Source organism: Sinohyriopsis cumingii, chromosome 1, assembly GCF_028554795.1.
Source record: "Sinohyriopsis cumingii isolate HCF-2022 chromosome 1, ASM2855479v2, whole genome shotgun sequence".
Classification (NCBI taxonomy): Eukaryota; Metazoa; Mollusca; class Bivalvia; order Unionida; family Unionidae; genus Sinohyriopsis; species Sinohyriopsis cumingii.
The window spans coordinates 142,959,359-143,247,716 of NC_142961.1; the positions used below are offsets into that span (position 1 = coordinate 142,959,359).

Consider the following 288,358-nt stretch of genomic DNA (forward strand, 5'->3'; position numbering starts at 1 on the left):
CCACAAAGGAAAAATACGACGAATCCTACCAAATGTTAAACCACGTCAGTAGTATATGGGGACAACTGGGTGTATATGGGACTTCTATGTCAAAAAGAGATGGTTTGCACTATAAGTTCAATGGGAATTTAACATGGGAATGTCACATGGGGTCAATGGGGATTTAACACTGGTAACGTCATGGAATTTATAAGGGTCAAAAACTATTTATAGGGTAAATTTATTTATAGGACAAACATGAATATACAGAAACAAACAAATACACATCCAAACAATGAAGATGGAGACACACATAAAAGAGGAAAGACATGTTCCAAAGAAAGACTCACATATAGAAATAGAGACTCCAAACAGACACGTCTACTGCATGGGTACAAAACATTTATTCAAATATATACACGGGCTTTCTGGCCCGTGCTTTGTTCTAAGTACTATCCATTTAATACATGCAAAGTTAGTTATTTCTTGGTTCTAGAAAACTACTTTTAAAAATTAAAATGCATGCCTTCAAAAAAAAACACATTTTTTATACAACGTATTTACATTTTATAAAAGAACGATATTTTTCATATTATAATTAATGTCAATATTTAAGAAAAAGCTAAAACAAACTATCAACTAGGATAAAGTTCGTGCGTATCTTTTTATCCGTCACACACGTTTTTTTTTTTTTTTAAATCTGGTCAACTACCACTTGTATCTCAGCGTAGATGTTTCCCATCACGTACTCCCTTCATTCGTAGATTTGTTCCTATATCCATCGTGTTTGGTACACTCAGTGGCGTCACTCGGGTTGGTGTCACCCAGTGCGGTAGCTCATGGTGTCACCCCCATGGTCCTCCTTTCGTAACAGACCATACAGAATCCTTAGTAATGTCATTTTGGTGTCACCCCCTCTGATGGTGTCACCCGGTGAAGTCCGCACCCCCCGCATCCCCCTAGCGACGCCACTGCTGTGCCTGCTAGTCATGTATTTAACTATGATCTGTTATCCGCTTATGAAATCCGACTAGACCGAGCAGTGTGTGCTCTGTAAAATTTGCAATTTTTCATTTTGTTGTCACCCCTCTGAGATGGTGTCACCCGGTGCGGTCCGCACCCCCCGCACCCCCCTAGTGACGCCACGGGGTACACTTATCGATAAGCAGATCAAGTGAAGTCGTTGTCTTCTTCGCATGAGGTACAACACATGCCATATGAATGGTCACATGTCCTTCGGTAATGTTCACTTTTCTCTCATCGTCTGTACGTCTTCAATAGTTATCAAAAGTTTGGAAGAACTTAATTTTGCAGGTGTACTACACCAGAGCTATACAGGCGATTTCAAACTGTCGTGATACATAGATAAGCTCGATCTTTGACTTGGCACTGACGTTTGAGTCTCTAACAGGGAGTCTAATAAGTCCGCAATGAAACCTAATGCTTCCTCGGGTGGAACGTCCGAGGCGAAGTCTTTAAATTTCACCGTGTAGGTGTCAGTTGTCGTCCTAAATTTTCTCGAAGTCGCTGTCTGAGTCATTTGAATGCTAAAATACTCCTTCAGGACTACTGAATCCTTTTCCTTCTTGGACGCACTTTGATGTGACGGTATGGTGGTGAAAGATGTTAATGATGTTTATTCCTTCTCTTTTTTCATCTGCGTAGAGTGATTCATCTTTCTTGGCGTTTGTCCTCGCAGTAAAGTGTCGTTCTTGGAAGCCGTCCCTTTTGTGAACTGGGTGATATCAGCTGTCTATAAGGTAAAGTCTTGTAGTCTGGCAGTCGCACTGGTTGCACATAGTTTTCCATTGCGTTAGTAAATAAACAGCTAATATGTGGTATTGCATCGGTGATGTGATCGTGAGGCACAGCATCGCACTAAAGTTTCTCATTTGGACTTTAGTCTCTCGCTCGATATTTGCTGTCTGAAAGTAATCATCTTCCTAGCTTAGGGTTTTGTAATCACAAAGAAGTACCGGCCTTGGATGTTTTCCCCCTTATATGCTGGCCAATATCGGCGTGTCCGTACGGTAAAGTGAAGTGGTTGGGACGTCATACTCGCTTCTGGTACACGATTTGATACATTTCTCCAAAGGACGACTGATGATTTGATATGTGGCTAAACGTGCAATCTTGTGCGGTTCGTAAGTGGTCACTTTAAAATTTTGATCCTCTCCAGATTGCAAGGCTTCTTTGAACACGCCAAAGTTCACCACTTGACTGGTACCATGATTTAGTGTCAATCTTCTGACTTTGGACTCAGTGTGCACTTCTTATCGTTGGTCCCGGTATTCGTAACCTAATTTTTAGGACCGCCACTAGCAAAACTTAGAATCGTGTGGTCGGGGTACTCGTCCGTCCAGGCTCCTAAACGATCTCCTTCGATTTTAGGGTGACGCTGACAAGACGATCGATGTAGATACAATTGTCCTTGTCAAAATACAGCACACGATCTCCTAACTCGTTTAAGGCTTCGTACAACTTTAAGCTATCATGGGCTGTCACGTAGGATGCAATAATGACATTTCCAAATTCGTCGGCCTCTACAACCTCCAGTTCTTCTTGGTAATTGACCAGGATCAAGTCTTCACGAATGACATTCACGTATTTCATGTATTTTATTTTGTCGTGAATCATTTGGAAGTAGCGAAAAGGTTCTGTCGAATACTCCGTCTTGGGTAAAAACTGTCTTGTGCCATTTTGACCCACATACAGTTCAACATCACTTTGGCAAACGATCGCCTTCCTTTGTTTTTCTCGATATGGTATAAAGTGATGCCTTCCTGCTCCAAGTATTTCTCTTTGAATTTCTTTTTGGTCTTCTGGAGTCTGGTGCCAGGAAGTCTTCTTGTTTCATTTTCAAAAAGGCATCCACGTAGTCAGTGAAAATGCTTTTCTGAGTCTCGTCGCTCCTTGTCAGAGCAAGAGTTTACAGCACTGAACGATTTACTTATGGAAAAAATCGTTCTACAGTTTTTAGGGGTGTAAGCTTTTGAAAAAAATTACATCACAAACGGAGCAGTTCACGAAATTATGGTGACCACTGATCACAAGTTTGGAGAGGTTTTCATTAAACGGGAACATACACCATTAGGATTTCAATCAACATTATTATGTCGGAGAGAGAGAGAGAGAGAGAGAGAGAGAGAGAGAGAGAATGTTATCCTACTTTTAAAAATATCACGACTCTTACGTTTGTATGGTATATTTTCCTAAAGGAATTTAAAAATTCACATCTCATTGGAACAATCACTCCCAGTGAGAAAAAAAAAAAACACTATTGTAAAATATTAAAAGAGTGAATTGGAGACATATGCTACTAAAATCATTGTCAAAAACGTCGATGTATATTTCTCACAGAATAGTACATCCAACATGCTTTGATGTATTTCGCAATAAGACGGACATGACTTCCATGAGTCGTCCATGGTGTGATTGTTTGTGCGTTAATTTTATTGTTTGCAAAAACTGGTGGTCGGGAAGAGAAAAATACATCTGCTCTTCTCGCCGTGCGAATAATAACTGAAACTGGTTTGAAGCTTAGGCGGTGGAAAATATCGGTTAGCTATTGAAGTCACTTGCAGTGAGTGATGCGTTGTTTGGTTCTAAATTCAAGGCAGGTAAGCGTACGTTTATATATTTTTAGCAATTGAAACAAAATGCAAAAAAAATATAATAATACAAAAAATAAAAATATACACTCAAGTTTTGAAAAACACAAACAAGCCCTTGTAGACTGGCTACACGATATGTAGCACAAACACTTTTCAACTAATAAATGTGAAACCAAGATAATTTACACAACAGCATTTACTGGTGCTTATGGCACAGCAACACTTTGAAGGTTATATCGTACCAAGGCAAGTGGAGTAAGACGCTTTGCCCAAGGACAAAATAGTAAGTGCTTCTGTGAGAAACAGTTCTCATAAAAAATACAAGAACGATCCTAATGAACGTTTGTTTATCTCTGCATTTTTTCCTTCCACAAAATCTTTTATAAGCACATTTTTTCCTCATTTTAACAATACATTACAGAGGTGCTCGTCTGTGTATTACATGTAAGACTGAATTTGCGTTTTAACCCAAAATAAAAAAGCAGTTCGGTTAGCTCTATGACAGATTGCGACGTAAGCATCAAATTTGGATTACAAAAACGTTCTATCTCTGTCTCTCGATTTGGATCTCTCACGATACACCTTTTCATAGAAAAATAAATGACTTCACTATTTCACATTTGTTGTATGAACAATGAAATTGATACAGAGAAGAGTGCAATCAGTACTTATGACGTTTGCCCTATTGTCTAAAAACACCTTTGTTTAGCTGTATGGGCTGTAATTTTCGTCCTTATATGTGTGACAAGAAGAGGAAGAAGAAAAAAAAAATAGAGAGAGGAGATAGTAGTTGTAGCTGTTGTTGTTGCTGCTGAACTGTACAAATGATCATTCAGTATAGAAAGACAAAAGTATATGAGTCATATGATTAATTTATTATTGACATTGATTTAATCAGAGCCATGCCAGCTTTTCAATTCATTTTGAATAAAGTTCTGTAGATGGTAATCAGTGAAGTGTATGACGTTTTTGCCTATGTCAGGACTGAAGGTCGAGATGATAATAATAATAATAATAATATAAATTATGTTTGCTTAAAGAGCTTTCTTTCCTCTCACTTCATTTGCATGTTAAAAATAAAGAAACCAAAGAAATAAATATAAATCGATAAACATTGCAACCGAGGCTTTCGCAACCGGCGAGATGAATCATTTTGCAGACGGCTAATTTGCAACTTGAAAGATAATATACCCGTCATAATATAACGGCTGATGTTATTGGTTGCAGTTGCTTATGTTACTCATAAGTGAGCAATGAGAATTGATCTTACATCGCATCTCAGTATATGGGCTGGTCTGCGTGTACATGCACTGCGCAATGATATACTCACGATATGGACGATTTTATGGGAAGAAGTTATTAATAGGATAGCATAACCACATTTTAAGTATTGCCTGTTGTCGTGAAAGTTAAAAACCATTTAATAATTTTAACCTTTTAGTTCATAATTAGGTACAGGCTTACATCCTCGCTGTAACCGGAAATAACTCCGCTTTGTGGTTCGGTCATTATAATGAAGGATGGAAGACTAGATGAAAGAATGAATTATATGTGTCAGGATTTTCATTATTAGCTATGCGCTGTGTAAATGTGTTTTATCATTTCTTTAGGTCATACAGACCATAGAGTATGCGTTTTTGGCACTAATTTTGAAATTTTCGTCAAGTGTAATTGAAAATGGGGGGCTGTTTAAGTTGCCCCGAGAAGCCCGCTACAGAGACAGTGATTCCCATGGGGACAAGCCCACAGCACAAAGTGTCGGACTCAAATGGGGCTGTGCTGTCACCAAACCAGGTAGTCATAACTACAGCTCCGCAATCAGCGGCAAACAGTACTGCCACACCCTCCCCACCAAAAGTTGAATTGCAACAGGATGGTACAAAATCTAACAAGATTTTCGTCGCTCTTTATGACTACGATGCCAGGACTGCAGAAGATTTAAGCTTCAGGAAAGGAGAACATTTGGAAATCCAGACTGATACAGAGGGAGACTGGTGGTATGCCAAGTCATTAACTACCAAATTGGAAGGATACATCCCATCAAACTATGTTGCCAAACTGAAGAGTCTTGAATCTGAGCCGTATGTTTATTTCTTCATTTGCATGTTTTTTTGCCGTGCTTTGGTGAACAGTAAGGATATTGTTTGTTGCCTCAGTGCATCATTGTCTGGCCATATGTTGGTGACAAAGCTTATCATCACTTCTTTTCACACGCCACTTGGATGACTTTAATCCAATTTTGTGGGCTGGTGCAGATGTGAAATGTTTTTCTCCCTTGTTTCAATAATGGGGGACATTTTTTAAAACATTTTCAGTAAAGGTGTATTTTAGCAGTTCATTTGATCACTTTCTTACAATCTGTTTGTGTACATTTATTGAAACTTTCTAGGCTAGATGTATTTGCTTTTCCTTTACTTTTCTACTTGTTCTCTCTGTCCATTTAAGGGAACAATTGGGGATATTTGGGAAATCTAATTTCTTGTTGCTTCTTCCACATGTAATTGCTTTAAATGTGCAGTATGGGTTACTGTTTCCTTTTGGCTTTTTATGGGGGGTATTTCTTGAAAGATGTCCACAAGAGAAAAAGATTCATTTTTCTCTGAATATTTTGCACACTACAGGGTCGAAGAACATGGACTGCACTGTAAGCAAAGGTTGCAAGTTACTGAGGGACCTAAACCTAAAATGAAATAGATGCCACCCTTGCTGTACATCAATCACACCCATGGGGAGTGGGTATTGGAGCTAAATGCATGTTTTGTCATCGCATCGAGAATAATTGTCATTAAAGAGCTATATTGTAATGAAGTTGTTTGCTTTTTGGGGTATAAATTACCATATTTTCTGGATAACCAATCTGTGAAAGATTTGTTAAAAATTGCATTAGGAGCTTTTGGCAACCATCACATGTACATGAAAACATTGTGCATTACATCACTGCTTTTTGTTTATGTTGATTCACAACAAAACAAGATCCTTTTTTTGGAAAAAAATATTTAGACATTTATTTTTTCAAATAGTCATCACTCTTGATTCTCTATATTGTTCTAATTTGTAAAATAAACTTCTCATACTTTAGGAGACTTTAAGAGTACTAATATTGAATTATAAGTTCACTATAAACTCTGGAACTCATTTCTCCATAATGAATGTTATCTGTGGAACGAAGCTTTTTATTCACCAGATATTAATTTCACTTGGTTGCCTTCATCTCTTTAATCACATTTGTGATTGAGTAGGCTGATTTAAGCAATTGAATTTGTTTGGGTTTAGCACCATTTTTCAGCATATGATAGGCTATTCATTGCATCCAACATAACTGGTAGAGGAAGAACCCAGGAAAACCTCTGTGAGAACCACCGACCCATGGGAAGCTACTGGCAAGTTTTCTCACATACCCACATTGGCCGAGCGAGAAACTCAAACCCACCCAAGGTAGTTTAATTATATTATTTACATAAAAATGTTTATAAGTGTTTCATTGATCAACTAAAGTGAGTTGACCTGATGCATGACTGACCGCTTGCTTTTTAAAAATGTATTATTCCACACCTTTTATTTCATTTGATAAAAATTGACATAACTAAAATCATGCAAAGCAGGTCTGCTTTTAGTTGAGTGTAGCACTACAACAAATACTTTTACATGTCCATGACCAAAACATTGTCACTATAGACATATCCTTGATAACGGTTTTTGCATACCAAAAATCATGGTTGCTGGTTTTGTTCTGCAGGTGGTGGCTGACAACAGTGCATTTATATTATAAAATCTATAAGTGCGCGATGATTGTGGTCATAAATGACAGGTGCTTGCTCATACCAGAGGTCACTCAAGACAGGTTTTACTATATTTATGAGGAATGAAAACTCTACAACAAGCTTCAGAACATCAGGCCCATTGTTTATCATATAGATTTGAAATGAGACAATATTGTGCCAGGCATGTTTTAGAGATGTACACCTAACTCCTGCATACCTCTGAATAGTGAAACTTGACCAGATTGCCAGTGGAACAGATTCTTGTTGACAGTTCTTTGTTTTTATGCGAACTTAGTTAAGAAACTTTATGACTATATACCACCAAATAAAAACTTGAGCTTTTTAATTTTAGGCATTGCATTTTATAAAATGTTTGACCCTAAATTTTAAGGATTTTTAAAAAATACTTTCTCTCTTCTATTTTTATACATTTAAAGAATGTTAATATTACGTTTATGTTGTAGTACTGCATGTTTATTTGAAGGCTTTATCTTCCAAAAGTTTTTTTGTGCAATTCTTTATTTTTACTTTATTAGAATTAAAGTTTTTTTATATAGCCAATGCTGTGCTTATGTACCATTCAACCCTAAACATAACATACATATTTATTCCCACACTCCTTAGACAATCTTAATTACAGCTTTTATAGGCTAAATATTTTGTAGTTGTAGAAAACTTTTTCTCTTTAACCCATTTTTGAGTAAATTTCTTGAAAAATAGTATTCACCAAAAGACTTCAAATGATGTCTACTTTGTCCTTCATGAAAATGGTGCCAAACTGATATCCAGTATGTGTACCACAGAAGCTAATTTGAAACTGTTACTGCTGAAGAGTATCAGATAGTTTCAACACTCAATAGGAAGATGTGGTCGTATCTTGAATTCCCAAAAATTATTTTTTCCCACTGGAGCATAAGTCCCTTCAAGGAACTTTTGTTTTTAATCATGTGCATAATTTAGCATTAGGGAACAATGTCACACAGTCCTCTGATGTTTTACTGAAATTCTCAAATATATTCAAAAAAGACACCTTACAAACTGTAATACTAGGTTAAAGATGTACAGCAAATGAAACATTTAGCGAGGTACAGCAGACTTTTTGTCAGTAACTGTCGGCAGTTCAGCACGTCGAGTGGGTTGTTGGCGGAAGGGTTGAGTTTCTAATCATTTCAGTTTAATTTAATGGCCATCATCTCAATTATTGTAAACCATCTACATGTTTAGAAATTATGGTAAGCTTTTAATAGCTGGATTTTCACGAGACCTTGGTTGAGTTTGATTGTCAGCATTTTCGCTATTTAACAGAGTTATAGCCCTTGATTGTCAAGCATACACACTTTAAATTTTGCACAATAACTCCCGTAATTATTATTGGATTTCAACCAGATTTTATAGTCAGCTTTTTATTGGCAAAAGCAGTGACGATGAGTTATTGGAATTTGATTTTCAGAAATTGTCAGTAATATTGTCACACCCTGTTGCTCAGTCTGTGCATCCATTGATCCTTGTATCTGTTGCTCTGTCTTTTCCAAAACTGTGTGGGGTGATTTTTTCACCTACCGGTAATTAGGTATTTTACTTGCCCAGCGGATATTGTATTTGCCCAAATGATAATTGTCTTCAAGAGGAGAATTAATTTTGGCTCCATGAACCCAGAATCAAAAGGTCAAATGTATTCAAGCTCAGTGAATTACGAATAATTTGAATGTTTTTCAAGAAAATTGACAGAACTTTGAATATGCTGACATAGCAGGAAGACACTGTATATAATGGATGCAGGTTTGTCCTTGAAACCTTGTTGTAACAGCTCAGGGATTGGGTGAGTGACGGGGTTTCTGGCGGTGAGCCATCAAAACTGCTTTAGTTGGAACTAACAGAAGTCTTACTTTGTGACCCTGTTAAACAAGTGCCTGTCTGGCCATGTGATTTAATCTGAAGCTCAAGAATAATAATTGGATTGGTTTTTAAGTTTTAATGAGATTGGATTGGTTATCAAACTTGATAGATGAGATTGAATTGGTTTTTAAGTTTTAATGAGATTGGATTGGTTATCAAACTTGATAGATGAGATTGGATTAGTTATTAAGTTTTAATGAGACTGGTATGGTTATCGAGCTTGATATCACACAGTGAGTTTGGATTGGGCTATTAGGCTTGATATCAGCTTGAAATGGCATTAGTTATTAAGCTTGATATCAGATTGAGATTTGAATAATTAAGACTGATATCAGTTTAGGATTGGATTATTTATTAAGATTGATATCTGAGACTGGATTGGTTATTAAGATTGATATCAGTCTTGGATTGGATTGGTTATTCAGATTGATATAGGATACAGAGTATTCAACAACATAACAATATGTGTGCTTTTTTTAGGCTTGATGATGATGTTGGTAGCACATAGAGATTAATTTCACTTGGAGGCAATTATGGCTTTGGATAATGCAGGATGGATTGTTATGGAATAACATTTTATCAGTTTAATTCATTTTTTACAAACACAGGAAGGTGCTTGGTTATTTCAGTGTGCACACCAGATATAATTAATAACACAGGAAATTTAATTGCAAGGGGCAAATTAAGTACTTTTTCCTCACTTGCACTTGACACTGGCAATTGAAGTTGAAGTACATTTTGAACAGCAAAAGTTTCTAATACACTAACCTATTTACCGGTACTTTAGGGATAAGTAGCAGACTGTATTTACTCACTGTAATGAAGATACAGTGCTTTCTCCAGGTTTCAAAGAAAGTGACTGTAGGGTCCCCATGGGCCTACATAATGGGCCTTTTAAATGTTTGAGGGCAAATTTCTTTAACCATTGTTACATAGTCACAAATGCATGTATTTTGTTTTATTTGAGTAATAAAACAATTTTTTTATATTAAAACTAAGAGTCAGATTAAATATTTGGTGGTCTCAGAAGTACAAATGATGGTAAGGGAAACACTGCAAATACATGTAGTAAAATAAGTATGGGCACCTACATTTATTTTCTTTAACCATAGTTACAATACATGTATTTTCCATTAAATTTCTTTAAATTACTGCATTAGTTTCATGCATGAATTTCTTGAGAATGAAATGTTATCATGAAATTATGTTGACATGTTCTTATTCAGTGTAAGAAGTTCTGCAGATAAGAATTAAAATAAGATAGTGCCTACACATGTCTCCTTTTGATATTTTCTTTTAAATTGCAGAACAGTTGGTAAGAAAAGAAGTCTTGTATTTCAGTTTTGTCATTTGGAAGCTAATTCATTTCTATTTGAGATCGTAACGGTGTGGTTATTTCATTTTCATGTGCATTCTTTATGTTTGATTGGTCAAACTATAGCTCCATGCACAGGTATCATATGCTGAAGCCATGACACTCTCGTCATTGGTATTAATTCCAATTTTCAGCCATTCCTTGTGACTTCATATTATGACTCCATGGTCTTTAACTATGCAACAGAAGGGAAGTGAAGCCAAATAAGTATGGTCACTAATCAGACTTTGTCATCATGTTGAGCTGTGTAATAAGTGTGGTCATTAATCAGGCTTTGTCAGCATGTTGAGGTGTGTAATAAAATATGGTCACTAATCAGGCTTTGTCATCATGTTGAGCTGTGTAATAAAATAAGTATGGTAACTAATCAGGCTTTGTCATCATGTTGTGTAAAATTCATCAAACAATTTATTTCTCTAAGTTACAAACTGAAAATTTAAGAGGAGCTTAAAGTATTGTGAATTAAATCCCAAATAATCATAAATGTCCTATCACAAGTCCAAAAGTATACAGTGTTCAAAATGAATTCCAATATTCTTGAATGTCTTCATGTATCACAGTCAGTTCCATACTACTTGGGATGGGGGTTGGATGGGGCAGTTGCCTGATGTATCAAAGGGTTTGGAGCACCAAAACCACTGGCGCCAGTTATCTTGGGGCACCAAAAAGCCCTTGGGCCTTTGTCGCCACCTTCGCCATTTAGTCTTAATTTACCACTGATGACATTAATATAATCCAGAATGTCTTTGAATGAGGCCTTAGTAATTCCAGAGTAGTGTTTTAGTCCAAAAAGTCTAATGAATACTTTGTAATTCCATTGAATAATATAAATAAATAATTCCTTAGATTTTATCTGAACACAACAATAAGTGATTCCACAGACTTGTCATAAAATGGGATTGAAAATGGGTTTATGAAAGTCTCGATATATGTATACATATTTCACTTGACCAGTGTTGCAATAGCATTTTCTACAGAAAACACCATTGACTTGTAAATAAGGCCAGGTCTTGAACTTAAATTCAAGTAAATATCTTGTTTCATTTTTTGAATCATTATAAAAATTATATAGGCATTAAATCCACATCCCTCAGTCATGGACAAAGTACAGTGTACTTGTAAGTTTATCACCTTCAGTCAATATTACCTCAAAGACCTAAGTAATCAGAGTCAGTTTAAGTTGGAGGTCACAGACTGATGTTGCAAGCTGGACAGTTTGTATATAAATTTATCATAAATCTACACATATATTCTACTGGAGATCAATGCAAATGTACCTACTATTATAAGGAAAAGTTTATAGGTATGTAGTTGTATCATAGAAGAATTTATATGCATTTAACGTAGCAAGGAATAAATGATAGTTATCATCAGAACAGTACACTTTAGCAAAGTATTATAGAATTATATGTTGAGTAGCAGGTAACACATTTTTCCTACATGTACCTACTTTTTAATCCTGTAGAAAAATTGTTTACCAAGAGGCGAAAGACTTGCTGAGGTCTTTTTAAAAAATTCCAGGTAGTAAACATTTGTACCAAATAAGAAGCAAAATCATTAAATAGATAGCATGTTTGCTGCTTGCTATCATATGGTTGGAACTCTACATCCTGTTGGCACTTCCTGATGAAACAAACCTTTTGAAGGTTGAAGGTGAAGGTTGGTTCAGAATGATGTCACAAGTTTTGTTGTGGCAGCTTCAACTTGATTTGCAGTGCTTGTCTGAATTACATCTGAATCAGTTTACAAAAATCAAATCTCAAAGTATTTAGCATGCCTCTCGTCACAGATCTCAAATTTAAATGAAATCTCTGTGACATTCCTATGACACTGGGCAGCAGTGAAATGGTCCCAAAAACTGGATTTTTGTTTTGTATTGTGTGTAAAATTTAAGCTACTTGCATGAAATTTCCTTTGCCCAGAAGTGATTTTAGTTCTATTGGTCCTGGACCAGAATAAGCGTATGGAATGGCCCTGTTGTCCATTGTCTGTTGTCCATCTAAGTTTGTTATGCTAATCCTCTTTAACTACAGGGAGGATTGCAGTGAAACTTTACACACAGTTTCCCCATTGAAAAGTAATAATGCCATGGAATTTTTGAGAAAATTTCTTATGACATTAGCTGATCGTAAATAAAAATGATGCCACCCAGACATCCAACATGACCAATACAACAGTCATTTTAAAAATCTTAATATTGCTACTCCTCAATAGAAAGTCATATAAGCATCAGGTTTTCACAAGAAGACTTCTGGTGTTTTGTTGGTCTGAGATAAATATGGCCACCATAGCAGCCATCCTGAACATTTTATCACTACTCCTAGATGATGTGATATTAAAATTAGGTTTTTAGAAACGGTTTTCCTTAATATTACGTATAGTTTGAACTGAAATGGAAATGGTTCTGATCTGATGTCCAGTATGGCCACCATACCAGTCATCTGAAAAATTTTGTTATTGCTACATCTCCCGAGTAGAAAGTCGTTATCAACATGAGATTTTCACCTGAAGACAAAGTAAGAGATCTAGTTGGTCCTAAACAAAAATGGCACAGTCTGATCTCAAATATGTTTGCCATAGATGGTAGTCTTTTCTTAAAAATCTTCTCATTGCTAGTCCTCCAAAATGGAAAATTATGTCAACATGGGCTTTTCACCAGAAAACTTTTTATTGTGCCTAGTTGATCATTAAATATATCATAAATCATTATTTTGTGTGGCCATCACGGTAGCATTCTTGAATATTTTTTTATCACTACTCCCAGAATTTATAATTTATATAGACATATAGATGTATGTCACCAAAAAACTTCTAATGGTGTCTATTTTGTCTTAAAATGGTACCGCTATTACTTCCACTGTGTCTGCCACATTGGCTAATTTGAAAATCTTTTCCACTGAAGAATCTATGAGTTGGTTTCGGCATGCAGCAGGAAAAAAAAAAGCAAAACTATTTTATCTTGAAGTAACTGGAACATTCCTTTTAGACAGTTGTTTGTTATTCCCATCGAGGGACTCTTGTTATTTATTACGGACTTTTAGGATTAGGGATTTATTGTCCCCTGTCCTAAGAGCTGATCAGAGAATGTTTGTGAGGGAATTTGTTTATTTGTCCACACAAAAACAAAGAACTTTCTTGTGAATTGGAATGAATTTAATAGGAATATTTTAGTAAATTTGATACTAAAATGCCCACATTTTAATTTCAGATGGTATTTTGGAAAAATTAAGAGAGTTGAAGCCGAGAAGAAGCTACTGTCTCCGGATAATGCACATGGTGCATTCTTGATTCGTGACAGTGAAAGTAGGAGGAATGATTACTCCCTGTCAGGTGAGTGTGTTGCTTGGATTACATTATTAGGTTCACACTTTTGTCTGTGCATGTATAAAAAAAATGGCTTTTCTAAGGGAATATACACCTGAAACTACTGAATGGGCCATTAATGATTCAACTTATTTAATATGTTATATTTATGTTATACGTCAAACATGAGCCAATATATATCACGAAAAGTAAGTAAAATTTAAGTAAAGTGCCTTGCCAGTGGACACGCCACTGCAACTGGCCTGGTCTGGTTAGAGTTTGAACTTGCACCCATCTTTTGGGAGACCAACATTTTAACCACTGAACATGACTCTATAAAAGAATTCTTCAGTTATAGGTACAGTGTGACCCGGCTATAACAGGGTAGTTGGGAGCCATAGAACCCGACCATGTTAAAGACTGAACCATGTTATAAGTAACCAGGTCAGTTTGCCAAAGAAAATGATGCATGTACCCCCAAAAATCTGCAAGAGGGGTGGGGTGATTGGGTAGGTAATATATGCGGGTGGTAAAATACGTGCTTCATTGGCACAGTTACCATCTTAAATTGATGCATATTAAATGAAAAATACACCTGTAGTGAAAACAGAAGGCATATTTAATATTTTACTTTACTTAGGGAAACCAGTGATCGGTATATATACATGTATACTGTTTATATATACATATTTAATGTATAGCATGAATAGAGTATCAACACCGTGTAGTCACTCACGAATCTCATCACATACATTGAATCCACAATACAAGTAATTCCATCGAAAATATGCTCACACACAGATTTAAAATAGTCAATAATTTTGTCACAGGTCACATAGGTCTGAATTCAGTTGAAAAACATAGCACAATCACGTAACTAATGCATAGCTGCCAGCCCTCACAAATTTGGCATGAATTTCATGACTTTTTCAGCGATTCACAGATTCACGGCGCAAGGTAAAAATTCATGAATTCTCCAGTTCTCAATTATTTTAAATCTTTAATAAAACAACAGATTTCCCGTTAAGCGCTAGTCATGATATTAGCAGTTGCCAAAACGGTCAGGTACTGCTTGTCACGATATTAGTAGAACTATAGCTGATTAGTACAGTTGTCCCAGTAGCAAGCATTTTAGCCTATTTTAATCTATCTGTATAAGAGTAGTTTTACAAATGCTTTTGAGAGAAACTGGGGCCTAACTGGAATTTTTTCCACGCATGCGTCACCGACACTGATTTGAGTTATCGTTCGGCATTGCATATAAGATCTTGAAAATGTCTTCACCACCAAGGAAAAAGAAATGTATTGCTCAAAAAGTAAAGTTTAATTTAGAATATATCAAAAATTGGCAGTGCACTCTGCCATTAAACATAAATATACATCATACTTTTGCACACAGTGTGCTACAAATTTTAATATTGGGCATGGTGGCAGAGACGATGTGAGGAAGCACATTGGTTGCAAAAAAACACGTAGAAGTTGGGAAAATTAAGAATTCGCAGATTTCAGCTCTGGAATATTTTAAGCCATTGGCGGAAGACCTGCAAGCTACCAACGCTGAAGCATTATTTGTGAGTTTTCTTGTTGAACACAATCTACCTTTATCAGCTGGAGACCATGCTAAACATTTGTTCCGACATGTTCGCGGACTCGAAAATTGCTTCCAAATTTTCCTGTTTAAGAACCAAAAGTGCTGCAGCTCCTGTGCATTCCTCACAGCAACAGTACAGCGAAAGAGTATTTTCTTTAGTGAGGAAAAATAAGACAGACTTTAGGGCCTCCTTAGCTGCAGAAAATTTGTCAGCAATTTTAGTCACCAAGATCAACAGTAGGCAAGAAGTCTGAACTGTTTAGAACACAAATTTATGATCAAGCAGTTGAGGAAGTTCAAGTCTGCCATAGTATCATGTCTTGATAAATAACCACAAGAACAAGTGAAGTTTATGAATACCATAATAAATAGAAATGCAGATATATTTCTGCATATATATAGTGTTTTAGTTTTATATTGTGATCTTGATATAGTGTAGTATTGACAGTCAGAGTGAATGGAGTTTTTGTCATGGTATTTTTCACTAATTCATGTCCAGATTGACTACTTTTTATCCCTATTTTCACTAATTGTGAGCCTGGAAGGTTGGCAGCTATGCCAGTGATGAAGCACATTTACTTTTCAGTACGTCCCAAATTAGTTTGCATTTTAGGCTGCTATTGGTAGTGTTCATAAGCATAAACTTTTTCCCTGCAAAAAGGAAACACCGTTCCAGTGGCCTAGTGGTTACAGCACCCACCTCAGATGCAGGAGGTCGTGGGTTCGATCCCCGAACGAGCCTTAACAAAGACTTACAAAAATGGTACTAACAGCTGCCTCGCTTGGCACTCAGCATTAAGAGGTTAGTGTTAGGACTGGTTGGCCTGGTGTCAGGATAATGTGACTGGGTGGGACATCATGCTACATGCCTGCAGCATGATGCCCCATTGCTAGACATCACTATAAACTGTCACATGAAAACCACAAAAATTGATGATACTACATTATATCAAGTTTGTGGCTTCCTTTCATGGGGCCTCTGAATTTCTCCACTCCAAACAAGTGGTTGTATACACAGGTTTAAACAACCAACAACATCATCAATTTGAAAAAATTGCCAATTGGTATATTTTGCCACCAATAAGGAAAAAAATTGCAGTTTGCAACATTGGTGAAGCCCTATGCGATCCCAGAATAAACTTTTTACACATTATTTGTTGTACTTTTAAAAAGAAAATACTATTTTTTCGTGTATGAGAAAAATACATATAAAATTTCAGGAGCCACGCCACGATCGTCTTGTATTATTCGTGCATGGTTTTTTCCCCAAAATGATAATAAACTTTTTATGTTTTTTAATACTTGTAAGAAAGATTTTTTTTTTCGTGTATGAGAAAAATACATGTATGTAAAATTTTGGAAGCCACACCACGACTGTGTTATATCCGAATTCATGTTATAATGGAGTGTGCTATAGCGAGGTCACGTTGTATAATGCTTTTGTGAAACTTTGAATAGTGAATCATTTTGTGTCATTCCAAAAGGGAAAAGGAAAGTCAGATTGATTATCCTAAACTTGTATACATGTTCAAACATATAAACTTCCACCTTTCAGGTCATCTTCTGATAGTTATATTTAATTTTTGTTATCGTTTTGTTCAGATTAAAAGGCTGGAGAGTCACTCTTATTGTCTCAGTGAGAAGAAATAAATCTATACCTAGATGAATGCATGTCATTCTTTTGATAAATTTTTCACTTAGAGCAATTCCAGAATTAAAGCAGAGGTGTAGGTGTCTTTTCAGAGATCTTCGAGATTCCATTACCCATAATGTTTTAATGTATGGTACTTTGAACATACTCAGTTATCCCCACTAAATCATATTTAAGCACCTTCTAAATTCAACCCTCCCCCCCCCCCCCATCTTGGTCCTTTAATTTAACATTTTAAATTTATCATACTCATTTTTGCAGTCTTTTATGTCATTTGGTAGGTGCTAATTGGACATGAAATATGGTTCTTGAAAATCTTGTTATTGCATAGTCCTCCTTTCCAGAAAGTCATATCGGTGTGGGGGTTTTCACCAGAAGACTTCTTATGATGTCTTTTTGATCTGAAATGAAAATAATTCCAATCCATCTGCCAGTATGACTGCAGTGGTGATCATTTTGAAAATCTTGTCACTGCTGTTCTTAAATGGATGCAAACATCGACATTGGGGTTTTCGCCAAAGGACTTGTGATGTTTTGTTGGTCATAAATGTATATGGTGCTAGCCTGACATCCATTATGGCCCCTATGGTGGCCATCTTTAAAATTTTGTTATTGCTATTTCTAAACAGAAAGTCATGTCAACATGGTCTTAAATGTAAATCTTACCACCGATTTAGGTGCCATGGTGGTCATCTTGAAAATCTTAAAATTGCTCTTCCTCAAAGATGGATGGTCATATCAACATGGGGGTTTTCAACAAAGGACTTTATTATGATGTCTTAGTGGTCTAAATTGCATACATGCAAAGTTTCCTGGTTTACCAGTATCTGGTCATCTTTTGATTTTGGCTCTAATCTTTTGATCTACTGATTTGCTGACAAAACTTCCCAGAAATCACAAGCATGGGTATTTTTAAACATCTGCCAGGTATAAGTATTTCCAGCTAAAACAACATTCAATAAACTGTATGACTATCATAATCTGTCAGTCAAGTTTTTATCAACCTATCAACCAATCAAATCGTTACACACACTGATGCATTTATTGTACACGTTGTTTTACTTCATTATTGAGTAATGTGTCGTGTATAACAGTTTGCAGTAACCTAACAAGTATAAAACAGTTCTTGAACTATTTGGAAATAAAATAATTTTAGTATCATGTTGAAATGGATTGAAAAAAAAATACTATGCCAAATAAAAAGAAATATTTTTTCAAGTTCAGCAGTGTTTGTTTGGACGGGTTTAATGTGTGAAGCAAAGTGAAAATAACAGAGGAGAAAATTAATAAAGTTGAGTAACTATTATTCATTGTTTGTAGCTAATTTACTTAGATTTGGTACAATGTGCAGTTTCACACTTTTTATGACACAAATGGTTGTTATGCCAATCTCCCTGATTTGGACCCAATCACCTGGGTTGTGAACACTGTTCTCCCTGATCACAAGATGAATATCAACAAGGTCATACTTGCCAAATACCCAGATCTTGTTTGGTGGATGCTTGATACTAAAATAGGTCAGGTGGTGTGGGTGTGGCAGTTCCCGTGACTCAAAAAGTGACATCCAATTGAGAGAGTTATCTTGCCACATAAGCTTATAGAAAATTATTGCAAATTCAGATTTGAATAAAAAAATAACGTCTGTTTTTTTTTTTTTTAAATAGCATTTAATACACTTAAAAAGAAACATTATAGGTAGACTTGGCATTGTCAGATTTCATCACTACACTGACATAATCACGTGTTTCTGTCTTTTAAATCCATTGGATGGCACAGTAAGGGTTTTGCTGCTCTCACTAGTTCAGTGTGGGGGTGGGGTTGTCGAAGGTAATACAGGTGTAATTTGTGTTGATCTTTGTACTCATTACTCAAACTTCCCTGTTGGATTCTCCGAGTGAATCCTGGTCAGAACTGTTTTGTTCCTGCTGACCGTAATGTTAGCATTATCAACTCTATCTGATGCATTTGGACCATAAGATATGCAGTTAGACCATGAGGTATGCATATTTATATAGGAGAAAGAAAAATATACATCATATTTGGGACTGACTGTTTTATGGGTGGGGACACTATTTTTTAACTTAATGGCAGGCATGGGGTATACAGGTAATATGGCAGTAAAAAACACTTCTAAAATTATAAGTATAAATGCAATCCTTTTATCAAACAAATCAACTGTGTAAACTTGAGTGTTTGTTTATTATTATTGCATTTCAGTGAACCTGTTTTAAGGCTAAATTCATCCTGAAAAGAATGGGTCAGTTACTTGTTGCTATTTTAACAAGATTAAGATATGATAAAGAGAACTAATCTGAATGCTAAATTCAGTGTGTCGAGTATGTTGAGGTTGATCCTGATGTTATCTACAAGTGGTACTGCTACGTCAACGGATCTTGTTCACTCCAAGTGGTACTACTACGTCTACGGATATCGTTCACACCAAGATGACTAATGTCAAATATGTTGTGGTTGATCCTGATGTTATGTACAAGTGGTACTACTACATCAATGAATGTTGTTCACTCCAGGTTGACTAATGTCGAATATGTTGTGATGTTATGTACAAGTGGTACTACTATGTCAACAGATGTCGTTCACTCCAGGTTGACTAATGTCAAAGACCGCTCCGGTAGCCTAGTAGTTAGAGCATCCACCTGGGGTACAGGAGTTCGTGGGTTCAATCCCCGGCTAAGATACCAAAGACTTACAAAAATGCTGTTATGTACAAGTGGTACTACTACGTCAATAGACTAATGTCGATTATGTTATTGTTGATCCAAATGTTATTATACAAGTGGTACTACTATGTCAATGAATCTCGTTCACTACAGGTTGACTAATGTCAAATATGTTGTGGTTGATCCTGATGTTACATACAAGTGGTACTACTATGTCAATGGATTTCGTTCACTCCAGGTTGACTAATGTCGAAGACCATTCCGGTGGCCTATTTTTAGAGCATCCACCTCGGATGCAGGAGGTCGTGGGTTCAATCCCCGGCCAAGTCATAACAAAGACATGCAAAAATGGTACTAAGAGCTGCCTCATTTGGCGCTCAGCATTAAGAGGTTAGTGTTAGGACTGGATGCCTGGTGTCAGGATAATGTGACTGGGTGGGACATCATGCTACATGTCTGCAGCATGATGCCTCATTGCTAGACATCACTATAAACTGTCACACTGCAGACGTCATAGTAATATGACTGAAAAATTGTTAAAGCTACGTTAAAAATCCAAATCTCACACACACACACACACACACACACTCTTACGTCGAAAATGTTTTAGTTGATCCTGATGTTATGTACAAGTGGTACTGCTTTAGTGTGGATGTCGTTCACTCCAGGTTGACTAATGTCAAATGTGTTGTGGTTGATCCTGATGTTATGTACAAGTGGTACTACTTTGTCAGTGGATGTCGTTCACTCTAGGTTGACTAATGTTGAATATTTTGTGGTGATGTAATATACAAGTGGTACCACTATGTCAAAGGATGTCGTTCACTCCAAGTTGATTAATGTTGAATATGTTATGGTGATGTAATATACAAGTGGTACTTTTATGTCAAAGGATGTCGTTCACTCCAGGTTGACTAATGTTGAATATGTTAAGGTGATGTTATGTACAAGTGGTACTACTATGTCAAAGGATGTCGTTCACTCCAAGTTGATTAATGTTGAATATGTTATGGTGATGTAATATACAAGTGGTACTTTTATGTCAAAGGATGTCGTTCACTCCAGGTTGACTAATGTTGAATATGTTGAGGTGATGTAATATACAAGTGGTACTACTATGTCAGCGGATGTTGTTTACTCCAGGTTGACTAATGTTGAATATGTTGTGGTGATGTTATGTACAAGTGGTACTTCTATGTCAAAGGATGTCGTTCACTCCAGGTTGGTTAATGTTGAATATGTTAAGGTGATGTAATATACAAGTGATACTACTATGTCAAAGGATGTCGTTCACTCCAGGTTGACTAATGTTGAATATGTTGTGGTGATGTTATGTACAAGTGGTACTACCATGTCAAAGGATGTCGTTCACTCCAGGTTGACTAATGTTGAATATGTTGAGGTGATGTTATGTACAAGTGGTACTTCTATGTCAAAGGATGTCGTTCACTCCAGGTTGGTTAATGTTGAATATGTTAAGGTGATGTAATATACAAGTGGTACTACTATGTCAAAGGATGTCGTTCACTCCAGGTTGATTAATGTTGAATATGTTATGATGATGTAATATACAAGTGGTACTACTATGTCAAAGGATGTCATTCACTCCAGGTTGACTAATGTTGAATATGTTGTGGTGATGTTATGTACAAGTGGTACTACCATGTCAAAGGATGTCGTTCACTCCAGGTTGACTAATGTTGATATGTTGTGAATGATGACATTGAAGTGGCTGTTGCTTTATATTATTCAGCAGACACAGTACATATACAGGGTCCAGGCTGTATTGGCATAATGAAACAAATCATTAGGATGTCACATCACTGCCTATCATGCACTGAAAATTGGCATTAAACCCACTCTTGTTATTCACCCATTCCTGTGCAAAATTAGTCTGAGATGAGTTAATTCCATGACAAAGCCAAATAAAGATGTTTTTAAAACATTTGAATGGTACATTGGGACTGAGCAGAAAGTTATAGGTACCTGTGTACAAACAATGCCAAATGCTCCAGTGAGTAATGAACAAGACCCTGTCTCTTAACAAGACTGAAAAGTGAAGGAATACAGACTGATATATAGCACAAACAAATGGCAGTCTATGCTCCACCAGTTCACAAACAGTACTGGTAATAATACCACCCCTAATGAGTTGAAGGATGTGAGAGTGGGAGGATGTGAGATCTCCACTCCTTATGGTTCTTTGGTAATGGTTATCTGTCAGTAAAGAAAAACAAAGTGCAGATGTTAGGGAGTGGGGTAATGTAATTCTCCACTCCTTATGGTGATTTGGTTATCATTATCAAGGAGATGATCAACCAGGGTGTTATTGCCCACAGATTGAGTAAAAAATAAAATAAAATAATGAAATTAATTAATGGAATAATAGATCCGAGCAGAGATATAAACTAGAACAGCATGAGCCCCCCCCCCCCAATGTAACAGTTTAATCAATTACATAAACAAAATTAAATTGAACCTGACATTTGAATGATTTACATTCTCTTAGAAATAGTTACAACATCTTTGCAAAATTCAGTTAGCCTTTCTTGATGTGATGAAATAATAGTCCACTGCAGTTGATAACAAACCTGCAGATGGATTTTGTGTTCATTACTACATTTGTCACATGTATAGAGATACTTCTATTCATCATATTTATTCTTGCAACCAACAGTAATTGCTTATAGAGATGTTTACATAAAAATCTGTAAGACAGCTGCATTTCAGCAATTTTCAAATGAGATAACTAGTTTTCCATTAGTTTGACTTCATTGCATAAACAGTATTCTCTTCACCCTAAAACATGACAGATGTAATTGTTCTACGTTACGATAATTATTATTTTACCTTCATAATTAAAACAACTTAACATTGAGTTCTTTGAACAATGAATGCTGTATTTAGTTGGATACAAGATTCTGCCAACAATATTATTTTAAGTCTTTTAAACCTTTCAAACACGAACATTACTTTTTGGTCGCTATGGCAACCAAAGTAAATTTATAATTATTTATCACTTTTTTGGTATCATTAGTATTTGTTCCTTATCAGTGAACTATATAAGTGAATAGAATTATGTTTTATATGGAGAAAATTTGTGAATAATAACTACATAAATATCACACCATCTAAATATTGTACCATACTGAAATGTAGAAACATGTTTGAAAGTAAAGTTTTGATTATCTAGCTTAGGCCTAAAAGTAATGAACTGATGATATGTAATATGTAGAAAGAAATTAACTATGTACACATTCAGAATAACTATATTTGATGAAAAAGTATACAATATATTAGATTTTTTTGTCAAAAATTACTTTTCCACCCATTTTCTCTGTTTGGTTACCATGGTAACCATGAACACGTAAATTTCACCGACATTTTTAGTGTTTGCAATCTGCATGCATATATGCATCACTTTTTACAATTTGACAGCAATCTGATTATAAATACTAGTTTTGTATTTGTTATATGGTATTGGCCCCAAAAGTCTGTATTGTTCTGAAACAAGTCAGCATACACAGAGGGCAGTTAGAAACAAATCAGCACTGGTTTCAGGGTCATCCAAAAACAACACAGCACTACCAGGGTTAACATCAAAATTCATCAGCATAAAGTGAATTGTTCTACTATGGGTAAGGAGGACACCACAGTGATGTTTGCAGGTATGGGAAAAGACATTGCCACTCATGTCATTCATGTAGAAAAGCTGTGTTCACTGTATCAGAAATGATAGTTTGGCAAGGAAGACATTGCCTAGAATTTCACTAATGCTAGCTGTAATTCTGCATCTTGTGTCTTTTTGTATTATAGATCCTTTTTCTTTTCAAGAGTTCATATATTCTGCCTGTGATGATTAGCCAAGTTAGTGTGATCCCTGTGATAATTCGTACAACCCAATGAACATGGTTATGTAGAGAGATAAAAAATAGACCTAGTTACCCCATTAACTCTCCTAAATTACATGTACTATGTTTATTCACTTATAAGTCAAATCCAGCTGGAAACTGCACAGACCCAGACCTGCAATTACATAATGCACTGGTCTGTGCAGTTTGATAGGAGTAATCATTAGAACAAACGAACAGACCCTGATCTGAAGGTGCATTATGCTACAGATTGACTTGACTTATAAGCGATTAAAAAGGGTGAAATTTTTCAGGTGTAGTAAAGAATTGTAGAGATAGTTATCGTGTATTTTCTAAGGCCCATAACTGTTGTGTCACTGGCTAAAAATGAGTGTCATGTGTGATGTCAAGCCAAGATCTATAAGAGGACTTGCTTGTATCAGTGAACTGAATCTGTTGAAACTGGTAGTAAGATTAAAACTAGTTTGTCGGAATTATATGGTACATGCATTCAGTTAAAATTAAAACTACTGCAGGCATTACAGGTGAATCCAAAACATCTATTTCAGTTTGTGGGTTTTGCCTGGCATTTTTAAGTATTAAATCTCTATACCTACATATACATGTACTTTACTAAGTCTATTTAAGAAAGGGTTTTGCCTTGCATGTCTCAGTATTAAATATCAGTACCTACATCTACTTCCATTGATCTGGTAACTACAGTGGAACCCCGCTATTACGCGATAATTGGGGTCCAAAAAATTGGATCATGTTAATATCAGGGTCACGTTAATGCGGAGTTTTACAGTATTTTACTTTTTTCAGAGGACAATTCATTGGCACATATATGTGGATTCATATCTAATGTATATGATGAATAGGGTATCAACACCGTTTACTCTCGTGCTGTCGTGGCATGCAGTTCATCAGTAATGCATGTAATTCCATTGAAAAATTGCACACAGATTTGCAGTGTTCACTAATTTTTTCCCCAGATCTTTGTGTCTGAATTCAACGTTTAATATACAACATGAACAGAGTATCAACACCGTTTACTTGCTGTCTGATATTGTACCGTCGGGGCTTGCAGTTAATCCATAATATATGTAATTCCATTGCAAAAATTGCATACATATTTACACTGTTCAATAATTTTGTCACACATCATTATCTAAATTCAATGGGAAAAATTAACAGCAAAATTAGGTTAAGAAAGGTGAATGGTGTCTGTACAAATTTCATTCTGCTAAAATTTTCTCGTGCGTTTCCGTGTACATTTATCCATTGCAAATTTCCTATAATTAACACTTGTATGCCTATTCGTTTGAACTACTACAGCAAGAATAATTAACAATCAACACATGCTTTCAGCATGCATATAACTTTACTTCAGGTTTTGTGAATATCAAAAGAAATGTGTAAAAACTACTATAGTAATCATTGTGCAAAGTACAGAGAACGACTTGCGTTTGTGAACATGTTTTTCCATAATGGTAAAATATTTTTATAAAAAAAAATAGGAAATTAATAACGAGTTCATAAACAAACACCATATTCATGTACAACCAGAGAACTAAGTGCAGTATTTTTGCAGTGATCACAAGTCACTTTTATATAAAAAAAAATTAGGGCGAATGCATGTACAATTTCATACCCTTTCAATTTCCAGCAAATAAAGTGGGCATTATTTACTGGTCAACTGATTACGTCTACTAACACTGCCACGCCCAGCAAACATGTTGGCGGTTTTCATTTTTTATGTTTATTAAATTGTGAGAATCTTTTTTTCAACCACTGCATTGTCTGCTGCTTGGTTGTGTATGCAGTTAAAGAAGAAACACATGTCGGCTATTGTTTGAGCAACGATTGTATACAGAATTAATTGAAGACAATCACAAAGACGACTTACTGGCTTAGCAGCATTTCCAATAATGTTTAGTTTGGCATAACACTTCAAGAACCTGGTGAAATTTTTAAATTTCTTAAGCCAAGCCACGATTGTAGTAGATTCGAATTTGTTCGCGAACTCTTCCTCGAAAAGATAATAAACATTTTACACACTATTTCACGTACTTTAAAAAAAGTATTTTTCCAGGTATGAGAAAAATACATGTACATGTATTTAAAATTTCAGGAAGCATGCCATGATCATATTATATTTGATCTCTTCCCAAAATGATAATAATTTTTTTGGGCGCAAAGTGCAGACAACGAATTGCATTTGTGAACTTGCTTTTCCATAATGGTAAAATATAAAATGATAATAAACGTTTTACACAGTATTTCTCGTATAAATAAAATATTCTTTCCCAGTACGAGAAGAATACACATACATGTATGTAAAACTTCAGGAACCACGCCACGATCATATTAAATTTGAATTCATGCGCGATCTCTTCCCATAATGATAATACATTTTTTTATACACTGTTTCATGTATTTTTGAACAAAAAATATTTGTTCATGTGCGAATGAATATAAAAAATTTCGGGAGCCATGCCATGACTGCATTAAATCTGAATTCGCATTATAGCTGGGTGCATTATAGCCGGGTTGCACTCTATTTCTGCTACATTAGGTCTGGTTAATAAAGTTTTTTGGGGGTGGGGGATAAACTGCGTTTTTAATACATTATTGGTTACATCGTGTAGAGGAAATGGGAGCTGAGAGTCTTTACCAATTACATACAGATACAGCTGATCTGTGCAGGCATCAATCCCATGACCCTTGGATTGCAACTCGGCCAACTGAGCTGCTGTTACTTGCTTTAGACACAAAAGGATTTCAACTGGCAAGTCTCACTATTCGACAAATATCTATACTTGTTTCTACTTTGCTAGGTGTGTTTGGGATGGCAAGCCTCAGTATTAAACTGCTCTCTATACCTACCAGGTACTTCAACCTGGCAAGTCTTGATATTTGACCACTGCAGTGTGGCAGTTTATAGTGATGTCTAACACTTGGGCATCATGCTGCAGACATGTAGCATAATGTTCCACCCAGTCACATTATCCTGACACCAGGTCAACCAGTCCTAACACTAACCTCTTAATGCTGAGTGCCAAGCAAGGCAGCTATTAGTACCATTTTTGTAAGTCTTTGGTATGACTCGGCCAGGGATCGAACCCATGACCTCCCACATACAAGGTGGATGCTATAACCACTAGGCCACCTGAATCACCACACATACCTGTCTCTTGGAAGTTTGAATCTGAACTTAGTGTAGCTCCAGATCTACTTGTTATTGTTATGTGGGATCCCAACATACAGTTAGACAACTTAGGTCGTTAAGGTGTACATGTAAGATAGCAAAACATAATTTAATCTTAAGATAATGGGTTGTGTCAGCTTGTTACATAGTCACTGGAACATGAAGTACGTACAAGTCCCTTATTTATAAGTAGGTGCCCATTATACAATTTGTACTACACTCTAGGTAAATAGTAAAATTTTATCTGATGTAAAGCTAAAGCTTGTTATCTTTAGATGCTTCAGAACATTTATTGTTTGGCCAATTTTTAACAGATTTACAAAACTCATCCCTCCCACTCACCTGTTGTTTTGTACATGTACATGTAGATGGCCTCAGTGAAGCCCTTAAAACCTGGTACCACATTATGACCTCTGTGTTAGAGCCATGTTCATCTTCAAAAGCAAAGAGTGAAATATTCTTATAATCATCTATGGCTGAAATTTATGAAAATTGAAATGGAATTAAACTGGAATTAAATATATTAACTGGCACAATGGCAGGCTCTGGTGTAAAACACTGACTGCAATGAATCAATCTGCTGAGAGAAATTTGTTAAAAATGTAGAAAATCCTAACAAAATGTGGAAAAATCAGATGGATTTTAATACAAATAGAAACCATAAGATCCAGTATATCTATTAATGATAAAATAATTAAAAATGTAAGGCTTTATTATTCAGAAATACCTGTAAATGTGCCATTTATTATTCCATTAATGTTATGTAGTTTGTAAATATTGTATATAAAGTGAAAGAGTTAAATTTTAAAGGATCAACTGGAGTGGATCAGATAGCTGCAGCTGTTTTAAATTAATGTGCTGATATTATTGCTCTATCTCTTACCTGCCGTACATAATTGATCAAAAGCATTGCTAAGGAATCTTCCATCTCATCTGAATTCAGCCATGGTTATGACTGTTTATAAAATGGTTTCAGAATTATATCCAGATAATTATAGACCAACTTATTATCTGCCAAGTCTAAACCGTGTGAAAGAATTGACTTTAATTTATCCATCCCAGTCAAAATTTATATCCAGTCCTGTCAGCTAATACTAATACTGGTAGTTGATTGCTATGGACAGGGAGAATCGGTTGAAGCTGTCTACCCTGATTTTTAAGAAGGCCTTTTACTAAGGTGACCACAATATATGTGCATGAAAACTTGAAAAATACAGATGCTTTTGCTTATCACTCTGTTGGTTCGAAATCATAATTCTCGGACAGAAAACAACAAGTTTTTATTGGTTACTTTGGTAACATTGAAGCTGATCTGATGTCCATCAACTGAGTTCTTAATGGATACAATTTAGGGTCACTATTTATATTGTTTATAAATGCTTTCCCCAATATATACCCGATACAAAGACGTATCTCTCTCTCTCTCTCTCTCTCTCTCTCTATATATATATATATATATATATATATGCTACTACTTCGTACATGCCTGATTCTGATAAAACTTTGAACAAACATTGGGTGAAGATTTAGAGTATATACTCTCTTACAAGGCATGTCCAACTGCAAACAAGATAGATCCTCTTCAGCCATACATCAGCACATCTGGGTCTGTGTTCTACTGATTACTCCTAATAAACTGCATAAATCCAGATCTGCTGGAGCATTATGCGACAACTAATCTTGGTCTGCAGTTTATAGTTGGACCCAACTTTAAAGCAGGTATATATATGGTATGTTGTGTTGAATACTGGTGCTCACTTTAATATGTTTATCAATCCTGAAGAAAACAAAAAGCCCAGGCAGGGTTCTCAGAACCAGGCAGAGATGGGGAGTGTACAGAAAGCCAGATCTGGAGCAATATTGAAGATAATCTGATTGAAAATGTTGACACAGAAAAACTTTTGGGATTTGAACCAGTTTGATTTTGCAATCTAGACTCGTGTAAGCATGTGAACCATTTTGTCTTGCAATCTAGACTGGTTTAAGCCTGTGAACTTGTTTGGTTTTGCAATCTAGACTGGTGTGGACATGTGAACCAGTTTGGTTTTGCTATCTAGACTGGTGTAAGCCTGTGAACCTGTTTGGTTTTGCAATAAGCTCAAAAGTTTAGTGTTGAAAGAGAATAAGCAGTACTGTATCTACCACATAACTATTTTAAAAAAATATTTTACAGCATTTTTATTTTAATTTCGGAATACTGCTGGATGTTTTAGGGAAATGCCAGCAGATGGTAACATTTAAGGGATGCACAAACTTTGATGATCTTGGTACATGTATGTATGATTCTAAATTACCATTTGATGAATACATCATCCAAAATTCTGTTCTCTGAATCAAAATGACTGAAATTTGAATACATATTATTGCAACTCTGTATTAATATGCAAAGGGAACATTATTTAATTCCATTTACCATGAGTGATAATTTTAAAGTAAAAAAGAGTATGTTGGGGTCAAGAACATATCATTAATGATCCATATTTATCATTTAATATTGATGTTCTGGCACCTGCATATATTTGTATAGATACTGAAAACACATTGATATATTAGTCATTTAATGGTGAATCAAAAGAATTGTGCTTATTCACACAAAAACTGAAAATTAAGAGAAGGGTTTCATCTTCTTGGTTGATAGTGACTCATTATGAGTTAAATTTTTGAATTTTTCTGGATTGGGGTTTCTGGTATATTATCACCCTGGTAATAAAAATAAAAAATGATGAAGTTTTACCAGAATTTGCATGTTACATTTAGTGACTACACTTTTTGCACCTTAACATTTCTTTTCTCTTAAAATGAACAGTCTACATTTGTCTCAAGTCTGTTTCAGCATTGATTTAATAAGTAGGTCATTGTATTTTTCTGAACTAGGAGCTCATTTGTTTTGAGCAGGAAAATGAATGTCGGTTTCAGTTTAAAGTATAATTTATAAAAAGGCAATGAAATTCCTGTACAAATTATCCATTTTTCAAAGTCATATTGTGGATAGTTTTGTCTGCCAGTCACCGTGGACTTGACAGTATTTTACTTTGACTAGTTGGCTTCTGCTAACTCAGTATATGTGACATTGTTTACAAAGGAAAACCTAATACAAGTCAGGCCTATAGTACCTGGCAGAAAATTAGCAATAATGTTGTGCAAAAATTATCATTTTTTATTTCCATGTCCACCTTCATAAATTAAACTTCTAACTGAAAGTGACATTAATTTACCAGCTCAAAATAACTGAGATCTTGTGTTGCCGCAGTATGTATAATTTTTATTTTGGTAAAGTATTTTTTCTAACTTTTGACATGTGTAGCTATTTAACAATGTATTTAATTGATTTTAATCAAGTGTTATAACACTTCTTCATGAGACACAGAGAATAAGTGTCCACTTAAGTGTATTATTATTTCTTCCGCATATTTAAGTAGTTGTGTTGGTAATAAATTCATATTTCTTACATGCTTTTAGTTCGAGATGGAGATACAGTCAAGCATTACAGGATCCGTCAGTTGGATGAAGGTGGATTTTTCATTGCTCGTCGTGTTACATTCAGAACCTTAGCAGAATTGGTGGATCACTACTCTGAGGATGCAGATGGCCTTTGTGTCAATCTCCGCAAACCCTGCACACAGGCAGAAAAACCCCAGACTGTGGGGCTGTCTTACAACACCAAGGACCAGTGGGAGATCCCTAAGAGCTCTCTGAAGTTAATCAGGAAGATTGGACATGGTCAGTTTGGTGAGGTGTGGGAGGGTCTTTGGAACAACACAACACCGGTGGCCATTAAGACTCTCAAGCCAGGTATGGTGCATCTGTATCACATTCCTCTTAGATCAGTCTCCTACCCAGAGATTTGAGATTAGGTTTTGTTAATATAGATGTTATGGAGAGACTGTTGGATGCCTAACTTCAGCTGGGTTGATGATAGAATTTTCCATATAGTTCCCAGTTTTGTCCTAAAAATATTTACATCTTCAATTATCTGGTGTACCAGAAAATGTTTGGTAATTTTTTTTTTTAAATCTGGATTAGTCACCTATTCAGTTTTTGTTATTGTCCATTATGAACTAGTATTTCCTTCCATAACACTCATCTTTGAATGTTTTGATATCGATTAAATAAAAAATTTATTTAATGTTAAATTATGCATTTGTGAAGGTCTCTTTCTTATAAAATTTAGTTCATTACATGATTGACACAACTTTGCAAATATGCAAGGTTAATTTATACTAGCTACTTCAAGGTAAAAATCTACAGAAGAAAGCACTCATAAATTTTCACACGGCAGATACGTTCTTTTTCTTTAAATGAATCCCCATCTGAAAATTTTAATCATCTTTGGCAATTGTGGTAATTACTGAGTCAAACATAGCAGGACATGGACAAAACCTCATCAATAAAAGAACCCTCGGAGTCAGTAAACTTATCATTGATGTACATTTGTAGTAAAAAGACAAACTGTGTATTGAATGCCCATAAAAATTTGGGAACTTTTATTAGTTCATTGGATAATAAATCATGTTTGATTCAGAATTTGATAAAAATGAGTTTCCACTCAGCTGATAGTAATTATTATGGCAATGTAGATAATGTGGAGAAGGAGAAAGTATCATCTGTATTTGCTTATAAGTCACAGCAAGTTGCATAGACCCAGATCTATCATTGTATAATGTCCCTGCAGATCTTGGTCTTTGCAGTTTGTTAGGAGTAATTAGTAAGAAGTTCTGATGGCACATTTTTGTGATGACAGATCAGGTTCTAAGATGCTAATGCTTAAGTAATATTGTTGTAGCTGCTGGTATTTGATGCATGTATTTGATATGACAATGTTATCTGACATTTAAGTGAGTATATATGGTGCATGTATTTGATACGACAGTGTTATCTGCCTTTTAAGCGAGTATATATGGTGCATGTATTTTGATATGACAATGTTATCTGACATTTAAGTGAGTATATATGGTGCATGTATTTGATATGACAACGTTATCTGACTTAAGTGAGTGTATATGGTGCATGTATTTGATATGACAATGTTATCTGAGTTTCAAGTGAGTATATATGGTGCATGTATTTGATATGACAACGTTACCTGACTTAAGTGAGTATATATGGTGCATGTATTTGATAGGACAACGTTATCTGACTTAAGTGAGTATATATGGTGCATGTATTTGATAAGACAATGTTATCTGACTTAAGTGAGTATATGTGGTGCATGTATTTGATATGACAACGTTATCTGACTTAAGTGAGTATATGTGGTGCATGTATTTGATAGGACAACGTTATCTGACTTAAGTGAGTATATATGGTGCATGTATTTGATATGACAATGTTATCTGACTTTTAAGTGAGTATATATGGTGCATGTATTTGATATGACAATGTTATCTGACTTTTAAGTGAGTATATATGGTGCATGTATTTGATATGACAATGTTATCTGACTTTTAAGTGAGTATATATGGTGCATGTATTTGATAGGACAACGTTATCTGACTTAAGTGAGTATATATGGTGCATGTATTTGATAAGACAATGTTATCTGACTTAAGTGAGTATATATGGTGCATGTATTTGATATGACAATGTTATCTGACTTTTAAGTGAGTATATATGGTGCATGTATTTGATATGACAACGTTACCTGACTTAAGTGAGTATATATGGTGCATGTATTTGATATGACAATGTTATCTGACTTTTAAGTGAGTATATATGGTGCATGTATTTGATATGACAATGTTATCTGACTTAAGTGAGTATATATGGTGCATGTATTTGATAGGACAACGTTATCTGACTTAAGTGAGTATATATGGTGCATGTATTTGATATGACAATGTTATCTGACTTTTAAGTGAGTATATATGGTGCATGTATTTGATATGACAATGTTATCTGACTTTTAAGTGAGTATATATGGTGCATGTATTTGATATGACAATGTTATCTGACTTAAGTGAGTATATATGGTGCATGTATTTGATAGGACAACGTTATCTGACTTAAGTGAGTATATATGGTGCATGTATTTGATAAGACAACGTTATCTGACTTAAGTGAGTGTATATGGTGCATGTATTTGATATGACAATGTTATCTGACTTTCAAGTGAGTATATATGGTGCATGTATTTGATATGACAACGTTACCTGACTTAAGTGAGTATATATGGTGCATGTATTTGATAGGACAACGTTATCTGACTTAAGTGAGTATATATGGTGCATGTATTTGATAAGACAATGTTATCTGACTTAAGTGAGTATATATGGTGCATGTATTTGATATGACAATGTTATCTGACTTTTAAGTGAGTATATATGGTGCATGTATTTGATATGACAATGTTATCTGACTTTTAAGTGAGTATATATGGTGCATGTATTTGATATGACAGTTGAGATGCTAATGCTTAAGTAATATTGTTGTAGCTGCTGGTACTTTATCTGGTGCTGATACTTCTGATGACGATGATGCCAGTTACATTAATGGCTATTTTTCAGGCACTATGGATCCCAAGGATTTCCTAGCCGAGGCTCAGATAATGAAGAAGCTGAGACATGCCAAGCTGATCCAGTTGTATGCAGTATGTACACAGGATGAGCCCATCTATATTGTAACCGAGCTCATGAGGCATGGCAGTTTGCTCGAGTACCTACAGGGTAAGTCTTTAAAATGATATTACCATGAAGAAGAAAAAAATGTTTTAGCATGGTTTTTTTCTTAACATTTATTTTATCATTTTCATCATTCTATGTGTACATTTGTCCAGTTCACTATCAGCTTCTGTATACATGTTCAGTTCTGCATTGCAAATTCCTGTGGAGAAAAAAAAAATTCTTAGCAACAATGTTTATTGTCAAAACATAGTGGCCAGGCAGATTGACCTTTAACCTGAATAAACTAGAATATGCATGAATTTCAATCCAGTCCATCAGATAGAAAAACAGATTTGCATGGATATTGTTTGCATGTTATTAAAGGGGTACTTTGCCAGTGCAATGCATGGCATGCATATGTGCCAATTTTCCTCCATGGATATTTGTCTGGATCCTTTTAAATCTTTATGATAGTTGTAACTGCCACATCACAGTTGCCAGGATATAGATATATATAAAATGGCAAATTGCATTGTGTAGCAAACTCATAGTAAGACCAGCATTAGTTATCAGATCACAATATATTGAGAACAGTTATGTGGTATAGACCTGTAATGCATTGTATCTGGAATCAAGTTATAATTGGGTGCATCTGTCTATCCATCCATCTGCACACATACACATGCACAACAAATCACAGACACACACACACATACACACATGTGAATATGTATATACATTGGGTTTTATGGCACGGTAGCTTCATCTTAGCCATATGGTGCAGAGCGGAAGCTAGGTAGCAGAAATGATAAAGGCATCAACAGGTCACACACTTTCATAAAGTCCAAGAACTCGGTTGGAATGTAATCATGCACAAAGGTTAGCTCTATTAGTTGCTATTGCAACATACAAGTGTGTAGATCAGACCAGTCTACATCCCTCATCCTGCAGGGGGATATTTTATGTGTAGGTGGATAATCCTTCAGAAGATGTCTTCCTTTCTTAAATGTTACTGAGATATTGTCATTTTTTTCAATCATTGTCACTTTATTATTCACATAAATCTGTTTTACTGATTACTTATCGAACTCTGTAGCTGCTATCATTGTACTTGAAGAAATACAGTGTGTATGAGGAGTTGAAACAGCAATTGTAAAATTTACTTCTTTGAATGTAGAACATCTGGCAAAGTTGCAAGGGTAATCTTTTGCATATATTTAACAGATAACATGAGATGACTGCTTAGTCCTTTAACCACTAAGTAACTTTGTAGGCATAGAGCCTTCAACACTAAGTAACTTTGTAGGCATAGAGCCTTCAACATTAAGTAACTTTGTAGGCATAGAGCCTTCAACATTTAGTAACTTTGTAGGCATAGAGCCTTCAACACTAAGTAACTTTGGAGGCATAGAGCCTTCAACACTAAGTAACTTTGTAGGCATAGAGCCTTCAACATTAAGTAACTTTGTAGGCATAGAGCCTTCAACACTAAGTAACTTTGTAGGCATAGAGCCTTCAACATTAAGTAACTTTGTAGGCATAGAACCTTCAACAGTTAGTAACTTTGTAGGCATAGAGCCTTCAACACTAAGTAACTTTGGAGGCATAGAGCCTTCAACATTAAGTAACTTTGTAGGCATAGAGCCTTCAACACTAAGTAACTTTGTAGGCATAGAGCCTTCAACATTAAGTAACTTTGGAGGCATAGAGCCTTCAACACTAAGTAACTTTGGAGGCATAGAGCCTTCAACATTAAGTAACTTTGTAGGCATAGAGCCTTCAACATTAAGTAACTTTGTAGGCATAGAGCCTTCAACACTAAGTAACTTTGTAGGCATAGAGCCTTCAACACTAAGTAACTTTGTAGGCATAGAGCCTTCAACACTAAGTAACTTTGGAGGCATAGAGCCTTCATCATTTAGTAACTTTGTAGGCATAGAGCCTTCAACATTAAGTAACTTTGTAGGCATAGAGCCTTCAACACTAAGTAACTTTGTAGACATAGAGCCTTCAACACTAAGTAACTTTGTAGGCATAGAGCCTTCAACATTAAGTAACTTTGTAGGCATAGAGCCTTCAACACTAAGTAACTTTGTAGGCATAGAGCCTTCAACATTAAGTAACTTTGGAGGCATAGAGCCTTCAACATTTAGTAACTTTGTAGGCATAGAGCCTTCAACACTAAGTAACTTTGGAGGCATAGAGCCTTCAACACTAAGTAACTTTGGAGGCATAGAGCCTTCAACACTAAGTAGCTTTGGAGGCAGAGCCTTCAACACTAAGTAACTTTGTAGGCATAGAGCCTTCAACATTTAGTAACTTTGTAGGCATAGAGCCTTCAACATTAAGTAACTTTGTAGGCATAGAGCCTTCAACATTAAGTAACTTTGTAGGCATAGAGCCTTCAACACTAAGTAACTTTGTAGGCATAGAGCCTTCAGCACTAAGTAACTTTGTAGGCATAGAGCCTTCAACATTTAGTAACTTTGGAGGCATAGAGCCTTCAACACTAAGTAACTTTGTAGGCATAGAGCCTTCAACATTAAGTAACTTTGGAGGCATAGAGCCTTCAACATTAAGTAACTTTGTAGGCATAGAGCCTTCAACACTAAGTAACTTTGGAGGCATAGAGCCTTCAACATTAAGTAACTTTGGAGGCATAGAGCCTTCAACATTTAGTAACTTTGTAGGCATAGAGCCTTCAACACTAAGTAACTTTGGAGGCATAGAGCCTTCAACACTAAGTAACTTTGGAGGCATAGAGCCTTCAACACTAAGTAGCTTTGGAGGCATAGAGCCTTCAACACTAAGTAACTTTGTAGGCATAGAGCCTTCAACATTAAGTAACTTTGGAGGCATAGAGCCTTCAACATTAAGTAACTTTGTAGGCATAGAGCCTTCAACACTAAGTAACTTTGTAGGCATAGAGCCTTCAACACTAAGTAACTTTGTAGGCATAGAGCCTTCAACATTAAGTAACTTTGGAGGCATAGAGCCTTCAACATTTAGTAACTTTGTAGGCATAGAGCCTTCAACATTAAGTAACTTTGTAGGCATAGAGCCTTCAACACTAAATAACTTCGGAGGCATAGAGCCTTCAACATTAAGTAACTTTGGAGGCATAGAGCCTTCAACATTTAGTAACTTTGTAGGCATAGAGCCTTCAACACTAAGTAACTTTGGAGGCATAGAGCCTTCAACACTAAGTAACTTTGGAGGCATAGAGCCTTCAACATTTAGTAACTTTGTAGGCATAGAGCCTTCAACATTAAGTAACTTTGTAGGCATAGAGCCTTGAACACTAAGTAACTTTGGAGGCATAGAGCCTTCAACATTAAGTAACTTTGGAGGCATAGAGCCTTCAACATTTAGTAACTTTGTAGGCATAGAGCCTTCAACACTAAGTAACTTTGGAGGCATAGAGCCTTCAACACTAAGTAACTTTGGAGGCATAGAGCCTTCAACACTAAGTAGCTTTGGAGGCATAGAGCCTTCAACACTAAGTAACTTTGTAGGCATAGAGCCTTCAACATTTAGTAACTTTGTAGGCATAGAGCCTTCAACACTAAGTAACTTTGTAGGCATAGAGCCTTCAACATTAAGTAACTTTGTAGGCATAGAGCCTTCAACACTAAGTAACTTTGTAGGCATAGAGCCTTCAGCACTAAGTAACTTTGTAGGCATAGAGCCTTCAACATTAAGTAACTTTGGAGGCATAGAGCCTTCAACATTTAGTAACTTTGTAGGCATAGAGCCTTCAACATTTAGTAACTTTGGAGGCATAGAGCCTTCAACACTAAGTAACTTTGTAGGCATAGAGCCTTCAACATTAAGTAACTTTGGAGGCATAGAGCCTTCAACATTAAGTAACTTTGTAGGCATAGAGCCTTCAACACTAAGTAACTTTGGAGGCATAGAGCCTTCAACATTAAGTAACTTTGGAGGCATAGAGCCTTCAACATTTAGTAACTTTGTAGGCATAGAGCCTTCAACACTAAGTAACTTTGGAGGCATAGAGCCTTCAACACTAAGTAGCTTTGGAGGCATAGAGCCTTCAACACTAAGTAACTTTGTAGGCATAGAGCCTTCAACATTAAGTAACTTTGGAGGCATAGAGCCTTCAACATTAAGTAACTTTGTAGGCATAGAGCCTTCAACACTAAGTAACTTTGTAGGCATAGAGCCTTCAACACTAAGTAACTTTGTAGGCATAGAGCCTTCAACATTAAGTAACTTTGGAGGCATAGAGCCTTCAACATTTAGTAACTTTGTAGGCATAGAGCCTTCAACATTAAGTAACTTTGTAGGCATAGAGCCTTCAACACTAAGTAACTTTGGAGGCATAGAGCCTTCAACATTAAGTAACTTTGGAGGCATAGAGCCTTCAACATTTAGTAACTTTGTAGGCATAGAGCCTTCAACACTAAGTAACTTTGGAGGCATAGAGCCTTCAACACTAAGTAACTTTGGAGGCATAGAGCCTTCAACACTAAGTAGCTTTGGAGGCATAGAGCCTTCAACACTAAGTAACTTTGTAGGCATAGAGCCTTCAACATTTAGTAACTTTGTAGGCATAGAGCCTTCAACACTAAGTAACTTTGTAGGCATAGAGCCTTCAACATTAAGTAACTTTGGAGGCATAGAGCCTTCATCATTTAGTAACTTTGTAGGCATAGAGCCTTCAACACTAAGTAACTTTGTAGGCATAGAGCCTTCAGCACTAAGTAACTTTGTAGGCATAGAGCCTTCAACACTAAGTAACTTTGGAGGCATAGAGCCTTCAACACTAAGTAACTTTGCAGTTGTAAGCAAAATGACTTGTGGAGTTTGAAATAACACAGCATTGCCAATTTTAAAGATATCTGGCTGGATTGGGTATCAAAATAAAGGTTCAAAATCATGTATGACTTATTCAATAAAATTTGCGTATCTATTACAACTGTTAAAATACAGGTGCAAACAGGTAACACAAACAGGTAAAAATACATGAGCAATTATTTACCGCATTAGACGGACATTGTATTCAAAACCTTCAACTGAATAAAAGATTTGAAAAGATTCTAGAGCTTTTCTGTAGCCATCTAACACTTGGATGGGTCAAGCTTTCCTAGAAAACTAATATAAATCTCTTTGGTTCTAAGACTTTTGTCCAAACAAAAACATAGTGCACACTTCCCCCAGACCTTCAAAGTCCTCATTATCATTATCACAAGCAAATTCCATTGCCTCTCCAGACATTTTTTCTTGTTTTCAGTTAGCTGTATAGGGTCACAACTGCTAAAATACACTGATAATTCATAATCTTACTTTACTCTCATCTTGCATTGAACTTCACCATTTAAATAAAATTTCACCATTCGGAAAACACATTTACAATTGCCTTCTTTCTTCTATAGTTGTTATTTTTGCATTAAAGCTAAACTCATATGATAATCCAAATATAATATCTACATTACAAGGAGGAAGTAATTAGAGCTATCCTAAAGTTTATTTAGTTGGGTACTATGACTCTGGGGAAGAATACTGTCCCAGACTGGTAAAGTGGCCCATACGGTTGACAGATTTACTTCCCCTAGACTGGAAAACCATTCATTGGTGATGAAAAGGTTTGTATCATACATAATTTACTCTTTGATGTATGCTACACTAAAGAGCAATACTAATGAGACCAAGAAAGTATTAGTAAACACCTGGCTTTTTATTAGTATTAATTCACTATTATGATTGTGTACTAACATGAATTTTGTGGTTGTTATAAACCAATACTTTAAAGACCCAGCAGACAGTGATCCTTGTGTGGAAAAATAGGATATCTTCCAAATCCTCTTTACATGTCAGTCAAAATGTCATTTTCACAAAACCGCAAAAATTTATATCCAGCAAATTACTGAAGCAACAATAGTTTGTTTTCAGGGTTTTTCAGTAATCTGGAGGGCATTGCTTGCTTCACTGTGTACAGTAAATTCTGTGTAAGTTTTTGTTTGCTTCTCATAGTAAACTTCAGGGTATTGTTTGCATAACTTAGTAGAGTGGATTGCAGGGTATTGTTTCCCTCACTTAGTAGAGTGGATTGCAGGGTATTGTTTCTTTCACTTAGTATGGTACATTTCTGTATTGTTCAGAACAGTAACCTTCAAGATATTGTTTGCTTCACTTAGTAAACTCCAGGATATTGTTTGCATAACTTAGTAAACTCCATGGTACTGTTTGCATCACTTAGTAAACTCCAGGGTATTGTTTGCATCACATAATAAACTCTAGGATATTGTTTTCATCACTTAGTAAACTCCATGGTATTGTTTGCATCACTTAGTAAACTCCAGTTTATTGTTTGCTTCACTTAGTAAACTCCAGGATATTGTTTGCATAACTTAGTAAACTCCATGGTACTGTTTGCATCACTTAGTAAACTCCAGGGTATTGTTTGCATCACATAATAAACTCTAGGATATTGTTTTCATCACTTAGTAAACTCCATGGTATTGTTTGCATCACTTAGTAAACTCCAGTTTATTGTTTGCTTCACTTAGTAAACTCCAGGATATTGTTTGCATAACTTAGTAAACTCCATGGTACTGTTTGCATCACTTAGTAAACTCCAGGGTATTGTTTACATCACTTAGTAAACTCTAGGATATTGTTTTCATCACTTAGTAAACTCCATGGTATTGTTTGCATCACTTAGTAAACTCCAGGATATTGTTTTCATCACTTAGTAAACTCCATGGTATTGTTTGCATCACTTAGTAAACTCCAGGATATTGTTTGCATAACTTAGTAAACTCCATGGTACTGTTTGCATCACTTAGTAAACTCCAGGGTATTGTTTACATCACTTAGTAAACTCTAGGATATTGTTTTCATCACTTAGTAAACTCCATGGTATTGTTTGCATCACTTAGTAAACTCCAGGATATTGTTTTCATCACTTAGTAAACTCCATGGTATTGTTTGCATCACTTAGTAAACTCCAGGATATTGTTTGCATAACTTAGTAAACTCCATGGTACTGTTTGCATCACTTAGTAAACTCCAGGGTATTGTTTACATCACTTAGTAAACTCTAGGATATTGTTTTCATCACTTAGTAAACTCCATGGTATTGTTTGCATCACTTAGTAAACTCCAGGATATTGTTTTCATCACTTAGTAAACTCCATGGTACTGTTTGCTTCACTTAGTAAACTCCAGTGTATTGTTTGCTTCACTTAGTAAACTCCAGGATATTGTTTGCATAACTTAGTAAACTCCATGGTACTGTTTACATCACTTAGTAAACTCCAGGGTATTGTTTGCATCACTTAGTAAACTCTAGGATATTGTTTTCATCACTTAGTAAACTCCATGGTATAGTTTGCATCACTTAGTAAACTATAGGATATTGTTTTCATCACATAGTAAACTCCATGGTATTGTTTGCATCACTTAGTAAACTCCAGGATATTGTTTGCTTCACTTAGTAAACTCCATGGTACTGTTTGCTTCACTTAGTAAACTCTAGGATATTGTTTGCTTCACTTAGTAAACTCCATGGTACTATTTGCATCACTTAGTAAACTCCAGTGTATTGTTTGCTTCACTTAGTAAACTCCATGGTACTATTTGCGTCACTTAGTAAACTCCAGTGTATTGTTTGCTTCACTTAGTAAACTCCATGGTACTATTTGCGTCACTTAGTAAACTCTAGGATATTGTTTGCTTCACTTAGTAAACTACAGGATATTGTTTGCTTCACTTAGTAAATTCCAGGATATTGTTTGCATCACTTAGTAAACTCCAGGGTTTTGTTTCCTTCACTTAGTAAACTCCAGGATATTGTTTGCATCACTTTGTAAACTCCAGGACATTGTTTCCTTCACTTAGTAAACTCCAGGGTATTGTTTTCATCACTTAGTAAACTCCAGTGTATTGTTTGCTTCACTTAGTAAACTCTAGGGTATTGTTTGCATCAATTAGTGAATTCCAGGATAGTGTTTGCTGCACTTAATAAACTCCAGGATATTGTTTGCATCACTTAGTGTTTGCTTCACTTAGTAAACTCCAGGATATTGTTTGCATCACTTAGTAAACTCCAGGGTATTGTTTGCATCATTTAATAAACTCTAGGATATTGTTTGCATCACTTAGTAAACTCTAGGATATTGTTTGCTTCACTTAGTGAATTCCAGGATATTGTTTGCTTCACTTAGTGTTTGCATCACTTAGTGAACTCCAGGATATTGTTGCATCACTTAGTGAACTCCAGGATATTGTTTGCATCACTTTGTAAACTCCAGGATATTGTTTACTTCATTTAGTAAACTCTATGATATTGTTTGCATCACTTAATGAATTCCAGGATATTGTTTGCTTCACTTAGTGTTTGCATCACTTAGTGAACTCCAGGGTATTGTTTGCATCACTTAGTAAACTCCAGGATATTGTTTGCTTCATTTAGTCAACTCCAGGATATTGTTTGCATCACTTAGTAAACTCTAGGATATTGTTTACTTCACTTAGTAAACTCTATGATATTGTTTGCATCACTTAATGAATTCCAGGATATTGTTTGCTTCACTTAGTGTTTGCTTCATTTAGTCAACTCCATGGTATTGTTTGCTTCATTTAGTAAACTCCAGGATATTGTTTGCTTCACTTAGTAAACTCTAGGATATTGTTTACTTCACTTAGTAAACTCCAGAATATTGTTTGCTTCACTTAGTAAGCTCCAGGATATTGTTTGCTTCAATTAGTACATAAAACTCCAGGGTATTGTCTCTTTCATTTATTACACAAAATTCCAGGGTATTGTTTGCATCATTTAGTACAGTAAACATCATGGCATTGTTTGTCCATTTCCAAGAGTAAAGTGCAGGGTATTTCTGTTTGCTTAGTAAACAATTTTAGTATTGCTTGCTTCAAGTTAATTTTGTACAGTAAACTTCAGGTCTTATGTGGCTTTACTTAGTTGTTTTTTTAAAAATCCCCATTAATTGTGACAAATGCTGGCCAGTTGAGATACATGTAATATTTTCAGTGTGTCTGTTTGCTGTAGTGAAATAACCTTTATCCAGATTCATTATGAAGCATAAAGTTTGTTCAGAATTGTCCCTTGATAAGTATTATAATGATCTAGCAAAGCTTAGCTGGTCTGCAAACCATTGCATTAATAAAGAAGATACTGTACATAATTTGACTCTTTGCTACTGATTAATTAAATTTGCGTTTGTTTTTCCTATGAACAATAGTGTCTTCCATTATAAGCCCCTTCTCCCTCAAAAAGACCAGCCCTAATGGAACGCTAACTTGTTTTGCATCAACTCACCCATATTCTGTACTTAAATATTATAGAAATCACCATGTTTTTCATATGTATCAAAATATGTGTAATGAAAATTCTACAAACATGCTTCATAATATTAAACTGGTCATTGGAGATTGGCATCCCTCTCCATTAAGACTTTTCCCAGCTCCATAATATTAAATATTGGAGATTGGCATCCCTCTCCATTAAGACTTTTCCCAGTTCCATAATATTAAATATTGGAGATTGGCATCCCTCTCCATTAAGACTTTTCCCAGCTCCATAATATTAAACTGGTCATTGTAGATTGGCATCCCTCTCCAGTAAGACTTTTCCCAGCTCCATTAATCTGATATACATCATAACATTAAACATTATTGTCATCATAACTATCATCGGCCAAGTGTTTGCTGAATGACATTTTTTTCCAAAGATTAACCACGCTTTGAGAAACAGCCATTTTGGGTTTCTATGTAGCCCATATTTTAAAGATACATTTGTAAAACTTCCTTGATGCAAGTTCAAACTAAAACATGATTCTTATTCCAGGACACTGTGCACCAATCAAATTAAGCTTAACATCTGTTTATGTCATGTGAATAGTTTCAGGTCAGATGTCACCAATCTGAAGTTTTGTCTCGTTTACCTGCAGATTAAAGACATACCACCTGTTATACTTGCAATTTCTGAGAAAATAAATCATATTCCTATCAATTTCATGCAGGTATGGCCAAATGTTAGGGTGTTCAAGTTTGCTAGGCCTGCTTGTAAGCGGCTACCCTATGCTGACTCTGTACGGTGTCAGCAAATTCCAGTTTTCTCATAGGCAATTGGTTCTGACCCTACACCCCAACATAAATGTCCAAATATAGAAAATAGAGTAGCAAGGGTCAGAGGAAACCAGGACTGCTTTATTACCAAACAAGCTGTTGGGGTAAAATAATTACCTCGGAATGGGGGTGGGGTGGAGGGCATATCAATATTATGAACCATGTTACATGGTGTTAATTTATAGAAAGTGAGTGAGTGTTGTCAAGCTGTGTCATTTTAACTAATGAAATTGAGTGCCTGTATCTGTAACAGTTGTCTAAGATGAATTCTCATTTTAATGAATAACATGGACAGCAGTTAATAATTATTGAGGACTGCTGAAGATGAAATCACTTTGAATACTGTATTGTTTTGTATCAAATTTCCACTACTTGTATTGATACGTGCATCAGTACATCAAAAGTATCAGTGAATTGATGAATGATTTCACTTATCAGCAAGTATATGTGGTATTTAAACCATTTCTAAACCCCCATATGAGCTTATTGTTCAGAACTTATAACAAGAAAACTTTCTTTGAGCAGGTAAGGGTCGCATTCTGAAGCTTCCCCAACTGATAGACATAGCAGCCCAGATAGCCAGTGGTATGGCCTACTTGGAATCCCAGAACTACATCCATCGTGATCTGGCTGCCAGAAACATCTTGGTAGGAGACAGCAACAATGTGAAAATTGCTGACTTTGGACTTGCTAGAGTCATCAAGGTAAAAACAAAAGGCTTATTTTTTTGTGTTAAGCCTAATTAGACTCCGATATGGAAATATATAAGTATTAGTTATCTTCTTTTATTTTCAATAACTACATATCTTTTATTGCAACTTTTAGGCACAAGTTTGACATTTTACACTTATGAAACTGAGCATTCATAATTTAAATTGTTGTAATGTTATGTTAATAAAATATAGTAATTATACATAATTATTTTATACATCATTACTTTGGTCAGAAATTTGAAGTGAATTTTTAGCTGTACTAGTCATAGACCAGAAAAGCTTGTGTGGTGAAAATGACGACCCTTAGATATCCAGTATGGCCACAATGGCAGCCCTCTTGAAAATATTGCTGCTGCTACTCCTGAAATGGACATTTATATCAACATAGAGTTTTCACTACAAGTTTCTTATGAAGTTTGTTTGACTGCATGGTGCCAATCTGTCATCCAATATGGCTGACATTGTATCCCTCTTGAAGATCTTGTTGTTGCTACTCGTAATGAGTGAATGTGTGTATCAGCATGAAGTTTTCACAGAAAGAACTATTATCATGTCCAGTTTAACATGAAAAGATGGCAATCTGACATCCAGTGTGGTCACCATGATCACCATCTTGAAAAATGTACTAACACTATTCTCCCAGAATGGATGGTCATATCAAAATGGGATTTTCACAAAAAGACTTCCAGAATGGATGGTCATATCAAAATGGAATTTTCACAAAATGACTTCCAGAATGGATGATCATATCAAAATGGGATTTTCACAAAAAGACTTCCAGAATGGATGATCATATCAAAATGGGATTTTCACAAAAAGACTCCCAGAATGGATGGTCATATCAAAATGGGATTTTCACAAAATGACTTCCTGAATGGATGGTCATATCAAAATGGGATTTTCACAAAAAGACTTCCAGAATGGATGGTCATATCAAAATGGGATTTTCACAAAAAGACTTCCAGAATGGATGGTCATATCAAAATGGGATTTTCACAAAATGACTTCCTGAATGGATGGTCATATCAGAATGGGATTTTCACAAAATGACTCCCAGAATGGATGGTCATATCAAAATGGGATTTTCACAAAAAGACTTCCAGAATGGATGGTCATATCAAAATGGGATTTTCACAAAAAGACTTCCAGAATGGATGGTCATATCAAAATGGGATTTTCACAAAAAGACTTCCAGAATGGATGATCATATCAGAATGGGATTTTCACAAAATGACTTCCTGAATGGATGGTCATATCAAAATGGGATTTTCACAAAAAGACTTCCTGAATGGATGGTGATATCAAAATGGGATTTTCACAAAAAAAACTTCCTGTGATGTCTTATTGGTACTAAAAAGGTGCCTATCTGGTTGCTAATATGGTCTGATAACCAAATATGGCCAGCATGGTAGCCATATTGAAAATAGGTTTTCACCTGAAGATTTTTGATGTCTGTTTGGTACTACAGTAAAACCTGTTATGAGAGACCGCCCCTTCTGCCAACCAAAAGCGGTCTCTCAAGACAGGTGGTCTCTCATAAGAGGTGTGTGAAAATGGACTGGTTTTCAGGGTCAATAGTTAGCATTGTTGAAAAATAAATAATACCCATACTCACTGTACATGTATCATATCCTTTATTCATGAATCTTGTTAAATAATGCATGCATTCCTCTCAAAATATCTTTATATAATAAAGATATACATCTATCAAACGAGAATAAAATTTATATTTCAACATCACATTAATATATACAAAAAATTAACAGTTAGATATGATGTATATATCTTATTTTATACACTTATTCACTTGTTTTTTTTTTAAAGAAATCCATTATACTTTTTTGTTGACATGTTTTACTCAGCTATTTGGTCTGAACATGTATCTCAGTTATTGCCCTTTCATGAATCAACTTCCCACTTACTGGTATGTTTTTACTCCTTGCGACACAAAACCACTCCCATACTCGCTCGTTCAGATCTCTGTAAACTGTCCGTCGTGCCGTGGCATATTTCCTCTGTGCTTGTGCACCTTTCTGCCATTCGTTTCTAATGGACTTCTTGTCTTTGATTACATTTTGAACTTGCGTTTTACCGACGCTTAAGCTGACTGCTATTTTGCGAGTGGTCTTGCCTTTTTCATTTCTTTCAATGACATTAATCCTTTCTTCCAGTGTTAAATTTTTTCTTTTTTTCAGCGGAGATTCTGCCGTTGTTATTAGTGTTGACGTTATAAAGACTATCTGTTTTGATCAGGTTTTGGGGAATTGTGGAATAAATATATATTATGTACCAATGAATGAAACCAAAAGACATAATTAACTCATCAGGAAACAATACTGTACATTTATTCTGAGACGAAGTTTAAATCAACAGCGTTATAGCTCGATAAACAAATGTTCCGACCATCTGTACCCACATAAACAGATTGTGGCTTGGTGAAACACTAACAAAAGAAATAAAAAATAATTTTAAAAAAATCCAGAAATGATTCTCACTTACTATTATTAAAGACAATGAGCTCATTCACCCTCCAGGCATTATGGATTAACTGGAAAGCAAACGACATACTCAAACCAACACTGAAGCCCTTTCAAACGATTTCTCACTTGGACATAAGGACTATCAGCGTTTTGTGAGTTTTCATACAGATAAAGAAAAAATACAAACCTCTAAATTGACTGCGTATATCCATCATTACTCCCTTTGATGTTACTCTTACTGGCTATTCACATGACTTCGGCACTACAATGGCGGTTAGTGACATGTACTTTAGTCTGGTTTACTGCAGTTTACAAAAGACACCGTACGCTGGAGTTGTAAATTTCACAAAACTGGTACTGTAGCAAGACAAATTATTTTTAAATACTTTATTAGAGCAATCTTTGCTATTTATGCAGTCTTTGTTACAAAGGAATAAATGATGGTTAGAGGTGTTTATCCCGATATATGGTTGTTCAACTATAGTGTTATTTAATGTGCACTTTGTTTGCATACTACATTTATCCCGAGCTCTAGTGTTTACAAAGGATTAAGTTAAGGTCAGTGGTGTCAATCTGTTTTGATTTTTTGGCGATGCGGTCATTCATAGCAGTGTCAAAATGCATATTTTGCCAAGAAATCGCGGTCGCTGGTCGCGTTCAGCGGATGGTCGTTCATAACAGAGCGTTTATATAGTAAAATCGATCCGTGCATTACGATTGTGGTCGGAAATGACAGGTGGTCGCTCATAGCAGAGGTCGCTCATGACAGGTTTTACTGTATATGAAAATGGTACCAATCTGATCTCCAACATGATCATCAAATTTTGATATTGCTACATCTGCAGAATTGATGGCATCAGGTTGATGGGATTTTCATCAAAAGACTATATCATGTCTAATCAGTTATAAATTAATACTGGGCCAATCTGATCTCAATATGGCCAGCATAGTGGCCATCTTGAAAATCTGGTTATGGCCATTTTTCCTAAGAGGAGAGCTGTAGCAACATGTTTGTTTTACCAAAAGATTTATTATTATGTCTAGTTGGTCCTCAGTGAAAAATGTGCTGATCTGACATCCAATATGGCTGCTATGATAGCCACCTTAACAATTTTGTTATAGCTACTTGCCCAAATGGACAGATATGGTGATGTGGGATTTTCAGTAAAGACATCTTGTGATATCTGCTTGATCTTAAATGAAAATGGTGACAATTAGGTATTTTGTGAACACACACTCAAACTTAGAAAATAGTTTTGTTACCAAATTTATAATGTAGGAATACTCAACTGTTAAAAGGAAGAAACAGTTCTGTATGGGATGGCTAGAAATGTTTCGTTTAGCAGTAGAATATGAGTCCCATCAAGTGACTCTTGTAATCTTTCCAGGTCAGGTTGGTATATACGGGACATAAGTATCACTTTTCTGGTAGCAGCAGCTTTTTGGTCATTAATGTTGTAACTCTCTGTTTTAATATTACAGATGGGACATAGTGTTCTGTAGGTATGACTCAGTGTTCTGCAAAACTCGTGTTTAATTATTTGGATTATGTACATTTTACAAGGTAGAAAGTTACCCATGGTTTTTTTTGTAATCCCCAAGTGTGTTATGATCTGGCATATGATTGCATGTTACTTACTACAAAAAGGTAACATTTACCCTCTTCCTGGCATATGATTGCATGTTATTTACTACAAAAAGGTAACATTTACCCTCTTCCTGGCATATGATTGCATGTTATTTACTACAAAAAGGTAACATTTATCCTCTTCCAGGCATATAATTGCATGTTACTTACTACAAAAAGGTAACATTTACCCTCTTCCTGGCATATGATTGCATGTTATTTACTACAAAAAGGTAACATTTATCCTCTTCCTGGCATATAATTGCACGTTACTTACTACAAAAAGGTAACATTTACCCTCTTCCTGGCATATGATTGCATGTTATTTACTACAAAAAGGTAACATTTACCCTCTTCCTATTTGATTGTTAACAAGATTTTAGTTTTTCTTTTAAGGAGGATGAGTATGAAGCAAGAGTTGGTGCCAGATTCCCTATCAAATGGACAGCGCCAGAAGCTGCCAGTTACAACCGTTTTACTATAAAGTCGGATGTCTGGTCCTTTGGGATTCTGCTCACTGAAATTGTCACGTATGGCAGAATACCGTATCCAGGTATAAATAGTTATATAAGAAGTCAGCTTCATTACATAGATCAAAGCATGGATTTTCAACAAATTATCATGAAATGATAACGTTTGTCAATGGATTTTATCAGCAGATATGATAGATAAAAGGATTTATCAACAGACAGTTCCATGACAATACTACCCCTTTCAGAAAATTGGAAACCTTGTCGATAATCATGTAAGCGAAAAACTGCAAACTACTATTTACATTGCTGGGACACTGCCGACAATTCACACTCTTCTCTTGTAATCAGCATTTTCCGAACCTCTGATTGCCATGATCTGGATGTGACATGGCTGTAAAGTCAACGCCCAATGCATCCAATCTTACGTTGGCACCTTTGCTTTGTCATAGTTTAAGTGGCTGGTAGTCCATTTCAATGGTAAATTCCCTTCAGAAAAGGTATGTGTGAAATTTTCCCATTTCCCAACCCACTGCCAAACACTTTTTGAATCGCTGAGTAGTTTTGCTCCCAAGGCAACAATTCTCTACACTCACAAGTGAAGGTAACTTCACTCCTGCTTGCTCCTGTAACAAAACTGTTCATAATTCCATGTCTGCAGCAACAGTTCTGACCAGAAATGATTTATTTAACTCCAGTAACTTTAGGATTGGCGAACTGATCAACTTGTTGTTTATATAATGTTAAAATGGCTTCCTTGATGGCCATTCTGAAAATCTTTATATGGCTACTTCTCTGGACTATAGTCATATTGACATGGGGTTTTCACTGAAACACTCTTGCAGTAATGTAGCTAGAATGAAAATGGTGTTCATATGACTGCCAACATGCCAATTCAAAAGTCTCTCTTAGCACTCTGAAATAGGTTTTAATGTGAAATGTTAGCATTCGGAAATAGGTTTTAATGTGAATTGTCTTTACTTAGGTTGTTAGTTGTAATGGTATTTAAGTATAATAATACAAGTATGAATAGATTTTTATCATTTCATGCTATTTGTGGATATACCTAAATAATACCTTCAAACGATACACTTGAATTTTTGTGTGGGGGGGAGTAATCCTACTTTGCATGTGGTTATATATAGACAGTGTCTGAGACAAGTTCGATAATCCTGTATCCATGGTATCAGGTTCAAGGTCAGAGCCCATGGCAAAGAAATTTGCACTGCACTTGCAGGTATCTTTGGAACATGTTAACCCGAGAATAAGAAAATATTTTTGTTTCCAAATTTGGCATGTTGTAATTTCTCAAGAATGACAAGGATGGTTGTTTCAGTACTTAGAGTTGCAGTAAAGAAACAGACTTATCTTGATTCCTTTAAAGGATGTGTTGTAAGAGTTATTGCCCTCTTTTACTTACAATAATAGCATATTGCAGAAGTTTGTGAATGCAACCATTGCAGTTTTTAACTGATTTCTATGGATATTAGTCATATAATGGTCATCATCAGAAGATATACTTGTTGACTAGCCATGGTAGTTGTAGGTTTTAAGAAGTGTGGTGCATTTGTTTGAATATGGGAGAGGCAGGGCTATGTTTAAGTAAAATGTGAGCAAATTGCTTACCATTCCTCCAGTTGTTATTTTTTCCTTGAATGAACTACAATAGATGTACAATAGCGAGAATATAGTCTCAGTAGAAACAAAAAAGAAATGATGATTCATTTAAAGGTTTCCTCCAGTATTGTAAAGTGCAAGAATTTGGGATCTATAATGAATGTGTAATTTCAGTGTATTAGCAGCATACAATTTTAGCAAATTACTAATGTGCAAACATTTTGGTGGTTTACCTTAAATTTATTGCGTGCAGCTATGCAAAGAAGTCAAGTGTAGTTGCACTGTTCTCACACAAACTCTCACACATTCTCTTAAACCACATATAATGTGGGCCTCAACCAACAGCATTGAATGTTCAAATAAAAGTAGTTAATCAGAACAGCATCCATTGGTCATTTGTTCGTGTCCATATTGCCAAAGGTCTGGAGGTCAGTTTAAAGAATATCTTACATAGTTAGTGGTCCATATTGACACTGTTGGACAGCTTAGAGACTAATTACTTTATTCGTATTATATACCTGAAGGAATGTTGAAGTCAGTTGAAATAGGGCTAAATTTTATTTAAAGTTTGGTCATCATACATTTCAGGCTGGATATCTTATATTGCCAGTGTCTGAGAAGGGGTGAGAAGATATTATCCCAATATTTTTATCTAACAGGAGGACTGTATTAGATACATAATAGTAAAGCCATCTGGAAAAGTTAATAGCCAGTGGCTACTTTGTCTAAATTAATGCTATTTGATGTATAATGAGCAGCTGCGACCATCATCAGTCATGTAGTTATTACATTATATTTCTGATATCAGAATTGTCCACTTACCTGTACATTTACTTACTTTGACCCAATATACATTAATGTTGGTAAGAACAAACAAACTTGGTAAAATATTAACTATCTACTGAGTTAGATGGAGTTTTTTGTCCTTTGACTTGTCTATGATTGTGTTCAGTTCATATGAAGTGTAGAATGTAGAATGGAATATTTTATTTTAATAATTCTTTCTACCATTATAATTAACTACAATATGTGTTGTGACACTAATTGTATGACATTTTCAATTTTATGAAGTTTTCTTCTTTTACTAATATTAACATTGTGGGACCAAGTTATCACATTCCAATTGTGCTGGCAGCATTGGTGCTACAAATTTTCATTGAAGTTTCTTGGAATTAATATAAATTAGTCCCTCATTGTAAACCCCTTCATTATACCACTGCCCCTCTTATGAAACTGGAATGGTCATGAATCCCATTAAATTCAGGTCCAATTTTGTTTAATCATCTTTATTTATTTCACTTTATTTCAGTTCTTGGCTCATCAGAAACAATTATACAGAGAATAATTGCTAAATACATGTGAATAATAAATATATGTCATTGAATTGGTAAAAAACGTGGTATTTTAACGAGTGGTGAAGCCACAAGTAAAGATACTGAAGTTTTTCACCCACAAGATAAAATATAACCATTATTCACTCTTAACAAACACATTTTATTTTATTTTATGCTCAGATGTAATGGCTGGCAATATGTATAACAGATTAAAGTTGCAGATTTCTTACTGGATCCCATGTAATGTCCTCTGTTTACCATTTATGCTCTAATGTCTTTTGTGAATATTTACACCAAAAATATAGACTGTAACATAATTCTCCATGACAATTCAAAGTGAAATTGCACATTAATATTTAGAAGAAAAAAGAATTTGCTCCTTATTTCATTTGATCTTGGTTCATCTTGAGTGGCATGTGGCCATCCCTGCCACTTGTCTGCTATTGATGGGCAACGAATAAATATGATATAGTTTCACTGTAGTCAGTTATGAAGAACTTTTCCATCAGAAAAATCCAGTAACTCATGGCCTAACATAAAAGAAAATTGATTTCACATAAGTAAATGCTATATTTTTTGTTTAAACGTAACATGAGGACACTGACTTGTTGCAACATTGTTCAGTACCAGACCCCCTCATTTACAATACAGGACAGTTATATGGTTCATGTGAACAGCGCCGTAAAGAGGCATCAGTGTATATCACAGTGGTTTACAGGCAAGATATATGGTGTTCTTTAGAACCTATATTACTAAGTGAAACTTTTTTTTATCAGGAAGACAAATTAGATTTAATTAATTGGAAATAAGTTCAGGTAATAATTTAAGGCAAACTCACCATATCATTGATGCTGTTGTCTTGTTCTTTGCTTTGTTTTGTAATGAAATTTGTTCCTTTGAATAGATTTGACTGATTTGTGAGATTTATTATAAACCTGTTTCACTGTATTCTGTTTGTCAAGGTCTGCAAAATATAAAAGTAATTTTCATATCAGATTTGCTGAATTACTTAAGCTTTCTTAACATCAGAATGCTATATAGAGTTGTAGTATTATTACATACATAACATCAGAATGCTATATAGAGTTGTATTATTATATATACATAACATCAGAATGCTATATAGAGTTGTAGTATTATTACATACATAACAGCAGAATGCTATATAGAGTTGTAGTATTATTACATACATAACATCAGAATGCTATATAATGTTGTAGTATTATTACATACATAACATCAGAATGCTATATAATGTTGTAGTATTATTACATACATAACATCAGAATGCTATATAGAGTTGTAGTATTATTACATACATAACATCAGAATGATATATAGAGTTGTAGTATTATTTCATACATAACATCAGAATGCTATATAGAGTTGTATTATTACATACATAACATCAGAATGCTATATAGAGTTGTAGTATTATTACATACATAACATCAGAATGATATATAGAGTTGTAGTATTATTACATACATAACATCAGAATGATATATAGAGTTGTAGTATTATTACATACATAACATCAGAATGATATATAGAGTTGTAGTATTATTACATACATAACATCAGAATGATATATAGAGTTGTATTATTATATATACATAACATCAGAATGCTATATAGAGTTGTAGTATTATTACATACATAGCATCAGAATGCTATATAGAGTTGTATTATTACATTCATAACATCAGAATGCATATATAGAGTTGTATTATTACATACATAACATCAGAATGATATATAGAGTTGTAGTATTATTACATACATAACATCAGAATGCTATATAATGTTGTAGTATTATTACATACATAACATCAGACCTAGAGAATGCTATATAGAGTTGTAGTATTATTACATACATAACATCAGAATGCTATATAATGTTGTAGTATTATTACATACATAACATCAGAATGCTATATAGAGTTGTAGTATTATTACATACATAACATCAGAATGCTATATAGAGTTGTAGTATTATTACATACATAACATCAGACCTAGAGATTATAACTTGGAGCATGAGTTTGAAATTTGAGTTTTGATTTTCAGTGAACCAAATGTGACGTTACAGATGTAAAATTCTTTGTTATTGGCTAAATCAAAATCTCTAGCAGGAATTCAGTCTCACATGGTTTGTGATTCCAGGCCAGGTCTTTCCAGGGTGATAAAGTCACAGAGGTGACAGGAATTAAGGATATGGCATTCTGTTATTGATAGCAACACCAAATTATATGACCATAGTGTATTCTAGAACATTAGACCAGAAAGTTTGAACTGTATTCTGTCCTTTTAAGGTATGACCAATGCTGAGGTACTGCATCAGGTGGAGCATGGCTACAGGATGCCATGTCCCCAGGGGTGCCCTAAGACCCTGTATGAGATCATGCTGGAATGCTGGCGGAAGGAGGAGATGGAGAGACCCACTTTCGAAACTTTACAATGGAAACTTGAAGAATTCTTCACTACAGAGGGAACAGACTATAAGGATCCAAATGTTGTCAGCGTACGATGATCCAAACACGTTTAGATTAATTTGAAAATTCACAGAATTGCTCATATTCTGTTGTGACAGTGATACGATGTCCTTTCAAAGCAGAGTTGATAGCACGAGTAGCAGCTTTAAAGATTGAATTATTTCCAGGGATAAGTTACCAATATTCCAATATAGTTTTCTCCTGGATCTCCTCTATGTCACGACATTTTATGGCTTAATTATTGTTCATTATGCATATTAGTCTGCAGAGAACTGAAAATAGTTTTGGAATACTGGTCACATTAACATTCTAAAAGACAGAATGTAAGAAGGTAATTTAAGTAAAAAATCACTTGATGAATGGCCAAGTAAAAAATTAGTTACCAAATTGGCAAGTACGAACTCGTTTGTAGTTATCATCAGAGTAATTTATATTTCTCATGATTTTCTTAAGTTAGTAGCGATTTTGTAAATTTTTTATTTTGAATCTGAAAAAATAAATCTTATTAGGCCTTTTTCTCAATTGTCTGTTTTAGGATTATTAGGATCATCCTCAAGCAGTTAAGTGAGGTGCTATTAACTGTTTGACATGAAAACAGAACATATTTTAAGGCTATTATATAGTAGGTCAGTTTTGAAATTTTCAAGATAATTTAAAACATTCAGTAAATGACTTTTAACCTTGATTGTTTTTGTAGGATTGATTATTGTATTGATCTCTAATGTGTACTGATCATAGATCAAGTTCAGCATAGGAATTCTCAAGCCCACATTAGTGATAAGTGAGATATGCTTGCTTACCCCTTGGAACTAAGGTCACAATATTCATAAAATTTTCATTAAGGTTTTGAATGAAATTCTTTCTTATTATGCAATGGGGGAGGCATATAGCTGTCACCATGTTTGACTGTCTGTCTTAGCCTATAAATATTGTCATTTCCAGGGCATATTTCTATGAAACATTGTTCACATGTTAGACTAGCTGTCTAGATGTGCTTTTTGCTATTCAGTTCTCAGTTTCAATATTTTCAGTGGGGCTTTTCCTATTTGTTTTTCTTCTGACCATCCACTTATCTATAAATTATCCAGACCTTAAATTTTGCGACAAATCTCCAAAACCATTTAAGATCTCTCTGAAGGTTGGTGCAGATAGACTAATTTTGTAATGTACCTTTATCCATTCACATTCTTATGTGGGATTTTTGTATCCCTTTTCTACTTTTCCTCAAATGCTGTTGAAGATAGCGCAGTGAAATTTGGCTACTTTCAATATCTGTCCACAAACTTTACAGCTTTGTCTTAAAGGTTATAGTCAGATTTCATTTTTCACTCTTATGACCTCACCATCGTAGACAAGGGACACTGAACTTGCTTGTTTCACTAAAATTGCTTGTTTCATCTGTCAATTCTTTCACAGCTTATTTTGTTACTCTTCAGAAATAAAATTTGAAAACTAATAACCCATGCCAGTGCTCTACAAACTGTTAATTAGTTCCAATGCAAGAATATTAATTATTGTAGTTAATGTTGATTACAGCTTGAATGTATTATCACTAATGGATCTTTAAAATATTGGTGAGTGCATTCTAATATCTTAATATTCACGTTATATTATTTGTTTTTTAAACAACTATTTCTCACTTTGAATGACAAGGGGCAGGGGTCTGAATTTATTCCAGGCATTAGTTTGGAAATAAGTCAGTGGCATTAGATGAATTATTGGAAACAGGTTGATGGTAGAGCAGGTACTCTAGATGTGCCACCATGACATAAATAGCTCAGGATGTTACTGTATATTCATATTTGCTCATTACAAAGCATTGTTATATATGAAGTTTGACTAGGTGAATTTCTAAAGCCGATTATTGACAGTATGCTGAGATGTGAAGCCCCAGATCTCCAAAAAGCAGTTGCAACCAGTAAACAATGGCTCAGATTAAGTCAGTTGATTTTTGTAACATTGGCAATATAATTCTGATTAAATGGCTGCTTGGAATACCAACTTGTCATTTGTCAAAAGGTATTTGTTTAAGTGACTTTGAAAATAAATTTGGTCTCCTGGGGGTTTCTCATCAGTAGGTAGAATTCAAATGGCAGGAATGGACAATGCATTGAATCAGGAATTTCTGACATTCTGGATGCATTCTCCTTTTAACAACTTTCCGTGTCATGATGGTTTTTGTTTGCTTCATGAAAATTAATTTGCATAAATTTGAATCATTCTCATCGGGTGTACAAAGAAGGCAATTTCCAAAAGATCTTGTAAACTTCCCTACCTCGCTTCATAATGAAGCAGCTATTTAAAACACAGAACAGTTATATAATTATACATAACAGAACACCTGGTTCATGGCATCTTATGTCTTGAGATATTATTCCTTGTGGTTAGTTGTATCATGGCCCTGACAGTTCATGTCTTGGGAAATAAACAATAAGAAAAGCACTGATGTGGTAAATTCTTTGTCTTAATTGATTATTGAGAGGGATTTAGAATACAGCAAGCTAGTTTGATGATCTACCATCTTTCTCTCTGATCTCACCCTAGAATTGGCACAATAAGATGTTCACCCCAATCAGTGAGAGCATCTGAATGAAAGCATTGAAACTATGGTGAAGAAGCCAATCAGGAAAAAGAAATAATAACAGTAGGTTATTAAAAACTGAATGCGTAATAGATTTTGATTAAGGTGAGTATTCATATACTTTCAGAGACCTTGATCCAATATTTTGTGGTAGATTTTGTTGTTCTCTCTGGGGTTTTTTGTGTGACCTCCTGCAGTTCACTTTTTCCAACACTAACATACTGTGATGATGAACTGGTTGTAGCTGATTGATTTTTGGTCACATCTTAGGGTTGATGGTGATTCATGACTGTCCAACAAATGGGTTTGTTCATTGTCAGATTTGCTTTCACTCCATTTGAACCAGATTTTTTTCCTTGGTAGAAACTTGACTCTCAAAGAGAGGGAAGTGACGCCCAGGCTCAAAATTGTCTTGATGCCTGAATATTTTTCTGGGTTTTTTTTTCAATTGATAAATTCATTGTGAAGTATTCGTTGAATCTGCTGGTTAGATTATATCTCCTGCCCTGTATTTGTACCCATTCCGACCTTGATTTTGTCACCAGTTTGCAGAAAAGAACTTTTCTGAGCTATCCATGTTCAAGTTTTATGCCTAGCTCATGTTTACTATAATAATTTGTATGTGCTAGTTTATAGAACCTCAGCATCTCTAAAATACAGAAAAGTGTACTATCACTAATATTGGTTGTACAAATTTCCCACTAATTTTCTTTGACACTAAAATCATGCCTAATTGCAGTTGGTAACATGCATCTCCAAAAGAGGTATTATTTTTTTGCTAGATAACTATCTTGATCTCTCCATGTGTTGTATAAGTTGATGGAACAAGTTTGTGTTAGAATTAACCAAAAAAAATTTCATTTGGAAGAGAAATTTCTATTTATTCTTTTTACCCGATAAATGAGTATCAACTATTTTTGATGATATTATTAAAGTGCCAAATCTCACAACGTACTGTTGAATGTTTTCACTGACTTATGAATACATAGTACAGAAACATCTGTTGTTAACTCCTATTTTTCAGTTTGGTATAAAATACTATAAAAATGAAAGAGTTTTTATTTTATTTGCATACTCCTATTATATTAATAATTTTTCAATAGTGTGATAAACAAGTGTAGTTTTTACAAGAAGGATAAACTCGGGTAAAATAGCAGAAGGATAGGAAGAACCAATATAAAGAAAACAATGCCTCATCAGTAGAAAAAATTATTTAGAGATGTCAGTTATTATTATTATTACTATTTTTATTATTTGCATTGTGTTTGGGCCAGTCGTGTAATATTGCAAAAACAAATCGCCAAGTTTCTCTGTCAGGGAGTAATGACTTTTTCTCAAATCCTAACCTAGCTTGACCCCTGCTTGACCCCAAATATGGATGTTAGCTTTTCAACATTAACAAAGTTACAGTGGAGTTTATGCCCTAAATGGTGTTTATTTTAAAAAAGACTTAGCAGTGAATCATATTCCAAATTATGCTTGTGTGAGGACAGTTTCATTTTGTCTTAATGAATACATTTTGTGGGTGATATAAATAATTTAGATTTTAAAAAAAAGTGTCAAATTTTGTAAATTGATACATATATATATATACAGAATATTTGTAATTTTTCAAGTAATTTTGTGTACTTTTATTTTTTACTAAAAGTGTTGTTAATGGTGTGACTTTTTGTTAAAAACAAGACAGTTTGTGCAATTCATCAGTGAAGGTAAATATATAATAAACAATTTCAAATTATCTCCATATGTTTATTCTATGCAGAGTTGGGTTTTTTGTTGCATTTTCTTATATTAAGAATCTAGAGGAAATTCATTACATGTGTCAAACTAGTCAGGGCATTGTGTCATTTTCAGAATGTGTGCATTGCCCGGTTAGCCATAGGATCAGCATATAAATCAAATCGTCTCATTGTTTTAATGAATCCTCTTTTCCTGTTTGAAAATTAGAATTAATTTTGTTTATGCCCCTGAGAAATAAGCATACTGGTAACTAGGTTTTACCATGTAAATGAAAGTGACCAATTAATGCACACTCAAAAAAATTTCTTTTTACTCTACATACCATTTTTAGGGTTGTGATTAGTGTAAGAAGTGAAATATGCCATCATTTATTTCATAAAAGATGAATTTGCATCTCTTCATGTATTTCATAAAAGATATATTAAATACACACACTTTTTTATGATTGATATCTACTTTATTTTACTCATAATGGTGCAAATGAAGTTTTCAAAATTTAAAACACCAAATTTAAAAAGTACATGCATGATATTTACACATTATTTGTACTTTGAATTCCACACCATTTGTCAACACTTTCATTGGACTGGGGAGCTTTACAATTGGGCCAGATCTGGAAAGCAAAGGTTACAAATGTTATGTGGCTATCAAACTTGTATGCCTTCCACTATGTTATGTGGCTATCAAACTATATGCCTTCCAATATGTTTTTTTGTTTATCAAACTGTATGCCTTCCACTATTAATATCTGAAGTATATCACACTTTGACTGTAGTATCATCTTTTTTATTCCCAGGCAAAAAAATTCTTTGGTAAATTCTTGTACGTTCTTCGTAATTAAGTCTGTGAAGAAAGCACTGTAATATATTTTAACGCAAATCATTTTAAGGCATTGCTTGTTATGCGACAGGAATAACATGTTACAATGGAATAATGTACTGTGTTCCATCTCTAAAAAAACACTCAGTATCATACTTCCCATTATAATGCCATATATTGTCATAGATTCCATTAATGTGTGAATTTTGTTTTCTCATTGCTACATGAATTATTTTTACTTAATTTTAATTTATGGCCAATGAGCACCAATAATAAAATGATTTCACATTATTACACACCCTGTTTTGTGTTTCTTGTGAAATATTATGACACAACCTTGTTAGCACATCTCGTAGTATAAAGCTTATTACACTAGAATGACTTCCATGAAGTGTTATAAAGGGGGAGAACTGTACAATGAAGTGCTAATTTAGGTTATCTTACATTTGATTCCTTAGGAATCAGTAATGCAGTAGAATATATGCATTGGGTTTTTTGATGTAATGCTAAAAAAACAAACAGTACCTAATTGTGTGATGTACAGTTTTTCAAGATAATGTGAAATGTGATTTAATAAATCTTAGCACCAGTATGATCAATGTGGAATTGATTGCGTAGTTTTCATTATTGTCGTGTGTTTAGTGCCAAAGATGCTAGAATTGTCAGATCTTCATTGAATGGAGGAAAGTATCTGAAAATGTCTGGTTTACACGAGTCAGACTAAAGATATGTTATTTAAAGAGATTTAGTACTTTATATGCTTTTAGATGTACATGTATTGTCTCTAGTTGTGTAAGATGGGTTTGCAAAAAATCATACTGATAAATGCTCATTGTGACCTATTTGTACATACTTTTGATAATAGGTAGGTGAACATTGTAGTAATAATTAGTCGATGTTGCGTCGAATTTCAAACCTGTCATTAGTCTTAACATAAAGTTTATAGTAAATGTATTTCTGACAAACAATATTTGCCCATATTTCCTGTGTTGTAAAGTGCTAGCTAGTTTGTATTTCCTTAAACTATTACTAATTATCTTGGAAAGAATGGTTTCTTTTTTTTTGTCTTCATTTATGTGCATATAATTTAACAATCATATTTATACTAACCTTAAAAAAATCAACAAAATCAGAAATTAAATATATAAGTGTAATATTTAAAATATTGCATATTTAACAGAATCATGTGTTGCTGCCTTTGTGTATTGTTTGGGCACAGTATACTTTGATCAGATTTGCATTAGAATTATATGTATTTTTTTATATAATTTTAAATAAAAGTGTAGGGTAAACTTAATGTATCCTATAAGTTAACACAGACTTTATACAAAAGTGATAAATGAGAGTAGAAAATAATTTTTTATCATGGTTTTTCTACACATGATAAATTACTCAAGAATCGGAATAAAAATGACTGATGTCAAGCCCTATTGACATTCAGTCTTTTACGACATTCGCAATTAAATCTACATGGATGATATGGCATTTGATGCAAATGTTTCATCTTTATTTCTGTGCCATGATAACAAACTGGAGCTATATAGGGTCCTTAACTGTGTGGCACTATTCTTAGACATGCTGAATAAAAATTATAAAATGTAAAAGAAATGGTTTATATTCCAGAAGCACATCTGTGTTCTGTTCTGAGTCGGGGTGAAAGAATTGTTTAATATGGGTTATGAATCCATCACAGCCTGATGGCTTCAGGATATCCCTATACCACATCCAGTTCTTTATGCCATCTGAGTCTGATGGCTTCAGAACATCCCTGTACTACATCCAACTTGTTCTTACACCATCTCAACTCAGCCTGGTGGCTTCAGTACATCACTATACCATGTCCAGCTTGTTCTTTTTGCCATCTCAGCCTGATGGCTTCAGACTATCCCAATACCACATCCAGCTTGTTCTTTTTGCTATCTCAGCCTGATGGCTTCAGAATATCCCAATACCACATCCAGCTTGTACTTCATATCATCTGAGCCTGATGGCTTCAGTACATCTGTATACCACAGCCAAACTTGTTCTTTATGCCATAACAGCCTGATGGCTTCATTACATCCATATACCACATCCACATTTGTTCTTTATGCCATAACAGCCTAGCCTGATGGCTTCAGTACATTCGTATACTACAGTCGGACTTGTTCTTTATGCCATAACAGCCTAGCCTGATGGCTTCAGTACATCCATATACCACATCCAGACTTGTTCTTTATGCCATAACAGCCTAGCCTGGTGGCTTCAATGCATCCGTATATCACAGCCAAACTTGTTCTTTATGCCATCACAGCCTGATGGCTTCAGTACATCCATATACCACATCCAGACTTGTTCTTTATGCCATAACAGCCTAGCCTGATGGCTTCAGTACATCCATATACCACATCCAGATTTGTTCTTTATGCCATCACAGCATAGCCTAATGGCTTCAGTACATCCATATATCACAGCCAGACTTGTTCTTTATGCCATAACAGCCTGATGGCTTCAGTACATCCATATACCACATCCAGACTTATTCTTTATGCCATACCAGCCTAGCCTGATGGCTTCAATACATCTGTATGCCACAGCCAGGCTTGTTCTTTATGCCATAACAGCCTGATGACTTCAGTACTTCCATATACCACATCCAGGCTTGTTCTTTATGTCATAACAGCCTAATGGCTTCAGTACATCCATATACCACATCCAGATTTGTTCTTTACGCCATAACAGCCTGATGGCTTCAGTACATCCATATACCACATCCAACTTGTTCTTTATGCCATCACAGCCTAGCCTGATGGTTTCAGTATATCCTGTACCACAATCGGACTTGTTCTTTATGCCATAACAGCCTAGTCTGATGGCTTCAGTACATCCATATACCACATCCAACTTCTTTATGCCAACTCAGAACAAGACATATTTAGTTTTGCATATAGATGGCAATATAAATCAGTACCTTCTTCAGATATATGAAATAATAATACATATCAATTTATAATCAGTAGATCTATATATATATAAATCAAAGTCTGCATTGCTGAGGCTAGCCCTCAGGCTCATTGGCTATCGTCAGTCTCTTCCAATTTCAAATTGATGTTGCTCTTTATTGAAATGGCTGTTACCAGATACTAAGCTTAAAAAAGAATGAAAGGAGTTAATATTGGAATCATTAGTAACTTGTGATGATGGTTTTGCTTAAAATTTAATACCTATATCTAAATAGAAACTTTATCAGTTATCAGAGAGATAATGATATTCGTTTATTATTGAAGACATTTCTTTTAGCATTGTACTACTCATAAGTCATTGCATTACCATGGAAGATGTAGTAACTTGATGGTAGAGTACTATATTTGTAATCTAGAATTCACTGGTTTGTTACTTGCTCAGTTCTAGGTTGGCTCTCTTGGGAAAGGTGCATACATTTCCTTAGCATGAATTTGTCATTAAAAACAATCATCCAACATTTACTTTTATATAATCTTTTCTTCAAATAGTAATCTTTTTTTCAAATAAAATATGACATTGCCTTTAATCCAAAGTAGACACAGCTGGAGTGCTTAATGTTGCACTGTTTTTGTCAATAAATCTATGACAGCAATCTATTATGAGTTATTGACCCTGATTCTGGCACAGAATTTATTTGGTAAAATTCACAAATTATTTTTTTTCTTTTTTTAGAAACAATTGAAAATAAAACCTTAAGGACTTAAGGATCTTTTTATATAGATACATTTTGTTGAATAGCCAGCATTCATGTTATAATTATTTTGTTTGCTGTGTCATCTCATTTATTAATTGACCAATGGAAGGTATTCATTCTTCACAATACCTTAAGTGTCCAATTATTCTCTTGTCCTTTTAGTTTTATGATTTTAAGTCGGTCACTTCTTATTCATGGCATGGTATCAATCTCACCAACCTATGTCACAAGCATGTCTTTTAAACCTGCATTGTATATAGCAATTATCATATCCATCCATCTGTCCATCGTAGTCTCATTACCTCAAAAGTCTCACCATTTTTGAATAAGTTACATTAAAACTGATAAATAACATGGTCTTCACCTGAAGATGTGAATATCAACAAATCACTTGTTCATGCAGTTATTGTACACGTTATTTATGGCACAAATTTGTTAGCATTACTAGTCCTGCAGTTTTGGATGGATTGCCATGAAATTTGGTAATTATTATGATGTGCATATAGAAAAATCACATTGCTCCCCCAGTTTTTTTGATAATAGTTATTGTCCTTTTTGTCTTGTAGCTTAATCCAGTGTATTACACATTGTAGCTAGTTCTGCAGTTTTTTATGAATTTCCATGCAGCCTGGATACCATCTGAAGATATATATATCAACAAGTCACTTTGTTCTTGCAATTTTTTCAGAGTTATTGACCTTTTTTGGCTTGCAACGTAATGCAGTGCATGATATACATTTTTGAATGCAACAAATCTCAGATTTCATGGGATTGGCATGAAACTTTGTACACGTTATCATCTTCATTTAAATATGTGCATTAGCAAGAATCACTTTGCACTAACAGTTTTTGTGAGTTTATTGCTATTGCAGCTGAATGGAATGCAAGAGAGAATCTTGTCAACACAACATTTTTTTTTTATGGATTGGCATTCACTGAATACATATTAACAAATCTTTGTTCTTGTAGGGGTTATTGTCCTTTTTTACTTACAACTCATTGCAGTTAATGACAGGATTTTGTGAATGCAGCTACATTTTACAACCGAAATGGACTGTTTTGAAACTCGGTACATATTGCTCTAATTAAACAACATATATTCAAGTTGATCAATCATTCTGTTCATGCTATTTTCAGAAGAGTTATGTATTTTTTAAAAAAAAACTTAGACTAATCTCCATTATGGGGAAGGGGTAAGATTCAGGGAGGTTGCTCCCATTTCTCAGACCCTTAAACAAATTTGTTTAGTTAGATGGGGGTAGCTGGGATTTAATACTAATGTAGAAAATCCCAAAGTGATCCAAATGCCCAAGATGTAGGATGGTGAAATGTATTTTAAAACCAGAAGTAAGAAGAAAAATTTCCAGTACTTTTTATTTTTCTTGCACCAACAATGTTGATGCAAGAAAAAAAGACTCCTGGAATTTAGGCAGATTGTTGGCTAATTCCCCTTCTTACCATGTGCAATCTGTAGGCTTGTAGATATGTTTAGTTTCAGGGACAATTGAGCTTTGCGTTATTCTGTATCTGATGAATATGTTATATGCTGTTCATTTTCAGAAGCATGAATGTGATTAAAAGACTATAACATTGGTATTGTCACAAGTTTTGTGTTGCCCAGTTGGCAGGTTCTTCTGTAATTACTTTGCAGGATAAGGTTTTCTACACAATCAATTAACGTTATGCATAGATGTATTATAGTATTAATCACCAGAACATTGTGTCTAAGTTAAGGTGTCAGGACACCTTGTAGCTTCATCATTTTTTAACTTCACAATTTCAAGCAAGAATAATGTGCAACCATTTGTTCCATGCATCACTTTTCTTTTTTTCTCTTTTTTTTCAGAAATGGCATCATTGTTTGAGGGTCTCCACTTTTTGCTTACATTATTTACAATAAGAAAACCCCGCAAGGCTTACTTAACATTGCATTGTTTGATCATTGTCAAAGACACAGTTTCTTATGAATGTCGATTTACAATTATTGGACAAATTTAAATATATGCATCTGCTACTGTAGTTTCATCTGTTATATCTCTACATTTTAAACAATTGCTGCCCCTTATATAGGGGTAAACAGTTTTGGGAGTATAGTACATTTTTATCATGTCACTTGATATGTGATATATCTGAATATGTTAAAAATCCAGTTGTTAGTGTGATGCATGTATTGAAATTTGGATATATCAGAGCTCTACCATCTCAATGTCAAAGGTTTTGATGATGTGCCATCAGAGAAAATCTTTGACTTTCTAAAAGAATGCAATTTATATATATAAAGATATTATGTTTCTGCTCTAACAAAGGCATCATGGCATTGTTTGATGGCACACATTATTCCATCAATGGAAAGGAAATAGAACCAATTCTTGGCAATGTTGACATTGCCACAACGATTTTCAGACTCCTCAGATACTGCAATGATTTTGGGAAGTTGCCTGGCCAGTCTTTGTTGTTCTGTATGGACTCATAATGCAGATCGTAAACTGTTTACAGTGTGTCCGGCTGTGGACCATACAGTGCTCCCATCCACCCTGACCCCAACACTCGAAATACTGTAATAGATTTCATGTTTACCAGTACTAATTTTAACCTTGGATTTCAGCACCATCAGTTACAACTTCATGGATACTATTTCCTGTTTTTGTGTGCAGTTCTTCTATAAAGTTATTTTGGAACCAAACAACAAAAATCATGTAAACCTGTAAAGGTACTACCAGCGATGCAATTTGGCATGATAGAAATGCCACTGCTGGTCAAGTTGAGTTGACTACATTAACATTGTGGGTGCCTGTGCTAATCCTTTTAGTGGCCACAGAATCATGTTTGTTGTCATTTATGAGTTCTTAAACCATGTCAGTGTTGTCGTTTCTCACGCTTACCACAGACTTTAAGTCGGACATTAAAACTCAGGGACAGTTAACATACCAAATAAGTGCCCAATATGGCCTCAGTGCACCAAAACACATTTGTGGCATTTCAATTTCAACGTGGGATAAATTATCAAGCTTGTAGTGTGATATTTGACGAACTATGAGTGCCTATAGTTTCTCTGTGGCTAAACGGTCATCAGGAAACCACACAAGAAATTTTACTCAGCTTTACAGACAAGTTGTATGTTTATATGAAAAGCTATGGTTATACATGCACCAGCATCGAAACATTGACACAGGTCTGCAGATTTCTTAGAATGACTTCTGCACGTTTATTACTTAGCGTTGAAAAACTTGGACCTGTTCAGGCAGTCCGGTGTTGACATGTATTTTTATGCACATATTACAAACCCCGCTAGGAGCGTAGGTGGCTGAATGTTGGTCTTTGATGCACTTATAGAAAACCAATAACATAGTGGTTGAATTTGTCCTATCAAAAAGTTTTGGTTGGCCGTAACCCAAAGCAGCTTGCGAAAAAATTTCAGTACAACAAAAGTTGCTGGGTCAAATTGACGCTTTCTTAGAACTACAATTATTCCCATGTGGTTGACCCAAATGCATCTTAATCAGCTTCATGCGGCCAAGCGAAAGAATACCGCAGTAACATTAAAAAGATCTAAGTCAGAGTGGAACAAATGCAAAAGATGGGTGCAATGTTTCGCTTTCTCGCATCCATTCCAGCTTTATTAACAGCTGCGGTTGCAAAAGTGGCATCGTTAGGGACTATTGGAACTGCGTCCAGGATGGCTCAGAATAAAACGGTTGGAGGATACATAGCGTTTCGAAAAAAGGAAAAGGTCTTCGACTACCCACTTGGTCTTGAGAAGATTGGGATCAAGATCTTCGGTGGTCTGTTGTGGCCTCACCGTTAACCTGTTGGCAAATGTCATTCAAACATTTCCGAAGTGTCTTTTTGCGGGATGAACTTACATCGATGATTCAGCGCACTATGGAAACTGTTATCATTAGCATGGAATTAACATGACCTGGAACGCATTGGGTAGCATACGTGATAACGCCTCGACATCTTTTCTATTTTGATTCATACGGGCTTGCACCACCACTTAAGTTGTTGATTATTCACATGGTGGCTTTGCCACTCGACGACGACCTCTCTTTTACGCAATGCTGCTGTTGCAAACTCGTCTGGACAGACCAATATGCCGACATGCTAAAGCATTGCGTGCACTTGAGCGTTCACCAATCACGCAAAAGCTTATTGATTTTCTATTATCACTTAAAAAGTAAACTTAATAGTATACAAAATGCCTGTTGACATTTACAGACGCCCAATCGCCCGAGGACGCGCCCCTCCTGCATACCTGACTTGGGTTGCCACCAAAGCAGATTTGACTGAGTTTACCAGTCTTTTTGTTGTTGACATCGACCGTGGTGAGCTTGAGATTTTTTAAAGTCGAACTGATAAACGTAAAACATCTAATATTCAAGAGGTTGTTGTGAAGATGCGAGGTGCTGTTTCTAAAATCTGGCTGAAATCAATAAAATCGGGGAATCGTGGACATTTGTATATCGATTGCGATCGATATACAATGCTGACAATGCTGATGCTACAACAAAACAGTACGTGGATGAACATATCGCCGAGGTGTCTTTACCACAGTGCGTAGTAAATTCACGGGGCATATTCAGGAGCATATTAACCAACGAAGGAGAGAAAGAAAAGTGGTATAGAAAATGGCCGACTTGTTTTCACTGCAGTTGAGGAAACTTTGATATACCCAAACATCACATCTTAAAGGTGTTCTAGTCTGGATGGTACTAATTCACAGTAGCCGGCTTGAGTAGCGAGTAGAGTGCAATAACAATGGTGATAAATGAAAACCAGCGCAGCAAACCATCGGTAACCGTCAAACACGGTAATGTTAAAAAATTGCTCAGGCATACAATATCGGTGTCGTTGGTCGCGAATGTTTGAATGACTCAATATTTATCCGTGCGGGCACTTACCTATCTTTAGTGTTTGTGTTTTTGTGATTATATTTATCATCATATATAAGTGTTGAATTCTGACCACGATGATAAGGTTGCGGAATTTGCCGACGGGGTGTAAGACCGGATGACAGCAGATGCTAACACTGCTAATTTCGTTCCACATGTTGATGCATATACATGCGTCAGAGTGGTGTTAACAGACCTTCGTGTACACTGAAATATAATCTTATTAAGGGCCAGACAGAAATTGTTAATTTAGACCACACAGATGTACCAGTACAAACTAGAGGCGAACTTGGCGTTGTATCATTAACACACGAAAACTCTAGTTGAATACACCATCAGGGATGTAAATACTCATTGATTGTTTCTACAGCAAGGAAGTGAAGTTCACCGACAAATCCCCGTCCTCCACCGTTGCATTCTCCACTGACTGTTGCGTAAACATCAACTTAAACAAGAGAAAATGTCGACTGTTATGTAACAAGGATGCATTTGAAAATGTGAGTGTTTTGAAGAAGACGAGAACAATCGTCTCAAAATTGTTCAGCCAGTATGGTTTCATATCAGCATAAGCCAGACACAAGAACGCACAATTGCCAGAAACTTAAATATTCTCCCGAAAGATCTTTTCAACTGCGACAGTTGTACCAGTGAAAAAGAGGAATTGGTTAGAAGTGCGTTTGCGTGCTGGACCTGATGAAGCCAGCGTGTTGAGCAATTATATTAATAGAAGAACTATGATAAACCCTCCAAGTTGCCGACGCCAAAGAAAGAAAAAATATTGGAAGCGGGGTAACAGCTGCGAGATCAAATAACCAAGAGAACCGCGCTACTCGTGAAATAAAAGCGCATGTTCGTGACTGTTGGTTCTATTTGCGGAATGGCAGCGACAACCGCTGTTGGTGTGGGTATGGCGGGAATCACGACTACGTAAAGTATGTAGGCACGCCAGTCGGAATTGTTGGAGTCGTAACGATAGTAACGGGTGTGACTTGTGGCGCTGGTAAAATAATCTCGTCGCGGCTGACTTCGCGAGTACATGTCTCTTCAGAGCTTATCGCGGCGGGGCGGCTAAAAGCAGTCTGGATACAATTACCAAGCTGAGGATAAAATGATTAGCATGGCCGAGTTCGACACAGTGTTGGCCAAAATAGAAAACTACTGGTGACTCCAATCACAGATACGGAATTGGAGCATTAATAAATTTGATTTACAGACTATGAATAAAGTTTGCATGTTTGCCGGTGCACTTATGGAAAGTCCCATATCCTGAAACCATAATCATCTCTGGTATGACTTCTCATTTGGTTGATTAACAATAATATTATAATAATAGTGGGTTTTTTTGGCTACTGATCTAAGTTTAAAACTTGTACCCCATATGACTTTCCTCTTGCATGGGCGCCTCTTGGTACTTTCAGGTATGGGCCTGCGCGTTTGATGTGAGGACAAAGTCATGGGGGAGGGGGTATATGGTTTGGACCTATATCAGTAAAACATATTCACACACTACTGTATGCGTAACTGAAATTAGTCGTTACCTAATATTCCTACCGTGACCGCTCCGGTGGCCTAGTGGTTAGAGCGTCCGCCTCGGATGCGGTAGGTCGTGGTTTCAATCCCCGGCTGAGTCATACCAAAGACTTTAAAAAATGGTACTATCATCTGCCTCGCTTGGCGCTCAGCATTAAGAGGTTAGTGTTAGGACTGGTCGGCCTTGTGTCAGGATAATGTAACTGGGTGGGACATCATGCTACATGCCTGCGGCATGATGCCCCAGTGCTAGCCATCACTATAAACTGCCACACTGCAGACATCGTAGCGATTAGACAGAATGCTTTTTAAATCTACGTTAAAATTTCAAATCACACACACACACACATTCCTACCGGCTATTGACTGGAGTGATGATGAATGAAAGTTTAAAGATAAAAAGGTTATTTTTTATAAAAAGGATTAAATAATTAATAATGTTTGAGCAAGTTAAAAAGAAACTTTGAACACAAACATACCCCAAAAATATTTAGAAAAATTGGGATGCCGCCGCGAGTCAAACTCGAAGCCTCCTGATTGGCAGCTGTGACGCACAGAAAGGCAAATGTGGGTGTTAATATGTGACAAGATTAATTCCCCGTCCTAGGGCGGGTGTAAAGAAAAAGATTTTTTTTTTTAAATTTAAAAAGTAAAAAAAAATTGTGATGAGTGAGTTTAAAAGAAAGTTTGAAGATAAAAATACAAAACGTTACAATAACGTTTCGCCAGTTATTATATACTTTTGAGAGTGACGTATGTAAGGTGAAGTTGTTTGCATGTAAAACATGCACAATGGAGAGAATGTTGGCATACCTCTATGCTACATTAATGTAATGTAGATGATATTTCTTTGAATATTGTACTTTTGGAAATTGTACATGATCTAAGCACACTGTTAACTATAGTGACTGCTCCCTTGCGCTAAAACAAAATCAGCCTGAATTAGTCTAAAGTACACTATCCATAGCAGCTATTAAAATAGGGAACATGAATTTTGCCAGACTAGACAATACCAGCTTCTGACAGTGCAATGAATGAATTACCAGATATATAAAATGTATTAAAAAAAGTTATCGGCTCTTTTTTATACAATTTACTTCTGAAGTTCAGGAAGTGAAAATGACCAAGTGGAGCTAGCACACTTATTTGAAAGGTGCACATCTGGAGTAAGGCCAATCTGTATACTCTATAACCTATATTACACCCATTAATCATACACCAAAATAAAGGGAATTAAAGGTTCTTTAAATTATACCTAAGATATACAAGGTCTTTTTTAAATAGCCAGCATAACCAGTGAGGAAAGCCAGGGAAATTCGTTTTCTTTAAAATTCTATTTAAAAAAATGCGAAACTGTAGAGCGCCACTAAAAGAGTTGTGACGCACGGAAAGAACATATTTAAATATATTCCATATTACTTGTATGCTACTTTCTCCATGATTATGCGTAATGTATAATTATATTTTGTTATTGACTTTAGTCCAAAATCAAGTTCACTGTATACCCGACTAGAGACTTTGATTTTGTAAACAAGATGATATAGTAATATTTCTCTGGAGTGTAGATTAAATGTTAGGATTGGATGTAAATATGTTCGTCTTAATCTAGGACATTGGTATTCCCCCCATGGAAAAATCTGTAGTCTGGCTATACATCCACGTTTGTTTGTATCCCCCTAAGGCTACCGATTTCAATAAGGGAAACCTTAATGTGATAAAAAGTGCAAGGAACTTAGGTTATTGATTCACTGATTTACAACACCGTCATGGTCTGTGCGTTTCACGCTTAACGGAAGTTTTCAATATAATAGACGGATATGCTGGAGATATATTTCCAGTTCCTGCAAAAGTCCATTTCCAGCAAAGGGGTTATATATATATATATATATATATATATATATATATATATATATATATATATATATATATATATATATATATATATATATATATATATATATTTATCTGTCTGTGTGTGTGTGTGTCGTCTGCTTCCGATTTTTACAATGTCGAATCAAGCAAAGATAAAGAATGACAACAACAAATTTGCCTTTCACGTAGATTTAGCAAGCGGTTTAATTTCCATGTTCATGTTAGCAAAGGGATATAATTCCAAACTCTCAACGTCATGGTAATTTACGGAATTATCCGGCAGTTACCGAAAAGGATGAATTACGTCATTATGTTGTCTGATGGAAATAAAATAGCTCATAGTGTACGCAATATGGCGCCGTGTTGGTATGGAAAGGTGAAGGAGATGCCAGTATTAGTGCCATTCTGGTCACAGTCAGGTTAGAAATTATAAATCAATGATTCAGTTGACTTAGTTCTTTGCACTTTTTATCACACTAATCGTTTTCGTTATTGAAATTGGTAGGGGGTACGAACAAACGGGTATGTATAGTCAGATTATAGTATGCCTGATGTTGGCCATGTTCTATGTTATAATTTGAGTAATAGGCCTTATCTTCTTAACAACTTAGAAGGTTCTAGAAATGAGCGTTTGACCCTCATCTTGGTTCTGATAGTTTTGTTATATTATATTATATTGTTTTCTTGAAAAATTACTTATTCTTGCCTTAACATTTTGAGGCAGAATCAACCTCACTGTTGTGTTCTATTTTCGTTTGGGTGGAATTATTTATTCAAATTATTTTTTGCTGGAAATTCAAAGTACTCATCAATAATATTCTTGGACAGAAATTTTAATCCGGAACTATAGAGAATTAAAAAAGGACGTTTTTGGACTATATTATTGTGATCATCAAAAGACTGCTGCTACATGGTCACACTCTAGGCCATTAGCACATTACCATGTTCGAGAAATTAGGCACATCAGCGCATTCAAGATTAGAACATATTTGGAATACTAATGAAATTCAGTAGGAACTTTATATATTTGGACTTGTGATAAAACTTTTAGGACTATTTTGGATATAGTTCATAATATTTTTTTTTATATTTAAAACTTTTCATTTTGTATTCTATGGAAGTAAACTGTTTGTTGAATTTTACAAAACTTGTTAGTTTCAGTCTTTTCTGTAACTTAGTTTAAGACCATATGTTCATAACAGTAAATTAGGGCTTCGTGTACGGAATACAGATTTCTCTAAAATCATATGAGAAATGTGTTTTTTTACAATTATTTTTTTATTGTAATCCCTTAGAAATGTGGATTCTTCTGAATCATATGGGTTAAAATATCTGCACGTTAAAGAAAATGTCCAGGGATGGGGGTCACCTTGCCTATATCCTTTCTTGACTTCAATCCATGGTGAACATTGTCCATTTACAGCAACACAAGATTTTGTATTTTTAGAAGAGATGGATCCAGCCTTACAAATCTTTGCTAAAATTCAGAAAATTTAAAACACAAGGCCATAAAGAGTAGGAATATTTTCACTGATGTATCTGCCCTTAATAAAGACGGTTTACTTATAAATGGAAATAGAGGTTAAGTCTACTGCCTGATGATGCAAGTTTATACGAAACATTAGGTACGGAAACGGGTCTCCAGTTTCTTACAAACTGTTTTGGTTTATTCCTTTAGGGAGACATTATTATTTTTTCTTTCTGAGTTCATGATAGCTGACCGTTATTTTAGGCAAAAGTTTTGCTTTGACAAAATACTGACCAATATCTGTCCAAACGACTTTAAAGAACTCGACTGTAGATCCATCTGATCCTGGACTTTTGTTAATAGACATGTTTTTAAGACGTACTGTTGCTTCTATTAGTGTAACTGGGCCATTCATCGAGTTACTTTTTTTTATATTATCCAATTTAGGAATGTCTATAAAATTCAGTGAATCCGGAAGATCATCTGGGTCCACATTGTGATAAGAATAAAAAATTTCAGAGCATAATTTAGTTCTGTTAAAATTTCTTAGCTCATTTTGTGTAAATTTTCCAATTTATTTACCTAAATTTTGCATCTTCTTACTTGTATAGATTCTGCTTTCCAAATTTCAGAAATATTTTGAAATTCTTTCCCCATCTTAAGTCCATTTTACCCTATATCTTACTTTGATCCCTTCCCTATTTTGGCACGAATTTCCACACACTGGTTCTTTTACCTTTCTGATTCATGTTACTTATTTATATTGTTTTCCTCTTCTAAAATAGTCATGTCTTTGGTAATTTTGTTTTCCTGTTGAGCTTGTTGTCTCTTTCTTGTGTGAAACACGACAAATACCTTTGCCTCTGGAATTAGGCCGTAATTTGGTCTCAATAAGCCAAAGTCCGAATGAGCCAGCATCCATTTTTCGATCGATTAGCTTATTCTTTCGTATTTCACCAGATATTTTACTATATAGATAGACTGACTTGTTTTCAAAGGACGAATACCTTGTAAGACAAACGCCAAAGTTGATTAAAGATCAGATTACGTAAAGTACCATTACTGCAATCTCTCTGTCTCTCTCGTTTCTTTTTCTTCAGATACCTAGTGCGGCCATTCCCTTTCTGGTAGAAGTAAAAGAATATATATATATATATATATATATATATATATATATATATATATATATATATATATATATATATATATATATATATATATATATATATATATATATATATATCTGGGCTACCATCTGCTTTTAAATTAGTCAGATCAATAATCAGATTAGTTAGGAAATATATTTTTTTCCCCCTCTCTATCGAGGTATCATCCACAATAATTGTATATCAAGGCGCGTTGGGCTATCCGAGTCCTTGAGCACTGCAAGTATACATAATAAATAGAAAGGTGATTGCCAAGTTTGAGATGTCCCTAGTCATTACTGCAAACATTTTTACGTGAAAGAAACTTTAACAAAAAAAAATTATTACCGACATTATCCGACTCCTCCCACCCCTCATACGACCTACAGAAAATTTAACTGATAGTCAAATGGTTACAATTTATGCCTTTGATATACTTAAAATGCATGAGCTTCTGGGGTTTCGTCCTAGACCTCTTCAAGGAGTTTCGGCCCACAAACCTCTTGCATACTTGTTTATAAGCCCCCCCCCCCCCCCCCGCCGCTATTGATATATTGTTTTTGTAAATATGGTCTTGTTGGCAAAAATGTTTTTTTTTTTTTTTTAAATGAAGAAATGTTAAGATTAGTTTAAGAAATCAAGAATTTAAACAATAATTGTTAAAGTGTTAATGTTAAAAGACTTGCAAGGCTTATATATAATAGGTCATGTTAAAATGATGCGTTGAAAGTTCTATTGCGAGATTCAAAGTTCCGGTGCTTTTATATGTTCAAGTAATTAGTGTTAATGTTAAAAGACTTGCAAGAATCATATATAATGGGTTATGTTTTTGTTTAACATTTGTTTTCAACCGAGAAATCAATTGTAACGTTAGACCGCTCCGGTTGACCTATTGGTTAGAGCGTCCGCCTCGGATGCGGGAGGTCGTGGGTTCGAGTCATACCAAAGGCTTACAAAAATGGTACTTGGCGCTCAGCATTAAGAGGTTCGTGTTAGGACTGGTCGGCCTGGTGTCAGGATAATGTGACTGGGTGAGACATGACGCTACATGTCTGCGGCATGATGCCCCAGTGCTAGACATCACTATTAACTGTCACCGTGCAGACATCGTAGCGATATGACTGAAAAAGTGTTAAAGCTAAGTTGAAAATCCAAATCACACGCACACACACAATTGTTACGTTAGTTTTGTTTTTCAAAATGAATGTGTGTCGCATGGTCTGATGAATCAGCCACCAAACATATACTGATTTATCGGACCATACAGCTGTCGCAGAGGAAAATAATCGTGATATCACCCCTCAAACAGCCTTGTAATGACGTCATAGGGGATTCCTTCATCCGGGGTATTTAAAATTGATGCGGCGGTTTACGGATTCCTACCTTCACTACCCTTTGTCACAAATAATTCAGAATCTTGGTGACTATGTGAGTATACGTGTACATTTCCATATCCTGCGTTTATTATGTAGGTACTCAAACCGTTACTGTCTATCTACCCAGTTAAATCTTTTCTCACCTCTGACTGATTTGGGACGCCACTTAAATATTATATTGTCCTTGCAAGGTCCACATTTTGTGCGACACTCAGTTCTATGTCATTAAGTTATGTCATAGTTACGTGTTCTCTTCATTATTACAGACTTTCGTTTTATGATGGGTTCACTTAAATCGTGTTCGATGTATTGTTTTGAATGTTTGTGTTAACTGGCCTGTCATTAATGAGCTGGCGATGATCACGTTGCTAAACCAGCAGGGCTGAACTTTCCATTCATGTATTGATCTACTGTACAGTATACCTGTAATCTTTCATACTATACTATAGTATCTTGAATTGATGATTCGGAGTGAATTTGTATTCAGCAGTTATGCATGAGAGCGTTTTTAAAGCTCTCATCAGTCTTAGCCGATAGCTGTCTTTTCCAAATGCATTTAATGTTAACATAAGACAAATTAAATAATAAGTCTTGGTATATTTGGCTAACAGCATTGTGAATTGTACCATGTTCTCCGGTTGACCCAGTTTTGGACACAGGGGCTCGTATCGTTGCTTACAATTTACCTGTCATACATGTACTTTATAATATTATATTGTGCATGTATGACAGGTAAATTGTAAGCAACGATTGGAGCCACTGTGAATTTGAATGGAAAGTCTCTTAACTGTTTTTCACTGAACAGTGCTTTTGGTTTCTGTGGGGATTAAGAAATTGTTGTATGATATTCATAAATTTGAAGATCACAAATTCACTTTACTTTCCTCTTAATTTTCAAGCTAGGAAGTTAGAGGTAATTTAATATTTTACAGACACATATTTGTGTACTTCTTATCGCCAAATTCTTTTTCTGCATACTATGGTCCTATCCATAACCACATGGGACAGAATTCAGTTTTTCAGTTTTCGGTTGGTGAAGATATTCAGTTCACTCAGAAGCTGTGTTCTATTGTCCATGGTTTGTATGTCCAAATTAAATTTCAAATTGATAAATCAACGATTGTAATTTTTGTAATGCTTATATCAGTTATTTTGATCAGTTAATAGGGTGATTTAATTCATCACTTTTAATTTAGTGTGCTTCCCATGGCCTTTTAACTTATTGGTCCCAGTATGTTATCATTTGTGCCTGCAAAACTTCGCAAGTTTGCTGGTACTCATTGCACTAGTGCAAAACTTCGCAAGTTTGCTGGTACTCATTGCACTAGTGCAAAACTTCGCAAGTTTGCTGGTACTCATTGCACTAGTGCATATGTATACTTGTTTTATATTTCATTGATATTATTTTGTTTCTTCACTTTTGGGATAGTGTGTAAGTGTTTGAAAACATTTTTTGTTTCTTCTGCATGCTTATGTCAATGCTGTCAAAATGTTATGGGGAGATCACTGTAATTCAATTGATCTAATTCAGGCTTTCTTTTGCACAGTCTCCAACTGAATTTTAGAAGCATTGAGGTTAAATCCTCATCATTTCAGCAAATAACATAATATTTGTTTATTTACTGCAAAGTGGATAAAAAGACAAACATAAAGCAGAATCTTGGTTTGAAGAGAAATTGTTGCAAAATTGAGCCTACAGGATAGTTTTTGGTATGTTTAAAATGAGAGAGAGAGATGGCTATTAAGATACATTTACAGTGTGGGTTGATCATAAAAGAGGAGGGAACAATCAATATTTCTCTCATTGTGGTTGACTAGGATACCTGAAAAAGCCTGCACCTATTTTTTTAATTTACTTTTTTTCAGTTTCATAGTAATCAGCTTAATTAAAGATAAAGAGTTTTATAGATAGGATTATTGTTGCAAATTTGCATGCATATTAAATAGCAGATGTCAGTACACAATTTATTATTAAATTTCTATTATTCCCACTGACACAGAAAAAGTCATTGTCTATATTTATGTGGAATTCCAGGTATTTTTCCACCAAGAAAATCATTAACTTTTCCATACAAATATTGTACATGAATGCAGTCCAAAAATAAATGAAGTATACTTTCTTCATTCATTTTGCAAAAATCACACATTGAGGAGCCAGTGATTTTACGTTTAAATAGAAACATATTGGTTACTATAATATGTTAGTTGTTGGTTACTATAATATACATACTAAATTTATTGAAAAGTTCAGAATTCATTGTAGATGACTCTTTTAATTGGAATATTGTGTATTTGTTCACAATTAAAGATGTGATTTTGAAGCATATTTTTAAGAGCTTTAATGGATTATTTCTGTTTTTATTTTATCGACTTTATTGCTATATAAGAAATTACATCACTAAAATTTGAATGAAAATTCACTTGCAAATCTTTAGACTTAGAAATAGAGGAGAAATAGTTATAAAACCACTAGGGTTATTATGACTTTTAACTACTTGTCTCCATCCCACACCACCCTGATCTTTCTTAAGTAGTCTCCAATATACAAGCCAACATAACACACCCAGTCAATACAAAATTGGTTTGGAACAGAAATAATGTTTATCACTTTTATATGAACATTTATATGTAATATCAACAGTTAAGTTTTGTAAGGCCTAGTAAGTTGACAGTCCTTTAGTTGTTAAGTGTGTTAAGTGTTGTACAAAGTAAACTGGTAGGTAGTACACATTTTTCAGTTCTGAGTCTTGTATATTTGTGTATTACTGTCTCAGTTAGTATTACTAGGACATTAGGAAACAAAAATAACTGGTTAGCACAGTCAGGCAGGTGGTTGATAGTTATTTTGACAGATAAAAAATAAAAACACTAGTGCAAGTGTAGCAGAATGGTAAAAACAGTCAAGCAGACCCTCAGCAATATTTCAGTATTTGTACAGAGCTAAATGACATTGATGTATTTGATGGTTTTCATGTACATTGTTCAGGGCTCAAATTTAGACTCCTACATAAGGCTACAGTGTTTATAAATGAAAACAGCTTAGTTTAGTTAATTGTATGTATATGTTCACAAGATAAATGTGCAAATGAATATGCATGTTACTATAAGTGATGCATGAACTACCAGTTCCAATTAAATTGTATATTTTTCACGCCTTTCCTTAAGAGGACTGTTTAATAGGATTTTTCTTTTAATTCTTTTTTTAAAGTTTGTATGATTTTCACATTGAATGTGGCATTGCTAGGAGAAATCAGAAGTTGATGAACGTTGTTTGTTCACATGTTTGGTTGATTTACTGACAATGCCGATTTCTTTAAACTAGATTATTTACTTTGAAACACTTGTTGGTTTAAAGAATCTTTGGTTAGTGACATTTTACTTTGAAGAGACCCCTATAATGCACTATTATGTTATTTGGTCATTGTAAATCATACAAAAGTCTCCTGTGTGCATTTCCAGGCAAAATGTCAGGGAGTATTATACATTTTTTCATCACAAACATGTATCTAGCTGATGGCAAAAATTGTTACAGTAATCCTGGATGCTTTATTGAAATTGTCAGAAATATTGGACAATGAATGTCTTACAAACTGAATCCTGTCATAAAAAGAGGTAAAAGATGAACAACAAACGAAACAGTTACAAGTTGAGCAAAGTACGGCATACGCATTATAAATAGCTGTCAGCTGTTCAGTAAGCCTAGCTGTATAGATAGAGAGAAGGTACAAATTCCTAATTGTTAAAATTAAATAGGAGGGATGAGTTCCTAATTGTTCCAATTAAAATTTTGGTAAACATTGCAGCCAGTGTATAGAATGTGGGTTTATATTTCAAGCAGTATATAATCAGCAAAAGATAACTCCAGATCATAAAAGAAAACAACTTTTAATTGGTTCTCTATAGCCATGATTGTGCTTGCATGCTTTTAAACCCAGTACAAATAAACATACAAGCTAGATTAGTGATGTGCCCATCAAAATCTTATTTTCATGTCATACAAAGTAAAAGTTGCATGTAAGGTAGAACAGGATAGTGTTGCACACAGGAGTTTAGGATCCCACACTTAAAAGCCTGAAAATCTTGGATTACCACATGTTTAAAGGAGACACCCAAGTGGTACAGGTATCACTCCCATGTTAGTTGACAAATGTCAGCCTGTGAATGCAAATTTACACACATATTGAAGTTGGAGAGGGTGAAGAAAAGCTTGGAGCACATAGTTGGTGGTGTCATTTATCTTCTTCCTTTGACCTTTGACTTATAGGATCACTTTCTTGTCATAAAAATGACAAGTCATTTATACAGCCAGCACATTACATTTAGATCTCTCTTTGCCTTGGGACTAGGCTAAATTCGTCAGAAAACCATCAGGTTTATTATATGCAACACCTATTCTACATCTTCCAGTTTAACAGTGAACAATATTATTGTTTTCATTGTTTACCTACCCATCAGTAGTACGTCAATGGGTGTTTCGCCTCATTCTCTACCCGATGGGTCTTCTGTCCTCGCCTCTAGCCCCTCATGACAAGCTATCACCCCATGTGGCCCATGATGCTTTAGTGACTTTTTTAGGGATGTAAACACCCATGTGACGCAAGTGTGTCAGTCATAGGGCTAGAGTCTCATTCGGGAGTCCTTGCCCCCATTGGGTATTAAATAAGGTCAGACAGCCCCTTTGTGGATGGGGTATCAAAAAGGGTCAAAAAGCCCCTTTCACACTACTCTGTGCTAGTCTGTAGCAATTGTGGAAAGGAAACAAATCTTTGCAGAGAGCGATTGATGAGCCATGGTAATGGTCGATATACAATATAATAATAATGAGGACTTTGTATAGCGCCTAATCTTTAGAAGCTCTAAGCACTTTACAACATTAGACAACATATATAACAAACATATAATGATACGATTACAAAAAAAACACCATGAAATTAAAAAACATTAAAAAAAACATGCTGAGAATATTTAAGGTAGGAAACATTATTAGGTCTCTAAGTTTGTTCTTGCAGTCGAAATAAGTGGGCTTTGAGAGCCCTATAAAGTAATATTGTCTTTTTTAATTTACAACCTTGGTTGCATTTTTGTGCATGCAAGTTTCTGGATGTTTAAAAATATTAGCTTTTTATATGCCCTCGGTAAGGTTAGGCATATCATGCTATGGTTAGGCTTATCTTGCTACGGTTAGGCCTATCATGCTATGGTTAGGCTTATCTTGCTACGGTTAGGCTTATCATGCTACAGTTAGGCCTATCATGCTATGGTTAGGCTTATCATGCTATGGTCTTTAGATTTCATGTCTTGTGTTCAGAAGTCATGCCATGAAACGTCTGATAAGAAAATAATGGTTTCTGAAAAATCACTTTACTTCACGTCAGCATACATTGACTGAAACAAAAGCATTGCTGCATTTATTTTGCAATGAAACAATATACATCAGAACAAAATGTTGACTTGAGCATATACAATTATGGAAAGGAATTCTTACTCAAGCATAGGGAATTCAATCCTGGAATAGAATGCCTCTTGAAGGGGAAGTTGATAATGATGTATGTTTGAATTTTCTTCAATAAACAAGAAATGGGTATGGATATTTCTCCCCACTGCTTTTTCTAAGTGATCTTTTGACATGGTGTGGTCCCACATTTCCTTTTTCATTACATTATTAATGCTGGAAGGAAAGAAAGATCATCCCCACACCTTTCCTATTTCTTTCTCATAGCACTCTGTTCACAATACCACTCCTTCACAGGGTGGATTGAAATTTCAGACCATTTTGCACACCTAAAGAAGAAAATATATGAAATCTATTTTAAGAAAAGTTCAGCAACATCACTCACACAAGCTTCAATGGAGTCCAACAAATCTTGGGCCTGGAGCACAGGGGCTAACAGAATGTTCGTTCTGAAGTACTGTTTGCTAACTTGAGGTAGCTAACTATGCAAGTGTGTGATATGACGACATGCTGAATGTTACATTTTTTTTCAAAACAAAATTAGAAAACTAATTAAGAAAGGTGATCTAAATAGAAGTGAATCATAGCATGGAAAATATAAGGAAAGTCACATGGCTTACTAATTTGTACCAATGTGGTGTAAATACTGGAGGAAGATTTGTGGCTTGGGTATGCAGCTTGTTATCTTTACCTTTGAGAAGCCCCCTTTGGTAGTTGTGTACTATTCATTTCAGTGTGACTGGTTTTCTCAATGGGAGTGGAGATTTGGTAGCAAACCAGTCAAGTGAGGATAGTTTTTAGCACTGGGTTGGACCCACCTGGCCACAGTTGTGGTGAAGACACTTAGACAAACAGGGATGTGTACTAGGAGATAATAACAACAAAGGTATGTAGTTATAAAGGACTTTTAGAGATTTACTTTTACTTTTATTTGTTTCCATGTGTCATGTGGTCATTCAGGATCACAGTCACCGGGGAATAAGTAAATACATATATTCATTGACTTTATGTGTCTTTCTTATTATCTGTTATATTCCATCTCTTTGAAGTTTTAATGTGTAATGTTTAGTTATGTATTCTATGCTGAATAAATTGTATATTGTGCTCCTAAAACAGTTTTCCGGTATTATTTCTGCAGATGGCAAATTACACTTGAACATACATCAGTAAAATTAGAGCTATGTTAGTTCTCCATGAAGAACATGTACATTGTTTCACTTTATCAAGCCATCCATGTCTAATGTGACCCATGTTATAACCAAGGGGGGCTTTACACTGAAGGATGTTATAACAAGGCTGTCTTAATAATAGTTTATTAAAACAAAGCTAGAATAGGGTATTAGATGATGTGAAATCATAATATAATTTATACTTGTTAGCCAAGAACTGAAATTTAGTGAATTTAATTCAATCAGTGATGATAAAAGAAAATTCAAAATGGTTAAATGGGATCCATGGCAATGTCCATGGTATAACAGTGCTGGCCAGTGATATACTGATGGACTTCATTGTTAGATATTCCATTGTAAATACATATATGGTACACTTATATAATACATTCTTGACACACAATAGTAAAGACATTGTTATTGGAAAAAAAACAACAGATTCCTTAGTGTTAATAATGCAGTGCAGTGCTTTCTATAAATAAAGAAAATTGTTTTAAATTTAATTGTCAGATGCACTAATGGTTGTTAGTTAATCAGTCTGCTACAGTTCTCATAATGGCTATGATAGTGTTATTATTACTGACCCCAATTTATATACAGAAAACTACTGTATATAATATCCTGTCATAAAGATAGTTCCCGAATGACGTCGTCAGCCGCCATATTTGTGGTCATTTGGCAGATTGACCGTTGACTTTATATGGTGCTTGGAAGTTGAAATAAATTCATTGAATCGCTAGATACTTCTATGAAATTTACATACATAAACAGAATGCAAATCAGGCTTTCTGTTAGTATCTATATTTGTGATTTATAAGTTGACCTTGCTTCAGTGTGCCTTGTTAAAAATGGTAAATTTTGGTAATCGCATATGGGAGAAACTGCTAGGTTGCCCGTCGTCTAGGTAAAATGGGCAGAATATCGCCTTCTAGTGTAAATGTCAATGCATTTATTGTAAATGTCAATCATATTAACATCAGATCTCCACTGCCCTGAGTGAAGATCTGATAGCGATGGCATAAGGGTCATGCATGTTCTGGTGACCCATGTTATTGGCATAATCGCTAATTTTATCCGTTAGTCTGATGAAGTCTTATATCTTCATAATTGGGATACTGAACAGTGGTTGAAGAACAGCATCAGTGTGTACTGAACAATTTCACTCACTTTCAAAATTTTTGAATGCTTCATTTCCACTGGCTAATTTAAAGGTCATCACAATTTGACCCCTAAGCGGTCGCTTTAAGATTTTCATGTAGAAATCTGATTTTAGTCAGATTGTGTAAAAGGTTTATTTTTGACCAAGGTCTCCTTAATTATCAAGGACTGCCCTTGAATTGGTTATGTCTGTTATGAATGCTGAGTACATGTCTGTATTATATATTATTATACTTTTTGTTAAAATTCATTCAGATCTCTTCGAATTACCCAAATACAGCTTTCGCAAATTTTCATTGATAACAGTATGTTGATACTGACACAAAACATTGCTAACAAGGCAGGGATCAGCCAATTAGTGAAGTTGTAATCTGCTTCACAGAAATTAGCTGCACGTGTTTTCATGTATGTGCATCACTACCACATCTATGCTAGGAACTAATTATGGTTTAAAATGGTCATCTTTTAGTCAAATGATGTCATTATTGACTTCAGTAGATAGTTGATGGTTGATGTCAGTTTTTGTACATTTGTTTCTTTTCCACCATTGTGTTTGACTATTTGCATGTTCAGAAATCTCCAGATAAACAGAAGTAACTGAGAAAAGTTTTAGAACTGGATGAGAATGAAGTGGCTAGAAACTCCATTATTTGTTAGTGTTACTGAGTGTAGATTTCTGCCAGGTTTAAACTTACTAAGAATAAAGACACTGCAGCATTAATGCAGTTTAGTTTAGTCTTTCTTTACTGCATGTTATTTACTTTTCTTGATTATACAAGGGATCAAAAACGCATTCATATACTGGAAATGTCTTGCGAAATTTGGTTGAAAGAAGCATTTATTATGAACTTCATGCATCATCACTCCTTTGGGGTCTATGTACATTGATCTTCATCGTTAAACATGGCATGAACAACATCACTACATTGGGTCTGTGTACCATGGTCTCACTATCATTAGACACTGTATGAACATCACTACATTGGGTTGATGTACCATGGTCTTAATATAATTTAACCTTTTATGAGCATGACTGTATTTGGTTGATTTTCATATCATTAAACACTGTGTGAACATCACTCCATTGGGTCTTTATACCATGGTCTCAGTATCATTAAACACTCTGTGAACATCACTACATTGGGTCTATGTACCATAATCTTCATATAATTAAACACTGTATGAACATCACTACATTGGGTCTTTATACCATGGTCTCACACTCATTAAGCACTGTATGAACATCACTACAGTGGGTTTTTATACCATGGTCTTGCTATCATTAAGCACTATATGAACATCACTACATTGGGTATTTATACCATGGTTTCAATATCATTAAACACTATGAACATCACTCCATTGGGTATTTATACCATGGTCTCACGGTCATTAAGCACTGTATGAACATCACTCCATTGGGTCTCTATACCATGGTCTCACTATCATTAAACACTATGAACATCACTACATTTGGTCTTTATACCATGGTTTCAATATCATTAAACACTGTATGAACATCACTACATTGCGTCTGTGTACTATGATCTTCGTAATATTTATTATCAACTTGAAAAACTAAGTTTGAAATAGTTTATGCTGGATGACGAACAAGAGAAAATGACCAAAATATAATTAGTTGCTCTCACTACTGATAAAATATTCAGGGTGGATTGCAGTGTCTCAGACTGGTCATTGGTCCTAGATTATACTTTGATGTGGCAAGAACCTTGGGGATCAAAGGCCTCTCTTTGTTTGAACCATTCAGCTATCAAAGTAAATGTGAATTACATTATTGGTAGTTACAATGCTGGTAGAATGTTTTCCAAGGTCAGTGGTTTGATTAGTGTCCATCTAAGGGGCATAGTTAGCCATTGAAATGGAGTATTTGGATAGTGCTATTATCTTTCTGTATGGTCACACATACCAGTATTTTACTGTATGTAGAGTCAGTGGAAATTAAATGTTAGCAATTTGGATTTGAATAACTGGAGGCAATTAATGTGTACATGTACATCAAGTTTTCTTTCCTACATAACACTGTTTTTTAAAGCTCTTCCCAGTTTTGCTAGATGAAAATTTTAACATATCTCAGAATATGAAACCTGTCCTTTATATACATGTATATTCCACAGAGATACAGTACCATTTCAGTTATACTTATATTCAGTTTTCATACTTGGTATCTAGGAAGCTATTCATTGACAGATCATAAAACACAAAAAGCAAAGTGACTTTCAATAGATTTAAAAAAAAAATAAAGGTACAGTACAGTCAAATGTAGCCTTCAAAGACTTTATTCCAACTTTCTTTATTGAAGCTACTGTACATAAAATTACTGCCATTAATTGAATTAATAACAGGGTTTAACTTATCAAAAAGTGAGTCAGTTATTGAACTATTATTGAACTATGAAGGGATTCTTTTCTTTTTGTAACAATCACTCATCTTCTCCCCTCATCATCGCTGAATCATTCCTGTTGAGTCACAGGGTTAGATGCTTCTTTAGGTATGCATGCCCATCAGGATGCACCCTTTCACCAAGATACATAATTCCAAGTATATCAGCATATAGACACCCCATGACATCACATATCATACTTTTTTCATATTACACAAATATGATGATGCTCCATGATATCACATATCATACTTTTTTCCATATTACACAAATATGATGACACTCCATGACATCACATATCATACTTGTTACATATTACACAAATATGATGACACCCCATGACATCACATATCATACTTTTTCCATGTTACACAGATATGATAACATGTCGTGACATTACATATCATACTTTTTCCATGTTACACAGATATGATGACACCCCATGAAATTACATATCATACTTTTTCCATATTGCACAAATATGATAACATGTCGTGACATTACATATCATACTTTTTCCATGTTACACAGATATGATGACACCCCATGACATCACATATCATACTTTTTCCATATTACACAAATATGATAACATGTCGTGACATCACAGATTATGTGATGTTTTACTTGGAATCATGGAATGTGGTGAGGGGTTGTATCTTAACTTGTACCCTGATTAGAAAAGATTACAGTGACCCATATTTCATTAATTGCTGACTTGGCTTAAATTTTGTTGATTGCAGTTTTTTCATCTAGCTCAATTCATGCTAGAATCAACACACTAGAATAAGGTATGCATCTTTATTAATTCTACACCTGTAAGGTCACTGTGACCTACATTTAAAACTTACTGGCATAAATTACATTTTTGTTATGACCTGTCCATTGGTTTTTACACCTTATGTAGATACATCTACTGCTATATCAAGAACCATGACTGGTTTAGAGATGCATTTTGAAGAATACTATACCCTCATAAGAAAATGGGTCATGGTAACCAATGTTTCATGCATCACTGACTTTGGTTATGTTTCTTGACCTTTTAAAGAATTTTTTTAAAAACTATTGTTAATCATTAAACTAAACGATTCTTTCATTCCCTGTTAGTGTTATGCTTGTATAAAAAAGGAAGGGCACTGTGACATATATACTTCCAATTTACTGGCTTATGTTGAGTTTTTTAATTTATTTTATGGCCACATACTGTTCTTGTAATCTAGAATCATGGATTAGAGATGCATATTGACGAGTAATACTCCCTCATTGCTGAAGTAGGTTATTTTATCCCATATTTTTAGCTTCAAAGTAATTTAGTTATATTTTGGATTTCAGATTCATTTCTCATGTATCGTTCATGAACTGGCCTTTATTGCTCTGTTATCTCTGCATAACTTATGCACCACTGAAATTGGGTCATTTGGGTTAGTTTTAATTCTTTTGCTAATGATTTTAAAAGTTATAAAATATCACTGTTGCCTTTCTAACTATGACATAAATTTTACAATCTGTATTCCAGGTCCTGTACTTGCTTTTATTTGATATTGCAACATAACAATATTTTTTCAGAATTCTAGTCATATAATGATATTTACGCAGATGATATTTACACAGATTTCTAGTCATATAATGATATTTACACAGATGATATTTACACAGATTTCTTGTCATATACATGTAATGATATTTACACAGATGATATTTATACAGATTTATAGTCATATATAATATTTACACAGATTTATAGTCATAATGATATTTACACAGATGATATTTACACAGATTTCTAGTCATATAATGATATTTACACAGATATTTACACAGATTTCTAGTCATATAATGATATTTACACAGATGCTATTTACACAGATTTATAGTCATATAATGATATTTACACAGATGATATTTACAGATTTATAGTCATATACTGATATTTACACAGATGATATTTACACAGATTTCTTCTCATATAATGATATTTACACATATTGTATTGTTGGTTTTTAAATGCACTTTAAAGACATCATTGGCTGTTATGAAGGATTTTGCAAGGATAGACCAAGACAGCCATCCCTGGACTTCCTGGATGGGAATTAAATCCCTTGGATTAATTACGAGTCGGATACTATATCAACTGTGCTATTGAAAAAGTGAAATAATATACGCAAGTTTCTGTTTGAATTTCATATTCATTTTCAACTTCATATAAAGACCTTCTGTCCATAAAATACATTTTTTTGTTTACTTAGTGATCTTTATTGAAAGATATCACTTCAGTCAATTTCATTTTTTTTGATATTGTTAGTTTGGCTGTACATTTCAGTCATTACATTTTTTGTTATGTTGTTTGGCTGTACATTTCAGTCATTACATTTTTTGTTATGTTGTTGGGCTGTACATTTCAGTCATTACATTTTTTGTTATGTTGTTGGGCTGTACATTCAAATAGGTTTTTTTTTTTTTCGTGTAACAACATAAACTAACAAAATGGGCTGTAAATTTCAGTCTTTTTAAATTGACCATGATGTTTTAAGACACAAACTCAGACTATTTATCCCACTGTACTGAAATTGATAGATAGCCTGTTTTTTTTTGCAAAACACAAAATGTTGATGTACGCATCTTAGCTGTGTAAGAGTAGCGTTAGAACTAAAATCATGTTGTTTTTTTTTTTTACAGTAAGATAAACAGTGGACCATGCTCTGTCCAATTTTACTTTGGATTTAATTACTGCTGTAGAGGCAGAAAATTTTCTAGATCTTTCTTAATGGAGAGCAAAACCATTTATTAAGGCATTGCCTGATCTCTTCTGTCAGATGATGTCTTGACATGGCCACTAATCACAATCTTTATCCTCCCTTCCCTTGCCCAGGGGCCTGCAGGCCTCTTACTGAGCTCATATGTTTGGGACACATCTGATGAATTGCTATGCTTTATTCTGTAACGTATCACTAGCTTGAATAATCTCCATACGAAATACAATATAAACATCCTAGCCCTCGCCATCTATCTGCTGTCTCTTCCAACAACTCCCCTCTCCACTTAAATGAGTTTAAAATTGTGTGTGTCAGTAGTACTTTTACTGTGAGATTTCAGACATTTTCTGTCCCACTCATAGATCCTGCTGTTAATGTTTGCTGTTGCTGTTTACTGTTTTACTGATTGTTGGAGAGATGGAAGCTTGCACAAATTATCTGCCTTTTTATTTGCCACACATTAGGAGTGTTGATTTGGCATATATATGGTGTTACATACACTCATCCTTATGTCCCTCACCACACCTTGGTTATGTTTTGAGTTATGGTCAGTTTCTCTGTCATGATTGGATCTGCAACTTTACATGTGGACATGTTTTAATCAATGAGGCACTAACCTACTTAAATGAGGTCACTATGGACTAAGTTTAGTGCCCAAGTGAATTCAGTTAAGATTGCCATTGTGTCAGTTTCTTGGAAATTGTTTGCTGCAGCCATGCAACTTTGTATGGGTGGAAGGATCTTGGTGAGAAAAAGCAATGGAAGAGTGGTCTAAGGTACTAACATCTCACCTCTATGTGTGGGTTTGAGTCTCAGGCTCAGCCAGCATGGGTATATAAGAAAAGCTTATTAGTAGCTTCCTGTGGGTCATTGTTTCTTCCTGGGATTTTTCTGGGTTCTTCCTTGGTATACTGGCAGCCATGTATGACATATCATGAGCTGAAATATGGTGTTAAACCTCTTTAAAAAAACCCTGGGTCACAAGAAAGAAATTATTAAGATCCTTACCAGTTAAATATTAGATATGAAAGATAAAATGATATTTGCAGCAGATGTTAGTCCTTGGATCCATTTCCACCCCCCCAGTGACTTAGTCCCATGGTCATAACTTTGAAAACTGTTAACATCCCCCTCCCTATAACCCCTGTGTGCACTAAGTAAATATAAAAAGACAAATTCAGAAATTGGACCCAGGATCCCCTTATGACTTGACCAGAGAGTTGCATATTACAGGTGGGTGGGGGTGGTTTAAAAAAGGTAGGAAGTGCAGAAATATGTCTTTGACAAACACTATGTGAAAATTATTCCATATCACAGTACACTTTAGATTGTATTACAGCAAGCAGTAACAGTTTGTATGGCAGGTGGACAGTAACTTAACTGCCATCTTGTATGAATAACGTTTTGATGCCATGCTTAGATCATGTAAATATAGGATTTCAAAAACATTCTCTGATAGAACCTTCAGTGCATATTTTGCTAGCACATCTCAGATATTGATTGGTGATCATTTTACATCAGGGGGCCATGTATGGGGAAAAAATTGCCATGAACATCAAGAAGCTGAAAATATTAATACCGTTGAAATGAACAAGTGCTGTAGATGAAATTTACATCTTCCTTGAGAAATTGACGTTCATTTATGGTAGTATTCTGTTTCTTTTCAGTTGTTGAGTACTTTTTAAACATGAAGTTAATGCTCTGACAACCAGGTGGCTTTTTCTTTACACTCTTGTCTGATTGCATTTTGGTTGTGTTCCTTAACACGCATGGGTTAATCCCATAGCTGCATTTTTCTGTGAAGTGATACCCTTATGTTTTATATTGTAAGTCAGCCTGGATGAGAAAGTTGGTTTAATCATGATGTTACCCATGGATAGTATTTGTATACAGTTGATTAACTGTTCTGAAATGCAAAACTGTTTCACCCTTGTGTGCCCCTTCATTTCTGAATAGTTTATGAATATTTAATCAACCATATTGCTTACTGGTACATTACCACAGTAAAGTTATAGCTGTGGGCATAAGGAGTGGATAACCTTGTAAATTTAAAAAATGAAAGAAAAAGTTGTACAGACTTAACACATGACACCCAGTGGGAAATGTGATACATGAGCAAGTCAGGCATCAAGGAAACTATTAAAGAAAGATGGGGTTAGTTTGAAAGGTATCCATTTAATAATAAGATGGGTGAAACAAAGTACAGTACTGCTATTACAATATATTTAAATTTTGAGAAAATGTACTAATAAATCAAAAAGATTTTTGAATCAATATGAAAGATCTGTGGGAACCACTATTACAGTGGCAGTGTCCATCTGTCCATTGGCCTGGTTAAATCTTGCTGTTTGGCTAGTTCTCAGGCACCCTGCTATTTAATCACATTGGTTCTTAACAGCAACTGTAAACCCTTAATTTATGGATGAATAACCTTTATCTCATTTTTTTTCTCCATTAGTTTAGTTTCACAGAAATATGATTAATTTTTCATATATCATATCTGTATTTTTCTGGTGGAAAAACCATTTGTGACTATTTTTGATGAAGGTATGGATCACCACATGTTATCTAATTTTAAAGAGAATTTCATGTGTTTGATTTCACATTAAGATGCATTAATTAGTTTAAAAAAGAAAGAAAGACATTTTTTTCCTGGCAGATATGACATGAGATTCAGGCTGAAGAAAAACTTAAACAAATTTAAAATCGAACATTAGTAGAAACAAGGATGAAATAATTGCTTACATTGTAAGCTGGGCTGAAACAAATTGGCCAATTACACAAAGTTAGCTTTATACTGTTATTTTATAGAAATTATGCAACTATGGTCATTTGGGACAAATTTCCAGAGATAACTCTTACCACGGAAGTATTTCAACAAGAACATTTTCATGTCGTGTATATTATATTATGCTAATTATATTATCTGGGGGGGAGGGGCTGAGTGGTTCAAAGCATTCACCATTACAGATCACTGCCATCTCATCTCTGTCTGCATGGGTTCGAGTCTCGGGCTCAGCCATTGTGGTATGTGAGAAAGCTTGCCAGTAGCTTCTTGTGGGTTGGTGGTTCTTTCTTGGGTTTTCCCGTGTTCTTCCTCCACCATTTATACTGGTTGCCATGTGTAGTCTATCTTGTGCTGAAAATGGCGTTAAACCCTATAACAGCAACAACATACCTTGTATATTATATTATATTATAATATATTATATTATATTATATTATATTATATTATATTATATTATATTATATTATATTATATTATATTATATTATATTATATTAGAGATTTAAATAAGAAATACAATAGCAGGAGAAGTTGAAAATGAGGGTTGGGAGGGGTTGAGGACAAAAACGTCTTCAGTAGGTCCAGGGATAATGTCATCATGAATAGTTGTTGTTGTTGTTGTTATGGGGTTTAATGCCATTTTTCAGCACACGATAGGCTATACATTGATATATGGTTTATTTACAGTTTGACTTAGAAGTGAGTGTGTAGGGTAGTCCTTGTGGCTGCCATGAAATTTGTTAGTTCTAGGTTCATGTTTTAGAAGAAAAGGATGTTATTAAGCCTTACAAGTAGACATGGTTCATTGATATATGGTGGTACATGGTCATCTTCACTAGCTAAGGCTAAGGATCATTATTAGATCACTTGGCATGTGTAGCTAGCTGAAAACGTTGTTTTTTTGACCAAGTGCCCTCATGTGGATGAAAGAGTTACTGTCAGTGTTGATCAGTATCAGCTGAGCAGTGAGAGAGAGAGCTGGTCACACATGTTGGGTGTTAAATCTGATGACATGAGTACGTACATGTTGGGTGTTAAATCTGATGACATGACCTACATACATGTTGGGTGTTAAATTTGATGACATGATGTACACACACGCTTTGAATTTGAGGACAAGTTTGAGTGTGAGTAGCTTGAAAGTAGATACTGACATGTGATGTTTCCTTGTCTGTACTGGCCATGATCATTCCCAATCCATGATGATCATTCCCAATCCATGATGATCATTCCCAATCATCTTCAAAGATGAATAGAGCGAGCAGTCTGATTAGATTACTTTTTTTAGCAGCATCCAATCAGATAGCAGAGCAGTAGATACTGTTTTGACTAGTTACATCAGACAAAGGTAGATGTGTAGTAAAATGGATCAATAGGCCATGTCCAGTGGCTAGTGCATGTCAAGATGTCATAGAATCCTTGTTTAGTGGCTAGTGTAGATGCTATACAACCCATGTCCAGTGGCTAGTGCATGTCAAGATGTCATAGAATCCTTGGCTAGTGGCTTGTATAGATGCTATACAACCCTTGGCTAGTGGCTAGTATAGATGCCATACATTCCTTGGCTAATGACTAGTGTAGATGCTATACAGCCCTTGACTAGTGGCTAGTGTAGATGTTATACAACCCATGGCTAGTGGCTAGTGCAGATACTATTCAACCCTTGGATAGTCAAGATGGTATACAACCCGCGGCTAATGGCTAATGTAGTGCTATTCAACCCTTGCCTAGTCAAGATGATATACAATCCTTGGCTAGTAGCTGGTGTAGATGATATACATCCCATGGCTAATGGCTAGTGCAGTGCTATTCAATCCATGGCTAGTTGAGATGCTATACAATCTTTGGCTAGTGGCTAGTGTAGATAATATACAACCCTTGGTTAGTAGCTAGTTTAGATGCCATACATTCCTTGGCTAGTGGCTAGTGTAAATGCTATACAACTCTTGGTTAGTAGCTAGCATAGATGCCTTACAGTCTGTGGCTAGAGTAGATTCTGTTCAACATTTGGCTAGTCAAGATGCTATACAATCCTTGGCTAGTGGCTAGTGTAGATGCCATACAATCCTTGGATAATAGCTAGTGTAAATGCTATACAACCCTTGGCTAGTGGCTAGTGCAGATGCCATACATTCCTTGGCTAGTGTCTAGTGTAAATGCTATACAATCCTTGGCTAGTGACTAGTGTAGATGCTACACAACCCTTGGCTAGTGGCTAGTGTAAATGCCATACATTCCTTGGCTAGTGACTAGTGTAGATGCTATACAACCCTTGGCTAGTGGCTAGTGTAGATGCCATACAGTCCTTGGCTAATGGCTAGTGTAGATGACATACAGTTGTTGGCTAGTGGCTAGTGTAAATGCTCTACAATCCTTGGCTAGTGGCTAGTGTAGATGCTATGCAATCCTTAGTGGCTAGTGTAGATGCTATACAACATTTGGCTAGTGGCTAGTGTAGATGCTATGCAATCCTTAGTGGCTAGTGTAGATGCTATACAACATTTGGCTAGTGGCTAGTGTAGATGCTGTACAACGTTTGGCTTGTCAAAATGCAAAACAAAACATTTGGCTAGGGTCTAATATAGGTGATCTACAACTCATGGCTAGGGGCTAGTGCAGATGTTATTCAGCATTTGGCTAGTTGCCCTTGGCTATTGGCTAGTGTAGATGATATACAACCCTAAATTGGTGGCTACTATAGTATTACTCATCCCCTGTCTAGTCAGGATGCTATTCAAATTTTGGCTAGTCAAGATAAGACAAGCATCTACATTATATCAGGCAGTTAACTAAATTACCTGATTATGTAGTATAGGTCATGTGAAGGTGAAAGTGTTCTCATTGTCACAGTCTGTTGGCTTGCACAACAAATAGTAGTATGTTAACTTATTCATTATTTACAACTGTCTGTAGTTAACTAAAGTGGTCACAGTAACTGTGAGCAATAGGTTATGTGAAACATATCAATTAATTACAAACTTAATTATCCATGAAGATACCATGGAACAAAGGTCTAGTGATTTACATATTTGCATGCATACATTTGATTTTCTTTACAAACCAAGGACTGCTAATTTAGTTGTGCTTAAGTTTTATAGGATAGTGAAATTGCAGAATTTGCTCGAATTTATATAAAATCTTAATGATGAATCAACAGTATGCTAAAAAATCATGCATTCCCTGCCTTTATTTCTTCATTAAGTCCCTCTCATAATTAGAAAATTTCCCCCCTAAATTTTTTTTACAGTTATAGAATAAACTCTGCTCTGTATGACCCTATATACAGATGATGCCTTTAAAAGTAAGTTTAAATCTTTTTTAAAAATCATCTTATTGTTAAAGGAAGTTTAATGTTAGTATCCTGTTTCAATTTTGGTGTGTGTACATTAAATCCAATTTTGAAATAACATATCTGTTCTTGCCTCTTTTAAAAAATCACCTAATTAAATAAGCAAAGTTGTTCTTTGTTACCTTGTATCATTTGATTTTATGAAGTACATGTGTATTTAAAAGTCATGCACACTGTATGGTCATTGAAAGAAATATTAATTTGTCTCATGCAAGCAAGTTCAGTGTCCATACAAATTCTAATGAATTTCATTTTCAGATTTAATAGTGTCATTACACTGTATACATCAAAGCTATTTCACCTCCTGCAGATGAAGTTGGAGGGTCTAGTCGCATCAGCTTATACATGTGTCATCTTTTTTCGTTCAGTCATTATCTCCTGGACCATTTCATATATCATCATGAAATTTCATATATTTGAGTGGTTTTCATGACTGCTGTATAGATTGTATCATGCGGAAAAAAGTAGTGACAATATTAAAAATGGCCTGTTCATCACACTCACGGCCATTCAGTATATTTCAAATTCTTTAAGATGTTAATTTTCATGAATATTTTTATTTATTTAAGATGTTAATTTTCATGAATATTTTTATTTATTTAAGATGTCAATTTTCAGGAATATTTGTATCCATTTGTATCATGATGGGAGTTTGTCTAAAAGTCTGCCTTGTTAAGATTAGTGCTTTTAGAGTTATGTGTTCATTTTTGGAAAACTATTTACGCATCATATCATGTGGGTTGTATTCCATAAGCAGTTACTTATGGATCTAGTTTCATCTAAAATAAGAAGAATATATGACTCTATGTGAAATTTTCCACGGAAATTTTCCGCAAAAACTCCACTAGTTAAACATTATTCTGAGGGACCTTCATCATTTCATGAATTTCGATATAAAACAATGTATCATTTTTTGCAGAACCATGAAAATTAAAAGTACATGTAAATAACAGGAGTGTGAGCCACTTAATTCATGGAAACTCGACCCAGATTTCACAGAAGAAACTTAAGTCTGAAGTGGAGAAATTTTAACTTTTCAATCTAGCAGTCTGATTGGATAATATTTAATTTCTCTCTTAAAATTGACCAATCGGCAATGTACTGTCTGAAGCTCGGACTTAAATTTTATTGACACTTGGGTGAAATTAGTTCCTGGTCATTTGATGCCAAATTAACAGGTGGACTCATTCAGGGGCACATAGGACACCTTTTGCTTGGACACTTTTATTCCAATGTTATATGTATTTTATGTTTATTACAGGTCTGTGTGAAGAGAACTCTTATCAACCATCCCATCTCAACTGTATTGTTATGGTTTTATGCATGGATTAATATCCACCCCCAGCTTGCCCACACATACAGATCAGACCTGAACTAAGGGTAAGTTTGGCTGGCTAGGTTGTTTTCTCTGCTTCATACTTTTCTTTAGTCATTACCTAAAACTCACTGAATCTCTTTCATTCAAGAATATGCATTTACCACTGGCTTGTTTTAGGTGAGTCGCTCAATTTTTTTTACATTTACCTTTGGGAGTATCTCTTAATTTGGATATCTTGAATTTTGATTGATTTATTTTCATGGTGGGTTAGGAATTTTTATCATATTAACAAAATTTTTATATGTTTGTAATTGTATCAAGTGTATATCAGAACTGTGTATCTGATTTGTGCAGTTATTAATGTTTAGTCTACACAGGTGTGCAGTCTGCACAGGTGTGACATCATGTGAGAATGTTTACACCTTGCCCAAGTACATTTATATAAAAATGATAGAGATCAGAACTAGAGTTGTCTAGTTATGTTGGCCATTATTTACATAATATACATTCCTAGTTTAGGATGATTTATGTGGGCAGTGGCATATGACTGCATATATTGTGTATAGACATATAAATATATTTATGTAATTGTGGGTTAAGTAGATATGGCCTTTTTGTCTTCCTACACATATTCCTTTCTGATAATACTGTAAATTACTTTTTAATATAGATCTGTATCACAACTCACCGGTACTAGTCAAAAGTGAGAAAACATGGCTAGAAAAGACTGACCTACGTCATCCCCATTAGTGTAAATCAGTTAATTTTCTTAGGACTAGTTAATTCAAGGTGTATGATTTGCTAAAGTGACAGTCAATACTAGGAGTGTTTAACATCCTAGTACTCAGTTATTAGTCTAGTCCAACTGCAAACTACATAGACCTTGATATGCAGTCACATAATTATCTAGCAGATCAGGGTCGGTGTTATTTATTCTGCTGATTGCTCTTAAGAAACTTCTTAGACCCAGATCTGCTTGTGTATTATGGCATATCTGGATCTGTGTAGTTTGCAGTTTTACCAGATTTACCAGTGAATATGTGTGATACTTACTGTTCTTTTAACATTGACAACATGTTCGCCAATTTAGTTTTCACAAAATCTTGAAAAACTACGTTTACCACTATCTTGGAATTCACATTGTATGTCCTGTGATCTGGTATTTTGTTTAGGTCGTTTTTCCCCATCTTCCCTGAATATATACGTGACTTCTTAAAACTTGCCCAGTTTAACTAATATAAAAGACTTAAATACTTAATAATATTTACTTCCTTAATTATTGTTTGCATGTTTTTTGTTTTTGTAATTTCATGGTGTTTGTTTTTGAAATTGTGTTGTTGTATATGTTTTTATGTGTTATTTTAAATTGTAAAGTGCTTAGAGCTTCTAAAGATTAGGCACCGTATTACGTCCAGGTTATTTTTATTATTATTATTATTATTACTTAACTTTTGTATTGTATGTGTAAGTCTGCAAAAGTTTAATGTTTGTTACTCTTCCATTCATTTTTGGGACTTTTCACCGATTTTTTGGGACTTTTCACCAATTTGCAAAATTGTCTGGACCAGTGACTAGTACTTTATCATCCCAGCATATTCAATGACTTGCATATCAGTCTGGGTCGAAGTTCTTGGTTTGGGATACTCGGTTTAAACAAACAGCAAAGACCTTGGTCTCTTGGCGGATTATGCTGTTTGCAGGTGGATTTAACTTAACAAGAAGTTATGCATGGTAAGCACAGTATTATTGAGATACAGACTGTACATGTGATGGATGTATGTGTCAGATAGGTGTAGGCTGTGTAGATAGTTCTGGACTTCTGATCACACTAGGTAGTTTTTTGTGTGTGTAATAACTCCTGAGTTCTGTGTCTCACATATTTGTAAATCAGCATGACCAAAATGGAAACATGGGACATCTGGGTAATGTCTCGGAGCCTTTCCTTACTCCCAGAAATGGAGGTGTGCAGTAATACTGGTATACCACTTCACCGCTGTATTGTTTTTTCAAGTTGTATGTTTCATGGTACTTTATCACTGTACCAGTACATTGGTGGTTTCTGCAAGTAAGGAATGCATGGAAATTCCAGGGTAATCTTGTAACGACCTTTACAATATTGATAGCATGTTTCCATTATTCATGTCAAAATAGTTCAAAATATTATCCTGTTTGTTTACAAAATGGTTATATCTGTCACAATTTAATGGTGAATATTACAATTAAAATTACATTTAAGATCCATGAATAACATGTTTGACAGTATAACTTAAGTATATGTGGTGCCCAAAATGATATTTTTGGTTCATTTTCAGGCCAGATCCGGTTTTCCGAAAAATTTCAGATTAGAAATAACAACAAACACCCCCCCCCCCATATTATGTTTTAGATTTTACTAGTGAATGTGCTGTGTACTCCTTTGTAAGGCTGTGAATCATCCTATGAGTTTCAGAAACATACTTGTTTTCCGTCTAAACTTTACCTAATTTTTCAAGTCCATTAAAACTTCTTGAGTAGGCGTGTTGTATGTTTACTGGCCCTCTCAAATATCTTCTATGAGTGTTGGCATCCCATTCAAAGTTTCCCTGCCTGTTATCTCAACAGTATATTGTCTGCTTCATTGTCAACATTTCCTATTTTTATCATTAGTATCTATGATGTCAGCATGATGTCTTTCACAGTATCAGCTATACTGAAAGCTTAGTCATCCCACTTTAGTTGCAGCTTTTAGATCACAATGTATAACATTTAACATACATATAGCAAATTAATCTAATACAAGGTAATGGCCATTTGATTTTTGGGTTGGGGGAGGGGCTATTGTTTTCTTTTGAGCTAAAAAAAATTTTAAATCTCAAAATAAATTTAAAATAATTCCAAATAATATAATGAATATAATATAATGTTATTTTTACTATAAATCATAGCAAGAAATTTTCTCAGCTATTGACAGACAGAAATTAAACAAAGTGTCACACCTCTGCCCCAGAACTTTAATTTGTTGGTCCTTAATATAATTGCTGTATATGGTGATGTGTATCGGGGTACATTCAGAAATAGCATGTTATACCTGAAGTACAAAATATTTTATGGTACCCAGCTCTAACCAGGGTCATACCATGGAAACTCGTGAGATTGCCACTCATTAACCACAATAAACTTACTGGGCATGAAAAGGTACATGCATTCACATGTACATATTTTTACCCTGGGGTTTCGATTACTTAAATAAATTAGACATCAAAGGAGATGTGTATTCCTTGAGGCCTTGTACCTGCATCAGCATGCAACTCACTTCTTTGATGTGAAACTGAAACCCCATGGCTAATTATAAACAGGTGATAATAAGTAAATACTTTCCCTGTCTTGTTTTGTACAGTAAAGGGGTTACTGTAAGTATTATTGTTCTGTTGTAAAATGTACAACAGATCTTTCCAATGCAACAAGTGGTTAGGGGGCCTCGAGTGGCTGAGTGGTCTAAAGCGCTCTCCGTTACGGATCACTGCCATCTCACCTCTGTCTGCATGGGTTGGAGTCTCAGATTCGGCCAATATGGGTGTGTGACAAAGCTTGCTAGTAGCTTCTTGTGGGTCGGTGGATCTTTCCGGGGTTTTCCCAGGTTCTTCCTCCACCATTAATACTGGCCACCATGTATAGCCTATCATGTGCTGAAAAATGGTGTTAAACCCTACAACAACAACAACAGCAGCAACAAGTGGTTAATGTTGTTGTTTGTGATGCTTTTAAAGACACTCTTAACACATTATGGGCTGTATCATGTGAAGAAAATGAGAGCTACCATATATACTTGCTTATATGTAGAGTTGAACTGCAAACAACCAAGATCCTGATCTTCCGTGGCGTAATGCACCTGCAGGTCAGGGTCTGTGTTGTTTGTTCTACTGATTACTGTTAACAAACTGCACAGACCCAGATCTATATGTGCATTATGCGGTGGCAGATCTGGTCTGTGCAGATTGCAGTTGAACTCTTCTTATAAGTGAGTATATATGGTAAGTGCCTGTCCAAAACACAGTCAGCTGACAAGTGTTGGCCTGGGTGTGAGAGATTTTAATTGGATATTGATGAAATGTATTAAACAGGTTCTTTCTAGGTCATGACAAAGTTTTGAGACATAATAAATATACATATCTTACAACAAATACAGCCATAATTTTAATATGCTGTGTGTTGATTTACTACTAGACCTTTCTGTCCCATTTCTTTTCAAGCAAATGCTAATCCCGATAAAATGCCATACAAGATAAGGAGTCATGACCCAGTGCAGTATAGTGGTCAGGGCATTTGGCTTTCTCTACTTCTTGCAAAGGGTTGTATGAATTGTCCCACAACAAATTTGTACTTTTCCAGTTAAAATTTAAAAATAATTTATGACATAATTGTCCTTGTCTTGGGAAAATATGTTCATAAAATGGATGATCACAAATTCTATCAATAAATATTTGAGATAGTAGTTTGCTTTCTTTGCTCTCAAAGACAAGAATGTTGACATACATTGCTCTGGAAGCATTCTAAGTTGCCGCTACAGTATTTCTCCCTTGATAAGACCCGCTGGCCAACCCAAGAAATTGCTCAGAAAGTCTTGGGCAGGCTTGTTATCAATGACATCATTAGTGAGCATTTGGCAGAATTGTAGACAACTCTGAGCTGGGTTTATTACTGGGTAAATATGGTAAGTTTTGTTGGGGGAATTATATTAGTGATCTTTTGATAAGGTATTTTGGATGTATTTACATAATACCATCTTGGTGTTAAAAGAGAAGCTATTTGGTCAAATGACTTACCATATATACACACTTGCATGTCGGATCCACCAGCAAACTGCATCATCCCAGCTCTGCCAGTGCTGAATATGCTGGCAGGTCTGAGTCAATGCAGTTTGTTAGGGGTAATCAATAGAATATGCAACATAGACTCTCATCTGCTGGTGCATAATGCAATAGCATATCTGGGTCTTTGTTATTTTTGCAGTTGAATCTGACTTGCGATTTCATATGGTAGTTAATTATCAGAGGATTTTCACAACCTTAAGTAGGCCTGGAAGGATTTAGTTGTTATTAAAAATTATAAATCAGCATGCCAACCTAAATGACTAAACAAGTAGATTTGTTTTTTAACTGTCTCTGAAGCAAATAATAGCTCCATTGTTTTGGGAGAAAAAAGGTCCTATTACATTGTTGTCAGCAGTTGTCATTTTTTTTTTTTACAACTATGTTCTAAAGTAGTTAAACCAAGTTTGCAGGAAAGTTAACCTCTAATGTTCTGATTTCACATATATGTTGATTTGCTCATTAATACTTACAGGTATATCAATTCAACTGATTTCAGTTTTCAAAATGTTTGAATTCCTAATACATGTAATGATATATACTTGAACTCGTTAATGTGCAGCAAGAGCAAGTAGGTGGCTTTGCATAATCTTGTTTAATGAAAGATTAGGAAACTTATCTCTCACCTATGACAACACAGTTGGATTTAAATATTTATGACTTTAGTTTGACTTAGAACTTCCCTTCATTGCATCAATCCATGTCATATTGGCGTGTTTCAAGTTTCTTTTTTTTTCTCCCCATTTCATGTTGCATGATAAATCACATGCCCATCTTTTTTATGATCTTTAAGCAGCACAGTATGGCAAGTAGGGATAATAAAGAGAACAATGTTTGCCTGGATCTGTTCTAGAATGGGCGTTTTTCAGGGTCTATTCTGCGATTGGCGATAGTATAGTATTGTCAAGATATGCTCAAGGATGGGCAATAGTAAAAAGATGTCAGGGTCTGTCCTAGGATGGGCAATAATACAAAGACGTCAGGATCTATTTTAGGATGGACAATAGTACAAAGATATCAGGATCTATTCTAGGATGGACAATAGTACAAAGATGTCAGGATCTGTCCTAGGATGGGCAATAGTACAAAGACATCAGGATCTATTCTAGGATGGACAATAGTACAAAGACATCGGGATCTGTTCTAGGATGGGCAATAGTACAAAGACTTCAGGATCTATTCTAGGATGGGCAATATTACAAAGACACCAGGATCTTTTCTAGGATGGGTGATTATCAGGATCAGTTCTAGGGTTGGTAGTGGTCAGGGTGTATTCTAGGATGGAGAATTGTCAAGGTCTAGGATGGGTGATTGTCAGGGTCTGTTCTAAGATGGATAATTATCAGGGTCTAGGATGGGTGATTGTCAGGGTCTGTTCTAGGATGGGTGATTGTCAGGATCTGTTCTAGGATTGTGTGATTGTCAGGGTCTGTTCTAGGATGGAGAATTATCATGGTCTAGGATGGGTGATTGTTAGGGTCTGTTCTAGGATTGTGTGATTGTCAGGTTCTGTTCTAGGATTGTGCGATTGTCAGGGTCTGTTTCAGGATGGAGAATTATCAGGTTCTAGGATGGGTGATTGTTAGGGTTTATTCTATGATGGACGATTGTCAGAGTCTTTTCTAGGATTGTATGATTGTCAGGGTCTATTCTAGGATTGTTTGATTGTCTGGGTTTATTCTAGGATGTGTGATTGTTAGGCTTTATTTTAGGATGGGTGATTGTTAGGGTTTATTCTAGGATGGGTGATTATCAGGGTCTATTCTAGGATTGTGTGATTGTCAGGGTCTATTCTAGGATTGTGTGATTGCCAGGTCTATTCTAGGATTGTGTTATTGCCAGGGTCTATTCTAGAATTGGGCAGGATATATTTTAGGTTAGATATCGCAGCATTCATGCTATTCTCTACAAATTTTGCACTGAAATCAAACTGAATGCATGAAAATAGCACATCACATTTTCAAGCTCTACACTTATTTCTAAATTAAATCCCTCCTATATTTGCAACATTTTCCCCCTTTTTTAATGGAGAGGGGAATTTCCCATAAGTATTAGAACCACACCCTGCATAATAATGTTTACAAAGACCACTTGAATTACTTATTCCAACATAGTGCTAGTTTGTTCATTAATGCATTTTACGATAAATCTGAATCTTTTTAAAGTCAGAATTATCGTACTTTTTTTTATCTGCATGGTTCTTGGTAGATGAAGGAATGTGAGATTTTACTTTACAGAAAACTTTTTCATTATCAAATGATACCAGGCTCGTGGCTATAACTTTTAATGTTCACTCTGCCTGATAATTGGATATGCATTGAGTTGCACCAGGATATTGGAGATATCTGAGAATCAAGTTTTTATATTCATGGCTTGGTTTTTGTTAAATATTTAATAAAATTAAGTCGGATTTGATTGAAATACGTTACTCTGTTAAGTAAGCAACTCTGTCCTTTTCAGCAAGTTCTTGTGAGTTTATAACAACACATAAGCTCTTGTGAGTTCATAACAACCACATAATGTTCTTTTGAGTTTATAACAGCCACTCACAAAGTTCTTGTGAGTACAAATGTCTTGTGAGTCTATAACAATCAAACACAAAGTTCTTGCAAGTTTATAACAACCACTCACAAAGTTCTTGTGAGTTTAGAACAACCACTCACAAAGTTCTAGTGAGTTTATAACAGTCACTAAAAAAGTTTTCTTGCGAGTTTATAACAACCACTCACAAAGTTCTTGTGAGTTTAGAACAACCACTCACAAAGTTCTTGTGAGTTTAGAACAACCACTCACAAAGTTCTTGTGAGTTTATAACCACACAAAGTTCTTGTGAGTTTATAACAACCACACACAAAGTTCTTGTGAGTTATAGCAGTCACTGAGTTTTTGTGAGTTTATAACAACCACTCACAAAGTTCTTTTAAGTTGATAACAACCAAACAATTCATATGAATTTATAACAACCACACACTAAGTTCTTGTGAGTTAATAACTATACATAAAGCTCTTGTGAGTTCATAACAACCACAAAGTTCTTGTGAGTTTATAACAATCTCACACAATGTTCTTTTGAGTTTATAACAGCCACTCACAAAGTTCCTGTGAGTAGAAAGGTCTTGTGAGTCTATAACAGTCACACACAAAGTTCTTTTGAGTTCATAACAATCACTCAAAAAGTTCTTGTGAGTTTATAAGAACCACTCACAAAGTTCATGTGTTTATAACAACCACACACAAAGTTCTTGTAGACTTTATAGCAACCACTCAGCAAAGAAGCATTCATTTATGCTGCAGACTGGGAATAAGAGTTTAAGGACTTGAGCCATGTAAACATTTTGAATTGATCAACAAATTTGTTATCAGAAACTTCATTTTTTTTTAAGGCTGAAAGTATATAGGAGTTGACTGAGAGCAGATTTGGTAACTGTGTTTTTGAACTCTCCACAGAAGTAGAAATGCATTTTATTTGTAGCCATGCCATGAATGTGGAAAGGTATGGAGTGTCACCCATATTCCTCAGGCTGATCCTGGTTAAAATTTGTGTTTTGGTTGCAGGCTAATATATCTTTGTGGATGCCCTATGGTGAGTGCAAAACGCATCCACCTGGAGTAGGTCAGAGTATCATTTATTTCATGCTTTCAGTGACTTTGTGTAAGTTTTTATGTTCAGTCATTAACACATCAACCACTGGAGATTTTTGTCCTTTTTGCCTGAAACTCAAGTAGGAAACACATTTTGAAAGCTATTTCTGAATAAATCCTAATAAATCAACTTCCAGGTTATTTTCCAATAACATAATGCCTAGTTGAGTTAGAAACATTGTTTTTCATTGGCTATTTTGCTCGCGTGTGAGCAGAAGGGTAAAAGTTGGAGTTCTTTTTTATCTTTTTTTTCTTGCTTAATGGACCCATTATTTTCTTATCGAGACCACTCAGGTCCAAAATATGAGGTTTTTCCCACTGTATTGTGTAGTGCAATTAGAACTTCCAGATTATTTGGTATCATTATAGAGCTACATCTGTCTACCTTTCTATAATACTACCCACTTTAGTGTATCATACATGACCTTGATGCTACAGAGCTCAGCAGTAGTAGGCTACTATTTCCTGCCACGTAAACTCATCACCAGGGGTTAATGTGTTAACAGTGCTGTTAGTTGCACTGTCATTCAGCCTTGTGTTATGTCTTGTTATGAAAACACCCTTCTATACAAAATAAAAATTCTCACTGTCGCCCATTTTTTATGCTTGATACACTGATTGTTGCATCCAAGTTACATCGGCAAAGGTGGTGGTAGATGATCATGTTAGGCATTTGTGTTCTCTGAACACATTTCTTGTTTCTATCGTACCTGGAGACACTTATTCTGATTTTGGATTTAGTTACAGAATAATCTGTTCAAAAAGGATTTTGGGGGAGGCAGTGAAAACTGTTTCCATGCGTTATTTTTTCATCGTGTCGATAAAACGGGTAAAATGTATCACCCCTCTCCCACCTCCAGGTATCCCCATTGTTGAGCTTTCATTCGAATATTACTAAATTTGTATATTATTTCCTACCCCCTACCCTCATCCCATGCCAGTCTCAAATGAAGGTTAAAGTGTTTACATTCTCCCATTCCCAACAGCCAGCTTTCACTGTGCTACATGGTAATCTGGTACTAGAATCAGAGATCCACTCACCCACCCCCAGCAATACAATAAACATTGGAGCATTGACCCCATTGTTGATATTCGGGCCATGATAGCTCTAGCATCTAGGAGCAGTCCATTGTTTTGCATACATTAATAATAAAATGTACATTGTGACCACTTTCATGGGAGATGCATCTTTTCTAAACCAGTTTAAAAATAGGTCAGCCATACAAGAGATAACAAGGCATGTCTGGTTGACATGTGTCATATGTTGTGATAATAAAATGACTTTATGATGATGTGGATGATAAAGGACATATCCAGTTTACTTAGGGCTCAGATAGAAGTAGTGTTGAATTCCAGTGTGATACTGTAGAGAGAGTATCCTTATTTATGTGTCTTGATGGTTCAGAAATTTAGCTGTGATCTGGCTTAGATATAGTACAGAGTTATAAAGTGGATTAATACAGGCATATTTAAATTTGAAAATATGCATGGTTATTTTGGTGAGAACATTATAATATTCTGCACACATGTTTATTGGAAGCAAACAGTGATTTAGTTGCTATGTACAGTCTTACAGTGCATTAATGCATCAGTTAAAAAATCTTCAATTTTCAGTACCTAAAACTTGTGCAGGTAAAGTTGGGGGTGTTTTTTTTTTTTTTAAATCAGTGGCTACTAAAGTAAGCACCATCAATAAGAACATAATGCTTTTTTCATAATTAAAGCAAACATTAATTAAATAAAATTATGATGCAGGATTTTTGCCCATGGAAAAAGAGACTGTCACTGCTATAAGTGTAACAAAACTGAAACAGTAGATAGAGTTCTTTCTTGAATAGATGTTATTTTTTCTGTACATAACATTCATGCTTGCATTCATTTTATTGTTATCTAATTTGGGTAATCTCATTCGTTTTATTGTTATCTAATTTCGGTAATCTCATTCATTTCTAGAGTCAGTTCTCTTTATTTGTATTCTTGCTTATCAGTTATATATTCAGTTTTGAGTTTAATTAATTGTTTATTGATTTTACAATAACAGACTTGATAACTTGATGACACTAGTGTTTATTGTATATTGATTGTACGGATACTTGATGGCACTTAATTGTATGTATATTCATTGTACAGTTAGAGATTTGACTCTAGTGTTCATTGTATATTGATTGTACAGTTAGAGATTTGACTCTAGTGTTCATTGTATATTGATTGTACAGTTAGAGACTGGATAATTTTAAAACACTAGTGTTTAAATGTGATTATCTTTGAAGTTGGGGAAAGAGATTGACCCTTAGTAAAAGCACTAAACAGTAATCAAGCATCTTACACCTAACAGCTTTGGGGACTCAACTTGGGAGTGCAGAGATACAACACAGGCATAACTTCCCTATTATCCTCATTTTACACTGTCAAAAGAAGTTGTGTGGCTTGCTCTAATGTCCACCAGTATCAGAGACAAGTCACAGTTACATTTCAGGTCAATCTTTGAATGTTTCATTGTATAAATGTTAGTACATGTATTTGGATTTTTCAGATAAACAAGTCAGTCTGTAAATGGTCCTTAGCCAGTTTGAAAATTGCTGTTGGGTTCAAGTGCAAATAGATGATAAGAAAAAAGTGAACGGACCACCTTTTAGTGATACATCATCATTCGAGTCCCTTGAGACAAAAAGAAGGACCTTTGATAGTATTGATACAGTTCAGTCAAGCATTTAAGAGCCTTAACGAGTTCTGCCATTCAGGTTGTTCATAAAGTATCAGTCGGATCAAAAATTGGAATGGCCAGGAATAATTAGGAACATCAGATCTCTTGAATGCTCTGAACCTGTTTAGAATTTGTTTTAATCTTTCTTCCCATATTGAAAAGCAGGTAACATATAGATTCGTCTTGCAAATGTCTTGGGATCATTTTTTGTCATGGATCCGTTTGTGTATCCATTTTTCATCCACCTGCTGTTTAACCTGTAACTCTTATTTTTAGACACATATTGAAACCAAACATGCAGTGTTAGTGTATCTGGTATGAAGGTGTGTCAGACTTTTAAACTTGAGTTGCAATGACCTCCTTTCTATGGTCAACATGTAATCACTGAAAAATCAGTTCCTAGTTTTGATATTCCAATTCTCCTATTGTCATAGTTGCCATGAGACTCATCTAGTTGCCATGAGATTGATCTGCAGATAAGCATTTTTTCTTATTTTTCTTAAAAACTGGGTCAGTGTGTGACCTGGTTTTCAGATTTTACTCTATATTTCTTAAAAATGCACACTCCAGCTGCCACAAAAGAAGAGTTTCTTTTTCAGCTTGTACTCATCAACAATTCTTGTTAAAATTTATCTTAATTTCAGACACATTTAATCTACATGTACTTCATTTTTATTGTTATCTGTGATTAGCTAATCAATATTATAAAATTTGTTGAAGATTTTAAAGGACAAGGCAATTAATAGGATTAAGTATGTCAGTGTATCCGTGTTAATCTCATTGCCTTTGATTATATATATGTTGTAGTGAATCATATATTTGCATACAAGTCTGACCCATTTGCAAACTGCATAGACCCAGATCTGTGATAACATAATGTGATGGCAAATCTGGGTCTATGCAGTTTGTTAGGAGTAAACTGTAGAACGAACAGCATTGAGCCTGAAACAATCCACTGGCAGATTTTGGTCTATGGAGAATACAAGCATAAGGTTTTGATATCAGTAATCAGACATGTATCTATCTCATGGTTGAATAAAGGAATAGCATCGGCCATGTGATTTTTTTATGCATCAGATTTGTGTCTTAATTAATAAAGTAACCTTTCTTAATCTTACACCTTCAGATGACAACCTTTCTGGATGATTTGATTTCAAAAACTACAATTTTCACATTGTGAATTCAAAATAATCTTTGAATGCTGCAGAAAACTTTTTTCTGTTTCTGGTCTTTATGTTGTAAGAAATGTAATATAAAATTATTGTTGTTAGATTCTAAAAGTTCTTATGTGTGAATAAATGAGTGATCTGGAGATTGGCTGAGTGATCTGGAGATTGGCCAATCAGGCATCCGAATTTTTAACCAAGTTGGAGTATACATTTTTTGTTGTTGAGTAACGTGATCTGAATTTAGAGATTATTATGTAATCTTCTTGAATAAAATATTTATTCATTTATTCAATTTAATATTAGTGTCTCCACCATTTATGTTTAAAATAATCCATAAATGCATTTACCTTCCTAATATTAGACTGTATATAATGTTTTTATTTTACTTGTGGGTTTTATTCCACTGCAGTTAACAATCTCCAGTAATGTCTAAAAAGTTGTATATACCATATGTACTCACTTTTGAGTCCAGTCTAGCTGTAGACTGCACAGATCCAGACTCTATATCACATAATGTGCTGGCAGATCTGGATCTGTGCTGTTTGTTAATCAGTAGAACATAGACCCTGATCTGATGGTGAATTGTGTGATGGCATTTCGGTCTATGCTCTTTGCATTTGGAATTTTAATCGAGTATATAGGGTGCTCTAATTTTTCATACATCATCAGTCTGTAAAAATTATTCTTATTTTTATCTAATCATTTTGACAGAAATCTTTATTCTTTAATCTAAATGTTTCAGATGTGTTGTGTCTTTGAAGATGGTTCTTCTTTTTTGTTTATAGTTGTTTTCACTCTTGAAAAAGTATTAATTAGTGTGGACAAAATTACAGTATGGTATTGAATTTTTCACACTTGAAAAAGTATTAATTAAAATATTAAATAAACAGTGTGCACTAGATGACAATATAGTATCTATGATTTTTAACAAAAATTATATCGTAAAAAGCAGCTGAAGCTTTCTGTAGTTGATCTTTAAAATGAATTTTAGGTGTCAGTCAAGATCTAGGATGGCAAAGTTTTTTATAGTAATTATGGCCAATTCACGGGGTATTTCAGTTTCATAAGTGTTGCTGGAAGTCGTGTTATCAGACTTGTACACCACTTTCTTGTTGGTCCTGATAAATGGCTATGTAATGATCAATGTATATGTATTTTCAAGTTTTAGGACTGTCACACATCCTAGGGAGAAGATAATGAACTACCTCAACTGTCCTGTATCAGCCAAATACCATAATGAAATATCATGTTACCTTCCTACCAAATCCAAAAGTATTGACTAGTTTTGAGTTTCCACCCAGCAGGAATAATAGATGCATCTTTGTGTTGTGTTTGTGGATAAGAAGAGCCGTCTTTAATTATAGTCCTGAAATTTAATGGGCTGCAGATGCTATTATTCAGGCTTTTCAATCCTTTTGACAAGACTGGCTGTCTGTGAGTTTGGTCTTTATGAGGAAAGTTTTAAATTAGGTGGCTCATTTATCTGGTCCCCTGAAGAAAACAAAACAAACAATATTTACCTTTCTTTGTAACACACACACATACACGCACACACACACACAAATTCTTTAGACCCAGTGAATCATAGCCAGAATTTCCCTACGAAGAGAACCATAGTGCAGACCATTCCAGTGGCCTAGTGGTTAGAGCATCCACCTAGGATGTGGGAGGTTGTGGGAAGTCACAGGTTTCAACCCCGGCAAAGTCATACGAAGACTTATAAATGGTACTAGCAGCTGCCTCGATACATTCAGAATGCAGAACACACACACCCACACACAGAACCATATTGCAGGTGACCACTCTGGTGGCCTAGTGGTTAGAGCGTCCACCTCGGATGTGGGTGGTCATGGGTTCAATCCCTGGTCAAGTCATACCAAAGATTTACAAAAATGGTACTAACAGCTGACATGCTGGGCACTCAGCATTAAGAGGTTAGTGTTAGGACTGGTCAACCTGGTGTCAGGATAATGTGACTGGGTGGGACATCATGCTTCATGTCTGCAGCATGATGCTCCAGTGCTAGGCATCTCTATAAACTGTCACACTGCAGACATTGTAGCAATATGACTGAAAGATTGTTAAAGCTACCTTAAAAATTCCAAACGTACACACACATAACGATAGTGCAGGTTTTCGGTAATCTCACACAGCTCCATAGCAGTCATCTGCTATATAATACTTATGTCCAGGTCAAAAAGTAATCAACATATGTTCTGATCTGCCAGTGAATTATGTGGTAGCATATTAGGGTCTGTGTTGTTTGCTCAGCTGATTTGACTTGACAAACTGTATAGAACTAGATCTGCTGGCACATTGAAAGCACAGATCTAATTCTTTGTAGTTTGATTCAACTTAAAAGTTAATATATACAGTACCTTACAAAGCCAAAATTTATAATTCTTATCACTGACTTCTTAACAGAGGTTGCACTGTAATTGATAATTTGTTTAAAATCTTTGTCCAATGTCCTTATCTTGCTTTAATGCTTTTAGGGTCAACAGTGTTTGTGTTGTGTGTTTAGTGTAATTGACCATTAGTTGCAGGTGATGGTTGTTAAAGAGAACTCTATTTGGTGGGTGAAAAGCTGATAAAGACCAATAAGATTTGAATAAGGGTATTTATTTACATGTGGGGCATTTTTTCACAGGTAATATATTGTGTAGGACACTAGGGAAGAAATTTAAAACTGCATGGTCTGGCAACATTTACAGTATATCTGCTAATTCATTACCATTCTGTTACATATGTTTGTCACATTAAGCAGTGGTAAGGTAAACAATTTCGTAATGTCATGTTGTACATCTGGGTGCCAGATGTTTGTCTTTCTGGTCATTGATTAACTTTCTTTTTTTATTTTTGTTTTAGCCAGGTTAGGTATATTGGCTAAAATAAAATATGCTACGTATATAGGAGGACATAGGGGTGGTGCAAGCATGGTGTCTAAAATAAAATATGCTACATATATAGGAGGGGATAGGGGTGGTGCAAGCATGGTAAAATGAAATATGTTACATATATAGGAGAAGATAGGGGTGGTGCAAGCATGGTGCCTAAAATGAAATATGGTATGTATATAGGAGGAGATAGGGGTGGTGCAAGCATGGTACCCAAAATGAAATATGCTACATATATAGGAGGAGATAGGGGTGGTGCAAGCATGGTGCCTAAAATGAAATATGTTACGTATATAGGAGGAGATAGGGTGGTGCAAGCATGGTACCCAAAATGAAATATGCTAAGTATATAGGAGGAGATGGGGGGGGTGCAAGCATGGTGCCCAAAATGAAATATGCTAAGTATATAGGAGGAGATAGGGGTGGTGCAAGCATGGTGCCTAAAATGAAATATGCTACATATATAGTAGGCGATAGGGGTGGTGCAAGCATGGTGCCCAAAATGAAATATGTTACGTATATAGGAGGAAATAGGGGTGGTGCAAACATGATGCCTAAAATAAAATATGCTACGTATATAGGAAGCGATAGGGGTGGTGCAAGCATGTGTGCCTAAAATAAAATATTCTACATATATAGGAGGAGATGGGGGTGGTGCAAGCATAGTGCCTAAAATAAAATATTCTACGTATATAGGAGGAGATAGGGGTGGTGCAAGCATGGTGCCTAAAATAAAATATGTATATAGGAGGACATAGGTGTGGTGCAAGCATATTGCCTAAAATGAAATATGCTACATATATAGGAGGAGATAGGGGTGGTGCAAGCATGGTGCCAAAAATGAAATATGCTACATATATAGTAGGCGATGGGGTGGTGCAAGCATGGTGCCTACAAGATGAATATGAAAGGCTGTTATTGGAAGTTTTGCATGCATGGTGTCCAGCAATAGTTTTCCTGGTGTTTGTGGGAGGGTGCCAAATTAAAGGGATATTTTTATATATTGCACAATGTATTTTTTTAAAATGCAGTGTTGGTGGGAAGGAGACAACTGCCTCATCTCATTGTGGATGTCCATGGTTGCATGGCTACTTCACAGCATTTTCCGCGAAAGATATTTAGCAGTGCTTTATATACTCACTTATGACTCGGCTTAAACTACGAACAACAAAAATCCTCGTCTGACATCGCATAATGTGCCTGCAGAATCAGGGCATATTTTGTTTTCTGCTGATTACTCCTAACACACTGCACAGACCTTGATCTGCAGGCATGTTATATGACAGCAGATATGTGTCTGCGCAGATTGCAGTTGGACTTATCTTATAAGCAAGAATATACAGTAGGTAAGATACATAGAACCAAAATATTGTTGCTCAGAGAAAACCAATTAGAATGATAGAAACTACAAGTTGACACACTGTAAGACCCAGTTGTAAACTTCATAGACCCAGATCTGCCATCATATAATTTGCCAGTAGATCTGAGTTACTGCAGTTGGTTAGGAGTAATCATTTGAACAGTTGACATATACCCTGAAATGCAGATACATTGCGATGGCAGATCAGGGTTTGTCTTGCTTGCAGTTGGACCCAACATACAAGCAACGAATATGGTGGCTACTGTCTTTTTGCTTAAGTCACACTAAAATAGGATTATGTTCATGTAGATCTTGTTCGTTTGTATATACAGTCAAATGTTCCAGATCTAACTCATTATTTTTGTGATCTACTGTTTGATGGTCACTCAGCCTGACTGTGAAGCAAAATATAAGCAATTATATGTACCTTTGTGTTGTATATGAAAGTTGTTATGCTGTTTGCTGTATTAATCATGACTCGTGTCAAGTAAAAAAAAAGCACAGATTCTATGACTGGTGTTTATAGAAAACAGTTCTACCAATAGCAGATACAAAGGAAAGTTTTCAAGATGCTCCTGTTCTTATTTTTGGCATTTTATAGGTGAAAATACCAGTTCTGATACAAGATGGGGGAAAGGTACAGATTACTTTATATATGGGACTACTAGCTGTATTTACAACTTGAAATTTCATCGCATTTACCTTTAATCAAATGGCTATTTATGCCAGTTTCCTGCTGCTTTAAGTTATCAAGTTAATTTTACCCCTCCCCCATGGCTATTGATATGAATTGCCCACTGTCCCCCATGGCTATTTATATGAATTGCCCACTGATTTGAATAGGGTATTCTTGATCAGGAGCTGAAAAAATGTGTAAGCTCAACTTCCATGACCCAAATTTGTGACCTCTGGACCATGCCAATTTTACCCCCAGAAAGTCTGGCAGACTCCATCTCATTTAAATCATAATACTGCATATTGAATAATTGTAGATGAAGATATAGGCAGAAAAGAGAAACGGAACAGTGGCATCTGTATCCATATCACAATTAATCAAAACTCACTTTGAGAATGAAATATACTAGGTATGTTTCTATTTATATATATGCAGGTTTTTCTGGCTTTTAATTTTAGACTGTTGTGAAATCTAGTTAGGGTCATTGAACAAAAGCAGCTTGACCAGGGAATATGAGGTCAGATTTCTATCTTTTTATACATATGTAGATGACCTGTTATTAAATGATCCTATTGAGACTTCCTGAACTCTGACTTTTGTGTCCATAGTGGGGAGCAACACATTTTACAAAACAAATTCTAATTTCATCTGGTATACATACAACTATATAAATCTCTTTTTGGTAGGTGTGACATGGTATGCATAAGTCAAACCCTACCTTCTGTAAACAGAGAATACTTTTTTCTCTCTCTGCCAGTTGAATTTATGACCTGTCATTTTGTTAATGGGATAGCCATGGGGAATAGTTAGGAGAAAACAGAAGATGGCAGTATGTATAGCCTATAAATTGTAATTGAAATGTGAGAGAGACATTACTCACGTTACTAATTTAAGCACTGGTATGTGGTAAAACAAGGCAAACATTCAAGGATTACTTTCACTTTTATCTACCATATTTACTTGCTTATAAGTCAAGTTCAGCTGTAGACTGCACAGAACCGGATCTGCCATTAAATAATGTGCTGGCAGTTCTGGCCTGTACAGTTTGTAGGGACATAGTTGAATAAATAACATACACTCTGATTTGCTGGTGCATTATGTGATGGCAGATCATGGTCTATGTTGTTTATAGGTGGACTTACAAATGAGTATATAGGGTATCCACTTGTCCTATTTCTTGTACAAAAGTTCTGATTGGCTGCCAACTATTAGTGAAACCTATGATTGGCATTGTAAAGAATTGTAATGAAATTTCCTTACTTGAAGTTTATCATGCAAATTATCTTACTGACCGCTCCGGTGGCCTAGTGCTTAGAGCGTCCATCTCGGAAGCGGGAGGTTGTGGGTTCGATCCCCGGCTGAGTCATGCCAAAGACTTACAGAAATGTTTCTAACAACTGCCTTGCTTGGTGCTCAGCATTAAGAGGTTAGTGTTAGGACTGGTTGGCCTGGTATCAGGATAATGTGACTGGGTGGAACATCATGCTGTGTGTCTGCGGCATGATGCCCCAGTACTGGACATCACTATAAACTGCCACACTGCATTCATTGTAGTGATATGACTGAAAAATTGTTAAAGCTATGTTAAAAATCCTAATCACACACACTCATGCAAATTATGTGGTGGGATTCATTTATTTAGTGTGATTCATTATGTAGGGGGATGCATTATTTAGTGTGATTCATTATGTAGGGGGATTCATTATTTAGTGTGATTCATTATGTAGGGTGATGCATTATTTATGTATTTCCCCCCACAGAACAGTATTTATGAGTGTCAGTCTCTAACAAGTCCAGCCCCCCCACCCCGTGATAAGAAGTGAGCTATTTTAAAAATGTACATTACATTTTGTCATCGTAGCAACCAATGTTATGCTGAATAATAATAATAATAATAATAATAATAATAATAATAATGATAATAATGAGGACTTTGTATAGCACCTAATCTTTAGAAGCTCTAAGCGCTTTACAACATTAGACAACACCTATAACATAAAAAACATATAATGATGTGATTACAAACACAAACACCATGAAATTAGAAAACAGAGAAAAAAAATGCTAAGAATATTTAATATTGAATGACAAGAACATGAAACTAGCCAGAATTATTTCTGAGATATCAGCAATAAATTTTACAGTTTGAAAAGGGATGGAACAGATCAGATTCATAAAGGTCAAAGTGTAAATCATTTGCCTATTGTTTAATATGGAAGAAGTGAATTTGCTTTCTCATCATTTATTTTTATTTCATTGCAAATAAATGAAAAGAAACATTTTCACTATATATTTCTTTTACTTATTGCAACAGTTTTAAATTTAAGTTGATTATATTCCTATTTTCTAAGATTTCTAATTTCCCCATAATTAAAGTCACTACTCACACAAACATGCCTCATGGCAAATTATGTAAGCAAGAGAAAAATGAGCATAACTAACTTATTTTCATGCTTAACATTAATATTAATGTACCATTTTATTTAGAACATCATACATAATGATATGAAAATTTAAAAAATGATTGCATACATTTTTATATTTGTTTTAAGGTAGTGCTCTACAGTTTGACATTTTGCATAGGATTAGAATTTTAAAGAAAAAGATTTTCCCAGGCTTTCCTCACTGGTTATACTGGCTATTTAAAAAAGACATTGTATATCTTAGGTATAATTCAAGGAACCTTTATTTCCCTTTATTTTGGTGTATGATTTTGATGGGTGTAATATGGGTTATAGAGTATACAGCTTGGCCTTACTCCAAATGTGCACCTTTCAAAAAAGTGCTAGCTCCATTTGGTCATTTTCACTTCCTGAACTTCAGAGGTAAATTGTAAAAAAAAAGAGCTGATAACTTTTTTACATTTTATATATTTGGTAATTCATTCATTGCACTTTCGGAAGCTGGTATTGTCTAGTCTGGCAAAATTCATTTTCCCTATTTCAGTAGCTGCTATGGATAGTGTACTTTAGACTAATTCAGGCTGATTTTTTAGCACAAGGGATCAGTCATTTTAGTTAGCAGTGTACTTAAATCATGTACAGTTTCCAAAAGTTCAGTATCCAAAGAAATATCATCCACAATATATTAATGTAGCATAGAGGTATGCCAACATTCTCTCCATTATAATAACTGGTGAGCGCCCCCTAAGCATCGACAATTTTATGTTTTGCAAAAGCACATACTAGCAGAATGTTTTGAAAGAATTATTCTTAGTTTAAATTTCTGCCAAGAGATAATTAGATTCATTTCATTAAGTCATAAAAATTAACAAATTAATGGGGCCATGTGCTTGAAACTAATTTGTTACTCGTAACGTAAACAGGTGACCTCAGACTATGGTCTGTGTAGAGATAATATCCAGAGTGAGCAATTGGTAAAGATGAGACTTTAGACAACTCATCTACCTGGGCTGGGGACCCCCCTTCTACCTTGAATAAACTATATGTAACCAGAGAATGCAGCATGCATAATGAATTGAACAATGAATTATTCTCTCATATTAAGGATTATCATAATAGTACTGTGTAACATACAATTCCGTATTTGATTAAGTTTTCCTATACAATGGTACCATTTGAGACTTGACTTCTGTACCTCAAATAGTATTTTTTTTAGGTTGAATAATGATATATATTAATAAGTGTGATTGGATCTTTGTTATATCCATCAAGAATTTAAAACATTTACAGGTAAAGAAGAAGACAAAGAAGTAGAAGAAAAAGAATAAGGTTTATTTATGAAGAAATGGCATGATGATGGTAGTGGGAAGACGTGCCTTGTTGTTGGCATCAACTTCATTTACTGCATTAGGATTGTGGGTGACCATTACAACAGAGTGTAAAAATAGAGGACAGATTGTATAGCTAACTTCTCTGGCATCTTGTGTCCCATTCATTTTTGGCTGTACTTGGTGTTAATCATGGTAGTTGTGACAATTTCTGCTCTTGAAATGTCATCATCTGCAGCCTGTTGTTGATGATTCATGCACATGTGATGTTTTTCTGTTTATAATAATAATTTGATATAATGTACACAAATTCAGTTATTAGTTTCATTGCAGCTTCATGATGTGTATCTCATTATTTAGCAGACAAAACAGCAGCCATTGTAATACAGTAGTCCCCCTCTTATAAGGCCACCCCTAATGCAGCAGGAAAGTGGCCTTATAATGCGGGTGGCCTTTCTAGAGGGGGATGACAAATGCGAATAGTAAATACATATGAAAAAAGTCACAAGTACATTTAATTTTAAATATTTAATATTTTAATTAAACAATCACATGCATGATGTGAAATAAATGTAAAACAAACTTTGTCATCATTTGCAAAAGAATGCTATGAATAACCATTGATACAGTTTTAAAACAGTTATCACAGTGACTAAACCGGACATCTTATGATAACACAGCAGTAAGGCTAATTGGATTACATGTACATACCCTTTTGTATGGATTAAAATTTGAGTCTTTCTCGGTTTTTATGGAATAAATTTGGCTTCTCGTGAGGCGTAAATGATATAATATTAACCTTAGTGGTAAATGTACTTTACTCAACACTTCTTCCAGTAACGAAAACCTGACATCGGGAAACAGAAATCGGATTACTTAACATACGTTATGAATACAATACTGGTTCTGAATACATATTCAAATAAAATGCGGCCGCTTGTGAGGGGTAAATTTTATAATTTTGCACTAATATGCTGCCTGCTGGTCACGTTAGGCGGGTGGCTTTTCACGAGGGGTACTTTTGAACACAAACTCGTCGGTGCCAACGGATTCTGGCCGTAAGGAGCGGGTGGCCGCTGGTCAGGGGGGCCGTTCAAGAGGGGGACTACTGTATATGGCCTGTTGTGAAAACTGCAAATCTGATACCTCAAGAAGAAATTCCGTCTCAGAAAAAGGAATTTGTTTTCCTATCAGCACATTTTAACATGGTTGAAAGTCAGTATAAAAAAGTAACAAACTTCAGGCGTCTGTCAAAAGATATGTAGTTGTGGCCAGTGTTGGATGTGGTTTCTAGAAGATCCACAGTGTCCTCCAGATTGACCAACCTTTTTCCATAATTGTATATACATATTTTAGCCTTCATTACTGGATAAGCAGCACTGGGTCACAGTCTCTAAGGCAGGCATGGGCAACTTCCTAGAGGGCATGGACCAGATAAGGGATTTTTAAAGCCACACCCTATGATGTAAACTAATGGATAAAACCAGGTCAAGGTCAGATCTGGCCTGCTGGCTGTATTTTACCCACTCAGCTATAATGTGTGGGTTCTCTGAAGTCTTCTATGAAAGGTGTTAAATCTCCAAGGTGTGTTATGTACTAGAGGAACTGTGTAGCATATATGGCCATTATTTGGTTTTTTTTTTTACAGCAAAGCAACATAAGGATATTTAGTGCTGAGGCAATTGAAGTAATTTACCTTGCCCATTGGTACACAGTAATTTACCTTGCCCATTGGTACACAGTAATTTACCTTGCCCATTGGTGCACAGTAGTGTCCAACTCATCCAGGATTACCGTAATTAAGTAACAGCTGTTTTCATTGACATAGATGCACCTTATTTGAATAAAATGGAACAAAAATAAAACATATTACAAAGTGGCACATGTCCAGAAAATTGTTTTAAAAAAGAAATATGTTTATTGATTGGTGAAAAAATTATCCATACAAATTAGCCCTGGAAAGGGATGTGATAAAATGGGGGGCCTTCATTGGAAAGGTTGATTTAAGTTTAAGTAGAATATTTAGAGTAAGAATCTAGAGATAGATATGAATTGATGTTATGATGTATTTACAAAAGCTTTATGTATTTATAAAAATCACAAGTCATATGTTTTACTTAGCTTAAAAGTAATCAAACTAGCCGGTTGTTTTCACATACAGTGCTTTGATTTGTATAATGAGATGATCATGTATACAGAAGTCACATAAAGTTTATAATATGAAGACCATAACTATCACACATGTACAGAATCATTACATATAGTTTACAATGTAGAAACATTAATATCACATATGTACAGAATATCACATACAGTTTACAATGTAGAAACATTAATATCACATATGTACAGAATCATTACGTACAGTTTACAATGTAGAAACATTAATATCACACATGTACAGAATCATTACATACAGTTTACAATGTAGAAACATTAATATCACATATGTACAGAATATCACATACACTTTATAATATAGAGACTATCAATTGTGTACAGAATCATCACATACGGTTTACATTAGAGACCTTAACTATCACATGTACAGAATCATAACATAGTTTATAACATAGAGACTTTAACTATCACATGTACAGAATCATTACAGTTTACAATGCAGAGACTGTAATTATCATACAAGTAGAAATCATCACATAGTTTATAATATAGATACCATAAGTATCACATATGTACAGAATTATCACATAGTTTATGATATAGATATCATCGCTATCACATGAGTACAAATCATCGCATAGTTTATAATACAGAGACCATAAATATCACATATGTACAGAATCATTACATACAGTTTACAATGTAGAAACATTAATATCACATATGTACAGAATATCACATACACTTTATAATATAGAGACTATCATGTGTACAGAATCATCACATACGGTTTACATTAGAGACCTCAACTATCACATGTACAGAATCATAACATAGTTTATAACATAGAGACCTTAACTATCACATGTACAGAATCATTACACAGTTTACAATGCAGAGACTGTAATTATCATACGAGTACAAATCATCACATAGTTTATAATATAGATACCATAAGTATCACATATGTACAGAACCATTACATACATTTTATGATATTGAGACCATAAGTATCACATATGTACAGAATTATCACATACAGTTTATGATATAGATATCATAGCTATCACCTGAGTACAAATCATCGCATAGTTTATAATATAGAGACCATAAATATCACATATGTACAGAATCATCACATACAGTTTATAATACAGAGACCATAAATATCACATATGTACAGAATCATCACATACAGTTTATAATACAGAGACCATAAATATCACATATGTACAGAATCATCACATACAGTTTATAATATAGAGACCATAACTATCACATATGTACAGAATCATCACATACAGTTTATGATATAGATATCATAGCTATCACATGAGTACAAATCATCACATAGTTTATAATATAGAGACCATAAATATCATATATGTACAGAATCATCACATACAGTTTATAATATTGAGACCATAAATATTACATATGTACAGAATCATCACATACAGTTTATAATATTGAGACCATAAATATCACATATGTACAGAATCATCACATGCAGTTTATAATATTGAGACCATAAATATCACATATGTACAGAATCATCACATACAGTTTATAATATTGAGACCATAACTATCACATATGTACAGAATCATCACATACAGTTTATGATATGGAGCCAAATGTTATCACATTGTTATGAAAGTGTATGTGTAATTTGGATTTTAACATAGCTTTAAAAAATGTTCAGTTATATCACTATGATGTCTGCATTGTGGTAGTTTATAGTGATGTAAAACACTGGGGCATCATGCAGCACACATGATTCATCATGTCCCACCCAGTCACAGTATCCTGACACCAGGCCAACCAGTCCTAACTGTGACTGACCTCTTAATGCTGAGTGCCAAGCGAGGCAGCTGTAGTCTAATTTTGTATAAGTCTTATAAGTTGTCAAATTCATGAGTTAAATGACGCCCAACTCTCAAATCCAGGAGTAACATTCAGATTTGTAAAAGTCACTGCTGATGATGTTTGTGTTCATGGTGGCTTTTATGGTTTTAATGCCATTTTTCAGCATATGATTGGCTATAAAGAACCATTGATCCATGGGAAGCTGCTGGCATCCTTTTTCACATACCCATGATAGCTGTGAACAGAGGTAAAATGTGAGTGATCTGTACAGGCAAACACCTCAACCACCAGGGGCCCCTAAATGCTGATGATCATTGCTAGTTATGTCTCTACAATACAGTACCTTATTTCTTAGAGCCATACGGCATACATGATTGCCATGATCCATATGTTTTGGACCATAATGCACTGTATGTGATTCACTTCAAATCTTCAGAATGAAAAAACCAGATCTGGAATTCCAATCGTGAGCAAATTATACTCAGGGAAAGCAGCTTTTCACCAAGATCAAGGTCTGTGTTGTTCCTTGTTTTACAATTTCTTGAGGAAAAAAACAGGGTAGACCCTGATCTGCTGGTACATTGTGAAACACCAGATCTGGGTCCTTGCTTTTACACTTGGATGTGTGTTTTTAATGGATAAATGCAAGTACTTTATTCTCTCTCTGCGTAGGTTTGATAAGCAAGGTTGGATAGATGAGATTATTGACCCTATCAGTAATAGTCTGGACGATGTGGAGGACCCAAAAATTGATCAGTAATAGTCTGGACAATGTGGAGGACACAAAAATTGATCAGTTTGCTTCATTACACAGTTGGGTCATCCAAGATTTGTCTTGACCCAGTTTTTCTCCATGTCTTAGTAGGTATAGATCTAAGTAAGGATCAAAATTAGGTCTAGACTCTTTCTATTCAGGCCTATCCTCATAGATTTAATCTTGATATGTCAGAGTACCAGTCAGTGTCCAGTACAATGTTCTATTTAAATCCAACTAGCCTATACAGATTTCTTCGCCTACATTTAGGCATATCCAAATTCTGATATATTCTAATGCTGGAAATGAAGCAAGAGTTATGTCTTCATTGTCAAATTTCCCCCACCTAGGTTTCCAAGCACATAATATTTTATGTAAGGTTATGGCCAAATTGTCCAGGCACTTTGTGGTAGAATAGGTTCAGTTTCTGGACAGCTTGAATTATTAGATAATTAGACCCAACCAGTAGATCCCTGGTGCACCAGATTCTCTGTCCTAGTGTTAATCAACTACAAGGTGGTTTTCTATTTTCCAACATTAATTTATAGATGTCAATTTGATCAAGGATGCACTACCCAAGTAAAACAATATTTTATTGGAAAGTACAATATAGCCATGGTTACTTTACAGTTAATTATAATTTATTACATTAAGAGTCACAGTTAAAATCAAACTGATTTGTTCTGTGTCACAGTATGTTCATGAAATCGATTTAATGTGTTCTGTTACAGTATGTTCATGAAATCAAACTGATTTGTTCTGTGTTACAGTATGTACATGAAATCAAACTGATTTGTTCTGTGTCACAGTATGTACATGAAATCAAACTAATGTGTTCTGTGTTACAGTATGTACATGAAATCGAACTCATTTGTTCTGTGCCACAGTATGTACATGAAATCAAAACTGATTTGTTCTGTGTCACAGTAGGTACATGAAATCAAACTGATTTGTTCTGTGTCACAGTATGTTCATAAAAACAAACTGTTCAGTGTCACAGTATGTTCATGAAATCAAACTAATGTGTTCTGTGTTACAGTATGTTCATGAAATCAAACTAATGTGTTCTGTGTTACAGTATGTTCATGAAATCAAACTACTGTGTTCATTGTCACAGTATGTTCATGAAATCAAACTAATGTGTTCTGTGTTACAGTATGTTCATGAAATCAAACTACTGTGTTCGTTGTCACAGTATGTTCACGAAATCAAACTACTGTGTTTAGAGGCTACCCATTGCAATTGCAGCTACAAATTAACCAAACCAGTTAGTAATGTCATGATTGTATTTGAACTCAAAGAATGAACAATAGGTATGAAATGTTGAATTTTCCTGAAGGCTAGCATGGATCATCGATGGTTCACCTCAACAGGCATGCAGTTTTACATATTAATTTAACAATCGCCATTTTGAAAGGATGTAGCTGGAAATTTTGGTACAAAGTAAAGAAAATTTTAATTTTATTGTTCAGTTACTGATAAAACGTTTTGAACTTTTAATGGTGTTAGATGCAGTGAAAGTTGCATCAGTACACCAAATAAGTTTGTTTTCCATCATTCTTCCACATTTCATATAAAATCCAGTACATTAGTTCAGACAATCTTATGTTGGCACAGACTTGGATACAGCATATCAATAAAATTGGCTTAGGTTATGTTGCATAATTTGGTACATTTAAATGAAATGTCAGGTTTTTTTCAGTGTAAGTTACCTTTCCAAAACCAGCCTAATTACACCTGTTTGCTTAATCATCCTGTGAACAACTGAAGAAAGTAAACTTGGTAAACATTTTGTTTTGTATTTAGGGTTTAATGCAGCATTCTTTGCCAGGAAAAAGCCGATTAAAAATATGACCAATTTTCTTAGTCTTAAGCAGGATGCAACAGCTGTTGATTTGAGTTAGTGGTGTGATATCTTGAAGGAATGACAAAAGTTGCACCTATTTAATAAACTTGCTTTTTTTCTCTCTGTACCAGAACTGAAGTATAAATGTGCAGTTTGGCTGCATTTCCTCTGGCCGGTTTGCTGCTCAGTACAAATTATCTTACTGACCACTCCGGTGGCCTAGTGGTTAGAGCATCTGCCTTGGATTCAGGAGGTCACGGGTTCAATCCTTGGCTGAGTCATGCCACAGACTTACAAAAATGATACTAACATCTGCCTCGTTTTGGCGCTCAGCATCAAGAGGTTAGTGTTAGGACTGGTTGGCCTGGTGTCAGGATAATGTGACTAGGTGGGACATCATGCTATATGCCTGCGGCATGATGCCTCATTGCTAAACATCACTATAAATGGCCACACTGCAGACATCATAGCAATATGACTCGAAAATTGTTAAAGCTACGTTAAAAATCCAAATCACACACACACACGCACAAATTATTTTACAAGTGGACTGGTCTAGGACTCATGATACTAATGATATGGAAAAATGGGAACCAGTCTGGAAATGGGTGAAGATAAAATAGAGTATATATGGGTTTGGCTGACCAGGATTGGTTGATAATGAAAGTAAGATTTTAAGAAAAATAATCTTTTGAGAGCTTATCCTAGTTGTAACTAAAAAAAAAGAACTGACATTTTATTGATAGAATTTCAGTCCTCTTACAGACTCAAATTAGAAAGACTCGTTACTGAAATCATCACCTGACTCTTTGGTGTGGTATTAAAAGAACATGTTTCAAACATACAATATTGAGATCTAAAAAAAGCCATGGGTCATATGGTTTTCTCTATACAGAAGCTGTCTTCAAGGATGTGTTGATACTGATAAATATAAGCTTGATCATGAACACTCAGAAATTTTAAGTTATCAAATTTTTTATACCAAGGTGTTTATGGGATCTGAATTAGTACCACGAGTCCTCTAAGTGGAGTGTCAAGTGATGCCATTAGTTACAACTGTCAGGTCTCTGCACAAGGACTCGCTTGCCTTACTCTTAAAAAAATGAGGATTCCTTCATATATTTGAGAAAGTTGAAATATGTTTCTACAAATAAATCTTAGTTTGATTTGTAAAGACCAATTTATTCAGTTGTTATGTGTTTTTAAATATTTAGCTTAATAATGAATGTACAAAAGGGCCACAGTTTTATTACTGAAATCTCTACCTGGGTTGTTACTTTGCCTTCAGAACATTTAAAATGGTACTTTTATCTCTTCATATCTATGCTGTCAAGTTTTGTTTATGTCCAGAAGCAAGTTTTGTGATAATTAACATTAACTGATATGGCATTGGACAGCCTGGTCCAGACAGTGTCTTTACTAATTTAGGGGGGCCCCGAGTGGCCGAGTGGTATAAAGCACTCACCGTTCCGGATCATTGCCATCTCACCTCTGTCTGCGTGGGTTTGAGTCCAAGGCTTGGCTAGCGTGGGTACATGGGAAAGCCTGCCAGTAACTTCTTGTGGGTCGGTGGTTCTTCCCTGGGTTTTCCAAGGTTCTTCCTCCACCAGTTATACTGGCCGCCATGTATAGCCTATCCTGTGCTGAAAAATGGCGTTAAACCCTAGAACAACAACAACAACAACAATAACTAATTTAGGCTAACAGGGATGGCAGTAACTGACTCAGATAAGAAGTGATATAGACTTGCACAAGTAGCAAAAAGTTTGACAACTGGACATAACATAAGCTAATCATACATGTTCATAATACAGGTAAAAATAATGCAATGATAATGTTATAATGCGATAGCAGCATGGCTCCCATTTTTTTATTTAAGGTGACCTCTTTTTTTAAGACCTAAATACATGCTGTTGGAAAAGCCAATTATTTGTGTCCTTAGCACATTATATGATCAAGAGGTTAGTTAAAACTGATGACAGTGAAATTTCAATGCACATTTTCAATGGGGAAATTTTTCGAAAAATTTGTTAACATGATTCTGCTTATATTGCAATGTTATTTCTTTGGACTCCGAGCATCATAACAAGTTTTGCCTATAGTCAGTTTCGAACCTATGTTTGAAAATTCAGACTTTCACAGTTACTTTATGTTAGAAATGTGCAGCTTCCTCAAGGGTGCAGGCCAGGTAAGTGATTTTTTAACACCACACCTATGATTTAAATAGAGGATAAACCAGGTTGTAGAATAGACCCTGATTGGCTGTTACATAATGTGCCAGCAAATCAGGGTTCATATTGTTTGTTCTACTAATTACACCAAATAAAACTGCTTAGACCCAGATCTGCTGGCATATTATGCAATGGCAAATTAGGGTCTACGCATTTTGCAGTGGACCTGACTTATTAGTGAGTACCAGTATATATGGTGCTTAATTATGTGTGTGTTTAGTATTGAAGTGACATCATTCATGCATGATTGGATACATTTTCTCAGCTAGTTGCTAACAGGGCTTGATCATAAAACATTTGTGAATGCAGGTTAATATGTCAATTACAGTATATGAACAAACATGCCATTGTTTGGGTGTCATTGACAGTAAAAACAAGTGTCAGTACATTTGTAAATGGTTGTTTTGGATCAAACTGAAAAGTATTGTTTTCATTTTCTCCACAGATTTGTTAGGGATTGACCTTTTAATGGGGGCTGTGGAGAGGTGCTTGGATTTGATTTTCCAACTTGGATCTTTATTTTATTTTATTTTAGGGTAAAAATTTCAATTACAGTTATTTGGGGACTCAAAAATATTTTCATCTCAGGCCACTCCCAGAAAGATAATTGGTCGGTCAGTTTGTTTGATTACTACATGTATCTTTGTAAATAACATCCAGAGCAACATAGTATTTGTAATTTTTGTTTTGCAGTTTGGTTCAGAATGCAGTCATTTTTAACAAATGTTACAAATGCAATATGTGTCAAAAGAAGAGAATTTAAAGCCATGTTTGTGAATAATGAAGCTATCAGAAATATCGCTTGTGAATGATGTTTGTAAACAATTGTGAAACAGATAAATAGCTAGTAAATAAGTTACCTTATTTTTACCTGAGAAATGATGACAACAGTTACCATAATCGATGCGCATCAAGAATACATTTTTTGCATGAAATGAAGTTCTTGGAAAAGATACCTACCAGCCAGTATTCAGTTTCTGCTTCTTCCAGCAGAACTGTTAATCTTAATTGTTACGACTTTGATCCTTTTGGTGAAAAATGAAAATGCAACCACTGAGGCATAAATAACTAATCAAATTACACCATTGGCAATGCAAAATTGGACTCAAAAAAGATAATAAATTTGCACCACAAGTACCAAATAGGAAGATTGGATACAGCAAATACTTTCTCAAATTTGCTATCTAATGACATCAACCATACTGTATTGCAACCATATTGATTTGTATTTTTGTTGCATTTTGACTTCAGGTATCTGCCTTATCATAAATGTAATGTGAGACTCCAGCAACACTTTGTCTATGTTTATTTGGCATGTTTGCTGTCTCAAGGAATTATATAGAAGTTTACAGCAGGCAACAAGAATGCAAGTCAGATCAAAGCTTACAAAATGTTGGCAATATTTTCTCTCTAAGCATCATAAATAAATTTGGCAATTCTTTTATATTGCTTATTTTTAAGATAAAACCACCAGACATTAAAGGACCAGAGAATTCCAGACTTGCATAGGACACAGGTGATGTCCTAAAATATTGAGTGAACTAAGAAACAGTGCAAAATTTATCAGGAAAAAAGAAGAAAGAAAGAAATTTGTACACCTTACTGCATGTGGGATTCATATTATGCTGTAAAGAATCAAGTCAAATTTGTTGGAGATGCTTAAAAATAAATGAGCATTCATGATAATAAATTAATGTAATGTGTTCTTTCATGACCCTAAAATTTAAGTTATTATTCGAGCTTTTAGGCATATTTGTGGGGTGTTGTTTTTTGTAATTACTAACATACCACTATCTTCTTTACAAACTTGCTTTGTAATATTGGTGAACACAACTGATGAATTGCTCTGCATGTGATAATTAAAAGCCATATGTAGTACTGTGTATTGTGTTCCCTTTTCAGGCCAAAAGCCACATGCTGTTGTTGTTGTTGTAGGGTTTAGCACCATTTTTCAGCACATTATAGGCTATATTGGCAGCCAGTATAAATGGTGGATGCTTTAGACCACTCGGCCACTCAGGCTAAAGCCACATGCAGTACAATGTTACCTTTTCTAGCCAAAAAGCCATCTATCTGCAGTACAATGTTACCTTTTCTAGCCAAAAAGCTATCTATCTGCAGTACAATGTTACCTTTTCTGGCCAAAAAGCCATCTATCTGCAGTACAGTATTACCTTTTCTGGCCAAAAAGCCATCTATCTGCAGTACAGTGTTACCTTTTCTGGCCAAAAAGCCATCTATCTGTAGTACAGTGTTACCTTTTCTAGCCAAAAAGCCATCTATCTGCAGTACAATGTTGCCTTTTCTAGCCAAAAAGCTATCTATCTGCAGTACAGTGTTACCTTTTCTGGCCAAAAAGCCATCTATCTGCAGTACAGTAATACCTTTTCTAGCCAAAAAGCCATATATCTGCAGTTCAGTGTTACCTTTTCTAGCCAAAAAGCCATCTATCTGCAGTACAGTGTTACCTTTTCTGGCCAAAAAGCCATCTATCTACAGTACAGTAATACCTTTTCTAGCCAAAAAGCCATCTATCTGCAGTACAGCATTCCCTTTTCTGGCCAAAAAGCTATCTACCTTTTCTGGCCACAAAGCTATCTATCTGCAGTACAGTGTTACCTTTTCTGGCCAAAAAGCCATCTATCTGCAGTACAGTGTTACCTTTTCTGGTGGCCAAAATGCCATCTATCTGCAGTACAGTGTTACCTTTTCTGGCCAAAAAGCCATCTATCTGCAGTACAGTAATATCTTTTCTAGCCAAAAAGCCATATATCTGCAGTTCAGTGTTACCTTTTCTAGCCAAAAAGCCATCTATCTGCAGTACAGTGTTACCTTTTCTGGCCAAAAAGCCATCTATCTGCAGTACAGTAATACCTTTTCTAGCCAAAAAGCCATCTATCTGCAGTACAGTGTTCCCTTTTCTGGCCGAAAAGCTATCTATCTGCAGTTCAGTGTTACCTTTTCTGGCCAAAAAGCTATCTATCTGCAGTACAGTGTTACCTTTTCTGGCCAAAAAGCTATGTGCAGTATGGTGTTCCCTTTCCTGGCCAAAAAGCCATATGCAGTATGGTGTTCCCTTTCCCGGCCAAAAGCCATATGCTGTATGGTGTTCCTTTTTCTGGCCCAAAGCCATATGCAGTATGGTGTTCCCTTTTCTGGCCAAAAGCCATATGCAGTATGTTGTTCCCTTTTCTGGCCCAAAGCCATATGCAGTACGGTGTTCCCTTTTCTGGCCAAAAAGCCATCTGCATTAGGGTATTCCCTTTTCTGGGCAAAGTCATCTGCAGTACAGTCTTCCCTTTTCTGGCCAAAGAGCACAACATTTTAAAAGCTCAAGTCATTTTACAAATTTGATGACCGTATCATTGCAATCCAGTGAAAATGAGTAGTAGAAGCAGTCTATGCACCTAGGTATATAACCTACAAGTGTTCTTTCTCATTTTCATTGGAAAATAATGTTGACAATCATTTAACAGATTGGTTGTACCTATTAACTACACAGCACCATTCACTGGCCATATTTCCTTACTAGCAGGCTACCCACCCCACCCCCATGCACACAGTTGCTTGTTCCAGATAATTTGATATTGATTATTTTTATTTGCAATTTGGTTTGTTTTGTCTACCAACTTGTTGATGCATGTATCAGTCACAAACTGAGATCAAACAGGAAATGGATGTAACTGCTTCCTGTAGTGATCTTGAAACTGAAATTGTAGAATGAAAGTAATTTTTAGGTCAGTCTTGGTTTAAAATCATGTATGGATGGATGGATGGGTGGCACATCAGCACAATACTAGCTATAAAATGCTGATTTAAATTTTATTTCTAAAAGAGTAAAGATGATGACCTTTGAACTTTACACATTCATCTCTATGTCTGGTTGGTCCTAATGAAAATGGTATTACTTGGACTTCCAGGTTGGCCACAATAATGGCCATCATGGACATCTGCCTGAATGAGTGGTCATATCAACATGGGGTTTACACTGAATGACTTTCTTATGATGTCTAGTTGGTCCAGAATGAAAATGGTGCCAATCTCACATTCATCATGACCACTGTGGCTGCCATCTTTAAAATCTTGTTATTGCTACTCAGGAAAGGAAAGTCCAACAGAAATGAAATTTCATAAAAGAATTCTTGTGATGTTTAGTTGGTCCAAAATGAAATGGTCCTGATCTGATATCCAAAACTAGCTGCCATGGCTGCTGTCTTGAAAATTCTATTGCTACTGGTCATATTGACACAGTCAACCATCTGGACAATGTTATTGCAATTCCTTCGTAACAGATGGCCCTATTCACATGGGGTTTTCACCAGTTGATGTTTAATGGTATGTAGTTAGTTATGAAAATGGTGCTAAGATGGCTGATACAGTCATTCATTAGCTGTTCTGGTCCTTGAACAGAAAATCTCATGGAATGGTCTGCTGTCCATTGCCCATCTTCTGTCATGGACATTCATCTGTATGTTAGCACAAATTTGCTGTTGCTTCTTCTCCTAAACTGCTCAGAAGATTGCCATGAAACTTGACATGCATATACACCCCATGGTCTAGTTGGTCCTAGATGAAAATAGTGCTGCTTGTACATCCAATATGGCTACAACAATGGCCATCTTAAAAATCTTGTTATTATGTCTCACCCTGAATGGATGGTCATATCAGGATGGAGTTTTCGTTAAAAGACTTCTTACAGTGTCTTCTTGGTCCTAAATAAAAATGGGGCTGATCTGTTATCCAGTATGGCTGCCATGGCACCAATCAAATTACAGTACATTTATAAAAGTGAAAAACTTCATGCAGAACATACCACATATCATTTCTAATGATAACTTTCTGAGCAGAGTTTGGTAAGAAATTCTAGGCTCCCCAGCAGAACTTTAATATGCGTCACATTCCCAAGAAAAGAGTTGTTTAATAGAAATTTTGGGCCACCACAGAGTCTGCCATTACCCCCCCAGCCCCCAACATTTGTGGATGGTTGCTATGCCACCAGTAAGTTACTAAAACTACGTGGATTGGGAATATCAGTAATCAGTAGAACATGGACCACCTTCATCAGTCAGATGTTCTTGTTATAGTAGAACTCATAATCAGATTCATTGTAACCTTGTCCTTGAACTTGATCCAGTTGTACATCATATATAGATGGTTTATCACATTTCATAGCAATGCCCCTGCTTCAAGGTGAAGCTCACAGCAAAGGGAAATGTAATTATGACTTCTGTCCTTGACTGGATTATAACTTTTGAACCACTAAGATATGTTAATAAAACATTAACCAGTTATATATTATGACTGGACAATGTGTCACATGCCAAAGCCACATCCAGTGCTTCAATCTCAAGGTTATGCAGTCAGTGGAAATATGAATTGGTAACTTCCTCCATTGTTCAAGTTTTTATTTTGAACCAATGAATATATTGTAATCAAACTTTAGACTTCTATATATCTTGACTTCAGATTGTCTGGCATATTCAGTCTTGCACCCTGACTCAAGGTCAAGGTTAAAGTAAGGAATGATGTATGGCAGTGGCTTGTGTGCCACCTAGGCTTTGCCTTGTTTGCCCAGGAAGATATTTTGATACAACTTTACTCATGTCATCAGACAGTAGTCCCAATCTTGAAGGTCAAGGTCATTAACAAGGAAACGGTCACAAGACATTGTATCTATCTGTGGTACTTTTGTCAAAATTATGGACTGCCTAACCTAAATTACCAATAAGAAGATGAAGCTTCAGCCTGCATTAAACAAATGAATTTTTATTGATTTTTCTTACATTAAATGTATTGATTATTCGTAAATCAGATGCTGGGATGTGATGAAATTAATCATCAGTAAGTGAACATTTGATGCTCATTCCTAGATGTAGCCAATATGTCAAACATACTAGGTTAGTTTTACTTTAGCCCCATGCCTGGCATTTACATGTACATTTGTTTAGAATACTTTCTATTGTTTTGAGCGAAAGTCCTGCTTGTGTTAATGCAGGTTTGTTATTAGCAGTTAGAAAGGCGTGACTTTGGTTTTTATTAGCTGAAAAAGATGGTTTGTTTTTTTAAACTGGTTTTGGTAGACAAATGTAAGATGGAATTACTATCTGTTTTTTTATAAAGTTTGATATAAATCATTGCTGCTTTTTGTAATGCTGTTCTTTATAGTCATAAGAGTACTGGGCGTTATAAGTCGGGCCATTTTTATGGTGCAGTATGGTCTAACAAGATTCTGTTATAATAAAGCCTATAGCACAAAATAGGACGTTTAATTATGCCAAACAGCATTATAAAAGATTTTCATTTGGCATTATATCTAGATTCTTACAAAGCCTATAACACAAAATAGGACGTTTAATTATGCCAAACGGCATTATAAAAGGTTCTCATTTGGCATTATATCTAGATTCTTACAAAGCCTATAACACAAAATAGGACGTTTAATTATGCCAAACAGCATTATAAAAGGTTCTCATTTGGCATTATATCTAGATTCTTACAAAGCCTATAACACAAAATAGGACGTTTAATTATGCCAAACGGCATTATAAAAGGTTCTCATTTGGCATTATATCTAGATTCTTACAAAGCCTATAACACAAAATAGGACGTTTAATTATGCCAAACAGCATTATAAAAGGTTCTCATTTGGCATTATATCTAGATTCTTACAAAGCCTATAACACAAAATAGGACGTTTAATTATGCCAAACAGCATTATAAAAGATTTTCATTTGGCATTATATCTAGATTCTTACAAAGCCTATAACACAGAATAGGACGTTTAATTATGCCAAACAGCATTATAAAAGGTTCTCATTTGGCATTATATCTAGATTCTTACAAAGCCTATAACACAAAATAGGACGTTTAATTATGCCAAACAGCATTATAAAAGGTTTTCATTTGGCATTATATCTAGATTCTTACAAAGCCTATAACACAAAATAGGACGTTTAATTATGCCAAACGGCATTATAAAAGGTTCTCATTTGGCATTATATCTAGATTCTTACAAAGCCTATAACACAAAATAGGACGTTTAATTATGCCAAACAGCATTATAAAAGGTTCTCATTTGGCATTATATCTAGATTCTTACAAAGCCTATAACACAAAATAGGACGTTTAATTATGCCAAACAGCATTATAAAAGATTTTCATTTGGCATTATATCTAGATTCTTACAAAGCCTATAACACAGAATAGGACGTTTAATTATGCCAAACAGCATTATAAAAGGTTTTCATTTGGCATTATATCTAGATTCTTACAAAGCCTATAACACAAAATAGGACGTTTAATTATGCCAAACAGCATTATAAAAGGTTCTCATTTGGCATTATATCTAGATTCTTACAATAGGTGACAATAAAAACTTTAACCAATGAATGGGATCCATGACCAGTCCAACATTATATGAAGGGCACTCACTAGAGAGGACTTGTCGTAGAAAGTTATGCTTCCATTGTAAGGAAACATATCAGTAATAATGTACTGCTTGACACGAAGCCCATCATTAAAAAGGATCAATAACACTGGTCAACAGTGAAATCATTACTGACTTGAAAAGGCCCTAATCTGTAGTATTTTGGTGTGCCGAACACGAATATAACCGTGAAAAATTTGTATTGGCTCTCGTTTTGAAGATATTCATATACCTCATTTTCTATGTTTCACTGTGTAAATTTCTCCAGTAGGACTGCAGCAACATCCGGAATAATGATGTAACATTGCATAATACCATCATGCTCACATCATCCACAGTTGATTGCATCATTTTCTGATGCAATGCAATACTAATGCCATGCGGCTGCTGAAGTAAGTTGACGTCAGCAGTGTACTATACATGTGTAGGCCTATTATACTAATGCCAGGCGGATGCTGAAGCTGACGTAAGCAGTGTACTATATAAAGCCCAATCAGATAGGTTCAGCATTTAAAATATTTTAGACGTTGTGCGAGACAGTTCAAGCTACTGTTACATAAAACTTATTATTTTATCCATTTACGTACAATAAAGAACAGTAATGCCTCGAAAGTGTGTTAATACCGCGGACAATTTTTGCTATATTTGTGGGGAAGTGACATTTGCCAACCAGAAGAAAAGTATCAATTCTCAAGTGAAGAAGGCATATCATCTTTACTTCGGATGCAAGGTTGGTGACCAAGACAAGCCTTGGGCTCCGCATATATGCTGTGCTACATGTACAACACAGCTTTCACAGTGGTTGAATTGCAAAAGGTCATCAATGCCGTTTGCAGTCCCAATGGTGTGGAGAGAGCCAAGCAACCACCTAAATGACTGTTACTTCTGCTTGGTTCCTCCTCTTTCCGGCGGAATAACAAAGCGAAAGAAGTCGAGAATAGTCTACCCAAACATTCCGTCTGCATTGAGACCAGTTCCACATGGTGAGGGACTTCCTATTCCAGAACCTCCAGCAGAATATTCTCTTGATTCATCTGACGAAGACAAAGGTGAGTCGACCTGTTCTTCTCCTGGTCCATCAGCATGCAGTGATCCAGATTTTCACTGTGGTGCATCATCAACCCCACACAGAATAACACAGGAAGAACTAAATGACCTGATTCGTGATTTGGACTTATCAAAGAACAAGGCAGAATTGCTAGGATCAAGACTCCAACAATGGAATCTTCTAGAAGAAGATGTCACAATTACTGCATATCGAAAGCGCCACCAGCAATTGGAGCCTTTCTTCAGAAAGGAAAGTAATCTGATATTCTGTTCCGATATTGAGGGCCTCATGAATGCTTTAAAAATCACTCATGACCCACAAGAATGGAGACTATTTGTGGACTCTTCGAAACTGAGTCTCAAGGCTGTGCTTTTGCACAATGGAAACATTCTTCCATCTATTCCAGTAGCGTATGCTGTCCACATGAAAGAGACATACGATAACTTAAGGCAGCTACTGAATTCCATTGAGTATAACAAGTACAGCTGGCACCTCTGTGGTGATTTGAAGGTAGTTGCCCTTTTAATGGGACTGCAGCAAGGATATACAAAATACATGTGTTTCTTATGCGAGTGGGATAGCCGAGCAAGGGAAATGCACTACATGAGGAAGGAATGGACTCACAGGCAGAATGTAGCCATTGGAGAGAAGAATATCCAACACCCAGCTCTGGTTGAGGCTCAGAAAATCTTGCTACCACCCCTTCACATCAAACTAGGTTTGATGAAGAACTTCGTGAAAGCCACTGACCGGACTTTGCCAGCATTCCGATACCTGCATGAAAAATTCCCTCGACTCAGCGAAGCAAAGATTAAAGAGGGAGTTTTTGTGGGTCCTCAGATTCGAGAGCTTTTCAAAGATGACCGGTTCAACAACTTGCTGGAAGGTGACGCGAAACAAGCATGGAATGCTTTTCGCCTAGTTTCTACAAACTTCCTCGGAAATGTTAGGGCAGAAAACTATAAGGAACTAGTAGAAGACATGTTGATGAAGTATAAGAAACTTGGCTGCAATATGTCTCTAAAGATTCACTTCCTTCATTCCCATTTGGATTTCTTTCCTAGCAACTGTGGTATTGTTAGTGATGAACACGGCGAACGTTTTCATCAAGATATCGCAACAATGGAACAAAGATACCAGGGAAAATGGTCCACTACAATGCTGGCTGACTACTGCTGGACACTCCTCAGAGATGCTCCCGAACAGCTGTACAAGAGACAGGCGAAGAAATCTAAGATGTAGTCAATGACTTGATTTTTTATAGGTAGGCTATTACAGTTGACCTTTTACTATTGGAATGCATTTCGTTATGTAAACATTAATTTCTTGCAGATTACAAAAAAACTAGAGCCAATTTTGCAATTTGACTGTCATATTCGTGTTCAGCACATAAAAATTGATAAGAATTGACTAATTTTATTTCAGTAACATGACTTTTGTAAAAATTTGTTGTCCAGTGTAATGAAACACAAACAAATGAATGGGGTCTGACCAGGCCCAATTTCTCACTACTGAGGACTTTCTGTTAGGGACCACTGTTATTCATCCTTTGTATGGAGAGGTAATTATATATTGTTTGACATTACCATATTTACTTGCTTATAAGTCAAATCAAACTGCAAAACAACAGAGATCCTGATCTGCCGTAGCATAATGCATCAGCAGATCAGGTTCTGTGTGGTTTGTTTTACTAATTACTCTAAATAAACTGCACAGATCCAGATCTACTGGCACATTATGCGATAATATATCTGGGTCTGTGTAATTTGCAGTTAGACTTATCTTATAAGCAAGTATATACAGTATATCGGTGGTTGGTATAATGGAACTCATACAATTACTCTCTGCTCATTTACCAAGTTGACTATAATCCATTTGATACAGAGTCAATTACTAAGGCCTATTACATATAGAATTTGGGGACTTTTAAGTCAGTACATGTCATTGGAGTCTTAATGGTTAACAGAGAATCAATCCATTAGTACATGGCTACCCAGACTCTATCTGCATAGATAATGCCAGGGAAAAATACAGTTTAACCTGCCCCCCCCCCCCCCCTTGCTGATTGTTGACATCAAGTGGATACATTCAGATCCCCTCATCCACCCCACCCCCCTTGAGCAATTGTTGATATCATAGTGACATTCATAATGTGCATGACATCAGAAATAATGTTAGGGTAAATTAGAGCTAAATAAATCTTACAGCATCCTTTGTGAATTTTATAATTTTGTTTACTTTGTTCTTGCAAAATTTAATTTAATTTACTTTAGTCAATGCTCACAGCTGTCTTGTTCCCTCGGGTTTAGGGCAGCTCAGTTTCATTTGACTTTATTTTTTCTCTCAGTGCCAGTTTTGGCTTTCCATTGTATACTAGAGAAAGCAAAAGCAAGCCACTTGATCCAAGCCAAGAATCCCTGTTTTTCTGAATTGGGTCACCTTGTTCATCTTGGTTGAGTCATCATAACTTACTGTATATTAGTACGTGTTAGACTGTTTGTGTCCAGTGTTAGCAGAACACCGTCATCTCTTTCTGATGTGAATCATATTACTTGAACTCTCTGAAAGATACTCAGAGGCAATCGTAAGAATGCATCCTAGATTGTAAGTATTTGGCAGACAAACATACAACTAGACATGGGAAGAATAGATCCTTCAAAACACTTGATATTTAAGCCATTGATAAAATACCAGCACCTTTCATTTTTAATTTTATTCCTGCGGTTCTTCAAATGACGGAAATGGACAAGGAAGAAGTTATCATTTTTTACCTCCCTTGTAATGGGGGTTGGGTGGAGGGAGTTTCTATCATGGGATGGAAAAGGCTGAGGACATTCCAGTAGCCTCTCTAGAGTCACCACAAACAACTTTTTACAATACACGTCAGAATGAAGTCCTTGTTTTATTCACTAGAAACTGTTGGACAGTGATTGTTTGGTTTGCTAGAATATAATCAGGTTCACAGAAGAATATGCCACGGCAGCTTCAGTTGGTTATTGACTTCTGCTTAAAGGACTGATCCTATTTTGGGGGTTGAGCTGGGATTATTAAAACTATTTCCTGATTCTAAATAGTTTGAAGGAAAAAAAAACAAAGCCACTTTTCCTCTGATTTATAGAAAACAAAAACAAGAGCTACTTCTATCCATCATATTAGCTGAACATTTATATCGTGTGATAAAAAAAGAAAATCTTGGTTAGATTGAAAGAACCCAGGCTGCCCAGCCCAGATTAAATGGCTGGTCCCTAAGTACTACATTGATTGCCACCTAGTTAATTGTGCTTTGTTGTATAATGGCTGCATACATGCTAATATTTTAATGGCTGCATAACTCTGTTTTTGTGTATGTGTGATAATGCCCCAGCTAGCTTGCTTCATTAAATGCAAATAGTTCAATGGCTACATTACAGTGTGTGATTATGCCCCAGCTTGTGCTGGTTTATTGGCAAATAATATCTGTAGGAATTGACAAGTGCCAGAAGTGTTGCACTGGTGAGAAGGAATTATTTTAAGTTGACAAATGGCTTCAGGCATTTTGATTGTGAATTGTTTATTTTTGTTGTTGTTATGAAACTATTTCAACAGTAGAATTACTCAGTACAGAGAATCACACTGGACAGGAAGAATCCAGAGATAAATGGACTTGGATGCAAAGTCAGGTTTGTTATACATAGCGCCACATCTTGAAGGTTATAAATACTTAAATTTGATACTTAAAGAGAGAATTCCTGTTGAACCATAGCACAAGACTTTAATATTGTCTTTTATTTATTTATTTTTGGGGTAATTTTGTTTCCAGACTAATTTAGTGCCATCAAGAAACTACTCCAGCATCTCTTTTTCCATTGATAATGTAAGCAGTCATAGATTGTTTATAATAGTGTAAATGATATATATCATAAATAATTTTTTTTAGCTAAGATTTAGCTTAACATCAGGTTGAAGGTATGTTTTTAGAATGATGAATTAGTACAACATTGAATGTTGTTGAAGACATGAATTGTTCAACATACTTTAATATGTTTATGTTACTGTACATTATTGTTTTATAATTATTTAATTTTTCTTGCCTGTGAAGCATTATTAAGCCAACACCTACAGGAGAGATTGCTTATTTGACAGTATGGTCATGGGCATCAACATTAAACTTTTGCGTTTATCTTTGTTTCTCTGGCAGTGTCATATCTACAGTAATGAACTTGATGGCTGTATTCATTTTATGCATACCACAGGCTGTATTCATTTTATGCATACCACAGGCTTTATGCTCAAGTGATTATGTAAAGTTTTTACATTTAGCTAAATTTCTCTGACTCTGTTTTATGTACATTTGTGAAACTTGATGGGTGTATTCATCGTGGAGAGTACTACTCAGAACAGGCAAAAGTAGGTCATAGTGATCTGCATTTAATGCTGCAAGTGATTACATTCAGTTTTTACATTTACTGTTGAATGTAGTCTGAAAATTTCAGCTTGGAGGGCACTTATCACCTGCAGGCAAAAGTAGGTCATGCTTTGGTAATTTTGCACGGTGTTTTGCTCTACTGATCAGACCAGAGGAGCTTATGGGATGGTCTATTTTCTGTTGTCCATCCATCCGTTTGCATAAGTTCACTATCAGTATTCCTCCTAAACTAATAGGATGATTAACTCAAAGCTTATCATGCATTATCCCATTGTCTAGTTGTTCCTAGATGAAAATTATGCTACTCTGACGTCAGGATGTCTGTAACAATGGCCATCTTGAAATCTTGATATCGCTACTCATCGCACATGGATGGTCATATAAACATGGGATTTTCACTAAAAGACTTCCAAACGATGTCTACTTAGTCCTGAATGAAAATGGCACCAGTCTGATATCCAGTATGGCCACTACAGCAGCCGGTTTACTGTATCTCTATAAATATAAGAGGTGTTTGGATGAACACTGGCTCCCTTAGTTTCATATCCCTTCAAAATTCTAAAGCACCAAATTTATATCCAGTGGCATTATATCTACCAGTAATTAATGTGTCTATTCATACATTTATTTCATCTTTTATTCTACCACAAGTACTCTTTAGCTGGTGGTTGGTAGAATTTACTAGATGTAATAGACTTCAGTTGTAGGTTTAGGTTTTCAGTTTTATTTTATGTGAAAACTACTATGTGCTCACTTATAAGTCATATATAACTTGAAATAACATAGACCCTGATCACACATCACATAGTGTGCCTGCAGATCAGGTTTTGGTCTACTAATTACTCATAACAAACTGCATAAATCCAGATCTGCCAGTGCATTATGTGATGGCAGATCTGTTTCTGTGTAGATTGCAGTTAGACTGAAGTTACAAGCAAGTTTATACATTAGACTTGGTATTATTAGTGGGGAAATTCATTAAGATGTCTTTGGACTTGCATACCTCTGTCAGCCATCAATATTGTCACATTTTCCCCAATAATATCTTGCAAATCTCTACCAGCCATCAATATTTTCACATTTTCCACAATAATATCTTGCAAATCTCTACCAGCCATCAATATTGTCACATTTTCCACAATAATATCTTGCAAATCTCTCCTAGCCATCAATACTGTCACATTTTCCCCAATAATATCTTGCAAATCTCTCCCAGCCATCAATATTGTCACATTTTCCACAATAATATCTTGCAAATCTCTACCTACCATCAATACTGTCACATTTTCCACAATAATATCTTGCAAATCTCTCCCAGCCATCAATACTGTCACATTTTCCCCAATAATATCATGCAAATCTCTCCCAGCCATCAATATTGTCACATTTTCCACAATAATACGTAGTGCTAAGTTTCTTAAAAATTGTAATAACTTTTGTTGTTTTGAGGCAGTTAGAGGGATAAATCCATTTTACAGAAATTTTACTGGCAGAATTATGCAGAATTCCAGTCCATAAACTAGCATTTCTGTGGAATATGTATCAGACATATTATGTCGACCTAATTTAGGCCATGATCACAAGGTACAATAGTAATAAAAGTTTCTTTTTATTTATAGGTCTCTAATAATGAACGGATGATATCTTGTGGAACGTGGCATCAGGTTTAAGCATGGCAACATTAAACAGAACTGAGAATAATTTATTCATTTCGGAGGGTCCTCGAGACCGACCCTACCACACTATGGACCGCCGGGTGGTGTCAGAAGTAGCCACTGCAGAAGTGAAAAATGGAATGCCAGAGTTTCGACCAATTACTACAGAAGTAACACAACTTCGGCCAATCAAACTTGATGCTAGTGCTTCCTTAAAAAGGGGTGCTTCAGAAAGTGTTTTCGCTGAGATGAAACCAAATGGATCAAAACCTATTCAGTCCAAAAGGTTCAATTCAGAAAGTTCAGCACGTAAAATGGATCACAGTATAAATTCAGAGTTTAGAGAAGAGATGCAACATCAAACATTTTCATCATCTCATATGGACACAATGTCATCGACACATACAGAATACTCACCCAGTTCTTCTCAGACAAATTCCCTTTTGCGGCAGACGGTTACAAGCCGAGGGTCTGGCTCATCGGAACCAGGTTCACCCCCTGTAACATTGCCCAGGAGTAAAGAAAGAGTCACAATAGAGTTCAAACGAAGAGGTAATTTCTGAAAAAAACATTATCATCAAAGATAAATTTATCTCATTATTATTTTAACTTTATTCATGTAAATTAAACAGGTTTTCTTGCTTACAGTATATGCAAATTATTCCATATGGCTTAGTTGCAAGTGTGAGTGATCTTGGAGGTGGAGGATGCTGGATTATCCTAAGGAATCCACAAGTCTTGTAGAAGTGGCATGTCCTGCTGCAAAAAATCACATCCATGATTGCAGAGTTGCAAAGCATGCACATTACCTTTGTCCTAGCTTTCCAGCTCCACTAATTCTCCACACATCTCCATATAAGTGGATGGCGATTCTGATGCCCAACTAGCCCTGAGACCACTAAAAAAATTACATTTGGGCCTGTAAACTTTCCTGTAACCAGCCCAGTTTTTGTAAAGAACAAAGAAATTCTTCCCCCATGCTGAGCTTTCAGTTCAATATCAGTATTGTCATCTCCTGCATATATCACCCATGCCAGGCTAGTGGGTCAATGCCAGTAATGTTGCCTCCTGCATATATCACCCATGCCAGGCTAGTGGGTCAATGCCAGTAGTGTTGCCGCATATATTTCTTCAGGATCTGCAATGAAAAACTAGTGGCTTTCGATTAAGATTTTCACGCTATATTTTGTCCTTCAAGGATAGGCATTTTCAGTGCCATATCTGGTTGAAAACAGTGTGCTGTGAAGCCTGCCATAGTGGACACTTGCATAAAAAGAATATTTCTGGCCTATTCTAATTCTAATATAGTTATGATTATTTTAACTTCCTTTATATAGAGAACACCTTTTAATAAAGGACAAATTTTCTGGTACTTTAAATGTCCTTTATTGACAGGTTTCAGCATATTCACCTTTGGTGTACTGCAAAACAAGAAATAGAGACTTTAACAGAGATTTTAACATAGTGAAATATTTCTGTATATTATCCAGTTAAACTAGTAACCAAGTTGTCAAATGATCAAGAGTGCATCAGGGTTAGCTGTGATGTACTTACAGATCTTGTTCTATGCTTTTTGTATAAGATTACTTCATCATAAGGAAACTGTAGCACAAATACTTTTTCTCTGACATGCATTAGCGCGGTGAGACATAGGTATAACTTTTCCACTGGCGGCGGCATATGTCTCTTGTTCATTAGTATGGCAGGATATAGATATCACTTGTCTGCTGGTAGCATCATGTCTTTCCTGCATTATCATGGCCGGACATAGGCATCATATGTCTGCTGGTGGCTTTATTGTTGGCATCAACACTGTTTTGCATTAAAAGTTCTGTGTTCAAGTGTTTGGAAGTCAGATGCATCAACACATGAACGCAGGTGAGACACCAATTTTGCTGAACATGTGCTGTAGGACCATTTGATGAATTGCCAAATTAGAGATAACCTCATCTAATTTATGAGAACGACATTTCTTTTAAAAATTAGATTACTTGATTAGATAGTCGTTTTGGGTTCATAGTGAAAATTTCATAAAAATTGGATCAAAGATCATGAAGTTATAACGATTTTAACTTGCTCGTATCATAGAACTAAACAAGACAATATGTCAGAGCGTCATTTAACAAGCAACTTTATAGGTCGACAGGCTTGGCACAGCAGACAGTATTACAGAAAGAATCAAACAGAATTCTGCTTGAGAGTCGGCACTGTTCATTGGAATGTTGAATGTTGGGAATTCATCATTTGGATTACTAAATTCAAGTGTCACCCATAATTTTGTTTTAAGTCTTTATGTCTGAAGTGACATGTCAAAATTTATTGATTATCTATTAAAACAAGAGTCTTTATGGTCTTATGCTACCTGGAAGAAACGATACCTCCAGTCGAGTTCATTTCATATCAAGCATCCACTTGTCTGTCAGACAAGCCAGAATATAATGACTTTTGACTATTAAGAGTCACTTATTGTTGTTATTAGGTCGATTATATTTGGCATTGCTGTCGGTTTGCTATTTAAATTTGAAAAAAATATGTATGTTGGCATGTTTGATGATATGTACATGTACCATAAAATGGCAAATGTGTATATAGTATATGTAGGGAACTTGTACTACTGTGTTTAAAAGACTTGTGAAATCTGACTGCATATTGACAACATTTCAGGAGCAAGAAACCAAAGTTCTTGTTAAAACTCAAACTTAGATAACCTTTCCTATAATGATTACATAATTACTACTTGTCGTACATGACAGCGAATTAAATTTGTTGGGCATTCTTGTATTTAAATATAAATGACCTGTTTAAATTTTCTGGATATTTGGTGGTTTTTAAAAAAAATAGTTTTTTGTACACATTTTTGGAACTTTGACCTACTGGACTTTTTTGATAAAAACCTTGTCAACCCAAGTAAAAATCACTAAAGGTTAACAGATGAAATCTGGTATGCTTGTTAAGCAATGAGTAAGATGGAAATTCTGCATGTCTGGATTAGGGTCCATTTACATTGGGATTTAGCTGCTACTTTTGGTCACCGAGAACCCCTTTTTTTAAAATCCCATTAATTTATGTTCTGCCCCAAATAGAGAATCATTTTTTAGATTTTAATTTTAAAACGGCTATTTATGGAAGTAAAACACTAGAAAATTCTCTTAAAATCCACCTTGTGCTAGTTTATAACTTGTGTATGTTGCTTTCAGTTATGTGTCATACATAAACATTTATTGCACATATATACACACTGTGGAAATAGCCATTGAACTGCAGTCCTTGCATTCATATATACACTGTGGAAATAGCCATTGAACTGCAGTCCTTGCATTCATATATACACTGTGGAAATAGCCATTGAACTGCAGTCCTTGCATTCATATATACACTGTGGAAATAGCCATTGAACTGCAGTCCTTGCATTCATATATGTGCACTGTGGAAATAGCCAATGAATTGCAGTCCTTGGATTCATATATACACACTGGAGAAATAGCCATTGAACTGCAGTCCTTGCATTCATATATACACACTGGAGAAATAGCCATTGAACTGCAGTCCTTGCATTCATATATACACACTGGAGAAATAGCCATTGAACTGCAGTCCTTGCATTCATATATACACACTGGAGAAATAGCCATTGAACTGCAGTCCTTGCATTCATATATGTGCACTGAGGGAAATAACCCATGAATTATGATCACACAAAAGTTTATTGCATGCATATATGCACTGTGGAAATAGCCCATGATCTACAGTCACACAGAAAAGTTTATTGCATGCAAATATGCACTGTGGAAATGGCCCATGAATTGCAGTCACACAGAAAAGTTTATTGTATGCCTATATACATTGTGGAAGTAGCCCATGAACTACAGTCACACAGAAAAGTTTATTGCATGCAAATATGCACTGTGGAAATAGCCCATGAATTGCAGTCACGCAGAAAAGTTTATTGCATGCATATATGCACTGTGGAAATAGCCCATGAATTGCAGTCACACAGAAAAGTTCATTTTATGCATATATGCACTGTGGAAATGACCCATGAACTACAGTCACACAGAAAAGTTTATTGCATGCATATATACATTGTGGAAGTAGCCCATGAATTGCAGTCACACAGGAAAGTTTATTGTATGCATATATGCACTGTGGAAATAGCCCATGAACTACAGTCACACAGAAAAGTTTATTGCATGCATATATGCACTGTGGAAATGGCCCATGAATTGCAGTTACACAGAAAAGTTTATTGCATGCAAATATGCACTGTAGAAATAGCCCATGAACTACAGTCACACAGAAAAGTTTATTGCATGCATATATGCACTGTGGAAATAGCCCATGAATTGCAGTCACACAGAAAAGTTTATTGCATGCATATCTGCACTGTGGAAATAGCCCATGAACTACAGTCACACAGAAAAGTTTATTGCATGCATATATGCACTGTGGAATAGCCCATGAATTGCAGTCACACAGAAAAGTTTATTGTATGCATATATGCACTGTGGAAATAGCCCATGAACTACAGTCACACAGAAAAGTTTATTGCATGCATATATGCACTGTGGAAATGACCCATGAATTGCAGTTACACAGAAAAGTTTATTGCATGCAAATATGCACTGTGGAAATAGCCCATGAACTACAGTCACACAGAAAAGTTTATTGCATGCATATATGCACTGTGGAAATAGCCCATGAATTGCAGTCACACAGAAAAGTTTATTGCATGCATATATGCACTGTGGAATAGCCCATGAATTGCAGTCACACATAAAAGTTTATTGTATGCATATATGCACTGTGGAAATAGCCCATGAACTACAGTCACACAGAAAAGTTCATTGTATGCATATATACATTGTGGAAATAGCTCATGAACTTCATATTAGTTCATGACATATTTATTTACTGACATTTTATTATTATATTTGCATTACACTGTCCACCTCTTGCTGTTCGTAACAAATTCAAACGATAGTCTCGTTTGTAAAAATTTACCATTACATAGCATTTCACCATGTTCACAATTTGTAACCGAACTTCTTCATATGATATCTGTGTCATGTTTGTTTTACTTGTTTGTTTGAAATTCAGACATGTCTGAAATGGAAATGTAAGGCCTAAGGTCCTCTACCAGGTCAGCAAGTGGGATTAGAAGAAATAAATAGGTCAGAACTATCCTCACCTGTTTCTTTTCTGCTTGAGAAAATTCAAACAAATGTCAAGATTTTGAATTCCTTATGCTGAAGTAACCATTCCCCTCCACTTATTTTCGACATTTGGGTGTACATCATTTTCATTCTGTGATGATTACTTTAAAAACAAATGCAGCAAAGTGTTTGCTGAAGATTGATCCTCTCTTTTCTGTTTTCTATCAGTTATTATCAACCATACACTAGAGCCTAATCAAAATCAGTAAGACATTTCCATCACTTACTAATAAAATCATTAAGACATTTCTGTCAAGTAGTAAATCAAAATCAGTAAGACATTTCTGTCAGGTCCTAATCAAAATCAGCAAGACATTTCTGTCAGGTCCTAATCAAAGTCAGTAAGAAATTTCTGTCAGGTCCTAATGAAAATCAGTAAGACATTTTTGTCAGGTCCTAATCAAAGTCAGTAAGACATTTCTGTCACATCCTAATCAAAGTCAGTAAGACATATCTGTCAGGTACTAATCAAAGTCTGTATGACATTTCTGTCACATACTAATCAAAGTCAGTAAGACATCTGTCAGGTCCTAATCAAAGTCAGTAAGACATTTCTGTCAGGTCCTTATCAAAGTCAGTAAGACATATCTGTAAGGTACTAATCAAAGTCTTTGGCATCCATCACACTTCATTTAGAAAGCTTGGGGAGAACTCAATTTAGTCTGTCTGAAATCATACATGTCTATATTTTGTCTATATTGTTTTGTTTTTAATGCACCTTATAGGTGCCATAGAGATAACTTTTGCTGCACAACCTAAAATGAACACTATTAATTTCCAATTTCCTGCTGTAATACAGACCCTTACATTTAGTTACTACTGACATACAGGCTCATCAGCTAATGTGGACACATGCCATGCCTTTTCATCTAACACTGCTTGAACTAAAAGGTTTTAAAGGGTGCAGCCAAATTCATATCGCATAAAATTCTTCCATTATGATGCTAATTTCTACTGGCAATTGGTGATATAGAAACTGGAAACATTTACTGTAAATGTCATTTCTCTGTGTATATGCAATTAAAAAGTGCGTCACTATCAAACAAATGTTTGGTGAATTAGGTATGGTAAATTGTTATCGTGGTTATAATTTAGGTCTTTTCTTGTATACTTTCATTTGAATAGTTCATTATTTGTTACAAGACAGCAGTTCATGGAGTTATTTTTTTTCTTCTCCAGACAGTTCCAACTAGTATAGGTCATACCCTCACTTAAGTTCATGTAGACCACAATGGTGGTCTAGCGGTTAGAACGTTCACCTCGAATGCGGGAGGTCGTATGTTCGAACCCCGGCCAAGTCATACCAAAGACTTGCAAAAATGGTACTAACAGTTGCCTCACTTGGCGCTCAGCATTGAGAGGTTAGTGTTAGGACTGATTGGCCTGGTGTCAGAATAATGGGACTGGGTGGGACATCATGCTACATGTCTGTGGCATGATGCCTCAGTGCTAGACATTGCTATAAACTGCCACACTGCAGACATCATAGTGATATGACTGAACTTTCTGTAAAGCTACTTTAAAAATCCAAATCAAGTTCATGTATATCATTAACCCAAATATCTGGACCGTCCAATTTTCTGGACACCATATTTCCTAAATTTTCAGTAATAATTTTCATTTTTAAATTCTTGTTATGGACACAAAGTACGTCTGTTTAAGCCAATGGGAGAGAAGTAAAGTTTTAACATAAAAACTGACATATGCTTTACCCTATACCCAAAAATGTTTGATTGAATAGTTGACTGTCAGATCTTGAGACTTTGATTGAATAGTTGACTGTCAGATCTTGAGACTTTCATGAATAGTTGACTGTCAGATCTTGAGACTTTGATTGAATAGTTGACTGTCAGATCTTGAGACTTTGATGAATAGTTGACTGTCAGATCTTGAGATTTTGATGAATAGTTGACTGTCAGATCTTGAGACTTTGATTGAATAGTTGACTGTCAGTTCTTGAGACTTTGATGAATAGTTGGCTGTCAGATCTTGAAACTTTGATTGAATAGTTGACTGTCAAATCTTGAGACTTTGATTGAATAGCTGACTGTCAGATCTTGAGACTGATGAATAGTTGACTGTCAGATCTTGAGACTTTGATGAATAGTTGACTGTCAGATCTTGAGACTTTGATGACATTAGCTCAGATTGTTCAGACCCTGTCAGCTTTTAAGCTGTACTGGTCATAGACCAGAGGAGCTTATACAATTGTCTGGTGTTTGTCGTCCATCTGTCAGTTAGAACAAATTTGCTATCGCTATTCCTCCTAAACTATTTGGAGGATTGACAAGAAACTTTACACACATTCATTTCATGGTCTACTTGGTCCTAAATGGAAATTGTCCTGCTTGGAAATCCATTATGGCTACCATGGTCCATCTTATATTTTTTAAAAACTATTTCTCCTCAATGAACGGTCATATCAGCTTGTGATGGCTAGTTTGTCCTAAGTGAAATTAATGCTGATATGACATCCAAGATGGCCATTAGAGTGGCCATATTGAAAATCTAGTTATCACTAATCATCCTTCATGGATGATCAAATCAAAATGTTTTTTTTTTACTGATAATCTTCTTATCATGCCTAGTCGGCACAATAAATGAAAATCATGCTGCTCTGACATCCAGTATGGCCACCATAGCAGCCATCTTAAAAATTTTATCACAACTTTACATGAACAAAAAAAATCATATTGCCATGGACTTTCAACCAGAAGACTTCCTTAGATATCCATTTGGGCTTAAATGAAAATGGTGAATGATGTGACAGCCAATATGGACACCACTCAGTGACCAGCTTGAAAATAATATTATCTCAACTACTCCTGAATGGATGGTGTATCATTATGTGGTCTTCAGTGAAAATGATGCCAATCTGACATCCACTATGGCCACCCTAGAAAAAAATCTTGAAAATATTATCTCTGCTTCTCCCATAGTAATGGCTATATCAGCATGGGTTTTTTACCAATAGATGTCTTGTGGTCCCTAGTTGGTCCTACATTAAAATGGTGCCAAACTTACATCCAATATGGCTATATCAGCATGAAGGTTTTACCAATAGATGTCTTGTGGTCCCTAGTTGGTTCTACATTAAAATGGTGCCAAATTTACATCCAATCTTGGTATATCAGCATGTTTTTTTTGCCAATAGCTGTCTTGTGGTCCCTAGTTGGTCCTACATTAAAATGGTACCAATCTTACATCCGATATGGTTGCTACAACGACTGTCACCACTTCTGGAAGGAAGAAATGGTATTATCTTGAATTTCTGCCAAGCAGAACATCAGTCCCTTCAAGTGACTATTGTTTAATCTTTCTACTTGCCAGGATTTTTATTAGGGGTCTAATCTTTCTACTAGCCAGGATTTTTATTAGGGGTCACCATATTCTTACTTATCTCTTATCTCACCTGAAGAATTTCTAGTCATGAATTAGTATATGGAGGTGGCCAAGATAATTTTACTTTCAGTTCTTACTACAGTACATTAAGAATCAAGGTATTCTTCATTTTCTGTGTAGACACCATGAATGAGCTCTGTTTACTGCCAACATTGTTTTGACCCAGCAGGAACTTATTCAAAAAGGGGAATATAACTCTTACCAAAAATGATAACTAATGTAGAAATGTTCTTAATTTAACACACCAAGACCTTTGTGAGCACTTATCCCCAATGTAGAAATGTTCTTAATTTAACACACCAAGACCTTTGTGAGCACTTATCCCCAATGTAGAAATGTTCTTAATTTAACACACCAAGACCTTTGTGAGCACTTATCCCCAATGGCGGTGTATTTACACCCAAAATGACAGCGTGTTTCCACTCACAACAAAATAAACATGCCTAAAAACTACAATAAGTATTTTTTTCTTTGTAAAAAAAATGGCAAAACATTGATTATGTAAGGGTTCTTTATTTGCAAGCAAGGATATAAAAATGCAACCTGTTTACTAAACCTGCTTTCAACCAGCACTAATGATTGAATGAACTGGGCCCATTAAAACATAATAGAGATATAAAAAAATGAGAAAAATCATAATTTTTGTTTGTACCCATTATCCAGACAGTTAGAACAGTAATAATTTTAATGCCTGAAAAATTGGATGAATGTTGGTATTCTCTCATTCAGTCAAATTCTTTTAAGTTTTTGTAATTATGTAAATTAGAGCAAATATGAATCAATTAATTCTGTAATTAATAAAAGAAATGAATATAATAATTAACAGATGATTATTATAATGCTGTTCCATACATGATGAATATCAGATATTAAAATGGACTAATGACACACATGATGTTAACCATTCGGATGAAACTTTATTTCACAATATTTTTAGAGATTACAGTATCTATTATTTCACAGTATTTTTAGAGATTACAAGATCTATTTTATCACAATATTTTTAGAGATTACAAGATCTATTTTATCACAATATTTTTAGAGATTACAAGATCTTTTTTATCACAGTATTTTTAGAGATTACAAGATCTATTTTATCACAATATTTTTGAGATTACAAGATCAATTTTGTCACAAAAAAGTAAATTACTGTTCATTGTGACCAGATTTCAATATGTTTCTACATTTTTAGTATAAGCAACACTACTGACTGTCTTTATTATAATGAAATTAACAAAATCAGATTAAAAAACCCATTGTGATCATCTTGACAATCTACTTGATCGGATAGTCTTGTCAGCGTGGGGTTTTCACTAAAAGACTTCTTATAATGTCTGAGAGGGACTCTTGTTTTTTATTTGATAATTATGTATGAAGGAAGTACAAATGAAATTGTGTCTTTCAACTTGGGTTTTAGGTCACCTTGTGGGACATAAGTTAGGTGTCAGTGAAGGTGTCTTTTAAATGTATTTCCATGTTTAATTAAAATTACTGGGACAAGTTGGTTATTACTAAATTTCCCAGAACTACTTTTCAGCACTGCAGACAGTAACATTTATTTAACATATGTGTCATGATTCATTTCTTTTTAATAATATTACTGTGTACTAGCACTACGATGTTACCCTTTGACAATACAGATTTGAAGCTGTCTGCAAAAATTAAGTATTTTCTATATGTGCGCTGTCACATTTCTTTGTTGAGTCTTTCCTAAGTCAGGCAGATATAATAACATGATCAGAAATCAGTATCTTAATTGCATTTAATTCAACATAGTGGCCCGAGGGAGGTAAACATGGACAAACTTTACATAGGAAAGGTCTTTTGTATTATACATATTTGTATCTACTTAAACATCTAGAAATATAGATCCAAATGCTTTGTAATCCTTAAACAGTAATTCTAATATTGTCAGTATTCAGCATGCAAAACTTGTATGTGTAAGGGTTCATTATCATAGTTTATAATTTTAGACAATTATTCATTGAATTATAATTTGTAAAAAAATTCTTTTAAATGTTACTGGTTATCAAATTTGTGCATTGCTGATTCATCTTGCATCTGGGGCTATTTTTTCATGTGCAGGAATTGAAAGGTGAGCCTGGATTTAATGAAATGTTGAAAATTATCTGCACTTTTTTCTTTCCAAAACTATTTCTACAAAATAAAATCTATGTAATAATCAGAATCATAATAGGTGATGATTCAATATTAAATTTTGTGTGTTATGTACCATATCCATGACCCTACAACAAGGCCAATGTCATAGTAAGGGAAAATGTTGTTGTTGTTGGGTTTTAGCGCCATTTTTCAGCACACGATAGGCTATGCATGGCAGCCAGTATTCATGGTGGAGGAAGAACGCGGGCAAGCTTTCTCACATACCCACATTGGAAGGGAAAATGTAATTCTTTGACATTTATCATTGTTCAGCTTATAACCTTTGAACCAGTGTAAATATTTTAATGAAACTTTTGCAAGTTATATATCTGGACTAGATGGTATGTTGGGTACCATGGCCATGACCTCTGCTTCATGGTAAAGGTCACAGCAAGAGGGTTTGTTGGGTACCATGGCCATGACCTCTGCTTCATGGTAAAGATCACAGCAAGAGGGTTTGTTGGTTACCATGGCCATGCCCTCAAATTCATGGTAAAGGTCACAGCAAGGGGGTTTGTTGGTTACCATGGCCATGCCCTCAAATTCATGGTAAAGGTCACAGCAAGATAAAACTTAATTCTGTGACCTAATGTATCCTTGTTTGGAGTAGACCTTATGAACCACTGAAGATATTTTAATGAAACATTTTGCAAGTATAATCATGTATCAATACTTGATAGTTTGTCATGCACATAACCCTGTTGTCTAGGTCACAGCAAGGGAAAATGAAATTCTGTAACATGTATGCTTGTCGTAGTATAACTTTTCAACCATTAAAGAACTAAAACCATTTATATATTTTGATAGTACAGCATGTAACATATGATAGTCATACCCACATTACAAGGTCATGGTTACGGCAAAGAGAAGATATAACTCAGGGACATCAGTCCATTATGGATGCATGGTGTAGTTTGAACCAATCATGATAATAAGTCAGTAGCTTGGCTGCTGCTTTTTAATCTGTACAGATATTTTGTTTATATTTTACCCATGTCTATGGTATTTCATACAATAGTCAGTAGTCAAGTCCTTGGTTTAAAGGATAAGGTCACTAATAGGGGAAAGGTCACAAGATGGATGTATCATTTGCTGTTCTCCTATTTGTTTTTACAGATCTGAGCCCAGGAAAAAAGATGGAAGAGACACAGAAGGTGATATTAATTGATGGCAAATGCACATGCTGCCCCTTTGGTTACCATATTGATCTGGACTTCCTCAATTTCTGTGACACTGTGCAGAGTGGTTCGTACCTAAAAGAACTTAAACGAGTTCAGAGGGACCGGCGGAAACTTAGGAAATCAATGGAGATTTATCTCCAGCAGCAGGAACAGAAAAATAGGGAAAACCAAACTTCTCCTGACATTGCGAATCCCATGGATGCAGAACAGTTTATGTACTTAATGGACTATCAGGAGTCCACAACTAACAAGCTTCTAAATGAAATTGATGACTCAGTGGATGCAACTCTGACATCTATTGACCGAATGATGGAAACATCTCAGGGATCATCGACAAATCGTGTTCAGAGAAAATTTAACACATTCCCAAAGAAAGTAGGTAGACAGGTTGCAGATGAGCTAGCACAATATACTGAAACATTCTCAGCCACTCTTGCTAATTCAGGTCAGGCAGATTCAAGTGGTTCCTTGTCATCTGTGTCCACAGTGGCCAGTGATCGTGTGGTGCCATATGGAAGCCAATCGTATACATCGTCACATCATGTCACTAATATCACCAATGAAACCAATGTTACCAACATGACCACTATCACATCAGAGCATCTGGCTGCCACAATGGCCACCCACCTGCCGGTAGAAGATGGTGCAGCATCACCTCAGTCATTAACAACAAATATCAGCAAAGCGTCTTTACAAGCCATAAGGGAGGCCATGGCTGTCAGCTTGCAGAGAATGAGAGAGCTGGAGGAGCAGGTAAAAGCAATTCCAATACTCCAAGTCAGAATCTCGGTGTTGAAAGAAGAGAAGAGGTTACTTCAGTTACAGATGCAGGCCAAGGAGAAGAAGTTGAACATGAAAAGTGTTGGCGTAGGAGATGACTCATTACTATCTCCGCAAAGCCCCACGGCACAGTTTGAATTCAAAGTCACCAGATCACCACCACCCACACTTCCCAAGCCGAAAGTGAGGATGGTTGGTGTAGGAGATCATAGTGTCTTTGAACCATATTTGTTACAACCTGAACTTGAAGATGAGACCGTGAGGCACACATTTGAAAAGCAGGTGATATTCATGGACAGGGCCCAGAGTGCTCTTTACAATGAACAGCTACAAAAGGAAAGAAAACCAATGACACAAAGCGTTGGTGTTGGAGAAGGAAATGTTTTTGATGACAGTATGCACATTCATGAGAAGGAATTAAGAACAGTTATTATTGGCCAAACTGCTTCTGCTGGAAAGCGAAATGTTGGAATTGAATGCCGTGTTCCAACTCGTGATGTGGGTGTCATGTATTCAGTTGATTCTGAAAAGCCATCTACTAGATCAGTGGGAATTAATGTGGATATTGCTCCTCCAGTAACAACAATCGACTTCAAGGGAGAAGAATTTAGAGCAGCATTACAGGAAATGTTACACAAGAGTGTTCGCAGTGTTGCCCTTCAAACTGATCTAAATGGAGAAAAAGTGGATGTAGGGGTACAATTTGCTGTGTCAGCATGGGACGTCAGGTCCATTGGAGTGGGTGATGCCAGTATTGATGTTGAGGTGCGTAATCGTGTGGCACGGAGGTCTATTGGTTTGGATGTATATCCTGACCGCATGAATCGGGCAGTCAACACAGACTATGGCTGGAGGTTGGATGCAGGCACAAACACAGTGTCTATGCTGATGGACTGCAAAGCTACATCAACAGAAGAAACACGATCATACAGTGCAGGAACAATGACAGAAGAAGCATGCAGATTTCATCAGACCTCACAAACAGAGCAGTTTATTTTTAGCCAGTTGGGGCAGATACAAACTATTGGATGTAACACCCAGAGACTAGAAACTCATAGTGTGGGCAACAATACCACCATTAAGCCAGTGGTAGAAAAAGGTATAAATACAATACAGCACTGGAGTGTTCAGAATAAAGGAACTAGCACAGAAGTGGAAACCAGAACAATTGGTGTCAGTGAAGACACTCTAGACTCCTTTGTCTGTTCTTTTCCGGATGATGATGAATACAAGTTTGAAGAAGAGGCAGTGGAAACCAAGACCAAATATTACACAACAGTGATGGGTCAGGCAGACAACAAGGAGGAGAAAGGGTTTGAGATAAAAAGAGAATATATTGATGATGAGTCAATAGATAGTAGTTTTCAAACTCGAACAGTCAGAGAGGAAGAAGAAAATTCCAAATCCACCATGACAATTGCTGAAAATACAGAAAGGTTGAAAAAGGAGATGATGGGGATGTTGAGTAGCTCGGAAACAATAAAAGGAGGAAGAGAAGAGGAGGAGGAGGAGGAGGATGACAGAAATGAGGAAATATTGGAGGAAAAAGTCTGGAGGACCTCAGGTGATGGGCAGTACACCGTGACCACAGTAACAACAAAGCGGACATTTGTTGGGACAGAGGCAGAAAATGTTGTCAGGGACATAAAGACCATAACAGGTGGTCCAGAAATTCTGGGTTCTGCAGCAGATATTATCCAGAAAGAAGTGGAGCAAAATAATCTTAGACAAGGTGGGTTGCCTGGCATGTCTAAGTCAGTGATTGTTTCCCAGTTAGGGGCAGAGTTGGACAGTTTGCGCATGATTAGAAGCTCGTCTTCTACGGATGGTTCAGATGGCAGCAGTGGTGGCTTTGATGGTTACAGTTCTTCACAGACAAGTTACATCACCAGATCTTCCAGCAGTGGTTTTGGGTCAGGGGGTCTTAGCTCATCACAAACCAGTTTTAGCAGCGGGACTAGTGGTATCTCCAGCATGGAGGAGTTGGATCATTCACCCACCAGTGAAAGTATTGAGCCTTCAAATCGATTGGTTCAACAAACCAGGACTTATACCATGTCGGGTATGATAGGCTTAAGTCCCGAGATGGAGGATTCCTTTACTGCACAACTTGAGAATCCTGTAACCCTGAAGTCCATCATGAAAAAGAGTGCTTCAGACAGTGGCTCACAAACAAAGAAAGGGATCACATTTGCATCAAATGTGGTTGGGGGGTAAGATCCAGTATATATATATATATATATATATATATATATATATATATATATATATATATATATATATATATATATATATATATATTTGTAGGTGGAATTAGTGGGTTTTTAAAAAAATGAAAATTGGGTGCTGATTTATGGAATAAAGGAAGTTATGATTATTTTTAAGCCCTATCATAACATTGGTAGAGGTTTGTAGTATTAATTTTGTCTGTCCATTATATATATATATATATATATATATATATATATATATATATATATATATATATATATATATATATATATATATATATATATATATATATATAATTTTGTTATATTTGAAGTTTCTGGATTTTCCAGATGCATTTAAGGGTACAAATATTTTAACCTGTTATTGACATTTCCAGAAATCTATTTTTCCCCTTTGAATTAAATTTCAAGTTATTCCCATCAAATGATTAGGCAAGCCACACATTTGAAATTTTAGTGTCAGTTTATTCTTAAATTTTGATTATTGATAAGCAGAACAAACAATTTGTATTCGTGTTGATTTTTGCTGCATGTTAATGTTTGATGTATGGACATCAGCTAAAGATTATTTTGGAGCAAATTACTGATGCCATAACTTTGTGGTTTTTATATATATATATATATATATATATATATATATATATATATATATATATATATATATATATGCATTAAAATAAATTTCTTGGGAAAAGAAGACTACTGAAGTATGTACATTGCACAGATGAAAGTCAGTAGCTTTCTCTTCATTCAGTGTGAATTTCATTCTGATATCTAGGTACAGGCAAACCAAACCAAGACATTGCTAAACTTTGCAGACATGATTGGATATTAAATTACCCCTAACCCCAATGAAAAGGGATGTAACTCTTCTCTTCACAGATCTGAACTTTATCAGATATAACTTTAATTAATGGCAGATAAATGAAGATATCTGTCACACTGGGACAAAAAGGGACAATCCATTCTTCTGTGATAGAGCAATTACTTTTCTCACTACACTAATTGCTTCATCCCATAGAAATTGGTTCACTGTTGAACTCCAACTGAATGTGACTGGAGTATTGTGAGTGCTGGCAAGATGTTAAATTTTCACACATCAATTCATATGCCTTTATCTAAAAAGTGCCTTGTTTATGAAACATTTTACTTTGGGAAAATCAGAATGGCATTGTGACCAGGTGATTGCTGTATGGAGGCGACTGTTGGGACCAGCTTGACTGTGTCTTGATATTTGCCAACAGCCGTTATTATGTCAAACCATTAGCAAAACCAGATCTTTGTACAGACACTAATAAGCAGAGTGTTTACATAATACACTATTCCTAATGGTGGATGTACAGAAGTCCTGTCCGTATGTCTTTTGTTTCCACACAATGACTCAGTCAAGTACAACTTTGTAAATAGTTTGCAATTGGGGCAAGGAAGAAACCTGTAAATTTTTGGTTTAAAAGGTCAAAGGTCAGACACATGAACTGAAAGAATAAAAATTGTTACTACACAATAACTTCACATGTATACCCTTTACCTTGACCAGACTTTGCTGACGGCATACATTTTTAAAAACCCCAAGCAAAAGTACAAGTCAAAGCAACAGTTACTTTAAGAAGGAAAATGGTATCTGCACTATATTTAAGGTCTTTTTCATTCAAATTGATGAAACTCTGTGGATCGCTTACATTTGAGACAGGAAAGACATCTGTTCATTTTGGGGTCTGAAGGTCAAGGTCAGAGGAACTAATCGATGAAAAGTTGTTTTCACAAAACTACTAGAGTCTTGTAACCCTTGGCTTCACTCGATTTTTCATATTGTTTGCATTTGAGACAAGAAAGATATCTATTGAATTTGATGTTGAAATAATTAAGGTCCAGGGGACTACATGAAGGTAACTGAATTTCACACACTGACTAAAGTCCTATACCACAAACTATAACCACACTTTCTGGGATGGCTGGTATTTGAGACATGAAAGAACCTGTCTATTTTACGGTCAGTGGGTCAAAGATTAAGGTCACTGTGATGGGGAAAAAATGGCTTACACAAGATAACTTTAGCTCTGTCATTACTTTGACCAAATTTTGTGGATAACATGCATTTGAGGCACACAAAAACCTTCTGTATATACTCACTTATAAGATGAGTCCACATGCACACTGCACAGACCCATATGTGTTGTTATATAATGTGCCAGCAGATGTGGGTCCGTGTTTCCAGTTTGACTTGACTTATAAGTGAGTATATATGGTATTGATAAGGCAAACATTTAATATTAATCAGTACTGTTACTAGCAATAGTGACGTAGAACATGTGATTAGCTTGTACTATGTTATACACCAACTGACCAATGAGAGTTTTACATAATAGAAGTATAATAAATACAGTTAACCACATGGAAGGCATCTAGTGGAACATGCTCTTCCAAAAAAGAAAAGAATCGCTATTTAAATATTCTATATTTTCTGGTACAAAACAAACACCCTGCTGCAAACTACATAGACCAAAAATCTGCCATCATATAATGGACTGACAGATAAGGGTCTACACAGTTTATTCTGCTAACAATTTCGTGTAAACAGGGTGGACATTTTCCAGCTGGTGCGCAGGGTAACTGAAGATCAGGTAAGCTGGCTGATTATTTCCAGGAAGTAGGGTAGACAGTTGCCAGCAGTAGAAAATGGCAAGCAGGTGCATTATGTGAGAGGAGACTGGGACATCAGCTAACGATTTCCAGGAAACAGGGTAGAAATTGGCAAGCAGGTGCATTTTGTGACAGGAGATTGATACATCAGCTAATGATTTCCAGGAAACAGGGTAGAAATTGGCAAGCAGGTGCATTTTGTGACAGGAGAATGATACATCAGCTAAAGAATGATACATCAGCTAATGATTTCCAGGAAACAGGGTAGAAATTGGCAAGCAGGTGCATTTTGTGACAGGAGATTGGGGACATCGGCTAATTATTTCCAGCAAACAGGGTAGACCCTTACTTGCTAGCACATTTTGTGTTGGCAGATCAGGGATGTTGGGTGCATGTTTTATGTAGAAAATATAATTTACTACAAAAAGAGTGTGGAATGGAAAGCTGAGTATTTGATACTGCTGGAAAGCTATTAAGTTGAAAGTAACTACCTGAGGTCATAGAGACACATATGGTCCCTGAAGGTACTGTCAATAAAAACTTTTCAGCTTTCCATTCTGGTTTCGTAACATGACCAAAGTAAGGCAAAGCACCAATATTCCCAAAAACCTCTGCAGGATTTTTATCTTACTCATAAACATCTGATGTGAAATGAATAGAAAGCAAGTTAGATCTGTTAAAATTCTTACAAAGTGTAGTGTTGCAACTAGTCTCTTTATAAAGCTTGCTGAATAACTGACACTTTTAACTTAACATATGAGGGAGTGGTTAAAAGTATATGTATGCCAATATCTAAGTCCACTTCCATTGTTATCAGCATGAAACCTTTCTGTTTGTATGATCTACTGTCAATCATGTCATATGATGAAAACATGTCCTTGCTGCCAATAATGCTTCTGAATAATAAAACCAGTGGACATTGTCTAATATTACTGGGAATTATGGGAAAACAAATTTCAGAACGAGGTCATACATGGATTGATTGATTGATTGGTTACAATCACAAAAATACTACAAGAGTGATATTGAAAGAACAACTGAAAGAATATTTAAAAGATATGACAACAACTTTTGTGCCATTTCTTTAAGTCAAAAAGAGCTTTAAAGTCGTACTTTCATCTTTTATTTTTATCCCCACACTTTAGCAGAAGAATGGATGATATTCTCCTTCTTTCCATCCACATGTGTTCATATGTCTGTCCATTGCCATATATTATAAGCTGCTGGATGCAAATTCACCAGATTTGGTACAAAAGTTGCCTGGAAGAGAGTCAAAGACTAAATATACAAAAGTTGCCAGAAGAGAGTCAAAGACTAAATATACAAAAGTTGCCTGGAAGAGAGTCAAAGACTAAATATACAAAAGTTGCCTGGAAGAGAGTCAAAGACTAAATATACAAAAGTTGCCTGGAAGAGAGTCAAAGACTAAATATACAAAAGTTGCAGTTACTATGATATTTTTTAATATGTTTGAGCAAACTTTGACCATACAGTCGTAGAATGAGGATACATGATTATGTAATCGATTTTGTGTTATGACCCTAGATCATAATTGGAGTGTTTTGGGTTGGTTGCAAATGCTGAGATTTGCCATGGCACGCTGTTTAGTAGCTGCAGTTGTAGCTTTACATTACAATTCAGTTTCTGTCCTCACATCCCATGTATGTCACATGGAAGACAAGCAGAAACAGAAAACATTCATACCAGCAGCTCAGCCTCCGTCATATTCAACAGACATGATTTTAGGTATACAACATTAAGATCTATATTCCCTTATAAGTCAAGTTCACGCTACTCAGACACAGATCTGTTGTTGCATAATGCACAAGCAGACCTGGGTCTATTTTTTTATAGGATTAACTTGTAGAAAAAACATAAACCCAGATCTGTTGGCACACTCTGCGATGGCAGAACATGGTCTATGTTGCTTGCAGTAGGACTCAAATTGTACAAATGTATCTACAATGCCTGGATTATGTCATTCCCAGTTAGGCAAGTGTTTTATATACAAAGACAGGTTTCAAAGTTTAAACACTTGGAAGTGGACTTTCATTGTGATGTACACTACTTTTTAAATTTTGGTGCTTGTATTTGCATGGTTATTGCATTTCTTTCATTAATGGATATTTATATTTAGTTTTGTGTGACTGTCATTTGCCTCACCCTTTGCTCTGCGCCTCCACTTTTATTTTCCACTCAATTGCAAGTATTTGTACTTGAGTGTCAATGATTTACAACTTGTAGCTTGCTTGAAATCTCTCAGTGTAGGCGTATTTAAGAATGAGATGCTATCCGGCATGTATGTCATGCTTTTATTATCAACCATCAATGACATTTAAAGAAATAGTTGTATGTAGTACTAAGAGGAAATGTAAGTGATGTTTGGTCTAAATTTTTGTCTGGTTGAAGATAATTGCATCTTTGAATTCCTTTTAAGAGATTGGTTTTTTTGTTGTTGCAACATTGTTACTGGAGTTAATGTTTTGCTTTGCACCATTTGATAATTTTTTTTATGCAGTCATCGTAAGTTGCTCTATAGCTATCAGAGACCATTAGAATTGATGCACTAATTTTCTGCTTCAAGCATGCTAACTCTCTTGACAGAAGCCTGAAAGATTTGTCTCCCTTAGCTTGCTTCTCGTCAGATACAAAATATATGCTCGAGTGAATCCACTGGACAAGACTGAATGTACAATTCCCCTGACGCCACTATTTAAAACATTTACCATGGGTGTATTCTTTTTCGTGTAATCAGTCTGTACATTGTTTTCATATGAATACTAATCCAGATTAAAGGAGGAAAAAAATAAACAGAAAAACATCTTTAAGTTAAAAATGATACGATCAAAATCCAAGCTCAGAAATTTGATCATTTATTATATTAAAACGCAAAATATTTGGCTCATCTAACCATAAAGACATGTGAGTTTTGGGTATAGTCCCCTTTTCATCATCCATTCACAGTCATTATTTAGAGCTTAGGGTATAGTCCCCTTTTCATCATCCATTCACAGTCATTATTTAGAGTTTTGGCTATAGCCCCCTTTTCATCATCCATTCACAGTCATTATTTAGAGTTTTGGGTATAGTCCCCTTTTCATCATCCATTCACAGTCATTATTTAGAGCTTAGGGTATGATCCCCTTTTCATCATCCATTCAGTCATTATTTAGAGTTTTGGGTATAGTCCCCTTTTCATCATCCATTCACAGTCATTATTTAGAGCTTAGGGTATGGTCCCCTTTTCATCATCCATTCACAGTCATTATTTAGAGCATAGGGTATAGTCCCCTTTTCATCATCCATTCACAGTCATTATTTAGAGCTTAGGGTATGGTCCCCTTTTCATCATCCATTCACAGTCATTATTTAGAGCTTAGGGTATGGTCCCCTTTTCATCATCCATTCACAGTCATTATTTAGAGTTTTGGGTATAGTCCCCTTTTCATCATCCATTCACAGTCATTATTTAGAGTTTTGGGTATAGTCCCCTTTTCATCATCCATTCACAGTCATTATTTAGAGCTTAGGGTATAGTCCCCTTTTCATCATCCATTCAGTCATTATTTAGAGCTTAGGGTATGGTCCCCTTTTCATCATCCATTCACAGTCATTATTTAGAGCTTCTCAAAAACCACCTGATCGATTTTACAGGGAATATTCTGGCATCTAGACCTTTCAAATTTGTTCAGTGGATGCAAATCCATATTCCAATATTTGCCACTGTTACTAAATATAGAGGGGCCCCAAGCACTCACTGTCATGGATTATTGCCATCTCACCTCTGTCTGTGTGGGTTCAAGTCTTGGGTTCAGCCAATGTGGGCTTGTGAGAAAGTTTGCCAGTAGCTTATTGTAGGTCGGTGGTTCTTTCCAGGGTTTTCCCGTGTTCTTCCTCCACATTTATACTGGCCGCCATGAATAGCCTATCTTGTGCTGAAAATGGCGTTAAACCCTACAACAACAACAACTAAATATAGAAAAACCTTTAGACAGCTTCTGAAAAACCGCTGAACAGAATTTGTCCATGTTGGACTGAAAGCATCCTAGCATGAAGATTTTTAAAAAAAACATATGATGCCAATCTGCCGTCAGATGTGGCTGCTTTTAATAAAAATAAAAGAGATTAAAATGCCTTTTAATAAACTGCTCAACAGAATTTGACCAAATTTGACAAAGCATTCCGGCATGATAACAAAATTTGACCAAATTTAAGTTGGAACCTCATGGTATAATGGACCTTTAAATTTGCACAAATGATGACTCAGGGGTGGGGGGGGGAGGCTGAGTGGTCTGAGGCATTTGCCATTTCAGATCAGTAACAAGCCTGATTTCTGTCATCATTCTAGTCTGAACCAACATGGGTATGTGAAAAGCTTGCCAGTAGCTTCCCGTGGGTCGGTGGTTCTTTCTGGATTCTTCCACCAGATGTACTGGCCACCATATATAGGCTTTCATGTCCTGAAAAACAGCATTAAATCCCTTTTGCAAGAAAAAATCAAATGATGATATTGCCATTAAATATAGTCAATTATAACAAACAAAAAGATAGACTAACCTTCAGTGACTTCTGATCAAAAACTGCTTTTCAGAATTCAATCAAACTTCACAGAAAACATCCTGGGGATTTGATATTTTTACATATCTTGCTGAACTACCATAAAAATTATGGCTACCATTACCAATAAATATAACAGACAAAAAATGACTTTTTTCAATTAGGATTCTTCAGAAATTTACCGAATTTGACATAGCTTCTTGGCATGGTGGGCTTTAAATTTTTTTAAAATTGTGCCAGTGCAAAATCAATTATTGCTGCCATTATTAAAAGTAGAAAAATCATTGTGTATGATTTCTGAAAAGATGCTGTGACCAAATGTTAACATAAAAGTTTCTTGGCATGACTTTAGAATTAATTAGGTTTGACAGAAAGCAACTTGATCTGAAAGTCATTAACACATTAACCCCTAGCAACAACTTTAGGGGCAGGAGGTGGTAGCCTACTGCCGAGCTCTGTAGTGTCATGGTCATGCATGATACACTAAAGTAGGTGGTATTATAGAAAGGTAGACAGATGTAGCTATACAATGATACCAAATAATCTGGAATATCTAGTTGCACTACAAAATACAGATAGAAAAACCTCATTTTTTGGACCCGACTTTTTTTCACGCAAAATTTGCCCGTGGTCGGAATCCCATTTTGTGTCCGGATTTTAGACTTTTTGGTCTCAGATCTAAGACAAACTGGTATAAACTGCAAACAGACAGATGAGCTGTTGCAAAAAGTAGGATAAGATGGGCATTTGGAATAAAGAGTGGTCTCCATACAAAAATAACGGCTCCGTTTAGCAAAAAAAAAAAAAGTCCAACTTTTACCCTTCTGCTCATGTGCAAGTCAAATAGCCAACGAAAAATGATGTTTCTAACACATCTAGGCATTATGTTATTGAAAGATGACCGGGGATTTGGTTTTTTCAAGTCTGTTCAGAAATAGCTGTCAAAATGTGTTTCCTACTCAATTTTCAGGCAAAAATGGCAAAAAGTTCCAGCGGTTAATGTGTTAAAGCTGGTTCAAACACTACTGATCTGTGAACAGATATGACAACCATTACTTAAAATAAACCTTAGCAGCACATTATCTAAACCCTCATGACATAAATAAGACTAAATACAGAAATCAACTTGGCTAATTAGACTAAATACAGAAATCAACTTTTCTAATTAGACTAAATACAAAAATCAACTTGGCTTTTTGGCTAATTAGACTAAATATATAAATCAAATTGGCTAATTAGACTAAATACAAAAATCAACTTGGTTAATAAGACTAAATACAAAAATCAACTTGGCTAATTAGACTAAATACAAAAATCAACTTGGCTAATAAGACTAAATACAAAAATCAACTTGGCTAATAAGACTAAATACAAAAATTTGGCTAATTAGAATAAATACAGAAATCAACTTGGTTAATAAGACTAAATACAAAAATCAACTTGGCTAATTAGACTAAATACACAAAATCAACTTGGCTAATTAGATTAAATACAAAAATTGGGCTAATTAGACTAAATACAGAAATCAACTTGGTTAATTAGACTAAATACAGCAATCAACTTGGCTAATTAGACTAAATACAAAAATCAACTTGGCTAATTAGATTGAATACAAAAATTTGGCTAATTAGACTAAATACAGAAATCAACTTGGTTAATTAGACTAAATACAGCAATTGACTTGGCTAATTAGACTAAATACAGAAATCAACTTGGCTAATTAGACTAAATACAGAAATCAACTTGGTTAATTAGACTAAATACAGCAATCGACTTGGCTAATTAGACTAAATACAGAAATCAACTTGGCTTTGGCTAATTATACTAAATACATAAATCAACTTGGTTAATTAGACTAAATACAAAAATCAATTTGGCTACTTAGACTAAATACAAAAACCAACTTGGCATATAAGATTTCAAGTTTTATACATGTACCAATGATGCTGATCCACCATCAAATATGGCCATTATTAATACAGATAGAAGAAAAATGAAAAAGACTAAAAAAACTGCAGAAGGGATTTTGATGAATTTAACAGCCAGGAATACTGACATAAAGATCTTTTAACATTGTACAAATTATCTGGATATACCATCAAATATGGCTACCATTACTAAAAATAGGAATGGCTTAAAATTTCTTCTTAGAAAAGGTTCAGCAGCACTTGACCAAATTTGAAAGAAAACATTCTGGTATTATAGCTAAATTTGGCCACCATTACTATAAATAGAAAATCCTTCAAATGGCTTTACAAAATCCATTAAAGAGAATCACACTAAATTTGTCAGAAAGTATCTAGGAATGAAGGGGTTATAACATTGTACAAACTAGGTTGAAAATAAAATAAAATCTTAAAAAACTACTAAAGGATTTGACCAAATTTGAAAGAAGGCATCTAAACTAGAAAAGTTTTCACATTTATAGAAATGATGTTGATTCATCTTCAGATATTGCTGCTGTTAGTAAAAGTAGGAAAACATTTTACAAATCTTTATAAATACCAGCAAAGATGTCACATGAAAAACAGAATATTAAACTGCCTAACATGCTTTCAAGATTGAGATTTGCAAAATACAAATTTCCAACTATGGAGCCTGGACAACTGGAGGGAGAAAGGAGGGGGATTGTTAAACGTTACTCAGATATTGTCTTCCTTAAAAGAAAATCCTGATTTTGATTATTTGTGGACAATATTAATGCATTTAATGATGCATCAACAAGCAATCAACAAGTTTAATTGCAAATGGTATCCAGTACAATGCACCAAGCTGCCCTGGAAAACACATTTGGTTGGGAAATGGTTGCAATTTCCAAGGGAAGTAACTGTGTATCACAGTTTGGAACACAGTTGGAAAATCTGGGACAAAAAGAACATCACATAAAAATTCGGGAATTAATATCTGGTGCTATTATTGAGCATTCCTCTTTTAGAAATTAAATAAAATGAATTAGAAACCCAAGGCATATTGGCATTATTGATCAAGTTTTGGGCTAGGTTTGTTACTTTATGCCACAGCAACACAAGTAGGCTATATAGTGCCGAAGCAATTGGAGTAAAGTGCCTTGCTCAAGCTGGTCCAATGGTAAGATTCAAACCCTAACCCTTTTGGTCGCAAGCCCTGCATGCTAACCACTGAGCCACTTTAGCTCTGTTAATTAAGTAATAGACATAATCAGGAGGAATAAACATCATTAAAAATACCGTTGAAAGCACCATTAAAACACCATTAAAATGGATATTGGTATTGCTAGATTAATAGCTTGTTTATTGTCAGAACTCTTGTCAGTAAGTAATGGCCAGAACAGTTTTATTTCAGTGTATCAATCAGTTAGGCACAAGGACCCTCCCCCTACTCCTTCACTTTGCAACCATAAAAGTTGCCAAACAAGTATGAGAAACCCCACCACCACCACCAGCAGTGTGTAGAAGGTTGGCAAAGTTGCCTTATTTATATAAAAAGAAAAACAACAGCGTAACAGAATTTAACCAACTCTGACAGATAACATTGTTGTATTTGGACAAACATATAAAATCTATAGACACCTTGAAATAATTGTTTTCATAACTGCATTGGAAACAATTTCTCAAGAAACCATCCTACTGACCCAGATCTTTTTGGCCATTTGCTCTTGCATTTGGCCATTCAGCAGATGTGTTCCAGGTGAGCGATATTGGACCCGCTTGTTTCTCTTGTTTCCTTTTTTCTTAGTTGTCTACTTTGGAGTAAAATAGATGTATATAAAGCCACCATTGCGGGATATAATACAATAAAACAAGATTGTATTATGTTGTCTCACCAACAATAGTAATTAGGGTGACATGGTTATATTTTTTTATGACAGTGGTATTATCAAAATCAACATTTTTGGTAGTCATAAAGGGGGAGAATAAATCATTCGACTATTGATAGGCAAGACATATTTCCCACAGAGCACTTATTTTTCAAAAGTTTGCAATGGAGTCAAAGTGAATAAAATCATGAACACAAATATAAGCTGCCAGATGATAAAAATTTCACAAAGCTTAATTTGACCACCTTTACCAATGGATCCACTCGTATTTCTTTCCTATATATTCTTAGCATTGTACAGTAGGTTTTATTGGCAGGAGCTTTGTACTTTGAATTTTTCTCCACATAATTGGCTGAAAATAACCAACACTCTTTCATTCTAAGTGTACAAATTTCTGTTGGAAAGTAAGCAAATGTATGCATTTCATTTCAAATGAAACATGAATTTCTGGGAAGGCGATATGTCCAACATGTTTTCCTATCAAAATTTTCATCAAGCCACATTGAGATCAGAGGTTAGAGGTCATAGGCAGATGACAGTCACATGACCATGAATTATGGACATGGTTGCATATCACATAGCATCAATTCATTTGGTTCTACTCCATTAGAGAGTCTGACTCATCATCTTCGTCCAACACATCAGAAGAGGAAATGGAAGAGCAGGAAGAGGAGGGTTTACGGGAAACCACGGAAACTGATAGTGATAGCGATGAAAGCTATGATGAGGGATCTTACGATAGTAGAGCAGGCAGCATCATTTATAAGTGTAAAGATGATGAGGCTATTGCGCAGGGATTGCCAGGGGCCAAAATGTTTGACCAGAATATCCGTGAAACGTGAGCATGTTTGGATATTAATCAGGAATGACATTATGCTTCAGATTGGTTTTTTCACGTTAACCTACTTAGGCCATTAATTGGTTTTTCACGTTGACCTACTTAGGCCATTAAGTCAGTGCATTCATACCAAGCTTGTCTGAAAATTCTAATAGATAGAGGCAGAGTCATTGCAGTGAGTTAGTGAAAACCTCGGAGTACTCTGTGACTGCTTTTAAAACATTTCAGAGCTCAGCTTTAATATTCCCATCCCTTTTTTAAAAATATATGCATGCTGATTAAAATCATTATACTGTGTGCAGTGGTGTTGCATAGAGAAATTGAACCTGGGAGGGTCAGAACTTTAGGCATGAAAAAGAATTTGCTGAGGTTTGTTTCTGACAAATTTTGATCCTGAGGATGGATTTCCCTATCCTACACCACACCAGAAGATATGGTGGCTTTTTATTCTAAAATAAAATACAAGTTTTTATACCATTAGAAGAAGTATAAAAAGTTTAGTTTACAGAAACAAAATTAGACCGAAGGATTGCAGTTTATAGGATGGAAAAAATTGTCCTTTTCTTTACCAAAAACACAAGAAGCATTGCATATATTCATGCTGTCATAAGCATACCTATGTAGAAATAAGAAAATATTTTATCTTTTGTATCTGGGGGTAGAGCATCGGACTTGAATCCCAGTCATTCAGGTTCAATACATGCACAGGCCAGCCCAGTTTTGCTGCCTGCCTCTGTGTGTCCTTTCATTGATATATTATTCCAAAGGTGTTGAAAGTGCTGTTAAAACCAACAAAACTAAACATTCTTTTCCACCTATGTGCATGTCCATTGATACATGTGTGCATTTAGACACACAAGTCATTCAATACTATAAAGATTGTATGCATGCATACAAGTGGATCCATTGGGTATGCCTTTTGTAATACCTTGATAACAAATCAAAACTGATGGAGGGGTTATCATTTGGGTTTGAGTTATGTGCACAATGGTATAAAAATGTTTTGATCCACCTGGATGAGGTGAGGATGGGGGATGTTGGGTGGTAATGAATTAGAGATAAACCAATTTTCCATTTTTGTCAATCTATAATCTTTATTATGATTGTATTGGCCTGGGCACCAAGTGATATTGTTCCTTTGTGCTTTAGTTTTGTGCATGTTCCTTGTAGAGCATAAATTAACATAATAATTATGCTTGATGACATACGCATGTCCACTTACATAACGTATACACCTGCTTATAAGTCGGATCCAGCAATAGTCCGCGATTGCCCAGATCTGCCATCCCATAATGCAGCCGCAGATTTGGGTCTATGCTGTTTGTTTGGACTAATCCATTTAAAAAAACAACAGATACCCTGATCTACCAACACATTTTGCAGCAGCAGATCTGGGTCTGTGTAGTTTGCTGCTGGACCTGTCTTATTAGTGAGTATATACAGCAAACTTTAGTTTTACCAATTTTTGTCTGGTAAATCCATCTGCCAGATTTGAGCAAAGACTGAGGTCAGTTCTATAATATGCAGGCAGATCTCAGTCTATTTTGTTGTGTTGATGATTTTCAATCCAACAGATGTATGCATCTTATGGTAAAGTGATCCATTACTATAAAGCCATTCATTATACCACCACCTCTTAGGACACAGGCATGGTCACAGATCCCAGTTGGTTTGTTAGATTTTGTTTAAGGATTGCTGGATAATTTATTTCACATTAATTTAGTTCTTCATTCATGAGAACCAATTATAATGTGATTTCACATCATTAAATATGTTTTAATGCCATATTAGAAGAAGCCTCATTTGAACATCCTTCATTACCTCAGTATAAGGCACCCTCACTTTAAAGCATGGGTCACTTTATGACTCCAATGAACAGCATTATATGGAAGGTGCACTTTAGTTGTAAATGATGGTGGTGGAGGATAAAAAACTGAGAAACATTATGCTTCTTTATGATAAAATTCTATTTACAATCATGTAGTACAATGTACTGTGACTAGTTTGGTATTATTTTCCATCTAATTATGGTCTGTGCTCCAGTCAGCTAATAAATTATCATCAGAATTTGTATCTGTAGTAACATACACACTAGTATGGTTTGGTCAGCGTGGTATGTCTAGACTGGGTTAGGCTGTGTAAAATATATTAATTTACTATGAAAATGGTAAATTTAGTTGTATGTTGTATGGTACGTCTAGACTGGGTTAGGATGTGTAAAATATATTAATTTACTATGAAACATGGTAAATTTAGTTGTATGTTGTATGGTACGTCTAGACTGGGTTAGGATGTGTAAAATATATTAATTTACTATGAAACATGGTAAATTTAGTTGTATGTTGTATGGTACGTCTAGACTGGGTTAGGCTGTGTAAAATATATTAATTTACTATGAAAATGGTAAATTTAGTTGTATGTTGTATGGTACGTCTAGACTGAGTTAGTATGTGTAAAATATATTAATTTACTATGAAACATGGTAAATTTAGTTGTATGTTGTATGGTACGTCTAGACTGGGTTAGGATGTATAAAATATATTAATTTACTATGAAACATGGTAAATTTAGTTGTATGTTGAAAACATTAGTATAAATAGAAAAGACAGTTATCTCCTTGAGTGAGCATTGGGTATCTAAAACATATTTCTAGTCTGTGCCATGCTTCTTATGTCCAGTTCTTTTTTTCCACCATAGTCAAGCACATTTCATTGTAATTATCAATATTGTTGTTAATTTTTCTTGTGTGTTTCTTATTGTGTAGTTTTGCTTAGTTTAGAACTTCAAAACCCTTCACCACTAATGAGTGTTTATTTTTAGATCTGCACATTTATGGGCTTATTCTTTCTGTCCATCAATCAGTCTGTCCATGTATCACTCGCTTCTTATTACCTGAACTCTTATCTACACCGATTGAGGGAGAGCAGTCATGTTGGCATGATGCTTTAGGTGGATGAGTGGATCATAACAAAGGTTTTGGATCCCAGTTTTGGGGTCAAAGGTCACATTTTTATGGCAGATATAACTCTTCCATGTTAATGTTACTCATAACACTGACTGATGGAGGATGTTTAAGGAGAATGGGTCCAAATGCAATGTTTATGTATGCATGTTTTTGAGGTGGAGATGGGGTGGGGGACACAAATTTAAAAGTAGATTTTTGTAATGGCTTTCATCTTTAGTTTTAAATTTTTAATGGTACTGGTTTTGGAGAAAAAAATGTGTGAAAATGGTTTTGTAGATATAAATTTATGAAAAATAATGGGTTGTGTGCATATTGCCAATCCTATCTCTGCAAGTGTGGAAATTTAGTAAAAATCTCTGCTATTCATTTTTATACTTACCAAATATTTTATATTTGATGGAATGATTTGAAGAGGGAGACCACTCTTCTCACTAACAACCAACACTGATGATGGTAGAGATTTGCTGTCTGTCAGTAAACACTATCTTGTTGTTTTGCTTGTTCCTCTCCCCCACCCCCAAGAATGGTCTTTAAAATGAAGACTAGAATGGGTGTAAAAGAATTCCAGACAACTTTTTAGAGAAGCTGGCTTTTGCAATATACTTGCTTTGATACTGCTTTTCTTGTTTTAATTTTTGACAACCTACTTTTATGAAGATTATTGTAATGATACAATGGATAAGTCCTCTATTCTCAGCGTTTTCATTTGCTTAAGCCTACAGGCTGCAGGTGGCATCAAGCCTGTGACCTGGTTTTATGTGGCTACATTTACATATATGGTGTTGCTTTCCAGGGTGTGAGGGTCGGGTGGTTTACACATGCCTGGACTAACAAATTTTACATGAATTTATGCTAATTCTTTTTAATCACCAGATGCATTTAATTTACCACAAATCATTTGGCATAATTCATGCACTTATTTTTCATAAACAGGGAGGGCTGTGTCACTCCAGATAATATTGAAAAGGATTGTTAGGCAAATGTTTCCTTAAATTTTACAACTGACATTTTGTTTTAGGCAAATCAGTTTGCACAAAAATTAAAAGTTTTAGTAAAGTGGTTCATCAGTAGTGGTGGTAGGTTAATGTTTGTTCAGATAATCAAAAAATCTTTTTCAAACCATTTTGATTTTACTAAAGAAGGCTTTCCAGGAAAGAGACAGTTTTAATTAATCTTTCACCATGATTACCATGGGATTGATTCAAAAGTAATACTTTGCTGAGAATGAGTGATGCTTGATAGGTTTGCAGCTGTATGGTACAATATGTGGTAGCACTAAGTTGATTGTATGAGTGCTGTCCCTTTTCTGTTTAAAAACAAACAAGTTTTGCAGCAGAAAACTGGATCCATATAAATGTTTTTGTTCAGTTGCCTCAAGATAACATGATTAACTAAAGCAATGTCTTGGTTTTTTGTGTGTTTTTTTGTACATACTGTAATGTGAATGTCTACAGTGTTCTCATTGGCTGATGTTAAAGATATGTCTACATGTGTCTTTTTTGTTGAAACTTGATTAGACACTGGTGAGAACAAACATTTTAAATTTTTTGGTGTCTCCTGCATTGTAAGCATGAACATTGGTGGCATTTGACTTTGGGATTAAATATTTAGGAAACTGTCTGATCATTCTTATGTCATCACCATGGATGCCATCACCATGGATATTTCACTTTGTGTATGCTTTTATTTGGCCATTACTTCTTGATGCACATAGCATCCTGTTGGTACACAATTTTGTTGCATGTATTTATGTCATCACCATGGATGCCATCACCATGGATATTTCACTTTGTGTATGCTTTTATTTGGCCATTACTTCTTGATGCACATAGCATCCTGTTGGTACACAATTTTGTTGCATGTATTTATGTCATCACCATGGACGCCATCACCATGGATATTTCACTTTGTGTATGCTTTTATTTGGCCATTACTTCTTGATGCACATAGCATCCTGTTGGTACACAATTTTGTTGCATGTATTTATGTCATCACCATGGACGCCATCACCATGGATATTTCACTTTGTGTATGCTTTTATTTGGCCATTACTTCTTGATGCACATAGCATCCTGTTGGTACACAATTTTGTTGCATGTATTTATGTCATCACCATGGACGCCATCACCATGGATATTTCACTTTGTGTATGCTTTTATTTGACCATTACTTCTTGATGCACATAGCATCCTGTTGGTACACAATTTTGTTGCATGTATTTATGTCATGGTGAGAACTGACAGAGTAATAGTTGTGTCTATGTTTATTTCTTGACACCTGGCCAGCAGTGGATCAGATACTAGTATCTGATGTTATGACTATCGTCGTTGTTGTCATCTTTGTTAGCATCTACATAGGCAGCACCATTCACTACAAGATTAAATAAATGTTAGCTAACCCAATTCATCCTGTTTGAGTTTTTTATTTAGTGTGAAACACAGTCCAAGCTAAAAACATCTAATGGTAATGGGAGTATTCCTTTTTTACCAAAATGTTGCATGCCATAGAAGAACCAGGTTTGATTTATTCTCATTAGAGTTAAAGAGCATCAAAGCTATTGGTCTTTCAGCTTGAGGATTTATTTCTAACTCAAAAGGTATTGAGAATGCAGGGCCTTCCCAAAAGGAGATGCTTTCTAACTGAATGATCCTTTGTGTAGTACATGTTGCCCATTTTATGTTGTATATCATATCTCTGAATTGACAGTGTCTTATTTTTTAAAAAATTAAACTAACTGCTAGGAGCTTTCTTGAAACAATGTCTGTCAGGTTGATACAGCTGACAATTGATATCAGTTTTGTTGCCAGATGTAATAACCTGTTGCCAGTTTGTTGCCAGACATAATAACCTGTTGCCAGTTTGCTGCCAGACGTGGCGTCTCATGACTATATAACTTGCAAAAGCTTTAGTCAACTAACTGATTGCCCCATGGCCAATTTTGACTGATTATACAAACAGGATAATTGCATCAAAACCATTTTAATTTTTGCAAAGAAGGACAATCTGTTTTCAAATATGGCTTTCTTCGAATAGTGTCACCCTGATAAAGTCTTATACAGATTATGGCCATTGTTGAAATTTAAAGCATCATCTTGTAAAGACCTCTAATTTTAAATGTTTTTTTTAAAGCCAATAATGTTGATCAAACATAAATTATGGCTGCTGTTAAATTTTTTGAAAAACAATTGTCTTATTTACCAAATTTTAGAGATAGCAACCTTACAGTCAGATTTTTTATACAGTTTTTTAAAACAAATTTGTTAAAGATAAATCCAATTTACCTTCAAATATTGACTACCATTTCTTAAAGGGTAAAAGGTCATATACTGTACTTCATTCATAAACTGTGCTCTGAGCTTTTACCAATTTGGAAAGGAGCAACATTAACTTAGCATTTACATGTAAATCTGTTGAGCTTTTTAAGCCCATTTTGGCCTTTTGTTATTGCAAACAGCATAAGCCAAGATATCGGTTATGCAATATAAATATTTTAAAATTTTCTTGGTTACTTCTGGATGTGCCTCTTGGGATGGGGCTTAATGTCTACTACACAATAAAATCATTTTCCCTTTAGCCATCCGTTTTTGTGTGTACTTTTAGCAACTGTAAACATCACAAAAGTTAATACTTCATGACTAAAATGGAATCCATGACCTTCCTGTTTGAAAGTTAAATTTGGAACATCAAATTGATTGGTAGTAAGTTAATAGATTTACTCTAACTCCAGCTCTGTATCCTACAGGTACGAATTGTCGGAAGAGATGCATAAAGCCTGTCAAGTACTTGCTACCTATTTGCAAGACTCCGTCTCCATAACAACAAAAGAGCTGGTAAGAACATTTTACCTTTCATTCTTTTTGCTGAGCCTACCTTAATTGGATGCAAAACACTGCAGTTGCATTTCTGGTGCTGGTGGCATCAACAATTTGTCAAGGTTTTGTTTCATTTTTTCATTAGCACATATTGAAAGATTCATACCCTATTTGGCATGAATCATTATGAAACTACATAATTCATTCTGCAGTATGCTTGTTAACCCCTTTGACCTTAGGGTCAGGGTCACAGTCATTGAATATTTTATTAATATTTTGGTTGAAGATTTTTTATCCTATACCTGTCGTACAATGGAGAATGCTATGTTATAATGTCTCCATCCATCTGTTAGTTGGACCATCTGTTTGTTTCCACACAATATATATAACCCAAGTTCTCCACCCTCAAGATTGACTGACTTTGTAAACATCTTGCATTCTGGGTAAGGAATGGGTGTATCAGTTTTGGGGTCAGAAGGTTAAAGTCACTGTGACCTAAAGAAGAACAATTGTTTCAATACAGTATCATAAGAGGCCTTGACCAAACTTTGTGGATTGCTTGCCCTTGTTAACAGGAATAAACTTATTCATCTGTGGATCAAAAGATCAAAGTTCAAAGGCATGGACTTAAAGAAGAAAAATGGTTTCTGCACAGTAACTTGTATAAGGTAGAAGCCTAATGAGTTGGGGTTGAAATGTAGCAGTCAAGGTCACTGATTAAAAAATGAAAAACATGTTTTAATACAAAACTTTCAGTTCTTGACCATATGCCTTCACCATAGTTTGTGGACTTAGTCTTTGAGTAAGAAAGAAGTATATTATTTTGTGGTCAAAGGTTAGTGTGGCTGAAAAATGAAAATGGTTTTTGCATAATAACTAGATTATGTACTTTGTCCAAAGCTTGTGGTAGGCTTTAACTTGAGATATGGAAAAGACCTATTGATTTTAGGGTAAAAAGGTCAGTGTTGATGGTGATTATGACTGTAAGAAAAGTTGGTTTTCTACAAGTACTTTTGTTCTAGAGTTTCTACAGGTGCTTTTGTTCCAGAGTTAAGTTCCTTGACTCAAGGATGGCTTGCACTCTGAGCAATATAATAATATATAGAGTTTGGGGTCTGAACGTAAGTGATCAAAATGGTGAGTCTAATAAGAAGTAGTTTCGGCAAAGTACATTTAGCTCAAGACCACTTAACTTGATCACTGGTAAAGTTCTTTCAGACAAGTAATAGCCTAGTAGACTGATGTTTCCAAAACCCCTTGATGGAGTTTGTTCACAATTGGAATGAATCCTGATGAAACTAAGTCATTTTGTTTTGTGACATACTTGCTCAAACTTTGACATTGGATTAAGGCCACAGTCACAGAACACATGCATTCAGGTTTACGTTTTATGCATTAATGTTTTAGTTTAAGTTTGTCAGTTGTTCATATTTTCTCATTCCCTTAATGTGTTTTGTTTAAGTTTGTCAGTTGTTGTTCATATTTCCTCATTCCTTTAATGTGTTTTGTTATATTTGAGCTTAATAAAAATAATACTGTGACTTGCATGTTTGCTTTGATGACCTGGAGGTCAGGGTCACAACTAGTTTGAAAATCTTGTTATCACTGAAGTATATCAAAGATGGTTTCAACATTACACAGTTGAAAAGAAGGAATGGTCTTATCTTAAATTCCTGGAAATCTTTTAAGACAGTAGAGCACCAGTACCTTCAAGGGACTCATGCTGTTATTTATTATGTTATGATATCCATTCATCTGTCTGTTACCAATGTGGTTTCTGCATAATATCCTCAGTTGTTCACCATTAATGGTTAACAGATTTTGTGTATGGCTTACGTATGGGATAAGGAATAATCCTATTGATTTGGTGTCAAAAGGTGAAAGGTCCAGGTCACTGTTACTGAAAGAAGAAAAATGTTTCTTCACAATAATTCACCACCTTTGGCAGTTACTTAAAGTTGTGGATGGTTTGCACTTTGGATAAGGAAGAAACCTTAAAAGAAACCAGTTTTGGGCTAATAAGGTTAAAGGTCAAGGTCATTGACTGAAAGAAGAAATATGGTTTCTGCACACAGAGGTCAAGCTCACTCTGTCAAAAATGAGCAGATGGCTTCTGCATAAAAATTACTGTTATCAGCCACCTAACTTGAAAGAAAGTTTGGTAGGCTTATTTGTAGGAGAAGAAGAAAGCTTGTTAATTTGGTGGGCAACAGCTTAAAGGTCAAGGTCACTTTGAAAGAAAATGGTTTTTGAATAATAACTTCTAGCTTGCACTTAATGTATGGGATAGGCTTATTGATTTTGGAGTCAGGAGGTCAAAGGTAAACAGTATGGCTCAAAGAAAAATGGGTTTGCTATGTAACCTTTGTTCTGAATTAGTTCCTTATCCAAACTTTATGGATGGCTTGCACATAGGGTAATAAAGAGATATATAGATTGAGGTCTAAAGGTAAATGGTCTAGTAAGAAATTAATGGTTTCTGCATATTAAGTTTAGTTGACCACATGCCTTTGCCTTGACCAAAGGTCAAGTTTCACTGAGACGCATTGGTCAGTAGTCTCAAGATTCAACCATACTGCACAGATATCTACACAGAGGACTGTTAAACATCGGGTGTTCATGCTACTCTTGTTATTTTTTCTCAATAAGTCAGAAATACTGATGTGTTTTGTCTTGCTGCATCATAATTGCTAGTGGGAGCTTTTAGTTCAGTAATAGATTAAAACTCATCAGAAAATAGTGTGATGAGTCTTAAAAAAGATTTAGAGATTAGACCATTTGAAAAAGTCCAAATTTAGAGATTAGACCATTTGAAAAAGTCCAAATTTAGAGATTAGACCATTTGAAAAAGTCCAGATTTAGAGATTAGACCATTTGAAAAAGTCCAAATTTAGAGATTAGACCATTTGAAAAAGTCCAAATTTAGAGATTAGACCATTTGAAAAAGTCCAAATTTAGAGATTAGACCATTTGAAATAGTCCAAATTTAGAGATTAGACCATTTGAAAAAGTCCAAATTTAGAGATTAGACCATTTGAAAAAGTCCAAATTTAGTGTTAGTCTTATTAAAGTTTTGGCAGAGAAATATTTTACAAAATACATAAAATAAAATCGTACCTAGTTTCAATGAAAATTTTGTTTTCTCAGAATGCTGGAATTAATGTGGTGCAGCAGGAATGGTTTCGTACATCAAGCAGCAAGCTGTCCAGTCCACATCAGGTGGAGGATTATCTCTCCTGCTTCAATGAGATCTCCAAGCGCCTCCTTGAATATGTTGTCAACATGCAGGATTCCAATGTAAGCAAAAATGTGTAGTGTACAGTAATTTAATGAATCTGCAATGAATAAACTAAAAAAATTTCCATAATCTACAAAACAGAGCACAACATTTAAATGCAGACTCGTTTCCAGCAGTTAAATTAAAAGTACAAACATTTATGATTTATCTATTTGTTTTTAACTCCCCTGGTCATAAAGCCATATGAGCTTATGGTATGGCCCTGCATCCATCATGAGTCATCCATTGTCTGTTCTGTGACAAGCATTGTCCATCCATCAGTAATTGCATGTTACCACTCTGGTGACCATATTTCTGATCTCATTTCAATCAAACATGGAATATGGGTTTATATCATCACAAGTTTGGATTGGCTGACCTTGTTAATTCTTGATGCTGTATTTCTGATCCTTATTTGAGTTGGAAAATGAAGATCTTTGACAGATTCAATAATGAGTGAGATTTATATTAGGTGGTCTTGTATCTGATTGGCTGAGCTTGTTACCACTCTGGAAGCTATATTTCCTATCCAGTTTAGGTCACACTTGAAATATGGGGTTTTATCATCAAGATCGCAAATGATTAAGATGTATGCATATCAATCATATAATCTTGCACCTGATTGGCTGAGCTTGTTACCACTCTGGAGGCCAAATTTGGGATCTTTTTTTTAATCTGACTTGGAATCGCTCCAGTGGCCTAGTGGTTAGAGCATCTGCTTCGGATGCAGGTCGTGGGTTCGATCCCCTGTTGAGTCATACCAAAGACTGTAAAAATGGTAGTAACAGCTGCCTTGTTTGGTGCTCAGCATTAAGAGGTTCAGTGTTAGGGCTGGTCGGCCTGGTGTCGAGATAATGAGACTGGGTGGGACAGCATGCTACATGTCTGCAGCATGATGCCCTGGTGCTAGACATCACTATAACTGTCACACTGCAGACATCATAGTGATATGACTGAAAAATTGTTAAAGCTACGTTAAAAATCCAAGTCACACACACACGCATAATCTGACTTGGACTATATGCTTATGTCATCAAGATCTGGGACACGTTCTATGAGTGAAATACATGTATAGGAATGAGATGATATTGCATCTAATTAGCTGAGGTTGCTACCACTCTGGAATCCAATTAGCTGAGGTTGTTACCACTCTGGAGTCTGATTAGTTGAGCTCATTACCACTTTGGAGTCCATATTTTGAAACTGATTAGCTGGGCTTGCTACCACTCTGGAGTCCATATTTCTAAGCTGATTAGCTGAACTTGTTACCACTCTGGAGTCCATATTTCGGATCAAATGATCTGATTTGCTGAGCTTGTTTCCACTCTGGAGTCCATATTTGGGAACTAATTAGCTGAGGGCTGTTCCATTTAAACATGCATGGTACACGGGGAAGGCAGTTTAAAAAAAAAAAAATGCCAGAGTAATTTGATTTCACTAAGTACACATTAAAATAAGAAAATTCCTTCATTGCATCTATGGGTGAGTAGTCCAAACTTAAAATACCTTCCCGGGTCCCAAGTATGTTTTACTGGAACAGCTCTGTGCTTGTTACCACTCTGGAGTCCAATTTTGAATCTGATTAGCTGAGCTTTTTAACACTCTGGAGGCCATTTTTCTTATCTGATTAGCTGAGCTTTTTACCACTCTGGAGTCCACATTTCTAATCTGATTAGCTGAGCTTTTTACCACTCTGGAGTCCATATTTGAGATCTGATTAGCTGAGCTTGTTACCACTCTGGATCCGTATTTTGGATCTGATTAGCTGAGCTTCTTACCACTCTGGAGTCCATATTTTGGATCTGATTAGCTGAGCTTTTTACCACTCTGGAGTCCATATTTTGGATCTGATTAGCTGAGCTTCTTACCAGTCTGGAGTCCATATTTGGGATCTAATTAGCTGAGCTTCTTTCCACTGTGGAGTCCATATTTCTAATCTCATTTTCATAAAGCTGAAAAAATGCTATCATCAAGATCTTTAATGAGTTCATTAATAAGTGAGATCCATGCATATTAATGATATGATGTTGTATTTGCATGTCTGAGCTTTTTACCATCCTTGAGGCCATATGTTTGATCCAGTTGTGATCAAACATGGAATATATGTTTATTTCATCATGATTTGGATATGTTTGATAATAAGCAAGGTTGATGCATATTAATGAAGTGATCTTACATCCTATTAACTAAGCTTACTACCATTCTAGAATCCTCATTTTTTATCTGATTTCTTTGAAACTTCAAATACAGACTTGTATGGTGAAGATTATGCATGTATTTGATAATGCATGGGAACCATGCATATTCATGAGTTTTTTTTCTTCTTCTGATTGGCTGAATTTGTTACCACTCGTGAGACTGTTCTTCTATTCCAATTTTAATCTGGATTACTAAATAAGCTTAAATCACTAAGATTTTGAATGGGCACAGTTGTGAGCAAGATTCATGCATATTAATGAAGTGATTTTGCATCAGATTACCCTGCCAAGCATGTCAGCACTAATGACTATTTTTTTTAATCACAGTAATAAATATGCTTGTTTTATCAAAATATATGAACAGAATTTATGCATATTAATGAGGTGATTTGGCACAGGGAGCCATTTTTAGATGAGCACCAAATCGGAGAAGAAAAGGTGTGAAAAAATCAGACAGTGGAGCTAATATACTTCTTTTTATTTGGTGATAACTTGCATCAATTATCAGTTTCTTACGAAACAGGCTTTCTTTTCAGAAAATATTTTAATGATGGAGTGGGGGTCTCCAAATATCTGTTTTATACAGGGTGTTTTGTTGTCTTTTGCTGGCCTGGAGAGGTAGTTTAGTGGTTGTGTTCTTATAGTTCTACATAAGCCTGTTAAGTTAGGTACAACAGATTAGCCATGGCATAACAGCTGCCTAAGCATTGATGGGGGAAAGTGAAAATTCCTCTCAAACCACTTTAACTTTTGGGGAACGGGCAGAATTTCATGCTACTCTAATACAGATGAGCAATATCAGGCACACTTTGGCCTCTTGCTGTTACTACATACCTGCCAGATTTCAGTGATATTGAAAGACTCTGTGTACAAGTTTTAATTTTGGAATTATGAGTAAATATTGAACACTTGCAGCCATTTTTTTGACTACAGGGCCAGGCATTTGTTTAGCCAGTTTTGTGACAATGGGACCAGGTGTGCTCAGCCATTTTGAATCCAAATGTGTGCTGAGGCAGTTTTGTGATTATGGGGCCATGTGTGTATTGAGCCAGTTTGAATCCAGGTGTGTGCTCAGCTAGTGTTGTGATTATGGGACTATGTGTGTACTGAGCCAGTTTGAATCCAGGTGTGTGCTCAGCTAGTGTTGTGATTATGGGACCATGTGTGTACTGAGCCAGTTTGAATCTAGATGTGTGCTCATTGAGCCAGTTTGAATCCAGGTGTGTGTTCAGTCAGTTTTGTGATTATGGGACTGGACTGTGTGTGTGCTGAGACAGTTTGAATCCATGTGTGTTGTTCAACTAGTGTTGTGATTATGGGAGCATGTGTGTGTGTATGCTTGCGTAGTTTTGTGATTGTGGGGCTGTGTTCAGTCTATTCTTGGCATACATCATATTACTTTCATTACTGAATTCATTCAAGTTACAATGTAATATACAAGAAAGAACTGTTTTAACTTCAATATCATGGTATCTTCATCACTACAGTTATCTGATAGTTATGTCGTAGTAAAGTGAACCTCTTTGTACTGCATTTACTAAATCTTTCTCAGTGATTTCAGAAAATCTCTCTCCCTGGCAGTTTGGAAGCAGAATCAGTTCACAAAACATAGTGAGGATTATCCCCACGTTTTTACATCAAGGATACTGTGATGCCCCATGCCCTCCCCATTCTGTTCATCCTTTTCTTGGACAGAGTTCCTTAACCTTCTATCCTTCGAAGCCACTGGGTGTGGATTCACTAAACTTTATTGATATCTTGCCATATAGTAACCAAGAGGATTATTGCAAGAGTGGTATTTGGCTTCCACTGTTGTAATTCATGTATGTGTTAAATAGATGGATACGATTTTTGATAAACAGTAATATTGTATAATTTACAGGGTAACACAGCCATGCACTATGCAGTGTCCCACTGTAATTTTGAGATTGTGAGTCTTTTGTTGGATACTGGTGTGTGTGACCTCAACAAACAGAACAAAGCAGGCTACACACCTGTTATCATGGCTACCCTCACCAGCTTGCAGACTGAGCAACACAAGGAGGTGGTGCAAAGGCTGCTATCCATGGGGGACACCAACATCAAGGCTGCAAAGGTAGATAATTCCAGATTTCTGTCAAGATACTTATGTAAAATCAGTGTGGTCAGTTGCAACAAATCATAATCATGAATAAATATTAATGGTGAAATTTTCAAAACTTTAGATACTGATTACATTGCTAAATGGTTTATGGGTGTAATTATATATCATTGCATTCACCTTTATATGAATATAGAATGATATTTAAACTCCATTTTTCATTCAAAATTTTCAAACACTTCAACCACCTTTTTAAAAATGATTCAAATTTATATTATATTTATGACAAAGTAACTTTGGATGTTGGTTTTATTTTTGAGAGTACAGATAAACTGCTATCGTTTATTTAGACTGTGACTTGAATTTATTTTAATTCATAAATAAATGGTATAAGAATGAACAGTAATTGTAGCTTATAGTATATTTGAGTTTCTGGTGGAGAGTGGGTGTGAAATATACAAAAGGATTAATGGTATGCATTATTTTATTTTACATAACTGTGTGTATATATGTATTTCAAAAGGTAATGAAATATCCACAATCATTAAAAAAAATCAGTTTATTTTAATGCAGTAAAGTCAGACTTATTCAGATATGGTTGAAACCAAAAAATATATTTTCTAATAGATATTGATTTGGATATTTTCGTGGTATGTTAACTGTTGGAACTGAAGTTTGTTCAGATTTTGCAAACTATGACCAATTTCGTTTTCATAGATGCTTCTAAAACATACTATCAGTCAATAGCCACATCTGCCATATAGACATAACATCGCTATTTATTTCAGGATGGGCAGACAGCACTTATGTTTGCAGTTCGACAGGGTCGTCAAGACATGGTGAAGATGCTGATTGACACCAGAGCTGATGTTAATGCCCAGGACCATGAAGGCTCCACAGCACTGATGTGTGCTTGTGAACATGGCTTTACTGAAATTGCCAAGCTCCTGATAAATACTCCTGGCTGTGATGCTAACATTGCAGACAATGTAAGATAATTGTCAAGTCTCATAATTTTCCTTCTTTGTCATTTGGAGTGTATCTTATTATATACCTCTTCTTACAATTCCTAATTAATACTTGGGCAGTATGTAAAATATACTTTGCATGTGATTGATTTGACTGCCTGGAGCCTCAGTAGTACATGTGGCAGCATGATGGATTCATAATGCTAGGGTTGCAAGTTGAATATTCATCCAGGCATCCCAGGTTACCCTCCTTGGTGAGTCCTTTGCTAAGGTACTTTGTTCCCATTTCCTTGTTATGATCCTGCTAATAATGTGCTCAGAGTACCATTATAAACCAACCATCCAACCAACTTTGGCAGTCAGGAAGTATCAACATTTGTATAAATCTTAATTTTGGAATGATCTGTTTAATTGGCTTCGGTTGTGGTTTCATGTATGTCAGTTATTCTTCTATTCCACATTTTTTGTTTGCTGGCATGTATATATTGCATGCTGCACAGTATCCACTTTTGATTGTTATGATGAAATAATTAAAGGTCTTTTGAAAATCTGTACATAAAATATAAATGGAATAACTTTTCATGTAACCTTACGAACATGCAAGTCTTTAATGCCAACACAGTCTAATTAAAATTAGATATACAAATTTACTCTTTTATTCAGACTGGCTCTGGTACTAGAAACAGGAGCAGAGTCATAAGAGCTGATTTTATTCATATTAAGGCCCTTTTTATACAAATCTGTCCATCTGTAATGTTATAAATTTAATTTTTTGTCTAGTTACTTTCTAGAAGGACTTAGTAGATTGTAACCAGTATACCTTGCACAATCAACAAGGACATAACCAAATTTGGTATGTCTCTTCCAATCAAGAATGACTTAGTGGATTGTAACATAATTGGTTTGTCTCTTCCAATCAAGAATGACTTAGTGGATTGTAACCAAATTTGGTGTGTCTCTTTCAATCAATAATGACTTAGTGGATTGTAACCAAATTTGGTGTGTCTCTTTCAATCAAGAATGACTTAGTGGATTGAAACATAATTTGATGTGCCTCTAACTATCAAGATTGACTTAGTGGATTGTAACATAATTTGATGTGTCTCTATCTATCAAGAATGACTTAGTGGATTGTAACATAATTTGATGTGTCTCTTTCAATCAAGAATGACTTAGTGGATTGTAACATAATTTGATGTGCCTCTTTCAATCAAGAATGACTTAGTGGATTATAACATAATTTGGTTTGTCTCTTTCAATCAAGAATGACTTAGTGGATTGTAACATAATTTGGTGTGTCTCTTTCAATCAAGAATGACTTGGTGGATTGTAACATAATTTGATGTGTCTCTTTCAATCAAGAATGACTTAGTGGATTGTAACATAATTTGATGTGTCTCTTTCAATCAAGAATGACTTAGTGGATTGTAACATAATTTGATGTGTCTCTTTCAATCAAAAATGACTTAGTGGATTGTAACATAATTGGTTTTTCTCTTCCAATCAAGAATAACTTAGTGGATTGTAACATAATTTGATGTGCCTCTATCTATCAAGAATGACTTAGTGGATTGTAACATAATTTGATGTGCCTCTGTCAAGAATGACTTAGTGGATTGTAACATAATTTGATGTGCCTCTTCCTGTCAAGAATAACTTAGTGGATTGTCACATAATTTGGTTAGTCTTTTCCTATCAAGAAGACCTAGGTCAAGACCTTTTCTCATCAGATATTTTGCTCTAGTTATGACCCTTTTTTGACTTTCAGTATTCAAGACCATCGTGACCTTCATTACTTCCATGTTAAAATGAAGACCTTTTAGTGTGTGTTTTTGTGTGGACATTATTGACATCAAATGAATATGGTATGTCATTTCATTGATTCTACAAAGTAAAGAACTATCATACTACCCTTGTCATTGGTGTCATCTGGTCATATAAAAGTACATGTGTACAGATTCTCTGCATCCCAGACATTTGTTTCATCCTAGCCAACATTTTGGACTGGGTTTAATAGCATCTGCTCCAAGGGGAGGTGGCTAAGGGGAATTACTTGTACATGTACATTATTTATACATTCCTTGTAAAGTTTTGCATTTAGCTCATCACAAAAGTAGGTCACTGTGACCCATATTTCATGTTTAACTGACTTGGGTTCAATTTTGTGTTTAAATTTTTTTTTCTATGGCTCTTTTCATGATATAATAATCAAACTAGATTGTGTGTATCTCTGTTAGTACCACATTGTTAAAATAAAAGGTCACTGTGACCTACATTTCACATAATTTTTACATCCTGTATACATTACTTTTATACCCAGAAGCATAATGCATTTTGATAAATGCTACACCTTTTTCACAAAAGTAGGTCACTGAGCCATATTTCATACATCACTCATAAAATTAAATTTAGAATGTGGATTTGATATTTTGGCTGTAGCTAGATGATTGTAGACATCTCTGTTAATACTGCATGCATATATATATATATGTCGCTGTAATGTATATTGAAAATTTTACTGGCTTTGGTTAAATCTTTGCATGTAGCTGATAACCATAGAGGGTTTTTTGCATGCTATATACATATATCTAGAATGATGAAACTTGGTGAGTGATGCATCTTGAGCACTATTCCCTCATTGCAGAAGTAGGTCAGTATGACCCATATTTTATGCTTCGTATTCTTGGGTTCATGTTTGTATTTTGATGTTCATTTATCAGGCATCTGCCACATCCTTACAGCAAAATAGAAGCTGATGGTGACATATAAAGCTTTGCTTTAGTTTTTGCATTTAATTCATGATCACATTTTAGCCAGGATATATGTGCATAGAATTATGAAACTTGTTGAGGGAATGTACTGGGATAAATATACTACACCCTTATTAAAAAGTTGGTCTCTGTGACCTTTATTTCATTGCAAAGACATTGTTGAAAATATGTAAGTAAACTTCATCTATTTGGTGTTTATGTTAGAATCATGAAACTTGATTATTGGATGTCATCATTACAACCAAAGGTCACTGTGACCTATATTTTATGCTTTATTACTGGTCTTTTGTTTTGAGGAGTGTGATTGCTCTAGTGTGCTGTTGAGCTCCTTAAATTGCCTCCAGGAGAACAATCCATTGGTCCCCCAAATCTTATTGTTCAAAACAAAGATTTCCAGATGTTTTCTGAGGTACTTCTCATTTTGATATGACGTCATGCGCCGTAAAAAAAATAATGTGACGTAAACAATGATGTGCCATAAATATTTGAGCAGAGTGAATAACTCTCCTCAACACCACCAGAAGAGCTGTTCACAGGTCTTCTGCATTTTACAAAGTACAAACCCTGTTATTATCATAGATTTATGTTTAGCTCATTATCACATAGACATCCCAGCTTACACAGAAGGCCCATTCTAACCAGTGTAGTTGGTAGTAGGAATAGATGGGTTTTATTTAATGGTAAACTTTCCATACTAATGACTATACATTGTACCAGTATATTGTGACAAGGTTACCTAGAAACGGTTTACTGTGTATTGTATATATGAATATATAAGAATTAAAAGAGCAGACCGCTTCCTGCATGCTTTTTATATCAGGGTTTAGATAACAAGGTAATTACTGATGCATGAGCTAAGTTAATGGTGGTCATACTACCTATCAGTCCAGGTTACTCAAAGCATGTTATATTTACTCAGTCAAATGTGTTTACTAGAGGTGGACAATGATTATAGCTCATGAACAGATTTTGTTTACAACAATTTTTAATTTAAAAAATTGATATCTGATCTTCATCAACCCATTAATAGTACCTCTACGTGTCCATTTGAAGGTTTTGTAGCTTAGCAGCAGCGACATAGTACATGAGTTAAACGTGTGTAATTGCTTTTAGTACCTGAGTTTCTGACCCATGAAAGAGGATTTTGCATAAAGAAGTATGGTAAATACTATTTTACTACATGTCAGGTGATAATGCACAACTCTTAAAGTACTGTTGGTTAAAATTTTCCTGATTTATTTGAGACAGCTGTTTTTAAATGGATGCATGTTAAATTGTGTTATGCATGATACCTAATAGATATTGTGACTGATTTTTTGTTTGTTCATCTTTAAGTCAAGTAAACTGACAAGTCTTTAATTTCCATCCTTTTAGTTTTGTATATTTAATTTCATTCTTGAAACACTTATGAAATTTACAACATATGCAGACAGAGAGATGCTTTCAAATCACCATCTACATAAAAATAATTGTTTCTACACATTAGGTTTAGTTCAAATGGGATACCTTGCCCAAAGTTAGTGTCATGCCAGAGGTAAAAATATCACTGAGAGCCATTGGTCAGTTCACTGAAAAGTCAACAATACCATTTCATACTAGCGCCTTCATTGAGAACTATTAAACACAAGGCGGTCATGTAATGTACTGTATATGGTACTCAGTCTCATGGTACTAAGTCTCATAATCTGCATATGTTGTACTAAGACTTTTTGATGTTGTGATTGCATGTTGTATGCTTGTGTTTGTCTGTCTAGGATGGTAGCACTGCCCTCTCTATAGCCATGGATGCGGGACATAAAGATGTTGGCGTTCTCCTTTATGCCCACATCAACTTTGGACCTGGTCAACATTCACCTGTAAGTCTCTTCTGTTTAATTTTTTTCCTGTATAATGCCTTAATTTTGATCTTTTAAAAAGATATTAATTTTATAAAAGTATATCTTGTTAATCAAACAGTAATCATCGCCGACCGCTTGAGTGGCCTAGTGGGTATAGCATCCACCTGGGATGCGAGAGGTCGTAGGTTTCGAATCACGGCCAAGTCATACCAAAAACATACAAATATGGTACTAGCAGATACCTCGCTAGGTACTCAGCATTAAGAGGTAAGTATTAGGACTGGTCGGACATGTGTCAGAATAATGTGCCTGGGTGGGACATCATGCTACATGTCTGTGGCATGATGCCCCAGTGCTAGACATCACTATAACTGTCACACTGCAGACATCATAGTGATATGACTGAAAAATTGTTAAAGCTATGTTAAAAATCCAAATCACACACACAGTAATCATTGCCAAACTTATAGTGAATGTGTTCCTGCAGATATTTTTAAGTTTCATGTTGATGTTACGGGTGAACCAGTCAAATTAAAATTGAAAATCAGACCATGCACAATAATCTCTAAGCAAAATAATTTCATTTTTTGCGGAGATTTCTTCTGAGATCTCTTTGAAATAAAGTGACAATTGAAGTTTGTTTACTTTGCACAAATAAGGCAAAATTAAACATTGAAATAGCCAATGACCTCTCCCTTAATTTTCAGAGTTAGCTGTCAGTAGGTAAGATGTGCTTCTCTGCCATATCAAATGGAGGGGTCATATAGTGATCCATTTCTGCATGTCCCCTTGCAATCCTCTCTGTTCCATTCCATCATGTCTGCCACATTTCATTTCCACGCAATAATTTTGAAGAGCTTTATGAATTGAAATCAAATTTTGCATCAGGCTTTACATTAGGAAGACTTTAGTAAAGTTTAGTTATCACCATTATCTGGCAGAAGTTTATGGAGTTATAGCCCCACTTTGACTTAGAACTTTTTCTTTCTGCTCAGTAGCATTTGAAGGCTTGAAATCAGTGGCATTAAGCTTTACCTTAAGAAGAGAAGACCTTGGTCAGGATTGATTTTCACCCAAAAATTTGCACAATATACCTTCCCACAGTAGAGAGCTGACTAGTGGAAGCAGGACTTACTGTGGTGTGTAATTACACACAAGGTACTTTACTTCAGTTTACCTTGGTATTGAATAACCTACTTGTGTTGCTGTGCTGTAAAACACCAAACCAGACATTTCCAACAGAAATTTATAGTTGTGCATTTGAACTTTGTTCTTCCATTCTTATCTGCTAAATAACTTTTGAAGGACTTCAACGATTGAAATCAAATTTGGTATGAGCCTTTAAATTAAGAAGTCCTAAATCAAGTTAAGTTTTCATCTTTCTACTGGCAGACATTTACGGACTTATAGCCACCATTTTAGATGAAACATTGGATTTCCATTTCGATTCCACTTGGTAACTTTTGATGGACATAATGGATTGAAATCAAATTTGGTGCAGGAGTCTTTATTTTTGTCAACATTTGCAGGCAGATTTGTATTGAGTTATGGCCTCTGTTTGATATAGAAGTTTGCCCTTGTATTTCATTTACATTGAATAACTTCTGATAGATTGAAATCAAATTTGGTATGAGGTTTTGCATTCAAAAGACCTTTGTCAAGTTCAGTGTTCACTGTTTTCATGGCAAAATTTTACATATTTGTTGCCCTTTTTTACTTTGACCTTTCCCTTTTCATTTTGTTTCCACTTTGAAACTTGAAGGTCTTCGTGTTTCAAAATCAAATTTGGTCTCACTTTACAGGAAAATGACCCCAAAACATTTTAAAGGTTAATTTTCACCATGAAAATTTTGACTGAGATTTTACTGCAGTTTGACTGGAACTTTGCCCTTCAATTTCTGCTAAATAACTTTTAAAAGTCAAAGCTAATTGAAACCAAATTTGGCACAAACCTTTATATTAAAAAGACACAAGTCAAGTTTGATTTTTACTTGGGGTTAGGGTAAAAGTTTATGGAGTTTTGGCTGTGTTCACATAGAAATTTGCAATTTAATTACATGGTATTGAGGGAGGGTATCTATAATGTAACAGCACATTTCTCATTTGAATATTGTGAGATATTGTTGAGTATCCTTCCTGGAAATGCTAATATTTAAAACTATTTCTTTGGAGAAAAGTTTGTATTACCTTCATTTTACAATATATTGTTATCACTGATATTTATTTGAAGTAGTTTTTAAGTTTCATAAATATAAAATTTGTGGAAGTGTTGATATAGATATAGACATTGCGAACAATCACTCTTCCAATTTGTGAAGGATGTTTTGAGGGGATACAGTGTACAAAGACTAATACCAGACTTGATTCTCATGTATTGATGTTCTTTCTAGAATACACATTTTTTCTTAAATATTTTAATATTTGTTTTAGCGAATGTAGCTGTTTCCACTAAGAGGAACAAAGGGTAAATTTATATTCATCTTCACAAACATGTTCAGAAACAAGCCCGCTTCAAATTGCAAGAATTGTTTTTGACTATTGATTGTGGAATGGGGAAAGTAAAAACGTATTTATTTGACATGTGGTTTGATTTTGTTATGGAGTTATTGGTACTGGATGACTGGACTTGTACTTGTTCTATTATATTTCATGGGAATTTTACCTGTGTGAAAAAACCATGAGGGATATGTCTGTCACATGTAAGTTCATATTTTGACAACAGCTGAAAGTAAATGCACTCCAGACACAAAAAGATCTGTTTTGTTCTTAGTTTGTGTGCCCCCATTGTATGCCCCCATTGCTTACAGGAGTGCTGTCTTGACTTGGTCATTGTTGTCCCACTGTCTGTACATTTGTCTACGCATCTCTCCAGAGAAACTTGTTAGCATTATTGCACTGAACATTGTACATTTTTAAGACTATTCTTAAAAGTTTATGAATTTTTGAGACTTGGATCTTTCATCTGAAATGTGGCAAATGTGTTTTACATACACAGATCTTGTTCTAAAATATAAATATAAAGAATGTTCTGCTAAAATAAAATAATGCATGCTCAAATTAAATAATACTTTATTGTGAACAAAATTGTAATGCATTTTTGAAAGAAATGAAAAACTGACAATTTATATACCACTGGTATTTAATCTGTGTGTTTGACTGACAATACCAAATCAGTATTCAACCTGTGTGTTTGACTGACAATACCAAATCAGTATTCAATCTGTGTGTTTGACTGACAATACCAAATCAGTATTTAATCTGTGTGTTTGCTTGACAATACTAAATCATTATTTAATCTGTGTGTTTGACTGACAATACTAAATCATTATTTAATCAGTGTGTTTGACAATACCAAATTATTATTCAGTCTGTATTTGACTGACAGTGCTAAATCAGTATTCAATCTGTGTTTGACTGACAATACTAAATCAGTATATCTGTGTGTTTGACTGACAATACTAAATCAGCATTTAAACTTTCTGTTTGACTGGTTGCTCTTAATCATTATTTAATCTGTGTGTTTGACTGACAATACTAAATCAGTATTTAATCTGTTTGTTTGACTGACAATACTAAATCATTATTTAATCTGTGTGTTTGACAATACCAAATCAGTATTCAATCTGTGTGTTTGACAATACCAAATCATTATTTAATCTGTGTGTTTGACAATACCAAATCAGTATTCAATCTGTGTGTTTGACAATACCAAATCAGTATTCAATCTGTGTGTTTGACAATACCAAATCATTATTTAATCTGTGTGTTTGACAATACCAAATCAGTATTCAATCTGTGTGTTTGACAATACCAAATCAGTATTCAATCTGTGTGTTTGACTATACCAAATCATTATTTAATATGTGTGTTTGACTGGTTACTCTAAATCAGGACTGAAAAAAAGCAGTCAGACATATTTGGTGCGGGATGACAGATGTATACAAGGGGTGGGGGTAGGTAATCATGTTAGTCTTGATGATGAATTCTGATTCTCAGAGGATAATGCTCCATTCCACACCGGACGATTGAGTCTTATGCAATGAAAATACCACTCATTCCAACCGTGTTGAAGTAGTCAAGTTGGATGTGGGCTTGTTCTGGATGTTAGTATTATACATTCTCATCATTTACACAAATATATTCTGTATATGAAGCATGAAAATGAAATAATGCTATTTAGCAGAATCATTGCCAATGTAAACATTGACAAAAATTATGTGCTGCAGCATTCACGCATTATACATACTTTTAAAATGAATTATCCATCTGTGCACATGAGATTTGATTATAAAATCTTGGTAAGAAGCAATGGCATCATTGATCTGATCCCTTTTCTTGATGTTATTGCATGCTAATGATTGGATAGAAATTTAATTGATGTTATTGCATGCTAATGATTGGATAGAAATTTTAATTGCCAATTAACATTATCATGTCAGTTCACAGTCTCTGTCCATCTGTCTCGCTCTCATATGACCTTACTGTAAAGGAGCAAAATAGGATCATATTCTACCTGCTTGAAAATCTATCACTGATGGCTTGGTAGAAATGTGATGTATGGAACCAAAAAGAGAGAATGTTGCTTGTGCATGAGGGTAGAACCTTATGGGGCATAAATGTGAATTGAATTTTGTTCTCGTATAAGATAAGCATGCATGATATAGAAATATGTAGCATTTGTTTCTCATGCATGTTCTAAAATACTTTTACCTAATTCAGTGATGAGCAAATTAAAGCATACAGAATGTTTATATTTCTCTTTTCTGTTATCATGGATTTAGCCCACCTGGCCATAGACCATGTGAGATCATGGTTTTAGCCCATCTGGCCATAGACCAAGTATGGTATGGCCCTGTGTTATGTGTCTGTTAACAATTGGTATTTTCAATTTTGACCAAATCTGACACAGCATCATATAATAAAGGCTGATTCAAATGATGCAGACCTAATGTAAATTATGGCCACCATTACTACAGGTAGAAAGACATTTTAAGTTCATTACAAACAGTGTCAGTTGATCCACCTTCAGATATTGCCATGGTTACTAAAATAAAAAGCCAGTGCTGCTAAATAAGAAACCTTTAATTACTTCTCAAAAATTGATGAATAAAATTTGACCAAGCTTGACAGAACGCATCCTAGTATGAAAACCTTTCAAATATTTACAGATGATGCCAATCAACTATCAAATATGGTTGCCATTACTTAAAGTAGAGAAAAACCATAAGTACTTCTAAAATACTGCTCCACAGAATTTGACCAAATTTAAAAGAAATCACCATGGCACAGAGTATTTTCAGAACTTGTAAAACTGACAGAAAGCATTCTGGCATGAAAATATTTGAACACCTTACAAATGGTGACAATCTGCCATCAAAAATGGCTGCCATTACTAAGAACAGGAAAATATTTGCAATGATTTCTTTGATTTCACAAAAAACATCCAGGCATGTATATCTTTCAGATTTTTACAGAAGATACTGGTCTCCAATCAAGTATTGTCACTGTTACTAAAAAGGAACAGACTTTGAAATAACTTCTGAGAACTGTTGAATAGAATTTGACCAAACTAGACAATAAACTTCCTGATATGAAAACTTTTAAAGTCTGTTCAAATGATGCCAATCAACCATCAAATATGGGTGCCATTACCAAAAATAGAAAAACTGTGACACAGCTTCTCCAAAACCACTGAATAGTATTTGACCAAACTTGACAGAAAGCATCCTGGAATGAAGATTTTTTAAATCTTTAAAAATATGGGTGCCATTCCCAAAAAAGAAAAACCATGAAACAACTTCTCCAAAACCACTGAATAGAATTTGACCAATCTTGATAGAAAGTGTCTTGGTATGATGACCTCTCAGATTTTTATAAATAGTATCTGTCATCCATTATGGCTGCCATTACTTAACAAGGGGAAACATTTCATCTAAAAGATAAGACTACACATAATTTGACTAATTTTGTCACAAAATTTGAACTTGAATAAACAGAATTTGACTAACTAGCATCCTGATATATATGTCTTTCCAGAAACCTTCAAATTCCCATCATAATGTAAGTTTTGCTTAATAATTTCAGACTTTTAATGATTTTTGAAGAAAGAGATTTTCCCATGTTTTCCTCACTGGATATCCTGGTTATTAATATTTTAAAAAAAGACTGTGCATATCTGAGATACTGTTAAAATAACTTTAAATTCCAATTATTTTGATGTATGATTGACGAGTGTAATTTGGGTTATGGAGTATACTATGTGGTCTTCATATGTGTACCACCCTGAAGACTTTTTATTCCTAGACTTCATGTAAAATTAAAGAAGAAAAAAAGAAAAAAGAGCTTGTAACTCTTTATTTTAACAAAATATATATTCTATAATTTATTTATTGCACTTTCAGAAAGTGGTACTGCCTTCTCTGGCAGAATTCATTTTCCTGATTGTAATAACTGGTCAGGTTTGTGCACTTTGGACTAGTTCAAGCTTATTTTTGAGCACAAGGGATCAGTCATTTTGATAGCCATCTACTTTAGATAGTGGATAGTTCCATAATTACTGCATGTAAAGAAAGTCCTGTCACAGTACATGGAAGTGGCTAAGATGTATGCCAACATGTTGCCAGTTCAGACAGCTTTGCCTTACACCAATCCCTCTCTCAGAAGTACATAAGAAATATAGAGCAGAACCATATGCAGTCAGCATTATTGGAAATTGCTACAGAAATCAACTTACTGACCCAGGTTTCTTGGCCAGCTGTTCTTAAATTTACCCATGAGGCAGATGTGTGCTAGATGAGTGATTTCAGGCCACTTTGACTTCTTGTTGCATGCAATTTTTTGCCAATGGAGAGATCTATACAAAAATACTTTATCCAAACATGTATTACTCATTTTGTACTTGCTGTTGTTACATTGATATGGTTAAACGTTCTGCATGGTATAAATATGTATGTCTTAGTACCATGGCCATGGACTAAAGATGCATTGCACCCTTCATTTTTGCCTAGAAATTTGCACTGCATGTGTAAATTTAGAATTTTTATTCTGAATGTTTTTTCATTGACAGAATATCTGTCTGTTTTGATGTAGCAGTAATAACTTTAGTTTTACATTTCTTGACTACTTGTGTGGATGGTTTGCATTTTCGGAGATTCTTGACTACTTGTGTGGATGGTTTGCATTTTCGGAGATTCTTGACTACTTGTGTGGAGGGTTTGCATTTTCAGAGAGAGAGAGCAACCTTTTGATGGGGTTAAATGTCAAGGTCACTGTGCCCTAAAGAAGGAAAATTGGTTTCATACAATAAATTTAGTCCTAACTAATTTTGTGGATGGCTTGAAGATATAAAAAGGAGAAGAAAAACAACCTACTTGAATTTTTAATTCAAAAGATCAAAGATTGTGGTAATGGTGAATCACAGAAAAAGAAACAGCTTTTACACAAGAACCTTACTTGTAGACCTGTACCTTGACTTGACTTCATTATTGGCTTGCATTTGAATAAGGAAGAAACATTGATTTTTGAGCCAAAGGTTGAAGTTCAAGATCACATTGATTTGAAAAATAAAATGGTTGCTTGACAATAACTGTTGTTCTAGATCACATGCCTTGGCTACATTTTTCACTTGGCTTTTACATTTAACAAGAAAGAAACCTGTTGATATGGGGACTAAAAGTCAGTTCTATTGTGACAACAGAGAAATATTTATAAAATTACTTCAGTTTCAAACCAAGTATTGGTGCCAAACTTCGAGGATGGCTTGCTGCTATGAGACGAAAATAAGCTTTAGATGTTGATCAGGGCAGCTTTATGGTCAGGTTCTTAACAACAACAACAACCCCATTTTTAAAAAAATTTAGATCAAGACTTGTGTCTACAACATACTTAAAACATGGTTTTGCTTGTGGGACAAGGAATGAAGGAAGGAACCAATTGCAGTCAAGGTTAAAGGTCATAGTCAAGGCCAGTCCTGTAGTCCATGGAAATTTTGCCCAGAGCCAGTCATGTGCAGCAATTGCCTGCATGCAGAACTTTTAAACTTGGGGCAGGCATATAATGTGCTGTAAACATTTGTTTTGCTTTCAGATTAAACTTTTTGGGCAAAATACTTTGCAGCCAAAAAAGACAAGAGTTGTGACAAAGAGTAAAAAAATATAAATGGTAAATGGAGTTGGATTATTGTATCATTCAGAGTTGAAAATTAGAGTTTGCCTTTGTTGTCTGATGCTCTGTTTCTTGCAGTTGTATGTTGTGTTTTATTGCTACTTTAATATAATTTATTTTTCTTCTGTAAGATATAACTGCCAGTCCTAAAGAAACAAGAAAAAAAACTTTGAATAAGTTTTTTAAAAAAATTTAAAACCAATTATGACTATATATGCCAAGGAGACTATTGTTGTCAAAGTGTTAGAGATGTTTACAAATTATATTCATCATAAATAAAATGTAACCATTATTACTAAGAAGAAAAGCTCGATAAAGAAAAGCTGGAAACTTTGACAAGGATATTCTGTCTTCAAAGCTTATAAGATTAACATTACTAAATGATACATGTCAACCATTCAGTATAGCTCAGGGGTGGGCAAACTACAGCCCACCAAGGGCTTTCATTCAGCCCGCCAAGGGTTTTCATGCGGTCTAGGAACAAGTCATCATTCGCACTGACTCTGTTTATGTTACTCTGTTTATCAAATAAATGTGCTTCTTTTGAAGTTTACGTTTAAGTTTTCAAATATTAACAACATATTAACAACTGAAAATTAATTATGATGTTATTTAGAAAAACCTTTTGTTTTTTCTATTTCAAATATTAGGTGTAAATTTGTGTATGTGGCACTTGCACTGGAAAGTTTGCCCACCTCTGGTATAGCTGATGGTACTGTATATACTTGAATATATTTTGTAAAAAAAGCATGCTGAGCCATTTTAGACCAAGCTGACACTCAGAAACCTTGCATTAAGATATTTTGACTTTTGCACAAATGATTCCAGTCTACCACTACAGTCTTCTAATATCAATGAAAATTCCATTATATAAATTTTGATGATTGTTTTACCAATTTAAAATCAGAATTAATCAGGATCAAGCTGTCATTGTGATCATCCAATCCATTGTACCTGACCAGTTTATTCCATTTGTCTAGTTGCCATTGTAATCAAACAAAGCAGTCCAGCTTGTGTAGTTTATTTGTGAAGAAAGACCAATTCACACTCTTGTGAATTATTTTATATATGTTATGAAATTTGATGTACATTTTAATCATGAAAAGAGTTTGTGTCCCAAATAAAATTTGGCTTTTTCAGAGCAGTACTTTTAAAGTTGTCTCCCCATTTCTTAAAATTGTTTTTACAGTTCACATATCTATAACCATTTGAGGTATCTTGATGAAACATGGTTTTCTGTCATAATTTGACCAGATAGCGTATCGTGTACATTAATAAGCTTTGCCTGATCAGTATTTTCAGAGTTGTCATCCTTATTAACTCTACCAGAAGAACTTGTGGGATGTTATTTCATCTGTCATCTGTTATCACCACTCCTCCAAAACTGCTATGGGATTAACATAAAACTTTATACACATATTCATCTTATTGTCTACTTGATCCAAATTTAAAATGATTCCAGTTGCACCTTTTGTATAGCTGCCACAGCTGCTACCTTGAAATTTGTTTTATTGGTACTCTGCATGAATGGATGGTCATATCAACATGGGGTTTATGTTAAAAAAGACTAGTTTTGATGTCTAGTTGGTCCTGTATGAAGGTAGTGCCCATCTGATGTCAAAATATGGCCATCACAATGTCATCTTTAAAGTCTTGTTATGGCTACTCCTTCTGAATGGAATATAAACATGCAGTTTTCACAGAAAGACTTCTTGCAATGTCTAGTTGTTCTATACCAAAATTTGTGTTGATCCCAGATCTAATACGGCCACCATGGCAGCCATCTTGAAAATCTTGTTATGGCTACTCCTTCAGAATGGAAAGTCATATTTACTTGGGGTTGCTACTCCTTCTAAATGGAAAGTCATATTGACTTGGGGTTGCTACTCCTTCTAAATGGAACGTCATATTGACTTGGGGTTGCTACTCCTTCAGAATGGAAAGTCATATTGACTTGGGGTTGCTACTCCTTCTGAATGGAAAGTCATATTGACTTGGGGTTGCTACTTCTTCTAAATGGAAGGGCATATTGACATGGGTTTGCTACTCCTTCTGAATGGAAAGTCATATTGACTTGGGGTTAAAACTCATTCTAAATGAAAGTCATATTGACTTGGGGTTGAAACTCATTCTGAATGGAAAGTCATATTTTCTTGGGGTTGCAACTCCTTCAGAATGGAAAGTCATATTGACTTGGGGTTTTCACCAAAGGACTACTTATGTCTGGTTGGTTCTAAATGAAAATGGTACTGATCTGATGTTTAATATGGCCATACATTGCAATCTTCAATATCCTGTTGCAACTCCTACTGTACTGATGGTCATATCTACATGGAGTTTTCACTGAAAGACTTCTTATGATGTCTGATTTATGCTAAATAATAATGGTGCCAAATCTGATGCCAAATGTAGTTACAGCGGTAGCCATATTAATAATCTTGTTTTTGCTATTCTTCCTAAACAAAAACATCATATTAACAGTAGCTTTTTACCAGAAGACATCATATTGACAGTAGCTTTTTACCAGAAGACATCATATTGACAGTAGCTTTTTACCAGAAGACATCTTTTATGATGTCTAGTTGATACTAAATGAAAATGGTGTTTTTCACACATCCAGTATGTCTGCCACATCTGTTATCTTGAATGCTCCAGTGGCCTAGTGGTTAGATCATCCACCTCAGATGTGGAAGGTCGTGGGTTCGATCCCCAGCCAAGTCATACCAAAGACTTACAGAAATGGTACTAACAGCTGGCACTCAGCATTAAGAGGTTAGTGTTAGGACTGGTCGGCCTGGTGTCAGGATAATGTGACTGGGTGGGACATCATGCTACATGAATGGTCATATTAACATGGAGTTTTCACAAAAAAGACTTCAATGATGACTACATGGTCCTAAATTCAAATGATGCCAGTCTGATATCTGGTATGTCCACCACAGCATCTAACTTGAAAATCTTATTGTTGCTGAAGAATATCTGAGATGGTTTCAACACTCGACAGTTAACAGGCAGAGATTGTCTTGTCTTCAATCCCTCGATATTCTCTTTTCCCAGTAGAGTATCATTCCCTTTGAGAAACTCTTGTTTGAAAAAGAGTTAATTAGCTGTCCTTCCATTGCTCAATCACACTTTTGACCATTCATATCTTCTGAACTGTGATATCTTGATAACTTGGTATTTATTTTGTATCGTGACTACAGTTTGTCACCTATAGGAACAGTTTTATCAGATTTTTGCTTTTAGTAAATACAAGTATCCTGACAGATCTAGGTCACCCTCGCTAAGAAAACTAACATTTTGAATCTCAAAATAATGACAAAAAGTCAGTTAGCTTGTGACTATAACACTATGTTAAATGCATTAGTCTTTGCCAATTTAGGCTAAAATTGCTGTTCATAACTTGTGCCCCTACCAGACTTTTCTCCACTTCATATGAACTCCATAGCAGTGATCACGGAGAAGTAATAATAATAATAATGAGGACTTTGTATAGCGTCTAATTTTTAGAAGCTCTAAGTGCTTTACAACATTAGACAACCCCTATAACATAAAAAACATATAATGATATGATTACAAAAAATAAACACCATGAAATTAGAAAACATAAAAAACATGCTGAAAATATTTAAAGTAGGAAACATTATTAGGTCTTTGAGTTTGTTCAGCAACTAAATCTGGTCTGGTGGCATATCATTGATACTTGCCTATAAATCTGACAGACTGCAAACTGCATAGATGTGCAACTGCATTATGTGTTGGCAGATCTTGGTCATTGCAGTTTAGGACTTATCAGTAGAATAAACAACATAGACGCTGATCTGCCTGCAAATTTTATGACAGATCAAGGTCTATTTTGTTCTCAGTTAAACATAACTTTTAAGATCAACCATGATATCGGCAAGGGTGGTTTTGTATCGATACAGTTTATACTTCTGCTTGTGGTTAGTGGGTTAACTGTGTATGTGGTATCTTTGAGTTTTTTCCTTATCAATGTGTTTATGATACCGATCATTATCTTAAGGTATATTAATAGATGTAGTAAAAATAGAATTTTGCCTTATGAGTGATAATGAAGAATAAATGTACACATTTTTGACACTGATCACAGTTACTGTACTCTTAAATGAAAAAAGTTGCTATCTGCGGTATGTTTTCTGGAAAATCATTTTAGAGCAAACTATCAAACGATTTGTTGTAAGTCAGGTGAAAATAATTAAAGTAATTTAATTCCAAATCGAGAACAATATTTTTGAAGCATTTTATTCCAGTGTTGCATCATAAAGAAGATAAACTTTTTCACCTACTATATTTTAAAAAGAAATTATATAAAAGACAATATTTCACTGACACTGTACTCTTATGTATAGTTCGAAAAAATATATTCATTCTCTTCCTTCTGGGTAATTTTGCTTGAGATTTTTATTTCAGTTTGATTTGTTTTTCTTAATTGATTGTTGTTGTTTTTTTGTTTTGTTTTTTACTTGTTTTAAAATTGACCTTTAAAACAATATGGGTTTGAAAACGTGTATTGAGGTATGTGTTACAGAGGTATATATCTATATGTCCAACTGTCTGTCTGTCAACCTGTTCATTTTCAGAATATAGCTCACAAACTGTATAGAGATCTCAACCAACTTGGTACACAACTTGGACAAGCAATTTGCATGGAAGTGCCTTTGATACTTAGAATTTTCAGTATTCAAAATTTTGTATATTACCTTTGAATTAAAGTTTAACATAAGTAGTGTACAATTTACTGGGTCGTAAGTAGTGTATAATTTAATGGGTACATAGTCACCTTTCTGGTGGCCTAGTGGTTAGCATCCACCTCGGATATGGGAGATCATGGGTTCAATCCCTGGTCAAGTCATACCTGAGACCTTTACATATGGTGCTTACAGCTGCCTCGCTTGGCACTCAGTATTAAGAAGTTAGTGTTAGGACTGGTCGGCCTGGTGTCAGGATAATGTGACTGTGTGGGACATCATGTTACATGTCTGCGGCATGATGCCCTAGTGCTAGACATCACTATAAACTGCCACACTGCAGACATCGTAGCAATATGACTGAAAAATTGTTAAGGCTACTTTAAAAATCCAAATCACACACACACATGGGTACATAGTCCACTAAAATAATTTAGTGCATAAATTGAGACTACTGGACCCTGATACATTAATGAAAGTAATGTATAATTTAAGTGTATTTGATCATGATGCACTAATGAAACTAGTGTATGATTTGAAAGTGCTGGACCATAGTGCACAAATGAAAGTAGTGTATAAATTGAGAGTACTAGACCATAGTGCACCAATGAAAGTAGTGTATAAATTGAGAGTACTAGACCATATTGCAACAATGAAAGTAGTGTATAAATTGAGAGTACTAGACCATATTGCAACAATGAAAGTAGTGTATAAATTGAGAGTACTGTACCCTGAAGCATTAATGAATGTAATATATAATTTAAGTGTAGTGTATCCTGATGCACTGATGAAAATAGTGTATGATTTTAGAGTGCTGGTTCATAGTGCACCAATGAAAGTAGTGTATAAATTGAAAGTTCTGGACCATAGTGCACCAATGAAAGTAGTGTATAACATGAGAGTACTGGACCATTGTGCACAAATTAAAGTAGTGTATAATTTAAGAGTACTGGACCATAGTGCACCAATGAAATTAGTGTATAATTTGAGATAACTGGACCATAGTGCGCCAATGAAAGTAGTGTAAAATATGAGAGTACTGGACCATAGTGCACCAATGAAATGAATGTATAATTTGAGAGTATTGGACCGTAGTGCACCAATGAAAGTAGTGTATAAATTGTGAGTACTGGACCATAGTGCACCGATGAAAGTAGTGTATAAATTGAGAGTACTGGACCATAGTGCACCAATGAAAGTAGTGTATAACATGAGAGTACTAGACCATAGTGCACAAATTAAAGTAGTGTATAATTTGAGAGTTCTGGACCATAGTGCACCAATGAAATTAGTGTATAATTTGAGATAACTGGACCATAATGCACCAGTGAAAGTAGTGTTTAAATTGAGAGTACTGGACCAGTGCACCAATGAAAGTGTTATACACATGGAGAGAGGTTGGTCATAGGGGGGATTTATAATCATGAGGTGACTTTTGTCTTGTTCTGTTTGTGTTTTACATTACTGTCTTTTCAGTCTCTCCTTAATTCTTTTATATTTCCCACAATTTAGACACTTAAAGGAAAAATAAATTACATTATTTAGATATGGAAATTAAGTAATAGCTAATTCATTATTTGATACATTAACAGCTAAGTCAATATTTTGTACATAAATATTGCATGTACCTTTCATCAGACAAAAAAAAGCAAATGTCATTTTCTTGTGGCAGATCAATTGAGACATTTATAAATCACAGCTCAGAAAGTGTACTACATGTTTATTATCAGTCAAAATTTGCAGTTTCTAGCTGTGAAAAGTTTGAAGCATCTGCCATTTGAAACTAATTGACTTCACAAGGAGACCTTAAATTTGAGCAGAAATTTACTCATATTTTGATGTTAGTCACAAATTGGACCAGTTAACAAGTTTTACATTTCTGCATGGAATAGAAAGTTAAAGGATGCATTGGAAAATTTGTGAAACCAACTTTTTGACATCAGTTGATTCTTACATTTGCATGCCATTAAAATAAATTGTTTTTATTTTCCTCAGGTGAAGAAAACCAGAAAAAGTTCAAACACCTCTCCCTTGCCAAGGTACCATTGCTAATTATCTGAAATGAACTTTCTTCTTCTTATTACCATCATCGCTCTGTACTGTGTACATATTTTCACTTATAAAAATCTCAATATGCTTAGTACAGAAATCACAGAAACGTATAAATTGCAAAGTGATCTCTCTTGCAAAAAATTTGTACAAGTACTTTATTGCTTTTTGTGGACTCTGGAGGGAGTCAGCAATGGCATATATGGTAATTATTCTTTAGCTATTAAAATAATAGGTCCTTTTCATGTTTTTACATCCTCTGCTGCTACTCTCCACTTGTCACAAGAAAATGTATGGTTTGACCGGGGGTGGGTATTGTCCCTCTTTATAGTGAACAAAAAAAAACAATGATTGAATGAATAAACAAATGAATGAATGAAATTAATGAATTATATGAATGAATTAAATATTTAATGTGAGTGTGTGTGTGTTTGTGAAGTTGCAGACAGAGTAGGGTACAGTGGTGTGACAGGTTGAAAAGAATGTTATGTTTAACCTGAATATTTTCTGCTTTTGTTTACATAGTTTCAACAGAATTGAATTAAGTGCCATCTTTTATCTTGGTGATTGTTTAAAACTATATATTTCATTCATCGGACAAATAATATGCCTTCTTGTAAACATAAGGTTGCAAAAAGAATTGCCATCTATAATCAACAGCAATAATGTACTAAGGCATTGCTGACTAGAAAAGATTTAGTGTCAGCTTCCAAGCATCCGTAGGAAATACATTACAGTACATTGGCCATAAGTTCATCTTCATTAAGAAAATACTAGGTGAGAACATTATATGATTTGTCAACTTTGAGTCCTCCTAATTGTATGACATTCCCACAGTTCTCTCATTTTTAGTAAACTACCTTCGCATCAGTGTAGCCATGTTCACAAATTATTTTCAAGAAAATTTTAATTTTGGCAAAGAATGTCTGTGTTCTTATCTCCTTTTGTTAGACATTGTTGTCCCAGATACACATTTTACTGTGTTCTTATCTCCTTATGCTAGACATTGTTGTCCCAGATACACATTTTACTGTGTCCTTATCTCCTTATGTTAGACATTGTTATCCCAGATACACATTTTACTGTGTCCTTATCTCCTTATGCTAGACATTGTTGTCCCAGGTACACATTTTACTGTGTCCTTATCTCCTTATGTTAGACATTGTTGTCCCAGATACACATTTTACTGTGTCTTTATCTCCTTATGCTAGACATTGTTGTCCCAGATACACATTTTACTGTGTCCTTATCTCCTTATGTTAGACATTGTTGTCCCAGATACACATTTTACTGTGTCCTTATCTCCTTATGCTAGACATTGTTGTCCCAGATACACATTTTACTGTGTCCTTATCTCCTTATGTTATACATTGTTGTCCCAGATACACATTTTACTGTGTCCTTATCTCCTTATGTTATACATTGTTGTCCTAGATACACATTTTACTGTGTCTTTATCTCCTTATGTTAGACATTGTTGTCCCAGATACACATTTTACTGTGTTCTTATCACCTTATGCTAGACATTGTTGTCCCAGATACACATTTTACTGTGTCCTTATCTCCTTATGTTAGACATTGTTGTCCCAGATACACATTTTACTGTGTTCTTATCTCCTTATGTTAGACATTGTTGTCCCAGATACACATTTTACTGTGTCCCTATCTCCTTATGTTAGACATTGTTGTCCCAGATACACATTTTACTGTGTCCTTATCTCCTTATGTTGGACATTGTTGTCCCAGATACACATTTTACTGTGTCCTTATCTCTTTATGTTAGACATTGTTGTCCCAGATACACATTTTACTGTGTCTTTATCTCCTTATGTTAGACATTGTTGTCCCAGATACACATTTTACTGTGTCCTTATCTCCTTATGCTAGACATTGTTATCCCAGATACACATTTTGCTGTGTTCTTATCTCCTTATGTTAGACAGTGTTGTCCCAGATACACATTTTACTGTGGGTTTATCTCCTTATGTTAGACAGTGTTGTCCCAGATACACATTTTAAAAATGATTATCGATTTGAATAGAATTATGTGGTAGTAAATGACAGCTCTGTTCTCTTTGTTATGGTACATTTTGAATAAAATTGAATTGTAGTAAATAACTCTATTTACTGTTCTGGTAGATTTGAATACAGTTTCACAATAGTAAATGACAACTCTAATCTCTGTGTTCTGGTAGATTTGAATATGATTGCACAATTAGTAAATGACAACTCTATTCTCTGTTCCAGTAGATTTGAATACAATTGCACAATATTAAATGACAGCTCTATTCTCTGTTCCAGTAGATTTGAATACAATTGCACAATAGTAAATGACAACTCTATTCTCTGTTCTGCTAGATTTGAGTATAGTTGCATTGTAGTAAATGACAAGTCTGTTCTCTGCTCTGGTAGATTTGAATACAATTGCGCAACAGTAAATGACAACTCTGTTCTCTGTTCTGGTAGATTTGAATACAATTGCACAACAGTAAATGACAACTCTGTTCTCTGTTCTGGTAGATTTGAATACAATTGCACAACAGTAAATGACAACTCTAGTCTGTGTTCTGCTAGATTTAAATACAATTGCATTGTAGTAAATGACAACTCTTTGTTCTGGTAGATTTGATTAGAATTACATAGTAGTAAATGACATCTCTGTTCTCTTTGTGAACATTTGAATACAGTTCCATGGTAGTACATGACAACTCTATTCTCTGCATTCTGATAGATTTGAATACAATTGTACAATGGTAAATGACAACTCTATTCTCTGCATTCTGGTAGATTTGAATACAATTGCACAATGGCAAATGACAACTCTATTCTCTGCATTCTGGTAGATTTGAATACAATTGCACAATGGTAAATGACAACTCTATTCTCTGCATTCTGGTAGATTTGAATACAATTGCACAATGGCAAATGACAACTCTATTCTCTGCATTCTGGTAGATTTGAATACAATTGCACAATGGTAAATGACAACTCTATTCTCTGCATTCTGATAGATTTGAATACAATTGCACAATGGCAAATGACAACTCTATTCTCTGCATTCTGGTAGATTTGAATACAATTGCACAATGGCAAATGACAACTCTATTCTCTGCATTCTGGTAGATTTGAATACAATTGCACAATGGCAAATGACAACTGTATTCTCTGCATTCTGATAGATTTGAATACAATTGCACAATGGCAAATGACAACTCTATTCTCTGCATTCTGGTAGATTTGAATACAATTGCACAATGGCAAATGACAACTGTATTCTCTTCATTCTGATAGATTTGAATACAATTGCACAATGGCAAATGACAACTCTATTCTCTGCATTCTGATAGATTTGAATACAATTGCACAATGGCAAATGACAACTCTATTCTCTGCATTCTGGTAGATTTGAATACAATTGCACAATGGCAAATGACAACTCTATTCTCTGCATTCTGATAGATTTGAATACAATTGCACAATGGCAAATGACAACTCTATTCTCTGCATTCTGGTAGATTTGAATACAATTGCACAATGGTAAATTACAACTCTATTCTCTGCATTCTGGTAGATTGGAATGGAATTGCATGGTAGCAAATGACAGCACTGTTCTCTGTGTTATGGTCGATTGGAACAGAATTGCATTGTTGTAAATGACAACTATTCCAAGTCTAGATAACTATGCCTTCACATTAGCACAGCATGTCTGATCAAATCAATATCTGTCATGAAATTTTTGGGAAAGATAGTGTTAAGACATTTGAACCTGTACTTTACTCTGCCTCAGTTTCTAACTATCATTGAACTACAACACCTCAAAATCAAGCAAGCCTAGCATGCTAAAGGTGTGGAAGCATTATAATCCACAGATACTCACATGACAATTGGTTAGCTCTCATTTAGAATTTCAAGTAAACTGCCACTGCCTGTTGTTAAATATGTGGCAATTCAGGATTCACTAATTGATAGAATGATGCAAGTATTTCCCACTTTTGTGGTAGTATTGTCATAACGTTGAGACGTTTTTTTTCTTCCAGTCCAACTTTAAGGTAAAGATTTGAACAAAAATGGTGCATGAGCACTCTGTGAAAAGAAAAGCTGCATTTTCAAGAGATCAACAAGACTGCAGACAGCATACAGAGAGAAAAAAACATCTTTTTTCATGAGGACAGATATTCCATCTTCAAAGCAGGCCAGAATCTAAACAGTGGCTTGTTGTTGGATCTATTATAACATTAATAACTGTGATTGACTGTCCATTTTATTTGCTTGTTGAGTTACTCTAAATTTTACAACAAAGGATGCAGTGTACATTCCATGGTAATTAAAACAGTCTTTATAAGTTGTCACCAAAAAAATGTGACTATAAGCTTATTCAAGTCTGTATACTTATATATGCATTTATCATGTTTAGACAAAATTTTAAAATTTGATGAGATTTTTATGTTTTGAATGTCATTTAGTTAATTTTGATGTAGCCAATTTTATAACACACTTACATTTAGTAGAATTATCTTGTGTTTAAAAAGAAACCTGACAGCTGTAGCAACATTTTCCAGACTTGTCCCCATGTATATCGTCTTTTTCCTATGCTACTGTGTAGCAAAATATGCCATTAGCGACCCGTTTCCTTTGCACCACATGATAAAACATTTCATGAATTTTCAAAATTCCTGATAAATATCAAGTGAATAGCAAATTGTTGGTTTCTTTAGACATAGTAAGTCATTGGCAAAAGAAAATTGTCTGAAAATTCATGCACCATTCAGTGCCCTATTTCATAGAGCATTTCCAGTTTATTATAAATGTGACTGAATGCCATTTTTTAATGGTATTATTTTAGATGTTGTATAATTTGAACTTGGTATGTACGGTAGATATAGTATATTTAAGTTTAAATAATAAACCTGTACCAAATAAATACCAGATGCCAAATGAAGAAGGTAGGTTAGCATATTTTTTATATATGTAGATTAAAGGGTCTAAAATGTCTTGACCTTTGACCTATAAGTTGATTGGTAAATGGCTGTAGCTCCATTGTAGATTTCTCCTGTTTCTGCTGATTCATTAATTACATCAACACTAAAAGGATGAGTAACTCGTATTGTTTTACAATATGTTTTAGATGTTACATAATTATGAATGATTGAATTGATACAACAGCCAGTGGATTTTAGATTATGACACCTGCTGTATGGTGGTTTTGTAAAACTACTCCGGGTTGTCACTTTTAAGACATCAGAAATGTAGGTTTTGACTTACTTGTAAAGAAACTTGTACCATTTTTTTTTCATGATTGGGAAAAATTTGAAATTTTTCTGAGCATTGATATTCCTTGTTCATAGAGATTATATATCTCCTTTATAGATTATCCTTTGTATCTGTATATATGTACTGTGATTATTTGGTGTCTTTACTTGAATAGTATATATGTACTGTGATTATTTGGTGTCTTTACTTTTTACATGTACCCGCATAAAATTGAATCCAGCAGCAAACTGCATAAACCAAGATCTGCTATTCACCGGTAAAGCTTGATCTATGCAGTTTGTTATAAGTAATCAGTAGATAAAGCAACATACACCCCAGTCTGCTGACACATTATGCGATGGCAGATCAGGATCTCTGTTGTTTTCAATTCAACTCAACCTATCTGAGCTTATCGGTACCCTTATACAATCGATAATAGCTGTTGTAAAAATAATGTCTTTAAGGAATTGTTTCAGATTAAAAAGTTAACTGAAACAGTCACCTCCCCACTTTTTCAGTGTAATTTTGGATTGACTACATAAAGATTGCTAATTGTAGCCTGATTTTGATTTTAAATTCTTATTGTATTGCTTGCTCTAGCTTGATATACATAAAGTGTAATAACATACATGTGGCATACCTAAAGTGTAATAACATACATGTGACATACCTAAAGTGTAATAACATACATGTGACATACCTAAAGTGTAATAATATACATGTGACATACCTAAAGTGTAATAACATACATGTGACATACCTAAAGTGTAATAATATATATGTGATACAGTGCACACAGTATCAAGTTATTAGTGTATTTAATGTATGAGCCGATTAATATGTGGTGCTGCATTGAAAATTAGTCATTATATTGTTTTTTTTAACTGTGTCTGTCACACATTGTATAATTGTTTATAGTTGTTCACGCCTATTTATATTGATGTGGATATTATTTAATTGTATATCACCATGTGTTCTCCATACTCTGAGACAGATATTCAGTTTTTATATGTAACTTTATTTTAATACAAAAAGAACCCTCTATCACAAAAGTGAATTGGAGCAATGAAAATTGATCTATATTTTGCTCCTACATTGTAAACATTGTACACTTTTGTAATTCTTGCAATGCGAAAGATTGCTATCTGTTAAAGGGAGTTAATCTGAGTAATGCATAGTCACAGGGTTTGTCTATTTTTTTTAATTAGTAAATTGGCAAAGATTGCTATTGTTTATTTTCTTTGGTTTAATGTACCTTGCTAATTTGAGTCATGAAAAATTTGCAGATTAAGTTGAGAGCAGAGAAAATAGATTGAGAACTTGTGGTATTAAAAGTTGTGATAGAACTGTTTTGAACTATTCAAACAGAAGCACGAGTTAGCCTGAGTAAAGTCAGATGAGTTAAAACTAGGGCTGCCTTCATTGAGTAGGGCTGAGTAAAGTCAGCTGAATTAAAACTAAGACTGCCTTCATTGAGTTGTGTATAGTCTGCCACATTAAAACTGGGGCTGCCCTCAATGAGTTACGTTGACCACAGTCACCCGAGTTAAAACTAGGGCTACCTTCAATGGGGGAGAATACATTACACTTGATATCAAATGCAGTTAGGTTCTACTGAATAGTCTGTCTATCTTTATAGGAATTTCCAACATGTTCAAAATATGGAATATGATGACAGTGCAAAAAATTTTATATTTCTAATATGTGCTATTATGGATTTTACAATATCCATTAATTACTGTGTATTATGTCGTCCATATTGTCCAAAAACCTGTATACCATATGTACTTGATTATAAGTCAAGTTCAACTACAAAAAACATAGACCCAGATCTACAGTTCCTTAATGTGCCAGCAAATTTGACTGTGTATTTTACTGATTATGCCTAACAAACTGCACAGACCCAGATCTGCCAGCACATTATGCAGTGGTAGATTCTGCTTTTTGTAGTTCACAGACGGGTTAAACGTAAAGGTGGCTATATATGGCAAATACTAATTTATATACAAGGAATGAAATTCATGGTTTGTAAACTGCATATCTAGGCCCTCTAAACTTGTGTCAAATTATCATCTTTGATAACAGTTCTTTGGTAAGTGAATCCGTCATTTCATAACGTTCATGTTGTTAACTGCAATGACCATTAACTTTTGGTCACTACAAAGTAAGGGCCAGTTTAGTATTGCCAAATGCAGGGCATTACTAATATCACAGTCTAATGCTTTTGTATTGAAGGTAGCCAGATTCATCTCAGTGATGACTCTTGACAGTCATGCTTTCTAATGCTTTTGTATTGAAGGTAGCCAGATTCATCTCCATGATGACTCTTGACAGTCATGCTTTCTAATGCTTTTGTATTGAAGGTAGCCAGGTTCATCTCCATGATGACTCTTGACAGTCATGCTTTCTAATGCTTTTGTATTGAAGGTAGCCAGATTCGTCTCCATGATGACTCTTGACAGTCATGCTTTCTAATGCTTTTGTATTGAAGGTAGCCAGGTTCATCTCCATGATGACTCTTGACAGTCATGCTTTCTAATGCTTTTGTATTGAAGGTAGCCAGATTCGTCTCCATGATGACTCTTGACAGTCATGCTTTCTAATGCTTTTGTATTGAAGGTAGCCAGATTAATCTCCATGATGACTCTTGACAGGCTGTGAGATGCATTATTTCTTCAGAAAAGTTAAACTGTCAAATAATTTTAAGCCAACATTTACATTGGGTTACTCCTATGCAATTTTGCCATATTTCTAGCATTTTAAATGTTGTAAATGAAGAATATTACATTTTACTGCTTGCTCTAATACATGAAAACTTTATTGCAAAACTTGGGTAACTTACCAATTATAATTTCTTATAAGACTGACATTAAAGATAATTATCTTAAATACTTGTTTATAATTCAGGTCCAACTGCAAATGACATAGACCCTGATCTGTCATTGCATAATGCACTGGTTGATCAAAGTCTGTTTTGTTTGTGCTACTGATTACTTCTTACAAACTACATAGACCAAGATCTGTTGGTGGATCATGTAATGGCAGATTTGGGTCTTTACAGTTTGCAGTTGGATGCAGATTGTATGGGAGTGTATACAGTAGTCAATTAAACAGCATATTGGCTAAATGAGGTTGGTTTTTACCAAATGTCAGTCGCTTGTAACGTACATGTAATTGTAGTATAGGATACCAACTTACCAACAGTTAGTACATCTTACCTACAGGTAGTACATCTTATAGTCTTGCATTAATTGATTGTTTATGACTTCAGACTTCACAAAGCATAAACACAGATTTGTCATTCTGTAAGGTGCTGAAGCAAGTTCAGTAAACCTTGATGTATTGATTTGCCATCTGACCTGAGTGATGAATGTCTGTGAGAAAAATATGTAGGCATACCTATGATGAGCATGTGATTGTTACAGACAGATGACAGTCTATTCCATCAGCATGTGATTGTTACAGACAGATGACAGTCTATTCCATCAGCATGTGATTGTTACAGACAGATGACAGTCTATTCCATCAGCATGTGATTGTTACTGACAGATGACAGTCTATTCCATCAGCAAGGATAACTGACTGTCATAAAAATAATAGAACATAAAAATGAACTAAAGAAATTACATTTTAAAACAATTTTAAATCCGAAAATGCACATTCCAGAATTTGTAAAATGAGGAACACAAATATTTTTGTTACTTCAAATTTAAGTATTCCTGATTCACATTCCAGAGTTTGTTCACTTGTTTAATTTCTTAAGCTTTAAATTTTCTTGTCCAGTTTGTCAGATAGTATGCTATGTACAGGTGATTATATGGTATTGTTAGACTATTGTTTTAATACAGAATGTTAACAAAAAGGACAATGTTGAATTTTAGATCTATTGAAATATTTTTTTATTGTTGTTGGATTTAGTTTTATGCTAATTTAGAGTCAAAGGTTTTAAATTCAGTTTCTGCTAATTTTGTATTATTATTTTACTGTGGGTGAAATTCATGTACAGTTATTGAACTGATCTCATTTTTTTAAAAACTTAAACCTAGAACCAAATTAAGCTGACGAGTTATAGAAAGAGGATCTTCATTTTATAATTGTAAATTTGATATTTTATGTTTTGAATTGTTTAAAGGTCACCGGCCATCCTCCAACATTTTCCTGTTTATATCAGATTTTCATTACATGATTAAAAATAGTTATACTCGCACAAAAATAAATAAAAAATTATCAAGGGTAAAGAAGAATTAATAATTTAATTACTCGAAATATAAGTATACAACGCTGTTACTTCCCCTTAGTTACGATTTCCCACCTATAGAGGACACAACCGGAAATGACGTACATTTATCCCTACAAGACGAAGTACATGCTTCTTGTTGTTGAAAAATAAAACACTATAAACTACGGATAGGGAATATTTTAGATGAAACTAATGAAAACTAATTTACTGTTCAGCCTTATATTGGTATGTGTGCAAGACGCACTAGACTGTGTCGCTTTCAAAACTGTTCCATGTTTCAATTTATTTTGAAAATTCCTGTTAATACAGGTAAAAAGAATCAATCCTGGCTTCCCTGTGTCGGCAGACTTTATAAAAAAAAAGAGTGAAAGAAATCGGCACACTTAAAGAATCCAAAGGAACCAAATTTGACTTCCTTTTGTTGGCCAACTTCAGAAGAAAAAATCGGCACACTAAAAGATACCAAAGTGTATTTTCCGGGATTGGTTTGCATTGTAATAAAATAACCTATGTATTTGATGTCCTGTTGGTAAGTTCAAACAATGAGTTTATTGCTCCATGCCAGCTGTGTTTATCACCCGGGCTTCTATTTGTTTGACATATGTAATCATAATTCATGTTTTGCAGGGCAAATATTATACACAATAATAACTTGCTTTAATAATACTTTATCATTTGCACTCACATTGAATGTATTTTAAAATAATGATTCTTTTTTGGTGGTTTGTTTGCGAGATACGGACTTACAGTTAACCTGGATAGAATACAATCTGGGTCAGTTTGCAATAAGTAACTTGTCATGCGTAAATGGCAGGTGCCTTCAAGCAATCGGGTGATACTTTTGTCTCATTTGCGATTTTGTTTTTTGACATAAGCGATACACACTACACTAAGGATGTATACGCAAGCCGGCACCCGCTACAAATATGGAGTTCGTGGACATATATTTTTAAAAAATAATTTTCGCATAATGAAAACAGAAGGAATATATGATAACAATGCAATATTAATTTCTTTCATTTTATTTTCAAACAAGTGTATGTTTATCAATTTATTTTGTACCATGAGTGTGTATGTGTGTTTGTGTGTGTGTGGGGGGTCACAAATTAAACACAAAATTGTTTCCTTTCTAATTTATACGGAATGATGGAGGAAATATGATTGACAATATTGAAAAGTAATGACAAGCTTTCAGTTTACTCGCGCAAACACTAAGACACCTTGAAAAATAAAAACAATAAAATTAACTGGTAAGAGCTTCATATTGCAGCAACTAAATACTGACAAAATGCTCAACATTATTCTTCCCCCTTCTCTCTCTCTCTCTCTCTCTCCTGTATAATCTAGTATGTATTGTATGCAGCTGTGTTACAACGTGAAGCCTAAACTTAAGTATATTTGTTATAATATCTCTTGTACAATACCCTTTGCAAAATCTATACGCATTATGTAGAATATTATCTGTTACGCATTTTTGTTTTATAAATGATTATTGATAATTTGACAGGAAGACTTAAACTGAGAATGTCGTTGTGCAGATGCACCATATTTGCAGTACAAAAGCATGAGCGTATGCTATATTACATAGACATTTACGTGGGGAAATTAAGCACTTGAACGGCTAGGTTGAATAGAAGGGATAAATGTACGTCATATCCGGTTTTGGCATGCGGAAACTACCGATTGTTTATGGAGATTGCCGAATCATTTTTTCATTTTATAAAACGGAGTTTTAAGTCTAATTAAACATTTTTATGGTGTGCTTACATAACCAATCCGTTTTGTTTATAACTATAATAATATCACACGTTTCTACAATATAGGTGGCAGGTGACCTTTAAGTTGAAAATAAATGTAATGTAGCCAGTCTTTTTTTGTGGAGGATCATTTGCCTGACTTTCTGTTTTTGGATTCAATTACATGAAATATATATAATACAGCATAGAGGGGGAAAATAGTTTAAGTTTTTTTACCCATTGGTGCCTTTCCAGAGAAAGTTCCTAACCGGACATCGTATTGTTGAGTCCTTTTTGGCAGTAACTTAACATAGTGATGACATTGGCTGTTTTCTTGTCCGTATCATCATGTATACCCTAGCTTATGGTCACTCTTAATGTTTTTTCAATTAAGAGTTCTTTACTTTCAGGCTTAAAAAAAAAGACGTGCTCAACAAAATTTGAATCTGTTGTTCACAAATAAAATTCTTAAATTTTACCATTTATTTATGATGGAGAATAGAGGTTTTTCTTTTTTGAGCCATGTACACTATGAACAGCATGTGCCCAGTTCTTCCATTATTCAGTGTGCTTGTAGATCATGGTTTATGCAGTCCACTTGAAATCCAGGGTCAACCAGCAGCATGTATCCAGATCTTCTGGCACATCACATGACTCCAGATCTTCTGGCACATCACATGACTCCAGATCTTCTGGCACATCACATGACTCCAGATCTTCTGGCACATCACATGACTCCAGATCTTTTGGCACATTATGACACTGGATATGAGTATATGCAATTTGTAGATTGTTACATATTTTATATGTGCAAACATGGCAAATGAAATTCACCACATTTAAGTGTTTCCACATGAATTCTCCAAAGAGTTTAGCTTTAGTAATTGTATGTCAGTCGCCCCATATACTTATGCATTTCCAATGGATAAATTTGGAATTGGACTTGTTTCATTGCATTAATGTATTGATTATTTTAAGTTACTTTTTTATTATGAAGCTACTCATTTTGTTTAATGTTAATTATGCATTAATTGCAAGATAATATAAATCTGTATTTATTTTATGTCAGTGGTAACAAATTTTATCATTTTTATTCCCTCTCCAGTGAAGTGAAAGCATCTAAAGAAAAACTAAGTCACACGAATGCTAGGTCAATGTGACCCAGTTTGTATAGATGAATGACATTTACGTTTTCAGCTGTCATTTATTACACTTTAATTACACTTTATCTCACCTACACATGAAAATTGGTGTATAGATATATCTTGAAGAAAGTAACTCACCCATACCAAATCTAAATCAATATGATCATATTTTCATGCTTGAATGACTTGTATTTTAATCTATATGTGTGCTATGGACCCTATTTCACCTATATTTATGAAAAATGGTGATGCATCTCAAGAGAATGAATGATTCAACTATACCAAAACTAGGACAGTGTGACAGAATTTTCATGCTTCTGTGATTTTTGTTGTATCACCATTCTGTTCATTACACTGAAGATCTTGGACCTTATTTTATGAACACTAATGAAACTTGACGTTTTGGAGCATTTCAACATACTTCAACCATTCCAAAATCTAGGTCACTTTGACTTAATGTTCATGCTTTAATGACCTTTTTATTTTCAGCTGTCTTTTGTTACATCCTGAAAATTGGTATATGGGTACATCAGTTGGATAGCAATTCAGCTTTTTTAAGAGTAGGTCAATGTGACCTAATTTTCAGTCTAAAGTCACTTTTATATTTTCAGCTATTTGTTACATTCTCACTATCTTTGACCTTTTTTCTCCTACACTCACAAATGTGTATACAGATGCATCTTGAGGAAAGTAGCTCATCCCTACCAAAGGTATGTCACTGTGACTGAATTTTTATGCTCAATTGACTTTTTTTTGTATTTTCCTCCATACCAGTCCATATTGTTGGCCAACCCTAATGTGCTATGGTTGGCAAAGGGACTAGTCTTTGCAAATTGACATTTGAAATTGAGTGGCTGCCATTCAAACAAAGTCTGGAAGTACTAGTGCACAAGGCAGCACGTTCTTCAGAGATAAAGGCTGGTTACTTCCAGAACATTTAGAAAATATGCAGTTATTTATTTTCTTAGTATCAGTATGTTCAGAATTGTCTGGATTGCCACATCTGGTTTCGGTTCTGCTGGTCATAGACCAGAAAACTTAAGGGTTGGTCAGTTGTCCTACATCCTTCCATTCATTTGCACAAAATTCTTATTGCTGCTTGTCCTAAAATACTGGGAGGACTGACATGAAACATTACACATATTATCATCCCATGGTCTCATTACACATATTATCATCCCATGGTCCCATTACACATATGTTCATCCCATGGTCCCATTACACATATGTTCATCCCATGGTCCCATTACACATATGTTCATCCCATGGTCCCATTACACATATATTCATCCCATGGTCCCATTACACATATGTTCATCCTATGGTCCAATTACACATGTTCATCCCATGGTCCAGAATGGTCTTGTGATTTCCATTTGGTTTTAAATGAACATGGTGCCAATCTGACATCCAATGTGACCATCTTGAAAATCATTAAATTGCTACTGCTGAATGGCTAGTATATCAACATACAATTTTCACTAAAAGACTTCTTATGTGGTCTACTTGGTCCTAAATGAAATGGTGCCAACCTGATGTACAGCATATGGCCCACCACATCAGCCATTAGGAAAATCTTTTTCATTGCTAGACCTCCTGAACAGAAAGTCACACTGACATGGAGTTTTCACCAGTAGACTTCTTATGTCTACTTGGTCCTAAAAGAAATGGTGCCGATCTGACTTCTTATGTCCACTTGGTCCTAAATGAGATGGTGCTGATCTGACTTCTTATGTCCACTTGGTCCCAAATGAAATGGTGCTGATCTGACCTTTTATGTCTACTTGGACCTAAATGAAATGGTGTTGATCTGACTTCTTATGTCTACTTGGTCCTAAATGAATTGGTGCTATCTGACTTCTTATGTCTACTTGGTCCTAAATGAAATGGTGTCTATCTGACTTATGTCTCCTTGGTCCTAAATGAAATGGTGCTATCTGACTTCTTAGGTCTACTTGGTCCTAAAGAAATGGTGCCGCTCTGACTTCTTATGTCTACTTGGTCCTAAATAAAATGGTGCCGATCTGACTTCTTATGTCTACTTGGTCGTAAATGAAATTCTTCCGATCTGACTTGTGTCTACTTGGTCCTAAATGAAATAGTAAAAACAATGCTGATCTGGAGCTAAAGTGGTTGCTTGAAAATCTTGTTATCATTAATTCTCATCATAGTGTTTTCACTAAAAACACTTATTATACTGTTTGTTGATCCTGAATTAAAATAGTACTGATCTGATGTCCAATATATGTACATGATACAAATCTTGTCTTGCAGGCAAAGTCAGTTCCACAAGTGGTTTTGATCCTAAGATTTCTTATAGTGTTTACTTGATCCCAAATGAAAATGACCTACCTGCAATATGGCCACCATGAGAGCTATATCAGCATGGGTTTTTCACCAATAGACTTCTTATGATATTTTGATGGGTCCTCATTGGTCGTGCCAGTTGTACATGATGGCTTTCATGTAGACCTTATAGTCACTACTCTCTGGAATGGATGATCATTATAGTGGGATTTTAACCAAAAGATTTCTAATGAAAATAGTACCAATCTGATATCCAGTATGTCCAGCACAGCAGCTAATTTGTCATTATTGTTGATGGAAGAAATGGTCATTTGGCCCAGTAGAGCCTCAGTCTCCTCAAGGGACTCTTGTTCTTGTTCTTGTTCTGTATTGTGGGAACTATTCATGAAGTTCATTTACCAAATAATGTTCTTCAATTTTTCCTTATTCCTCACCCCCCCCCCAAAAAAAAAAAAGTTGGGGTAAAAAACACAGTGACCATCAAGCTTAGTAAATGTTTGTAATCTTCATGTTACAGCTTAGAATGTGTTCAGTGACAAATTCCAGCTTTAGAAATCTTTTTGGAAAATGCAAAAGAAAAATTTGAGTGTAGGGAAACTTTTGTAATGAATTTGTAATTCTAGATTTCTAGTAAATAAAAGACAGAAAATTTGGCAGAAATGATTGTTCTTTAGATACTGATTTGTAAATAGAAACAGTGATTCATATATATATAAAACATGCACACAGCAGTAAACGGCATTTACCCATGTGTGCTGTTAAAATATTTTGGGGTTAGTGTTGGGTCTTAATGTCATTTTCAATACATTTTTGTCAATGTTACGCTGGGGAAATGGGATCTACATGCCTTTCATACGGCTACACTGATAAAGCTGAACCAGGCTGGCCTGGGTGGGTATTGGACCTGCTACCCTTTTGTTACATAACAGATTGTTATGCCTGTATGAAAAGATAAGTTGGGCAGATGGTATCTTGTGTCTGCACAGTTTGGTACATGTTTTTTGCCAGAAAATCTGGCCAGGATTTCACCAGTGAGGTGGGACTTAAACTGAAATTGATATTCCAGCAATCTGATTTCCTACAATTTAAGTTTGACCAGAAGTTAATAAATCAAGCTCAGAAGTTTGGACATAATCTTGAGATTTACATTGGTGAACCTGGTTGGCAAATTTTAATTGCCCTTTGTGGAAATTGGAAGACAGAAAAAATGAGAAATGATTATACATATTTGAATTCAGAATGTTCAAATTGGAAGGCAGCATATTCTTGTAACATTATTCTCATGCTCTGTAATTGCTTTAGCTGCAATGCTTTGCTATATGCAGCAATATAACATTTATATTTTGCACTGTGTTGACATGAAGTGTATTCCATCCAGGTGTATTTTATCTATTAATATTGTATTGAGCTATCTCATAATGATTGGTTCACAAGATGCTAACTTTTTTTTACAGAAACCTTGTGGCAAATCTGATTTTACTTTGAGACATAGTCTGTGGATATCAGTTCCAGTAGGACTGAAGTACCATATGTTCTCATGTATAATATGCAACATGAACAACATAGACCTAGATTGTCCATTACCGAATTAAACAGGAAAACTTTTAATGTAGAATATGAACTCCAATCTGCTGGTGTATTGTGCTAAATCAATAGTTAGCAGTTAGGAGTGCTTTATGCAGGGATATATGGTACAATTACTGATCAACATTAAAATGAAATAAAAATTTCTGACTTAATTCATTTACTTCCCAAAATGTGACATCACTGTTATTTTGGGAAAACTCTGTATGACCCAAATGGCAAACTTCAGCTTTACCACGAGTTAACCCTCACTAAAGTGAAAAACAAACCAAGAGCATGCATTATAATTCAGAGTCTTGAGTTTTCACTTATTAAGAAGCTAACATATGATAGTAATTTTGATTCAGACATAGATAAATAAGGTTTCAAGATATTTCATTGCTGGTATAAAACACTTGTAGCAATTTTGTTGTAGGAAACAAGATGGATTGTTCTAGGTGTAAGGCCTTAATTGTGTTATGAGTTCTAGTTAAAGGATACACACCAGTTGAAGAGAGAAATAATCTGGAACATAATTTTATTTATCTTTCAAATCATTCCTTCCGATCTCTATATTTCCATATTCTCCATTACATTATGTATACAGGTTGTGATTTTATTGACTTTTTTAAACAAAAGTCTTTTATTATTATTATTACTTCATCTTAAATTATTAACCAGACTTGCATGTAAATCTTTTTCTTCCAGTTGATCTGTAAAAAAAAAGAATAAAATTACAGATTTTGCAGCTATAGTGCTGATATTTTAATAAAGTTATGCCATCTGTGAACTGAATTTGTATTTGACTTGTTCATGAAATGTAAGCCACTGATAGAGAGATCTGTAGTTACAAATGTTGAAGTAATTTCAAATTCCTTCACAAAGTCTGTTGAATACCAAGTTTTTTTAACGTACATACTATATGTGCTCACTTATAAGTGCAAACTGCACAGACCCAGCCCTTCCGTCGCATAATGCAGATCAAGGGCTAAGCAGTTTGTTAGGACTAACTAGTAGAACAAACAACATAGACCCTGATCCGCAGGTGCATTTTGCTTCAGCATATCAGGATCTTTGTATTTTGCAGTTTGACTCGAAGTGAGAACATTTGGTATACTTTGCAATTTATACAGATCACGACTTTTAAATTTTGTCTCTTTGCTACTAATAATTTAAATTTTGTCTCTTTGCTACTAATAATTTAAACTTTGTCTCTTTGCTACTAATAATGTAAATTTTGTCTCTTTTAAATTGTGGGTACTTATTTAAGTAGGGGAGATCACCCTCCATTCCATGAAAAGAATTAGCTTCAGAAGAAAGCTGGCTAACAGTAAAAGAAACAAAACTAAAAATCAATAAAATAAAACACTGAAATGAATGTTAATATATCAGCATACTATTATGCTTTACTTTAAAAATCATCCGATCTTCATTTCATTATATATTAAATATTTGTATATGTAAAGGGAGAATTTACCTTTCATTTGTGTGGGTATCTTCTGATTTAGCTTGCTGTAATGGCAGAATCATACGAAAGACGTTCAAAAATGGTACTAGCAGCTGCTTCATTTTGCACTAAGCATTAAGAATTTATGTTCGAACTGGTCGGCTTGATGTCAGGATAATGTGACTGGGGAGGACTTGATGCTACATCTCTGCAGCATGATGTCCCAGTGCTAAACATCATTATGAACTGCCACCCTGCAGACATCGTAGCGATATGACTTTGTTAAAGCTATGTTAAAAATCCAAATCACACACACACACATACTTTTAATCTGTCTGTTGATTTCTATCTTTCTATCAGTGTAATAGACTTTTATTTTTAGCCCATCTATTGATCTCTGTCACTAATAGTCTGTAACTTTCAGTCTGTCTATTGATCTCGTGCCCCAGTATATACAATAAATACAGTAAATTCTTATATTTTACAAATTCATCGTGGCAAAAAGCTGAAATTAGAAAAAAATACTTGATAATGCCCTGTACACAAAAAAAAAAACATTTTACGGCAATAAAGGAACTATTCCGTTTAGAAAGATTCTTCAAACTGTTCTGAGCTTTGCACAGCACTAGCAAAGTTGTTGTTGTTGTTGTTATAGGGTTTAACACCATTTTTCAGCACAAGATAGGCTATAAATGGCAGCCAGTATTAATGGTGGAGGAAAACCCCAGAAAGAACCACCAACCCACAAGAAGCTACCGCCAAGCTTTCTCACAACTAGCAAAGTTACATATTTATGATTAAGAAGAGTTATCTGAACATGTACTTTACAGATTATGTAACAACATTTTAACTTATGATTGAACCAACCAGTTAAAATTTGATGCAAGAGGTAATCCTTTGTATTAGCAGTCATGTAGCCAGGTCACTCGTCAGCAGGATAGGGTGTCTGCTTGACTGGACAGTAAAGTTTCTTGTGAGGGTCCCATTTATTTGAGATAGGACATTTTGTGGACCGTTTGGGTGCATTTAAGATAATAGTTGCACTGCTTGTGAAATTAAGGTAAATAAGAAGCTGATGCTCAAAATGCATATTTAGAATGTTACCATATGGATTTAATATAATGAGATTTAAGACACGGCCACCCCTAAGGGACAGGATGTTATCCCTCCCCCCAACCCCACCATCATCATTTGTTGCACATGTAATTGAAATGTCAGATGATTCTGTTTATTGTCAGTCAAAATAATTTTTTGTCCTAAAGATATCTTTCTGAGCTACTGGCTTGGTGTCTTCTCTTCTCTACTAAGGACAGTTGATATCTCTAATAAATATATTTAGCTCTGTTGGGCTTCTTGCTTTAAACAGGTCAGTTATTTAAAGGGATAAAACTCAAATTCTCATCTGATACAGAGATTGTTACACTAGAGTGGTTACCTCTCTTGTCATAGTTTGACACCTTTCTGTCATCAGTTCAACAGAAAATGCTTATCAACTGTTTAGATATTTTTTAAACATCTTGTTGAGAGATAAAGAGAAGAGATTTAAAACATCTATTTCTGATTACATGTTTCGGAAAGAATATTGGCAATTGTTTTGGGAGGAATATTGGTAATTGTTTTGTGAGGAATATTGGTAATTGTTTCGGGAGAAATATTGGTAATTGTTTCAGGAGGAATATTGGTGATTGTTTCGGGAGGAATATTGGTAGTTGTTTCGGGAGGAATATTAATATTGGTAATTGTTTCGGGAGGAATATTGGTAATTGTTTCGGGAGGAATATTGGTAATTGTTTAGGTTTGAATATTGGTATTGTTTCGGGAGGAATATTGGTAATTGTTTCGGGAGAAATATTGGTAATTGTTTCGGTTGGAATATTGGTTTTGTTTCGGGAGGAATATTGGTAATTGTTTCGGAGGAATATTGGTAATTGTTTCGGAGGAATATTGGTAATTGTTTCGGGAGGAATATTGGTAATTGTTTCAGGAGGAATATTGGTAATTGTTTCGGGAGGAATATTGGTAATTGTTTCGGTTGGAATATTGGTAATTGTTTCGGTTGGAATATTGGTATTGTTTCGGGAGGAATATTGGTAATTGTTTCGGTTTGAATATTGGTATTGTTTCGGGAGGAATATTGGTAATTGTTTCGGGAGGAATATTGGTAATTGTTTCAGGAGGAATATTGGTAATTGTTTTGGATCATAAAAAGAAACCCAAGTATCAGTATCTTCAAATACCTGCTTATCCCTTGTATCCTGTTTATCCCTTGGATCCATGTTTATACCTTGGATCCTGTTTATCCCTTGGATCCATGTTTATCCCTTGGATCCATGTTTATCCCTTGGATCCATGTTTATCCCTTGGATCCATGTTTATACCTTGGATCCTGTTTATCCCTTGGATCCATGTTTATCACTTGGATCCTGTTTATCCCTTGGATCCATGTTTATCCCTTGGATCCATGTTTATACCTTGGATCCTGTTTATACCTTGGATCCATGTTTATCCCTTGGATCCTGTTTATCCCTTGGATCCATGTTTATCCCTTGGATCCTGTTTATCCCTTGGGTCCATGTTTATCCCTTGGATCCTGTTCAAGACTCCTGGTACTAAATATATGGAAGAAAAGAAAACCAGTCAAGGAATGGGTGAACATGAAGTATATATGTGTTTAGCTAGCCAGGACTGGTTGATAATGAATGTAAGAATTCAGTAAAAAGAATCTTCTGAGAGCTTATCCTGGTAATAAATGACCAAAAAATAAATAAATAGACAATTTCATTAGCCTGGTCCATCATCCATATTTCATTTACCAAGTCTGTCATTCCTTTTCCATTTGTCTCGTCCATCATCCAGCCTTGTCCATATTTCATTTTCCTAGTATATGATCCATATTTCATAAGTCCATCATCCATATCGACCAAAAACAACAGCAACAATAGTCATCTCTGAATTCAATATACAAACGGGATCCATATTACCTGACTATTGCTCCATTTACATCACTGAATTCTGGGCCGTACTTGAATCACTACAATGGATCAAAGACAACCAAATACCTAAAGCAGTCATTATAAGCGTTATCAAATCGATCCAAAGTCGCAATACACACTCTTGGGAACAATTCCTCGACAAAGCATGCCAATTAATTGACGATATCACCACAGCACATCAATTAGTCGAGCTCATGTGGATACCGTCGCACATTGGAATCTCTGGCAACGAAACAGCAGACAAGGTTGCAAAAACCAAACTAGGAGATTAAAACTGTATCAAGCTTAACTATAGCTCTACAGAAGCACTAAGCTTCGCACAAACATATATAGACCAAAAATGGCAAGATTTTTGGAACTCCTCCACAAAAGGTAAGAAGCACAATGAAACCCAAAAAACCGTAGATAGGAACATACAGCTACTTAAGGGTACCTATTTAGAACAGAAAACCATAAACAGGATAATAACTGGAAAAACTAAACTAGCAAGCAGTTTTGGAAGGGTTATAGGACCCAAACCAGCAACCATTAACTGCTTTAACTGCCACACCACCGAAGATCTACACCACGTATTCAATATATATGCCCAAAATAGCAACCCGTTAGGAAAATATTTATCAAAAACCAAAAAGAGATTGGATCACCACACACATACCCAGAGTTACTTATTGACTAATAAAAAATAAACAATCAGCATATAAAAATATAAATAAATTCATAGACTCAGCAGGACTTGGGAAAAAAATATAATTGCTATCCCCACAAAACCAAAAGACCCAGTAACTAGCTAAATACATTTAGAAGCACCCCACATAAAAACATATAACATCATTCAATTTTATAAAAATATTAATAAATGATTCACTTACGAAGCACCTATCAAAACTAACGAAACCGCAAAATCGGATGTCCTAGATGTCCTTAACGAACCGAGTAATCAGCTAGGACTCCAGTCCTAGATGTCCTTAACGAACCGTGTAATCGGCTAGGACTCCGGTCTCTTGCTAAATAAAGTATAAATAGCATTCAATCTCTAAAAACATTAATAAATAAATGACTTAAAGAGGCAATATCTAAAAACTTATAAATAACATAACGTAGGAAGCACACCCTAAAACACCTCGACTAGTAATACCATAATAACCTTGAAAATCTCTCTTCATACATGATTTCTACTAACAACCTCAATAAACAGCATAGACCCCCCCCCCTTTTTTTAAGAACATTTTGACCAAAAAAAACAACAAAAAAAAAAAACAACAGGCAAATGTGAAGCAGCCAGGACCGTTCCCGAGCTCTCCTTCTCACTAATGACAACCAACCATTCAGCTGTAAGGTACCTTTATGGACCCACAGATTGAGGCCAAACTATCAGGGTTCCTTCAACCCATAACAGTCCCATAACAGTCTGGGTGAGGTGGCACCATTCCCTTCCCCAGGAACAACTAGCAGGCTGCGGTGCAGTCAGAAAAAAGTGGCACATGCACAATTGTGCGCACGCCACTATAATTAAACTCCACAACAACAACAATCCATATTTTATCTGCCAAGTCCATCATCCATATTTCATTAGCCTGGTCCATCATCAATATTTTACAAGCCAAGTTCATCATCTATATTTCATTATCCATATCTATCATCCATATTACATAAGCCTGATCTATCATCAATATTTCATTATCCATATCTATGATCCATATTTTTTTAGCCTAGTCTGTCATCCATATTTCATTAGCCTCATCCATCATCCAGCTTGTCCATCATCCATATTTCATTAGCGTAGAACATCATCCATATTTCATTAGCCGAGCCCATCATCCATATTTTATTAGCCTGGTCCATCATCCATATTTCATTAGCCTGGTCCATCACCCATATTTCATCAGCCTCAGCATCATCCATCATCTAGCTTGTCCATCATCCATATTTCATAATCTTCATCCATCATCCAGCCTGTCCATCATCCATATTTCATCAGCCTGGTCCATCATCCAGCTTGTCCATCATCCATATTTCATCAGCCTCATCCATCATCCAGCTTGTCCATCATCCATATTTCATTAGCGTAGAACATCATCCATATTTCATTAGCCGAGCCCATCATCCATATTTCATTAGCCTGGTCCATCATCCATAATTCATCGGCCTCATCCATCATCCAGCTTGTCCATCATCCGTATTTCATTAGCCTAGAACATCATCCATATTTCATTAGCCGAGCCCATCATCCATATTTCATTAGCCTGGTCCATCATCCTTATTTCATTAGCTTGATCCATTATCCATATTTCATTAGCCTGGTCCATCACCCATATTTCATTAGCCTCATCCATCACCCAGCTTGTCCATCATCCATATTTCATTAGCCTAGCCCATCATTCATATTTCATTAGCCTGGTCCATCATCCATATTTCATTAGCCTGGTCCATCATCCATATTTCATTAGCCTCATCCATCATCCAGCTTGTCCATCATCCATATTTCATTAGCCTAGCCCATCATTCATATTTCATTAGCCTGGTCCATCATCCATATTTCATTAGCCTGGTCCATCACCCATATTTCATTAGCCTCATCCATCATCCAGCTTGTCCATCATCCATATTTTATTAGCCTAGCCCATCATCCATATTTCATTTTCCTGGTCCATCATCCATGTTTCATTGATCACATCCATCATCCAGCTTGTCCATCATCCCTATTTCATTAGCTTAGACCATCATCCATATTTCAATAGCCTAGTCCATCATCCATATTTCATTAGCCTTGTCCAACATCCATATTTCATTAGCCTGGTCCATCATCCATATTTCATTAGCCTATTCCATCATCCATATTTCATTAGCCTCATCCATCATCCAGCTTGTCCATCATCCATATTTCAATAGCCTAGCCCATCATTCATATATCATTAGCCTAGTCCATCATCCATATTTCATTAGCCTGATCCATTATCCATATTTCATTAGCCTGGTCCATCACCCATATTTCATTTGCCTCATCCATCATCCAGCTTGTCCATCATCCATATTTCATTAGCCTAGCCCATCATTCATATTTCATTGGCCTGGTCCATCATCCATATTTCATTAGCCTAGTCCATCATCCATATTTCATTAGCTTGGTCCATCATCCATATTTTATTAGCCTAGACCATCATCTAGCCTAGTCCATCATACATATTTCATTAGCCTGGTCCATCATCCATATTTCATTAGCCTCGTCCACCATCCAGCTTGTCCATCATCCATATTTCATTAGCCTGGTCCATCATCCATATTTCATTAGCCTAGTCTATCATCCATATTTCATTAGATTGATGCATTATCCATATTTCATTAGCCTCATCCATCATCCAGCTTGTCCATCATCCATATTTCATTTGCCTAGACCATCATCCATATTTCATTGGCCTAGTCCATCATCCATATTTCGTTAGCCTTGTCCATCATCCATATTTCATCAGCCTGGTCCATAATCCATATTTCATCAGCCTCATCCATCATCCAGCTTGTCCATCATCCATATTTCATTAGCCTTGTCCATCATCCATATTTCATTAGCCTAGTCCATCATCCATATTTCATTAGCTTGGTCCATCATCCATATTTTATTAGCCTAGACCATCATCTAGCCTAGTCCATCATACATATTTCATTAGCCTGGTCCATCATCCATATTTCATTAGCCTCGTCCACCATCCAGCTTGTCCATCATCCATATTTCATTAGCCTGGTCCATCATCCATATTTCATTAGCCTAGTCTATCATCCATATTTCATTAGATTGATGCATTATCCATATTTCATTAGCCTCATCCATCATCCAGCTTGTCCATCATCCATATTTCATTTGCCTAGACCATCATCCATATTTCATTGGCCTAGTCCATCATCCATATTTCGTTAGCCTTGTCCATCATCCATATTTCATCAGCCTGGTCCATAATCCATATTTCATCAGCCTCATCCATCATCCAGCTTGTCCATCATCCATATTTCATTAGCCTTGTCCATCATCCATATTTCATTAGCCTAGTCCATCATCCATATTTCATTACCCTAGACCAATATCTATATCATCTATTTTTTAAATCTAGTTTATAAAGAATTTTGTTTTTATTGTTTATTCACGAAATTGCTACGTGATAAGTCACTAGTTAGTGGAACTGGAGCAAAAAGGTAAATTTATGTTCGTAAATATTCATAAGACTTTTAAGGAAGGATGTAATCAACCATATTCTAGTAACATCTCTGTTTTAACAGCAGTATTACAAAATTATAATTATTTTTTATTTTGGATGCATACTTTTTGACAAGTTGCATATACACATTTTAAAACAAAATTGTGAAATATATGTTCAATAAGTAGATATTTAGTAAATTCTTTGGTGTTTAAAATCGAACAGAATCAATTCTGATAATTCATGAATTTGTATTTAAAAAAATCATAAAAATGTATGAAGTTTCTTTTACTCCTTTTTAAATTATCAAACTACATCATTGAACTTAAAGCTGTTGTTCGATGACACCAGCTCTGAATATTTGTCCAACATCACTCCCAAAAACTTATCAGTGAAGAAGATTTTAAATAAAGAAACGAGGCTTGCTTCTCAGTATAGTAAAATTTTTCGAAATCTCTTTCATTAATTGATTCAACTAAAAACAATGGAAATTTCCTAATGAATGTAAAATTATTGCATTTGGAAAAGTTTAAGTTTTATTCTCAGCTTTAAAAAAAATCCTTGGGTTCAAACATGAACTTAGGATATTGCAATTGCGTGATATAATGGTTCATTTGTAGTTTTTCTAAATCTTTAATATGTAAGAAACATGTGAGAAGAAACAAGCAATGAATAAATGTTTATATAATAATGATAATAATAATAATAATAATAATAATAATAATAACGTGAATTTAGTACAGTGCCTAATCTTTAGAAGCTCTAAGCACTTTACAATATTAGATAATACAACAAAAAACATATACAATGGCAAGATTACAAAAACAAACACCATGAAATTACAAAACAAAAACATGCTGGAAGTAGACACTATTAAGTCTTTAGGTCTGCGAGTTTTGAAAGCATTCTTGTATGAGATCACAGTGTCATTGTGTCTAAGATCTATGGGCAATTCGTTCCACATAGCTAGATCCTGGTAAGGAAACGAACATTGTCCATATGACTTCATTTTAACAGTGGGAACAACGAGAATGCGAGTGTTGAAAGAGGTGTGCAAGTTTCCAGAAGGTTGTACAAAAGGGTGAGGTGAGACAGGAATATTGGACTGGAGCCAGTCAAAACAATGTAGCATGGTGAATAAATTTTGTGTTTGCTTCTGGATAAAACATGTGCCTAGTGAAGGTTACAGAGCAGATGGAGGTGTGCTCAGTTCATTAGACACAAAGGATGTTTCGAGCAGCTGTATTTTTAATTTTTAATGTTCCTTTAGTAGATACTGAGATGAACTTGCAATTAGTGAATTCCAATAGTCAAGTCTTGAAAGTACAAATGAACACACAAATGTCTAATTGGCATCAACCGAAATAAAATTGCGAATCGAGCTGATGCATCTTGACTCCCAATATGATGCCTTGCTTAAATGTTGCTGTAATGAGAGTGTACTCTCAAGAGTGACACCTAGGTTTCATACTGGCTGTGTAAATTTAATGTTTATATTGCTGATACTTATTGTTTGAGGTAAAGGATATGAATGAGAAAGTCACTGCATGGTGATCTGGATGTCTTTGGTTTTATCATCATTTATCTGAAACCTGTTCAATGTCATCCATGATTTCACATTGAAAATGCACCTCTCTATGCCTTCGATGGTAGCCTCAATTTCAGCTGGGTAACTAATGAAGGAGAAGTATTGATAAGATCGGTTAGTGAAGGCAATACTGAATCTAAGCATTCAAGCAACAGAGATGTCAGAATCGGATCAAGTTCAAATGACTTTCGGTTGCTCTTCATCACATTTATATGGTATAACGGTACCAATTGCGCAAGTCCAGGTGGGCGGAGCTTAAGGTGTATGGAACATTGTATTCAGAATTAAAGAACAAAACTAGCTGTGATTGGTGCATTATGTAAGACTTGTACTTTCTGTTTGGCTTAAAAAAAAGTTGAGCCTCTTGGCAACATGTGAGTTTGTGTTAATTTCTATCTAGATCATATTTTGTATTTTTTATGATTTTTTTAAAATATGGTACACATGACTGAAAATGTGCTTGTTGTGACTAGATAACTCTTACCCCTGTCTAGTTCCAGTAGAGTTATCTCTCTTAAATGCAATGGAGTACCTGGTTATGTCATTGTCAAATTGACAATCTAGCATTGTTCTATATGACAGCGTGTGACATGCATGCCCAAGTAGGACAGAAAGTATATTTATTTCACAAAACATTAGCATTGAGGTATATGGAAAAACAATTGGTACCGTGATACCATATGTACCAAATCCATAGATACAGGTTCAAATGCTTGTAAATATTGCCGTGTATATTCTGTATCACAAATGAATGGTAAAGATGAATAGGTTTTTGAAATTGTGTTGTCAAGCTTATCTCTAACAGATTGGACATTGTCACAGAAGAGATCTGCAAACAGGTCCGGAAGGTCGACCGGAGAGAAGGTCGTTGGAAGTGGTGTACATTTATTCCTTGACATTAGCTTGTTCACAAGACCTGCTTGTTGGTTTACTTGTTCGTAATCTCGAAGAGCTCTTTGCAGCTGGAACTTTCAGTGATGTCAGTACTGTAGAAGGCTGAGTTTGCTACAAGAACTATGTAACATTCTTCTTAGCAACTTGATTAATTGATTGACTGATGAAAGCCTATCAGCCTTACGGCGTTCTCTTTTAGCAGTGCAAAGTTGGTTAAAGACTAGTCCTACATGTAAGACCTCGATGCTGATACTATGTTTTGGGTAGCACTAAAGCATAAATAACATGTGATACGCTTTACATTGTAGGAATAGTAAAAGACATGCAAAGACAGGGCAAAGACATATGAGGCGCCATAGCGGAAAAAAAGCTGGCCCAATCAGAACGTTGCCGTTGAAATTTAATGTCACATGTTAAGAATTCCAATTTCACATGTTGTATCAAAAATGCTTGTCCTTGAAGTTCCATTTCCTAGGTCGAGGTTTTAGATTGTATCTGTTGAATTAAACAGTAGTGGTTGAAATTGATATTTTCTATGTCGATGTTTTAGATTGTATTGTTTGAATTACACGGCGGTGGTTGAAATTTCAATGTAATAGGACGAGAATTCCTAATTTATGTATTGGTTCAAAGAGTTTATGTTGAAAGTTCTATGTCACGTGTTGAGTATTTAGATTTCTTCTGTTGAATTACACAGCGCTGGTTGAAAATTCGATGTCCAATGTCGAATTTTTAGATTGTATATTGTGAATTACACGTGGGTTGTTGAAATTTTAACGTCATGTCTCGAAAGTTTCAATTTAACATGTTGAATCATATTGATGGTGCTGAAAGTTCCATTTCGTATGTTGAGTTTTTAGAGTGCATCTTGAATTACACCGCAGTAATTGGACATTTTATTGTTCTTGTCGGATTTTTGATTTTTATGTGGTGAAATGATTTGTTTGTGTTAAAAGTAACATTACGCAATGTCCCCTTTAACAAGTCAAAATAATATCGAGCATTAAGATACATCATTCGTGTATTCAATTTTGAGGCGCCATTACATTTCATGCATTTACAGTTTGAAAGTTATCATTCACAGGTCGAGAATTACTATGAATTTTTTCGCTATTGGTCGCTCTCGTGAACGGACCGCGTTATTTTTAAACAAGGATGATGATTCTCGTTGCTGTGAAATTCAAGAGACGATATCTAAATACTCGCCGTATGTCGTATGAAATGGAACTTTCATCACAAACAGATACATTCAACCATGTGAGTTAGGGATTCTCGACATATTATTTTGAAATTCCAACTACCGCTGTGTAATTCAAAATATACACTGTAAAACTTCGAGATAGGAAATAGAACTTTAAACCAACACTGTATAATTCAACATATAAAACCTAAAATCTCGATCGAGAAAATAGAACTTAAAGGAGATGCAGTTTGATCGTATATGTGATAATGGATTTCTCGACATGCGACATCGAAATTTCAACTGCAGCTCTCTCACTGGACCAGCTTTTGTCCGCTACGGCGCCTTATAAAGACATGCAAAGACGGCACATCGACATTTTAAAATGACAAGATTTATAGGTTACTGCATTTGTACGGGAAAATATGAACGAGTTCTTCTGATGGAATACTGCACGACCTTGGGAGTGCAGTATATCCAACCGACAAAACGAGTTCATGTTTTCCCACACAAATGTAGTTACCTTTTCATTATATGCTCATTTTTCTTATTCTACCTAAGGCTTAATTATATAAACAAAATACACTACAAGAAACAAAGTAACTGAATGTATGCCGTAATCCAAACTAAATACACAAGCGCAGATTCATCATTTCACAACAACAACATTATTAAAGCGCACATATCTCCGCCCAGATAAATTTGAACTTAGTCGCGCGCAAGACCTAACTTTCGAAAGAAAATGGCGTTTTCGTGTACTTAAAATTGAAATTTGGAGTCATATTGTGAATGAATGATCATTGCAACAACTTTTCCATTTGATCTGGAATGAATAGATTCTGGTATTTTTGTCGATTCTACGAAATTTCGTGATTATGGACTTGATTCGTCTGTGCAAATTCTACATGAAATACATCGGACTGAAGCAGTCAGGGAGAAGCGTGTTGGCATCTACAAGTGTGTTTCTGTTCTGTCACTGAATATTTGAAATCATAATGTGGGGAAAATATGAAGTGTTTCATTTGCAATTATCAAAAACGCTATGGAATTTAAAGTTTATTTTATTTTGAGTGCAGTAAGGAGGATGCAATTGCACTTGAAATGTAGTCGAAATTACTGTACAATTTCGAAATGTGTAATCAAGCTTCAGAACCCATGACATGGCTCATGTAATTCGGATTTGCAGAACTAAGAAAGTACATTTTGAGGATATTCAGGATGTAAAACTGTAAGTATATTTTTTGACATTCTTATTACCAGCTAAAGGAGATATTTTATGCCTTGTCACTTGCATGTTATTTGAAGGTACCCAGCAATTTTATGAAATCTGGCTTCTATCACTCAACTAAGTCAAAAACATTGTATCAAAAAAGTTAGCGCGAAATGTAGCAAAGCAGCTGGTATGTGGCGGTCCACGACACATCTGCTTTAGTTCATTCAGAAACAAATTTAATCAACAAAACGTAAAGGGCCTACTACGTGAGTCTACATGATTTGTTTACAAATCAAAAGCGCTGGCGTCTGCGTCCATTGTTTGTTCACAATAGAAAGTAGTTCCTTTATGAGTGCAATATGAATGGTGTACGCGAGGTCAATGTCGTGAAATACTGCACGATTCTTTCAATGCAAAGTTAACGGAGAAATATAATGAAATATAATGAGTACATAATAATAGAAAATACATAATGTTGACTTCAGTTTTATTCAAAATTTAAATGTTTATATTGTACATAATGTTGTTCGTTTTTTTCCAAATGTCTATTTGCACTCACAGTTGTAATGAATTATTGTAAATATTCATAAATGACTTCTGTCAAAAAATATGGAATCTTCTTATCATTATTTGCATCATATTTTATCTCATTTAATAACGAGGGTAGAAGGTCGTGGAAGCACCAAGCTTGTGTTAGATTATCTCTATTCTCATCTGAAATTCAAAATTAGAATTGGCCCAAGTGGTTAGAGCGTCCGCCTAGCATGCGGGGGGTCGCGTGGTTCGAACCACGACCGAGTCATACCAAAGACTTACAAATATGGACCTAGTAGATGCCTCGCTTGGCACTCAGCATTAAGAGCTAGTGTTAGGACTGGTTGAACTGTGTCAGAATAATGTGACTGGATGTGACATCATGCTACATGTCTGCGGCATGATGCCACAGTGCCAGACATCACTATAAACTGCCACCCTGCAGACATCGTAGCGATATGACTGGAAAATTGTTAAAGCTACGTTAAAAATCCAAAACACTCTCTCTCTCTCTCTCTCTCTCTCTCTCTCTCTCTCTCTCTCTCTCACACACACACACACACACACACACTAAAATTTGCCTGCGCCAATTCAATCAGCTAGCGCATTATGACCAGATTATTGCTGTTGCAATACCATCCAATAAATTAAGACCTTTATTTAGATTTTTATGAATGGGCGAAACTTTGCATTAATTAAGGATTTTATTTTCATGTAAAAATGTGCATACGTTTCGAGAATGCGAACACATTATGTAGCATTTACTTGACACTCATATAAATAAAACAAGGCACGAATCCCCGCTGGGTTTACCTAGCAATTTAAACCGAAACATGAAAGACACATTAACTTAAGGGCATGACAGAGAGAAGATAATTTGGTCCGCAAAGTTTGCCGCAAGCACTTTTTCGTGGGTAAGAGTCCTATCGCCTGCAGCTTTTACACGAACCTGACACTCATTATTGTTTTAAATATAAATTTGTGTTAGACCGTGGTCGTATATGTATTAAGTTCTGTCTTTTCACTTTTAATGGTGGTATTAAAACTTGGAGTAGTCTCCGTCACAGACAAGAAAAATTATACTAATACTTAATCTATTTATTTAAAATCTGTGCCAAAAATCTTTTCTTAAAGTCGTTCAATATCATTTAAATTTATCACGTATCGAAAGACACAACCCCTTGGATAATCCAGAAGTTTTTATGGAGCTAGGTTTTACTACAACTAAGCAAAATATTTTTTTGTTGTTGCATACTTCAGTGTCTGAGCTCGTGACTAGGTGAGTAAATGGTTACAACTAACCCTTTCATACGAGTCTCACACACCTGAACCAGTCTAACGTTTAAAGTTTATGTATTCCATGTCGTATATACAATTGATTTTACTACTTTATCTTACTATGATATTCACTTGAAGTGGCATCTAAAGTGAAGAAAACAACTTCTTCCGATGTTTCGAACATTATGCCTTTTTATATTCACTGAACACTCTTCTATATGGTGATACATTGTTCTCCTATGAAGCAATAATCATATACATATTTTATATTTACAAAAAAAAGAAAAAGATTTAACGTAATTCTTCTCAGACACCACATTTACATCCACGCCTTTACAAATTTAGTAAACACTGCCTACACTCTTGAGTCATTCCTTACGAAAACAGGTATTTTTACATCAAAATAACTTTTTTCCTATCCATTTCCTTCAATCCTTTTCTCCCAGTCATTCTTACTTTCGATTATTTTGGCTTTCTCTATTTTTCTTGTTATAATACAACTGTATGGTTTAATCAACTGATTATAAATTTTCATTACCTTAAAACTGACCTTTCAACCATTGTACTATGATACATCCTTTCAACCATTGTACTATGATATATCCTTTCAACCATTGTACTATGATATATCCTTTCAACCATTGTACTATGATATATTCTTTCAACCATTGTACTATGATATATCCTTTGAACCATTGCACTGTGATATATCCTTTCAACCACTGTACTATGCTATATCCTTTCATCCATTGTACTATGATATATCCTTTCAACCATTGTACTATGATATATCCTTTCATCCATTGTACTATGATATATCCTTTCATCCATTGTACTATGATATATCCTTTCAACCATTGTACTATGATATATCCTTTCATCCATTGTACTATGATATATCCTTTCAACCATTGTACTATGATATATCCTTTCATCCATTGTACTATGATATATCCTTTCAACCATTGTACTATGATATATCCTTTCATCCATTGTACTATGATATATCCTTTCATCCATTGTACTATGATATATCCTTTCAACCATTGTACTATGATATATCCTTTCAACCATTGTACTATGATATATTCTTTCAACCATTGTACTATGATATATCCTTTGAACCATTGCACTGTGATATATCCTTTCAACCACTGTACTATGCTATATCCTTTCATCCATTGTACTATGATATATCCTTTCAACCATTGTACTATGATATATCCTTTCAACCATTGTACCATGATATATCCTTTCAACCATTGTACTATGATATATCCTTTCAACCATTGTACTATGATATATCCCTTCATCCATTGTACTATGATATATCCGACACAGCTTACATTGGTTTATATCTTAAAGAATTGAAGCCAATGGCGTTTGTTTTGATCTTTAATTTCTCGTTTTGTACTTGTTGCAGATACTATTTATACAAATTATGATACCAAAAACTGAAGACAACCAGGGAAAAAAACGAAGAAAATCACCGACTTGGGCTGAATGAGTGCTAATCGACATGTTTGTGTTGGAGTCTAGAAGATACCCGTGACATTAAAAATCTTGGAACCTAGTTAGTACCCAAGACTGTAATAATACTGGAGTCTTGTTGGTATCCATGACTGTAGTAATAATGTAGTCTATTAGGTAATTCTTGAGCCTAGTTGTTACACAGGGCTGTAGTGATACTAGAGTCTAGTTGTTACACAGGGCTGTAGTGATACTAGAGTCTAGTTGTTACACAGGGTTGTAGTGATACTAGAGTCTAGTTGTTACACAGGGCTGTAGTGATACTAGAGTCTAGTTGTTACACAGGGCTGTAGTGATACTAGAATCTAGTTGTTACACAGGGCTGTAGTGATACTAGAGTCTAGTTGGTACCCAGCACTGCAGTAATACTAGAGCCGAGTTGGTATCCAGGACTGCAGTATAGTGATACTAGAGTCTAGTTGGTACCCAGCACTGCAGTAATACTAGAGCCGAGTTGGTATCCAGGACTGCAGTATGACTAGAGCCGAGTTGGTGCCCAGTACTGCAGTAATACTAGAACCAAGTTGGTACCCAGGACTGCAGTAATACTAGAGCCGAGTTGGTACCCAGGTATGTAGTGATACTAGAGTCTATTCGGTACCCAGTACTGCAGTAATACTAAAACCGAGTTGGTACCCAGGACTGTAGTAATACTAGAGCCTAGTTGGTACCCAAGATTCTAGTAATACAGACCAATTGAGTCGCCATTGATATATCAAGGAGCAAGTGATATTCAGAAAGGGTATTTTCGCCACTTAAAACCAGTTTCACACAATCAAGGTATCTGTACATGAAAAAACAATAAAACAAAATGGCGTATGAAACAAACAGTTGATCAAGAAACTACAAAAGTATAAAACCTTGATATAAACTTCTTTCATTGGCTAATATTGAAATATTAAAATGAAGATACCAAGTAAGAGCTTACGTTGATGTATAATTCAATGCTACCATTTTCTTTTTACAACCTAGACGAAATGGAGAAATCGTTAAAACTCTTAATGTTGAATGCCTCTTATCTTTAAAATTTTAATGCCTACATGGTAGTGACAATATTTCTTTGGTAGCATATCAACACAATTGTCAGGATTAAAACAACATAATAATTAATAATTTTAAATTCACTTTGATCTTAGCTGATATGATTAGCTTTGTACAAGATGAAAGCAACATTATATTTGACAAAGCATCTAAGAACTCCCTACGTTATATCTCTTTAAGAGTCTTTAAGACGATTCGTCATGTCTTAGATTATTGCACATGTGAGTTATAACAACAACTGGTTGAAATTAAAGCTTTAAATGACTTTTTCACGATCTATATACGGTATTCCAGGGTCAGCAACTCCACCATTTAAGACGTTGGTAGAAACACTCCGACCGATTACATCATACATCAAAATACAGACAGATACATATGTCTGCGTGTAACATTCACGTGGGACAATGGATTCCTTTCCCCTGCTATTTCACTGAAAACTTTTATCAAGGTACAGGTCACTCCTATTATAAAATGCTCGTCTTGATTCATGCATATTTTGGGACATCCTGAAACGTCGATTTGTCCGGCAACACTCGTTTCTTTGCTCGAGTTACTACACTAGTTCAAGCTATCTGGAGGAACGTAATGACCTGTTGCAATAATACTCTTGTTTACAAAGAGACAGGATTCTTAGCCAAGCGGTGAATGGTGCAGACTACCTCCAGAGGAGTGTGATGTTTGGATGCAAAGTAAGCTCCACATATTTACCATTCAGTTTATTCTTAATATTCAATATACACGTTATCTTTCTTAAAAGCCACTTTCTGATCAGTTGTTTGATTTTCTATGTGCCCTTACCAACAGAAACATTAGAATGTTTTGTTTTCATTTTTAATTTAATTCAGTTAGTATACTTTTGTTTTCCTTTATACAGATGTGCGGCGTGCGTTTGTTTAAAATGGGCGTGTGCACTGTATGTTCTTCAAATATCATCAAATATAATTTTTGAGGTCAATTTATTCAAAAGGAACAGTCATTTTAATGACTCACTGCCTTGTAAATTTTATGTGACAGAAACTGAATTTATGAAGTAATTTTAATAATCATTTTGACCTCACTGTCGTCATCATATTAATCAGCAACTACTTTATATAAAGCAGACTCTCGCCGTTACAATTCATTATTAACTCTGCGTTTTGTTTTGTATTATTTATCCGTTTTCGTTTGTTTTGGGACAAGAAAATGATGAGGGAAGTGAAGTCTATTATTCCTCTTTCGATTTGCTTGGTACTCATGGGAATACATTTCACTGTAGCCGAACTAATATATCTAGATCCAGCTAGAGTTACTGATCTTCACAATGACTACCGAAGGAAAGAACCAGCGGCCAACATGAAACAACTGGTAACACGCACGCACATACATGCGCATACACAAACACACCCAGAGACAAGGACTGAGAATGCAAACAGCCGCACAAACTTTTTTGGGACTGCAAGGTGGGGAAACCTTTCATGAAATTCGGAGTATTGTGACACAAAAACTATTGGCAGCATGTATTTTTCGTATCGAAAATCGCAAGCGTAGTTCTTCAATCTTGAGATGATGAAATCCAGCATATTGATGAAAATTATACACTAATTAGGTGGACACTTATCGAAATCTGACATGTTTTATTTATCTATCATGTTTTATTTATTTATCTATTTTCGGATGTCATTAAAATGTAAAGTAAAAACAAAATTAAATTGGCATGGTATATATCCAGTGTCTCTCTGTTTCTGTTCCTAAATATTCCCATTCAACTAAGATACATGACGTTTCTGATGGATAAGAACTCTTTATTGCTTTGTTCGCTTACGTTGTTATCTCCCTTGTCCAGTGGTAAAGTATTGCATATATTTAACTATTCTTGCAGTGCATATTGTTTTCATACATGAATGACACGTATATTTCTGTCAAATGTATCATAGGAATGGAACGGTTACCTACAGGGGCGTGCGGCGGAGTGGTCAGAGAACTGTTTCTGGGATCACCAGAACAAGGGGCTAGGGGAGAATCTAGCCTACCGCTGGACCACGGGTCAACAGCAGCCTGTAGAAGAGGTTGTCAGAGATTCTCTCAAGTCCTGGTATGACGAGAAGTATCAATGGCAATGGTCAAAACACTGTGGATCTGCCTGTCATTATACTGCGGTACATACATACATACATACATACATACATACATACATACATACATACATACATACATACATACATACATACATACATAGTGAAGCATACAGACAAGTACAGACAGTTGGTATTGATCCTGTTATTTTTGGATCAGTGTATAAATATGTATGATCGGAATGTTCGGAATCTAGTTCTGATTAATCATATACTGAAATAAAAAATTAAATGCTAACAATTTTAACAGCTCTAATTATATATTTGCTGATTTTAACGCCAGAACTGCTAATTTATCAGATAATGGTAATTACTTTCTTGATATTAAACAAGCCGGAAAAAAATCAGTGTCGATAATGATACAACAAATTAAACAGAGAGGGCATAGCTTCCAGATAATTATATCATAAAACATGTCAACCAGGTCCGCTATTCACAAAATAGAAATGAGTATGGTATGGATTCATTGAATTTTGAACAAATAATATGCATATTTGTAACGGAAGATTGGATTTTGACCAGGGATTTGGAAAATACACATACAGTGACGAGAGCCTAATTTCTCGTTTAGGTATGACATTCAGTGGCTTCAAATTTCTACGCAATTTTGAAATGAGAGAAAGAGTGTGTGTGTGTGTGTGTGTGTGCGTGTGTCTGTGTGAGAGAGAGAGATTTTGATTTTTAACGTAGCTTTAAAAAATTTCAGTCTTGCCATACGACGTCTGCATTTTGGCAGTTTATAGTGACGTCTAGCACTTGGGCATCATACTGCAGACATATAGCATGATGTCCCACCCAATCACATTATTCTGACACATGTCCGACCAGTCCTTATACTTACCTCTTAATGCTGAGCGCCTAGCGATGCAGCAGTTAGTACAATTTTTATACCGAACCCGCGACCTCCCGCTTCTGAGGCGGACGCTCTAACCACTAGGCCACTTGGGCTGTCTTTGAAGTATTTGATTTTACTCCATTGTTTTTGGGATGTTCATTAAGTCTTATCGTATATGCGAAATAGCAACATCTACTTGATGTTACTGAGGCCCCGTGTGGCCGAGTGGTCTAAAGTGCTCACGGTTACGGACCACTGCCATCTCACCGCTGTCTGCGTGGGTTCGAGTCTCTGGCTCGGCCAATGTGGGTATGTGAGAAAGCTTGCCGGTAGCTTCTCGTGGATCGGTGGTTCTTTTCGGGTTTTCACGGGTTTTTCCTCCACTATTAATACTGGCCGCCATGTATAGCCTATCTTGTGCTGAAAAATGACGTTAAATCCTACAACAACAATTTGATGTTAATAGTAGAGAAGAAGAAAAAAATTGCATGAACCTATGCATATATATATAACACGGGTTGATGAAAATAGAATCATAAAAAATATAATTAATATTTTAATTAGTTCTGCTGAGTCGACCGTTTTTTTCTTCATAAAAGGCATATGCTTGAACGTTCTACAGATTAATACTCTTTTATTTTCTCCTGTGAAAAAAGTGTAAGACAGGGGGAAAATTATCTCCAATATTGTTTCCTTGTTCCCGAAAATATTCATCATAATCATCAGTCCCGTAGTCTGGTAGACGGTTGGGGCACTGCACAAGACCGAACATTCAGCTTCCTCCATTCCTCTCTATTTTCCGTCTTTCTCAGTTAGTCGCTCAGTGTCAAGTCTGTCCACTCTCGAATGTTTTCTTCCCACCTCTTTCTCTGCCTGCCTCTCTTTCTTCTTCCTTGTACAGTGCCTTGCAGGATTGTCTTGGCAAGTCCTGATGATCGTGAGACATGCCTACCACTGCAGTTTACGTTTATTTCACTGTGATCAGGGGATCTTGGTGAAGCCCAATGGCTTGTCTGATCGTTTGCCGTATTTCTTCATTGGTGATGCGGTCTTTGTATGTGATGCCGAGGATCTTTCGGAAACATATCATCTCTGTGGCTTGTATCCTTTTCTCTAAGTTAGCTGTTATGGTCCATGATTCGCAGGCGTAGAGAAATATGGAGATCACCAGTGAGTGCATCAGTCTGACCTTTGAACTGAGTGCGATATTCTTGTCTTCCAGATTGGCTTCAGTTTAGTCATTGCTGCTGTTGTCTGTGCAATCCTGGAGAGTACTTCAGGCTTTGATCCTTCATCTGTTACCGTTACCCCCAAATACTTGAAGCTGTAGACTGTTTCTAGCTTCGTACCTTGGACCCTGATGTCAGTGTTGATGCCCTTGGTGTCGTTGGTCATCATTTTTGTCTTTCTGCACTGATTTCCATGCCATAGGCTGCATATATTTTGTCGAGGCTCTTTACAAAGCTAGCTAGTTCTTGCTCCTGTCCATCAGTTACGTCGACAAAACGTAAGTTGGTGACTTCTTCCACCGATGCTGACAGTCCCTTCATGCTTTTCAGGCGCGCCAGCCACGATTCTCTCCAGAAAGATATTGAATAGTGTGCGAGAGAGCAGACAGCCTTGTCTGACTCCGATTGTCGTTCTGAACATGTCCCCTATGCTGCCGTTGAGGTATACTGCACTGTTGGCCTTGTCATAGAGGTGCTCTATTACTGTGATGAGGTTGTCATTGATGTTGTACAGTCTCATGGTTGCCCACAAGGCTGCATACCCTACCCTGTCAAATGCCTTCTTGAAATCCACGAAGACGTTGTACAGATCTTGCTGGTGTTGGAGGTACTTCTCGCACAATATCCTGAGGTCGAAGATCTGCTCTGTTAATCTGCGCCCTGCTCTGAAACCTTCCTGCTCCTCGGCAATGATCTTTTCAGCCTGCGGCTTTAGTCTGTTCAGTGGTATCTTCAACATGACTTTGCTTGGATAGCTTATAAGACTGATTGTACGGTGGTTTTGACACTGTTGCAAGTTGTCTTTCTTGGGGAGGGTGATGATCAGTGATTGGGTCCACGGCGACGGCCATACTCCCGTTTGACAGATCTTGTTGCAGATGTCTGTTACGGCGCTAATTACTGCGTCTCTCCCAGCTTAGACCAGTTCTCCTGGGATGTTTTCCACTCCTGCTGACTTCCTCTTTTTCAGCGATCTCACTGCGGCTTCTACTTCTTCACGTAGGCTATCATAGAATCGTTTTTATTATCATTGTGTGTAGACGTTACGATGTACGCTCTGAACATAGCGATTCTATAAATATGTTATGTTTATGAATATATTAAATGTTATCTGTATAAATATATTAAATGTTATCTGTATAAATATATTAAATGTTATCTTTATAAATATATTAAATGTTATCTTTATAAATATATTAAATGTTATCTTTATAAATATATTAAATGTTATCTTTATAAATATATTAAATGTTATGTTTATACTTTTCTGCTTTTATACACTGATGACACCATGTGTTGTAGTTAATCATGCTGACATGCAATATATCCATGATAAATTTAGTAGATATTGCGATAACTGGAAACATGTAATCACTACATAGAAAATAAACATTATTGTACTTGGTTCCCAAAAATGATAGCAAATTTAATTACAAGTTGCATGATAAACTACTGGGTTAGGTTAATTAGTTGTTATGAAGTAAAAATTACCCCATCATTCGTTGTCTGTATTATACAAATATTTGTGTCACCCCTGATGAAAATAAATGGATACAAGAAGTAAAATATATATTAGATGATGCCCGGTTTAGCTACACATGGACAAAGCAGAATGGTGTGTGTCAGATAAATGGCTAACAAAGACGGTAGAACTACGACTAAAAGATCAATGCAGAGAAGTGTGGGCGGCTAACATTAATACGTCATCAAAAGCTCTTATATATATATATATATATATATATATATATATATATATATATATATATATATATATATATATATATATATATATATATATATATATATATATATATATATATATATATATATATATATATGTGTGTGTGTGTGTGTGTGTGTGTGTGTGTGTGTGTGTGTGTCTATACATTACAAATAAGATGGCTTTTGCACCCATGGCGCAATAATACGCATATATAAACATTTTCGCGACCGTGTGCAGTTCATTCTAGATCAATTATTAATTTTCACACATTAATTATTAGTGGCGTAGGAAAATAACAATAAAAAGTATTAATAATCCCAGTTGTTTTTTAAATGAATTGAATATGGTACACATTTTCATCGCAATCCTTTCTGCTTTCTGTTCCCCTCCCCCTCTCATGCATAACGGACAAACTACGCAGAAATGAGAAGTGAGAGAGAAAAGGAATTCGGGCTGGATCACAGAGGTTCGTTACAAAGTCAGACAATTAGGAGCATCCGTCAATGAATCAAGGGATGGGGTTGTCGTCGTTGTTGTTGTTGTTGTAGGGTTTAACGCCATTTTTCAGCACACGACAGGCTATACGTGGCGGCCAGTATTAATGGTGGAGGAAGAACCCGGGAAAACCCCGGAAAGAACCACCGAGAAGCTACCGGCAAGCTTTCTCACATACCAACATTAGCCGAATCTGAGACTCGAACTTACGCAGACAGAGGTGAGATGGCAGTGATCCGTATCGGAGAGCGCTTTAGACCACTCGGCCACTCGGAGCCCCGATGAGGGTGGTGGTGGTATAATCTGTGCAATATAACATTGGTTCGTTACAAAGAAAATTAGGAGCATCCCTCAGTGTATCAAGGGTTGGGAGGGGGGTCTAACCTGTAACAATATAACATTGTTATATTGTTATATTGTTACAGGTTAGACCCGCCCCATCCCTTGATTCATTGATGGATACTCCTAATTTTCTTTGCAATCATTTCTACTTTCTGTTCCCCCCTCCCCAATGCATAACGGACAAACTACGCAGAAATGAGGAGTGAGAGAGAAAAGAAATTTGGGCTGGATCACATAGGTTTGATACAAAAAATTTAGGAGTATCCGTCAATGAATCAAGGGGTGGGGCGTCTAACCTGTAATAATATAACATTGTTATATTGTTACAGGTTAGACCCCCCCCCCTGCATTGAATCATTGACGGATACTTCTAATTTTCTTTGTAACCAACCCCTGTGGGCTGGATTAAAACCTGGAAATAGAAATTACACCGAGCAGCCTACAATAATATGGTTCGTCGTATCGGTATGAGTGCGATTTCCTTGGGATTTATCTACAGTGTTTATCAATGATACAAAGTTGCAAATCATGTCGACATTATACGGTAAATTTCTCAGTTACGTGGTACAATAGTGTGATGTATTTAATGTTTTGTTGTTGTTGTTGTTTCTTAAACATATCATAATGTTCTAAAAATTGATTATTATTAATTAAATATGAAAATATCTAAAAGACTCTCTCTCCCTCTGGACCATCGTAGCGATATACGGGCTAAAGTCTATAAATGACAAGCGTAGAAGATTTTCGTTTCTGTCATCTTGGACTTATGAATGATGGTAAAAGTTAGGTCAAACCGAGAGAGAGAGAGAGAGAGAGAGAGAGAGATTTATGTGCTGTGGTACTGTTACTAACGCAGAATAATGACTTAGATCAACTGTAAATTTTGTTTAGTTTCTATTCCACATTAATTTCCATGCGCAGGTAAGTGAATGGCTTAGCGTTCATGTGAATGGCTTAGCTGACCATGTGTTTATAGCGCTCTACTTTCTTCATTAAAACCATCTTTCATGTTTAAAACGTAAGCGTGTATTATATTGATTTAACGTGAAGAAAATAGAAATTAAAACAAGAAAACAATTAATTTAATAATATGCAAAGGTGATTGTGAATAACCACAAAAGGCATAGAACTACATTTGGTAACGAACACACTCGGGGATGTGAGGAGTTCATGCACTCGGTCAATACACAGCTGCCTGTAGTAAATCTTAACTCTGTTCAAAAGGCAAATATTTTATTTGTATGTCTTATAAATAAAAAAAAATTATAGTATGTACGCTGTATGAATGATGTACCACTCGATGTATAAAGTTTTCATTAAAAGAAAACTCGGCAAGCCTCGCTTCCTTTCAATTAAAAATATATACATCTCGTGGTATGTAACTGATATATCGAACCATATTGTACGCTGAGTCGTAAGATTTAGGCGAGGAATGTCATTATCTATTTTTATTTTTTCGTGATGAAAGACACATTTATGCATCATTGTTACATTTTCAGGACTAAGGGTTATTCATATAATTAATTAATTAATTAATTAATTAATTAATTAATATGACCCCTGAACAATAATTGCAGGTTCCTAGATTGTGTTTCCCGAATTTTCTAACCCCTTTTAAGCATTTTATGTTATAATATCACACGCTGTATTCATATATTGTAAACTTTACAACCTTAATGTGGTAATTCTTTGTCTTGTCTTGAAGACATATACAATACCTACTTCACCTTCTGACACTGAGTATTGTGTCAATCTGTATGATTGATGACTAAGGTACCAAATGATATGCACCCCTTTTGTTCCGTGGGCACGGTATCATTCTATTTATAAGACAGACTGTCCTAAATCTGGATAGAAGCCTGCTGTTAGACTGTATATCGGTTTTTTTATCCCTTGCAGATGGTATGGGCAAACACGGCAAAAATTGGTTGTGCTCTAAGCCGATGTCCAGATCTAAGACGCAAAACAGGACGGCCGGTAAATAATGCCACTTACCTGGTCTGTTTCTATGATCCGCCGTGAGTATATTTTCTGATATCATGCTTTTAATGTCAATTTACTGCATCTTATAATTATCTGTATCCATTGTGTGCGTGTGTGTGTGTGTGTGTGTGTGTGTGTGTGTGCGCGCGCGTGTGTGTGTGCGTGTGTATGTATGTGTGAACCTTCAATAACCACTATAAAAGGGAATATAACTTTTCTGCTAACTCAAGTCTAACAATATGCATGAGATGACGTACGCATACAAATTATTCATTGTGGCGGATTAGCAAAAACCTTAATGGGAGATATATAAAGGTAGAAAGATATTCTGGCATAATTTTAGATATACATAAAAGTTATGAAAATAAATAAATAAAAAATACGCCTGTGATTATTTTGAGTGGAACCAGAATAACTTATATATCTAAGTTATACTTAATTTAGTCAATGTGTTGACATTTGTGTTATTTAGTAACTCACCCAGTTTTCATGTACTGCCAATTTCGTAGTAGTTCCAGTATATTGTTTACGTTTTGGTAGCAAAATATTGTCATTGACGTGTATCACTTATGTATCGTTAGACACAAAGTTCAATGGAAAATAATTCGACGTGACGAATTTTATTAAATTTGTTATGTATTTTTGTGGCATACCTATTAAAAAGGGTTCAAAATTGACATACATTTTTTAATATCTGATAAGTTGTACCTTTAGAGGAATAAAAACAGTAGAATGCCAAGTTTGTATGTGGTGATAGTTCAGTCTCATGGTGACTCTAAAGTATCAGAATTGTCTGAATATCATTTCTGTTATATTTAACGAAAATAACATGATTGAAAGATTTTCACCCATTCTTATTCTACACTGACAAGTAATTAAATCAGATAATTCCTTATTTATATGCGCACATGACTTAAATTTTAGCATACAGATTTTTGTATAGATAATCAGCCAATTAAAATAATTTAAAACTATTCTTTCTCAAAATTTTGCCCTCCATACAGTGTGGAATATCTTTTCAAATCAGATTTTTCTTTAAAGTACCGGTTGTCTCTAAAAAGTCTGTAAGTCTTGCATTTAAAATAGATGTCAATGATCTTAGAATCGAAAACAACTGAATAGTGTAATAGGTTCATTGGTAAGAGAGAAAAGTTATTTTACCCCCTTTATGTTTGATACGTTGGATGTGGCAATCCCATGACGCAAGACTCTGGGATAATGCGATAATCTACAACTGGATTAAAAAAGGAAGTATATAAATGTAGAAAAATGGGCGAAGTAGACTCTATATATTCTCGTTTGCATATTTGCAATTTCAGTGGACCCGTCTCGTGAGAACACGATTCTCTGGTTCGTTCTTTATGTATCCTATAATTCTATACAATTGTTTTTTGGTGCCTTGAAGTTTGTCTAAGTTACACTCACGAAAAGGTGCTTCCGTTCCTTTCATTGATCTCAGTGAACTAGCCCAGTTAAATCTCAGTTATATTCATGTTGTGCGTGCATCTATGTTTTAATTCCGTAACATTATTTAAATACCGTAAATTAACAGTGTTTTTTTTTTTGTTTGCCGGAAACATGTTTTCCTGTTTCAAAGCTTACTACGTAGGCCAGAAGATACGTCTTAACTGGAGAGGTCGCACAGCATGTTAAGCACTTGGAGTCTGCCAGAAGGATAGAATCAGAAAAGAAAATCTTTCTTTGATATAGTTTTCAAACCAACGACTGAATGTTACATCGAGGTCAACCACATCTCTCATTAAACACGTATTCTCTGTTCCAGGGGCAATTTCATCGGCGAATATCCATACATTAACGGCGAGAAATGCTCAAAATGTGGAAAGGAAGCTATCTGTAATAATGGCCTCTGCGCCTTCGGCAAGGGACCTGGTGCAACCAATCGTAAGTCTAAAAATCGCCACCTACTGAGGAAAATGTGACTAAAACCGAAATGTCCTTGTTCAGGAAATTACTAGCCACTCATTCCAATTTGTATTTTTCTTCAGGGAAGTGTTACATCGTGTGTATATGAAATTATTTCCGGCCCATAATTTCTCTGAAGATGTTTTTGATCTTTTAGTATTAACTCTGTTACAGTCCACTTTGTCATTTTGTTGTATGCCAATTGTCCCATTAAAAACGAAACTGACTGACCCCACAATTGTTTCAAAATCAGTCATGACTTCGTAATTTATCTGAAACGATCGTTAAAAAAAAAAAAACGCTATTCACTTGTCCAGAAATTAGAATACTGTGTGACTGGTTGGCAGATGACTATGTCTAAGTCAAACTAGTTCTAAAATTCTAAAATAACCTTTTGCATTTCCATATATATATATATATATATATATATATATATATATATATATATATATATATATATATATATATATATATATATATATATATATATATATATATATATAATTGAGAAGATTCGGTTTTGCCTGTATTCTACACACAACTTTTTATTTCATTCTTAACCTTTCGGTATTCTCAGATAAATCCAACTCTTTAATTTAAAAAAAATCACAGTGATGCAATTAAGTTTTATACCTTGCTCTTGAATTTTGTTTCTTTTTTGCTTTGTTATATTCCTCACTACGTGAAAGTCATGTTTTGCTTCATGCTGTTTCGTCTTCTCTTCTCCAGCCTAAACGTTTGGACAGTTCGGACAGAAAAGGAATGCACCCATGGTCATAGTGCAACTTTTCCCCCACCCCACCCCAATAAATAAATCCAATGAGCATGGTATACCAGGACACCATCCCTATTAAATTTTCAGACTACATAATTAAATTCGCGGTCAAATTGCGAAAAAATATTATCTATATTAAATAAGGATAAGATTAAAATCAGACTTTTGAAATAAAAAAGTTTTCTTGCTGTTGTATTTTCACATTTAATGATGTTTTTCAGGGGCTCATAATATAAATTTCCAATAGTGGAGCTTTGGGACTGAATTACAAATATTTGTTCATACAGTTTAGTAACTATGGAGTCCCACTTATTTAGACTATACTTTCACGACGACGAAAATCAAAAAGTAGGCTGATGATGATATGAACGCTTCTGAAGTAATAAATGTCCGATGATGATGATGATTATACTGACGACGACGACGATGATGATGATGATTATGATTATTATTATTATTATTATTATTATTATTATTAAATTTTATTTAGGCTCCAATGGGACTACCGCTGTTCAAGGCAATATACCACAAATAAGTGAACCCACCGAGAAACCAAAGTTTCTAGAGCCGTGGAAGACAATAAAAGTCTGGCATGGGTTTGGAAGGATGAACGGGACCCTTGTACCTGAACATCCAACAATGGAGGATACCAAGAGTCAAAACACAGATATTGTAATACTAAGAAATTCCAATTTTAATAAGAAAAGTACTCTGATTGGAACAACGGCCAGAAACGAAACTAAAGGAAACAACGAAACCCCTGACCGAAAGACATCTATCACAGGAATTGACCCCATGTATCTGCGTAAGACAGGTGCCAAACAAGTTTGGATAAGAACAAATATCACATGGATACACCATGGCAAAATGCATTCAGCACCGTAAACGTGTTTATTATTGAACAGTGTAATGGAACAGTATGAATTATTTGGACAAGTATATCGCAAAGTACGAATTATTTGGACAAGTATATCATGTGTGTGTGATTTAGATTTTTTACGTAGCTTTACAAAATTTTAGTCATATCGCTACGATGTCTGCAGTGTGACAGTTTATAGTGATGTTTAGCACTAGGGCATCATGCCGTAGACATGTAGCATCATGTCCCACCCAGTCATATTATCCTGACACCAGACCGACCAGTCCTAACACTAACCTGTTACTGTTGAGTGCCAAGCAAGGTAGCTGCTAGTACCATTTTTAAAAGTCTTTGATATGGCTTGGCCGGGGTTCGAACCCACGACCTCCCGCATCCGACAAGTATATCGTACAATACGAATTATTTGGACAAGGATATCGTACAGTTCCGTACAATTATAAAATGACAAGCTGAAATATCAATAGTCGTCGGGAAGAAACGCAAAACATCAGCGAATCCTAATTCCTCTGAACTCACACCGATCTTATTTATTAAAAGAAAATGCACATACCTAAAAGTCACGTACCTAAAAGACGTATTCCTAAGGTACCCAAAATACGCATACGCAAAATACTCATACCTAAAAGACACATGTCTAAAAGATGTATACCTCAAATACACATACCTAAAATACGCAGGCACAAAATACGCACTTAACATACACATACCTCAAAGACGTATACCTAAAAGACGCATACCTAAAAGACGTATACCTATAGCCTTCTTGAATGAGAACTGTTCTAACTTTATTGTGCTTCATTAAACAAAGCTTAAATGGTTCTGTATCTGACTGATTTATTGACACCAGGTTCTGCGATAAGATGTGTGTGTGTGTGTGTGTGTGTGTGTGTGTGTGTGTGATTTGGATTTTAACGAAGCTTGAAGAATATTTTTAGTCATATCGCTACGATGTCTGGCGCGTGGCAGTTTATGCTGATGTCTTGCACTGGGGCATCATGTCGTAGACATGTAGCACCATGTCCCACTCAGTCTCATTATTATTCTATTTTTTTTTTAAAATATGATTTTATGCCATTTTGTTCAGTGGAGGACGGATAAAAATGGCTACATGCATGTTAAGTAACGTATAGCACAGTTGAGTCAAATTTGTCAATGTACACGACCCTCTTCTGTCCGTTTTTTAGTCTGTTTTTAAAGGGGATCTACTGCATAACCTTTCAAAGTTTTTACTTTGCTTTCATTTTTTCTGTTGGATTCGAAATCTTGAAACAATTTAAATTAAGCTTGTATCCAATTTAATAAGGCTGAAAACTGCATTTAAAGACAGACAAATCCATGATGTCTCGATGGTTTCGTGGAATGGAAAGCTGACTATCAGTAAAGGCATAGAGATAATACTGAATTAATATTCGTCAATCATTAGGAACATCGTTTTTATTATTTATTTGTTCTATTCATTTTCGATTTTTATAAATTTATTATTATTTCTACATTAATTATTCAATAGCAGTCGTTACCAGCGTCAACAGATGTTTATTTTCATGCCGGTGGGTTTGAAAGGACACTTTCATGTATAATGTCTTTTAGTTTAAACAAGTGCATTTCCGTTTGGATGCTGCGCATGTTTTCTAAGTTTATTAAGTATGATCCATTTGAATTACGCATGTCAAGCGTTTCAGTGACGTGTAGTGCGCAATGTAAAAGTGAGTGGGGGGTGGAAGAATTTATCCTGCTCATCGTTCTTCAATACAACAACACAATTTTATGAGTAGGTTGGTGGGATGATAATCTTGTGTGTGGGTGGGTGGGGGGGGGGGAGAGGGCATGTAAGAGCATTTATACATATACCCAATTCTCACCCACATTGCAGAGAGAGATATTTGAGGAAATGGAGACAACATTTACTAATTTCCAAGGTCTCCTAATTTACCCGCGAATTTGTCAATTCAAAATTGCTAGGTTACTAGTTTTTCTATGTTAAAAAGAAGACTGTATCCAGAACGCCATGAAAGGTGATATACGAAAAACCTATTAAATTTACTGCTAAAGAGAACTAAATTCTGAAGAGTTGTCCCAAAAGGTACAACTTAAAACAAAAACATACCGATAGAACTTGAAACATTCTCTACAACGTTGATTCCATAAACAGTGAGTGTTGCTGATTATTTTCTAGGTGACATTTTGGTAGTAAACAGTGTCCAAGATAAACATGTATCCATACTTAACGATAAACCAAGAAAAATACGTACTGTCTCCCCTCTATTTGTAAACACGATCAGAAAATCGAGTCCCCAGGGAGTTTGAGAAAAAACGCATTTCCTAAGAACATACAACGGTTGATGACCCAGGCTGGTTCGATGGTAGGATTCGAACCCGCAACATTTCAGTCGTGAGTCCGGCAGCTAACCACTGAGCCATCGCGGCTCCCTGAAAAAATGTATTAAGTGAATGGAAATATTTATCAGACTTGTTCCTTCTCAGATGCATTGATTAGTTTTAATGGTACTGTTTATTAATTTCAAACATTCGCGTCGATAACAGGTGGACAATAGTCTGATGGATGTGCTTGTAATGCTTTTAGTGGCATTCAGTCTATAACCGAGACAATGGTCTACCGATACATTGGTCAACCGATACAATGGTCTACTGATACATTGGTCTACCGATGCAGTCATATTATCCTGACACCAGACCGACCAGTCCTCAAACTAACCTCTTAATGCTGAGCATCTAGCGAGACAGCTGTTAGGACCAGTTTTATAAGTCTTTGATATGGCTCGGCTGGGGGTTCGAACCCGCGACCTCCCGCATCTGAGGCAGGCGCTCTAACTTCTAGGCCACCGGAGCGGTCGATACGGAAATAAACTCAAGCTTTCTAACAACTATTTAAAACTTCAAGTCACTTTTAGCCAACTGTAATTTTGTGGCATATCAGGAATGGATTGAAGCATGTAACAAGTATGGACAGATGTTGCTTTCAAACGCGAAGAGCTCACGATTGTGGCGTTGTTGTGTGCATCTAGAAATTCGTCGACTGCGGAAAAGAAATCGAGAAATCATCCTTTACAAAATTTCTGAAAGCAACATGTTAGTAAATACAATAATTTCTTACATTTTTTAAGTAGTTCTTTTTACTTTAATATGTTGTTACCATATTAGCGATCAAAGCTGTATTGAATCGCATGACAGAATCGGCTTAAGATTGCCTTATGCGAACATCTAGAAAGAAAGGTGCCTTTTCAGAAAACAACCATATGACTTCTAATACAACTCAATCATCGCAAGTTGTCGTAATCGATTTTGAATAGTTGCTGCACAGCGTAGATAAGTAACAATTTTAATTTTGGTTTTCCTTAGCGTTTTGTTTTTGGTAAAATATAGTTCGCTTCATATTTATACTTCTTTTTTCTCCTTCTCATTCCATTTGTTTAGGAGCTTCTTCGTAACGTTCTTATAATTGTAGATGCACTTTCCATGGGAATTTTCTTGTGGTACACGATGCCAGGGATACAAACTTTCAGTAGCCTATGGAGACTAGAGGCCGAACAGTAAATTCTTTGGCATACATATACTGCAATGCATTTTATGCTTTTTTAAAGTTAATAATATGGTTCTGAAACATATAATTTTTTAATATTAAAATATCGGAAGGTTTCTCTCCCGCTCTCTCTTTCTCTCTCAGTCGTGTTGATTGTTCAGTCAGCATATATATATACATATATATATATATATATATATATATATATATATATATATATATATATATATATATATATATATATATATATATATATATATATATATATATATATATATCTGATCGATCGATAGATCGATCTGTCGACCATCATCTCAAGCCACGGATGAAATTCCATGGAAAAGTGGTGTAGTGTTTTTTTTTTACCCATGGCACGCAACAATACCAACAGGGCCGGCGCTACCATATAGGCAAACTAGGCAGCCGCCCAATGCGCTGATTTCAAGGGGACGCATTTTAAAAAAAAATGTATTGTTTATAAATTTTGAAATTGATATTTTCGGGGAGGGGGCCAGAATCTAACCTTGCCTAGGGCGCCAGATAGTCTGGCCGGGTCTGGCGCCGGCCCTGAATACCAAGGACCTATAATAGTAAAACTGGCAGACAAATCAACCAACAGAGATCGGTCGATATCTGTATTTCCTCCGTATATTACGAAGAGTACGATCAACAGCATAAAGAACACTAATCTAATGGAAAGTAATATGAATTAAAGGTGACATATAAAACACATTTACAAATGATCGTACAAGCATGCATGCATATATGGTGAACATTCGCCATGAGAGCTATGGAAATCTAACTTGGTATCTCGTCAAGTTATAGTTCATTTTCAAAAGAAATTTTAAACATTATAACGGTAGAACACAAATAACACTGTTTTATAGTTGGTTTAAAGATTTACTGATACAGCGTTTGGAATTACAATAACAGAAAATTAATTAAATGAATACATTCATTATCAGCATCGATACAGTAAAATGTTTGTTGTATATTTTCACCAAGCTACAGTTATATACCATCATTTTCTTTCAATTTCGTTCAACCTATGTAGAAGGCTTTGCATATTACACATACAAATACATAAATCCCATTTTTTTTACAAATTGCAATCCAAGTCTTGATTAACTTTAACTATCTTGTCAATTTTAAATTTAATGACACGATGGTGCAAAAGTGCTTAAAGGAATATATATATATATATATATATATATATATATATATATATATATATATATATATATATATATATATATATATATATATATATAACACTTCCTAAAGAACAAAGCGGTTAGAGCGTCCGCCTCGGATGCGGGAGGATGCGGGTTCGAACCCGGGCCGAGTCATGCCAACGACTTAAAAATAATGGCATTTGCAGCTGCCTCGCATGGCGCTCACCATTAGGTTAGTGTTAGGACTAGTCGGCCTGGTTTAAGGATAATGTGATTGGGTGGGACATGATACCATATGTCAGCTGTATGATGCTTCAGTGCTAGACATCGCTAGAAACTGCCACAATGCAGACATCGTAGCGATATAACTGAAAAATTGTTAAAGCTATTTTAAAAATCACAGACACACACACACACACACACACACACACACACACACGAGCAAAGCCATTTTAACAGATAAGGCTATGTGTCCATTACATGCATTACAAGGACGGAAATGATGCAAAAACAACTGAGACTAGTTTCTAACCAATCTTTCTTCATATTAGATTTGCATCAGATTTCTATTAAAATTAGAAGAACTATTTCTATTCTTGTGCATGTCCAAAAAGGAAATAATTAACGGAATTTATTATTACAGTTTATGTGCAAATCATTTTCACAGATCGGATCGTCAAATACTTTTTTTTTTTTTTTAGCTATGTAAGCATAGTCGAAAAATTCCAATTGAATGTCATTTCTAAAGGAAACTGGCAGTATGCTTGGTTGTCAATACAAAACATCATATCCGGTATAACTGTACCAATTGCGCAAGTCCAGGTGGGTGGAGCTTAAACATTGCATTCAGAAATAAAGAACAACGCTAGCTGTGATTTGTGCATTATGTAAGAGTTGTACTTTCTGTTAAGCTTAAAAAAAGTTGTGCCTCTTGGCAACATGTGAGATTATGTTAATTCATATCTAGATCATATTTTGAACTTTTTTATGATTTTTTAAAAATGTGGTACACATGGCTGAAACTGTCTGTTGTGACTAGATAACTCTTACTCCTGTCTAGTTCCAGCAGAGTTATCTCTCTTAAATGCAATGGAGTATTTGTCCTTGTCAAATTGCCAATCTAGCATTGTTCTCTATGACAGTGTGTGACATGCATGCTGAGGTAGGATAGAAAGTATATTTATTTCACAAAACATTAGCACTGAGGTATATGGAAAAACAATTGGTACCGTGATACCATATCCTGCTCCAGATGGTCGGACTTTCTGTTAACATGGTTGGTTTGTTTACGACCGCATGGGTCTTCTCTTTGTACAATGCAGCTTTTCAATAGTAAAAACAAATATTACAGACTAAATGCTAAATAAATTTCGTTGTTTCAGTTAAATGTTTTGCCCCATCTGTAAGAAATGATGATGTAAAATATTACACATTTATGGGCTTCAGGAAATCTAATTGAGACTGTCTTTTATTACATACGTGTGGACTTAACCAACACCGTTACAGTCTAGTTTCTCAGATTAATTAGCCAAATAATCAACATCAACCTTGCATATTTAATAGTCGCAAGATGACAATGAGCCAAGCCTGCTAACGTTCCTATGGGTTTGTACCATCATTTGCATGATATAATAGAACTTGTTGGCTTTTTTCAAATCTTACGATTAGGTTATAGCCTGCAAGAATGTGAATGTGTCAGGAGAAAAGGAAAACCTGATTATCACGCCATTTTTAGGTTCAGTCACAAAAACATCCATCATCCACAGGAAATGAATTCGTTACTCAGTACTACTTAGATATACCAAGAAGAAGTTGTAATCAAGACGGAGTTGTTCAACTGTGTATGAACGTGGAGTCATTGGTAAAATCTCTCTCTCTCTCTCTCTCTCTCTCTCTCTCTCTCTCTCTCTCTCTCTCTCATATCTAAAGGTGTGTTTGTACCATCACTCTTTTAAATAGAGAAAGTAGACACGGAATATAGCATATATGGAATTGCTTAATATTATTTCTAATCAAGGATTTTGGTCAAGAGAATGTGATTCCTATTCTTAAAACATCTTTAAAAATGTGTATTTTTATGTTTAATTTTTGTTTATAAATGTCATTATTTCTAAACATTTGATTAAAATTTCTTACACACCTGTTACTTAACCATACCTCACAGCATTATTGACATACAAATTTGTGACATATTGCTTTCAAGCACACTACAAATGGTATAATAAGAACACACGAGCAGAGGGCATAGTCATCCATCATCGGATCATTTATGTTTTGGGATATAAAAGTGACATGAAAATGAATTGTATCATTGTTTTGACACAAGCTGGACTGAAGGTAAGATGGAACGAGAGGTTTTATATGACATGCTTCAACTATCGTGTCAGTAATTTTGTATTTTTCTTAAGTTCTATTGGATTTTAATTATCACCGATGCTAAAGGATATAAATGCATACATCCATTCAAGTTTAAGACTGTTTCGAGTTGTTTAATTGCCGCAGGCAAGAAAAAGCGTTCAACAAAAATTTCTAGGTATGCAGTATATTAGAGAAGATAATTTGTTGTTGAAGTTATAATCCAACTCAGGATAAGGGCGTAATTACTTAGTGAGAAAATAGACCTGATACCAATGGTTTAAAACGAGGGTGCTTGAGGAATATATTTCAGACAATAGGAAGAGTGGATTTGTGTGTTTTGTTATTGCAAATAGGAACTTCATATGCAAGGATTTTAAGTCTTACTTTGTTGCGCATAACGGTCACACAACTACAAACCTCGATATAGTGGGAATAATGGGACCGCACGGAATTAGTAGCAGGTGTTCGTACACACGAAATAATAGCAGACAGAGTTTTCCTGATTGTCCATGATCAACACACGACTTTCGGCGTTATTAATTGTTGACTTCTTTGCTAAAGCAAAAAAAAAAATTGAATAAATTTTACAAACCTTTATATGTAAATAGACACTTACGAAGTAGCAATGTTTCTTTAAACCACGATGTTTTGTTGTATTTTTTTTTTTGGGGGGGGGGGGGGGGCGGGCGGATGTAATTGTAATGAGGCAGTATTTCTTGAAACCAGTGTATCTCTGTCAGTGAAACTTTAAATGCAAGACGTTTGTACCAGACCGAACGGGACAATGAGCAAAGACCGATAACTCTGTACGGCAATAACAACTGTCTTTGGCTTGTCAATATCCGTGTCACTGTACTGTCCTTGATCGGCAGGTTAGAGTTCTTCAGACGTTCAAGTTTCATGTTTTCTTTCATACATATGAAACTGTCAGCAGTTTTGTATCTTCGTGTTGTCATTTTATTCATCCCCCGGCGACAATACATAATTGCATACATTACCATTTATACATAATTTTCATATGATAATGTTGTAACAACCAAATGACAGTAAATATAGATAGTTTATGATTTTTCGGTACAATTCTTGCAACGATAAACGTTCCTAAATTTAGGAACTTAGTTGGTCACGAACCTTCTAAAATAATTGATAGATTTAATAAAACGTGTAGAATTGAATCATGATCCACGTGAAGTATACTGGTCTAGTTGTAATTCATTTTGCATGATAGATTAGCATTTAAGCCGTTATACATACCCATCTCCCCCCCCCCTCTCTCTCTCTCTCTCTCTCTCCTCTAATATAGTTTTGCAGGAGTTGTTTGGGCTATAGATAGGTACACTACCGAATATGCTTCCAGCTTCAATAACAGGCGACATCCACTACCCCGCCTTCTGAAGCAAATCGTTGGCCCAGGTCACCGGAGACATCTGTTCTTTATTCCATACTTCAACAGAAATAACTGTAGTGATCCATCTCATGACCTGTACTCCTCTCATTGGAAAGACAATCCTTAAGTCTTTATGCGACTGTGGTGAAGACATAGAAAGACAATCCTTAAGTCTGTATGCGACTGTGGTGAAGACATTAGAAAGACAATCCTTAAGTCTGTATGCGACTGTGGTGAAGACATAGAAAGACAATCCTTAAGTCTGTATGCGACTGTGGTGAAGACATTAGAAAGACAATCCTTAAGTCTGTATGCGACTGTGGTGAAGACATAGAAAGACAATCCTTAAGTCTTTATGCGACTGTGGTGAAGACATAGAAAGACAATCCTTAAGTCTTTATGCGACTGTGGTGAAGACATAGAAAGACAATCCTTAAGTCTTTATGCGACTGTGGTGAAGACATAGAAAGACAATCCTTAAGTCTTTATGCGACTGTGGTGAAGACATAGAAAGACAATCCTTAAGTCTTTATGCGACTGTGGTGAAGACATAGAAAATGCGCATCATTATATATTTGTTTGTAAATATTACATCTTACTATTTAGGACACTGATTCAAAGTATTAATAGCTGTGTATACACGTGAATACAAATATCTTATCGCATGGATCGTCGGAATTTATTGATGTCAATATTCGTATTTACCATATTTCAATTGTATATCAAAGAAATAAAACTTTGTCCGCTACTAAAGACTATTTCAACAAAATGTTCTTGATTAATTTTTTGAAACTGTTACTGATATATTGTTGGAAAGAATTTCATAGTTTGCATCTTACGCATGCGCTGATTGAGGTTTAAAAGCTCCCTTTGTATATGTTTCTCACTATATGTATAACATTTGCCATGTTCATCTCTCTCTCTCTCTCTCTCTCTCTCTCTCTCTCTCTCTCTCCATTCTAATTATCATCATTAGATGCATCAACCTGTGAATTAAATCGTAACTTTAAAGCAGTTCATGAATAGTTTTATGACTGAAAGACAAGAGCTAAATCTACGTTATTTGAAATTCCAGCTCCACTTTACTGGCTGAGAACATTGGCCAATAAAATAAGTTCAAACCAGGAATATCAATGTGCAATGCAAAGTGCAAAATGAAATCAGCAGTTTTAGCAATGAATTTACAACTCTGCACTCTGATCATGTTATCAGACTCCCAGTGAAATATTGAGAGAGCTTTTATTCTGTCCAGTTAACTATTATTTATATATACAGCCTAGGGTAAGTTACATAAAAATTATACTTTATAAAATGATTGCAAGTATAATATCCGTTTTAAGTATTCCCATATTTTATAGTCCCCGATTTAAAGTTGTATCCATAATTTTTATATCGCCATAATAATTACATGCTAATTTACTTAAATATTACACAAATACGATCATAAGCAATATTTTAGGTATCCAGTTAAAAAATAGTTCTTTATATTGTTCCAAAATACTTTACATTACATAAGTTTTAAAGACAAAATGATTTTTTTCTTTATTCTTTTATTTATATTTTAATTTATGTTTTGTTAAGTTGCGACCTTTCTGATCAACCCTAAAAATAAAAGAAAATATAATAGACATAAAACCCCAAACTGTTATTACTTTTTCTTTGCCTCAGCAAGAAACTCCAGGTTTCACTCGCAGGAATGCAGAAGTTATAACATAACTTCACAAGACTCCAGCAGATGTGTGATGCTACACGCACACACACACACACGCTCACATATGCAAATATATATATATATATATATATATATATATATATATATATATATATATATATATATATATATATATATATATATATATATATATATATATATATATATATATATATATATATATATATATATATATATATGTATAACGTATCACATTATCTATACAGTGTCATCAAATAACGTTAATAATGTCGAACTCAACTGACTCCATGTTGGAATGCAAGTGCCAAGGGCAGCAGTTATAAATTCAGCACGATTAAAAAATTTCCCTTCTCCTATATTAATTAGTACCGAAAGGCATTTGTTTAATTGCTTTTAGTAAACTAGCATACACAAAGACAATTTTGTCACGATTTATTTGGGAAGCATTTATAATTTTGTCCATACGCTCTTCTAGTTTTTAAAAAATATTTTTTGTTTATTTATTTATTCACATTTCTGTTGCAAATTTTCACAGATTATGATCAGAGATGACAGCAAGCGAGTGTTTTACACTGGGTGTGATCATTGTGGTTTTGCTGTGTCCCGCTGATGGCGTTCTCACAGATATTACGCCCTACAAGAACCTCGTGACCCTAATCCACAACTTCTTCCGGACGCATGAGGGCGCTGCCGATATGAAGATGATGGTAAGGCTTGCTTACCGCAACTCTATCAGCATTATGAATACAAAACATTATTACCTCTTCCGCAAGTACGAATGTCTATGGGCAGCCAGCTGTGCACTTACGTGGGAGGTATTTTTTTAAGACCGGTTTAGTGTGACGTTTGAGGCGTACAGTTATTTGTGATGATCTTATCTGAAATCATCAAAAACTTGGTTATAAATAATGAATTGGTGTAACAAAAAAAACTTTTATGTTCAACAAATTAAAAATATTAGTGTACATCAGATAAGATGACAGCATAATTCTGTTCCATTTTGTCTTTATCTACAGACGATTCCTCGAAATGTCATTTAATGATCAGTTAATAGAGTAACCTCATTTCCACAATTTTAAATAAACAAACAAACAAAACTTGCAAGTCTTGTTCAGCTGGTATCATTCAAAACTAAGTATTTTGTGATCTATGCCACACATTTTATACAGTGGCGTCACTAGTGGGGTACAGGGGTGCGGACCGCACCGGGTAACACCATCAGAGGGAGTGACACCAAAATGGCTGTCTATAAAATTTTTGAATTTTTGTGCAGGATGGAGGTCCATGGGGGTGAAACCATGAGTTACCTCACTAGGTGGCGCCAACCCTGATTACGCCACTGCATTCATATATAAAACTTAATTACATAGTATCTGTCACACGTCCATATTTAAGCTGATTTACATAAGATGACTCATGTCGCATGTCCATATTCAAGATGAATTACATAAGATGACTCATGTCGCATGTCCATATTCAAGATGAATTACATAAGATGACTCATGTCGCATGTCCATATTCAAGATGAATTACATAAGATGACTCATGTCGCATGTCCATATTCAAGATGAATTACATAAGATGACTCATGTCGCATGTCCATATTCAAGATGAATTACATAAGATGACTCATGTCGCATGTCCATATTCAAGATGAATTACATAAGATGACTCATGTCGCATGTCCATATTCAAGATGAATTACATAAGATGATCTATCTCACGCATCCATTTTTAAGCTTAATTGCATGGCATCGGAAGTCATTTACACGGTTCGTTTTTCCATCGCCAGACGTTCCCGTTGGTGTGGTCATCACATTAATTTCAAGAAGAGGTAGTATACTTCGAAATCTAAAGATCGACTTTGATATATATGGACACAATTCAGTGTTTAGGATTGCTCATTATTCCACTTATATTCTTTTGTAAGAACATACCCCTAACTCTCGTGCCATGCATGATGGCCTTTGAAAAGTCCTACGTTCAAAATAAGTTAGCACTATGTTAAGAGTTTGAGTAAAATGAATAAATATTTTAAACATTCTTAAAACTGTACGAAGCTTTCATGTGAGTAAGAAATGAAGGTGGCAAAGGGGTGGGATGGAGGTATACAGAACATGTCTATCAATTATTTTGCAACGACCTTGCAACACGCCTTCAATGTATTAATTTCCGGATTTAAACAGGACCTAAAATAATTATAACACAGACATAAATGTGATAATGAATATACAATACTTTGGGAAATAGGTTTGAATATATCGACATAGCCGACAAGGGATGGGGCAACCGAGGATATAACACTTTTTAATTTTACAACAAAAAACTTTTGTTTGAAGAAGAACTAGGAGAGGTGTTTCTTACCCCAGGGCCCATGATATCTCTCTAAGGCTATGTATATCTGCATATATATGATAACATAGAATTATCAGTTATGTCTTTTCTTATCCAATGAGTCGCTTACCTGGAACATGCCTGCTACAAATGACCACAGCAACGCTTCTTTTTCGTAAAATCGTTAGATATGAAGAACAGCCGATAAACTGACCACTAGCCAGAGCAGAGATGGTCATGCAGTACTCACGAGTATATTACATCATATAAAATAAAGGTATTTTATGCTGACACATACTACATATGACTTAGCTGTTTTGTCGTTTGAGTGCCTACTGAACATTTCTTGAAAATTAGTCAAAACATGTTTAGGTTATGACAATGGAAAATATAGATGATATATTGTGGCAGTCGAATATCTCACGGACATTACACCTGCATGTCCGACAAACTTCCATTGCGCCTGTAATCACGTGATGCTAACACCCATGTCAGCGGTAGTTTTCGTCAGCGGTCGATTTTTATAAGGACGCGTTAGCTTTTGAGTGACATAGCGTGAAACGTTAATTATTTAGATCATTCATTAATTTGCATTTGTTGCATTTCTTGTATGCAAATTATCTTAAAAAGTCGACATTCTTTCCATAAAGCGATTCTGAAATGCGCCCGTAATTTAAAATTGTGTGGTATCTTCATAAATCAGATTAGCTGCGCAAACTTCTTTTATTACAGTGTACATTGACTATTATATATATGTTTTGTACAAAAAACGAACTGAATTGACCTGAATAATTTACTCATAAATGAGGAAATTTTAACCTTAGATGAGAAACGTAGACACGCGTAGTCATATTATCGTACAAATGAAACAGACTAGCAGAATGCTTATTAAAATTGTACAGTAATGCGACATATATAAATATAGTATCAAATATAAATTAATTTAAGTGTACAGTAACGTGACATCTATATAATACAGTTTAACGTATAATTAATACAAGTGTACATTAACGCGACATCTATATAATACAGTTTAACGTATAATTAATACAAGTGTACATTAACGCGACATCTATACAACTATTATAGTAAAAATAAGCATTGAAGGTGTACAGGAATGTAACATCTATATAAATACAGTATAAACTATAACTGACTTTGATTTGAGATTGATATACCTCTTAGTTTGTTTGACGATGATTCTCTCCCCTGACTATGTAGACAATTTGCCTTGTGTACCAGACACGATGCATCAGGTCAGAGAACAAAACTTCACCAATTTACATCCTTTCATTGGTGTCATTTTGAAGCAGCCGTTTACTAAGAAAATTATACCATTAATAATTGTACGTGCTACCACATATCAAGTCAAAATCCATTTATCCGAACGTCTTCACTGAAATAAATGTCATCATCTATTAGTTAGTATATTAGACGGATTAGAAAGGCACTTCTATGATGAATAGTGTTATAAAGAATACGGGTTTGTGGATCTGATTTACTAATTGTGGTAAGTAATGTCTTGCGAGACTAAGTATCATTATTGATAGCTACTTTTCGAAGATTAGTTGAGCCATCTCGGGTACCTGCAGCTCAGAAGTCACGTCTTAAATTGCATATCAATCCATCGTAGAGTTCAGTATTTATCTGAAATGATGAACTTGCTGAATGTACAGAATTTAGGCACTGTATTTAAAGTGGTAAACATTTCGCCGTGCAAAACCTGCAGAATTACCATGTTCAGCACACGATAGGCTATACATGGCGGCCTGTATAACGTGTGGATAAAGAACCTGGAAAATCCCGTTAAGAACCACCGATACGCAGGAAGCTTCTGGCAAGCTTTCTCGCATACCTATATTATCCGAAACTCACGCGAACAGAAAGAGATGGTACGAATCGGTAAAGACGAGCGCTTTATGCAGCTCGACTACCCGGGGACGCCGAAAAACTGTCATAAACCTAAATGGAATTGCTTATACTTTCTGCCTCACAATCCACAAAAGGATGTCCATAGATAAAATACAGAAATGGTAAAAAATGCAATTACGTCATAAAAGGACGGCAGTGATACGCACGGTTGAATGGAGTAGCATTTTCAGTTACTCCTTTGGTTGTTTATGTTCTTTAAGATACTAAGTTGGAATAACCTTATGAATATTCGGGTATGGCTGAAGATTCTGATTCTTTGGGTTGGAGTACAGTGATTAGGATACGGCAGCCGTGAATTGTACATGACCTTTTCTGGAATGGGTTATCGCCCGGACTCGAAATGTAAGAGACATGTAACACGTTCGATAGGTTCAGCAGCTGGTAAGCGAATTTCAATCTGAGCAACATTTCTCGTAACCATCTGCTGACTACTTATGACGAGAAAGAGTCGATAGTCATACAAGCCTCCGGGGTCTTGGATATAAATTCTGTAACAAGCGATGTTAGTCGTGATGATGATTATGACAAACAAGATGTTAAAACTAAAAACCGTTTTCTTAACCAAAGATGTCCGATCTGAAGAAAACATGTTAATGTCAACATGCAGTAGATGACCCCACAAACTATCGTAGTTGTTGTAGAAAAGGATCCCGAAACAATGAGTTTGCGACAACCTCCAAAACCTACAGATAAACCGCCTGAGAATTTGGACGGAGACCCAGACCGCCGTGCATCGAATACAATGTGTGTTCAAAGGATCATATTAGGGATGATCCCATATCAAAATTACATAAAACCTAAAACTGAAATTGATCAAGTCTCCCAAGTAAATGCGCATCTTTAAATGTCTGCGGTCTAAAGTGTAATCTTTTAACCGCGATTTTTTTTCAAATCATTCAAAAATATTATATTTGTTGTGTTTGTGAAACAAATCTAGACAATTTTGACACAATTAAATTATGTGACTGTACGTATTGGTCTAAAATCGAAACATATTACCGCATGAGCAGCGGTTGGGACGTTTTTGTAAACAATCGTATTTCTCCTTTTGTAAGTATAATTTTAAATGATTAAAATTACATACCTTGTTGTAATGTGCAGAAAACTGACGATGACCTTTATTTTAGGGTGTTTCTCCATGAGATTCAAGGTTTCATATTAAAGATGAAATTGACATGTTCGCATCCGCAATTACCAACAGGTGCACTTCAAACAAATATGTGTTTTAATGGGAGACTTCAAGGGCAATACTCATAATATAAATTACGATTTTGAAACAGGTGAGTTCGTTCTAAAACACTTCGATTTAGGTGCCGATTACGCTCGGTTGTTCAGTCATACCTCGGTGAATATTAGTTGCCTAAGACAGATGTATCACTAGACTAGGAAATGAATAGCATTGGATAGATACTGTAAGATATATGTAGACATAAGGAAATGAATAGCATTGGATAGATACTGAAAGACATATGTAGACATAAGGAAATGAATAACATTGGGTAGATACTGAAAGACATATGTAGACATAAGGAAATGAATAACATTGGGTAGATACTGAAAGACATATGTAGACATAAGGAAATGAATAACATTGGGTAGGTACTGAAAGACATATGTAGACATAAGGAAATGAATAACATTGGGTAGGTACTGAAAGACATATGTAGACATAAGGAAATGAATAACATTGGGTAGGTACTGAAAGACATATGTAGACATAAGGAAATGAATAACATTGGGTAGATACTGAAAGACATATGTAGACATAAGGAAATGAATAACATTGGGTAGATACTGAAAGACATATGTAGACATAAGGAAATGAATAACATTGGGTAGATACTGAAAGACATATGTAGACATAATAATCTTATTATCTTAAAAGGAAGATGTGGTGACGATATGATTGTTGGTCCAATAGCATTCCGAAATACTTCTGTTATTGACCATTTTATCGTCGCTATCAGCGCTTTGAAATATGTTAATAATTTCTGCATATATGAACTTAACCCACTTTTTACTGACGGTCACTCATTGAAAATTACGAGCTTTAGTTTTTACCACAAAATCATGCAAATCTTGCTTGATGATAATAAAGCATCAACACAAAACGAAGATGGCAAGTAAACAGAAAGGATGATATTTTTAAATATTAAAAACAGGGATACATGCAAACTTGAAAAGGCAATAAAGAATATTCTGGATGCACATACTAGAGTATAATTACGTATGTGAAATGATATCAAACAAAGCTGTATTCATCGATATCATCATTATTGAAAGATTCTGCTACAAAATGTTTACGTTATACATAGAATTCGTTTTTTATATAAATAAAAAAAGATGGTTTGGGACTAAATGCCGAAAGGCCCGCAGAAAATATCACCTAGCAAGAAAAATACACAATAATAATCAAATATATTAAATAGCACTAAACTTGTGAAAGCAAGTAAAATACAATAAAATACCATGAACTTTTACATAAACAAGGAAAGCAGATCAACGCAAAATATTGCGGGGAACGAAAAGTTAAGAAAAGGAAGGGATTATTGGAAAATACTAAATAACCTAAGAAAGGTGGCGTAATATAAAATTGTGAAACTCGAAGAACTCTATGAATTTTTGAAAAAGTAAGAACATTACAACGAAAATTACAATGTTCTTAAGGTGATATAAATAATACAATAGATGACAATGCTGAAAGTCTTAATTCTGCAATTTACTAAGTCAGAAATTATTAATTGTATTAAAAGAATAAGGATTAACGAAGCATATTGGTTAAGCAGTGTATCAAAACTATTACGATTAACGAAATATAGTGGTATACCAGTATATTAGAACTATTAAGATTAACGAAATATAGTGGTATAACAGTATATTAGAACTATTAAGATTAACGAAATATAGTGGTATACCAGTATAGTAAACGAGCATAAAAATGTACTACTGATATGCTTATGCCATTATATGTCTTTTTTCAATATAATATTTTGACACCGATCTGATTCCGGACGCTTGGCTTGAAGGAATATTCAGATCAATATATAAAGGCAAAAGACACAAGCTAACCTGACAATTATACACATATCACGATTTTGGGCTACTTGATCTAACTTATTACATCTGTACATGAAAAAAGACTTTAGAAGCATTAATTTTTTCAAATTATTTTTAAAGAGAACCAAGCCGGAATTTTGACATGCTACTCAACTACAGATGAGAGATTTTGTCTTCAAGCTCTTACTGAAATTTTAAAAACTTGCAAGATGAAACCTTTTATGCTTGTATTGATTTTAGCAGTAATTTTCAAATGTTTTGGACTATAGGGCTCTGGAGAAAACTGTTAACATAACAATGTTTAGAATAATATATAATATGTATCATAATATCAAATCTCGTGTCACTTGTGCGAGGGAATGATACTTTGTCTTTCAGTGCAGTAAGGGTGTACGGCAAGGCGAACATCTTTAGCCAATATTTTTTGTTATCATGTGTCTAAATATATATTTACAATTGGTGAGAATCTACTATAAATTTGTGCCGAATTTGAATACTTTTTACCCTAAAATTCAAATTTATTTTATAGTAAATTAAATACAACGCTGACCATGCTAGAAGGTCCAGCATCTACCGTACCGAAAAATTAGATACTTCAACTTTCCCATATACATGCAATTGCATCTTTTCGATCATACTATATCGCCCAGTTTACTTTATGGTATAACGGTACCAATTGCGCAAGTCCAGGTGGGCGGAGCTTAAGGTGTATGGAACATTGTATTCAGAATTAAAGAACAAAACTAGCTGTGATTGGTGCATTATGTAAGACTTGTACTTTCTGTTTGGCTTAAAAAAAAGTTGAGCCTCTTGGCAACATGTGAGTTTGTGTTAATTTCTATCTAGATCATATTTTGTATTTTTTATGATTTTTTTAAAATATGGTACACATGACTGAAAATGTGCTTGTTGTGACTAGATAACTCTTACCCCTGTCTAGTTCCAGTAGAGTTATCTCTCTTAAATGCAATGGAGTACCTGGTTATGTCATTGTCAAATTGACAATCTAGCATTGTTCTATATGACAGCGTGTGACATGCATGCCCAAGTAGGACAGAAAGTATATTTATTTCACAAAACATTAGCATTGAGGTATATGGAAAAACAATTGGTACCGTGATACCTAAAGGAAAGAATAGCCTCACAGTGTTTCCATAGAAACGCATACATGTGGGCGGCATTTATGAACTATACTAGTTTGATGTAGGAAAACAAATGTATGCTGAACACTTTTGGTCAAATATTGAAAGTTCTTTAAGAATAAAATGTATGAAATCTTTAGAAAATAGCACAAGATGGCTTTGGATGGGGACTTTTGATAACTATAGCTATGATAGATATAGACTTGTGTTACCTGATGCCTTTATGTATGTGCTGTTACCTCCTAGATTGGAATGCATGCAACAAAATAAGTTATGTAAACATAATATAGTTGATTTTGGCCAAATATTGGCTATTGTACCTGCAAAAGATGAAAAATCATGTGTACAAAAACAACTATCTTGTTCTTGTAAGGCATGCCATAAACCAGGATAGAGAACATTCTAAGTACACTTGTAGATAGATCACTTGTACCATGTGGGATGTTCTGGCATGAGTAATTTTTAGGTAATTTATTAAGGATTTGGTATTCCTTCCCATTTTGATTTGAATTGTCCTGCTCTAATTGTCCCTTTTTTTTTTTACACTCTCCTGCTTTGAAATTGTTCATGTAGTTAGTTCAATTCTCTTGCATTCCCTTTTGTTGAAGTAGCAGTGAATACCAACAAACAAGAACAGTTTCCTTAAGTCAGCATTTCCCATTGGCACTTGTATAAGCCCAATTATAATCTACTACTGACTTTCAATTAATCCTATTTCTTTCTGTCAAGCTGCTCTTGTGGAATTTCCATGTTTGGTCCAACATTACAGAATGATAACCATTTTAGTCACACAGTGCGTATTCATTCCATTCAAATCCACACTGTTCTTGAAACTTTGCATCCCATCGCAAGAATCCAAATTGGCATGAGATGATATCTGCATGGTTATGGAAGGCTGCACTCTACATGCTGGCATTGTAGAAAATATGAACTATGTGATATGAAAGAGCTGCGTCATCTTAGAAATTAAAATTACATGACTCTTGAGGTCTCCACTAAACATAGGAGTCTAAATGTTAGGTTCTCACTTTGTCAGTAATGTATTTTGAGATAATTTAATTGCAATGAAGTTAATACAGGTTGTTGATGAACTCATCTATATTACATGGATAATGTATTCAAGGTTACCACACCTTATGTATATCATTCAGTTATCTCCCTTACACCAGTCATAACATTTCAAGGAAATAAAATCTCACATTTTCAGTGACTGATTATGAAAATAAAGAGAAGATTTGTGAAGTATTATATTAGCCCTCAATCTTGATGCAAATGTAAGTAGAAGCAATTTGATAATTTCTCACAGTAAAGTTTACAAGTTAAAAAACTGATAAGGTATGTTCTGCTTGGCTCTGAGATAAGTTTCTCTCTATCTTATACCAATTATTATTAAATTCTTATGTAGAAGAAATATACTTTATATGTATCTATATTATCTAAATTATTCACCCTTTTATATTAGATGGAAATGAACACAACTTCACTTGAAATTTGGGTCCTGTAAGGGATGTTATAGCACAGTTGCCTTTGGGCTGTCCTTGGACCTGTTGGGCCCTGCCCCATATATTTGTCCAAGGTAAGGTCATCAAACTTTCACTTCTCATTTTTCGCATTGCTGATTTTGCCACCTTTAATTCCTTTATCATAAGCTACCTCTCCCTTTTAGATAAACACTTTCCTCCTGTTTTTAACTCCATTTGATGTGCTATACTTAGTGTTTATATTTGGCATTTTTCTGTATTTTATTCCCCTAATTTCACCTCCCAATCCAAACATAACCACTTAGAAGCTGCGATTTACTATATTTGGTGACTGACTGGCTTATTGAAACAATTTTATTCACATTACAAAGGAGGAAAGCTTACTATTTGTGTTACAAAGAGGATGGGTAGGTGGACCTTTGTGTGAGGACTGGTGGTTAGTGACCTCTTGTATCTGTAGATAGTGTAAAGTGGTCAAAGCTTATACTTTATAATAAGATTGGGTCATGTCCACCTGTCTCTGATGTTAAGTTCTGCACCTACCAAACAAATATAAATTCCTTTCTTTTAGGTGAATTGTACATTTTGAAGTAGGACAGGTGCATACTATTTGGTACATTGACCTTTGACCTAGTTATTACATAATATGATATAATGTGATTTATCCCATATCACCTATGTGAAGTTCAATAATTGCTGATATGAATAAGATACAACTCATAGTTGAAAGAATTCATTTTATTTCAAAAGATGATTTTGATGGTGAAGCAAAAGTATGAAAACAATAGTTCAAACAGCTCAATGACATTTCTATACACATTCATATAAGACATAGGTTATTACCTCATCAAATTGTTTTTCACAAGTGAGACTAAGTATATTTGTTACTTATACAGTCCTGAACTATTTCACAGATTATTGGAAAAATTAAGGTTTGCTATAGGTATAACGGTACCAATTGCGCAAGTCCAGGTGGGCGGAGCTTAAGGTGTATGGAACATTGTATTCAGAATTAAAGAACAAAACTAGCTGTGATTGGTGCATTATGTAAGACTTGTACTTTCTGTTTGGCTTAAAAAAAAGTTGAGCCTCTTGGCAACATGTGAATTTGTGTTAATTTCTATCTAGATCATATTTTGTATTTTTTATGATTTTTTTAAAATATGGTACACATGACTGAAAATGTGCTTGTTGTGACTAGATAACTCTTACCCCTGTCTAGTTCCAGTAGAGTTATCTCTCTTAAATGCAATGGAGTACCTGGTTATGTCATTGTCAAATTGACAATCTAGCATTGTTCTATATGACAGCGTGTGACATGCATGCCCAAGTAGGACAGAAAGTATATTTATTTCACAAAACATTAGCATTGAGGTATATGGAAAAACAATTGGTACCGTGATACCTTATGGCTGTGAGGTTTGGGGATTTGAAAGTATTACAATTATCGAAATTTTGCTGATCGAACTTTTAATGAATATTTTAAAACCTAGGAAAAGTACTGTCATTTAAATGTTTTATTCCGAACTAGCAGGAAAACATAGTGATACAATTATCGGATCCCAAATAATAGCATTTTGGATATCTATCATCAATGGTAAATTGGCTAAACTAGCCAGACTCCTCAATCAAGTATTTTTTTCACGAGACCAGTGCTAATGCTAATATCTACAAATGGATGAATAACATAACGAACACTCTGATAACTGTTGGGAAATCAAACTTCCGATATTATGAATTTATTAATAATCCTAAAGGAACAAAATGCATGATAACATAAACTTTAAAAGATCTTTATGTATAGGAATGGCAATTGTTGGTAACTCTATCATCTAAGGGAAAGTTTTAATCTGGAAAAGATGGTTCGAATATGGAAAACTTCTTTTTACTGTTACCTAGTAATCTGTATTTACCATAGATCAAGTTGAGGACATCGAATGACAGACTTCCTGTTGAAACCGGTCGTTCAGACAATACACTGCTTGGTGAAAAAGAATCATTGTAATAAAAATGGCCTTAGGGACAAAAACCATTATTTATTCATTTGTTTCAAATTTGACAAAGAAAGTATTTTTTTAAAAACCATTCTCATACCGCCAACACTCTATTTAAAAATTACAAACTTTATTTGCCACCAGTAATCGCAAAATTCTCGAAACTAATACCAAATTTGTCACTCAGATAATGTGTGCAATATCATAAACGTTTTTCTATTTGTGAAATTGGAAATCGTTCATACTTGATAACGAGAAACTATTTTTGCTATGTTACAACCTTTGTACGCTCCCGGATTGTGATTGCATCCTTGCATGACAATGCTATATTTGTGTAATCAGATGTCCCTATGTGATTTGTATCTACACAGGTTAGTGACCTTATTCACTTTAGAATATTGAGCAGTTGTGATATTCTCAGATGCCACCTATGCGTGGCCAGAAATGTACCTTCATGAATAAAAGTTTTGTTTTGTTCTATTCTTAGTTTACAAAATGTGAATTAAATAGAAATACAATCAACGTGAAAACCAATGGTATCGGCGCGTGACAGCTTAAATAATTCGGTCGCGACCATGCCTTACAAGATTGAATCACCTAGGTGAAGCGAAGAGAACCGACTTTTCACGACTAGATGAAGGATCTTTAGGTCCGCGAATAAACGCACTTCCTTGTAGATCTTAAGTATACGATATTCTAGACCGATTATGAACGAGACCTTTGGCCAGGGGAGCCCATAAAATTAGTTTCGGGGTGGGGGCAAACATATAGTGGTTATCTATTAAGTTTTACTGGGTAACTTTAAGCTGGGATATATTTTCTCTTGTCATCGTTGAGCGGAATTTCAAGAGCAAGGGAAATCTCATTATGGTGAAATATCAGTGCATTGATTAGATTCCGCAAAGAGAAAACCTCCGAATGTAGTTACCTATATGTTTTCACAACTAATGCAATGTAGTCTCCTGGTGAACATAGAAACACAACAGACAGAAAATAGTACCTTTTTATTTTTACAAAGCTCGAATTAAGTTCTGAGTTTTTCCCCAAAATCCTTAATACGCGAGTCGACCTTTATTTCTGAGGTTGACTCAGATATTGAGACTGTTGACAGTAGACCATTCAAGAGGTTAAAACATTTTTGCTTGGCTATTTTATGTGCCTTGGTTTATATATATATATATATATATATATATATATATATATATATATATATATATATATATATATATATATATATATATAGAGAGAGAGAGAGAGAGAGAGAGAGAGAGAGAGTTTTTTGAAGTTTTCAAAGGCGTCGTAAAGTGACATGGCATTCTTGTAAAATTTCTGCCAGCACATAAACCTTGTTAGCGTGCACACAAAACTATACACGTGACAATATGATAATGCAACGGTTTGCTTAACCATGTGAAATGATCTTAAAGAAGGATAAAAAAACACACTGTATGATAATTTAATTCGCACCGGTATGTCAGCGTGTCACTTTAGTTAATCAGGTTCCTTCGGACACGGCTTTCATGCAAATTTTTATCAAATTGGTTAAAGGAATAATTTCCGAACTTAATATACGGCCCAACAACATTCATCTGCTAGATATGTTCATGCAGAATGAAGCGCTGCCAGTTAGATACGAGAACATACGCTTTTCTTAGCAGATCTGAAGTGAAAGACATTCTAGGCTGAACATGGACGAACTACGGGACTACAAATATGAATTTTTAAATGAACTCGTGTTTAATGGATTAATTTCATGGATGCAAAGTCATCAATGTAAAAAGCTTGTCATGGTACAGCCGGCGCCGATGGGCGAACTTATATGTGAATAAAACATAGTGACATAAAAAAACAACTAAATTCGAATTCTTTCAACGACAAATTACCACATTAGGTAAGTTCTTGAAGAATTGTATTTGCATTGAATATCCCTTTACACAGAAACATAATTAACTATCGAGGGCGTCCTTATGCATTAATATGTGCCTTATCAAAACTGATTTATTTTCCTCTGAATATTTTTTTTATTTCCATGTTTCTTTGTAATTGACGTAGAAATGAATATGTGAATGTATTATGTTATAACAGCAAGCAAATATCGTATCAACATCGTTTCCTTTTGGCAATCAACTACGTTTGCTCTTGGCACAACATGCCTCCTTTGTCGAGAAAGTAGTATTGTTATAACAAAGCACCCTCCGGATGAATCCTCGTTAAAAAATAATTCAGAAGGCGCTCTGTTGCACTACTATTTATAGATTTTTGTAATTTAATAGCAATGGGATGACCAGCTACGTGTACGAGCGGCGGAATGGTCAGAGGGCTGCTACTGGGGACACCAGAATATGGGGTATGGAGAGAACCTGGCCTACTTTTACTCCTCCTCGGGGCAGATGTCCTCTATTGACGTCATCATAAACTCCTGCCAGTCCTGGTGGAACGAGACTTTTGAGTGGAACTGGTCCACAGACTGTGGCGTGGCGTGCCATTATACTCAAGTAAGGGTCGCAGGATGCGTTTATATCAAAATGTTCAAATTTAGGTTATATAATCGTGCAGTGCTTAACCCTTCAGGGTGTCAACCACTCCGGTTACCTAGTGGTTAGAACGTCCGCCTCAGATGTGAGAGGAAGTGGGTTCGATCCCCGGCCGAGTCATACCAAAGACTTACAAAAATGGTACTAGCAGTTGCCTCACTTGGCGCTCAGCATTACGAGGTTAGTGTTAGGACTGGTCGGCCTGGTGTCAGGATAACGTGACTGAGTGGGACATCATGCTACATGTCTGCGGCATGATGTCCCAGTGCTAGATATCACTATAGACTGCCACACTGCAGACATCGTAGCGATATGACTGATGTTTGTTTTTTTTAAAGCTACGTTAAACATTCAAGTCACACACACACACACACACACACACACACACACACACACAGGCTTTGCTTGAAAGTCTTACTTTTAGTGACAGTTAAGAGCAAAAAGTCATCAGTTAATAGTAAATAAAAAAGGAAAGAAATGGGAGTGATAAGTAATCAAGTTGTCTTTAATTAGGGTAGTATTTTTCGTATCTCTCTTGGCTTGCTATTTTTGTTTTAATTACCAGAGACATTATAAATAAAAAGTCAGCATTATATCTACGAATTCGAATGTTCATAATGTGATTTGGATTGTGAACCAATCTGAGTGTTTTTTAATTATTTGTTTTTTATATGTACAGCCACATTTCTACAATAATAAGCACAATCTATAAACGAATATTTCCCCAAACAGTACATATACAGTGGAACATAAATTACGGTATTTTTGAAATTATAGGAATCTGTTTATACTACGATTTTCAACAACACTGTTTTAAAAAAGAGAGCCTGGTGATACCACGATTTTCAACATCATTGTTGGATCATGGATATGGCTTTCCATGCCTATACTCATTTAACAAGTAAACATATCTATTGATCCTCATATATTTGTCAATTAGTGATGGTATCTCTTCGTTTTCACAGATGATATGGGCTTCAACAGATAAAATCGGCTGTGCTCTGAGTCATTGTCCAACGCTAAGGACGGATGCTACTTCGATTATAAACGCTATGTTTTTCGTGTGCTTCTATAATCCACCGTAAGTCGTTCTTGTGCTAATTATGATATATGTATATACCCTAAAAAACACGAATATTACTTGATTGTTTGTTTACTCGCATTGCATAAGAGTCCTGAAATGGGTACTGTTGTCCATTTTAAGATAATAAATTTAATGTTTGTATGCTTTATTAAAATTTACTGAGTAAGAGATTAGATGATCTTAAGTTCCTTCATATTTCCCGATGCCATCCATATCTAACTACGGATTTTTGATCTGTCGATTATTGTAACTTCGAATCATATCACTGTGTATAAACAAACCTTTGGGTCAAGTTCTTCAAATGATCCCTAGTCGGCATACAGTGGGAGCCCACTATGTCTTCTGTGCCTCCCTACCAGTGCCAGTGGGATCCAGTGATCCTATTTCTAAACAACGGCAACGCTTTGTATCGAATTTTCTTTTTGGACTTAACGCTAGATCATACTCCACATCACACTGATTCTATGAACAACGTCACAATGAATTATGTGGCTTCTTTGAAAACCCCTGCCATCTATAGGCATTTATTAGCGTGACTATTCTGTAAAACAAGTAAAAAATAATAATTGGTAGGTGTTTTCTTTTTAGTTTTCTCAACACTTCATAAAACATTAAAAGTGAATTGATTCAAGATCAAATATCATTCTGTAAGTGCCGTGTTAATTTATATTTTATGTAGAGACCAGAATTATAGACATGTGACGTATAATAAGTTGGAATGTGACAGGGATATTATATAGAATTATAATCAGTTTATTACTGTATATCATGATTATGACGTTTACAAATTTACAGCTTGTGATAATGGTATGCAGATAAAATATCACACATATACATAATTACAATCATGAATTATCGTATCTGTATAATTTAGAACGGATTCATATTTCAAGCTTTGAAACATACGTCATTGAATTTAAAAGTTTTATCTTATTTACTGTATAAATATACTTAGCCAAATTACACTTTGTTTTCATGTATTGATACGTAACAGTTCCACACATTAGGACGATCCTAGAAAAAAGTCACTTAATTTAATTAGAAGATTCCAATATAGAGGACATAATAAAATGAAAATAAATTCATTTTTTTTTCAAATTCTCTCAAATTTCTGTCCACACACAGTATGTCGTGAACATTTTCTCTTAAACTTCTACAATCGCCAGTTTTACTTATTGATATATGACAGTGACTGACTTAAAGCTGACGGTAATATTCTAGCGTTTTCATTTCGTAATACATCAAGATAGAACTTACGGCAAAATCGTGTTTCGTTTTTCAAGAACACGCCGCCAATTTGATAATACAGTATCCTCTATTCTTTATTAAAATCTAGGAATAATTTTTAGAAAAAACAATTTGAATTAGGATGTTCCCTAAAAAAGAAGAATGCATTGTGCAAGCTTGAAGCTACATCAGTTTTCCATGCTTTGTTTTCTTACTTTCGCTCACAGTAAATTGTGTTTCAAACCTTACTCTGATTAAATGTTTGTACTGCTTTAGTAAATTTCTCATCAAACAAAAAGCTAAAGGGTCAATATAATCAACAAGATTTAAATTGCGCCCATCGCATTTCCAAACATTATTTGGTCTGACAAAACCACATTTTTCCAGACACAATCGCTATTATTTTTCCCTGATGACCGCAAGCCTCTACTTTGTACAATAAATCTGTAGAGTATCCAATATTTTTTTTAATATATCCCTGTGTTTCTCTGACAAGAGGTAAATATTTTGCAAAAAGAGAATAAAACAACAATAGCTCATCGAAGGAAATACTAATTCACCATTAAGTTCTAGCGAAATTTCTATATCTTCTAGAAGAAAACAGCAATAGGAACAGAACATCTTGTCTCAAGCCAGAATGAAATTGTAATAAATGGTGGTTGGTAGCCCATATGTAAAATGCATCTTTTAACTGTGGTAGAAATGGATCTTACTTCTTTTAACACTTTCCCTGTCACTCCAATTTTAACGAATTTATGCCAGAAACCATTTTTATTGGCACTATCGACAGTCATATGGAAATCTACGAAGTACAATAATGTCCTTTGCCACTGCTGATATACATATTTATAAAAGTACCGAAAATAAATATTGCAAAAATAAATGCAAACATGTTTCCGGTCACGTCTTGAATCCACACTGAGCATAAATAAGTTTATCGAAATCATTGCTAATTCATCAATCTTTCCTTAGGAATGCCTGTTATATATCTTTTAATTATAGCTTATAAAAGTAATGTCCCAGTAAAAATGGGGTTCCGAATGATCTCCTATGTTAAATATTGGAACAATCATCCCCTCCGTCGAAGACACATTATGAAGGTACGTAAACTTGTCTCCAATAAATTAGTTGATTTGCTTATTGATAATCTCGCCATCTGTATCGGTCGTGACTTTCGTTAGATAGTGTAATATACTATTAGATTTCTTGAATGGTTCTCTGTTTGAAAATAGGCTTTTCACGAGCACAGTTATTGAAATATGGAACTAAAACGTTGCGATAACTCAAACGCCATCTCTAGGACCTTTGAATGGATCAGTTTCATTACACTTTCAGTTTTACGGATTGTGGCATTAAACTAATTTAAATTATATTTTGGATTTACGCTTAATTTTTATCAGCGTAACCACTAGGATTCAATTTCCTGCTGTAATCTAAGTAAATATGATTCTGTTTCAGAGGAAATTACGTTGGGTCATACCCATATACCAAAGGAAAGAATTGTGAACGATGTGGGATGAACTCGAAGTGTTCTGGTGGATTATGTGTATCAACCCAATAGTTTTTTAAGTAAGTGTTTTTTTTTCTTTCTTTCTTCTCTCCCTCAAACTATTTGTTGACTCAACGTTTGGTAAATGGCAGGGAAAAAATGTTTCCCTTTGTTTCAACCGAAACCAGAACTTCGTCGGAGAATAAAAAATATACGAAGGCATACACACGCGTAGTCGAACAATATAGAACGATAATTTTTGTACACATACTATATTGTAACCGATCATAACTTTTCATTAATAACACGTGACTGACTATTATAATTACATATTGCATAGTTTCTGAATATAGATCACTTGCATGCGCTATACTGGATACTAAAAATCCGTCTTGGTCATTGTACATAAGGGATGTATATATAGGCATTTAATTCCAGTAACTGTATTCATTGCCAAAACAAATGTATGATCACATTCATATTTGTCACGTGGAGGTTCTCTAAATAGTAGCATTACTATTGAGATTTTTAATATTTAATTAAAAATATCTTCTCTCTCCCATAACCTTAACAAAAGTTATTTGTTAAGGATATCTATTTTATTTGTCTTGAAGACAGATGGACTACATGTCCAGTAACAAAATTCAAAAGTAATATAGGATGTAAAAAATATGCATGGGTAGTTTTACGACAAATTCTCCTGTAATTTATGTTGTTTACTGTAGTTTTGATATTTTATTAGCTTTGAATAATTCTATGTGCAAAGATGTATGTATTTATTTTTCTTTGAGTGTGACGCTTCGTGTTTGTGTCTTAGTATATATCTTTCATTGTCCCGTTGCTAAAGAACCTTTTTATTTCTAAGCGTAGTGAAACCTTGTATTTTTTTCTGCGCTGTTTTCCAGCTTTGGTTTCATTACATGTGCCTAATATTTGTGCTGCTTCTTGGCATTCCCATATTGTTCCCTCATGAATTTCTAGGGAGTCAGGCACTCGTCCAAGCATAGGTGGTTTGAAATGCTGGTGCCTTTATGATAATTACAATATCTTTTTATCCTTTGTTAATTTGTATTTGTATTTTTCATTCATAAATGTATATGGAGACGAAGTTATTATGTTATTTGCATTAATGATATTAATATTTATTATTAACGTTAATACTATAATAATAATGATTTTTATTATAAGTTATTAATAATATTATGATTCATTATGTTCAATCAGTACTAAAATTTCCATTTTTTTTATGTTTTGACCAGTGGTCATTAACTAGGAAATACCCCATCAACGTTTTATATATGTAAATGGAAACGCCAAAAAACCTAATAATTTCTCTATGCCTAAAACATCTGATAGATCCTTGTCACTGTGCTATATGTTCTTCTTAAATGACCGATGAAAGTGAACTCTTGACCTATTGTTCATTTTTTGTGCACGCCAAATATTGGGAAACTGGTTTAAGGTTTACTCACATATATATAATAGTCAATAGACAGAAATTTGCAGATATATGTAGATATTAGAAGATAGATATCATTTGATGGATATATATATATATATATATATATATATATATATATATATATATATATATATATATATATATATATATATATATATATATATATATATATATATATATATATATAGTTAGATAGATAGAGAGATATGTATTAGCAGATAGTGAAATAGATATTAGCAAACGATTTTTAAGCAGATAGATACATATTAGCATATAGAAAGATAGATCTTAGCAGACAGAGATATATATCAACATTCAGCTTCGAGTCCTAACTGAGTAAATCCTTCTGTAGAAATTTGACATGTATCGCTGACACCTTCCGTTGAACTGAATATTTTCTTGCATTTTTCAGAGAGACGCACATGACGATATATCTACACTTGAAAATTCCAGTCTAAAGTCGTATTCTGGTAGCCAGAGAGTTGTAAATCTGGGACAAATATGGGAATCATTCTCATGGACTGACTTCCTGTTTCCTGTTCAAATAAACATTGCCCTATGCATCATCATTTTCGAAATTATCCAAAAGACTGTCGATAACATTCAGTTATACGTACCTGTCGATAATATTCCATAGTTATAAACTCTTTGAATATGTGAATAAATTCCAGTACCTCATCCTTAATTTTCTGTATCAATTGATTCTCATTCATTGCATCCCCATGGAACACTCTAATTTCACATTGATAAAGAATAGGTCAGTACTCAATCTGCTCGATATCCTGTATCGAAATTCAAACTCTTACATTTCCGCAATGGTACCCAATCTGCTCGATATCCTGTATCGAAATTCAAACTCGTAATAGCACCGCAATTGTACTCAATTTGTTCGATATCATGTATCGAAATGTAAATTCTTACATTTCCGCTATTGTACTCAATCTGCTCGATATCCTGTATCGAATTTTGAACTTTCAATAAACAGCAAGTGTACTCGATCTACACAATATCCTGTGTCAAGCTTTAAATTCATGCAAGACCCGCAATTGTATTCGATCTACCCAAGATCTATTGAAATTTAAACTCTTGCAAAAATATTACATTTTTCATTTATTCGCGTTTCGTGCATGCTCTTTGGATGAATGTTGTGACACGACCAGTTTGCTCGTTCATGCGTTATTATGTTGCGTAATTAGCAAGTGCAATATCCATGTTATGTTATGCTGGTCGCATTATTGCCATAATTGAATATCTTCAGTTTGTTTTGATTTGTTTAGTTATATCCTTCACTCGAATGTCCTTTAAATTCGCATTCTGGTTGCTGCCAAATATTTCTAGCTTCGTTTCAAAAGACGAATCAATGAGGTCGCCTCCTTTAAGCCTAAACGGATCTTAGGTTTTATTTGTATAGGGGCGCAAAATTCCCTGTCTTGGAAGTTTGACACGATGACCTTTTCTCCCGTGACCAGGTTTCGTATACTACGCTTATCAAGGTGTACATAGGTGAAGAATATCCCTGAGATCATTGGCTTATCACACAATGACCACAGTTTTCTTCACATTTATTATTTTAATAAAACGTATAGCCCGTGTACCTTGTTGATGACAGTAGTGAAAGAACAATCATCGCATGTTTGAGGAAATTTTGAGAGGAATGTGTTCAACAGATATCATTTTAAAGAAAAGATTACGAGAAATCCAAGAACAATGTTAGCATTTTGTTCCTATCTAGGTTATAGCAAAAGGTCAAGTTAAACTCAGAATTAAGTACATACTGATTCAGTAGCACTTATGTTTTTGCAGCCTAATCAAACCGTGTAAAACATTTGATTTTGCAACTCAATTTAAAAATAAGTATATAACACAACTGCATCAACTTCAATTATGACGGGACGAATCATGCATTTTTTTCTTCTGTCTTTGTATGAATTAGCTTTTGGTTTCTACTTGCTTACTCGAGTTTTCCTTCGGGTTCATTCACAAAATTTCATAACTTTGTAGGTTTTAACAAAACAGCGGAGGATACTTTGACTAGACTTGAGAAAATGGTTTTTGGTTTTCATCCCAAGTTAAAAACTACACGGAATATGATGCCCACGAAGATACCATGATTGTTTCTCTGTCTCAAGGTCTAAGTCAAAAAGTTAAAGTCAGTATGTAATAAAATGATGGAAAAACTCTTCGGGTGATTTCGTTTGGACTTTGCAAAAGAAGCTGCAAGAACCATATTTGATGCGCGTATATGATTCATCATATATACTGCAGTATGTGGAAAAATTGCAACTGTTATTTTTATGCGGTTTATTTAATTGCGTGTTGTTAAAAATCAATAGTATCATCACATATTCAATAATCGCAGACAAACCAATAAATCAGATTTTCCCTTAGTACCAAACCAGCTTTACTGAACTTTACAAACATTTCCCCCTGAAATTTCACAATATACCGAATTTACGTGGACGGATGGGTGAAATGTCTTCGTTGGTACCACATTATAGTCATATAGTTTTCCCGACATATTATTGCCTGAAGGAGTAAGATTATCTCAGTTAGCTTGCATTTTATGGAACGTACTCCACCTACGTATAGAGACCAAAAAAGAATTGTTATTTTCCCCCGAAAGGTTCCTGTCCCAGAGACGATCCATATTTTATACACAAAAGTGAATAGTTTAGAAGAGAAAATACGACCATGTTAGTATTGGACGTCAATCCCCTGAGGGACAGATTAATCATAGGTAGTATATGTATATGATATGTGCTTCCTCTCACTGCTTTCTCAATGTCAAACGTTTCAGACAACCTTTTTATCTGGTTGTTAATACGGCCTTTTCCACCGAGTACTTACAATTATTGATGAATATTTGTCAAATAAATGATGTCTGTTCTATGATTAGCATACGAAAGATAGATTCTAGTTGCTATATTTTGTGGGGGAGGGGGATAGAATCATCCATGGCGTATGCAGTATTGTGCTTCTTTTCCTCTTCTTTGTCTGACATGCTATGCCTCATGTTATGCCTCATGCTATGCCTCAAGTCATGCTATGCCTCATGCTATGCCTCATAGTCATGCTATGCCTCATGCTATGCCTCATGGAGTTGCTCAAGTTGTATCAGTAATGGCAGGATCAAATTGCTGACGGATTCCAAAAATGTATTTTCCACTCAGTACAACTGTTTCGGGATTAGAGATGCATGCAACTTTAAGACATAAATATATTAATTTTATTTTAGAGTTTACATCATTTTGGGTATTTCTCCAAAAGTTCATACTTTCTTCCATGAAGACCAGAAAGCCACATGGCCTAATCTTATTAAAGTATTAATAAACCATGTTTGTTTCGATATGTTTGTACACAGAAAACAGTATTAAGTATTTTGGCGACATTGGGTGGGGGTAGCACATTAATTGCAACTAACTGGTATACATCTTCTGAAAACTGCGCTGGAAGAGATTAGGAGGAAAGTTTGGCACATGCTTTGAGCGGTAAAAATATTCCAGATATGTCTAGAAAAACGTCAGTAATATTTGAAAAGGATAAAACATGGCAGACTCTTATTAAATAGAATACAACACTTAGCAGTAAACCTGTTATCACTTAATTGATAAATAATGAATGGATCAGACTTCTAAATTCTATTTCTTCAATATAAAAGATGATAATCCTTTGGTAATATAGCTTATCATAAGCAAAAATGTACGCAGATGTCAAAGTTTGAAAGGTGAAAGTTCTGTGCAGGATTCTAATAGCACAAGACAATTAGCAATCTGTTGTAGCCAAATGTAAACCTCATTCTTCCGGGATGAAGAGACGCAAGGTACTGGCAAATGGGTGCTCTCACAAATGATAGTGATAGTGGATAGATTTTTCTTGATTGCCCTTGCTCAACACACGTCACGTATTGTGTGTTCTTACCCCAGAACTGTGTTGATATATGATTTTCGTCGTTCACTTGTTGCCTTGTCGTTTTTTGTTTTAAAGAAGAACAAACAAACAAAAAAGAAAACAACGTTGGAGAACTTAAATATGTATGAATAGGCAGTTGCAACACAGTGATCTTTAAACCACAACATTTTCGGAATTGTAGTTGTAATGAATAACTCTTTCTTTAAACCAGGATATCTTGGTTTCACTCATAGAAAATGCAGATGTACAGGGCTTGAAAGAGACTGGATGGAACAGATCAGCAGAAACTACTAACAACAACTGGGATTTGATGTATGAGATCTAAGGTTGAAGTTTTATGTTTTCGCACATAAAAAATGACACTTTCCACTTGACGGTTCTTTGTTTTCTCATTATACATCCCCAGGGGACAATAAATAACTGCTTACATTAATATTTATACATTTTTCATATAATATTGTTTCTTTTCAGTAACACTGGAAGTCAGTCATATTGATTGCAACTGTTCGTTCTTCCAAGGCCAGACATTTATAAAGTAAATATGTATTATACATAAACACAATATATTGTTTGGAATCGCGTCGTTTATCACCCAATTATCTTTGTAACTTAAATTTCATGTTTGGTGACTTTTCAATGTATTGGGTACAACATAAGGGGCCGTCCATTTAGTACGTACGCATGGAGGGGGGAGGGGTCTTATGTCACTTGTTTAGGCTCGAATAAACAGTAACACTAGAAAGAGTAAAAAAAAAAACAAGCTTTGAAAAAAATGCAACAATTTATTTCCCTGGAAAAAGTTCTGAAAAAATGAAAAAATATGAACTTACGGTTTTACAGAATCAAATCCAAAAGTAATCCAAGAATAAATTTTTTGTAGTCCTAATAACGAAATGTTCTACTGATTTCACGTTCGAATCCTGACGAAGAATCCAAAGTGGAAGACGAATACGTATGCTTCAATCTGTAGTTTTGAAGTCTAAACAAGAATTATCACTCCAGTTTCTGATAGCTGAATAAATATTTATAAAAGAAATGTTCTTGTTCCACAATATTACATGAGCACACATATTTTCCAGAATGATAACATAAATAAGCCTTCTGAATCCAAGTAATTTGAAATAACTCCAAACCAAGTAATTTGAAATAACTCCAAACAGCACAACATACAACTAACAGTTTAACAGCCCAGCTTCTACTGAGCTTAACTCTCCGAAACATGGGTTTTATGGTCTTTCAAAAACGTAAACAAAGGGTCACGTGATCATCTTTTGGAATGTTATAGAATCATGTACTTGTTACAGATCACGTTTACCCAGTGTGACCCAGACGAAAACCAATTGTTTTACTCTAAGAAATAAAAAAATAAAAAAAATTGTTTACACTTTAAAGACAAAGTTCCATCATGAACTCGAAAACAACCAATCGTTTAAAAATAAAATAGAATTTGTTTACGAAATTGCTAGAAAGTTTGAAACAAGGTCGGGATTTAGATCAACACCTGGTGTATATAAACTAACATTCAATGTCAAACTATTTTCTGAAAAAAAGTATTATCTCTAGTGAATAAATTTATATTACAATATCATGTAATAAGAAATAAAAAATTTAAAACTGAAAAACATAAATATATATTAAATCAGATATAATTAAATCAAATATTCATAACACTTCCCCCATAAGAAAAAGAAAGATTTTTACATAAAACTTTCTTTTACCACAGCCTAATTATATATGAGGTTAAAAAGAGCTCATATAAATTACACAGTGTACATGAAATAATACATTGTTATACACGGGAAAGTGCGTCTGCTATTAAATTATCGTTACCCTTGACGTGCCAAACTGAAGAAAAAAATTAAAACTGAAAAACAAACATATATTAAATCATATATAATTAAATCAAATATACATAACGGGGGATGGGGTTAACGGGGGGGTGGGGGGTGGTTTAACCCAAATGCATACGCTTGCGTATGGGGGAGTCTACTGATAATGTACGTACGCATAGAAAAATGGGGTGGTGGTGGTGGTGAATCCTCGATAATAACTTGTCAACATTGGCTTTCAAATGAGCCACAGCTACCGGGAGAAATATGACTGTGGGATGAGTGTCACTTGTATGCCATCGTACTCCTGATTGCTAGCTATCACGCAGCTCATCAGCGAGTTTGACACAATCTGGCAGCTTGCCCCATGGATTACACATCCTTCAATCTGGCCTCACTGCGGATTGCCGCTGGATCAAGATTTTAGCTGCCGCGTGGCTCAAGCCTACGTACGCAGGTGTGTGTGTGTGTGTGTGTGTGTGTGTGTAAAAAAAGTACACATGTGTACAGGGATGGTCGCTAAGTGCACCCTAGTAAAGATTTTGTGATATTGAATAAATATTATAACAATTCTAAAGACTGTATAAAGTTTTTAATGGAATACGAATTGCAAGTAAATAATGATGGAGGGATTTGATTAGAAGGTGCATAGTTCTTAATGTGTATTCACCGTTCAACACTCCATATTTTGCAATTTCGACCCGTGATGAGAATTTAAAATCATTACAACACAACCATAAATCGCCGATGAAATATAAAATAGTTTCGGAATATTTTAAAACCTAGGTTTTTATCTGCTATCTTAGTCAATGATTCAAATAATTGCAATATGTATGTTCAAATATATTCGTAACTTTGGAGTTTTTCATGAAGTCTTTTGATGTGAGGACTAAACCGATGAATTTTAGGGACCATTACGTAAACTGTAATTCTTGTACAAAATATCAATAAAGGTCGACATTGTTTGCATAAAATATCCAACATCTTAATAGTGACTCTCAACACCTGTCCTAATACACTAATATCTTACAACAGCGACTCTAAACACCTGTCCTAATACACTAATATCTTACAACAGCGACTCTAAACACCTGTCCTAATATAACAACATCTTACAACTGACTCTAAACACCTGTCCTAATACACCAACATCTTGCAACAGTGACTCTAAACACCTGTCCTAATACACCAGCATCTTACAAGAGCGACCCTAAACACCTGTCCTAATACACCACAATCTTACAACATCAACTCTAAACATCTGTCCTAATACACCAGCATCTTACAACAGCGACTCTAAACACCTGTCCTAATACACCAGCATCTTACAACAGCGACCCGAAACACCTGTCCTAATACACCAGCATCTTACAACAGCGACTCTAAACACCTGTCCTAATACACCAGCATCTTATAACAGCGACCCGAAACACCTGTCCTAATACACCAGCATCTTACAACAGCGACACGAAACACCTGTCCTAATTACACCAGGATCTTACAACAGCGACTCCAAACACATGTCCTAATTACACCATCACATGCGATTGGTACCTCTTGCATGCAAGTTCCTAGATATATAAATTGAAAAATGTGTTGTCAGCTGATGTGAGAACATCAATGTTCTCAGCTACAAACAAAATTTGTACAGGATTCTTTGGCATTGTGTGACAGTCTTCGCAAGAATCAAGAAATCATCCAAGGCAAGATGTAGAATGAACAGTTTATATTAGCTGTTCATTGGATTACTGTGCTAAGATTCTAAACTATGTTACAGTTGAGGCCGCATCCCACGGGTAAGTCTTTATCAAAGTAGCATTTGATGTTCCATTTAAAACCGAACAATGGATTGTTTTTGGTGTTGGGGGAATGGTTAGAATTTCATTTGCAATATTTCACTTACCCATATAGAGTCCCCTAATAACCTGCTAAGTAAGAAACGTAGCTTTATAAATGGTTTCAGAATGGAAAGTAGAGTCATTGATTGATTGCCAAATGGGCAAGCCCGATGGTGAATCACGCTAAAACTACCAACAACTTTCTTTTCCACTCGATTAGGGAGCAATATGAACCACTGAGAAGGTTTTTTTTTTAGCAAAAATTCCACATGCAGGTACCATCTCGAAACTTCCAACAAAAATACCTTCCAAATAACGCCAAACTATAATATTTTAAGTCAATGCGTAGGAATTTAATACAGTTATTGGCTGTCAGCATCATCTGGTAACTTAACTTAAGGCTGAATAGTCCCCTTTTGTTTCAAATTCAACACACCTTTGGCGTGGGAGCCAGCCTAATCACTTTCCATTAATTGTTCTTAAGCATCTTACAACAGCGACTCTAAACACCTGTCCTAATACCCCAGCATCTTACAAGAGCGACCCGAAACACCTGTCCTAATTACACTATATAGAATAGTGCAACACTTATATATATATATATATATATATATATATATATATATATATATATATATATATATATATATATATATATATATATATATATATATAAAAGTATATTTTTAATGTGCTTCAAGAGTAAATATTTTTGGCTTTTTATATTTACTTATAAAAAAAAACAAATACATGTTGATAATATGGGCTTCATTTCATATTACTTAAGCCATAAAGTTAAAATGCGGAAAACTATTCTAAAGTTCATCGAAGGACAACTTAGCCATTCATTTAGTCAAAGGATATAAAAAAAATATGCCTCTTTAGTCTATTTGATGATAATTCTCAAACATGAGGGTGCAAAGAAATTTGCCTTTTATGTTTCAGGCATGAACTGCGTGATTAAGTGCTTTTGTTGACAATTGTCCTTCACTATTAGTTATCTTAGGTATATGAAGATTGGGCAACAGTCCAGTTGTATGTTGCATATCATTCCGACGTTTAATAATCACCTTCAATGAGGACTTTTCAAAGTTTAAAAATGTAGAGCTCTATTTAAAACAGAAAATATTTCTTTGCGCAAGACTACTTGAATAAACCCAAACAATGACACTTGGAAACGTTTCTTTTGTCAATCCACGATAGGCATTGACTAAACAAAACATAATTACTAAAATTGTTTAAATTATATTTAATTTACGAGTGTAACCATAGTTTACAAAATGTTCATTAATTAGAACTGCAATTAACGAGAAAACCAATGATATAAGCACAAGTCAGTTTAAAATAATTCGGTCATGATCATACAGTACACACGCCAAGAAGACACCAATGATAGCATGCCAATTTTTTAACGGCAGGATACAGTATTTCCTACGAGTTGCATACAGATTTGGCCGTTAGACTAGTGAACAAATGCACTTCCTAGTACATCCGAATGGAACGATCTTCTGGACTGAGTCCTTTAGCAACAAATTTAAATTTTTGATAAACTGATGTTTAGTCGATTAATGTTTTAAGGGCATACTAATTATTTATGCTAAAAACTTGCCTTGGAACAGATGGCGCATGTCTGCGAGCCATTCTTTGTACGCGTCCACACTTGTTAGGAGATACGCCTAAGTGCATGAACTCATTTTCCGTGGTGATTTTTCACATTCGACAAACAATTAGTTTTTACATAAACCGTTGAAGATTTATTATTCACAGTGTCTTTAAACTGTAGCATCATTAACAGCGTGCTTGTATTTCCATTCTCTAACTAGGTAAGTGTAGGGGAAGTTGTTTTCCACTTATGACCTTCAGTCTATCCAAATATTGCACTTCCAACTCTTTCGTTTTCTTTAGATCACCCTATACCCTCATCAAAACTGGTTTTTATTTCCCTCTGAATGCCTTGTCCTTTTCATGTTTCTTTGTATGTATGTGATACAACAATTAATATTTTACTCTACGGTGATATAACTATTGGCAAAAATATAATCAACCGCGTTTTCTTGTGGCACAAAAGATGTAAAATTCGTAGAGAGAATAATGTTTCTATGATAGCAAAGCGCCCCCTGTGACCAAAACCGCAGTAAAAAGTATAGTAGGAGTACTATGGTACTTATCTATTAATACTTATTTAGCATTACTGTAGCGACCAGCTGCTGTGGGGAGGGGAGGATTTGTCAGAACAGAAGGTTGTGTCCGCGGTCACCAGAATATGGGATATGGAGAGAGCTTGGATTACTTTTATTCCTTTTCAGGACAGATTGTCCATTTTTTTCCTCATCAGCAACTCCTACCGTGCTACAAAGAGTACATAGTCATTCAAATACGTAGAGAATGAACAATCGAAAACTTATGAATCATTTGAGAAAAGAAATATGTTAAAACAGCAAGACGATAATGGTACCATATTACCATACAAGTCAATGAATATCTCAAGCAAATTTGGTTGCCTCTACGATTATGTTGATTCCGCTTCAATTCGGCCTTGCCGCTATGAGATAAGTCCTTTGCACCCTACACTGTCTCAAACATGAGTTTAATATAGTTCATGT

General features: G+C 35.1%; 4 protein-coding genes and 1 pseudogene across 10 annotated transcripts; 4 read left to right on the plus strand and 1 right to left on the minus strand.

The window, feature by feature from the left end:
* Positions 1–4,893: 4,893 nt before the first annotated feature.
* On the plus strand, positions 4,894–64,787 carry LOC149808054 (tyrosine-protein kinase Src42A-like). The gene is made up of 7 exons (XM_089973092.1): positions 4,894–5,674; positions 13,834–13,955; positions 30,370–30,702; positions 33,414–33,572; positions 44,148–44,326; positions 48,839–48,995; positions 54,179–64,787. Exons 1-7 carry the CDS (start codon positions 5,271–5,273, stop codon positions 54,394–54,396), a joined length of 1,572 nt encoding a protein of 523 aa, XP_089829218.1. The 5' UTR covers positions 4,894–5,270; the 3' UTR covers positions 54,397–64,787.
* A 6,890-nt stretch (positions 64,788–71,677) lies between these two features.
* LOC149808055 (uncharacterized) lies at positions 71,678–218,909 on the plus strand. 3 transcript variants are annotated; one of them, XM_089973103.1, is made up of 13 exons: positions 71,678–71,908; positions 81,665–81,816; positions 95,809–95,927; positions 140,210–140,797; positions 152,137–155,194; positions 166,816–167,043; positions 173,751–173,838; positions 176,968–177,117; positions 181,178–181,390; positions 182,164–182,364; positions 186,869–186,970; positions 201,820–201,863; positions 205,911–218,909. In XM_089973103.1, the coding sequence occupies exons 4-13, from the start codon at positions 140,263–140,265 to the stop codon at positions 205,924–205,926; spliced, it is 4,635 nt and encodes a 1,544-aa protein (XP_089829229.1). In that variant the 5' UTR covers positions 71,678–71,908; positions 81,665–81,816; positions 95,809–95,927; positions 140,210–140,262; the 3' UTR covers positions 205,927–218,909. The 3 variants fall into 3 exon arrangements, with proteins under 3 accessions (XP_089829229.1, XP_089829235.1, XP_089829242.1); XM_089973109.1 differs by lacking the exon at positions 71,678–71,908 and adding an exon at positions 75,452–75,530; XM_089973116.1 differs by lacking the exons at positions 71,678–71,908; positions 81,665–81,816; positions 95,809–95,927 and adding an exon at positions 137,716–137,844.
* LOC149808056 (uncharacterized) lies at positions 213,685–221,837 on the minus strand (annotated as a pseudogene).
* A 14,511-nt stretch (positions 221,838–236,348) lies between these two features.
* LOC149808057 (cysteine-rich secretory protein LCCL domain-containing 2-like) lies at positions 236,349–249,109 on the plus strand. Of its 2 annotated transcripts, XM_089973126.1 has the most exons (6): positions 236,349–236,685; positions 237,160–237,340; positions 237,910–238,131; positions 244,631–244,749; positions 246,498–246,616; positions 247,903–249,109. In XM_089973126.1, exons 2-6 carry the CDS (start codon positions 237,179–237,181, stop codon positions 248,295–248,297), a joined length of 1,017 nt encoding a protein of 338 aa, XP_089829252.1. In that variant the 5' UTR covers positions 236,349–236,685; positions 237,160–237,178; the 3' UTR covers positions 248,298–249,109. The 2 variants fall into 2 exon arrangements, with proteins under 2 accessions (XP_089829252.1, XP_089829260.1); XM_089973134.1 differs by lacking the exon at positions 236,349–236,685 and having other exon boundaries at positions 236,985–237,340.
* A 4,054-nt stretch (positions 249,110–253,163) lies between these two features.
* LOC149808058 (GLIPR1-like protein 1) lies at positions 253,164–278,859 on the plus strand. 4 transcript variants are annotated; one of them, XM_089973169.1, is made up of 6 exons: positions 253,164–254,610; positions 258,979–259,150; positions 272,657–272,878; positions 273,883–273,998; positions 276,687–276,797; positions 278,592–278,859. In XM_089973169.1, the coding sequence occupies exons 2-5, from the start codon at positions 258,992–258,994 to the stop codon at positions 276,787–276,789; spliced, it is 600 nt and encodes a 199-aa protein (XP_089829295.1). In that variant the 5' UTR covers positions 253,164–254,610; positions 258,979–258,991; the 3' UTR covers positions 276,790–276,797; positions 278,592–278,859. The 4 variants fall into 4 exon arrangements, with proteins under 4 accessions (XP_089829295.1, XP_089829283.1, XP_089829276.1 ...); XM_089973157.1 differs by lacking the exon at positions 253,164–254,610 and adding an exon at positions 254,667–254,866; XM_089973150.1 differs by lacking the exon at positions 253,164–254,610 and adding an exon at positions 255,249–255,342.
* The last annotated feature ends 9,499 nt before the right edge of the window (positions 278,860–288,358 follow it).

Bases quoted from the DNA above. Each gene is read 5' to 3' on its own strand.
- LOC149808058 (XM_089973169.1), top strand. From the start codon at position 258,992: ATGACAGCAAGCGAGTGTTTTACACTGGGTGTGATCATTGTGGTTTTG. The intron at 259,151-272,656 runs GTAAGGCTTGCT...GTAATTTAATAG, and splicing joins CTGCCGATATGAAGATGATG to CAATGGGATGACCAGCTACG. The intron at 273,999-276,686 runs GTAAGTCGTTCT...ATTCTGTTTCAG, and splicing joins GTGTGCTTCTATAATCCACC to AGGAAATTACGTTGGGTCAT.
- LOC149808055 (XM_089973103.1), top strand. From the start codon at position 140,263: ATGGCAACATTAAACAGAACTGAGAATAATTTATTCATTTCGGAGGGT. The intron at 140,798-152,136 runs GTAATTTCTGAA...TTGTTTTTACAG, and splicing joins AATAGAGTTCAAACGAAGAG to ATCTGAGCCCAGGAAAAAAG. The intron at 167,044-173,750 runs GTGAGCATGTTT...TGTATCCTACAG, and splicing joins GACCAGAATATCCGTGAAAC to GTACGAATTGTCGGAAGAGA.
- LOC149808057 (XM_089973126.1), top strand. From the start codon at position 237,179: ATGATGAGGGAAGTGAAGTCTATTATTCCTCTTTCGATTTGCTTGGTA. The intron at 238,132-244,630 runs GTACATACATAC...TATCCCTTGCAG, and splicing joins CTGCCTGTCATTATACTGCG to ATGGTATGGGCAAACACGGC. The intron at 244,750-246,497 runs GTGAGTATATTT...TCTCTGTTCCAG, and splicing joins GTCTGTTTCTATGATCCGCC to GGGCAATTTCATCGGCGAAT.
- LOC149808054 (XM_089973092.1), top strand. From the start codon at position 5,271: ATGGGGGGCTGTTTAAGTTGCCCCGAGAAGCCCGCTACAGAGACAGTG. The intron at 33,573-44,147 runs GTAAGTCTTTAA...TTCTTTGAGCAG, and splicing joins TTTGCTCGAGTACCTACAGG to GTAAGGGTCGCATTCTGAAG. The intron at 48,996-54,178 runs GTATAAATAGTT...TGTCCTTTTAAG, and splicing joins TGGCAGAATACCGTATCCAG to GTATGACCAATGCTGAGGTA.